Source organism: Agelaius tricolor, unplaced genomic scaffold (assembly GCF_023055355.1).
Source record: "Agelaius tricolor isolate 1412-34295 unplaced genomic scaffold, bAgeTri1.0.p SCAF_1, whole genome shotgun sequence".
Lineage (NCBI taxonomy): Eukaryota > Metazoa > Chordata > Aves > Passeriformes > Icteridae > Agelaius > Agelaius tricolor.
Window position 1 is genome coordinate 55,218,233 of NW_027269261.1, and position 283,307 is coordinate 55,501,539.

At 39.7% G+C, this 283,307-nt stretch overlaps 1 protein-coding gene across 5 annotated transcripts; it reads right to left on the minus strand.

Annotated features, from left to right (window-relative positions):
* Positions 1–46,793: 46,793 nt before the first annotated feature.
* SCAF8 (SR-related CTD associated factor 8) lies at positions 46,794–199,125 on the minus strand. Of its 5 annotated transcripts, none has more exons than XM_071435027.1 (21): positions 198,717–199,125; positions 178,542–178,625; positions 177,025–177,069; positions 173,369–173,530; positions 170,485–170,641; positions 169,442–169,572; positions 166,376–166,552; positions 162,866–162,945; positions 162,340–162,457; positions 159,445–159,576; positions 159,207–159,319; positions 158,527–158,720; positions 156,242–156,342; positions 154,510–154,623; positions 153,717–153,873; positions 152,437–152,567; positions 151,322–151,466; positions 150,726–150,806; positions 149,916–150,137; positions 147,568–149,287; positions 46,794–46,916 (listed from the first exon to the last, which is right to left on the minus strand). In XM_071435027.1, the coding sequence occupies exons 1-20, from the start codon at positions 198,744–198,746 to the stop codon at positions 147,582–147,584; spliced, it is 4,080 nt and encodes a 1,359-aa protein (XP_071291128.1). In that variant the 5' UTR covers positions 198,747–199,125; the 3' UTR covers positions 46,794–46,916; positions 147,568–147,581. The 5 variants fall into 5 exon arrangements, with proteins under 5 accessions (XP_071291128.1, XP_071291118.1, XP_071291137.1 ...); XM_071435017.1 differs by lacking the exon at positions 46,794–46,916 and adding an exon at positions 110,756–111,915; XM_071435036.1 differs by lacking the exon at positions 46,794–46,916 and having other exon boundaries at positions 146,894–149,287; positions 162,866–162,942.
* Between the last annotated feature and the right edge of the window lie 84,182 nt (positions 199,126–283,307).

Sequence of the window (283,307 nt, forward strand, 5' to 3'; positions counted from 1 at the left end):
TGGATTCCAACCATGACCTTTGCAATGAAAGGCCACCATGAAATTCACTCCAGCAGCCACTGAGTAACCTCCCTCTTTAGGTTTGTTCTGATTTTAAGTTAATCTGCCAGTAAATACGTAAAAGGCTGCACCAAGCATTGCACAGACCCCAAGGTAACAAGACCCAAACTCTTCCTAACCCTCTGAAAGTATTGGCTCTTCACTTAGCACACAAAGACTACAACTCAAAGCTAAAGGACCAAATCTGGATCTCATAGATCACACCAGCAGCCTAGGGATTGAGACACTTTATATAAAAGAAGTAGTACAAAATGTTAGACTAAGTTTTGGAACACACAGTTAAGTTACAAACAATTTTTAACACCACCAAAATTTTTCCTTTCTGCCTAAATTCCATTGCTACTGTTCATAATTTTCAATTGAATAGCTACTTGATTTGAACATGCTGGATTTTGTTCTCGTTGACTCTTTTTGTGGCTATTTACTGTATAAGAACCTTGAAAGAGTTTACATTAATTCATTGGTACATAGCTAACGTTACCAAAAACAAAGGTAAATGTTGCCAACTAGAACTAGAAACAGTCTTAACAGCAAGCCTAGAAAAATGTTAGCAAATAAATCACTTGGAAGAGACAGATCACGATAGAGATGCTCCAGACCTATAAACATGAATTAATGTCTGTTATCACAAAGATATCTGATAAAACAGATAAGCCACAGAAATTTCATCTTATACTCAAAAAAGAAAAAAAAAATCCGTAATTTTCTTACTCTCTCTAACAATTTGGATGCCTGCTATTTATGATACCCTTGCCTGTGCAGGTTTGATTTGCCTATGCTGCTAAGTGTACTCCTCTATGTGTCATATGCAACTTGGATTGAACAAAAAGACTATTGATTCAAGGTTAGCAGAAGACAACACACAAACTTCCTAAGCTCCAAGCTCCTGAACAAATTGCCAACACTCAGCAGTATTGTCATGCTATATCCAAGAGGCACAGACCACAAACAAGCAACGAGTTTACATTCAGAATTCCTCATCTGGGAGCAGAAAGTACATTCAACAAGAGACCTTTGAGGGGCTTATATCTATTCATAAGGAAACACTGAATTCAATTTGCCTAAAGAAACAGGCAAAAAGACCATCTGGTCTCCATAGTGATTGTGCAATGGTTAGGTAATCCTTTTAACAGAGTAGGTAGTGAGCAAGCTGCTGTCATGAACCTCAAAAGACAGACCTTCAATTTGTCAAGGCTCGAGCCGTGCCTACGAGGGTCCATTGTACGTATCTCCAACACACAGGCCACACAATGGGTGAGAGAATACATTTATCTCAGGGTACAATGTCTACACAACAGTGTCTCACTCTGTGCAGGAACCAGTCTGCACTGCAGCAGAACAGTCAATAAATTCCATAGAAATAGCCCCAAGGGATTTTTCTCAGCATCCTAGCCATTCAGAAAGCTACGGTGGGCTCAACATCCGCACACATTGCGATCACCCAACGGGGCATCTCTGAGGCTGCACAAAGACCATCATTGCCCTGGAAATCAGCTGTTGTGCCTTTCTCTTGCCTCTCACTTGTGTGAAGCAATTTTATTTCTGTTATTTACAATTAGTGGAGGAAGAGCAGAGCAAGTCAGCTTATACCCAAAGACTGCATGACACAGGGTCAAGGTGGTGAACATGGACAAACTCTGGCTGTGCTCACTCCAAACACTCAAGTGTTTTACACTATTTGATCTGTGGAAGCCCTGGAAATTACAGTGCAGGGGACAGAGCTGAGCTTCAGCTGTATTTCTCACAGCTATCCACTGCTGCAGAAGACGTGCTTTTCTCGCTTCCTATGCAGAGGGATGAATACTTCTTGTGAGCAAAACCAGTTTCTATGAATATTTTCAGCAATTATAATCAGCATAATTAGAAAGCAGCTCACCGTGCCTGAAGATGACTATTAAGAGTTTATTTGCTCTCAATTATAACCACATTCCCTAAAAAAGAAGTTTTCAATCTCCATCCTGGTTCCCCTTGACACATTCAAAAAAAGCCAGCTATGCAAACATACTAATCCGGGAACCCCACCATCCCCACCACACCCAAACATTAACACCAGTCATAACCCGAGAGCTAAAAATGTATTTCCCCACCTTGGGGCTTCTCCACATAAAGTTCTCCTAGACTCTTTTCACTTCACAACACAAACACACAAGCTCTGGAGCTGTTTTGGAGAAGTGCCTGCCACCTCTATTCCCTCATTATTACCACCACAGCTGGACTGCTTTACAAATGCTAGAGGAGAAAATGACTTTCTTTAAGGGAACACAAGTACAAGTAGTGATCAGCAATTGCAGGGGTGCTTTCCTCTCCAGTCTTAATCTCTCAAAGGTTTTCCAAACTTTACTCACTAACCATATTTCAAGCAAAACTGAATCATAATAATAATATCCCAGTACTAGGTTTGCTTATGAGATATAACAAGGAATTATTGTGCTATGAATTGGTGGGAGATCTGAGTCAAGGGAGACAGGCTCCTGCACTGCTCTCATCTGCTATAGCAGGAACACATACCAATCATGGTTTTGCTACTGTCAGTGATCTGCTTCCCATACAGTCACACTAACTGGGCTGAGACTCTCTAAAACTACAGGTCAGAAAATGGCAAGCTTCCAGATGGGAAGCTGTCAGTAGGCTGAATGCTCCACCACCACAGTCAGCATTGGACAGTGGCCATAAAAAGGCAAGAGGTTGTGGTAGCACCTTCCTAGGGAGGCTCAGCAGATTTGCTTTACTGGGACTGCCTCAGTCCCACCACCTTGGATGTTCAAAGAACTCAACTAAAGTCAACCCTAGCAATGCTAAACTTTAGTCTGGATCACAAAGTTAACCCTCATGAGACAAACGCATGTACCAAAGCTAACTCTCTGATGTATTTTGATGCCTTTATTCCTCTGGGTGGCTGGTGAAAAAAATCTTCACTGGCAGATAAAAAATAAGTGGTCTACAAACCACTTACCCCTGCTGAAGCTTCTCCAAAAAATCTACTGAAGAGTTACAGGGAAGTTGAGTCTCTCTTTACTAAACATATCATCTGTGCCAGAGTGGCAAAACCAGTAAAAAATAAAGTACAATAAAATACAATAAAATACAAAAAATACAAAAAATCAAATCAAATCAGTATGGATGAGTGCAGATGAGGCTAACATCATGGCATCAAATTGGCACCACTGAATTAGGGCTCATTTAAAAATTCAGGAACTCACGAGAGTCTTCAGCATTACCAAGAACAAAATTTTTCATGCACAGCAGAAGAGATTAAATTTAAAACCTCCTATCATTAAGAAGTAAAAAGCATTTGAAAGGAGAGCTAGATTAAGAGCTAAGAAATAGGTAAGACCAAGAGCTAGCTGTTTCATCCCTATAAAATAAGATCCCACAGAATCATAGGATCCTTAAGTTTGGAAATGGTCTCTAACATCATCTTAACCCAGTACTGCCAGGTTTACCACTTATCCACAGTGTCACATCCACATACCTTTTGAACCCTTCCAGGGATGGTGATTCCACCATTCCCCGGGCAGCCTATTCCAATGCCTGACCACCCTTTCATGTGAAGATTTATTATTTTTTCTAATGTCTAATATAATGCTGCACCTGGCACAACTTGAGGCCATTTCCTTTGGTCCTGTCACTTGTTACCTGGGAGATGAGAGCAACCTCCATCTTCTCAGTTCTTCACAATGACACAGCAGAACACAGTTTTAACTTTTTAAGAAAATCCTTCTTTGAGGAAATAAATAAATAAATAAATGAACCAAGTGTTTTATTTTACTTATAGCTTAAGCAGCAAGCACCTATCACAAACTCCTCAGACTTTCTTCACTAACAGGAGGACTGCTGCCTGCACCCCTCCAGTTCCATTCAAAACAGGATAGGACCAATCCTGGAATACCTGCCACTGGGCAGTCTCTCACAGCCACCTACCCAAGTGTAAGCATCTGCCAAAGAAAGGCAGAGCTTCAACTCACTCTGCAGTGATAAAAAGACTCCTATAAAGGGGCTTTGAGGGCAGAGTACATCCCACCAACTACTCTAGTGATGAAGCAAGAGGAGTTACGTCCTTTCTGCTGTGCTTAAAGCCCTCATTTCTACAAGGGCAGGTAAGGGCTCCCAGCCAGGGAGTGGGGCCAGCATGGTCACCTCCAGACTGTGTGCATGGAGCAGGGAGGCACAGAGAGGAGAACAGGCAGCACCAGGGTCCTTACACAGGCAGCTGCCCTCAGTGCACAGCTCCTAAGTGCACCCCAGGAGACTCATCAGAACTAGAGCAGCTGGGATAATGGAGAATGTGAAACTATTTCAGAACAATAAAAACTAAACAGAAAATCCCCCGATTTATAAGAAATTACCAATTTGTTTTCTTTTAACAGAGGACCAAGTTAGAAATGTTGCAGGGTTTGATGTACAGCAGTTACACCGGGGTTATTTTACATCAGGAAAAGCCTTTCGTGTAATTTTTTGTTTAAATTGCCTGAGCAAATCCTGTATTTTCTTTAAAATGACTTTTACATCCTCTTTCACCTAACAGTTACAACACTGTCCATTTTAAATGGCTTACAAAGTCTTTGAGTTTGTATGTAACTAACTTAATGTATCCATAAGTTTTCCAAAGAATCACTGGGCTTTGTGAATTCTTACAGGGATACAGACTTACAGGTATGAAGCTTTAATTAACTTTTAATCTACTTTGGTTTTTAATATGAAAGTAATACAAAATGCTAGAATGTGAACCTGCCCTCCCCTTCCTGCATGGCTGTGTATAGATGGATATGTGAAATTAATGAGGGGGCAGGTTAGCACAACACTCTAGCTGGATTAAATGTGGAGTTTCTTACTGGAAACAATTTACTGTATTTTTTCAAACTACGCACTCTGGTCACATGCTTCCACAAATCAGAAGCAGATTTCTTATTCCTGCAATCTCAATTACATTCCTATTATAAAAATATACCATAATAATTATGCCACAGTATTCTTGGCAGGATACTTTGCATTATATACCACTGTATTCAAAGAATGAATAACTAAAACACCACAAGCATGCCTGTATTAAAAAAAAAGTAGGACTATTTTGCCTTAAAAATTCAACTTGAAGCCAGAATTCCTCACTCACTCATTTGTTTCTATAGAGTTCTAGTTTCCTGTATTAGGAACTGTTTGGTGGCTTCCACATCAAATTAAAGTAATTTGTTTTTCTCATTAAACCTAAGTAGCCTTTATGAGCCTAGACACTTCTTTTCATGTTGTGAATCATACCTACATTGCAGATGGACTTCTAATTTCACAGTTTAAGCAAGAAAGGGATACTCTCCTTTTCTGGTTTCTTCTCTTAAAATAACATCAATTCTAATAGATCTACAGTGCTTCACATCTATATCACATCAGAATTAAACATCCCATACCTGGGACGTGATACCTTCTGTTGCTCAACCCATCACTCTAGGTCCAGGACTCTGGCAGCTTTATTGAATTAGGCTTTATAGCTTTCAAGTTAGTGCAATATGGAAGGCTGAATCGAGCCTGAAGATTCTTATCATATTACACCAGTGCTGATACAATCTAAATCTCTAGGGACTTATTTTTCTTTGGCAGGAAAAACAAATTTCACCATTTGTAAATGTTATTGAATTTATACACAATGGCCAAAGTGCACATCCATTTAAATAAAAGCCATTAAGCTTGTTTAAAAAAAAAAAAAAGAAAGAACCCACCAGGAACACCAGCTAACATCTTGGCTTAATGCAGTAGCTGCAGTAGTTAAAGAGTTGATATGTCTAAGGGTCTATTTCCTGCCCTCAGAGGGGAAATTAACTCAGTGATCTGAAAGACTTCTCCATCTACTTGGGTTGTAAGGATACTGTCAGGTCCTGGTGCAGAACTACACGGTGCTTTCAAGGGATTCTGCAGACTGAGGCCTCAGGTGGGGAGGATGGTGAACCTGAAGGGAGCCAAGAGACTCCAAGCAGGGGAGCCTGGGCTCCAGCATCGCTGCCCAGCACTTTGGAGACCAAGCACAAGTCTGCAGGTTTTGCTTAGACAAACTCCTGAAGAGGTCTCTACCTCAGTCCTCTTTACCTATAGCAACACCAGGAGGGGAGACTTGGGCTTTCTGGTCAAACTGGGATTCCCAATTCTCCACTAGGAACGTTTGTCCTTCTCCTTTCTTGTCTGTTTCAGTAGCAATCAGCTCATGCTATCAAATACAACCACAGTCAGCAGGAAGCTACAGGGATATTCCCTCACACACCCCCCAAAACTGTAGGTGCCAAAACATCAGCTTTGGAGAAGAGAGGATAAAGGTTATTTTTGGACTAGGGCACAGTTCACAACAGCATGAGCAACCACATAGACTCTACCAAATGGCAAATGGCAGAAAGGAAGAACAATCCAAGACAGGAACATTAACACATTCTGCCCACAAAGACTCCTTCTGGCATAGAACATTCCAAGTCTATTGGAACAACTCTTCACCCACAGCGTCAGAGAAAAGCCTCCTTTAGGAACTGGCAGAACAGCATGTTTCAGGCTGGGGGATAGGGGCTGGGGTGGCTGCAAAACTCCCTGCTTGTCACCTATTACACTGCCTGCTCTACAAGCAGGAGGGAGAAAACAGGCCACAATTGGCATAGTCTTTTCTACTTCTCTGTTTACACATTCATAAATACCTGAGGGTGTTGATTCCAAAGTAAATGCTTTCCTACCTTCAGCCCTAGAACTTCCTGAAGAGGACAGAGGATCTGGAAGTTAGACACCAAAAGTAAACTTGAGACACAGTCCCTTGGAAAATTGAAAGCAGACCTTGATTTTTGCATGCCAAGAGCTCTACAGCAGTAACATAGCTGAAGACTTCCTTTCCTGTACCCCTGCAGTACCAGCATGTTACTCATACATTAAAAGAACAAAAAGAGTAAATTGAGGATTAGGCTTCCTCACTAAAAAAAATTTCTTTGTAGCTTCACAGCTACAGACTGCCCTAGTCAGAGTCCATCCACCCATGGTACATGGATACACCTTTCCCACTGAAGGTGATCAGATAAAAAAAAATCCAGCTCTTACCTCTAAATTGTAACTTACTATACAGTGTATAACAAATCATCCACCCTAAAGAGAAAGAAATGCGTGATTTCCAGAATGAAGTCACCAGTGTACAAAATTAACTCAGTGACCACATCAGCAACAAGCACAAACAAAGTTACAAACTCTGATTGCATTGCAAAAGCAATTAATCACCGCTCTGAAAAAAAAAAAAAAAAGAAAACCAAGGGGGCGAAGGCACTTCCCCATTTTTTGGGGCGTTTTCCTCATTTTTATTTTGTCTGCCACAGAACATAGCATTTTCACTATTTGTGTACAATTATGTACTAAAAATTTACATAGAAAGATCAAAACCAGTGCTGGTCCTACCTCTGGCAAATGCAGGATTTTTGGTTTTCCGTACCATCCCAGTTCAGCAGTGGTAGTAGTGCTGACTGAATTTTTTTCCTCTAACACTACACAAACATTACACCCTTGCTTGGGTACACTATTTATTAGAAGTCACTCTAAGTATTACTGAGAATAGACAGAACAATTGAAAAAAAAAAAAAAGATTCAGAGGGATTTTTCAATTCACTGTATTGAAAGAGTCACTTCAACAAAACAGAAACCATAGTACTATTAAACACACTTTCTCGTACTTTGCCTTAAAAAAAAATCCAGCCCCATCATAGCAGAGAGATGTAAAACGATCCCAGCAGTGGTTTATTTAGCAATTCAGGCAATAGAGTTTGACAGATGACCACCAAGAACTGTTTTCTGGAGGAAAACCATCCGCCTTGGGTGCAGCCACCCATGGCAGAGGCGGCAGAGGGGCTGCAAGTCCTGGCACCGCGGCAGCCCGCTCCGCTTTCAGAGGCTTCCCAAGCCCTTCCCCACTTTTCTTTCGGCGCTCCAAGGCTGGCCGGCAGCCGGAGAGCAGGGGACCGCTCTCCCCCAGCATCTCCCTCCCGGTGCCCAGTCCCGCTTACCTTCCCGGGGCGCTCCGCAGCCTCCCGGCTGTCCCGAGCCTGCCACGGGAGCAGGGACACGCAGACACAGCCTCTCCCTGCCCTGGGCATGCCAGGAAACTGTGCCTAACACTTCAGAGCGCGGCACAGCCGCCGGGAACTAAAAACAGATCCTGCGCGAGGCTGGATGTATTTTTGTCTGCAGGCTACACACCCACCTCCTCCTGCCGCTCGTTTTTTTCCATTGGTGGAACAGCAGGATGCAGCCTAAGCAGAGGGTGGTTTTCCACGGGCCGGCCCGCCGCGATGCCGGGCAGCCGCCGGGGAATACACCGTGACTGAGCTCTTGTCTGACCCCACATTCCTGAGCCTCCAGGCTGCTTCCACAGGAAAGCTGCTTGGAAATCTGCTGAATTGCTTGCCTGCCTGAAGGTAGCTCCGGGGTCTCCTCCTCTTTTTTTCTTTTTTTTTTTCCCCTTTCTTTTTTGTCTTTTGTGGGGTTTTGTTCTGGCTTTTTTCTTTTTTTCCCTAAGCTTGCTAGAAGGGTGTAGGTAACCCTAAGATCCTTGAGTGAGACACCCTGGCAAAAATGTAATTCCTCAAACCACAGCAGGAATGCTGTAGTCAAGAAAACACACTCTTAGGAGCAGCTCTCAGTTGTGTTTAACTACTCTGCACAACAGCATCATGGATACAACCACAAACTCTGGTGCTCTCTTCCTTGCCACTTTCTTTTGTCAGACATTTACACTTTCCCCATGGAAAGAATTACCTTTCCCAGTATCTTTTTAATAACTGGTTTTTAATAACTGACCTTTGATAAAATGTGCCTCTTCACATGCAAATGACATCACCAAAATTTCAATATACAGAGCTAGGCTATTAATCTGTAGTTAGGTGCATGAACAATTGCTCTATTACCAGAAAAGCCCAAAACTTCATTGATTGCAGCAGCAGTTGGTGATCAAACTCAGCCAAAAAACAATGCATTTATTCAAATATTCTAATAAAATTGCAGAGTTACATTCAAGTGCCAAGTGTGAAAATACAGCCAAGTTACACTGCAGATGACGTGTTCATTTGAAAATAAATACATGAACACTATAATAAAAAGCTTTAGCAACCCACAAAAGCCCCAAATCAATACATAGGTCCACAAAAATTAAATAATGATTTGCACAGTAACAGAGGAATTGCCACCTAAAAGTGGACCCCTGCTTCACTGTGTCCATTATTCAGACTCATTTTAGAGGAAACTTCAGAACCTAGCAGCTTTGAAGTGATTTGGAAGAAAATTTTATTTAATCTCCAAAGCCCAGCTATAATTAATTCATCCACTGGAAAACAACAACTTGGATCTCTTCTCAAACTTCAAAGTCAACAATATCATCACTGAATACACTCTTCTCATCATGGCAAAGGTCAAATCCTTCCTTCAATTCCACTGATCTCTACCAAGTTTTCCATATGCAAGTTCCACAGGCCAGTTTTTGTAAAACCTAATTAACCAGTCCATGACTTATGCCCATACTCCTAAATTCTACAATGGAAAATAGGTCTGCAGGCTCCACATCTGCTTGTTCTGGTAAAAACTTTTCCCTCTGGGCAAAGCAGACTATTTTCTTCTTCATATTCCTGGTATAGTTACATTCTTTTCACTTATCATTGCTGCAGTCCAATTATTTCACTAACAGGCCAGATCCAAGTCCCGGGACTAACATGGAGGTTACTTACTACATCATTTCTAATCTACCTGTGTATTCACTATGCCTTCCACTTCTTATCAGCCTGTTCCATCAATGCATTCCCTCTCTTTGTGACAAGGCAACCAACATTCATTAAAATTGGTCTTAAGACTCCAGTTGATACCCCCAAGTTCATTTTCAAATAAGTTTTATTTTCAAAATTTCATCTCTAATATACCTAACTGATTACTTTTAGCACACAGACATTCCATGTTAAAGGCATACTTTTCTGACCTCTACTTGACTTACATGGCACAGTCTAGCTTGTGGGTTTCAACATGAGAGTCCTTATTTATTACACTCCCAAAACTGACTCTCCACATCCACCTTGTCCCCCTTTTCTCACCCGCTGCCTTGTCATTATCAACTTGGGAAAACCCGATAATGAAATATTCTCTCGAGATCAACAAGGATGATGTAAGCCCCATGGAGAAAACTAAAGATTAGTCTCCTACTACTACGAGAAGTATTTATGCACCTCAAAATCTTCCACAAATGTATTATCATCACAACATTGCTGGGAAAGGAAAGGGTGTCATTATCCTTATTTTCTAAAGAGCTGCTAGGTCACACAGGAGATAAAGGGGTATTTCAGTAAAGCAAGAGGAACCTCCCCTAGCTTGTGTTAATGTATGTCTCTGGTAGTTTAATGGCTCTTAATGTCTCTGGTTTGCAATAAAAACAATTTGTGCACAGAAGTCCATAAGGGAACTAAAAATAAAGTTCTGTGTATTAATTTTGAGAATTCATTTCTCTTCATCTCTAAAGATATTTGAAAGCCACTTAATTTTATACATGAAGAGAAATGAATCTTCAAAATTAAAGATAGGTGTTTTAATCTATCTTCTATATCACTTTAACACTACAAAACCTTAGATTTTACTTCAAAAGTGCTAAGAAATCCCACTGTCACCAGTTTTGTTTCCTAAGCAATGGAAATCCATGAAGAAAAAGATAGAAAAGGCACCTATCCCCAGCATTCATGCTGAGACAATGACACGCCTCCTTCCCTAAAGTCAGCCTACTGTCACACCCACTGCCATGCCTATAAAATACCTTTTCCTAGACACAGTCCAGTCTGTTTCTGAAATGCCAGTTCTCCATTTTGCCTCTTGACCCCTCCTGCCTGGCTCACCTGACATTGATACAGCTGAGCCATGTGAAAATCCCTGATCCATAAAGTCCCCTGACTAATACTCAACAGATGAGTGCTGGATGGGCACATTTGGAAAGATATCAGTGTCTTGCCAATCATGGCTTAACCACAGACTGTTACACAGATGCATACAGAGCTTTCCCATGAAATCCAAAACAGGTTCCCATGCTCTCTGAAACAGAATCTATGTAGGAATTAAAGAATTTTGAAGCAGGGAATTTGGGTTCTCAAATCAGAAACCTGTAGTGGAGCTCTCAAGAAAGCTGGGACACTATGCTATACTAAGTGTAACTAATGCTAAAAAATAATTGTGTGTTGTTGTCAACAGGATAATAACCAGAGATGAGTTTCAAAGCCTTGCTGATCTCATGACTGAAACATCTGAATCATGCAACATCTGTTAAAGAAATATTCTCCTTAAATTGTACTTCTGATCCATTCTTGGTATCTCTGGCCTTGAAGTGGAATGGCACAAGAAACACAGTGGTCTCCCATTCAACCAGTGGTGAAGGCAAACCTTACATCCCATGAAATTCTTCCAGAAAGACATCACTTCAATTTTTGAGAACTCAACCTTCTGCAAGCCAGTGCACACACACTTAGCTTTCTGTTCTTATCTCAAAATGTTTATCAGATGCAAAGTGGCAGAAAATTATTGTAGTCATTCATTACTTAATTCTGATTCAGATGAGTTTGGGAAAAGACTAGACAGGAGCCTGTGTGTTAGCCCATTCCTGCTCACCAGAAAGCAGGCCATTTCACCTACTGAATGAGATCATCAACACAAGTCTAACAGCTCTGGCTATAGGTCAGAATAGATGTTAAGCAATGAAAACATGATATACATGAGCACAGTTTTATACCTTTAGTTATCACAGAGACTTACAATGCCCTAAGTGCCTACCACTTTTCTGCCAGTCTCCTGCTCTCTCTGTGAAATGCTGCGATGAAAGAGATCAAAGGGATTCTCCCCATCCCCACCTCCCTGTGGAGTCAGTGTGCCCTTGCCCAGCTCAGCAGAAAAGAGGGGCTTGCTGTACAGACACTCTCCACACAGACCTTGTGTCCAAAACAGTGAGAATCCACTGCCATTGAAGGCATGCCATAAAACACATTTGATCTTTAAAGCAAGATGGAATTTTTCCTTTCTTTTTATGTTGCATGGTTCTTTAGCACCGTTGTAGACAAGGGCTCAGTACTTGTGGTTATCATCTATTTTCAAGTCTTACAGAGGATAGTTGGAGAATTGAAGTGCCTCTAGTTACTGCCTTATTCCTCTCAGTATAATTAAATTAAGAGAGATAAAGCATGGTCACACAATGGCAAGGCACATGGCATGAGCATTACTGAAAAATGCCAAAATAGGAGAGAAAAAAAAAAGATGAACTGTGCAGCCTCAATTGCAACAACTAAGCATGCTGCATTTCAGAAGCCTGGCATGCAATGATCCACCAGTAATTCTGCACTGGCACCAGCTGAGATAGAGCTAATTTTCTTCATAATAGCCCCTATGGTGCTCTGTTTTGGATTTGTGACAAAACAGAGGTGATAGCACAGGACTGTTTATGCTGTTACTGAACAGGGTATGCCTGCGTGGCATCAAGGATTTCTCCATTTCTCATTCTATCTTGCCAGGGAGTGGGTTGGGGTGGGCATGAGGACACAGCTAGGATAGCTGATCCCAACAGAGCACATCATCCCACACCATATAATGGCATGTTCAGTAATAAAAATGAGGGGTTGTTTTGACAGGGTTCTCATTGGAATATCTGAGACCAACAAGGCCCTCACAAGGGTTAACCCCTGAGACAAAGGTTTCCCTCAAAAGCAGTGGTACCCACATTGACAGAAAGGCTTGCCCTGCACAAACTCAAAGGCTGACACTTTTTAGTAGTCTTTTCTTTAGAACTAACAGTAAAAGCTGCATTTTTGAAAAAAAAAAAAAAAAAAGTGAGAAATGCTGATACCAAGACCAAGGTGGGAACCTGTCCTAAACAGTACTTGCTACATTCAGTATCACTGGAACAGAACTGATGCATCTTTTTCTGACAAGCACTCTACTTCAACAATAAACTTTTTCAATATCCAATGAACAGCAACAAATTTGAGTTAGCCAAATAATGTTAATTAAATAGGTATTTGTATCTTTCAAGCTATAATTAAAAGCTCTTTAACTGCAATAGATACATGTAGAAAGATTCTCAATTTAGGACAGTTAATTTGCAGGAACAAAAATCTAAAGCTTGGACAAATCTCATAAAAATATGAGTGCAAAGGTTTTTGGAATACATTATGTTACAGAATGAGAATTGAAGCCTTCACACATGCCTTTAAAAAAAAAAAAACTTGCCCCTTAAACATGTAAAAATATTTGAAGGTGGAGTAATTTGTCACAAGAATATACTAGGAGATCTAACAACATAAATATTTACAAAGCACACATGTTATTTCACATTGCATTACTACCGTTGCTTGTTCCATTAACTGATCCAACAGACCAGCTAATTGCTTGTGCAAAATTGACTATTTGCTGTCATGCATTCAAGACAGAAGCACAAACAGTTGCTGGGGGGTAGAAAGCTTTAAGGGGTTGTTTTCTAACCAAACCTATCAAATAATTATTATACAACTTTTCTTTAGAATACTGATTATGGGTTCATCAATTAATTTAGAGAAATGTGAAGAGAAATGTGGAGACATAAATAAATGTTACAGAAGCATAAGTATGGCAAAGTTTCTAAGAAAATTGTGTCAAAACACTGTTTACTTCAACCAAAAGACGCATAAAAAAGATTGTTGCATAATAAATTTCGACTAAAGTAGTCTGAATATGCATATGATTTTATAGGATATTTCAAGACATTAATGTTTCTCCAGAAGTTTGAGATCCTAGGGTTAGATGAGTATACAGCAAATTCTGCTTAAAAATACCTCTATCATTCTGTTTGTAGAGAAACACTTCAAAATGCAAAATAAGAAATTAACACAACAGAAGTATGATGAATGAAGTAAAATTTGGAGAGGGGACAGTGTTTACCTTTTTTTTTTTTTTTTGAGTCTTGATTGTGGTTTCCCATTACAGCTAGCTGGCAAACCTACTAAAACTGGTAAATGACAATATTAGCAGCTTATTACAATATCATTAAATTAACTAAAAGAAATACTTGGTTATAAAAGCTAGATGGAGTCTGGCTAACATGTGTTGCTTACACCCACACGCACTGCCTCAACAGAGCCACGCACAAATCCTGCACAGCTATTTGCCTGAAGCAGAGTGAACAATGAGAACAAGTTCAACATCTGCCAGGGTGTCCAACTGCTCACAACCATTTTTCTGGTCAGAGGGGGCATTGTTTAAGTTGACAGGTTCCTAATGGCCTGAATTATTTAGCAATTCTCAAAAGACTCTTTCTACTCATTAGAGAGGAAAATTCGAACCACCCCAGCTAGCGTTCCCTTGCTCCCCAGGAGCCGATCATGCTAATTGAGGAGAACATCACAATGTGTCCCATTTTAATCACAGGAGTTAAGCAGGCAAGAGGCTTCCATTATCCCCACCCTACAACGAAAGATGGAGGGCGCCAGCTCCCACAATAATATGCACCTCAGTCTATCATCATCTCGATGCTGCTTAAAGCCTTCAGTCTGAACAAAGAGGGTGTGTGTTGCTGCTAAGCACTACACCCACCGAACTAAGCAGAGAAGTAAAATACATTAAAGAGAAAAACTGAAACACAGTTTGAAGCCTGAATGCTAAATGAGCAACAGTAAGCATCTCAACAGATGGGAAGTTAGGAGGAGGCAAAATAGCTGTTTATTGATTTTTTTTCTTCTCATCTACCATATGATAGATGACAGGTATAAACAAAATAGAGTAGCAGAACAGAGGTTATAGGCAAGTGACAGTCATAGCTAAAAAAGCTGGATGTTTCAAACATATTCCCACCTCTAACATACATAGAAATGAAGTGGAATGCTACTAGTAACAGCAGCTTTACCTATGATGGATTATTTCTCAGTCACTTAGAAGCAATCAAATATGCTCTGCAGCACTAATTATCTCACCTAATCCTAGCCTTTCTCGACATGGGAAAAAATGCAAGTCTTACATTCAACAGGACTGTCTTATTTTCTTCACAGCCTCCAAAATTTGGAATCTCTTCAAAACCTAAGATCTGAACAGAGTTCCTCACATAAACTTCATAAGGAACGTTAGTGCAGTAATTAGGAATGTCTGCATTAGACCTCTTTTACCAAAACACAGACCATGTGTGAGAAGAAAGAGATTTACAAATGCATTCAAAAGCTATAAGGGAAGACATGTAAATATTTGGTAGAACTACCATTCGGGACACAACAGCTATAGAGAATTGCCAGTTTGATGGAAGGACAAATGGAAAGAGAATATTTCCAAATTATTATTATTACTACTGTTCTTAAGCAACCACAATATGAAAAAGAAACAGCAAAAATTCATTACCTTAATGCATATGATAGGAGTTCAGAAAACTCCTTTCTTATTCTTTAAAGAGATTCTACAAAGATAAGCCTTTCAATTAACATGATCAAAAAGTAAGCCCCCAGTTTACTTACAAAATCTTTATTTTGTCATCTGCATATAAACATTTCCAGAAGCACAAGATTAAGTCAGCGAGCTAAATGGAAAAACATGAAATCTTCTGCCGGCATGACATTGTGATTAAATAACTAAAAGCCCAAAAAGGCAGAGAGACAACATGATGCTGGCCTATTCAGCCATAAAATTCATTTCCAATAACCACATTTCAGCATGTAGCTTAGATCATACATAGCATTTTCCTATTTGAGAGCGTGCAAGATTGATTGTTGCAGGCTCAATTGTCCCATACACAGGCAAACATGTAAGGAATGATTAAATCAGCACGATTCCCCCACTGTGCCTCCTACACAAGCTTACACTCAGGCAAAGGAGAGGTGGGGTCTCTCCCAAGAAACAAAAGCAGAGGATTATGTGAGAAGCCCAAGACCATCTGCACAAAGTCATGTGGCTAGGGATTTCCTCTTCCCCTTGCTGTGTGCTGGGCATCCCTTCCCGCTTCCAGTCTGAGTTGCATGGTGGGCAGCAGAGCTGGACTTAATTCCCAGCTCAGGGACAAAAGAGAATCAGAGACCACGGGTTTCTGAGGCCCTCTTTGCCCATACTTACTGCCTTCCAAGCTAAGCCACTTAGGGATGTAATCCTTAATACCCCAATGTGCAGAAGTTCATAATGTCTGGGTCATTGTAAAATTCTGCATTCCCTTGTCCCAGCCCAGCCCCTCCTGCATTCCCGAGAGCGGAGGCAGCCAGGCACAGCCCCCCCACTTCCACCCATCTCCAGGCACAGAGCAGGGGGCTTTCCCATGCAACCATGCTCGACAAGACAAAAGCGTTTCCCCATGTGTATCCCAGTTCCATGTGAATTAACAAGCAGAGCATCAGCACTTTGTGCTTTCTATTTCCTTTAACTAATTTAAGTTTCTTTCTCCTTGCCTGAGGTAGAAAGATCAGGGAAGAAAACAAAAATGTTCTTGACCTCAACAGGATATCTTGTTAGGTTATGGCAGCCTCAAGGAGTCTTTCCTGGGATCTGAGAAAGGGGTTATAACTAACATTCCTGCCGTTTCACTTTTTCCATGAGGCCCAGAAGGTAATTCGATAGCATTTTTCCAAATATAATGAAACACTAACTCTATTTGCAGTAAAGGCAACTCACAAAGCAATGTTTGGATGCTCTTTGACTTCAGTATCCCTAAGCAATGTGCTGCAGCAGATCTGTTTTTCCAAAGTGCTCAACACTTTCTAAATAACACTCGTGCTGTGTGAACAGTCTACTGGGTGGCAGCAGTTTCTGTCCTGGCTGCTCTCTCCCTCCTTATCAAGCTGCCTTTTCAGCTTCCTGAAATATTATTGTTGACATAATGGCATTTTTAAGATAGAGCCCAATCCAAGCCAACCACATAAAATAGAAAGACTTCTCTGGGCTTTGGAACAGGGCAAAAGCAGAGAAAGTACCCAGAAGAAGAAATCCCTGCTTTTCATTTCAGAATAGTCCTTAAAATATGACTTACTCCAAGTATTTTATTCTTGACCCAATGGCAGGCTCCTAAGCTACACTGAGGTAACATATTGAAACATATCCCTCATTTTAAATTCAGATTATTGCATCTTTACTATCTCTAATTTGCAGAAAAATAAAGTAAATTAAAAAATCAAATCAAGAAAATGTTACATTAAGCAAACTGTCACTTTGTTTATCTATGTTAAATACAGAAAAAGAATACTATGTTCACCAAACACTCTCACTGCACACTGAGTTTATCAACGCTGGCATTAGTTTTGCAGTACACACGGGACAGTCTGCCACCTCTTCTTGCAGGATGTATTTGTGAAATGCAAGATGACCTGAGGACCAGGCCCAGGAAATCCTTAACTCCTCTCTGTTCCCCAAAAATATTAAGCAGTCATTACCTTCCAGGTCCAATCAAATCTTGCAACATCCCCCAAAGATATATATAAACTGGTGAACCTTCCAATGCAAGATTCATGTCTGGACCTAGATTTTGAACAATGTTCAAAAGCAAGGAATGTCTGGATCTCAAGGTTTTACTTAATTGTGTCTGGAATAAATCAAATCCACAGTCTAGCTTGCACTTCAGCTCTGCATTTCAGAAGTGTTTCCAGCGTAATATTTTAATCTGGTCAAATCAGTATTTTTATTAAGTGGAGGTAGTAAAAGATCTTAAAAAAACATGTGCTTGATAAAATAATTTTCTTGAAATGTGATATTGGTGGAGAGCGGGAAGTCAATATAAAATTCTGCAATATATTTTGGTAACTTACCATTTTTCATTTTTCCACAACCAACTTCTACAGCTGACAACTCTGAATTTGATAAATGAACACATACACAGAGAAAAAAATGTAGTGCACCTCATTTTCCATGTGGTGGTCTGTATTTGCAATGTTAAGATGAACTGTCATAGCTCAATGTCCCTGACAGACAGCAAGCCCTTTCTAGTAGAGACACTTGTTTGGCCCAACAGCATCTGAAGGACTGAGCAAAACTGTAATAGTGTGACAACAGTACAGGGCTTTTAATATGCCTAGTCCCAGTTATAAAGTTTGTAGCTGTTACAACAAGCTAACATCTCAACATGAAGAAAAGTGAAAACTCAGCAGTGACCCTTGCAGAGACTGCAAATATTTTTGAGTTTGTTCCTGGTTACTTTGTCATGGTACACGCAAATAAACAATTTTAACTATGAGCAATTCCATCACTAGGAAATGAGAATGGCCAATTAACCAATGGCCATTCCTCACTGTAAAAAGTGTTTCCTAATCTTCAGAGAGAACCTCCTGTGGCTTCAGGTTTTGCCTGTTGCCTCTGGCCCTGATGCCAGGCACCACTGAAAAAAGCCTGACTGCATCTTCTTTGTACCCTTCCCTCAGGTACAGGTCAGTGAAATCCCCCTGAGCCTTCTCCAGACTGAACAATGCCACTTCTCAGCCTCTACTCATCCAAGAGGTCTTTCAGTCCATCATCCTTATAGCCCTTCATCAGACTTTTCCCAGTACCTTTATTTCTCTTTTGTACTGGAGAGCCCAAATGTGAACACAGTATCTCAGATGGGGCCTCACCAGAGTTTAGAGGCAGAAAAGCAGGAGAACTGCTAATCTAGTGGCTTGGAGGGGTTTGTGTTGGGATTTTCTTGGGTTTTTTTTTTTGTGGTTTTTCTTTTGCTAGCACTGCTAAAGAAAACTGTTACTGCAGAAGAGGTGAGGTTCAGAACTACTTACAAAAACATGCAAGAGAAGGAGGGAAACCAGAAATTCCTCTTCACACTTTCTGGTAGCAGAGGCTGAGAAGCCCTTAAGCCAAATGCCTACCACCAGTTGCTAGCCACAGGCTGATGGGAAAATGGAGATGCTGGCCAGTGCCAGGGCAGGAGCCTGACTAGAGCTTTCTGGCCAAGAGCTGAGCTGACAAGCTCCCCACAAGGCCAGAGCCCCTCTGCCTTGGCATGGAGAGAAGTCCAGCCATCACTAAAAACCAAAGCTAGTAAATGTAGCTCATTGGCTCACCCATTTGGTGCCCTTTATCATGCCTGCTTCCTACAGGTTTCTGTGATGGCCATTACAGAGGGTGAAAGAAAGCAGCTGCTTTATTTACATCCTTTGGCAGGAACAGGCAAAATGTACTTCTCTCCTTGGCTCTGAACTACAAGGAATTGCAAACAAACACAAATGGATGCATGTGCATTTCCTAAGGATGGAATTACAAATCAAACTTTGTTCCTGTGAAGGAAATACATCTCCCTTTCAAGCACTCTATACAGAAAACTCTCTTTCTCTGCAAGTACAAGCTGAGTATCAAATTTGACCTATTACAGCATGTAGCACTGTTCCCCTGCTTTGTACCAACATAAACAAATGCACAGGACAGAAGGATCTTGAAAGATGTTCCCTGCTTCTGTCACTTTTTGTTCAAGAATGGAGTGCAAACAGCAGATCTGGTCATGCCTGTCATTCAGTCCTATTGGTAGAGGAAATAAGAAACAGTTATAACAAAGATTGTCTCAAGTACAATCAGCAGGGAGAGCAGTCTTTCCAAAATACTGGAAGTTGTTTTAATTAAACACCTGAGTTCAGAGCACTGACTCAGAGGATGGCATTTCTGGCAAGTGTACAACATAGGCTAAGAAACAGGTATTGTGTTGCTACTCTGGGAAACAGAATATCTTATGACTTCACAAGTAACATTTACTACCCAGGAAATGCAATTTCCATGGAGAAAAACACTGTGTGGTTCTTTGGCTGTGCACAGATTTATATTTAGAACTATTAATTTTCCCTTTCTTTCTGTATTATTGCATGTCTCATACTAGACCAAGCTTAATGTAGGTACTCTTAGGAAGTCCATAAACAGCAATTTTCTTCCTGTACTTGGCTTGTACTGCTCAGCCATTGTATTGCTTTTTCCTCTCCCCTCCCCAGGGACCAGAATCACCAGGTCCTTTCACTTTCTCTTATAATACAGGTCTTGCTCAATATTGTTTTTTCTGGTTTAGATTGCTATTTTGTACTCTATGAAGTGATGCAGCCACTCAGGATCCAAATGAGGTGGCAGATGAAACAGTAATTTTATCCTGCAAGCTCCAGGTCCACAGCAGAACTGGGGGTGGCTAAGACAGTAAAAAGATGAACTCCTCCTCAGAAAAACTAAGTGCAAAACCTTATGAATTCATATATGGCTGACTCTAAACCATAAGGTCATCCGTAAGATTTTCCTTTTAAATTAATATTCAATTGTTCTTTAAAAGGAAAAAAGAAAAGCCAAAGCCAACCCTCCCCCCCCCCCCCCAAAAAAAAAGAAAAAACACAAACAAACAAACCAACAACTAACTTTTGTACTATTTTAAAAGAAATTGGCTGGTAGCACCTACAAGCCCAGCTGCAGGACAAACAAAGAAAACCACAACAATGCCAGACTGTCATCCCCACATCAGGAGTAACTTCAATGAAATCAATGCAATTATTCTGAAGAAAAGAAGGAAATGTTGGGGAAAAAAGGAAAACCAAGCTGTTTTGCTGAATTTAATTCACCTACTTCACACAGTTTAATTTGTTTCTCTGTTTGATGATGACTGAAACTATGACCACCCTGGAACACAGGGGAACTGAGAAACTTGCATTTCAAGAACACATTGAAGTTGTTCATGACTTAGTAACATTATTCACTGTTGCCACTGTTCCCTATTTATTTCCAAAAAATGCTCACACCAGATTTTTCTGAAGACAATGAAGGCTATGTGAAGTGATGACCTATAAGGTGTCTTTTTTCCTTTGCTAAAGCATTCAGTTTCAAGCTGTTTCTGTCCCTTTAGAAAACACAGTGAAAGCTGACAAGTGGGAAAACAAAAACAAAACATTTCACTTACAGAGGATTAATCCAGCAGGAACTTAATGAACTGAACAAATTGAAACTGTGGCAAACCCCCACTCATCCGAAAAAAACCCCACAACAAATGACAAAAGTATTGAAATTGTCTCATTTTCTCACTAAGATTGCCTGAAACCAGATGGGGTTTCCCAAAGACATATGGTCCTACTTACATTAAAGCAAAATTCAGATATGATCATTTTAATCCCCCATAGCTAATCCCATTTGCCTAACCAAGAGTTAAAATAACTAGTACAGATCTCCTTCCTCTGCTGGTTCACTGGGAGGCATCTACTCTGCTTTTCCTTGCTTTAAGCACTCAAGATAAGCAGTTCTTAAGGGCCACAGGACATTACCCTACAGATCATATAACTTAAATATTCTTCCTCCTCCAGCTTTTGGGAGAAAACTTTTCCATCTTCTGGAGTATTCCCTTAGGAGGATGCATCCCTGGGTTTGGGGGCTTGTCTTTTGGTGGGGTTTTTTGTGGTTTGCTTGTTGAGTTTTTGGTTTGGTTTTGTTATTTGCAAAAGCTACATCTGTTTTACTTACAACACCAACAGACAGAAGAGGAAACCTGCAACTACAGTAACACAGGTCATTAATCACTTCATAAAATTGTTGTCAAGACCTGGACAAAATTCACAGACTGTTCTGTGTTCACAAAGTTTTCACCAAACATCTGTAACAGTGTGGGGCAGAGGGAGTCTAGAGCACGTAAGACTATTGATTTTGCCAAGATTATGTTATGAAAACCCCAAAAAACCTAAGATACATGTGTATCTTAGTGTGCCTCCTTTTTATTTACTTAAAAACATTTTCTACCTGGCAAATTTTAACTTTTTTTATTCAGCTCTGTCCCTAGATACTCATCACTATCCTACTTGCTCATTTTCTCCCATAATAAATGGGATTTTTTGATCAACATCACACAACTTCCAGGTATCATTAGCTGTCTCCACACTTATCACTTAGACTTTTCATAAGGGGCTGGAGGCTAGGACACCTTCAGTGTCTATGGATAGTGGTTCTGGAGCACTAGGGCTCTGCTGATTTCCAGCTTTTCTCCCCACTGGCAGCAGCCTGACTGGGTGGCATGGAAGAGGCTAGCCATGGGAGGAGGGCAGCCAAGACACACTTCCATGAGGCTTTTGAATTAATTTATGTTAGTTCCATTAAATAACTACGTATTTTGATAAACTTTCTCCATTCTCTGTGGTAGCCACCACATTTAAGACATTCTGGACAACAAAATAGAGTAAATACATTGTTTATCCATTTTATATATAACTCAAATCTCAAAAAAAATAAAACTTGACACTTAAATTAGGAATCCATGAAAATGCCATGTGTAAACGCACACAAGAAAGTGCCAAACTAAGAATTTGCTAAAATTAAGCACAATCATACAAATTGTACAATCATACAAATGTTTAAATAGGAATGATTCCTTGTAACATGACTTACTAATATGCAAAAAATATAACTATGACAGCTTCTCAGTTGTAAAACAAAATTTAGCATGGTGAATAACCCTGGAGAACCAACCCAACTGTAGGAAGAGAACTTGTACCCAGTACAAAATGAGTTTAACACACTCACTACTACCATACATAGGTGACTCTTAGGATGGCAGCACAAGTCAGTCTGAATCCTCCTCCCATGTTGACGAAGCCCAGTTTCCATAAACATACAGGATTTGAGCATGGCAAAAGCCTGCAGTCAGACACACCAGATGCTGGTCTGTTTTTCTCCTACACCAAATCAGTTCACATTTAAAACTCTGGTTTACCACCAGGGAGGGAAGTGGGCTGATTTGTTCTGCCCTCCCTTCCCACTTCCCTCCCAGGCCACACATGAAGGCAATGAGAATGCATAATAAGAATCAGACAAAATGCCATATACTGCTTCATGTTTGTACAATAGCTGCACTCAGACAAGGGCCTCCTTGCACAGGCATGGCATGAGGAGGAAACCCCAAACCCCTCATTTTCCATGGCTGTTCCTCTCACAGGGGCAGTTATATGCAACGCCACTTAACTCTGAAGTATCTTATATCCATCTGAAAAGCAGACTAATTTTTATTGTCGTCATTTTTCCAGAACAGAATAAACACAATTTTGAAAAGAGAAGGGAAGATTGCACACAACCCCCAAGGGCTGGGTACAGTCTCTTTATGTCCATTCATACAGCAAGGGAAGCGATGAATTCATGGCACTAGTACTTGCAAATTAACTTTCTAGTTGAAAACAAACATCTTCAAATACAGCTAACTACTCAAATACAGTTGAGATACCACAGCGGCAGAGAAAAGAACATTCAAGGGCTCCATTTTGATACCCTAGGAACCAATTTCACTTTCAGTGAAGCACGTCCATGAGCTTTTACATGACAACAAACCTGCCAAAACTAAGGAAATAAAAATATTGTTGAAAATTGCTGAACATAATTGCCCTCCATCCATGTACAGCTCTTGGAGCAAAGCATTTGAACTGCCAAGACTGCAAACAGAGACTATTTAGGAAAGGCAGTCAGTGGCTGGGCTCTGCTTTTGCTGGGAAGACAAGCACATCAAGGCTGAAACAGCAGATGGAGGAGTCTGAAGAAATTCAAGGTCATTGAGGGAAATGCTTTTACCTTGGCCCTGAGATAAATCAAGACAGCACTGTCTCAGTAAAGTCATAGTTGAAAAGTGGACTGAGATGTTAAGGAAAAGTAGAAGATCAATCCTACTGCCTCCTGCTGCTGGATTCCAGCTGCTTGCTGAAGGGAGGACTTTATATATTCACCATAAAGGAACAATTCTAAAAGAAATACTTAATTCTAAAGGTCACTCTACATCCTAATGTAAATAACCCAAATAGCAAACCAGCACCAAAAGCATGCCAGTATTAAACACAGGAAATGTTACCGAGATCAAGTGCTGACTTTCATTTTAAAAACCCAGACAGCTTAAGGACTGATATCTATTTGTTGGTCTGACCTCTTGGGGCCTTGAATCCACTCGATTATGTCCAAAGAAAAGTCTTTTAAGGACACTCGAAAATATAGTGGCACATACTTCATGATGGAAAGTTATTCTTTTGCTCTTCATTCCTCTGACAGACAATCCCAGGAAGCTGCAACTCTTGAGATCTCTTGATCAGCTTCCCCTGTAAGCACGGTCAGGCAGCAAGGTCAAAAAGGAAAGTACCTATAAAACAATTTTTAACACTACTTTTATCTTTTTATTATTTTTTGGTTTTAAGAGTTACATTATACAAAAGACGAAAGAAAAATGTGTACAGTTTCTTGCAAAAGGGAAGCATTTATCCACTTCTATGTTCTTACTTTTTTGCTTTAATGCTTTCTAACTTCCAGTGAGCAAGGAGAAAAGGTAGAAAAAGTAAACAGAAATAAGTGATGTATCGTTATCCCAGACAGCTTCCTGTCCTGGTTTGCATCAACAGTGTCATGAAATGAAGAACAGCACAATATCCAATAGTCCTTCCAGCTTTGAGAAACATGTTAGGGTGCTGCATACACTGCAAAATACTGCAGCCAGAGTACACAACTGGATCACTCGGGTTTCTACATGCAAAAAATATTAGAAAAGCATTTTAAGCTCAAGCTTAACTTTTAACACATCTTCATCTCACTGAGGTCCTGTACCTTGAACTACTGCTCAAGGCTTAACTGACACTTACTCCCTTCAAAAAGAACTTTTTTAAAAAAAATTTTTCTTTCACATTCCTGAAAGTGAAATCCCAACTAGACCAAAGCTGGCATGAGATCACTTCCTGCAGAGCCAGGATTTCACTTCCAGCTATGAATTTTCTTCAGATTAGCCTGGGACAAGCTGTGTTCCTATCCTTGTGAGATTATTAGGTAACTAGTATAAAACCTGTGCCCTCTCTCTGTATCTCTGCCTGCAGTCCCTGTGGAAGGGTTGGACTATTCAGGGAGGGCAAAATCATCAAAAAGTCCAAAGAAAAAAGCACATCAGCTGCACAAATGAATGACAAATGGGTTTTGGTCATCTTTGTTTGTAAGGTTCTGGCCCCCCTGCCTTTTTTTTCCCCAATATCAAAGATCATGTGGGAAGTTTTTCAAGAGAAGAGACTCCTAGGATGAGCTGGTCCCTCTTCCTCGTCCTTTCCAGGCAATGTTCCAAGAACTGGGGACCCAAACATGGCAAAAATCAGCATAAATCAAAAAATTTCAGTTTTAAGAAACTTTTCATTTTTTAAAATTATTTTTAAGTATTCCAACTAACTGGTGCTGCAGCTTCTCCTTTTCATCAGTAGCAGTCTTGATGTATTTTTCCTTACTGATGTCTGAGGAGGACTAGGAGACAGCAAACATAGTCAGATTATCACTTAACAACCCTAACCTGCAGAATCCCTTATTTTGATATGGATAGATTTATCTTGCACATTATTTCCATTTTGGAAAGGATGCATTGGGTGCATCCATTGGAGGCATTTTGTATCCATTAACTTGGAGGAGCTGCAAACAGGGAAGGAAGAAGGGAGCATGGAGGTAAGAGTGCTCCAGATGATGATTTTTGCAAGGCTGCAAAAGTGTCATGAAGCTCAGTGCACGTGCACTGTGTGGGGAGGGGCTGACAGAGTGGAGGTGATAGCTTTAAGTCCCTTCCATCCTGCCCAATAAATCTGTGTCTGACAGATCCCCACAGGCCTATATATCATTTTCTTTTTCTTTAATTAGGAGACCAGCTGCAACTCCTTGGCCAGAGCCCAGCCAAGCTTCACATGCTCCTTCTATAAGTTTCTCCAACTAATAGTGCTAAGAAGCAAAGAAACTGAATACAAAATTTAGCAGGTGACAAACTCTTCCATGTGTGACCTCTGTATACCAGGCAACCTGAAATCTACATCAGACTGACTTGATGCATAAGGCCATGACAAGGCAAAAAAATGGATTTGGACAGTCTATGAACTTCATTTCCCACCTAGTATTTCCCTTTTTACTTCACACATTATCTACCATTTCTGCACAATCTGAATGAACAAGAAGCACAGATTCCACATTAAGTATGTGCCATCTACAGCAGGGTAGTTCCTTGTTTAATTCTGATGAAGATGCAGCTAGTTAAATATTTACTGGAGGGAAGCATACTGCCCCAGAGAATATTTTTCAGAACTTAATCCCAGAAGCAGGCAGAGGCCAGTGTCACAATTTACTTCTATTCAATATATCCAAGATAATGAAATACATCTTCCCACAATCCTTTCCCTTCCTCTGTCCTCCAAGAGAAAAGTAACCCTTTCAGCTATCTTTGCTGGCTATCTTGGGACTTGCCACTGGAAGCAGAAGTTGCCTTCAACAGGTTGAAAATCCAGACCAAATCCAAATGGTGCATGCCAGTCTGCTACCAGTGAGCTGAGGAACAGAGAAGCTTTAACTGTTGTGTCCTGCATATTGTCCATCCACTGCTGCTCCTCTTTCCCCCAGAAACAAAATCTTGAAAAGTAAATAATCAGGAAACAAAATAATTCCACAGCAGGCACTGCATTTCTGTGGTATACAGGCACCTGAGGTGCATTTCTGATTAATGCTCGTGAGCTCAGGCTACCCTTGAAGCTTGGCACCCTTTGAATTTTCTTCTTTCAGAGAAAGGCAAGAAAGGCTGCTGCCACTGCCTGGAAACATCCCTGGCTGCTGCCACTTCCAGTGCTGCTCTGTTCTAGTGGCACAGGAAGGAAGATGTACCCATCCAAGTCTATCCTCCTTGGAAAGCAACAGTGGGGATGCTCCTAAATCCATTTCAAAGCTTATTTCACAGTAAGTCTGTATAGCTTCCTGGAGAGGCCACAGCTTTACTATATTTTATAATCAGCTTAACTCTGAAAATACAAGCCAGTTCTGGAGTAGCTTTTTTACAGGACAGTGAGCTGGCAGTGCAAACAGGAACAGCTGAAATCATCACTCTCTCCTGCTCTCGTCCTGAGTTCCACATCCCATGTCCTCATTCTATCTTCAATTATGTCCCCAAATGTGTTCATCAGGGAAAAGCACTCAATATTAAATGCAAAGCCTCTTCAAATGTAATCAGATAGATAATAATGGGTGGCATTATAAACTAATCTAGAGAAAGCCATTCAGAAGGACAGTGGAAGAAAAAAAATGTGTGCAGTAAACAATCTCTGATTCACCCTTAGCCTTTCAAGATAGTGGTCAGACAGGATGCTAGTTTTTACAGGACACAGTGGGGGGAGATCATGCTCTACATTCCTACAGACTGGTTTGATGTTCTGCTGTTACCATGATTGCCTCAGTAGCCAGAATGAGTTAAAGAAAAAAAAAATAAAAGAAAGGACTGCTGGGAATGACAAGTCTCTCAAGATGGTAGGGAGCACATTAGGCTGTTACCAAGTAAAGTGCACTTAAAACCAGCCCATGCTATGATGCTTTGTTCTCTCCTATAACAAGATATGGCAGGTCACAGGCTTGCTGTAGACAGAAAATACTGGTAAAGGTTCTTTCTAGGTTTATTTGACAGGAGTTTTAATCTCTCACAGAGCAGCACAGCAGGATGGGGAAGTAGTGTTGCTGCTCCCCTGGCAGGTGCATGCTCTGTGCTGGGGCACAGGAGTAGCTGCAGGCACGGGCAGGTTGGACCTCCCAGGCACCTGGATAGGGAATGGCTGGGTGGCAAAGCCGGTGCCTGCTGGAACTGTCACCTCCAACCATCAGCAGGACTGGCTGCCTGGCAGGAGCACACTCTTGGGAGTGCTGGGGGTTGAAGAGGCAGCCAGAGGGTGACAAAGGGCTGGGTGTGCCACAGGAATGTCCTGTCACCACCGCCCGACATGCACTGGGGTCCATGAGCAAAGACGCCAGCTCCTGGTCTTTCCTGTAAATCCTTAATTCATGACACAGCTCTGGCCCTCCCCAGCTGCACACAGGCAGCACAGATAACAGGGCAGGACACATTAACAACAGCAGGTCCCTGGGGTGAGATTAGGCTCCACCTAAGCCTTAGGGAATATCAATCCCATCCAAAATTACCCTGAAGTAGTTAGCTGAGGACTTAGATAATCAATTTGGTTTGCTGCTCAGACTGTCCTTTGCTCCCAGTTATTCATCACTGCTCTGCTTAATTCACCATAAAGGAATTCCTGAGGAACTGCCCTGCCGTCAGGAAGGCTCTGTTTATTCAAAGGAAAGACCAAAAATGCCAATAATTGAATGATTTTACTTGGCACCCACTGCTTAATTTAAGCAGATTTCTTTGGCACAGAAACAGTTTTTGTGAGGGGGGAGAAAAATAAGATAGAAAAGAAAGAGAAACATTAAGATCAAAGACAATGAAGTTTGTTTTTTTTTTAATTAGCCACCAGAAAACAGGCTCCAAAGCTACAAGAGACCACGTGCAGTAAGTACAATGCTTTGCTGTGTATGGACCCATTGGTGTTTCTGAAGAAAATACACTGCAGTAAGAGGAACCTCCATGAGGTCAATCCTGCTGTTCCCCTTTGGCTTTACAGTTTATACCATTTTCCTAGAGAGCTGGAGATGACCAGTGGAGAAACTGGTTCCTGTCCATATCTTTTGATTAAACTTCTGCTATTTTCCCTTATTTTCACATTTTAACCTGGGGTCCTTCCCCTCACAAAATTTCTGAAATATACTGGCTGACACTGGCAGAGTACAAATTATTATAGAAAAACCACATGCATTGACAATTATATTGTCTTTTTAATGTATTATAACAGCATAGTGATATTTCCTTTCCCAGCATTTTCTATCCCACTGTAAGCAACACTCTACACTTCAAAAATATTGGCTCCTATAAGACAAATAAACTGTTGACACTTGCAAATGGTATTAGAAATCAATATTTGCCGAGCTGAGGTATAATATGTCCAGAAGAGTTTTCATCACTCTACTTGGGTGATTTCTGTTTAATCTTTTTATTCTCTCCTCAGAGATTCAGAAAAGGAGAGTGATGGACCAAACTTGTAGCAGAGCTGCAGAAAGGTGTACATTTAAGTATTTCAACTCTAAACCAGTGATTACAGTACAAACCTAGCATTTTATTTCTCAAAACATAACAGGACAATATGAAACTGAAACTAAGAGGACATTTGATACAACTGGAAGCATAGCCCACAAGTTTTGCAGCATAATGATCTCTCTGATATCTTTGTTTTTCTTACAAAGTCACATTAAAACATAGATTGCATAGACACAAATAGATACTCTTCTACCACAGACACTCGGCTTTTTTATATCGCTGACTTTAGCATCTGTCACTAGTCACATCTCTAAAAAAGCAACACTGTAAGAATCCTTTTCAAGAGATCCTTCTACAACATGCTGTTCCTGGCCTGTATCATGTACATAATGTCAGAGATACAAAATAATCTTTTCCAAATTATTTTCGTGAAAGCTTCACACTCTATCAATTAAAGCAGGAAATGAAATGTTTAAAAAAAAAAAAAGCCCACATTCTGATTTTCCATAAAACCTCTGCTATTAATACACCCAGATTCACTCCATGCTGTGTTTATGATTAGAATCCCTTGCGGAAACATTGGCTGTTTAATAATCATCTACATCTGCCACAATATCCCATTTATGCTTCAGCCTACATCCTTCCATTGTTTTATTAGCTACCTTTGACAAAGGACTGTCACAATTATTTCCTCTTTGTTTGCAGGAATAATCTGAGGATGAAAGAGAAGAAAATAAAAACAGAAAGGTGACACTGACTTGTAGTACAACCGGAATGGCAAATAAAGATTTTTAAAGGTCTTGTGCATTGTTCAACCACTAAAGCAGTGTGTTTATTAACCAGAATTTACAGCCTAGACCACCCCCTGAGTTTTTAAGGGTCTGACCTGACCAACCCCAGGTGGTTTGCCCTTTCTCAGGGTTCATCCCAGAAGTGAAGCCCTGAGACCCTGGTGGCAGAGGGCATAGCTGTGTCACCCCAGGACCAAGCAGCAGTGCTGGCTGCATCTCCAGTGGCTAGCAGGGACTCGAGGCAGCAGAGTCCTACTCAAACCTGCTTCATTATAATCCATGTCTACACAGCTAGTGAGCCTGCAACAGGCACAAGGACCAGAAACCTCTGCAGATGTTTGCAGGTAAATGCTCAGCTTGGTTCATGATCAGTGTCACAAAAACACTGTTCTGCTGAATTCGTACGTGAAAAAGAAAAAAAACCTTGAGATCTCTGTTTTTCCAAAGATTGAAATAAATTGGTGGAATAAAAATGCAATCTGTTACTTTAATATGAAAAAGAGGTGAGAAATGGACACAGTACATCTCACAGGCAACAGAGACCTAGGATCACATTTATAGCCAGCACAGTTTCCAAACAGGTTTGTCCCACTGCAATTCTTGGTTTGATATTTTAAAAAAAACACACATACTACCAATTTCTTATCAGAGGTAACATGTCCTCCTGGCTCACCCTGGGCTTGGGAGCTGCCCTGGTGGGCTGAGGCAGAAAGACTGAACGGGAGCACGTAGGCACAGATCTGCCACAACATTTTCAGGGAGAAAATCCCCTCATGCCTACCTTGCAGGGACCCCTGCTCCCCACCTTGGGGAGGGGTTGGTTCTTGTCTTGCTTATGTCCAGGGGAGGGAAGAAGCTGGGGTGCTCTAGTTCAAGGCAGACTGAACAGGTAACATGTACAGGTAAGTTACCCACCACAAAATACTAGAAGAGAACAATTAGTGCTATCGAGAGTTAATGAGTAGCAATGATAACAGAGGTAACGTGATAACAGAGGTAATGTTGCCAGTTGCCCTCCTTTATGCAGCCAGATTGAAGAATTAACCAGAGGCAAAATACATTCCCAGCTGCCAGGTGAGAAGCAGAGGAAAAATGTATGTTGAATACATACAACAGGCATCTAAAGGTGATCCACAGTCTTCCAGAAACTTGTTGCTGAAATCACTCAACTGATCTGGCCAGCTTTTGATGGTGCCTGCTGTATATTAAGGCATTTGATGTATCCAAAACCACTAAGGAAAGAAAACCATAACAATGTGCCAAGTATTAATCTGACCCTTCACTTGTGAGCAAGATAAACACTGGATCCACTCAAACTGCCTCGTGATTTGTTTTGCCATTGGAAAAGGCAAGCTCTACTTCAGTTAATTTTGCCTGAGTGCTTTAACTAATCAAGTCTTACACATAAACATTTGACTAAGTCAGAAGAGAGCATGACAACAAAACAGCATGGTGCAGAAAAGGAGAAAGATCCGTGAAGTACAAATATTATATGAAAGATATAATATAAGCATATTCTGTGCTGGGGCAGAATTGCCATTTCCCCCAATAGGTGTAGGGATGCTGCCCATCTGTCAAGCCTTGTGCTGAGCAGTGAAAGTGGTGGCATTGCCTAATCAAGAGGTACTAAGATTGAAGTTTTTCCCCCTTAAGCAGGGCTAGAAGAACACACTGCCTGAACCTGACAGTTTCAAGTCAGTCCACAGAAAGGGCAACAGCATCTTGCCCATTGCCTGCAAAAGAAACAAAACCAATCACTAAAACAAACACACACTTGAGAAAGAGAGGAAGAACCAATGAGGAGACAGAGGAAATTAAGAAAGAGTAAAGAGACTGTGGGTGACCTGGGAGCCATCTGAGACACACAGAGAGCTGAACCTCAGGCCCTTGGTGGTACCAAGCCCTGTCACTGGCAAAGCACTCACCTGCTGCTCCTGTGGGACCACACGGCTGTGCTCCTGCTATGTGTTCACTTTGGCAACAGGAGTCCATGTTTAACTCTGGCAGCATCACAGGCTACGCCGCTAAGAATAAAACTGTACTTTTTGTTCATCCCTTAATTATGCATGCAACAATGTTCAATTTCCATTGAAACTTAGATGTCTCTAAACAAAGATGCTTCATGCTGTTCCCTGCCCCTCCTCCTCTCTGTTCCTCTGCAGTCTGATTAAGCAGCCCCACAGCAGGAGGACCATGGTTCCCAGTGGCCAGGAGCCAGGCCAATTCAAGGAACAGGCAGCAACCTCCGAGCCAATGATGGTCACCAGCTGAACATCAGGTACAGCCACAACTGCACGAATACCTGAACTGAAGAGCTTTTGGAAAGGAAAGCAGAAGCTGCTGGCACAGTGCAGACCTCCCCAGGCTGGGCCTAGAAGCAACATGGCCACAGTAGCAGATATCCAACTCTTGACTGCAGCAAAATGCAAGGGAGAAGTCTGTCAGACCACTCTGAGGCCAGGATTGCTCTTCTACACCTCAATACTCCTCCAGCACTTCTTGCACCATGGGGGTGGCCAAGCAACCCACCCAGGCTTCTTTCCAAGCTGCACAAAAATGTCCTGGAACTGCACTATAAACCAGACAGTCTGTGAAAAACAGAGCTGAAGACTCACTACCTCACCAACCAAATCCTGTGACTCTGAGCATCATAATACATCATTTAATCCTGCTCTCAGATCTCAGAAGGTAGGGAGAAAGCCAGACACATCCTGCAACAGTTAAAGCTATCACTTTGATCAGTATTTCACACCAGTAAATTATAAAGCCATGTCATCTGTTCAGACTCATGATGTCCTTGTCAGTTTCCAAACAATTCAGAAGAAACATCCAGTTCCTGCATGCCTGCTCAAATATGCAGCCGCAGCAGGCAGCAGAGGCAGCCTTGCACACAGCCTCTTCTGGGCAGGCAAATGGGAAAACATCACTGTCCTACAACAACCACCTACATTCTGGGTTTAGATTAATTTCACTTTAAAGGACTTAGATTTGAGAAACCATAGTTACAAAAGTGGTAAACACAAATGAAATAATAATAACTTGCTAAAAATCCAGCCTATGAAGGAAGAAGCTCCCGCCTTCAAATATCAGATTCAATACCACTGTTTTGCCTCTTTGATTACATTAACCTTCTCCAACATCAGGTGTGGCAAGTCCAGCCAGATAACTGGACAAGACCATCTCTTGTAAATACAACTGGGAAGCCCTTCTCTGGGACAGCATTAGTTCACTAGACATAACATATTCTGCAAATCAAATATAACTCATCATTTACACTGTGTTCACACTCATACTATAATTCATCTTAAATATCTCTAACTACAATAGTTCATGCAGTCTATCAAGAGGCATCTCAGGAGAAGTGTGATTCACAACTTCACAGGAACGCTGGGGGAAGGTTTTTACTATCACTTTGAATGTTGATAATTGTATTGCTACTGAGAATAACTTGCAGGAAGGCACTGCATAGTAATACTAGATGAGTTTTTTGCAATTAAAAAAGGGAGAGATTTCCTCTTCTGAGACCACCACAAATGTATGAACTTTCTGGATCTGTTCTAATCTTCAGGTTCTTGACACTATGTGCAGACTTATGCTTGCTGCTAACACATCAACAAGCTGCTGTGGTCTATAAAAACAACCTATTGGAAGATGACATCTTGGCAATTTTCAAACTTCTTAAAGAAAAAATCTCTGTTAACCAAAAGCTTTGATTAAACTCTACTGGTTAAGCCCTGTAACAAGTACAGAGTGATAGATCACAAAGCAAAAACATCACAAGAAACTGAAGCTTAAAAAAACCCCAAACCTCCACTACATCTTAGCACATTTCTGTGCTGTCCCTGCATCAGACAAATGCTTTGCAGCCCTTCACACACCAGAACAATGGCTCCTGAAGTGACGGAAATGGCATTATCCAAGAATTTCAGCAACATTAGTAGGGCAGCGTTTCCTGAAACCTCTACAAGCCATAAACAACCATGGAGAAGTCAGCCTGAGATGCCATTTTGACTCCATCTGTGCAGCAACTGAATAGTGCTCAAGAGCCAGTATTCCCTCCTACTCAAGAGACAGCAGCTCTGACACACAATCCAAACCTTGCAGAAGCACTGCCTGGACACCCACCAGATGGCTCTTGTGTGCTGGGCACCTACAGCAACAGGCAAGAAGAGAGTGGGATTCACATTCTCTGATCAGAGCTAACTTAGTAAATTAACCAGTACTCCAAGTTCCTGCTGCAGTGAGTGGAATGACCCAGACATTTCAAAGACCAACTCACCCCCTTTTCAGTAAGTGTCAGACATAGCAGGGTGCTCATATTAACTGTTCTCCTCTTCCACTTGGAACATAGGCATGCCTCCTCTCTTGCCATGAAAATATGAGATACAATCTATTCTACATGGTTGTTTCAGTTTTGTTGGTTTTTAATTCAAATAACTCGTTGACATTTTCAACTGCTACTTTTTTTTCTGAAAATAAGCCTTTCCTCTTCAGTGACAAGCTGCACATCTTGCAGTAATTGAAAAAAGGACAGCACCAGATAAGTGCATCCTGTCTGACTTGAAATAAGTTTGCTACTTCCTTTTCCAAGAAGATAAGAAACATCTGCATACAGGCATTACTACACAAAAGCTACCTTTCTGTAAGGAAAAGCCTAATTGAAAATTCAAATAGCTTCTATACCTCATGGACATAACCTGGTGTAGCAATTCAGGTAGGTATGTTACAACCTGAGCAATGACAAGGTGCCATCAAGGTGTCCAAATTACATACAAGAGCTGTCTCTCCTTCAGAGACAAATCTCAGTTACCTTTTTCTCACCAAATAATTATAAAACATAAACTACGCCGTATATTTATTTTCTTCCCTATGCTTCCTGTATTCTTTTTCTAGCTATTTTTTCCCAAAACTTCTCCTCTTCCTATCTTCCATTATTCTCACACCAACATCACAAATTTTATATACTACACAACTACTGCTATACACCCCACTCCCCAACTACCTGCTCCTGCTCTGACTGCAGCCCAATAATGAGTCCCCAAAACCCATCCAGTTGTCCATGTCAGGTCACACCCCACTTGCTTCACCTGGGGTGGATTTCTACTGCAGGGACTATTTTGAAGCTGGATGCTCAGGAACTCGAGCTGCAGGTGGGGTCAGATTCTGTCAAAGTGGAGCTGCTCTGTCACACATGCCCAGCCATCACACCTGCCTCGCTCCCCCACTCCCTCATCTCACTGCATCACTCTCACAGTTTGTGTGACCTGGCCCATAGGAGATGGACAACATTGCCTGCCACAGCTGCCTGCTACCAACCTCCCAGACAAGGAGAGCTGAGGACGTCCTGGGTCCACGCTTGTGAGACAGACAGATGGCCATGCTGCCATCCTGCAGATTTATCCTGCTTTCTCCCACTCACATCCCTGGGCTTCCAAGTTCCTCTGCCCACCCCAGCCAGTGGAACTTTGACTTCTGTTCTGTTCCTTTATTCCACCTGTGGCACCAAAACTAGATTGGAGCAGTCTTTGCACAGCTAGGTTTTCTTCCACTGTAACAGTTTATTAAAGAAAACAAAATGCAGCATGAATATAAACTAGTTATTATGGAAGTAGCACTGATGCTCTCAAATCAGACAATAAGTCAGTCTCAGTTTTCCTCTACAACAAAAAGTCATTTGTAGCTAGCTGCCTCCCTGCTTCAGAAAGTCTCCTAGGCTGAATGCACTCATGATACCCAAGTTGATGGGTGTCTGTCACCCTGAAAATAGAGAGGACAAGTACAAACATGTCCTAACCATCAGCTGAGAGGAGCAGAGGAACTCTGGAGGTGATGCAAACCATCATGCAAGTGTGTCATACAGAAGAACAGAGCAAGGTGCTGCCTGCCTGCCCTGCGTGCATGCCTTGCACAAGACCCTTCTGCAACCATTTCAAAGATGTGAACTTGGGAGAAGGCCACAGTTTTTTCTAAGGCCATTAAGAGTAGCTCACTCAAAAGACAACTCTTCATGCATTTGGGCACTCCCCTTTCCAAAGAGAGTTATCTTCCCACCAGCCCAGCCCCTCCAACAGGCACCCCAGCAGATGCCAGCACCAGAGGGGCAAGGCTGGGAGGGAACCCTTTCCTGCAGATGTTCCAATGGCTCCTGGCTGCTATCTGGTGACCCAGGCAGGCCCTGGCAGGGGCTGCAGCTCCAAGAGGAACCCCACCCAGGACCAGTGCTGCTCCCTGACACAGCCAATACTGCACAGCCTGTCTCCAAACGCTTTTATTTATTGTCTTAACCAAAAAGGTCTGAATGCATTTTCCTGTGGAAACTCTACAGCAGCACAACATCCAAAAGCTACTCTCCTCCTCAAAAGTGCAAGGTGGGAGATTTGATTTGTAGAAGTCTGGTACAGAAATGTAAGCCCCATCATCCAAATAAACAGATAATGCGTTACAACTTCTTGTAACTTCATTCATTTACCATCTTCCTTTCTTTAGCCAACAATATCCCCACTGTGTATTTACACATTAAGTTGCTGATTTTAGGTGATAAGGTCCTCTGAACATGTGGTACATTCTTGATCTTTACCAGAAAAACAACAGCTCCATCCTGTATTTTTCACATTGGTGGAAAACAAAGTCCACATTTTTCTATTTGGCTGAAAAGCCTGCCTTACAAATAAGTCACAGAATAAAACATAATGATGACAGCAGATATGGAAAAAAAAATTATGAGCTTTGAGAGTGGATCAAACAGTAAACAAAAATAAAATATTCTTTCATTTGTTAGAATGCTCAAATACAATAATTCTTTCATCAATATTGTTAGAACTTTTACAGAATTACTTTGTCCAGTAAGTTAAAAAGAAGACATAAGACACTTTGAAGAAATAAAAAAAGGAAGGACAAACCTCTTTGGAAAAAGAGAACAAAAATGAAATGCAGAATATTCTTCCAGTATATAAAAGGCTTGTATAAAGATTTTGGATCAGCTGTTGGCCAGCCTCATCAAGAATACATGAGAAATAAATCAGCTTGATTTTCACTGAGGAAACTTTTGTATAGATGTCATGGAAAGCTTTCTAAGCATAAGTACAGCTAAGGCCAAGCTACTTTAGGGAGGTTACATATACAGACAAATTAACAAAAAATAGCAATGTGGGAGGAAAATTACCTCATTATCCCTTACAATGGTGCTAAAAGCCTCCAGTAACTCTCTGTGCCAAATTGAAACAAAAAAATGATTGTTGCAAGTGTCAGCAGGTTGGATTAATTTTTACATGAAATAGGCAAAAGCAATATTTTCCATATAAATAATGCACAGTTTAATGACTTTGAAACTTTTTAATATTGTATTTGCTTTAAAATAGCCTTCTCAGATTTAGACTACATTTTGGGAAAATCCACAGTATAAGTTTTCCATACATTCCTGGTAGAAGTGTTTGGAATGAACATCCGCTAGCTGACAGTACAGTTGTGCATTTATATATGAACTGATCTTCATGACAAAGACAGTTTTCTTAGGACATTTTGTTACTTCTTGCCAAAAACTAAGCTACCACTTCATAGTGTAACACTCACTCTTTTCTTTCCACAGTCTAGACAGAAGCAGTGATTCTGTAACTAAGGTTTCCAAATCCTTTCAGTTATAAAACCTCAGTATTAAAATCTCACAACGTTTTAACCAATGAAATGGTTCTGACCAGGACTGTTAATGACCCCAACCAATTGTTGCAGGGGCCAACACTCAGCAGCACAATCAGATTGGCATCTCTGTCCCAGGAGGGCAAATCTTCTTCAAAGTTGCCAAGGTCAGAGGGAGAAAGAACAAAAAAAAAAAAAAAAAAAAAGCAGCAGTGGATGAGTGCTGACCCAGATCACTTTGGTCATGGTAGAATCCCCACTCACAGTGTTCAGCAATGCCAAGGCTTTGTCTAGGGAAATTATTATGGTTTTCTGCTATGGTAACTAGTTAAAAAATCAGGCTATTTGCTGCAGAATGCCACCTGCTACTGCCTGGCAAAGTACATCCAAACAATCACACAGGGCATATTATCATAACAAACAGGAGTTTTCATTTACAAACCCAGAAGTGCTGTGCTGGTATCATTATCCCCAGCCAAAGGCAGGGGGAAAGACAAGGAGAAGAGAGATGGGTGCATGGACAGGAGACTTTCTCCAGGCAGAATGATGGCCAAGGTGAGAACAGGGCTCAGCTCCCCTAAGCACTATTGCTGCATCTTCTCTTATAAGCTGCATAATTATTTCAGCAGGAAAGGATTTCATGGGGTGCATTGTCTGTCAAAACACATGCAGAAAAGCAGAAGCTGTTGAAGTACTATACATTGCTTATTTCATCACATTCTGCTTGGGAACTTGGAAGGGGACACAGTGGGCCAGGCTCGCTGGTCCAGTTAGGAGAGCCAGCCTCCAGCACTGACCAACAGCCCAGAAACAAGTTTTGGGGGGAATTGCAGAAATACAGCAGTCATGAAACAGTCTCTATCAAGGACTGAAGTCTTTTTTTTTAACAAAAATACAGGAACTAACGTTTCTTTAGAAAGAAAAACAATTGGTCACACAATCTGTGTTATCCAGGAAATCAAGCTAGATTATCACAGTGATCACTTCTGGCCTCACAATACATTAATTTTTAAAATATTGTCATTCTCTCTGTTTTTCCCCATGAAGTCCAAGGAACTTAGGAAACCCACCCTTCATCTCCTGGATTTTACTATACATCTTTCTTTACTGATTCTACAGAAGTCTTGGAAATCAAATACCTTTCTATTTCCAACTTCTGGGAATAATCAAAACTTTGTTCAACACCATGGCTTTTATTCCAACACACATAAATAGCTTCTTGACTTGCACAAAACCTGAAACCACTTTAATCAATCAGCTATATATAGTCTGGATAAATACTGAGTCTGAGATACTGGGTATACAGCCAATCCTGTGCTATTTTCTAATACTTTGATCTGATTTCACATTATATTAAGAAGAAATGAAAAATATTCTGGTGAGGACAAATGCAACAGTAAAGAAATGACAGTGTGTAAAAGCTAGAGAATATGTACATTAGCTAAAAATTCAACTTGTTCCAAAAGCATTTCAAAAGACAGAAACACATATAGAGTTATCACAAAATAAGACACAAATGTCCATAAATTTGTTATTTTGTTACTCCCACAGGAACTCACTCTTGATTTTCCAGAAATCTACCACTATATAAAGTATATTTAATAGCATTAGTAGACAGCACTGCAGCCTCACTGCATGGGTAACACACTGCTCCATTTTCTACAGAATCATTATGGCACAGGTGATTTATGTCTGTGCAACAGAAAGGGCTATTCTGTAGAAATATCACAGGAAATGACACACAGGAAATAAACCAACACAGACATCTTACAATCATTTCCTAAGCTCTAGCACAGCAATCTGCTGAGCTCCTGAAACAACCCAGATGCTGCTGACGCAAGGAAGGAACAAGCACCAAAAAGGCTTCCCTCTTCCCAGGCTTCTGGGTCCCAGGAGGAGAAAAGGATGAAGGAGGCAACAAGGTATGGAATAGTTGGTTATTTGTGACCTGGAAATATGCTTTATTGGGTACTAGCTGCTCAGTCCTGCCATGGTTCATCTATGGTGGGTATGGACAGATGGGGGAGGCCTGCAACGGCTGTGAAAACAAGAAAACTGAAGATTAATATGTGGTGAAGGCTCATGTAATGGCTGGGGAAAAGAAGGTCATATGGAGGCAAAGTTGCAGTGAGCCTCATGCCAAAGTTTTCTCTTCTTCCTCCCCCATAATAGAAAGCTTGTAAGAAAAATGAAACCAGACTTTAGCAGGTCCTGCACTGACAGGACAAGGGCTATTTGTTCTGACCTAAAAGACAGATTCAGGCTAGATATAAGGAAGAAATTTCCTGTGATGAGGGTGGTGAAACACTGCATTGCTCAGAGTGGTGGTAGATGCCCCATCCCTGGCAGCATTCAAGGCAAGCTTGGACAGAGCTCTGAGCAATTTGATCTAGTTGAGGATGCCCCTGCTCATTGCAGAAGGGTAGAGTTTTAGATCTCTAAAAGGTCTCTTTCAACCAAAACATTTCCATCATTTGGTGATTCTATGAACTAACCCTAGAACAATTCACATAACATCCTGTTAGCATGTGTTATTCTGCTAAGGCTCAAAAGCATCTGCTCCCTTCCCGCGAGCTCCAACTGTGTCAGGTAATGGATAGAGTAAAAATTCAGTTCCTGTCCTCAACAGCACTTATTAATTCAGCTTACAGCAAGATATCAACAGATGCAAAGAAATAATTGTGTTTCAGTCAGGTTTGCCAATGTGCAACAGAAGACCACATCCTGGAAACCAAATGAACTCAATAACATTTTAACATGAATTTTATTAAGGGAATGCTAAGACATACCTCATGAGGGTTTAAGTGAATGCACAGTATAGAAAACTGCCTTCCATCCAAGTAAATTTTACCAGTTAAAAATAGCAAGAAAATGAAGAAATATCTCAGCATACTATTTCATTATTATTCAGTATTCTACTATTCCCACCCACCCTTAATGAGACTTTCAATGGAAAATTACATATATGAAAGTCACGTATGCAGATCTCTTTACAGTATATTATAAAACATCTGACATTGGTGTCATAGGCTAAGAATCTATGAGGAATCCATAGAACATTATTTTCTATGGAAAATAGAGCAGAACTATTGTACATTAATTTGAATACACAGGGGTCTACACTAGCAGATTACAGTGACTTTAAATGTAATTATTTCTTGTAATTCTTTTTTCTTATCCACTAATGGAATTAGCAGAGCTGTTTCAAGACTTCAATCAGGAGAACATCCATGACATTCCATAACACTTTTTTTTACTCAGACAGATGTTTTCCTCCACAGTTTTCATTATTCATAAATAATACCTGTTTTATGACTGTATAACTTAAGTCAAGATACTGTTAATTTTTCTCTTAAGTTAGTCTGCCAGTAAAAACGCCCTTTCCTATACACCACTAAAACAAAAAAAAAGGAAGTTAGGAAGTTTTGAGAAAAATCAGTACAAAATTTGCTGTAATTACATGAAATTTCCCACTGCAAAAATAAGCATGATTTTCTTAAGGTAACTGAAGAAAGACACATAATACTTATGCTATTGCCTAAAAATCAAGGAATTGTAAAATATACAAATGCTGCATTAACACCCAAACTACCTTAAAACACTGTGGGTGAAATCTTTGCCCTGTTAAAGCTGATGTCAAACTTCCCACTAACATCAATAGAATTTTGCCCATTGTGCCAACTCAGAAAACAGAAAAGGCTTGGAGATAGAAAACTAAAATAATAAATAAGATTGCTTTAACCACTATTTCTGATGTCTTCGACCATGCAATTTCTGCCACTCCCCCTGCTATGCCAACAAGCTGAAAGTTCAGTGCCTGGGTAGTTGATTTATCACTCCCTGTGACAAAGCTTTGGACATTGCCCTTCCCACTGATCATGCCCAGCAAAACACAACACAGGAGCTCTTGCACCAGTTGCATTTTAAGAGTGCAGGAAAAGATCCACAGCATTAAAACTCAGTTTTGCAGTGACTCAGTCAAAAGCAGTGCAGTTCCTAAAACTGGGGTGGCCTTGGCGGTTTTTTGTTCGGTTGGTTGGGTTTTTTTAAGGTTTGAGGTAAGTTCTTCAGTGATCAAGGGATCTTGCAGGAGAGTGGGTGGCACCATTTGGCTCTGGTCCCAAGTAAAAGGGTGTTTTGCAACTATATTGTCACCTCTTCAGATATGCTGCAGAGGCTTCAAAGGAACAGCGCTTCTGGAAATCAAATGGCTCGATAAGTCCAACATGAGAAACATACCTAAAGGCCAAATATCTTGTATGAGATACTGGACTCCAGTGACAACTGTTATTTATAGACAAACTACCCACTCTGGGCAACCTAAACAGCAGCTGTATCCATGTATGAAGAGCACAGCTTTCACCTAAGGCCTCAATGCATAAGTTGAGGCAACATTTACTGGCCCAGCCCACCTGAAAACCAACCTCTGTAACACTGTAGGAATATCTACCAGAGTAGTATCACTACAGGGAATTGCAGTGAATTCCAGTACTAGTGAATTATTATGCATTACATTTTTCTTTCTGAAAAATAAAAAGTATTTAAAACTGAATTTATAAAAACTTCAAATTTGGTGCACCTGTTCTATTCAATTCAGTCAATAATTATTTTTCCATGCCAACAACAGGCAGGCAGAACAGTAATTAAAATTTCAGTTCACATAAATGCATGTAACATTTACACTGGATTAAGCACCAAGCTTGCTTGCAATGGCAAATACAAAGAGGCAATGTTTTCTTAAATTTTATTCTTTAGAGCAATGAAATCCCCCATAAATTTCTTTTTAATGCTGTCCACAATGCTCTTATAAAACATCTAAACTTTGCAAGGCATAAGCATGCTTAGAAGAAATACTGACTCAGTTTTGAAGTGAAGATTCTCAATATCCACTACCCATGATTTTTTTTTTCTGGATCTCCAGTTTCCAAGATAATTTTGCTATCCTATTTAATATTACCCTGTATTACACAGTCAATGATTTTGAAATGTCATTCTCCAATATGAAAGTATAACATGGTTTTCAAGAGACTACTCTATATGCAAATTCAGCTGGGATTGCAGGGAATATTTGATGTTCATCATTTTAAGAAAAAAAAAAAGAGACCTCTCTGATATATCAGGGTAGAAGACAATACACCAATAGATCACACTGTAGATCTCCCAGGACACAGGAATGGTGGAGCACAAATGAGAGTCCATCCTCAATCAGGGATGCACATCTCTGAGCAGGCAAAGAGCAGCAGCCATGAGAACACCGAGCAAGAATGCCCACAGACTGATGATGACAGAGCTAAGGCTCAGGTGGGACAACAAGCACCTATCCAGACTAACAGTGACCTCAGTAAAATGCCTCTCAGAGAAATTTAAACACAAATACTCCTTCTGCTCCTGTGCTCACACACAAGGCACCACTGTTTCTACTGAAGGCCTGGCCAATCAGGCCAGGAAAACCCTGGGGTAACTCTCTCTGTATATCAGCTGCACTACCAACACACACCTTGCCCCGTCACCTCGTGTTACAGAGGGGAGGATGGGCTCTCCAGAATGATGGATGAGCTACATCTCACTGCTGCAGAGTGAGAGCAGACACACTGCTAACTATGCCAGCAGGGTCACAGGTCAGCACCCTGTGTGATCCCCTGGGAAGTAGTGTTCCCTCTCCCATGGTAGCATGGTCCATGCACCACGGTCCCAACAGCTCCACAGGGAAAAGGTGACACTTTGATCCTTTCATCCCAGCACTCTGTCAGGGGTGCCAGCTCAAAGAGGTGTCAAACTGAACACACATAACAGGGAGAGCTGCCCTGTGGATGGAGGGCAGCTTCCTTAAACTTTGTCAGGCATGCCTAATTTCTTAGTGGCATCTTTAGTAAGGCTGGTGATCCTTGCTGATGGTGTAGACCAGCCCAGCTGTGGATATGCACGGGCATGTGCAGGCCATGGTTGTGACAGAGAACACCAGGGAAACAGGGAAAGCAATGTACAACTAGCAAATAAGAGTAGGCAGTAACTACAGAGAGCTAGCTTTGGAGACAGTAGTATTATTGTACTTTGAAGACTTTAGGGCCTATATTTCTTATGAGATAATATTGCAAAAAATGCATACACCAGAATGATTTTCTTAGGAAATCAGTTTCTTAGTAAATTACTAAGTTTATCCATTGTTTATGTCTGTCAATAAGAAATTGTTTCCTGGATACAGAGCTTAACAGCAATCCACAAGACTTCCATCAGTACAAAAAATTTTCTTCTGCTTCCTCAGACTGTTTTGAAACACTTCCTCTTGTATATTACACACACAGCGGTTTGCCCAAATAGCCACAAAGTTTCTTTCTGCAATGTCCCTATTCCATTTTTGTACGAAGACTGAATGGACACTGCTGGTACCAACATTACATATTACTGGAAGTGTTTTTAAGATTACTCCATTCCATAGTTTTCATCAAAACACTGATGGGTCTTCTTTTCAGATTTTATTTGCTTCCTGATTATTCTATCACAAACTTGGTGGAGTTTTTTCCCTCCTCACTCCAGAAACTTGTTTGGCATTTTCTCCTTCAACCAATGAGTAATACTTTCACTTGCAGAGGAGGTAAATAACCAGGCCTTGCTTTAATTACATTAACCTGGGAACAATTTGTTGCAAAATCTACAGATGGGGACCTTCCCCTTTCCAGGCATTCTCCAGGCTAGTAAATCAGTGCAAGGCCTTTGCAGGGTTATCAATGCCTTCCTCATGAGATTAAGCTTTAATCCAGCACTATTGCCCAAACATACTTGGCTGGAATACTTCAAGAGGTCTAAGCAGTTACTGACACTAACAGAGCCTGCACAACTCTGCCTGCATGGGTGGCTGCTGTAACAAAATTCAGCTACAAAAATGCAGGAACAATCAAACCTGTTACTGCAATTCATAGAGTAATTTCAGGTTGAAAAGCTGAACAGATGGCATTTGTGAGCTTTATTCAATATCTCTGACTTTTTAATTAGATTCCTGTTCGTGTCAGTCTGCTGGTTTACAGCAGGAGACCCCAGATTTCAAAGTAACCTTAGGAATCCCATTGCTCTGTCTGATAGAAACCACTATGCCAGGAAACTGCTGCAGGCACAGCTCCTGCTGCTTCCACCACAGGAACTCATCAGCAGGTAATTAAAAGAACCAAATTAAAGGGATGGTCCAAAAATGCAGCTACGCCTTAGCCAAAATGCAAAGTAGAGCTTTAATGCACCACACTGCTTTATAATTTTAGGATGCTTTCGGTGTGTTTATCATTAGGAACCTGTATGCCGTAATTTTCTCCTCCATGCCTTCACGTGGTTCGCAAATTCACCTTCTGCCCCTGACAAGCTCACGCTGGGTTGTCACTGCTTTTTGGAGAGCTGCATGTGGGCAAAATGAAACAAAACATACTGACTGCTAAAAAGGTTAAGAACTTGCAAGGGAATAAACAGGGCATCCCTCCCAAAGCACTGAAACATGGCAAAAAAGCACCAAAGGCTATGAGAACAGACACTCCAACAGACAGTAGTGTCATCAAATTTTAGAATAAGCTTCAATACTTCTTTTTATCAACACAGGTCAAAGAAAACCAATCAAACAAACAAGAAACACCCTAAAAAACCCCCACAAGCCCCCAACAGATTGACTAATACAGCAAATTAGGACTTTTATGAGCACTGCAGTGCATAAAATCTCAGTGATGCTTTTAACCTATAGCAATAAAGAGTGGCACAACACACTGGAATAATAAGTCTAATTGTATCAATCAATGGCACAGTTTCACAGCTGTCCTTTTATCTAAATCAATAAGAAGTTGACTATTTTTGAGTTGTTTCTTTGTATTATTTACTTTTTTGAGGAGGGAAACTCCAGAATTCAGAAGACCCTCTAGACCTGTTGTAATCGTGCTCAGCAGAACACTGACCACACCTCCAAATCCATTTTAATTTTATAATACATCCTGAAAGTATATGCTAGTATTAAACATAGCCTGTTTTAGAGAAGGATGGGCCAAATACTCCATTAGCCAAACAACAGCATATGCAGAGTTTGCGCAGATTTACTTCTGTGGCAGCAGTGCCCTAAATCCCTTGCACGTGACAAAACTCTAAGTTTTTACAAAATATAGCAATTCTCCATTATGTACTGATTTTAAAAGAGACGAGTGGGTTACAAAGTAAACTGAGCACACAGGTATTAATTTTTAAGTGTTTGAATAATATATAACAATTGGGTCTAATCATCACCCACCTGGTATGTGTCCATCAAGGAGGGAAAAACCCTGTAACTCCACAACATACTTCCCTTGTTTATTCAGCATAATTTTGCCCCAAAATAGTTTGTCAGGAAACAAAAACAATTCTGTCCTAGCATCGAATGAGAACAAATCCCTCTGGAACTGCATCCCTTGCCAGTGGATGTGATTGCCTAGGACAAACTCCTGGGGAATGAGAATGAACAGGATGTGTTGAGGTCTAACCATTTTCCTTCCCTGTGATGTCCAAACTGCCCAGAGGCCCAAAGTTCCTAAAAGGCAGCTTTGTCAGGGTTGTGCAGTGGATTCCTGATACAAAGTCCAAACAAAGTCTGGATTTTGTGATAACTAGTAGCATACACGGTGTAGTAGATACCACGGTATTGACAACAATGTCAAGTTTCTTCTGTTAGTAGCAGCAAACAATGCTGAAGCAATTAAAAATAATGAAAAGTTGAATAAACACTCTCATCACCTGTTTACAAAACATCATGATTAAGTCTTTTAAAATCTCTAAAACAACTCTAAACAATTATCTCAGATGACAAAACTAAAAAGGATGGCAGAAACTTGCCCTATCATAAGTTCAGTTGCACCAGGTCTTTCAAACCCTCAACCAAAGCACCTCTCTGTCTCTCTCTTGTGCCATTCACAACATTTCTAACTACAGCAGAAAGACATCTGATGGTCTCTGGAATTAAACTGCAATGCCACTCTTTCCTTTAGGTGAGACATCAGGAGTAGGGCTCTCTTTGCTGATAATTTTCTGTCTAATTCTGGAACAATGCACTCTACACCAGATACTGCTCATCCATTCCCTCTCCTTTGATAAATTTACCACATCATAATACTCCTGTGAGCTAAGCAGAAAAAAGCCTAAACCCCACCCTTTCCCTGCTAAGTATAGAAAACTGTATCTCTGCTGTTTACAATTTGGAGGCTTGTCTGGACTGAAGTTTTGTAAATACAATCTATTTTGAAGTCACAAGCATTAATATTTGGATTAATGCCTTGAAAGAAACAGTTCACATAGCCTACATTTCTCCCTGTGCTGATGTTCTCTACTGGTTGATTCTAAAGCCTCAAAAACACCCACCCAATACGAAACATTAAGATCCATGGACTAAAGCAAATTTTAACCTGGTTCTATCTGGCTCCATGCCTATAATGTTTCATAATGCAATTTACCCACTCAGAAATACACAAATCAACAAAAAACCCAAACAAACCTTGCATAACTTATTTGCTCTCTAAATGTCTTGTTTCCTCTGCATCATGAGTCAAAGCACAGAGAGGGGCTGAGGTGTCTTTGTGGCTTCACAAGCTGAAGAACTTCTTGCTGGAAGTCCCTATGTTCGTAGTACTGGCAATCTGAAAAACAAAAATTGTTTTGTTAACACTTGTATCCCTAGACACAGAAAATAGAAATAAGGTTTGTTCTGAACCACTGCCAACTACATCATTAACCTCTACTATGAACAAGCCCACAGCTCTCATGCAAAAAAAAAATCTAGAAACATCACTCAATTCATACCTCCCTTACACATTCTGCACTACTGCTCACAGCCAAAAACTTCTTTCTGTGTACAAATGGAAAATAGAAACCAGTAAAACAACACATTACAACCACCTGCTTCAAGAAAAGCAAGTGTTAAGCTGCCCAAGTTTCCATCTAGGAAACACTCAACCTGGAAACAGGTCAGCACAACAGGCTTGAAACAGGTCAGCACTATCACAGTCCCTTTTCTACACTGGTGGCCCTAACCACTAACTATGCCTGTACCACAACAGTATTGCCTGTTTCCATGTGTTCATATTTAAAGCTTCTATCAAATCCCAGCCAGGACCTCTACAAAATATCTGTATGTCAGATACAAAAATTTCCCATGGAAGCCCTCTTGCACCAACCAAGCCAGGCTTTGAAAAGTTAGCCACTGCTTTTGAGGAGACTGATGCGGAGCAATCAGCTGCTCCTTTGCCCACGTCACCTGAAAATGTTAAAACAGACACCAGCCATCCTCAATGTATGTGCATTGAACAAGCAGAGTGACTAACTGAGCTCACAAAAGCTGGCAAGGAGAACTTCATGCTCTACAAAGCCTGTCATTTTCATTCTGCAAAGTGTCAGACGGTATTATAATGTTTTCTCTGATGTTCAAATTGGCACAGCTGATCTTAAACAGCTTCTTCACAGCACAAAGCACCTTGTCATAAAAATATCCTGATATCTACAATGGTTAAGCTGACATAAAACATAATTAAAATTAACACAAGAATTTTATCATACTCATGCTTCCAAAGGCAGTGGAATTAGAGCAAAGTCCTAAACTGACTTCACTGAAAATAAAGGCTGTTCCATTAAAATAAAATGCAAACAAAATAGCAAATAATACAAGTTGCAAAACCACCACACAAAATGGACGAATTAACAGTGAGCCAGCGAAGTAAAAAGCAGCATCAGGCTGCAAGTTACACCCAAGAGGAAACGCACGTATATAAAATGTAACTAATGAAATGCAACTAAATTCTTAGTTGTTACACAAAAAACCTGCTTGTTAAGCTCCAAATACACAGACCTGCTTTGCTGGTGGGGAAAGGTGTATCTATCTACACAGAACATTTAGAGCTCAGACCACCAAAGCCCTCCTAATCATGGCTGTAAGAGACGCAGAGCCAAGAGCTGCGGGACAAGGCTGCAAGTGGCATGATTATGGCATACAGATAACACTGCCGTGATCCATGTGTCACAGATACTGTCTTTCCCAAAGTTCATAGCACTGCTACTGTGCCCAACCTTTATTTTTTGTCACACTTCCTTTTGCTACACAATGGCACAGCATGGCTCCACTCCTCAAAGCCACACAGGGCTTCCTTCACCATGGGGTTCAGTTCCTGAACACCAGCAGCTAAGACTCAAAACCTGGGGCAATTGCTCTCATCTGCAAAACCCCTGAACTGAAAAGTGCCCTTTTTCTTCCCATGTTCCAGCTCACTGAAGAGTGCTGCTCAAGCATTTTCCTTTCCAGCTGGAACCACATTTCCAGCTCTTCACAGACATGGCTTCTTTACTAATAGTTTGATGGGCACGGAGTGACACCCAGTACAGAGCTAAATGTAAGATCTGTGTCAGGAAATATGTGTAATTTCAACAATGCAGTGTTATACTCTGCCCTCATGGGCAAACCTGACCCTCCTGGATTTTTGCTGGCCCATACCTATAAGGGAATGCAGCTAGCTGTTAGCTAATACAGCCAGGGTGATCTCACAGTACTCAGTCATCACAGATTTGTAAATGTCCACCTAAAACATTTCTACCTGCATTGGAACAAGAACACAACATTTATAGCAGGCAGATGGTATGCTATTGTGATACAAAAGAACTGATTTATGGCAAAGTATCACAGGAGTCCCTCCTTACCTGTCAGGTCTTACTTGAACACTTACTGAGGATGATGCCCTGCTCTGTTTGAAGAAAACTTCCTGGCCAGGGTAGAGGGCCAAGTTTTTTGAAGTGCTTCCAGCCCTCCCAGTAAGCGACCTCTCGGGGAGGTCACAGTGCTCCCCCGCAAGCAGTCCATCAAATATTGAAGGAAGTTTGCCGTGGTGAATACAAACTTCCCAGCAATGCTCTGCCAGATCTGCAATACCCATCTCTCTGGATCTGCACAATCTTGAATAATAAGGCTTAACATAAGAAAAATCTATAGGGTAGAATATTGCTCCATGCATACAGTCTTTTACGCATTCAGGTATCTTTTTCTAGCAGGCTAGGAGGAAATGGGCATCTCATACCAGCTTACAACACTCCTCTCTTTTTCCTTTCCCCAAAATGTCTTTAATATCAACCCTTCCCATTAAACTTCTACCAAGGGCAAAGCACTTCTGAAGGAATCAATCTACAAAAAAAAACTTCCATGTGTCAAAAAAAAAGATAAAGTAGTAGTCAAAAAAGAAAGAACTGCTGTACTAAAGTAATAGTCACATAAACCTCACATGTCCTAGACTGAGATTTTTGCCTCCTGCCAACAAACAAGGACAAAAATCCCATACACTAAGCATGACATATACAACACCCTAGGCTCTGTCATTTAGTTAAGGACAGACAGGTAGGCATAGCTGTGAAAGTCTTAACAGCATAGATTAGGCAGTATGTGCTATGGTAACAACCTTGGTTTGTCATTCATCTAGTACTCACATTTTCATTTTCCTGTTGAACGGGAGGGCACACAAAAATAAACACCAGCAAATGGCTAGCAGGCATGGCACTGAAGCAAAGTCCTTAGTACAAAGCTACCATGGGCCCTTCCAGCTCTTCTGTAAACAAAGAGTGAATTACATTATACACACAATAGCAACACTTAAAGTCACAGATGTAGTTCCTCAACTGTGACCTGGGAAGGGCTGTACAAACTCAGGGCAGGTGCTGTCTGCACAAGCAGGGAGCAAACACCGACTGATGGGTTTTTTGGATTTTTTTTGCTGGGTTGCCAGGCATAGTCATTAAAAACTATAGCCCCTGGTTAAAGCCAGTGTACAATGACGAGGTGCTGAGCAATTCAGAAAGACAAACTCTACAGACACCTCCATCCCCCTGAGCTGCAGTACACGTGTGTCAAAAGGGAGGTATGAGCTGCTACTGAACCTCAACAGGTCTGGCAAGAAGGGAGCAGAGAAGTGACGCTTATTATTCATGTGGCTCCCCCCAGGGTTAGCCACTGGTAGATAAACCAAGTACAGCACAGCACCCTCCTATAAAAAGCACTGCAAACAACTCTACAAGATATACAGCCAGACCTTGCCCTGTCAATCACCAGAGAGAGATTTTAACTTCATCAGTGACATCTATATTCAACCAAACACCAGTGAATAGCTTGTGGCAGCTGTTGCAGCTTTCTGCAGCAGTCCATCAGCTTGCTTCACATGGTTTTCTTTCTCCCCTTTCCCCTAGAGAAATTTGGGGATAGCCTGCTGGAAAGCTGCTCCTGCTTACAGAAAACAAACAAAAATCCTGCAACTTTTCCAGCCTCACTGAACAACTCTAAATGCACCACGTGTCATACTGGACATGGGAGAGGACATTCACACATTCAGCATAGAATCAGCTCCTGAGAGCTCAGGCTGCCCAGTGACACACTGAGCTTCAGCTCTGCTCAGGAGCAGCAAATCCTCCAGTCCTTGGGAAGGGACCATTGGCTGAGCACATCCATTCAGCCTGCCCACAAAGGCAGGGCAGTGCCACAGCATGCTGCTCTGCCCAGAAGGCAGAAGCTGTCTGCACCAGGAAAGCTGGACTTCACTTCCCAGTGCCTGGGTGTCTGTTTCAGGAAATCTCCCCTTCCCAAGCCAAGTTTCAGGATCTATCCTAACTGCTCTGTCAGATGCAGAGCAGAGCCAAGCAGATATGTATGTCTGGGATGATCCAAAGCACTTATTTCCCCACCTTTCTTGCTAATTTCAAAATGTATTCCTGAAAGCACTTGAATTTTTTTTCTGATTTTTGTTGATGATTTGCACTTCAGAGGCAACATACAAACAAAAGTTCTGACCTTTTTCCTAACCTTTGACTGATCATATGGGAAAAAGGAACATCTTGTTAACACTACTTTCCCTTAATGTACTGATTCTACACAAAACTAATGATCATCCTCTAAATCCTCTCTCTACTCAGCAGTTTAATTAGAAAGATGATCATTGATTAATGCACTTGAGTTACCTGAAGAAGGTGTGACTGAACACAGATCACTCAACCCGAGAGAACTGTAGAATAATTAGTTCTGCATCAAACTGCTTTCCTCTTTATTCAACTTCAAAAGGAAGAGCAAAACCCCACAACACAACAAGCTTTCAGTCTTAAACTTCTGAGATAATTTTTATTTTACTTTATTCTTTAGGAAGTCTCACATTTTCTTGCCTTGAATTTCATAGTCATCTACTTTCTTGGTTTTTTTAATTATTTTAATTTTACAAAATAAGCACAGCAAGCCTGGAGGTTCAATATGCATTTGCAAAGCTCTGCCCAAGACCTGCAGTCTTGAATTAGTTGGCTCAGGCAAGGAAGTGGGAATGACACTGATACTAGACAGGAATGTGCACAGCATTAAGTGCATACCACAACTGAAACCAGGTATACTTCCAGCCAGCCAGTGGTTTCAGTGTCCCCACCTAGGAAGACAGTCAAAGAGAAAACCTTATTTGAAGGTTTCCTCACTCTTTTTTAAGATCTTACTAAAATTCCTCCAGCACAAGCTGGTCTACAGCCTGATTATGAGACTTTTAGCCCTGAAAAGCAGGTAAGCCTTCCTTGACTGTAGCTCTGCACCATAACCCGTGCTGCCCTTGATCTGGGAAAGCTCATGCGCTTCATCTGCCCTTGGAGCCACAATTCTGTCTGCAGGTGCTCTGAACAGCCTCAAGGACTGGGTAACTTTTCGCTTTCCATGAAAATCCTCTCCTGGTCTCTACACATGAACAGAAATCATTCCCATATCATGACCTTCCCCTTGCCCACTGCCCTGCGACCAAGGTAGACACCATTTCCTTTTCACAGGTTGAGTGACAAAAGCCCCAGGTGATTTCAAGCAAATAATGCTCCTGCTGCTCTCCCTTTGTTCAGGAAGGTCTCCCGAAAAGTGGCAGGTAGAGTTGGTGACTCAGCTTTAGGAGCAGCCTAATCCTTCTCCTGGTCACCAGAAAGTGACACTGGGAAGGCAGACATGGGGCAGACCAGAAAACCAGGCTAAGCAGAAAGGGAAGAGCCCTTCCGTGTCCTAAATTATATGCTTTATATCATCTCTTCGTCTATGCATGCTTCTTCTCATACTTGGCATTATTTATCCACTTTCAAAGCACAAGTTACCACACAGGATACAACACAGCCCCACAGACTCCTGGAACAGGGATAGAAAGGATTTTTCAATTGGCCTCTGTCAACTTAATACATAATCAATACATGGCTCCAAGCAAGAAAGCTGATACTGCATTTTAAGATTTGCATTTAAAGTTTACATTTTTAAGAAAGCTGATGCATGCCATTTTAAAAGCATCCAGAAGCAATCCACTGTGATTCCCTCCCCTTCTGCCATTATCCCTGGTGGTGGAAAAGTTTTCTCTTAAATTGTTTATTTCAAAGTTATTTCATCATCAGCTATGGAGAAAAGAAAATAAGCCTGTGTTATTGCAAAGGACTAGGAGCAGTAACTAAATCTTACTGAGGCTTCTGATGGTTTTGCCAACACCCATAGATCACTTCAATGATACAGTTTTGAAAACAGGATGGCCAATAGGGAAAGGACAGAGAAATTGAGAATTGAGCCTGATCTATGTGAGATCCATCACAAACCACATCTTTCTAGTGGTAAAGGGATTAGAGCTGCATAGAGCACAAGCCACAGATGCATAAACCCCATCACCAGCTTGGGACTCTCCATTTCAAAACATTTTTGCAGAGAGGCAACTTAAGAAAAATAAACATTGCTAGCCAGGCAGAGATCAGTCATAAACCTTTTCTGAAAGGGAGATGAACTCTCTTATTGTTATTTAAAGCAACACTATAAATCAGGCCAGATCTATATAAAGCAGCACTATGGGCTTAAAGCAACAGTGGCATTATTCTGTCAGAGCTCAGGCTGAACACCTCAGGAAAGACACAATACGTGGTAATGTTCGGGGCCAAAAAAGAAAAAAAGCCAAAAAAACCCCAACTAACCCAAAGTAAAAAATAACAAAACCTACAAACAAACAAAATGCCATCCCTCCCACCAGCCTGCCCCCCTCCCAAAAGAAACCCCTAAAAGAACTGAAAACTGAAAAAAGCTGAGAATTTCTGTGAAATTCTCCATGAGGCTAACAAAAACCAGCAAAAAGTTGCATATAGAGAAAGGCAAGTCTCATATTTTCTGTAAAGCTACCAACATTACCAACAGCTCATTTCTCACATGTGGTGATAGATACCATATTTAAAAATTAGATACCTACATTTTACAGATCACATGCAGGAAGATATGCTTCAGAAAATACTCTCTTAGATTTTCCCAAGTATTTTATTTTCCCTCTTCCAGAACAGTCGTCTGGTATAAATTTTTGGACCTTACATCATGCACAAGAAAATAGCCTACTATTTTAATTCTGCATTTACATCAGAACATTCATAATTGATTAAAAGCAACAGAAATTGTGGGGGAAAACAGCTTCAAAGTATTAACCTGAAATAGAGACCCAAATTCAGTCTCTTTTGTTTAAATGTTTTGAAAAAATTCGGCACATCAAGACAAACATACAGCAAAACACTGGAGCTCTTCCTTCTCACCTCAGCACCCAAACTCCCTGGGTCACCCACCATTAATTCCATCTGACAGGCAGACAAACCCATAATTTGTCACATTGATTAACTCTTAACTAAGATTTTATAACACAGGGTCTTGAACTGCTTAATTGTTTTAGTTCACAAAGGGGTTCTAACAATCCTTACATTTTTCTTCCAAACAGACTGAAGTTGACACAGATGACAACGTTTCTGCTCGCACAAGTTTTAATTAGTGGCATTTTTGTTGGGAGCGTGCTTTGAGATGGGCAGTCAGTGTGTTAAGGGACAATCTTTACACACTATCCTAATAATCTCAGGAAGCTGAAAATGCTGAATAGCATCTCACAAATACTGCAAGGACATCCATGGCAACACGCACCTTTGGGTGTGAAATGTGAATGCATGTTTGAAGGGTGGTAAAATATTGTTCTTTATCAGGGTTAGCACAGCAAATTAGCAGAAAGATCGTAAGAACAACCTATTTATTTATACTCTGCAAACAATTATCTATTTGCTGCAATACTGATCTTCTTGGCCTGCTAACTTGGCCAGCCCTAGAGGCTGGCAAGAGCTTCCCTCTTCCTTTCCACCTTACTTGAGCAAATATAAATGTTCCCTTTCAGAAAAGCTCCTGGTGCCTCACGGGGATCATGACTGAGAAGGCAAAGACCTAAAGCACTTCTCACTAGGAGGAGTATTTTGTGTTTTCTGAGCAAGATGAATATTTTAAAAGGGCTTGAGATAGGGAGAAGGAAGAGTTGCCAATGTGCTTATAAATGTGAAAGAACAAGAAAATGGGAGGAGGCAACCCAAACTCTATGAAGCCTTTAGACCCTGGCTGGAGCAATGCTGATATATCAGCAGCAACTTCATTCCCACCCTGCAGAATAACTAAGACATGATCTTAGTTTTGCCATCACCCTCAAGCCACCAACCTGCGTTATCCTGATTTCTTAAACAGCTTGAAGATGTCACGCATTAGATTCTTGTTTTTGTTGGTTTATTGCAACCTTCATAAAATTTCCCAGTAGTATTTTTATGTTTAGCTGTTTTTAAACAAAGCAGAGAGATTCATTCCCTCTATGGAAGTCATGATTCCAACACTTGCTCCTTTAGACTAACAAAGAATTATCAATACAATCCTATAGAGTCTCCTGCAATCTGGGAGAAAAAAAATGTAGAAGACAAAAGTTCTTTTTTGAACCTTGTTCCCAAATGTTGGGCATCACACCTCTCAACCCCAACACTCCTGAGGGTAGTATAAGGACTAAAGTATAAATTCTACTCTCAGCTTTACTGGAATTAACTGCATGAGTGATGACTAGCAAAAAAGTAGTATTTTTTCAATTATTGCCTCAAGTATGCCTTGGCATAAAGCTTTAATCAATTTGGAAGACTATTAAACACCCAGATACCACTTCCTCCAACAAAGCAGAGGCAGCAAGGATCATGGACCTACCCAGCTGGATGTTCAGTACCACCCATCATCATCATCACCCCAGGCAGAGAGAGAAGCCCATTTTCCATTTTATAAAGTGGGAGTATTCAGTGATTGTATCAGCAAAGCTCTAAGCTCTTGTGAGCACGTGCAGATAACAATTTTCACCAACTCTGGCAGGCTGGTAGATCTGTATTAATTTCCATCAGGCTGCAAAAAGCACCCTGACTCCCCCCTCTACTCCCTGAAGGTATAACAATGCTTTGAAGGAATGACTGGCTAAATAAAGTTGACAAATCTCTCTAAATTTCTGTAATGCATTCTTTTAAAAACAGTTGGAGTTCTTCTGGTGAAAATCTCTCCAAGAGGTTTCTGCCTGAAGCAGAAAAAACACTCTGGAAATTTTTTGTCTGAATGACTGAAGGCTGGCCAGAAGTAAACACAGGTGAAAATATGATATTAGAATATGGGAGGCGTGCTTAAGGGTGCTCCTGCTACCTGTATCTACCATCTTTTATATCTAATACTGTGTAATACAGTTGGAAGCGAAAAGAGATTAAAACAGCTTTAAAACCCTAATGGCCTGCCCTTTCTGTTGTTGTTCCTTCAGTATTTTAAACAGGGGAAGGCTGGATTACTGTAGTTTTAAATTTCAGCTGTACAAAGTATGAAACCTCCAGATTCTGTGCTGAAAATCCCTCTCTTGGGATCTGAGGCCAGGAAGGGACCACCTGGTTCAGCCAGTCCTGCTACAAGCAGCCAGGCACTGCAGACATCTGGTCACATAATCCATCAGTCCACATCATGACTCACAAAACACTTCATGAGATCTGGACGAAACCTGCAGCCTTCAGAAGGGAACCAAGGCCAGACACACAAAGCACACAAGAGAGTGAGACTGAAGACCTCAAAAAGATCCCATCACAATGTGAGATCTTCTGTACTAAAGGAAACAGCTCTATTGCCAACCCCCATCATCTATGGAGCAAAGGCAGACAAAAAATTAACCTGCTAACTCCTAAAAAGGAATTTTGAACCAAATTATATACAACTCACATCATAAATCATAGAGGTCCTTTGCCAACCAACCACATCCCTCTGGGTTCCTAAATCAGTGCACCCTACACCACCCCTGGGCATAACAGAGTCACATCCAAAAGATGGCATTGAGCAAAATCCCCTCTGGATACAGCCCTCTCCACCATGCACATGGAGAGCTGGAAGACTAAGCTCCTAATTTAGGCACCTCAGTAGACTGCTTGCCTGAGGTAAAATATTTCTGAACCCCTTGTACTTCTTTCTGAGCAACAAAAAAAGGAGAAAAAAAAACAAAGAGGAAGAAACTGGTTTTAGTAATGAAAATGTAATTTAAGAGGCTGATACCCTGTTAAAAACTTAGAGTTATAATGAATTCCAGGATTCATTCAAGTACTCCATTCTTAAAAAACACTATAATGAAAGGCTTACATATGAAATTTAGTAGTAATAACTTTGGGGTCAAATCCATAATGATTTGTTTGGCAAGGCTTTCACTGACGACACTTAAATGTGATTTCAATGGGTGTTCTGCCCCAGAAAGGGCTTTGAGCTTGGCCCACACTGTATATTTAAGTCACCTCAGCCCCAGCATTATACAGCGCCAACCAGATACAAACCCCAGCATTATTTAAGCCATTTGCACACCAGAGTCTCCAATTGCAGGGTGCAAAAGCCAGCAGGAAGCATTGGTCATTCCTTTAGCAGCAAACAAAAATGCAATCTTTTTTACTTGGCTTTCTTATGATATCATTTAGCTTCTATAATAGCAGTTGCTTTTTTTAAAATGTGGATTTGCACAGTATTCAATTTGCCAGTTTCCACATATAGATGTAAATTTACTGAAATAGCTGTTCACAAAATCCAAAGCCCAAGGGTGGAGTCCTAAAAATAAATATATGTAGTTTAAATTCTTTTATATCCATACATGATAAGAAATCTGGTACTATTCTGGTAAGCCATAAAAGGGGAAGAATGGTAAAACCACAAACAGGAAAACAGAAAATAAAGCTCCTTATCTTTTGCTCTACCCTTTCAAAATTGCATGGATACTGCAATGCAAACATTTGGCTAAATGTTTCAAATGTTGGTTTTTCAAAGTATTTAGTCATATAAACTACCCTTTTGTTTCTCTTGGCTTCAAATGTTACTAGGCTCATGAATTCTTCCTTACGTCTTATTATTCAAAAAAATACAGCCAACACTGCCTTTATAGAGAAAGAAAAACCTGAGTATCATTTTCCAGTTAACTCTTCTGGGTCTGCATGAAAGCGAAATCAGCAACAGCAATTTTAAGCCAGGTTTTCTAACCACTGCACCTAATCACTACCTTTTGAAGTATTTTATTTTCCAAGCTGTACCATAGAAAAATCTCTGCAATCACAACACAAACTCAAGTCACAAGAGTGGCAGAGCACACACTAAAAAACTTATAATACTCTAGGTACCTAAAAAACCAAGAAGCAGCAGCAGGTGAGACTTACTGCCCTACTGAATGCCCTAACCCCAAAAATATTTCAAATAGAAAGCAGTCCTTTAATTTGAAGAACTTACACTAAGCCAGACCTGATCTCCCACTTTTCAAATGCAAATATTTCAGTGAATGCAACCATCAATGGCACATTATCACAGAAGAAAATTTGATAATTGTCACCTTCTTAACCTTTCAAGTATTCAGCCTTTTGTCAGGCTTCTGTGGTTCAGGATTATCAATGACTAAACAAGCAATTCGTCTCCACTTCCATATTTCCACTTATTCCATCTCACCTTCAAATCACCATATCAATGACTTCACAGCCAACAGCCGTCAGTCACAATCCTTTCAACAAGTCCATGTTTCAAACACCAGCCACTTTATCTTTAACAGGGATAAAGAAAAGACAAAACCGAAGTCTACGCCCTTAAATACCACGTGTACACGATTTGCAGGTCTTTCCCTTCATTTCCCGGGACCTTCCCTCCTGTTGTGTTCTTCAGGACCAGAGAAGCCAGCCAGGAGGAGCTCCAGATGACTCCAAACAGAAACATTTTCCCTTGCAAGCATCTAAGTTTCTCCACCCGAGCTGAGGAATGAACTCCACAACACAGCAGCGAAAATGTGCACGCTGCTATTTTTCTCAAGAAGCACTGCCCATCCCAACAATTCCTGGATGAAAAAACAGTATTCAAACAACAAAATCATAAGCTTATGAGTTGGATCTTTAGTCAGAGAAATAAGATTTCTTCCAACTTTAAGGAATGTGACAATAACAGCACATCTAACCCCGCTTGATAAGTGGTAGGCAATTCTCCATATAAGGTGAAAAATGTGCTAGTGTAGCTCATGCAACACTGCTAATTCCCTCCCTGTTCTCAATATTCAAGAACATAAATGAACATATAAATCAATTTTGTAAGTAAACCTTTTGCTTACTTGCAGCTATAAACCATCTAGACACAGCTAGGCACATAAAGGACTTTGAACTTAACTATTTAATTCCTTCTAAACACTTGGTATTCGTATCACAGAAGTGCATAAATTAATGCAAATGTGAGGAGGTCCCACCCCTATCTGATTCCTAAATTCCCTTTATACTTCACCATTCCCCAGTCAACCTGTGCCTTCCAGCCCCTGACTAACCACGTCACTGACGGCATGAGTGGCCAGAGAAGGGGTTGAGGGCTGGGTGAAGCCCTGCAGGCTCACAACCACCCCTCACACTCCTTTCCCCAGTCCCTGGGCTGATGTGTGGTGGAAGCACCAGGAATTCAGCACAGGAATGCTGCTATTGCTGCTGAAAATTTTTATCTCAGCTCTGATTGTCCCATAACCTCTACCTAATAGCACCAGAAACATAAGCAGCATGTACCCAGTTGTGCCTACAAGAAGATTGCAGGCATTACTCATTAGGAGACAGATCAAAAGGCTTCCATTGATTTTTATGAGCTCCGCACCAGAATGCAAGCCCAGAGGAAGACTACTTCCACTCAAAGCAAGTTAGAGTATCTGCAAAAGATGTATCAGTCCTGGCAGTAAAACTCACTTTGTTTTGTACTTAGTCCCACATCCCAGCCCCTCCCACACCCCCCTTCACCGTTTTTTACACATTATTAGTTATTTTAATGGTCTGATAAACTGCACAATGAAGCCTCTGGATGTTTGGGTTTTTTTTCCCCTAAGGAATGATGTATCAATGGCCAACAGGCATAAAAGACAGGAGATTCAGAACAAGTCCTCAAAGGTCTTTTCAAAACCTCTCAAAACTGACGAGATTACCAGGGAGAGAAAACATCCTAAAATCTTGTTGGCAATGGTGAGAGGGGGAAGAATAGTTAATATAATTAAGTTATTAAAAAAAAAAAAAAGACAAAACAACTAAAACCCCCAAAGTTCATTAACTACTCTGGAGAAGTACTCTACTGTGGAAGTCAGTGACTAGTAGGAGAGGCACAGAGGGGAAGTTTCCACACACACCGCACATACACATATCAAATGTGGGTAAGAACGGTGGGAAAACAGTTTACTACTTTCTAGATCTTTAACAAGAAGATATGAGAAAGTTTGATTTGATTACTTTAGCCACAGAAATTTCAGAAAAATCAGATGATAGCTTCTTCAGCTTTCCAGTCTTCCTAGTTTATCCTTCTTCAGCCATCTTGTGATATCCCCGAGGCAAGAAAATGTAGCATGATGTGCTAAGAAGGCACCGTGGATCAATTAATTGCTATCAAAAAGGCAGGCTTCTATTAGTCAGAGATTCTTGTTTTGCTGACTTTTTTTGCATATCACCATCCACTGCACTACCATGTAAAGTAGCATAGCCCATGAAATACTGTGAGTCAGCAAATTATCATAATGATATGCATCCGAATTTAGAACTTGAATTAGACTCTTTGCTGTGTTCTGTAACAAGAAAAAAAATCAGGAGAATTAACTCTAAACGTTATTTAATCCTTACAGTATAACTCTTTAAAGTATGTTTACGGTCATTCACATCTAAAACTCTCATTTCCTGGAACCTTATCTAATCTAAATTCCATATGGAAGATTTTAGTGGTATATAAAGTTGCATACAAATTAACCACACTCCAGTTCATTCAGATAATATAAAACTGTAAATTTAATAGTGATAAAACTGGAGCTATCAAATTATATCTAGACTAACAACAAAAAGTTCAGACCTTTTTGTACAAATTTAGCTTTAAAGGACCTATTATATAGCCTTAATTCAGAGGAAAATTCTGATGTGGCTTAGTACAAACATGCTTCTAGTTGATTCACTTTTTATTCAGGGAATGCAAAAGGGAATGTCTATTATCCATGTGATAGCAAAGACCTCACATGGCTGAACCATGAACCTGGAGCTTTTCAGGGTTTAGTGCTTAAAGCTTCACAGATTACAGCTCCTGATCCAAAACTATTTCAGAAAGCACAGCAGGCACCAGGATAAGATACAGCAGAGAGAATTTTAGTGTATCTTTACAGACATGGCATGGCTTCTCCAGAAACTTCCTATGAACTTTTGAAGACACCATTTAATCATTCCTATATTTTTTCTGCAAAACTATATATATATTTTTTTTTTTTTAAAGTGTATATATCACTAATACATGCAAGAATAAATAAGATTATGTACACACTTATTATAAAATGCCAATAACAAATCCTATGAATAATGAATAATTATGAATAATCTCTGTACACAATTCCAAGTGAAATATGGCAAACAACGTCTTATAGATTAATTTTCTACAAACAACCTCAACTACAACAATTCCAACAATTCCACAAATAAATTCATAAGGATGAAAGCAAAAAGCCAACAGAAAAACATAAAAGTTCTCCATGAAAAGGTCTTTGTCTGAGGAAGATAACTGAACAATAAGAACTTCCTATCTCAAGAGGATATAGAGAATATAAGTGTAGAGAACAAAAAGTTAATGTCAAGCTCTCATCCTGAGATCCAAAACCAGTTAACTCCACATATCTGCTTGAAGTATTTACCAAACAAGTTTTATTTGGGAGAGTGTCCTCCCAATAACACACATAAATGCAAAATACCGCACCAAAAAAAAAAAAAAAAAAACCCAAAAAAACCAACGTGTCAGCATGTGTGCCAGAGAAAATAAAGCACTGTTCCAAATTGAAGTAAATTTTTATAAAAGAAACAAAACGTTTAAATGGGCTTATTGGTCAAGCCATCAGCTCAGACACTGGAAAAATCTAGTATTAGGATTTTGTGGTGGGGAAAAAGTAGTAGTAAATGTAAGTATTTTAAATAATCTGGACATTTTTTGATGATTTAGCCCCATTTGTTACTCTTCATACCTGGCAAGCTAGAAATCTTAATTCCTACACCAATTTTATACAAGTAAGAAGTAGCCACTGATTAAGAATCAGTCTGAATTCAGTGAATGGAATATATCCCTTCCTTTATGTCTGGGACCTAACGTTCATAAAGTGCAAGAGAACAAATGTAACTGACTAAAGTCAAACTTGAAAGCAGCAATAAAACTCCACCCTTTTCACACGTTCTTAGCTCTAAATACACAGTCATTTACAATACAGCGTTTAGTGAATGATCCATCAGTATCGCCTTGGGTGGCACCCTCTCCTACAGAGATAATTGTGCACATGGACATCTGGCAGGACATCGTCTCTAATAAAAATGTTGGCTCAGAGATTTGACAGCGACAATTCATCACTGATATTTTCACTCTTAGAAATATATCAACAAAAACTAAACTGTTTCATGATACCAACCCCCCATGTATTATTCCAGGAAACATTTCACAATAATAACATTGCTGATGGCCAAATACTGAATCCAATCCTGTTCCTGCCAGTGAAGAGTTGCCTCCCAGCAATGCATATTCTGTTCTCCTGCCTAGCCTAAATTTAAACTCGAGGGACAGGGCACTCATCCCTTCCCCAAAGAAATGTTCTATTTATGAGGTCTGACTGTAAAGATTATGTTTTTATTCAGATTACACTTCCTACTTTAGCTTACTCTTTTCAATTTTTCCCATTCATAATTCCTCAGAGTGTTTTAAGGAACAGCCCCTTACACTCAAGAGTTATAGCTTTCAGGGATGATGATTAGCATGTTAGCTCTCTCTCCCCACACCCACTAAGCTAAGCTAACCCACATTCACATCTTACTTCACACCACTTGAACCAGCCTCCAGTATGCAATCACTTGTTACTCTCATTATAAACGCTGCCCAAAATAAACACAATGTCCTAAACACCACAAATTTTTAGACTGCTCTGAAGGGCCTGATAGTTTATCCACACTATATTCCTTCCTACTGCTGCAATGCCCTGAGGGCAATATATTCCTCATGAAGCCCTACAACCAACTGCAACACCCAGCAGTGCTACACCCTCCCTGATTTCTGTAATTCAGTTTCTGGTGGTCAGTCTATGTTTCCATAAAACACTAGTTTGCTGTGCAAGAATATTCCATGTCTCTGCAACCACTGCCACCAGGCCTCTGCCTGGTCCCATCTTCTCCTTGCTCCAGTTATTCTCCACTTCAGCAGCATGTCTCAAATTCAGCTCCATCTCTTTGACACTTAGATCATCCTGAAGGATTTGCAGAGCATCTTGAACCGTTTACAAGTGTCAATCGTTTTCCTCATACCTCTCCAGAGCAATCTCGTGCTACTTTCAAAGAACACACTGGAGACCATCAGGCACGTCCCTCCTCTGCCAACGGGGAGGGAAACCAGCACCGGGCGCTGGGGTCAGGCACAGAGACTCTGCTGAAGCCTCATCTGACGCCACAAAATTAATAAAATCTTTTCCATTCCCAGTGGCAACCGGAAAAATACAAGGCAGCAAAAAGGATCTGTGGCTTTATAATATGCTACTCAAAATATCTGCTGATGGTCATAAGACAGAAAGAATATGCCAAAAAAACTGTATGATGTAGTCAGTTGGCGAATGGGGAAAATCACACACAAAATGAAATGCATTCAGCACTGTAAAAGCAGGGCTGTGGGAAATTGCTGGTTCTCCATATAAGGATCCAATATTTTTTCAATTTGCCAACATAGCATAAAGCACATTAAAAAAATCTTAAAATCCTAAATGTTAACCATGAAGAGCACTTTTTACAGTATTTCTCAAGAATGTTTATTTTGTACACCCGTGAGTCCTGATTTTATAATTTGCAGCCAGTCTAAATGAAAAAAGAGTTTTTAAACTTCTCCATATAAAATGTCAACCACCTTTTTAATTGAGAGCTAGAAAAGCATAATTGAAAATTACTAACCTCAAGCGCTCATTAGTGACAAATCCAAACCCCAGCTGAACACAGCCCTAATAGGATTAAAGAGACATTCAGGATGATGTATGTAGAGCTGGTATGCAAGAAAAGCTGAAGAAAAATCTGTGTCCATCCACAGAGCAAGGATGGGACACAGCCCTGGGAGGAGTGGTGCTTGAGTACCAGACAGGCACACACACTTCTCATGCTGCCTCCCTCTGCTGCTGGAGCTACAGATGCTCCCCACAGGCACCCTCAGGACTGCAGGCTGCACATGTCACTGCTGGGCTCAGAAGCTGCAACCTCATCCAAGCTCCCACAGGAAGAGAGCAGGGAATGGCTGGCCATGTGCCCCATGACAAGGCACTTCCAAGAGCACAGCCATCCTCTGCCTATTTTAATGGCTCTTTGTCACTTCCCCCACCACACAAAGCTCTTCAACAAGTGAGCTGTTCAGTCCACCATGTCTACAAAAATCACACATACAGGTAAGCAGTTCTCAGGCTGAATTTCATGGTCTCAAGGTCCTTCTGTGAGCATCAGAATCATTGAGCATGAGATTTCCTATTGATCACATGCCACTGGCTGCACATCTAAGGAGGCTCAGGAGGGTAAATGATTTTTTTCCCAAGTCAATTTTAAATTGGCTTCCTAAATTGTCTCCAGATCCTTTCCAGACAGCAGAATGGAAATAATTAGAGGTGGTTGGAAAATGGAATTTTTGTCCTGTGGGGAAAGTCTGATAGTCCTGTACTTATTTTTATGCTAACACAGGCCAAAGTGTAAAAACCTTAAAATATTAAGTAGAGCAAAATACTGTAGGGTATTCTGAAACAGCATCCTCCATGCACTTTGACTTGTTTTCTTGCAAGAGAACAGCCCATTGCTCACATGGGCACACCAGCAGCCCACATAAATGCTCAGTTTTCGGCCCAAGATTCTTTCTACTCCCCAAGACCACAGGGCAGTGACTAGCACTGTTGACACAAGCTCTCCACACATCTCATCCTACTCCTCTTGCTGTATGAGCTAGACAGGAAGACAGCAGGAACTGCAGGTAATTGCTGCTCCCTTGTTCATCTTCCAAAAACAAATTTAAATGACGTTTTGGAGGTTTGGGTGAGAAGGTTGTCGTCGTCCCTCCCCATTTTAAAATAACCTTTGTCAGTCTGAAGTGATTTACTCTAACTTTCTCTGATGCATATTGTGGAGCCAACAGTTTCCCATTATGCAGATGCAAACTGAGAGTAGTCATAGAGCTGGGGGCTGAAATACCACGGGAAAATACACAAAGAAATTACCTCTAAAAGTTCTACACAATCTGTGAACAAGAGTAAAAGGGAGATTCGCTCTCAACACCTCTTATGGACAGGAACACAACTTTCCTCCTATTCTCCATGTACAGCACTATGCCTTCTACTGCCTAACCAGAGATACACTTGTCACACCAAGGGCCTAGGTAGCTATGTTGAGCAAAACTCTTCCTTCCCGACACCATGGAGATGGTTCCTTAATGCAAGTCATGCAAGTCATCCAAGTAGAATGCCTCATGGGAAAACCTTCAGTGCCATCACTCTGTCAGGGATCTTCTCTGCAGCTGTTTAATTGACAGAGCCATGGAGATCCTGAGTGAATTCTGCATCATTTCATTCTTGGCTTCAAGTGCCTTTGACTAGTACTCCTGATGAGGATGACACTCTGTCTGTAACTTGCTCTAAGTTAGCACTCCCTCAATGCAACTTTCCACTGTACAGAGAAGGAGATCTTGGCACCTCTTCCTCTCCAGGTCATCTGGCAACTGTTCTGATAGGAACCTGCAGCATGCTGTACAAGCATCCCTGAAGCAGACAGGGTCTGAAGCACAAAATGGCTAGACATGAACACCAGAAAAATTACTTACTCCCTTGTATCTATCTTTCTCCAAATGCTCTTTCCAAGCCAGACCAAGGTAGCAGGGGAAATAATGGAGCCCTTCATTCCCCTTCATACAAGGGGAAAGGAGTGATGGCATAATTTCAAAATTTTCACCTTTGGAAACTTTCCTACATGGAAACACTGCTTCCAATAAGCTTTATACTGAAGACTGCAGAACCTACAAGGACAGGGCTCAAAAAAGAAGGCCTGATAAAGAAGATGAAACAGTGCAGAAAAGTTTTTTTGGTACTTTTGACTTAGCAGGCCACCATCTTGGGAATTGTCTGGAAAGTGGTCCAGCAGAAAAGAATCAGGGGCTGCTGGTTGGCAGCCAGCTGACCATGAGCCAGCTGTGCCCAGGTAGAAAGAAGGCCGATGGCATCCTGGCTTGGACCAGCAATGGTGTGGCCAGCAGGAGCAGGGCAGGGATTGTCCCCCTGCACTCAGCACTGGTGAGGCTGCACCTCAAGTGCTGTGATCAGTTTTCACAATTCAGTAAGAATATTGAGGTGCTGGATTGTGCCCAGAGAGGGCAATGGATGTGGTGAAGGGTCTGGAGCACAAGTCTTACAAGGAGCACATGAGGGAGCTGGGGATGATTAGCTTGGAGAAAAGGAGGCCTCGGGGAGACTTTTTAACTGCCTGAAATGAGGTTGTAGCCAGGTGACATTTGGCCTCTTCTCCCAGGGAAACAGCAACAGGACAAGAGGACATAAGCTTAAACTACACCAGAAGAGATTTAGGTTGGGCACAAGGAATAATTTTTTCACTGAGAGGGAGGTTGGGCATTGGAATGAGCTGTTTTGGGAGGCAGTGGAGTCACCATCTCCAGAGGTGTTCAAGAAATGACTGGACAAGGCACTTAGTGCTATGGTCTTGACAAGGTGATGTTCAGTCAGAGGTTGGCCTCAGTCTTGAAGGTCTTCTCCAACCTTAATGATTCTGTAATTGCTTCCTCCTCTTTTAATTTTGCTATACAGTGAGACAAGTTTTGCAAAGTTAAAAAAAAATCATTAGCAAACTCAAAGGCAGTCAAAGAGAAGCAAGATACTAAACCACGCCAGTTTCCTTTCATCAAAGACACAGATCCACGGGATATATCTATAGGTTATAACACCAGCAGGTTCAAACTTGTTCTGAACAGACACAAGAAATCCCTGCCCACACTTGGAGATAACCAAAAGTCCTTTGAACACTTAGCATGGCTCTGGGCCAAGCTAATAACTCTGCTGAGCCGCAGGGACATCTCTGTGCCAGCACCTCGGGCTCGGCACAGCTGGCAATGCTCACTCACAGTGCTTCGTGCTGGCACAAACTACAGGCAGAGCTCATTCCTGGCTGCCTTCACCACAGCATGGACAGGGAAATGCCACCACACCCACAACTTTGTCTTCAAGTCTTGACTTCAATCTTGGGGACATTCATACCCATTTTTCTGCATTATCCATCCAACAAAAAACATTTTAGGCCAGTTTTTGACTCAAATGTCAATATTTTGACATGGACATGACGTTTTTCACCTGAAAGTGATGAAAAGTGTTGCAATGAGAGTCTAACTAAACCAATACACTTTGCTTTTGCTTTGAATTATGCTGTTTTACAACAGCTTTTTCTGTTGAAAATTAGGAATTTATGCATTTGCACGAGGCTTCTTAAACAAAGCAGCATTTTTATTCAAGCGTTTCTTTGGAATGCTTCCTCAACCCTCTGAAGAGCACATCTTACTGGGTTGGGTGGGGGAGCAGAGTAGGGAATGATGAGACTCACACATTGTTTACAGTGGGTAGAGCTGCCAGGCTTCTATCCAGTTTTAAGATGTACAGTCTTTGAAAGCCCTTATGTCTGGTCTTTGACTCAAAAATGACATCTCTACAGACAGAGGGGTATGGGGTTGTAAAACCAAAGCATATTTTCTTAACACTGCTCCAGAAATATCCTCTGCTAAACGTGTAACAGATGCATGTTCCTCATTAAAAAAGTGTTGCTATACATTATGTCTTGGCTGTAGACAGATTCTGGCAGAGATTGATACACTGTGGACATATAATTCATGTGTCTAGTATGTGAACTCTGGACCCTGCTTAACCTGCTGAGGTTCTGCTGTGGATCTCGGGCCATGGAAATGGGAGCAAAGGGAGAGAGCAGACAGACATGGAGCACCAGCGTGTAGCTGGGAAAACAACAAAGCTATTGGATTTTTCTCAACACCATCCCCAGGCACCCAGTTTTTATTCCCATTTGTATAATGAACTGGAAAAGCAGCACCAATTCTAGCTACCTTTCTTTGAGAGGAAAAAGAAATCATCACCTCATGGTGACCATTTTCTTTCTTGAGTAATCTCTAGCCTTTTGCTGAAATTTAACTTTTAGGTTTTGGAAAGGTAAGTCCTAATGATGAATTACAATATATTTTTTTGGCTGATTGGTGCTTAAAACCTGCCCATGCTAATCATAACTTCACAGTCCACAAGGAGACCCTTAGTTTTATTCCTTGCCTGGTATTCAGACTCCCATTTAATTACTGGTTACTTAGATTTATAGGCAGATTTGCTAAAAACAGTGACTCTGTGTGCAGACAATAACCTTTTGATGGGGATGGTAGTAAAACTGTAATTCCTATGTAAACAGGACCAAATTTTAAAAGTAGCTGGTGTAGCTCTCTAATGAAATTGGCAGCACTGTGTGGGTACTTTGTCTTGGAGAATGCTAAATGGTGCATAGCCAGCATTTGCTCCATAAACTGTCAAACAAGAGAACTGCAACTGCTCGGTGATTTGTTTTTCTAATGTAGTTCTCTACTATGGGAAATGTCTTTTCCATGACCAAATGTGGAAGCTGTCAGGATCCAAAAGAAATAGAGGGCAGAAAGATGATGTCTAAAAGGTATCTCCCAACAGAGAAAAAAGGAGAAAGAAAACATTTCTCAAAGACCCAGTTTTGGGAGCACCATGAAGAAGCAAAACACTTCAGAAAAAATTACTTCAAGGATGCTATAATTAATTGTTGGGCATCAATTACAGTACTATAACACTCCAATTTTTCTCTCCCTTCAGTGGGTAGTACTGATGATAATATTGTTGCAAATCTCCATAGGAAGAATAAACAACAATATATACATCTGGTATCTTTCTTCTCAGGGTCTTCTACTACTTTGCAAAATGAAACAGACTTCATCACCTTAGGAAGGCAGAAAGCTCCTCTTCCATTACTGAAGAAACAAACACTGCAAATAAGTGATACCTGAGCTCTATGCCTCAGCAAATGAAGCAGTCTATGAGCACTGATTCCAAGTTTCCTATTTTGTTCTACATTCCTGTCAGCACTTCAGTGCCATTCTAGGCTCATATCAGGCAATAAAAGCAACATCATTTTGTTCATAATAATAAAGGGTAATTAAACAGGTAAAAGTCTTCACCACCGATGAAAGGACATCCCCAAATCAGAATTTTAAAAGCAATCAATATGGACCAACTATTTCAGACAGGTCTCTGCTGAAGTCTCTCTCTCAATAATGGAAAAAGGAGCACAGCTCTCCTTTTCCTACTTCTGTTTGGAACAGAGGGAAAAAAAGAAAAAAAAGACACAGATTTCATCATCTGAATTCAAACGCCATCTGATCTGATCCTCAGGAACACGGCATTTAAATATATCAACAGCTATTAAGGGATTGATTCTGGAGAAATAATCAGATAGACGATATTTTTACGGGGGTTCAAGTGTCCACAATACCCAGTAAAATAATCAAGGCTACTCTGAGCAGACTGCAAGACTCCTCTGAGCATGCAGACACTTCCCAGTGGTGCAGTTGTAGCTGTTAGTCAGTCATAGGCCTTGCTGATATCTGCTGCACATTGCATGCGGCTGATTTAACAATTGCCTTCCCACTACCCCACGATTTCCCTCCCTGCTGCCAGCCTAGGAACCGGTTGTTCATAACTAGAGCAATGGGAGGACAGGACCACTGCAAGGAATTTCAGAACTAATCAGCAATAATACGCCAACTGCAACAAATCTGCTCTACAAGAAGGGCGTGTCAGGACACATCAGCAGCCTACATAGCGATTGTCAAGAATCAAAGCTCACATCATTTTATGTCCCTGAAATGTCAACTCAATTGCAAATTTAAAAACAATATTTTTATCACTTTGCCAGTCATAGGACAAATCCCAATAATCTTAGTTGTGCTGACCTTGACCAGGCTTGAGACAAGTTAGTCACAAACACAGAGAAAACCAGAAGCCCACAGAGTAATTACAAAAAATAAAAATCACAGCCATGGTATGACACAGTAAAGCCCTGTTCAATCCTTACTACCCATTGCAATCTATATTACCCTTAGGGAATATTTCTAGGTTAAACTGCCTACTAGCAGCACCTCCTTTTGTCCAAAGTCTAATGCATTACTGGCATTTTATAAACAGATAAACGTTATGGGTGGGAGAGTATTGTGAGTGTTGCACAGATATTTCCCTTTAATGTTGTTCACTATTAGATTGTGGTACAACTTAAAAAATTTCCACTAATTTGCCACTACATTAGTCCAATCCACTTAGTTAAGGCAAAGCTTTTTTACTTTCAGTAACCAAATCAATGCTATCACTAAAAAAAAACACAAAGGGAAGGGACAAAGATTCATAACAAGACCATGATCATGAGGTAACAAAAACATCAGCATGAGTAATTATTATTATTGTCAAAATTATTATTGTCAAAAAACCTTTACAATTATTTATGATGACTTAGCTTTTCAGGTGCTATTTGTGCTTTTTGATAAAGAAAGAGCACAACCTAGCACCATCTAACTTTTTTTTCCTTACAGGAAGCATTTTATAGGTACAGCACCCCACATGGGGACCACAGTTACACAGGTGAATAGCTACACGATAATCACTATTTGTCAGTGAATATTAATATCAAAAAAAGCAGCCCCATAACTCTTCTACCATCAGTTTCTGGCTTTAGTCAGTTACCCATCTGAAAACTCAAACATCTTTAAGCAAATATTTTCCCCTGGAGATCTGATAAAGCGATATATATACAAAGTATTTTAGTTCACATAAAACACTCCTGTTGGTTTAAAACCACAGGAAAAAAAAAGTAAATTATTTTAACAGTTTATTTTTTTCAAACAAGATGCCTTGCAGTCAGTTGTAAAGCCTGAAAGTTGATAATCGCTTAACAAGCTTTGTATTCCAAACAAAAGCATCTTAATGGTTCAAGTTTCTCTTCTTTCCACTGTCATATATACAATGATCATACAAGTTAATTATAGAGTTAACTCTGCCAAGTAACTCACACTAAAATGATGATATAATTCTTTTAGAAATCACAAAAAACCCACTCATTATTGGTACCCCTACCATTTTTAAGTGTGATCTCTCTGTATCTATGGGCAGATCACACCTATGGACAGTCAAGATCAAATTTGCACCATCTGACCTAAAGGAACACTCTGCAGTGGGAGCATGGCTACATCAGTTCCAGATCCTGGACTCAGTCCTTCCACAGTAGTCTAATTTCTTGAACTAGAAAGAGAGGTGAATGGTCCATTTTCATAGGCCTGCATTAAATGTTTCCTTCTAAAAGCTATTTTAATGACATTGTGGTGCTTCACAAAGGAAATAAATTCAGTATATGGTTAACAAACTTAAACATGCTTCCTACCTCTAAACAGATGTAGGTTTTTTAAGAGCACTTTCAAGTGACTAATATCAAAATCAATCAGCAATTTAAACTTTACAGCGTCAATTGAAGATAACATTTTGGCATGTAAGTACACAAATTGTTCACAGTGTCCCTGCAGAAGCCATCTATAACTCAGAAGATGCACAGAGTCTTTCAAATGACGGCAATGGAATTTAAATGATTTAATTAGAATAATATGCTCTAGTTCTTGGCCACTCTCTCACTATAAAGTAGGAATTTCCTCTGGGCAAGCACAGCACACAAACCAAGCTGCAACTGCTCGTCCCAGCTCCAAAAAAAGTAGTCTAACTTCCCAGTCCTGTGAGAGACCAGAATGGTCTGCTAACTTCTTTTGTCAAATTTCCCTTCTTCACTCAGTCTAAATCCATCCTAACAGTACAAGGAAAACAGAAGCAGTTGTTACCATGACACAGAGTTTAAAATACTAATAAGAGCTACTGGAAAGCATGCACATTTGTACTATCTTCTGATTTCCTTTTTGAATCAAAACCAGAAGTTAATTTCTTCTGCCAAGGCAGTTTTTCTTTTTAATTAAGAGACTTTAAAATCTGAATCATTCTTTTTCTGGGGAAGGCATGCAAGAAAAAGACAAGGCAGACTACTACCAACCCAAATTTATCTCAAATCCTATACTTTATAATTATTGGGTTCTCTAAAACTGGATATCAATTTAAAAAATATTTTTGTAATTACAGTAGAAAACTGCTTTTACAACCTTTCCTCTTGAGTGCTTAAATATTGGTGGTACCAAAGTTGCATTTAACTTACTACATTTCCAAAAAGCAGTAAGGAACTAAAAGCAGGCAGGAAGACCAGATTTCCTGCTTAGGATTTTTATTAATGATTCAGAGAAATTCTTTTTTTACCTATATGAGAAAGTTGCTGACTTCAGTGAGCAATAAACTTCTGCAACTGACTTCAGTGGAACCCCAATTAATATCCTCAAAGAGAACATTTGTCTGCTCTTTCCTTACTGGAGATAAGAGGTTCCCTTCTAAATTGCATCCTAGAGACATTTGACTAAAACTTTTTTCCTCCAGGCAAAAAGTAAACACCTATAAATATTTTATACCAACACTGCAAAGCAAAAAAAAAAACCAGACTAAGCACTATTAACGTGCACCTTTTTTTTTTTCATCACATTTATAAGAAACAGGCAGTGATGCACGCCACAAGGCTGGGATCTAATCAGACACAGTAAGGCCCTGTCTAGACAGGCAAAGTTATTACAATCGGTTAGCGTGGTTGAAGAACTCCATTAAGACGCAGGCCAGCAAGAAAGAAACCACATTAGCAAATGACACAGCACAACCAGGCACCAAGGCAGCCAAGGGGCCTCCTGGCATGCTCCAAATCAAGCCTCTCTTCGAGTCATTGGCAAGCTGGCATGGCACAGCGCTGGCTCCGTTGCCAACATCGAGTCGGACAGACTACGGACACATGAGCGGTGGGAGAAGGAGCTCAAGGGGGAGCAATGACCAGCCTGAGTGCTTCTCCATGGTGCTGTGCCCAGGCACCATCTGACTCCATCCCGGCAGCAAGGCACCAGGTGCCCTCAACAGAAAAGACAATTTACTCACAAGGTGATCATGTGTTGCAGGTATTTTTGTCACCCTTCATTCTTTGGAATGATGTCGCTGCTGGTTGTGGAGAAACACACTTCTGTGACTTATGGGATATAAGCACACAGATGCTAGGAATAAGAAACACTATACCGAAGAAGAAAGAAAAACCAAACTAAACAAACCAAGAAAGAAACAAAAAGTTAAAAATTAAATTATGAGGATTTCATATAAAGCAAAGCAAACTTGCTTCCTTTCCTGTCTTGATCTTCCTCCTTGATCAAAACTTTCAAGGCTTCTCAATAATACCTATTTGCTTTGCAAACGGGGTATCACAGCATACTTGATACAATGCCAAATGTGATAAAAAAAACAATGCACAACCTATTTACTACTCTTACTTGATAACTCTTTTTCAAATAATTTGGTTTAAAATAAAGAAAAAAAATACACAATTGTAAAGAGAAAGAATGCAGTGAGATCACCTAGGAAATTGTTGTCTCAACATCTATAGACATTAGAAACACTTCTAAATTTAGACACCCCAGCATTTAATGTGGTCCAGAAAAAAGAGAAACAAAGCCAGAAATGTGGTCACATTTTAATTATTATCAGCAGTAAACCCTATTTGCTGCTATGCTATCCCAAGCAATGAACTACAAGCTTTGAAACTGCCATTAAAGTCCTCACAAACTATTTACTGAAGAGGAGCAAGCATATATTTCTCTGGTTTCACAATATGACACATACACTTTTGGGATGGCAGAGGAAGTTATAAACTATCCACAATCCACCAGAGAAAATCTTTCTTCTTTGAATCAAGAACAGGCTTCATAATAAATTCCTTCACTATTGTATTATATAATCTCATTGGTAGCATTTGTCCAAACTTTTCCAGTGCATTACTTTGTGTCACTGCAATTTACTTTGCAGAAAGGGAAAAAATCCCACAGAGAGTTTAAGACTATATACAGAAAGTATTGAAACTTTTCCCAGCCACTATCATTATGCCATTATTATTCTTGAATTTTCAGAAGCAATGACTTCACTTTGGCACCATCAGAATCTCACCTTTGGCTCTAAGTGGCAAGGCAACCCTATTAATCCATAAGGGTGTTCCACAGCAGCATGAAGGATCCTTATCAATGTGCCCAGGCACTATCAAAGGCAAGGTCAGAGTAAAGTTGCTACTGCAAATGTGAATAGACAGCACGTGGAGCTCTCCTGTGAAGTCAGTGGGCAGGGCACCCACATGACCTCTGCAGACGTCCTACTGAAGGCAATTCAGTGAGGCCTTCAGCAGTCCTTGATGGTAACATCATTAGCTGAGCATGAAAGAGCTCAGATCTGGCCAACAAATGCAGGTTTTGGAAGCACATCTTCTATTAAAAACAAACAAAAAAACCTGTCTTTCAACCAAGTCTCGGTCAGCTCCTTGATGAGCTGTACTGTGACCCAAGAGGAAGAGTATTCAAATCCCACAAATCAATACCATCAAGTCCTGAAGGCAAATATATCATAGAATCATAAAATTGTTTGGGTTGGAAAAGTCCTTAAAGATCATCTACTTCAATCCCATGGCCATGGGCAAAGTGGGCTGCCTCTCTTCAGTGGGTAAAAACTGACAACTAATTAACACTTGCACTTGCAGCAATTCATTACTTCCAGACACTCAGAATACCTTCAGTAGGGATCTAAGTGAAACAGCGAGGGATGCCCAGCTCCTGAGCACCACATGAATGGTTTTTGCTCGCTCCTCAAGGGACTGCAATAACGGGAATGAAAAAAGCAACTGCACCATCAACTCAACATCAGCTAAAATTACACCGCTACTCAAAGGGGAAGTCTCACAGCATCCTCCAAATCTGGCCGTCAGTTGCCACCTCCTGCCCTCAGATGACGCTATTGCACGTGTCGAAACCGGACAGCAGTCAGCATGCTGATGTTTTTTCCCCAATTGCAAGCACTAATTTTCAGCCTGATCACTGATCTGATCCAACTCAGCAGAGCCAGCATAAGCAGCGCGTGGGGATGGTGTAACCACGAACAGAGAGAACAGATTCCTCACCTTTTGCTGCAGCAAAGACTAAGCTGTCCTACACTGGGATTCAGTTCCTACTTTTCCATCAGCCCCAGGACTGAGAAACACACTCATCTTATTTTATCTGGCTGATTAGCACCCATTCCTGTCTCAAGCCCATGTGATAATCACTTACTAATACAAGTGTCATGACTGACTGTAAAACATCTGGCTCACCCTGTGCATTAAGTGCTAGACAGACACTGCAGAGAGCAGCAAAACCCAGTAAACTGTGCTTACAAACTCACACACTTTTTATAAAATCCTGCACGTTGTGCTGTTCTACCTACAGTGCTCATTGTTGTCCAAAGCAACAATTATGCAAACACTCAGGCACTTGCTTAATTCTTCTGTTACAAACTACTCCATTACATTTAATGGATTAATTAGCAAAGGCTCATTTTTACCCAGAGAGTGGAGGCTCCCAAGGCTACATGCAGAGTCACGGGACAGGCTCCCGGGGGGAGGCAGGGAGGGTGAAAGGCACCTGGGAGTATCTACGGTCACATTGCAGCTCCACAAGCAGTTTTGGCAGCAGTATCCAGTTTTGCCAGCTTGAAAAAAAGCTACCTTCTCCACTCCCTCTTTCCTCCTCTCTTACCCCCTAATGAACCAAATCATGGAATTGATCCAGATTAAAATTACATCTGTTTTTTGCTCAGTGCCTAGATCCAGATCACCACAGGAAGGCATAAGTGTTCGCACTGCTATGAAAAGAGTCAGAGCTAGGCAGGAGCTGCCAGGGCAACCCATTGTCGCAGCAGTTTAAACCACCCAAAGCACAATCACAGCCCAACTCTGTATTTCAGCCCTGCTACAGTTACCTGACACTGAGACTAGAGCAGTAAGGTAGTCATCCCCCTTCCTCCCTCCATCTCCCTTCCCTCTCCCCACAGCACTGGGGCTCAGCATCTCTCCCAGACACTCCTCTGGGAAGGCAGAGCTGCAAAGAAATATCCCCCCAGAAAAACTCCGGGGCTGGACTAAGTTTCTGCTACATTGGCTCCTGGAACTGGCTTTCCACAGGGTTGGATGAACTGGCATAAAGGAGAGGGTGCACTGTGTCCACAGCAGAGCACCCAGAGCAAGTTGTCTACATTTTTCCCAAATACAAAGGACAAGCCTGGCCAGGACCAACCGCTGCCTCCCACAGGGAACAGCCACAGAAGTAAACCCATTTGCAGGATTGTAAGTCTCACTCATGCCAAAAACATAGAAGCACATTATTGTAAGTTTAGTTAGATAAAAAAAGGTCATACAAAGTACTGGTTTCCTTTCACATTCTTTGCATATACAAAGATCCCAACGGTTCCAGGAGGATTTTCCTGTATAGCCTTACTGAAAGCTGATTAAAGAAAATGACCATTAATCCCACTAGTAACTTAAAACAAAACGTTAAATTAATTTCAGTGGGAGTTCTGTCCGTGTACAAAACCCAGCATGATACTCTCAGATTCATACACATTGCTCTCTCGGGAAATGACAAGAACTCCGCAGACGCATGAAAAGGTGAAATTTACTCCACGTTATTAGAACTCGGTACAAAATTCGCCAAACGATCGGCACCAGGCTTAAAACTATTTCCATAAACCCCGAGCTTTTGAAATTGGCATTGTTCAAGCCGCTGTTTCCCTTTTCACCTCTTACTTTGAAAGCTCAGCCCCCGCGATCATCTTTAAACCAAGATCCGCGCCAGCAAACCTTTTCATTTTGCTCAAATCCTGACGGGCGTTTTCCGAAGCCGCGGAGCCCAGCGGGTCGCTGCGGGAGCGCGGTTCCCCTGTGCGCCCCCCGAAGTGCCGGGCACAGCACAAGCGTGTGGCAGCAGCCGGCTGCGTGCAGGGCTCCGCGGCAGCCCGGCTGTCCCGCCGACAGCCGCCGGCGCGGGTGTCCCGCCCGGAGCCGGGGAGCCCCGCGGCCGCAGCCCCGCTCCCCCGGGCTCCGAGCGCTGCGCGGGGCGCGGAGCCGAGCGCGGCCGCGGCTCTTTGTTCGGCGGCGCCCGAGGCCGGAGCGGCCGCGCCCCGCGGAGCCGGGCGGGACGGGCTCGGCCCGGGGCCGGGGCGCGCAGGCCGGGCGGGCGGCGGGAGCCCGCGGAGCCCAGAGCCGGAGCCCGTTCCGCAGCCGCCCGCTCCCGGCCGCAGGAACGCGCAGCGGAGGAGAAGGTCTCACCACAGACAGACAGCTGGGAGCGCCTGCCGGGGCTGTCAGCCCCCCGCCCGACACCCCCTTACCTGCCCGCGGGTGCGGAGCAGCCCCGAGGACTTTGTCTCCGCGGCGCGCCCGGATGCCGGCGGACAAGTCAGTGCCCCTACTTCGCTCCTCGCAGCCACAGCGACGCTTTCCCCTCCCGCTCCCTCCGTCTGTCCGCCCGTCCATCCGCCCGCCCTCTCTCCCTCCCTCCGGCAGGGGCGGGGGCGGCGGTCCGGAGCGCCCGACCCCGCCCCCGGTTCCCCGGGCTGTGCCCGGGCTGGGCCGGTACCGGGGGTACCCCGCTCGTGTCCGAGCGGCGGAGCTGCCGGGCTGGGGAACGTGCCCGCCCCGGGGGTGCCCGGGCAGGGCTGGGCGAGCTCACCTGTACCTGCCGGCCCCTGCCAGGGCAAGCGAAGGGTGCGGGATCCAGGTGTTGCCACCCCATCCTCCTCTGTCTGCCCGAGCAAGCCCTCCTGTCCTTTAGTCTTCGTTTATTTACAAACTTACTCCAAGTTACTTAGCCGGTTAATGCAACAGCAGGAGAAATTAAACCCAGAAGCAACATCACACCTCTTGGGTTTTTCCACACACAAGTATTTAAATGGAAGAGAAACCACCTGGGAGAGCCCTTCTGAGAGGGGGAGCCCTTCTGGAGTAAAACAAACTCCAAAGGGAACTGCTTCAGCGGCACAGTCGCCATTCTTGAATATATTTAGGAAGGCTGGGACAGGCCCCTCTCTCTGCACAGCAGAGGTGTGAGAGCAGAGAGGGGCAGGCACACTGCATGCAATTGTCTGCTGCCTTCAATTCTCCTGGTGTGTTTATTACCACTATTGCACCTTGCAAGCACAAGGTGCGTGTTACATAATTAACCTTTGTTATGCTGGTAACCCTGTCATTCTCTCTGCGGGGCAGTTGTGAGTATGAGGAGGAGGGCTTGATGTTGGGATAGTCAGTTGTTCCCCTGACAATTTTTGTTTTGCTTTCTCTCCAGGAAAACTAGATCAAAAAAGTTCTTTTCCATAGACAGCATCATGGAGAACGTTGTGGTAATCCTTTGTTCCTCAGCTAGTCTGTGCCACAGCCAGCCCTTAAAGCTTTGTCTCCTCCCCAGCAGCCTACACCCTGTCTTCAGAGAGGCCCAGTGCATCAGAATAGCAAAACCGGGTGGAAGGGAATCTCTACAGGAGGCTGAACTGAGAAGCAGAGGATGTGTGTTCACGATATACTCAGCTGCTTAGACAATACACTATGTTGGAGTTTTCTGCTGGCTTCCTGCCTGCAACATCTTTCCAGCAATGTAGTGAGAGATGGAGTCATCAGGATCATAGTCTGTCAGGAAAGAAAAGACTCTTCCGGCCAACAAGGGCTTTCTCTCAGAGAGCACTACCACTACTGGTGCACTACCACACTGCTCTCAGTAGCACTACTACTGCTGTCCATCACAGCACAGCTACGAGTGCTGTCAGGGAGGGATACTGACAGCACTCCTGCCCCACGGCCTGGCTTAGCCAATTGTGATTGTGACATTTCAATGAAGAAATCTATCTTGTGACTATGAACTCTTTAAATATGAAACACTAGATACTTATAAGACTAAAATGAGTGGCAACTCCCACAAGTATGGTTTTTCCTACTGATCTTGCAGAGAGCACTTAAGCTAGATGTAGAGTCTAGAGAACTAGGAATACACCTGGTTGTCATTACTGAGAGAAGGAAGCAGAGGAACATTGCAAAACTGTTATATTATAAGCATTTTTTATCATGTTAGAGAAAAAAGAGAAGTATCAGGTCAAGTATCAGTCAAAAATCAGGCTTCTTCATTGTGTTTGATGTAATTACTAAGAAATGAGTAGACTTTCCTCACAGGGTGGAAAAAGTCTGCTGAAGTTTATGTAGGAAGCCATCTGTACTATGTTCCATTTCAACCAATGTCTCCATAGATAGGGGCCTCTGTCACATATTAGTACATTTACTTTGGGGTTGGAGTGTTTATCCTGTTCCAGATCACCTTCTCCCCCTCTGTTGACTGCTTTTCTCCTTTGCACAACTGCAATTAGAATATTGCTTTGCCTTCATGCAACACCCCTCAATAAGGACTCTAGAGACAGACTATCAACTGGTGACTGTCGTGCTGGCTCTATGCACTAAGCAGGAGATGGAGCAGAACAAATCCATGAAGAGCTGTTGGAAATAATCAGTGGCAGTACTGCTAACATGGCACACGAAAAAGTCATACAGAAAGTCATATGGAAGCTCTTAAAAAGTATTTGTTCTTCAACAGCTAGCTCTCAAACTTTCAGGATTGTTCCAGGATTGTGTTCCCAATTTATTTTTCACAGGCCTGAGAGCTAAATACTTACTTTTAACAAGGAATAGATCTTGAATTATCTCATATTCAAATAACTTCTGGAACCAGGAATTTAAAAACAAGCTGAATATCATTAAAAATGCTCATATCTGTAGCACTGGTAGCACAGCAGAAGTGGTGAGGGAGGCCTCATTGCCCCTCTCAGCCATACACCTTTGTTTTGCTGTAATGGATTATGTTTATAGTAAATTTATATTAGTGGTAAATACAGTTTGTAGTGTACTCCAGAGATTAAAATCTTTACATTTGCAAAGTGCTGAATGAATTGCCTATCAAAAAAGACACAAGAAAATGTCATACTAGAAACTATCATCTGCTGTCATGAATATTTAAAGCCAGTGTCACTGTCACATGCTACACACTGTAAATTTACTCTTAAGGCCACCATTAAAATTCCTAAAAACATCACAAAATAATATGTCCCTTGCAGACTTGCCTATTACAATGTTTTGTGGTCTCAGGTCCAGCCCTTACCTCATGACTCACTCAAGCAAAACATCTATTGAAGTAAATGGGAGTTTGGCAGGAAAAAAAGATGGAGATGGGCCAAAATCAAAACAGGGATGGAAACACTCTGGTCTTTTAAGGCAGTTGGATTCCTTATGTAGACCCAAAGTTTGCTGTTCATGGCTTAGTTCTCTTGTGAGATTACCGCAGGACTTCCGATGGGCCTTCAGCTGGGGAGTCTACCTCACTAAGCAGGCTTTAGTGAACACCATCTGTGGCTGTTCCTCATGCACAGAATGTTCTCAAGGCACACAATAAAGTGTTATTTGTGTAAGAATATGAAGTTCTCCCTTTTGCCCCATATTCCTTGGCTTTCCCTCTCAAGCAAGTATTACATTAGAAGTTTCTTCGATCCTAACCACTTTCATCCTCCTGCCTTTGGTTTGCTGTGGAGCAGCGTGTCTGACTGACTCGGTGCTTGCATGGATTTCCTCTCTGTGGTTGGTGTTCCTGTTTGTCCTCCAAGTGTCTCTCTCTCTCCCTTTTAAGTAGTGAAATCCTTTATCTGTCCCTTCCTGACCTCCCTGTATGTATGGCTTCTGGGCATCTGCTTTACTTTTGTTCTCTGCTCTCCGGCAGCCGTCCATGTTCATCCGGCTGCAGCAGCTGGGCATCACTGGCTCTGCCTCTGCCTGTCACCCCGACTGCTCCTGCCACCCCACAGCCCCAGCACAAGCGGTGCAGACTATGGAGATGCTTGTTCCCTAAATTTCAACTCATAAAAACATGGTGTCCTGCCAGTCAGGAGCCTGGGACCCCCAAATATTTAGAATCCTTCTGTCTCTCCTGCTTATCTCATCAGAAGGCACACGCAGGAAATTTCTATCTCTGTTATTGAAAAGTTATCTACATGATGCAAAGCATCAGATGGCAAATGCTCTACATCCTCTGCAAATGCACTTTCTTTCAACATATTTAATGAAACACAGTCTCTAGGATTGTTTGTAATTAGGACAGAACACATTTTCACTGAGGGTAAATTAGTAAAGGCAAATTGAGGAATATGAAAAGGTTTCTCTTCTATACTCTGCAGGCGCACACACACACAACACTCACAAACACATGTAGGGGAAAATGCCCATCTCTGATACATCACCAAAACAGCGTTTTGGCTTCTGTGCCCCCTCTACTGGCTGGCCCCCTTATGTATCTGCATTAACAAACATACTTCAAAACATTATAGTGAAATTATTGGTGATGCTGGAGCATTAAAAAAAATTGGCCACACTAGAATAAGAATAACTTCCCTTACCAATCCTGCAGAATGGTAATTCATAATAATTTGTTCCAAATAAATATTCACACTCAATTTCAAAATGTTGAGATAAGAGATGTTGAAAGCTGACAGAGCCATGCAAAAACTCCTAAAGATAAGACCATCTTCAAAGAACAGATGTGTGTGGATGGGAGGCTGGATTCATTTTCTTTGTAATTTCCAACTTTTGATGTAAAAACTTCCTCCTTCTGTATTTTTCCCCATCAAAACCAAATTATGTAAACTTATTCATAACTCTGTATGCTATATACATCCAAACATACACGTGTATATTCAAAGACAAATGATAAAAAAATACAGAGAGATAAAATTAAATATTTGATACAGGCAAAAGCATATACAGAGGGAAACGGATGGCACAAAACTTGGATAATAGTTCCACTAGAGCCATGCCCAGCATCTTAAAGACCTGTACTGAAACCAACACAGATTTTACTGACATCAGTGAGACTAGGCTTTTCCAGGCAGAAGATTTGAACAGGAAGGCCAAGCCACTCAAAGCATGTCCAAAGCCCTGCTGACCCACTGGTCCCAGGTTTCCAAGTGTGGAACAGGACCAGAGATGACCTGCAGGGCCAAGAGGACTGGAGAGTATTATCTGTAGATATAAGAGCTTGAGCTGGGACATTTGAGAGAAAAAATATATTGTCCCACTCACCAAGTAGTCTTTTTGACTACTGAAAGAGAAAGTGTGTATTGTTCAAATAGATGAAGTACAGTTTAATTCAAGATGTTTCATGTCAAGAACAAAAGGTATGTTTCTTGAAAAATGTACGTAAATGGAGGTAGCTGTTCTGCAGCTTTATAATTTTAAAAACAGCAGAAAAACTAGAAGGAAAATAGAAAGCCCATGGCTTTGAAGGGAAAATGAGCTATCACAGGCCAGGAGTACATGTACAAATCACGAACGGGACGGACTGCTGAGGAATGGGCCTTGAGCTGTTTTATTTTCCAGCATCAGTCTCATTACATGGTTCTGACAATGGGAAAATGCCATCAGCTCACATCCCAGGCAGCAGACCAAGGACTTAATGTTACAACTGACTTTAAAAGTTATTTGACCAATCACATAAAGCAAAAGCATACTGACAGTAGTTCTATCCAAGCACTAGAAGCACGTACCTTCAGTTAAAACAATGCTTGTTTATTTCGAATACAGTATCTGCTTGTTAGCCTTAAAACACAATGCACAGAGCTCCATTATTAAGCTTAAAACTTCCTAATATTTCACTAGATATACTTTTCTGCAGCTCAGGGAGTTATGCTAGACAAGCATTAATACACATTGTTCTATTTGTCCTTACTTTTCTACTTTTTAAATAATTTTTCTGCTGACCTATCTCATGGCTACTGCTTAGCTCTAATCACAGTTCTGCTGTCTCTGAGGCCTGCCTTTTGTAGCTTTCCCAAAACCCTCTGATTTTATGGATTTCCACATGAGCAACCTCCCTAAACTGCTCTTGCTCATGTCCCTATGTGAGACTTACTGCAGACAAGGCCCATGGCCATGGCATTATTCTCAGGGAATATTTTCCACATGACTAGGTACCTGGGACTATATCTCTGGAAGATAAAGCTACCTCTTTGCATTGATAATGCAGATTAAAGCAATGATGCTGTGATCTCTAAAATAAGCAATACACAGGCTAATTCTCCTGAACTTGACTTAAAGTCTCTTGTGGTTCCTGCAAGCACAACCCCTCCTCCCCTGCACTCACCCTGCAGCATACATGGCTCAGCTCATCACCAGTCTGGTATTATTTCAGAGCCCCTTGTTGTTAATTCATGCAAACAATACAATAATAAAAATGGGATTTTTTCCCGTCCTCTAGCCACTGCAGCATCCAGGGCAGCCAGGGAGCAGTGCACTGCAGGCATGTGTGGAGTCTCTCTGAGAACCACCCCCCTGCACGACACCTCCAAGTCCATGTGTCCTGCCCCGGGCAGGAGAGGCTTGTCAAGCCTGTCAGGTCCTTCTCTCCTCAAAACCCCATCACCCACACAGAAAATGCCCTGGCCAAAATGTTCAACACACTAGTGCTCCGAGGCCAATCTGGGATTTTTCTGGCATAACAAATCCCCCTCAGAAGCCCTTTTCTGAAGCCTGTAAAGCCAATGCAGTTTTATGCTGATTTATCATGTTCATCTCAAGCCCAAAAAAGAACATAATTTCAAAAATGACTGTTATGTGACTGCATCCTCTGGTGAAGACTGCTTGCCCCATTTGGAAATGGCAGCCTCTGGAAAACACAAAGTCATCCCCAATTTCCCAGCTTCCAAAGGCTCTGAGTAAAAGCTCGCAGTGTGTGATGCAGAGCTGGGCCCCTCAGCTCATTCAAAATGCTAATTTCACTTCAAGATACCAATTTCACTTTAGGATACCAAAACTTTGAGAGTTAAAGCACATTCTTATAACATTGGAGTGATGACTGGTGAGAGTCTGTATCAAAGTCTTTCTCAAGCTTTTATCATGTTTTGACATTATCATTTTTCAAGTCAGAAGTGGCAGAACCACCAGGACGGCTGACCCAGCCCCCTCTCTCCTAACCAGCTGGTGCTGATACCATCACTGGTACAAAAGATACCACAGTCACATCATATCTTATCTTCCAGGGCAGGGTGTTTACAGACTCTTCACTTGCCTTACTGTATTAGCACATGCCAAGCTGCAAGACAGCTCCTGAAAGTGACTGTGCTTTCCATCACTTCATTTAGGTGTCAGCATTTAGAAACAGCATTTAGTTTCTGTGCTCTTTCTGGTCTTTTCTTTTTCTCCTTCCATTGACTCTTGTTGTTACATTGCCAGTGTATAAATCCAGTTCCCCTGGAAATTATTAGCCCCTCATTGCTAGGAAAAAGGAGAGTAGTCTCTGCTCTCTCCCTTGCTACCAGCACACATGACTGCAAATAGAATGAAGGGGCAGATTTATTATATGGAAATATGATATTTTTTACACATTAGCTTAATAAGAAAAAAACGTGCTTAAAGGAAATTTGTAGAGGTGCTTTCTTCCTTGCAATTTCACATATGTATTTATCTGTAAAGAAAGCATATAAGCAATTTTATATGAGTAATGTTCTAGATAATTTTCCTATGAGTCCTCAATATTGCCAAAGGATGTTTAAAATATTATTTTAAAATGAATAATCGGTGCCTGCTTCAACATATTCTTCTTCATATAGGCATAGCTTAGTAAACTTACTAGAACAAGGTCTCATTCTTCATACAATCAACACTATCTGGCCAAGATTTTTGGCATGAACTTTGAGGCACAGCATTGTAACATTATCACTCATTCCCATGGTTTTCATTCCTTGTTCCTGTCTGTCCCAGCATTCATAGTCAGGCAGCTGTGACTTGGTTTTTACATTAATTCATTGCTGGCTCAAACAAAAAAAGGGTGTGTTCTAATTAGGTTACAGATTTTAATAAACCGCAACATGTGCCTAAGTGTTGTCCTGAACCAGGATGTCATCTGCAGTCCAGCCCTAAACTTCCAACACACAGTGACTTTCTTTGAAGGTCTCTTAATCTAACTGTTTCTGAACTTTATTAGCATGTGAAATGCAAAAAGTAGGAAAAGTGTTGAATGAACTCTGACCGCTCGTATATGCAAAGTAGAAGGCTGTGTGTATCGCAATGGCTGATTGTTTCTTGAAAAAGTTTAAAAAAACCCAACCAACCAAAACACCCTGGCCAGATACAGACCAAGTTGAGAGATGAAAGACTGCACATATTAGAGGAGTTCTAGGTAGGCCACGTGTCTTAGTCCAACCTACTTTACACGACTGAACTTCCTGGAAGAAGAAAATTATACTATTGCTCTTTCCTATGTACTGTAGCATTTGGACTCATAGAGCTGCCCAGAGGTGACTTATTTCTCCTATTTGCCAGCAGTTGCTCCAGAGGGTGCTTGAGCAGAGAAAAGGGTCAGCATTATGTGCCTGTGAACAGGCTGGTAGCCTTTTACATAGTAAGCCTGTGCCATTGAATCCCAGACCAAAGTTTCTGCAGAAGGTAGATTTTTCACAATTAAATCCTGATGTGGAACAGAGCCTCTAAAAACGTTATGCTAGTCTGTACACAATCATGGAGCACAAAAATAAAGGTCTAGTTGTTTGTGGCTGATGACTCTGGTGAGCCATCAGTCACAACCAGGTGATCCAGAATTAAGGCAGACAGCCAATTTTTATGGTCTTCCATTTTGGATTCACACTATAGTTGTTATTTTAATCCTTTTGAAGGGTGGCAAAAAGAGGACTGGAGAGTTTGTTTCTTTCCCTTCCTTCTTAGGGATTTTTAGGGTTTTCATCACCATGAAATCTGAGTACCTATTTCCTTTTTGACTTTCAGAGGAAGAGAAGGACATGTGTATAATTCTGGTAGGAAGTTGGATGGAGTCAGCACAAGGAGCCCCTAGAGGAAGAGCTGATGGGAGACAAGGACTGAGAGTGGGTTCAGAGAAGAGCATTTGGTTGGAAGCTAGGGGCTAGCTGGAAGCCACAGGCAATGCTGTAATTAAAGCACATCCTGAGCAGCAGCGGTGGATCGTGCTTATGGCCACAAATGAAGGTCCTGTCAGCATGGAAGAGATGGCACCAACCACTTGTGTTAGGTGACCTGTGAGCCTTTTTACTCACTAGTCTCTGCATGAAGGGGGTAGTTTTTCTTGGAATGACTCACAACCCACAACTGCCAGCTAATTGTGCCTTCAGTTCTGGGCCAGGAGGAGGAGTTGGGGGGGCAGTCCCCAGGAGTGTGGGAGGGAAGGTGCTGCTAGGTCATCAGACACAGGCCTTTGGTAGGCTGCTGCCTTTTATCTTCCCTTTATGCTCACTGAGCTTAATTTACCAGGTTTTTGTCTCCTCTGCTGTTCTAATCATTCATTACTTCATTCTTCTGTCAATTGGAAACCTTAAATAGCAAGGGTACAGGCATTCATTATCAGTTAGTATTTATCTCTTCTTGACTGTGATGCATTTTAGATTAAATTTCCTTTCTGGTCTTTTCCTTCTCGCACACTCACAGACAACAAACATATCACTCCTCAGAGAGAAGGAGTTTAAAGGGTTTTCTTTAAAAATAAGAGGAGAGGTGAATTTTTCTCTGCTTTCTGGAAAGATCAGCATTGCCAGGAAGATGCAGTTTGCTTGTCCTCCTGGTGTGGTAGGGATGAGCATCGCCACTGTGCCTGCAACATTCCAGCAGAAGTACCCCAAGGCTGAGAGCTTCCCAGGCTCCTTTCAGGGTTACCAGCAGGTTACTGCTGCTCTGCTCCACCCAGGGCCCAGTGAGCCCCAGCACACCCAGAGGGACACTAGACAAGTACAGTGGCTGGCCAGAGAGAGGAGTCTGGACAGTGTGAATGAGAGGACGACTTCACCTCCTTTTTGCTCCTTCTTGGGAGCAGGGAAGAAGAATGGGCTGTGATTAAGATGAAGATGAGTAAAAACATTTCTGGGTTTAGCAGGACTGTATTGTGCTGGTGTTTCTCATGGACCAGGGCTGATCAGAACACATTGCTTGTCTTTCTCTTAAGCACAAGTCAGTTGAGCATGTTAACTTGAGACTGAGGCATTTGAAGTCAGCATTAATTAGAGCACAGCATCATATCCCCTGGACTGCATGGAAGCTGATGTGACAACAGACTTAGGTCTTATCTCTTGGCGCTAACCCTCTTTGGTGCTATTATATTATGGTACACAATAACATTGTACCCATAGCAACAACAGCATAACCCCCACAAAGCACAACCAAGAATAATTTTTTAAACATTTCTAACTTGCTTTCAGTCTGGTTCCTAAGGAAACAAAGCTTTTGTGAACTGATATCTATATACCCATCCATCAGTTTTCCTCATCATCCCTGCTGCTATTTGCAACACCCTTTGACCTTTTTAACCAATTTCAAACAAATGTAGTGAGAGATATTTCAAAACTGCCCACATTTAGTGTAAAACTCTTAAGGAGATGGAGAAGTGGCCACATTAATGCTTCTAGTAATGGAAAGACAATCATCACCTCCTTTTGTTTGCTCTGCAGGGATTTAGGAGAAGCAGTTGGCCAATTAGCAGTAATGTAGATGGCTGCCTACACAGCAATTTCTGCATGGCTTCTTAGAAAGCCACAAAACACTGATTTTTGCTCAGTTGCTGGGAGAAATAAAGGTAGAAGACCTGCAAAGGGGCTAGACTTAGTGGAAAATTGGCCTGAGAAAGCTGTTAATGATAGAAAGACGTGGACGTGAAGAGGACACAAAATGAGCTGGTCATGCTGTTTTTGGATGTGGAGTTGAATATAGAAAAATATGATGCAAGTTTATAGGGAAGATACACCAGAGACACAAAAAAATAAACCCCTAGAACAGATCATCCCTCTCCTCCACCTGCCTAGGTTCATTCCCTTGCAGAACTCAACAAAAATCCTCCTATTTGTGTACCATGACATCATCACAACTACTGGTAGGAACTACAGTTGTTGGAAAAAAACCCCAAACTGTCAGGATTTGACTGCATATTTAATTTTCCATCTTGTATGTGCTTTGGAAGCTCTTGAAAAACATCAGTCTTAAATATTTTATGTTGGCTGGTGTTCAAAACCCAGAAGCAGTTTAGACCCTTTGGGTTTTTTTGCCTTTTCTTCCCCCACTCTCTCAGACTCATGTAGTGAAAATGAACTATCTGTCAAATGAGTATATGCTACTTACATTGCTATGAAAGTTCTGTAGATTTCTCAAGATGATTGTTAATAATTACATGAACATATAAATATATAAATATTAATATATGTATATAAATATTAGAGATAGGTAGGGTATTGGTTGAGGTTTTTTTCAAGAGCACCCCTCCACATGGCTCTGAATGGTTTCAGGAGGAGAGAACTGGTTTGCACACATTTTCCATCCATGAGTGAGGTTTGGTCTGACAGGAGACAACTTGAAGCAAAGAGTGAAACACCAAGTGTGTCAGCACTGGCCTCCTCAAGGGTACAGTCTCTGCATCAAGAACAGCAAAGGCTGATGAGTTTTGTCTCCAGAAAACCCCAGCCACAGCCTCTGAGTATTTATGGAGATAAAACATGAACGGTAAAAGAAGTAGGAAACAAGCACACAACACCCCTACCTATTTCTGGAAGCCTTTGCTTCTTCTCATGGGAGGAGGGGACTTTGTGCTATTCCAGAGGGTTTCAAAAACAAAGGAGTGTAATTGTGCCTCCTGTGCTTTCATTTTATAGGTGTGCATATATCTAGGTGGAACAGTTCCTGGAGATAGGCAGCCTTTTAATGTTGCATTAAGAAAATCTAATGCTTTATGCACAGGACACAAGCAGCCTGAAGGGTATTTTGTTATCAGATCCCTCTGCAAACATTGAATAACCAGCTGTCACAATGAGCTACAGGGGAATACAATCAACCTATGTGATTGGGATTTTTCCAAGCCTCAAGTAGATGGTGCTGCAAAGTGTTATCTAAGGTCCAGACTACCTAGAAATAAAGTCCTCCAAGATTTGTGTGCAATTTGTGATCACACAGTGGATTTCTGAGAAGGGGTTTTGCCATGTTTGGGAAGGAAAGATCCTTCCCAAGTGTATAATTTACCCTCATAACTGACAAAAAAATCAAGGCAATATATGATTGGACAGAAATAGATTCAACTCAGAAATGGTGTGAGGAGAAACTGATATTTAGCAGTGTTAACCTTGTAGGATTGGGAACAGATCCTTGCTTTGTCCAAGCAATATGCTGTAAAGCCCACAAGATGGATAAAAAAAGCCCCTGACTTCAATGAAAAACTAATCAAAACATTTCTTACCTAGCTTGGAATTTTGTTTCTGTTGTTCTGGTATGCACATGTTGGTTCAGTAGCATCATTATTTTTGGTCACTTATTATTATTCCTAAACCACAAGAGGGTAGAACAATTAAAAAATAATAATCTGTGGATTCACAGTGAATTTCTTCATGGTGACAGAAAAATGTGTAGGTCTGTTTTTCTGTGTACCAGGCACGTTTCTAATTCTCTCACCCTGTAAAATTGCATAAAGTGTCCAAAGCCATTTTACTTCTCATAATTCTTGAAACAGCTTGAAAGGAAGGTCTAAGTCTCCCTTGCCTACTGAAGTTCCCCTGACTTCATTATTGCTGCCCTTAGTGCTGACTTGCATTATTGCTGCCCTTCCTTTGGCTTGAGAATCCTTAATTCACACTCTGTCTTCAGCACAAGGAAATGCACAAATACCTTCAATGCAAAAGGGCAGAGTGTAAGTGTATGAAATATGTGCATGTGAGCATGCAACTCTGCCTACCTTTGCTGAAGGTACTGATTTAATGCACTCTTTATGGTTATTCTGCAATAGCTGAATGGGCCATAAAACCAGTCCCACCTGCTATGAAGCCATCACAATTGTCTTGCTGTCCAATACACACTATCTAAAATTAACCAGAAAATAAACAGCATCATGCACAGAGAGAGACTCCTTGACTAGCCAACTTCCTCTGCAATCAAAATATTTCCCTAGTTTTGTTCCTTTACACTCTGTTCCTTCTTCCTCTTCTGCATGTTTTGCTGTCTCTTCTGAAATGTCACGACAGCAGACAGCCCACAAAAAATCAGTGCGTTCTCTTCAAGCACTCAGAAAACTTCTCTTGCCACAATAATTAGTTTGAATTAGATGACTAATCATAGGGAGTTCTGCCTAGAGCAGGAACACTGTGAAAGGGCTGTATAGAAATGCAAGTGTAAGTGAAATGTGACTCACAGTCACACTCGGACTTTTTCTGCAAATGTGCCAACTCAATGCCTTTTTTATACATTAGTGATGGTGAACTTAGCTGCTCAAGTACAAGAATAATCTAGCCTAAAGCCACATACATATGCTTTGTAAGGTTATTCAGCACCATGACTTGGTTTATTTACCTGTTGTCTGCTTCCTTTGCTCTGAATAGACACCAACGTTTGGAGAGTACAGCAATGATATCCTAAAACTTACAGTGGACCCGAGGTCTTGGGCCATGGAAAGAAGAACTGGGATTCAGGAGTTCTGCTCTGTTGTGGCACAAGCTCACTCTGTTGTGGTTGCTCACTCACATGGCTAAGTTAAACAGCAACAGGAAACTCTCCACTGCAGTTGGTTGGTGGGGCTTGAGCTTGACTTTATTGACTTGAGTCATGATCAGCACAGTTTTGCCTTCCAAACTATTTCTGGGCACATGTAGGATAGGCCAACTACCACTCACCATGGGTAATTTCCTTCCAGCATCCTATTTTTGGGAGCAGGAGAATTTAAGATCAGGAACATGGTTGGCTTCAGTCCAGACAGTGGTCCTGGGAATTACATTACTAATATAGCTGTAGCCCCTGCCCCCTGAATCAGTGAGTATAAAGAGTAAAAATGTGATTGGGCACTGGAACAGGCTCCTCAGGGAAGTGGTCACAGCACCAGCCTGACAGAGTTCAAGGAACATTTGGACAATGCTCTCATGTGGGACTCTTGGGGACGGTTCTGTGCAGGGCCAGGAGTTGGACTTAATGATCCTTGTGGGTCCTTTCCAATGCAGCTGATTCTGTGGTGAGATTTATGTTTCTTACCTAGCTTACAGTGAATTCAGGACTTGATCTATTCAAGTGTTCTGAAATTTTCTATCGGGAATTAAATAGCAAAAATTTGTCCTCAAATCTACTTCATATACATGTGTTATAGAATATAGTACCTGTTCCTAAGTGAAAGCCTTAAAGGGAATGACACATGATGCTGTTTAAGTAAGGTTTCTATGAATACTTATTTCCTGATAAAAATCCAGCCATTTCCAAGCAGGCATGCTCAGTTACTTGCTTATCTTACATTTGAGTGAGTTCTTATTTTTTTTTCTGTTTTTCTACCATGCAAGAACTGTGTGTAACAAAGCCTGCAGGTGATTTATAAACTCAAAGGAAAACATACTAAGTTACACATATCAGCAGTTTCCAGCTCTCAGCAAAGCAAAAAGTAGGGTTTTTGGAAGCAGTGAATAGTAACTGAATTCTGCAGAGTGCTGTTATCTACAGAGATGGGAAGTGGAGAGGAAGGATGTTCTTGGATCATGTTATGCTGCACCCAGGAAATTGCAGATAATAGTAGTAGCTCCTGATACTTGTAAATGCTCTGCAGTCCTAAGATAGGGCTAGGACAAAGCAGAGGGAGCATGGGGAAAACCACTGAATGGAGCAACCAGATATTACAGGGGTGGGTACTAAAAAAATTCCCATTTAAAATTATGCCAGAAAGCTCCCTAGTCTCCTGTCAGCATATTTTTTTATACAGCTGGGATCACTGTAGTAATTTATATTTTGTCTTTGTTTATCACAGCATCTGTCATTCCCCCTTTCTGCATGTGTTGTGCAGTTACTCTTGTCAAACTATCAGGGAAGACTATGAGTGAGGTGGAGCTCATTGCAGGTGCTGAAAGGCTTAGTGCTCACATACCTTTGTACTTCAAAATAATTCAGTTAAAAGCTGGAGTATGGACACAGACTTCATTCTTGGAGAGAGGCAAAGGGAACATACATAATTTGTCTGATTTATTCAGATTAATGTTAGGCTTTGCTCCTTTTCCTCCTTCCTTCAATTCGGTTTTATGTGCAAACCAGCCTGGATAGGAAGGTAGAACACTGAAAGATGAGCAAAGAAATTACATAAGCCAGGTGGGTGGGAAATGATCTGACCCTTTCCTCCTCCTTCTTCTAGCTCACCGGCTTCAGGGGACAGCCTGGAGAAACTTAAGAAATCAGGACAAACTCTGGACAAGACATTCCTCATCCTCAGGTGGTTTGGGGGACCCTAGTGCAAAAACAGCTGGGAGTCGTCTACAAGAGTCTTTGCTCTCACAAATTGCCACATGGCATCTGTTTTGCATCCTCTCTCCACCTCACTCTGAGCAGCTGTTTCTTTACAGGGAAACCACAAAACGGATGCTGCAGAAGCACCTTCTTTTAAATGCTTTGTGAAATGCTTTTGTCCAAGGCTGAAAGATAAATGGACACAGAGCTGAGAGGAGACATTGCTCTAAATTGCCACCAGCCATTGGGAACATGCCAGTGGTTCCTCTTGTAACCTCTGCCTCCCACAGAAAATCGAGGGCCAAACCAGGACCTGCCATAACACAACTACTGCACAATACCTTGACTACATCACTCTGTTCCTTGCCCTGGAAATAACCATGCTTCAAAGTGCAGTGTCTGGCTCTACTTTTCATTGAGGCTGTACTTGGAAGCACTGCTATTAATGCAGCAGGGCCTTGGAGCTCTATCTTCCATCCTCTGGAAGATGAAGAACCTGCATCTTCATGCTGTCAGGCTGGTTTTAGTCTGGTGGAGCTCATCAGTGCTTAGTGAAATTGCACCAGGGTAAAACTGGCATAATGGTGCAGAGAATCAGGCCTGCAGGCTGCAATTTGTTCTGACATAATAGGATAAAACTATTTGTCTTCTATGTACTCTCAAGTGATAGAGCTGATGAAATGTGTCAGAATAAAGCCCTGGAAAGTGAAGTCCTTTTTCTGTCCATTAATCAGGCACAGAATGGATGGGAAAGCAAAAGGTTCACCAGCCAGGCTACGTGCTGTTCTCCCAATATGCCTACATTGAGACCTGGGTGTGCCCTCTCCCATGTGACAGGGTAGATTTTGTTTCCTTGTCCATTTATTTCCTGGTATCTCCGTGGATATCCCCAGGGGGGACACCAATCAATGTCAGTTGTGATGCTGCCTTATTGTGTGCCTAGAAGTGGATGGGCAGCTCTCACCCCTCATAACAATTGGATAACCTACTTCCACTCCTTACTGACCTACTTATTGGCACACTGGTGACCTAGATATGGTCCCGCTGAGGCTCCAGGTCCTTCCACCATGAATGAGCTGGGATGTTACGTGTGTGCACATGTCACCAGCATGAATTTGGTGCCACAGAACCCCCACTCAGAGAGAAAAATCACATAAAGAAGAAGTAATCAAATGAAGGAAAACATTATCTTGGCCTCTTCTTACATTTTTAGACAGGAATCATTTGCAGCAAGAGAAAGAACTACGATGTAAAGAGTAGTGATGGATTAGCAAATGGTAGAGAGAAGTCAACAGAATGTGAGAAAGAGAAATTGTTATGATTCTGCAGTTTGGTAATCCTTCACTGATACAGAGTCTACCAAGTATTATCACATTAAGTCTGAAGACCATTTGTTGTTCACAGCTCGAGTTTTTGACACCAGTAAATTATGAGGAAAAGCCTAAACGGTGCAGTTTCACACCAGGTGTACTGCTATTATAGCCCAGTTTTCTATTATCTGAAGCAATTATCTTCCTCTGTTATATATTGAATTGATAAAAATTCTGCAGTTACTGGCATTTCTATTTTTGGGTGTCATGCATCCTAAGGAAGTGGAAATTAATGCCCATCCATCAGTCTGGATTACCAGGACAGTCTGGTTGTTGCTACAGGATTTGCAAGAAATCAGACCCATTCCCAAACACTGACCTTGCAGTATTTGATGTGAGAATAATGATCAATACTATACTCATTATATCTATATCAGGAGCAGATCTACATCAGGGTTCACAGTGCCAGAACTGCACATGCAAATTGGGGTCTCCAAACCTCCTAAAGTCTCATGGCAGGAATAAAAATAGAGTTTCTAAGCTTTATGCATACTCATTTTTGGACACTGAGATGTCCACCCTCACCTTTCTGCATTCCAGGTCCGTGTTGTAAAGGAGCAGTTTTTGTAGCTCATGGTATGCTAAAGCTCACTGGTACTGCTAAAGCATCCTATCTGGTAGCCCAGATACCTGTATCAGTGCTCTCTGGAGAAATCCTTCATACTCAGCTAGCAAGGGGTTTTGGTGAGACAATTTCACTACTCATCCAGCAGACTTCTCACTTCGCACTTGCTACATGCAGTCTTTTTACTGCTCATCTCTCTTGATTTTGGAACACATTTTAAATCCATCTTCTCAGTAACATAATTTAAAACAGGAGCTGGAAGCCAGTAAACATCAAGCTGAACAGAATGACCTCAGGTCTTTCTGGCATTGTCTGTTCTCATATGTGTCACTGGTGTGATGTTCATACATTGTCCTCTGCATTGGCTGTTTATATCTCTCAAACGAACTCAGGAGATCCCCTTGAGTTGGCGGCCTTGGAATGTACATAGTTATCTGTGGCCCTCACCATCCTTTTGGGGTGAATGTGGCAGAATGCAAATGTGAACACTGCCTTTTGTGTCTTCATAAGGCCCTAGAGCCAAATCCAAAGCCAAATCCAATCTCTTTCCCCAAACAGTAACATTTGCTTTTGGCAAAATTCTCCTTGACTGACTTGCTTTTCCTGACAAGTACAGCTGTATTATTTTGAAGAAGTTTTAGAAATGACCAGGTTGTTAGAGCTTCTCAGTACTGCAGCACTGTAATAGTGAATTGAAGAGGGAGAGATTGGAGAGAGATGTTTGTTTTCCTGCTTCACTATAAACCATCACCCTGAACACACCTTGAAGTATTTTTTTCCAATTTTACACTACTCCACTCTATTTTCTTTACTTATTTTCTATATACAGTGATTCATTCACAGAATTTGAATGTGTAGTCAGGGAGAAATGGGTTTTGCAAAAGCCATTTTTCCAAAGGCACTGGCATGTCCCTGTAATTTGATGTATGACTTTGTGAAAGCTGTCACAGAGGTATCCCACATGCTCCAGCACTGATGGATCAGCATACTGGCATGATGACACAAATACAGTCTCTCACCACTGGCAGTGCCTTTTGACTCTGCATTTTAAACCTGGACTACTGCAAGCTCTGATTTTCCATTAGCCTCTCACATAGCTTCTGTCTGTGGTAGAACAGAGTTAGTGGTATGAGTCATACACCAAAAGTCCAAAGTTTTGCAAAGCTCACAAAATGAATAATGGGGAGACTCTGTATCACAAAGTGACACGCTTTATGATTACATGCAAGGGAAGGACTTCTGCTCCTATATCACTCCACAGTAAGGACATAAAATTTTCTTTAATACTTTTGTCCTAGAAACAGAAAGCTGTTGTGACAAGCGGTCAGCCTATGGTGAAAGGGAAGACCAGTAAGGTTGAGTCTGCAAGATGGAAAGCTCACCAGTATGATCTTGTCACCATGTGTCACTCTGCTATAGTTACTCAGACACCTATTGTGAGCTGCAGTTGTATCCTTTGGCAGCAAGTTGGCCTTCTTTTTAACCAAGGTGAAGCACAGCCCAGAGAAATCCCTCCTGAAATCGCACTATTGCAGTGACATTCCCTGTGACCTGGCAGGCTGGGGCACTTGCAAAGAAATTAATGTTCATGGAGACAGCAGTCTCTTCTGAAGCACTTGGGGTGACTGTCCAATCCAATAGCAGCAGTGGATTGGGCATTATCAGCTCCTGCCCCTGGTACCACTGCCTGGCAAGGGGTATATTTTTAAATCAGAAGCAGGACAGAGTACTGTCACAGCATCTGGTTGCAGAGATCAGACTGCTCTCAGAAAAAAAAAAAGAAACCCCTGTTGCCAATGAGTCAGTAGGCTGCTAACTCCAAGTTGCACACAAGGCTTCTCAATATCAAATGCCATTGCGAGTTTCCAGCAGCACTGGCACAATAGTAAGAGATTCCCTTAGTCTCAGACAGGGAATCACCTCATCAAACCAGACACAATTTCTCTGCTCTTTTCCCAACACACATGTCTCCCTTTTCTTTGTCCATTTAGTTCAAACAATGCAGCAGGTGGGGGCAGCTTAAGCAAAATGAAAAACAACGCTCAAGTTGCTAAATAAAGCCACAGCATGGACACATAAATAAATTTGCTTTCCCAAAATACATTTGCAACAAAATAAAAAAGAAATAAAAATCTGCTGGAATTTTTTACCAGGGGTAAACAGATATAAGTATGGAGTAAACCTATCCCTATTCAATGTCTGCTGTGTGCCAGGGCCTCAGCAGTTACACCCTGAGCCTGGCTGGCCTTACATCCAGACCACAGCTGGCTCCCAAAGAAGTGCGCACGCTTGGCAGGTCTTGCAGCACTGCCTGCACTGTTTCTATATCAGCACCTCTTCCCCTTCACTTAGGTTCAGCAGCTGGACATCACTGTTACAGAGCCTGACCCCTGAAAATCCTGCAGGATTGGCAATCCTCCCATGCCTGCTGCAGGAATCGGTGGCATTACAAGGGATGGCACCAGGCAGCTGCCAGCAAAAGCCAACGTAATGTCACAACTCTGCAAGCCACATAAAGGTCACCTATTATGGGGAAACAGAGTAATCCCAAAACAGTGTTTGATAAATGCACTGCCTTGAAAGTGAAAAATACTGCAATACACCTGGCATTTGTAACACTGTTGAGCAGCCAGTTTATGAGTGGCACAGTTGCGACACAAGTGTACAGATCTGTACAGCTTCTGGGAAAGGAAGGGCAATGCTGTTCTGTGGAGTAATGATTATAATAGCATGAAAAATAAAATATGAAAAGAAAAGGTGTTTTGTAATGTTACCAAGGAGAGTTTAGTGCTAAGACAGTGCTGTGGGCTGACACAGAGGTCATTGTTCATTGCATGTGCATTTTCAGAAGAGGATGATCTTTGTGTCTCCTTTGCTACATGCATTTGGCCTTTGTTCTTGTTCAAAAGCAGACAGATCACAGCATCACAGCTGGAAGGAACCTTCCATCTAGTTCCATTCCCCCAGCCATGGGCAGGAACACTTTTCACTAGACCTGATCGCTCAAAGCCTCACTGAAACTGGCCTGAAACACTTCCAGGGAGGGAAGCAAAAGTTTCTAACTGTCTCAGGTGATAATGGCTGTCAAATCCTCCTGCTAATGGGTTAATACTGAACACCTAAAGGAGTTGTCACTGGCTGAGAACACTTGGACATAGTACTGGAAATTTGACAGAGTCCTCATTCCTTTCTTTTGTGTCTGAAGCCAGTGGTGGGATCATTGAAAATGCTTTCTGGTCCTACTGTCCTGGGGCAAACAGGTTCAAAGTTTTTTATTTTCTTCTTGTGTTATGTCATTTTTCTGTTAGGTGCAGAATTAGGTATTGGAGTCACTGTCTGGCATCACTACTGGAACTGCTTTAAATTCAGCACAGGACTGGGGTGACAATGTATTTGACCTAAGAGAAACTCAGAAGGTATTTTTGATTGTCCTGTCTCCTTCATGCTGTGACAATTCTGCTCAGTACTAACAGCAGAAGGATGAAACAGAGATAATGTTACCTGTTTCAACTGAGATGGGCTTACACTCTGAGCTTAAAATTAATTTTTGGTCCATTCTGCCTACATACCTCATTACAGTGTGGTGCCAGAGCAATGTGATGGGTGTTCAAATACCATGGTAATGCCTGTGCAAAACACAGCTAAAGGCAGGAAAGGGAAGGAGATGGGTCAACAGGATACTCATGAGAGCTGAAAAATATATGTGTGTAAAGTAAATCTTAACTGGCCATGGAGAAGAGAAGGTTTTGGAGTTACCTAATTGTGGCCTTCCAATACCTGAAGGGAGTCTATAAGAAAGGTGGATAGAGACTTTTTACAAAGGCATGCAGTGATAGGACAAGGGGGAATGGCTTCAAACTGGAAAAGAATAAGTTTAGATTAGATTTTAGAAAGGAATTCTTCTAATTCTTCTCTGTGAGAATGGTGAGGCACTGGAACAGGTTGCCTGGAGAAGCTGTGGATGTCCCATCCCTGGAAGTGTTTCAGACCAGATTGGATGGGGCTCTGAGCAACCTAGTCTAGTGAAAGCTGTCCTTGCTCATGGCAGAGGGTTTGGAAGTAGATGATCTTTAAGATACTCCTAACCCAGATCATTCTATGATTCCATTATAAACGCTGATTCAAAGAATGCAAAGATCCACATGTGAAGATCCAATAGCAAGGTGTTTCAGAGTGCTCCAAGTTATAAATGAAACTATTCACAAAGTTTCACTAAGTTCAATGTGAGCAGTCTTTAGAATGAATCCTCACCACATAAATCCTAGGGTGAATAGAAATTATTAATATTCATTTTCATAATTGTATTAATTAAAAATGTAACTAATTATTTTGTTTGAATTATTATATGTAAACTGTTGGTGAAAGGGAATGACAAATATCAGGACTTTTCTCCACATTCTTTCCTTGCTATTTCAGGCTCAATTTGTCATGAGAAAATTCCTGATAATTAAGAAGTTTCAAGAAGTTTGGTTCATGAACATCATTCCCAAATGGAGGGTAGAGCCAATACCAGAGAGTTCGCACCGTCAGTCCCACAACACCAACCCTGAATAGCCAGGGAGCACAACTCTTAATAAGAGATGGCACGCCTGCAGCATTCCTACAGGTTACTTAGTAACTACCTGTGAATAATGAAGGTATCCAGAGAGAATAAAGGTCACTTTGCAAATGCAATTAACAAAGGCTGAAATTTCTCATGAACATATTTGGGAGTGACAGCTTGGAGAAGGGAAGCTTGCAGCAAGCAACAAAATTTGTGTTAATTAGATAGTGCACAGGCTTTGCAAATGAACTGAAATGAAACACAATGAGATGGTTAATGGTAGATGAGTGGGATGTTTAAACAAAGACTTGATGTAGGGGACTTTTGAAGTGCAGTCCTAAAACACACAAAACACTGAGGAATTTTTTTAGATCTATGAAACAGCAGTTGATTATGTATAGATGAAAAGTAATGAACCAATATGCTCAGAAGTGTCTTCTTTTCTAGATATGCCTCTGTAACTTCCATTAGCACCCACAGACTCTTAAATACACAAACACATTAGTCATGCATCAGATCACACTGTACATTTTGTTAAGCATCCAAAGGCTGAAATGACTCATACAATCAAAATTTCTTTTCCCATGTGAATCAAGGCTTCACATATCCCCACTGAAAAAGAAGGATGTTGTCTTTTAAGTAGTATTTTTACACCACCTCGCTTCTTTAGGACCCTGCCTGCAGAGCAGGGACATCAATTACAAAACTGCATTAAAGAACACATCAGAACATTAGACAACACTTGTCAGTGAAAGAAGTGAAGTCTTGCTCAGCATTGTCCATCCCACACGTAGCCAATTTGCTCCACTAAAGATGAGTGCCTGATGTTATCAAACAGGGATGGCCCTGTTTTGCAATCAGATCACAAAGCATTAATGAAATTATATCAAAGACTGGAATTCAAACTCTCCTCATTCTTTTGCAAAGAGTGTGTTTTATTCAATATTTTTCCTTTAAAACCTTCCTTTGGTCTTCAGGTTGGGAATGAGTCGTGTCATGACTCCCAAGGAATTAAGCAAATCGACACATTCTATGGTGATTCACTGACAGTGGTTTTGCCATCCTCTGCATGTGTTGTAACTCCAAGCGCTGACAATTGTCAGAGGATTTGTGTTTGGCTTTTGTAATTCCTAATTCTTGTTCCTTTTTCCCCCAAGTTTCTCAATCTGTTGAAAAGCTTCACCATCTGCACACCATGAAAGAGTTGCAGAATCTGGCAGCCTTCAAGTGTCACTGTGTTTTCAAAAAAGGCAGCTGGCCTCCCTGTGTGCATACGTCACATTCTGTGAGGGGTTTCGGCTTTCCTGGGTAAACATGGCCTGCTAATGATGCATGGAACCCTTTCCTTCTGCTGGAAAGGTGGCTGCAGGCATCTTCTGGGAACACTTAGAGAAGGTTCATGTGGGGCTTGGTAAAGCACAGCTGTGCTGGGGCCACTGGAGGCAGACCAGCAGTAGGACTGCAAAAATAGTTGTGGGCTGGGTAAAGGAGATCCCTGCAGTGCTCCTGCATTGGAAAACTGAGCTCTGGGGAGCTCAAGGGGTTTTACCTACATGGAGAGAACTTGCTCTGTGGCTGCACTCAGTCTTTCTGTGTCTGGGGGAGACAGCAGATATATTTTCACAGCTGAAAACCCTTTGGACCTGCCTTCATGCCTATGTGCTTGCAGCCATCCCTCTCCTATGACATGTAATAAAAGCCACGGAGCCAGCCTGTCAGGCACAGGGGCTTTGTTTTCACTGATGGAAGAGATGGTTCTCTGCACTAAGCACAACACAAACAGTGTTCTTGAAACCTATCTGCTTGTACAAGAGCCATACGAAGCAACCAAAGGGTTCATTCTCATGAGCTCTCCTTGGAGCTGACCCACAGACCCACAAATGAAGGCACAGAGAAAAGTTGTTTCTGATGAGAGAGGAAGGCCAACTAAAATTCCAAATGCTTTAAATGTGGTGATTGGTATAAAAGTGGAGGCACAGGAGCATGTCAGAAGATGGTAAAAAAGGCTGGAAAGAGAAGTGTGTTGAAGAAGACAGAGAGGAAGGAACACAAGAAGGGGAAAGGTCTTGGTTTTGCTAAGGCAGAAAGGAGACCACTGCCTTTCTCCCTGCTTGGCCTGTCCCTGGCTTTCCAGTGTGGAAAGTAAGAGTTACAGCAGCCGAGGAACATACAAGGAAGCAGACAGAAGCACTGATTAAATGGAAGAAAATACAGATTTTTCCAAGAAAATGAGTATTACTACCCAGGCTGCCACCCCTGCTCCAGCTAGGCATTTCTGCTAGCTGTTTAACCTAGGCGTAGCTGCTTTGGCTTCAGCAGCTAAATGTTTCTGTGTTTCAATTTTAATGCCAAAAGTAGAGGTTTTCTATCTGAAACACCCTACCTGACAGAGGTCTCAGTATTTCCTTCTGTTCTGCCTGAATTATAATAGATCTCCTCATCTGGTCTTCTGAGTCCTGCTACAGTCAAATTGGATGGTCTGCTATTTCAATCCATTTTTGGATTGAACCTTGCCTGAAAGCAGTTTCTAACCAGTGTGCCAGGGACCTACATTCCTCAGTCTCTGCCTGACTGCAGCACTTTCTTTCACTGCTCACATTACAGCTTGCCCAGTTTGAATATTCACACTGACTTCTACTTCCCCAAGTGTGAAGGTCTCCAGGCTGTGTGAAGATAAAATGAATTTTCTCTTTGTGTTTGAGAAAAGATACAAGAAACTTGTATCTTTTCCATTGGGAACAGCTGAGTTACTCCCCTCTCAGTTCTTCACCTCCCATTTTTCACACGGGCAGCAAGGGGACAATAAAAGTTCTCTATACAGATCCATAGCCTCTGCTTCATGAAACATCTTTGCTCATTCTCAAATGCCCCATAAATGTTTGTGTGCTCTGCAACTGTTAAATATTGTGACACCTCAGAGAGCTGATGATGGGTGAAAGATTTGGCTTCACATTCCCTCTCAGTCTTCCTTCACCAGATGCTTCAAAGGTAACCTCAACTCTTTATTGTGGTTAAACATTTCAGTTTCTTAATGTGTGAAGAACTGGTCAAAATACATCCACACAGCATGAAGCTAAGTCAGTTCTGACCACGCAGCTCAAAGAGAGCAGGAACAGCAGCAGGAGTTCAACGCACAGCGCAGCCTGGGCTCAGCCATCCTGCAGGGAAGCACCTTTGGCACTCTGCTCACACAGGAAGCTCCGTGTGGGGTTTGTGCGATCAGGCAGAGACAGAGCCTGAGGCCAGCCTAGTCAGGACTCCTTTATCTACTTCTTGTCTTGGCCTCAGCATTAAGCCGCCCCTCCACGGCCAGCCACACGGGCTGGCTCCAGCAGCAGGCGGCCAAGGCTCTGAAGGCCCCGGTGCCCAGGTCTACAAGCCGATCTCTTGGCTAGCTGCTAATCCCCGGCCCAGCTTTGGAGCAGGGACACGGGCGGGTGTTTGCTTTCCGCTGGGCGGCCTGGATGGGCTCGGCCGCAGAGGAATCCTGAGGAATGGAGAACATTTCTGCAATAAAACAGCTAATGGCAATTGCAGGAGAATATGTCACTTCCCATGGAAGTAAAGACAGAATGGGCTATAAAACACAGATTAAAAATGGCGGTTTTCTGTTTATTTCTTCAATTTTTCCCCCTCCATGTGGCTGTGTGACAGGCTTCCTCAAGTGACGGGGGAAAGGGATGATGTCACTAGAGCATGAAAGCCTTCAAACCGCCTCAGAAGCACAAAAGCTGTTCAAAACCCCTCTGTTCTCCCTCGGCTCCCCAGATTGTATCTTTCCCTTTGAATTATTTGGAATAGTTCGGAGCGGGACAGCGCCGGCCTGTGAGGGCGGACAGGACCCAGCGCCCCGCGGCTGGCCAGGGGCGCCCTCCCGTGGCGGCCGCGGGGAACAACAGGCGCCCGCCGCCGCCGGGATCGCTCCCGCAGGAGCCGGGACACCCCGGCACCGCCGGGACCCGGGACAGCGACCCGCGGCAGCGGCGCTGGGCAACAGCGGACACCCTGACAAAAAAACCCAACAACAACAATAACAAAAAAACCCCCACAAAACAAACAAACAAAAAACAAACAAAAAAAACCCCGAAAAAACAAAACGAAAACAAAAAAAAAACCCCTCACAACAAAACAAAAAAAACCCCACCCCAAACAAACAAAAAACCCAACAACCCCCCCCCCCCCAAAAAAAAAAACAACCTGAACAAACCAGGCCCCAAAAAAGTTATCCAGGAAAAAGTAAAGGGAAAGCAAACAAATCTAAAGTCACTTTGATTAGCAAAGTATGAAAAGATTTAACAGTGCCAGTTGACTGGAAAAAGAAAAAGTAAAAAGGGAAAAAAAGGAGGAAAAAAGTGGTAGATTTACATCAGCTAGAAGGAAAATATACTTGGGCAAACAGCCCTTGCTTTGGAGCAAGAGCTCTTTTGAGGGGTGTTTTTATTCAAGTCTCCCAATGAATGCAATCAGTTACTTTTTCTTGTTTAAACTTTGACTGAATGCATAATTTCATTTAGCTACTAATTGGCTCCCTTTACGTCTATTCAGAGACCCGGGGAATGCTGCCAAAGATCCCTCCTGTCTGGAGTCCACAGTGGCAACAAGCCAGCTCCCAGGCTCTGCTTCAGCTGCTTTAACTTTCGGCAAATCCATCGGGACACGCTGTCTGCTCCTGGCCCTGCAGGGTGCCTGCCACCACGGCCCATGGGTCTCTGCAGGAAGGATGGCAAGTGCTGGAGCTCAGAAAGGAAGGGAAACTCCACCATCCTGCCCCTGACTGGGGTGGGCATGAAGTGCCCTAGAAAGACCTTGTAGATGCCAAGTGCCAAACGTGGCAGAGAACTGCTTTTAAACTCACCTAAGTGCCAGTCTTCATCCATAAGAACATAGAGCTGCCATTGAAAAGCACACTCTAAAAGCATGTACAGAACTTACAAAGATGTTCTGAAATAAATATGAAATGATTCCTAAGAACCTGGACGTTTTAAGAACAAGAATGAAGAGTTAGGCTAAATGGAATATGTGGAAGTAAAGGGAACAGCAAAGAATTGGTATTTTTAAAATGGCACGATAATATGAATAGCCTAAGACTAAAGTTAAACTTTATTACAAGACTCTTCTCATTTGCATTTGGAAGTTATATAACCCACACTTCCCCACTGCAGCAGGTCAGCAGCTGTCTACATCAGAATGATTTTCTGTGCTGCTGGAGCTCTGACCTCAGAGGTTGCTCTTTGATTTACCATGGAACATGGCAGCTGCTTTGCTAGGAGTGGGTGTCAAAAGACCAGAGGTGGCCACATACTCTCACTGGCCCTGCTGTGGCCAATTGCCCCAAAAGAACCTACACAGCTTTTCCACAAATCACTGACCAACACTTCCAGGGCCAGCACCACTCATTACAGATTTAATGAAGCAGAACTGGTCGATGACTTCAACTTCACAGCATTGCCATGACTCAGAGCATGGTTTTACCTTTCCTATGCACAGAAACACAGCTGGGATGGGAGGAAAGACCTACAGGGCACCAAGCCAGGTAAACACGTCGCTGACTTTGAAGTTGCCTTTCCAAACTGGAATGGCAGCATTCATCATCTGAAGTGCTACCGCTGCTGAAGAGGCTTCATCTTTCAAACAGCCTCCATGTGTTTCTATTTTTCATTGTTCTTGAGTAAAGACCAGGAATCTTAGGGGCAGGAGAGCTTTTGTTTGGTCTCTAAGCCTGATACGCCCCAGGAGCTGGAAACTTATTTAAGGTAACAACTGAATTTTCCTTTTGGGACACAGGAAGATTAGAAATACAGAATGGCATTATTCATTTTTTCTGCAATAATTGTATCTCTGTGTTTTCTTCTCGTTTCTTTTGGGTGCAGTTTTGATAGCCTTGCATATTTAGGACTAATTGATTCCCATTGACTTAACTAGGGAAAGAACCTGCTATGTAACTGTACACACTCACAGGCAGTGGATATTTTCACCACCCAGGACACTATTTTCTCCCTTGAATTTCTATGTTTACACTGGCTCCCAGCAAGTTCAGTTACATAAGGATGCCATCACGATGAGATGAGAGTTTCCTTGTGTAGCAAATATCCATGATTTTCTGCATAGCAGTTTGTGTCTCTGCTGGGCACTGATAGATATTTATCATCCTGAATCATTGTCCCACTGCAGTTTGTGGAAGCTTTGCCATGAACTTCAAGAGGAAATTCAACTACAGGAATTCAGCGTGTAATTCTTAGCACAAGTGTATTCCACAAATCAGTGCAGGCACATACTCTGTGCTATTACAGGAAGAGATAATGCAGTGATTGCACACAAGAAGGGCCCAGGGCCTGGAATGTAATTCATTACAGAACTAATTTGCTATGTACAGATTCTCCTATTGATTGTCTCTGCCACAGCACACAATGCTTTCCAAGACTGCTTTGATTTATCACCTAATATATTAGTTTAGTGCTTCTGGAGCTCCTGAATTTATGCCTATGGATAAAGAGAAAAAAATAATCACCATCTCAGGGTTGGAAATCCTTAGAAACAAACACAGAACACTGACAGCACAGAAAATGGAGACTCATCACTGACAGTATCTTATAAACTGTGACATTTGGGAAATCCAGTGTTCTGGCCTGGAGATGGAATGGACTGTCCTTAATGATGAATCACTGCTCTGGTATTCCCTGCAGAAGTTGACTGTAAAACTGCCTGAGAAGTGGAGCTGGAATAGGAATGCATAACATTCTCTTTGGACACTACATTAACAGCTAAGTAAATGTCATGCTTTTCTTATTGTAACAGCACTTGAAATCAGCTATGTGAAGTTAAGTTGCATTAGTGAGTGAAGAGATGACAATTTCAAAGCTATGTTAACAAGCCTTTCATTTACTGTGTCACTGTGAGAATGCCCATGGAAAAAGAATTAGCTGATGTACACAATATGCACTCCAGAAAAGAATAAACCCCCCCAAAAAACAACTTTGAGTGTCTTCCACATAGAGATGACAATTATTGTTCAAACTCTGCAGGGGTGGTTTTACTTGTACTAGAGGCCATTCCTACTTCCCCTGCTGTTAAAAGAAGTGATTTCAGGAAACAAACATGATTGGTCCCATCTCTGCCAACTTGTGGCTTGACTTCTTCACAAAGCCTATTCTCCAGGTCTGCTAGTGCTTCAGTTCTTACCCAAGCTACAGAAAGCCAAGCTATTTCCACCTCACATCAGCCATGGAGAACCAAGCACAATTTTGGGCAGGGCTTTTGACAGACAAACTTCAGAACAGCACTTATGAGTTGCTTAATATACACAATATGTGTTGGGGAGTCAGAGGGGCTGTGTGACATCAGACAGTGTCTCCCAGCTGGAAAGCTTGCAGCTCTTTGCCCTAGCTTACCTGGACTCACTTTCACATTCTGACGCTTATTTTGCAGCTCTTTGGTTGACAAGCAATGAAACCAAAACAAACCAAGCAGCAGAACCTGGCTCTCATGAAGGCTTTTGATAAGAAATTCAGCTGACAAAATCTGCTATACATAAAGCTCTGGGGAGAGAATTCCTAAAACTGTCCAAATCTGTATTGTACATAACACTCCAGTGTTGCAGCAAAAGCAAGATTTCTGGGGTAAGAATCTGATCTGGATATCACATGTAATTTTGGTCATTTTTCAAAACAAAACTTCTTGTGAATGAACAAGCAAACACTCCCCTGGTTTTGGCTAGTTTCCAAAATTTTACTGAGGGCAATAGGTTTCAGCAATTTTGAATATCTAGTTACTAATTTTCAAAAAAATTGATTTAATAGGAAGCTTTGTGCCTAAGAAAGAGTAAGGAATTTTTTTTGTTGTTCAGTCTGAACTTACACAGTTGAGATTTTAAAGAATACATCACTATTTGGCTGACTTTTACAAGATACAACTGAAATTGCTATTTTTCTGACACCCACTGATGGTTAGAGACCTGCACTGCCAGATCCCCATGGAGACAGAGCACAAACTCCCTTGCTTGAAGGCAAAGTCAATATTGGTGTCAAAAAAGAGTGGTGGCTATGAAGGGAGTCTGGGATTAGGTAACAGAGAGCTCCAGGTCAAGTGCTCCACATCAAGCACATTTCTTCTGCCTGCACCAGACATCACCACCCTTTGAATGGTCAAGAAGTTTGACTTAAGTATTCCCACAGACAGTGAATCTACCACATGCCTTGGGAACTCAGTACAATAATTAACTACTGCTTTGAAAATGCAGCATATTGCCAATGCACACAGCTTCAGCCCAGTTCCCATTCAGTGCCTGCTATCCCTGTGATGGCTCTGCTGTCCCCAGGAGTAACAATGAGCTGGGAAAAGCTTCCCCTCTCCTGCCATAGCTCATCTGCCATGAAATGCGTCTTGTGGGGCCACGGGAGGACAGTGCCTTCTGCCTCACAGCAACCCTGGCAGCAGGTCACCTGCAGGCAGGGCACAGATCCCACAGCCCTCTGCAACCACTGCCTCCTGCTTCTACATTTGGGAACATTTCACTGAACAGTTTGACCTGTTTCTCTCTGAGTTGGAAGGTGGCAGCTTTTTTCAGACTGGTTTTTCTTTTGAAGTTGATCAAACACTTCTCTGTTTATTTCTGGTAGTAGTAACACAAAGGTAGAAAATATTTTAGAGTTCTGTGCTGGCAACAGGGAGCCTTGGTGAAAAGTGGAACTTCTAACTCTGACATAAAGAAAACAGTGATAAGATCTGGCCCTTCACAGCAATTCCTGGAGGGCAGTTCAGGTTATCATACAGAGTAAAGCAACCTCATTGTTTCTTGCAAGATGTAGAGGGCATGGGTGCAGAACTCTCAGAGCAGCTGAGGTAAGTGAAGCTGCTGACAGAGGAGCTTTCTTCACATAGAAGGCAAACACAGCAGGGAGTGACAAAAATTTTGTGATAACTTCTTAAGTAAGATTCCTTACATGATCATTAATTTTTTTATTGTTGATTGCAGTGAAGCAACTTCTTGTGAAATGTCCATGAAATTACTTAGCTCTCTGGTGACTTGGTTTATCTACTTACAAGTTAGAATAAATGATACTCTGCCTGCAAACTTCTTTGAGACTCTCTTAGTTAGTATTTAACAAGATTTCACAGCATCATAGAACAGCCTGGGTTGGAAGGGATCTTAAAAATCATCTAGTTCCAATCCTCTGTAATGGGTAAGGATAATTGTCACTGGACGAGGTTGCTCAGACCTCCATCCAACCTGGCCTTGAACACTTCCAGGAATGGGACATCACCAACCTCACTGGGCAACCTGTTCCTCTGCCTCACCTCCCTCACAGTAAAGAACTCTCTCCTAATATCCAAGCTAAACCTTGATTACTAGAGGGAGCTTGCAACAGAGAACTTAAAAAGTAAGGTACATAATTTCTTATGAAATATGAGCATAGTTTCTAAGAAACTTGGGCTTTTTAGAGTAACAGCTAACATATATAATCATTTGATGATTACAGGTGTGTTGTTGTCTTATTGCAAAAGTTCCATACCTTCTCAGTGATCTCTCATGGGCAGCTCCTCACAGCACTGACTCCTTCTTCAGAGCACAAACAGCAAACTCCATCTCCCTTCAGAGCACAAACAGCAAACTCCAATTCTCCTCACCATCAGCTAACCCACTCTTTTGTAGCACTCTTCTTCTTATTTGACACAGCTGTGGCCTATTAAGGGCAGGCCTGTTCCTAATCTTTGCTGATTAGTACAGCTGCAACTCTGCAGGTGTGAGATTACCTATGCACTACCTTTATTTTCTTACATTCTATCCCTCCACACTGGTGGGGTTTTCTGTGTATGTACAGGCTGAATCAACAGTAGCATACACACACACATAGTTCAAACTCAAAGGAATGTAACTGTAAGCAATCTAAAGCAAGCTGATGTTTGTAAAAGCCTGTGCTATCACAGCAGTGCAGACTGGCAGCAGGAACAGAACTGCAGCCACAGGTAAGATGTGGTGTGCTCAGCTGTAGCAGACATGTCATTGAAACCTCAGCTGTGAGCTGGAGAGTCAACTGTTTCTTACATGTCTAGTGCCCAAACAATGCTGGACAAAAGACCTGTTTCTAAAACTACAATTTATTTCAGGTCAGCTCTGAACAGATGTTCTTATTCTTTGAATGGACTATTTTCTGCTAAGGAAATTACTTAAGATCATCTCATTTGAATGTGAAGTCCATATTCACACATTACATTCAGTCAGCAAAACCAACACTCTTGTCTGCTAAGCTACACAGTCCACATTTAGTATCTGTTCTAATTGAGCAAATACTGAATTGTTCCAAGTCATCAAAATCAGCTAATACTGTTTGTAAAGCCAGCACTGCCTTACACAGCACAGGCCCATTCAGATGTTTAAAGTTGCCAGAAAATAATGACTTTTGAAACTTTCCTTTGAAGCAGACTGAAGAGAGGGTGCACTGCAGGCCTCTGCATATTCATGTCCCTTCACAAAGAAGGGCTTGTCCAGATGCCAAGGAAAAGCATGGAGAGGCATCTCAAAGGGGAATTCATCCAAAGAACAAAAAGCTTCAACCTTTGCCCTTACTGGAGTGCCAAAAGGTTTGCCTGTTTTGTTGTGTTTTGTTTTTCAATCACTCCTTCAACAGATGGGCAACAGTCACCCATCTCGTCAGAAAAAGTCAGAAAAGTTCACTCAACGGGACAGTCAAACTTCAGCAGCCTCTGGTACAGACAAAAAGCCATTTCTCCAAAATAAGGCCCTGCTCTTGGGGCAATTCATTCTTGTCATTTATATTCAAATGGTGCTATGGTCAAGCTCAAGCATGTACAGTTTTGGTGGCTCCAGCTGTCCACACACTGAGCATAAACCTCATTAATAGCTCAGGGTCTGCTAGCAGAGTGGGCTTGTGCTGCCCTCTTACTGTTATGGCCCACAGCTTTCACTTCTGTTTTTCTGAAAACATTTTGATATTCAGAGTAATTTGAATGGCAAGAATGTATTCCTCTTGTGGCATTGTATTTTTCTGGTACCACAAATACTGCCACTGCACAAATAGTTTTAAAGACACCATTAATACTATTTTCTAAGGATTTTCCAGTGCTTTATTTTCCTTGTGTTGTTACTGAATCAAGGAACACCTTTTAGCCATAGGGAAGCAATGTCCTGAAACAGAAAGTTAAGGTAATAAGATTAGTTAATTCACAGAGGCACCTGAGGATGTGGGTGCTCTATCAGCATAAGCCAACCTACAACTAAACTGCTGACTAAAAGGTGTTCCTTCCCACCCTCTCCCTGGTGTCAGAGCTGGCACATGAGCTAAACTCTTACACAAGGATGTTTTCAGTCATACGAGGAAGCCTCTTAGGTGTGCAGCTCTTTGAGGGAGGCCGTGGGAAGGTGTGAACAGGGCAGAAGGTGAGCAGGAGCTCAGCTTTAGATTAGCTGAAATTGATCAGCCGCTCTGAAATGCTGCTGTCTGCCCCTATTTTTTTTTTTTTTTATTTTAAACACATAAAACCAGTGTTTAAATGCACTGGTATGGATGCCACTGCAGTAAGCACTCCACCATCCATACGCAGCTACATACAGGATAATAGTGATGACCAACTAAAAGATTTTGAAAGTCAGAGGTGTTCTGTTGATAGGAATTCAGATATTTGCTATGAGCTAACCATAGTGGGACAAACACTTGTTTGTTGACAAACCAAATACAGCATGGCTTAGATAGCCTTGTCAGGACCACATTTATTTTTGAAATGCCATGAGCAGTTTTTGCTCACACAAACTTCATTGCTACATGAAGAACATTTTTATAATTTAAAATTTTGTCTTTGGAGAAGAAAATAAGAAGGAGGAAGTAAAAAGGATCTGATTGGCTTTTGAACTGTGCTGTACAGCTGTGTGTTCAGCACAATATATCACACACAGCAAATCAAAGCCAGCTTAGACTCAACTTTTCTGCAGCTTTTTCCTCCAATACCTTTGCAGGGTTACCAATTAATAGAGACCAGATGCCAAATACTTGAGCATGGCCTTAAATCAAGGATGCAAAGAGCCTGATCTCCTTATTGTCCCGGGGGATCATGTGCAAATTGAATTTAAGCATCTCTTTTGATTTGTTAACTTTTTGTATCTGCCCTCTAAACTGTTCTAAATAATAATACAAAGGAGAAGGAGGTTCAACCACACAAATACATTTCTTCCTAAAAATATTGCCAAATCTTCCAGGCATAGCAAAGAGCAGGACTCCAATTAAAAACTTGCAGATACAACATAAAAATAGAGAAAATGCTGAGAAAAAAAAATTTTGAATTTAGATCTTTATTATACAGGCCCAAAGCTGTGGTCACCATGCAGTTACACTGTAATGGGAATGATTTTGCTGAAAGGTTCTCACTAAACAAATGTAAAGAGACCACAGACTACAGCATTCCAAATAACTGACACTTTAATTTTTGAAAGAGCAAAAATAAATAAAGGAATGGCAAGTATGTCCTTTTCACATATGTTGGGGCATATACATATTCCTTCTTTTCTATAGCTATTTAGAGACAAAATTAGCAAATACTGCCCAAAACCACAGACCTTTTGTGTGATGGCTCAGCTAACTTTTAGCTGTTTCCCTCTCCTTGGATATTAGATCAAACACACATTTAGATAGGTGCATATGCCAAAAGAAGAAATGCAACGTGGGGGGTTTTGTATTTAATTTCTACTTCCTGCCTTTTCCTTCTCCTTTTAGGAGAAGTAATGGGATGTAATTAGAGACATCCAGTCAAATAAAAGCCCTAGAAGTTTTCCTTTCTAGTTTTCCATTATAATCTCATAATTTAAGAATTAATCACAAATTTTAAAAAGTTGAGGTGTCTTACAAGGCATTCATCATCTCTGGAATACAGACAGCCACAGTGAAGAGCTGCACATAGACTGCACACATAGTGTTATCTAAAAGTGGTTATCTTTAAAAAAACAAAACTTTTTATAAAATCTGTAAATCAAAACAGAGCATGTCTTATTCCCCACAGGATTTTCTTGCCACCTGTTCTTCAATTATTTGCACTAGGAGATGCTACAAATGATATTAGTTACAATATACAGTCCACTGTCATCTTCTGGTCCAGCAGAAGAACCTGTCTCTTCGATGGATGCAAAACTGTTCATCTGAGCAGATCATCCTCAACAGCACAAATATGGTCTAGAAACTCATAGAGTTTATTGTTTTAATTTATAAAATTAAACCTGCCCCAGACAGGTAATACTGGTGTGTAATATTGCCATCCCTGGGTTCTGTCAAGAAGGGGGTACTGAGGTGCTCAGAGCCGTCTCAGAGCGCAGCGCTGGGATCCTTCTGGCACTCCAGACCCAAGGTCGATGGGATGTGATGCGTGCTAGAACTGGGAGCACTTCTCACTTAGCTCTGCAGAGCCCGGGACATGGTAAGCTGCCAGAACTTCCTTCATCTTCCCTGTTGACAAAAGGAACAATAACTAGTCATCACTGGTTGCTGGAGTTTAATTCCAATTTTTAAAAAGTCCTATAAATGAGACTTTTTGTTTTTTCAGCCATGCAATAGTAAATGCTTCACTAAGAAAATATTTGGGATAAAGTTTACAGTCTCTCTGTTAGCCACACAATGCTTATGAGGGAGAAAGGCCTTATTCTGTATGGTTCCTAAAACATTATCCAGGATCAAACATACCATTATCTAAAAAATAAATGTCCAGTAGCTTAGTACTTTAAAAACATCAGTATAATATTATCCTTGTAAAAATTATTTTTGTATAGCAGATTTTCTGGATTAAAGTCCTGTATTTTCTCTCTCACACACTGTACACAAGATACAGAGTAAAGGATTAACAAACAATGAGCAAGAATCCAACAGGTTAATAAGTGGCTTATATGAGTTTGTTATAGAACTATCTCTAACACATATTGGTCATGCCCATTACGTATTGGTAACAACTATAAAAGCTTCATAAATGACTCACTGAATGGGCTTCACAGAACCAAGGGTCAAAATAGACCTCTACATTAATGGTAACAACTATAAAAGCTTCCTAAATGACTCACTGAATTGTCTTCACAGAACCAAGGGTCAAAACAGACCTCTACATTATCTATTCTGATTTTCTGACAATTAGAATTTTTTAAGATAGTCCTCAGTGAAGTCCAGGAAAATCAAACTTTTAGTATCACAGACTGATATAGGAAAAACTAAGAATACACCTCCAATATATATTTGTTGCAGAAAATGTAAGAGAGGCAGAGGTACCTCTGGAAGGTGATTATCCCACTCCCTTGGTAACCTCAAGAAGGTGTCCATCTTTTTCCATGGACTGTGAGTAGGCTGAAGGCCAAAATTTCTTATGAATATGAATGCACTATATCCTATCACAGACATTTGACTCTGTTCACATATTTATTTCACAAAGACCATTCTCAAAGCCATCAGACCCTAGCAATTTTCAATCAGTACTGACATGGGCAGAATGATAAGAAGTATAATTGCTTCAATCTAAGGTAAGTACAAAAGCCATGTAATGAATTCCTGAACCAGTGCTAAGTTTTTAGTTATATACCCTGCAATTTTCTGGAGCTACACAAAATACTTATTTTATGTATAATTATTCTTATAATTATCACATAAATAGAAATCACTAAAGGAATTGAGGTAGCAGGTGCTGTGAGAGATCTCTTTGCTCACCCCTGACCAATGTAATGCCTGATGATGGTTGTCTAACCAATTTTAACCATCAGCATACTTTATCTTTACTTTGTCATTTTCCACAGCCTTGCTTCCAAAATGCTTGTTCTGCTCTATGAATTTATTAAGTGTACATTGTAACCTTTCATCCAAACCATCAGTGAGAATACTGAATATTACTGGAACAAGGAAAAAACACTTGAAAAACTCTACTAAATGGAGTATCATTGAGAACTATTCCTTGTATATGGTTTCCAAATAATTTATGCACTCACATTATGATAATTTATTCTAGCCCAGTTTCCCTAGCACATAAGAACAGTAACAACTGAAATATTTTACCATACAGTCTTGTTTAAATAAAGCTGCTAATACAAGCAAACATATTTCAAGAAGAATTATATAGACTTTGAAAATAGAAAAATAGAACCATTATGGAAAGAAGATTTCAAGTGATAACACAGTCTTCCTAGCAATTGATTTCACATCTATATGGCTACTTTTATGAAGTATGTGCTTTATTGAAATATTGTTCAATTTAGACTAATGGAATTGTTTCACAGCCTTTTAAAATTGAATTTTGTTCAATGAAACATTCCACTGAGAAAATAACAAACACATACCACTACAGTTTAGAAACAAATCAGTTGCGCAACTTCACAAAACTCTAGACCGCAAAATTACTGTTTATCTTGCAAAAGATATCTTGATCAGAAATATACTGAAAAAGACTGCTGAGACCAGGAGGACCAGTCATATTGAGCTTTGCAAAGAATAGGTTACCATTTATATTAATATTTATGAAGATACAAGACAATTCCACAAATACAGGAGGCACAGATCACTCTTCTTAACCCAATTTGGATTATTAGCAGACCTCTTCTACTTTTCACTCTATGATATGTTTTGTTTGTGCCATCTGTGCTACTCAGAAATGTGAAATAACTTGCTCTCCAAGATGGAAAAGAGTCCCCAGCTTCTTCTCGACTGGAGGAACTGGAGGCCAGCAGAAGCTGAAATACAACACAAAGCCCACCTTCAATTAAAACAAAATTTGATTTGATATTTAGGGATATATCCCACTGGATTTACAGTGAAAGAAAAGTAAGACTGACTTCCTCTGAAAAATACGTGGTGACAGAGAGCAGCATACAGAGTACACACAAATACTTCCAGTTTTCTCCAGTGGAAAATAAGGAAAGAGGATAAAGGACAGGTGAGCCAACCTGACCACTCATGATGTACAGCCTGCTGTCTGACTGCCAAGGCAGAGAGGAAATCCCACAAAAAAACCTGCTTTTTACAGGAAGTCAGATGTCCTGAAAATGAGACAAAGCAGATGTCTGCTCCTTACTGAGAACAGCTCTAGGGGTTATAAATTACAGAGATTTAGGGGATTTTTATCAAGAATTTTAGACATACAGATACCAGAACTACTTTTGTCTTTTTGTCAAAAGGGCTAGGATCTCTGAGAGTCAAGACTTTGCTAACAGTGACAGGGAAAGAGAGACAAACTGTTCAGTCAGAAGCATTACTGAAAGTCCAGGCAGCAGCTTGCTAAGGGCCAGAAGAGCTGATAACTTGTTAACATGGAGAGATGTGTCATGGTGACTCCTGTCTTAAAAGATCATCGTTGTTCTCTTTGCAATCCATGGCAAGCAAAAGTATCCAACCAGAGTTATCTGGAGCCAGTCAGTGATGGCAGGAGAATTTGTGCCACGCTTGCCTAAGTGCCTAACACAAGTGGCAGGAGCAGCCATGAGAGGTGTGTGGGTGTGTGACTCGCACTGCAGAGCGCTCACTCTGTGCTACAGAGACAGAGCAGTCAGCTCTGCAGTGTAAATGCACTGCAAGCGTAAAGTGAGATGAGTCTCACGCCTTCTTTTCAAAAGGAGAAACAGGAGTCTGTTTCTAAACAGTGCAACATTTAAAGTCAGTGTGTCTGACAGGGGGAAAAGTAGTAACACTCAGGGTAATTAAGACTGCAGTTATCAAATAAAGATTAATAGAAAGTGCAAAATTTCCTCAATTTAGCAAGCAGCATAGAACTTACATAATTTAACTGACTTTAAATTCCAGTGAAAGTTTGTGGTTAAAGACTAGATTACTGATAATGACAAACCTCAATCTGTTTGTTCCTTGAGGTCAGATGTCTTAAGCTTTACACTATGCGAATGCTGATCATTACAATACTTGAATTAAATTATGAAGCCCTTGTCCCTGATGTTAGAGAAGCCTCTATCAAGATAATAATAACATTTGGAACATCATATGATGTTTTGTATATATTGTGCTGTCATTTATGAAGAGGCAGGAGGAAACTTGAAAATTATCAGAGTGTTTTCCATGACTCAGCCTAAGGAGTATTAGGGGAAGAAATTGCAGAAATGTTCAATATTTGAATTACTATGTTATTTCTGGATCTGTATACAAAAATATTCTTATAATTAATTTTTAAACAAATTAAAGGGCAAATATTAAGTGTTAGAATATACCTTTGAGTCTTGATATCATCAAGTCATTGGGGATATAAGACTAAAGTGAAGTAACAATGTGCTAAATTTAAACTATACCTAATTACAATGATTAACAAAGTCTCTAAAACTCTAGAGAATTTATTTAGAAGTGTATTTTTAAATTAACAAGAATTAGCTAGTTTAATAACCACATGAATCTGCTTAAAATAGTAATGTATACTTTAAACACAAGCAGTGTATAATTTAAAGCAATTTAAAACCATTGGAAAAAAATCCTACCTAACACGATTCAAAAATCTGAAGGACTTTCAAAGCTTTTCTGCACTGTATATGGTGGTGTAAGTGATATCAGTTAGAAATGAACAGTCCAGTGGCACACTGCATTCTGTAGGTAAGACCTGACTAGGGTACCAAGTGACAATCCAGTTGCCAGTCCTCCAAAATCCAGGCTGGCATCAAGTAACCTTTTATGGGAGTGGGTGAGTTCTGGGCTGAAGGAAGAATTTCACAGCCTTGAAGCAGTTTCCCTGGTGTGTGACTGAAGATGCTTGTACTGCATTGCACAAGAAAACTGTAGCTCCCTCTGGCCTTTTTACTTTCTTCCCTTCCTTTCAGGTAATCTATACCTGGTGTTTTTCACTCCATATGTATCTTCTCTCAGCAAGAATTCTGTAATCTGAACTATATCATTCTTACAGCTGTGCAAACTTTGGCAATTCAGTCCCTGGCTTTGTCAAATCCAGTTATCAGCTTCAGAGAGTGAGCTCCACAATGTGATGTTTTTCTGTAAAGCTTCTCCTGAAGAAAGTTGTTCCTGCATGAATAGGAGTTTTCATTTTTTAGTTCATTTTTCTATGCTCATAGATGAAAATATGAAAAAATGTGATTTTTAGGTGCTGATAGGCTCAAAAGAATCTGAGAAAAGCAGAAGATGAAAGGGATTTCTAGAGACTTTATTTTAAGATTACACTATTTTAAAGCCATTCTCATAACCTTGGAAAGCACAATTTTTGAATATTTGGCATTTGCATGACAAGAAACATCCAAATATACTGTCCTCCAGCTTTGCTGGCTGACACAGTTATCCTGCTCTGCCTTGCCATGATGGAGAGAAAGATTTAAGTTTGTTTGGGGGTATGCCTACACACTTACATGACTGAAACTTGATCATGAGCCAACTCTTGACATACTTGCTAGAGCACTTCATCTACATTCAAGCCAAACAGTGTTCATTGGTGTGGCTACGGAATGGCAGATGGTGTGAGCTGGAAACTGCAAACAACACTTCAAGGTGTTAATGAAGAACAGCCTTAATCTCTCCGCAGCTGAGCTCGACTGCAGGAATGCTTCTGGTTTGCTTCAAGGCAAAGGCACATCCATAAACACAGCAGGGGCACTTCAAGCAAACCCTTTTGGTATGCACTGAAGCTGTGAAGCTGTGAGGACAAGCTCTGGGTGGGTTGGTGCCTGAGCTGGCAGCGAGAGCATCCCCACAAGAGCCACAGGTTCCGTGGGAGAGCTGGGAGCTGACAGTGTGACTGCAGCCACGCTGCATCAGTCCTGCAGGAGAAGCCTTAAAATAACCTGGACCTCTTCAGCTTGCAGGAGCTGGGTTAGCCTCAGGTGCCTGTGACTGATTCAGGGAGCTGTTTGCTGTCAGTGTCCCAGAGAACAGAAGTTGTCCCAAAGTGCTGTTTTGCCCTGGTGTGAGCCACATGGAGGGGAGCACTCGGCACCAGCGCCTCTCTCACCCAAGATGTCGCTGGATGGGTTGGATGTCGCTGCCTCCCGGTTGTGGGGCTGGTGTTTTCCTATAAATGGGCACACTGGGACAAAGCAAATAAAAAGCCATTGCACAATCACTGAGAATCAGCTGGAACTGGCTAATAAATTGTATGCCAGCAGGACATAGCAGCTCCCTGTACTCTTCTCAAAGCAGTAACTCCTGGCTGGGCTTCCAGCAGCATGGAGGAAGCAAGCTGAAGCCCCAGTCAGTAACCCTACCCTGAAATGGAATGGAAGCTCTTACACCTCTCTGGGTGTTTGTCAGGGCTGTAACACGCTGATGGCTTGTGGCAATTCTGAGACAAACCAAACCGCCAGGAGTTTTCTTCTCTCTCACAACTGAAGTCTCCTAATTTTTTAACTTTAATTTTAACTGAATACCTATGAGCTTCTGGTTCCTGACAGCAAACTCTGGAGCATGCAAAAATAGTCCGTAGCCCTTTACTATGTGGAATGGGGGGGTACAAAGTAGGGGTACTACTTTGAAAGGTCTCAGCATGCAGGCCTCTCCCATTCCGTTCCATTAACTGCATTAACTGGCCAAGCTGTATCCTAATTTTTTTTTAACATCTTTTTACTTACTGTTCCTGAAGTTCATTGCTCTGATGACTAGAATGATTTTTTCTTGATTTGAAGCCTGCATTTTTATGATCAATTTATAATCGTGAGGCTTGTTTTCACAATAAAGATATTTTCTCTTTTTTTGGGTGTGCTCTTCTTGGAGGTGGTTAGAGAGACTCTATTCAATCTCTTTCCCAAATTTCCTTTTATAGGGTTAAGTCAACATCTGTTACCATCCTCTTGCTAACATCCTCTTGCTTTGCTGTTCTTTCCCTAGCTTGCTTCTCAGTGTCTTCCACTTTTTGATTTAATCTTGCTGGAACATGAATGATGAGACTTTATCCTACAAAGTTCTGTTTAGGAGACTGGTTGACAGAGTCTCTTGGAAGGCAGTTGTGAAGGGCAAAGGAATCCAGGAAGGCTGGACATTCCTAAAAAAAACCAAAGCATCTTAAAGGTGCAGGAGCTGGCCATCCCCACATCTCAAAAGATAAGCTGTCAGGAAACAAGATGGGCTTGGCTGAACAGAGAGCTTCAGCTGGCATTCAGGAGAAAATGAAAAGTCTATAATCCTTAGAAGGGGCAGAGAAGTCCAGATCACTACAAGGATCTTGTGAGGTTATGTAGACAGAAAATTAGAAGGGCCCAAACCCCACCAGAACTTAATCTGGCTACAGCCACAAAAGACAACAAAAATGCTTCTTAAGGAGAATCTCCATATTTTTCTGAATGTGGGGTGAAATATAGTCACAAAGTATGAGGAAAAGGCTGAGGTACTTAATGGCTTTACCTCAGTCTTTAATAGAAAGACCAGTGGTTCTCAGGGTGCCCAGACTCCTGAGCTGCAAGACAGGGACAGAGAGTAGAATGAAGCCTCTTAATCCAAGGGAAAATTGTTACACCCCTTAGACAGACACAAGTCTATGGGCTGGACGGGATCCATTCAAGGATACTGAAAGTGTTGGCAGAAGTGCTCAGCAAGCCACTTCCCATCATTTATCACTAGTTCTGGTTTACCAGTGAGGTCCCAGATGGCTGGAAGTAGGCAAATGTGATGCCCAACCATGAGAAGGATTGAAAGGAGAATCCAGGGACCTAGAGGTTCGTCAGCCTGACCTTGGTCCTGGGGCAGGCAGGTCATGGACCAGGTCATCTTGAGTGCCTGTACATGTCATATGGCATGTACAGGACAACCAGGGGATTAGACTCAGACACTGTGGCTTTGTGAAAGGCAGGTCTTGCTTGACCAATTTTGTCTCTTTCCATGGCAAGATGGCCTGCCTAGTGGATGAGGAAAGGACTGTCCTCGTTGTCTACCTGGACTTTGACATCATTTCCCACAGCACTCTCCTGGAGAAACTGGCTGCTCCTGGCTTGGACAGGAGTTCCTGCACTGTTCACTGGGTTAAAAACTGGCTGGATGGCTGGGCCCAGAATGGTGGTGAATGGAGCTCATCCAGCTGGTGGCCAGTCACAAGTGGGATTCTCCAGGACTAAGTGCTGGAGCCAGTTCTGTTAAATATCCTTATTGATGTTCTGGAGGAGGGCATCAAGCACATCCTCAGTTTGTACATGACGCCAGGCTTGGTGGGAATGTTGATTTTCTGGAAGGCAGGAAGGCTCTACAGAGGGATGCTCCCATAGGCTGGACCAGTTGGCTGAGCCAGTGACACAAGCCAAGTGCCAGGTCTTCCACTTGTGTCACAACAGCCCCAGGCAGGGCTACAGGCTGGGGAAGAGTGGCTAGAAAGTGCCCTGGCAGAAAAGGACCTGGGGGTGCTGGAAAACAGCAGCAGCTGAGCATGAGCCAGCTGCACCCAGGTGGCCAAGAAGGCCGATGGCATCCTGGCCTGGATCAGCAATGGTGTGGCCAGCAGGAGCAGGGCAGGGATTGTCCCCCTGTACTCAGCACTGGTGAAGCCTCACCTCAAATCCTGTGTTCGGTTTTGGGTCCCTCAATATAAGAAATACACTGAGGTGCTGGAGCATGTCCAGAGAAGGGCAGCAGAGCTGTTGAAGGGTCTGGAGCATGAGTCCTGTGAGGAGTGGCTAAGGGAGCTGGGGTTGTTTAGCCTGGAGAAAAGGAGGCCCAGAGGGGACCTCATCACTCTTTTCAACTCCTTGGAAGGAGATTGTAGCCAGGTCAGATGAGTCTCTGCTCCCAAGTAACAAGCGGCAGGACAAAAGGAAATGGCCTCAAGTTGTACCAGGGAAGGTTTAGATTAGATCTTAGGAAAATTTTCTTTATGAAAAGGGTTGTCAAGCACTGGAACAAGCTTTCCAGTGAAGTGGTTGAGTCCTCATCCCTGGAGGTATTTAAAAGACATGTAGAACTGGTCCTTAGGGACGTGGTTTAGTGGTGGACTTGGCAGAACTGGGTTAATGGTTGGACTTGATGAACTTAAAGGTCTTTTTCCAACCTGAGTGATTTTATGATTAAGACACTGATAACTTCACTTTCTCTGTTGGAGTTACCTTGCTTGATATGTCCTAAGGTCCTAGGATAGCATTTCCTTTTTTTTTTTTAAACGCAATGCACCAATGGCTCAGAAATATCTCATAACTAATAAACGTACTTTTTTATTCTCACTTGTTTTGATGTCTCTAAAAAGTAATTGTAGAAACTTTACTTCATTGAACACCCAACTTCATGTTTGTACTACTAAATTTTATCCCAATCTTGCAGCATCCCCTTTGGATGAAAGGTACCCACCATCTGTTTTGTCAATCTGCAGAATGAATGCATTTCCTCTGTGCACTCTGCTGTCTAACAATTGTATTTTCTGCCTGGTCTTAGCCATGTACTGGTGACCATTTGCCTGCTTCCCCACATGCCCTTCACAGTTCTCACTTTGCAGTGGAAGTACTGTTTCCAATTGCTGCAGTACAGGAATTATGTCCCTGGTGAATTAGAAATGCATGAATAGCCACTAAAGGTGAACCTTACAACATGGAGCTTCTCTTAAAGATCCTAAAAATTGCTTGAAAATATCAGTCTACATTTAAATGCAATTATTCATATTTAGCTTTAATTAATGACTTAAATAATCTTATTTTAGGTCCAAGTAATGATTTGCCATTACTTGTGGTTTCTATGCGACCTCAGCTGCTATTGATCACAAAGTCAGTAATTCTAGTCTGGTTCTGCCTTGTTGGGCCTGGAACTAAAAATATTTTGACAACTTAATTAAAATTTATAGATTATGTAAACAAAATGCCTCTTACTTCCATACTCTTGTTATTCTATAAATGTCTCTGTGCTGATGGTAGATCACTGCAGCATTAAATAAGCAGAAGATAATCTTCCTGTAGGTCATTTTGTTTCAGATCATTAAGTCCATTTTCTAGTCAGCTGCCTCTCCACAAATTCTAAAAACATTGGCTCAACCTACATTGGTGTTACTGCTCATTCATTTCAGTTATTCCAATCAAATGCCACAACATATAAAAAAATACCTCAGATAATCATTATGGGACAGAGCTCCAGAGCACTGCCAAGGCTCTACACCTGTTGAAGACTACAGACTGCTATGATGCCAGCTATGGTCCCCCAATGACTTACTACTATTAAGTCCATGCTGGGAGGTTAACTGGATGAACTGTTAATTTTTTTTTAACTTTCTCTCATATTACATTTTGGCGTGCTTAAATCTGTCTCTTAAAAAAAATTGTAATGTGCCTCTTAGCAAAAACCAATGGGAATAGCTCTGTATAAACAATTACCACAATCAACAAGAACTTATTATTTTACCTGATCCCATCTTTTGTTTCCGAACTCTCCGTATCAAGAAACATCTCCATCACCATTATTCTCCATTAGCTCTGACAAAGACTGATCTGTTTTTAAAGACTTGTAGTTGCATTCTCTTGATACCTCTGCTTTTAAAATTATCTCTTTTGCAAACGTCCACTTCTAAAATCTTGTGAAGTTCAATATTAGGCTCTTCAAAATGTTTAGATTTTTCAAGCGTACGATTGTCAAAAGACACTATTTTTTCCAAGAAATGGGAAAAAATAATCAACTTCAGTTGTGAAGAGACAGTATTTTTTTCTAAAAAAAGACAATCACTATAGCTATAGTCTGTCCCTCAGCTCCACAACAGACCACCCAATCCATGGAAAGTTATCCATCAGAATCAGTCAGCTGGGGAATGCAGCCTGTTCTGGATGCCAAGGATTTCCAGAGAGCAACACAGCCAAATTCATATAATTCTTGTTCACCAAAGGATTTAAACCAGAAATATTCTTCAAATTACTAAAATATCTTCTTACTGTAACTATCAACAGCACTTCTGAAGAGATCTGGCATTATAGAAATCACGAAATACATTTGCAAGTTGTTTGAGACAGAGAAGATAGAGAAACTTCAGAGGATCTTTTGTTTCAGATCAGATTCAACTGCCAAGAATATTAAATTTAATATTAAAGATCCTTAATAATACCTTGAAGAAATACTCTGGTTCTTGTTTTGAACAAAAATTCATCACAAAGGAAAACTCTCTTACTGTAAGCAAAGCTTTCAGTAGCCATTGCAATAGAAGGTTTTTAAGATACACAAAAAAGAACAATCTATTTCAATACCAAGACAACATTAAAAAAAACCAAATAAAATACTGTAAGTAACTTCGTATCTGTTAGGTTGGGCTCTTTGGCTCATATCACTAACAGAAAAATCTTGCTATCACGATTTCATTAGTAATACTGCTAAAATGAAGAGGTATGTATTTTTTTCTCTAATTGCAGAACATATTTCCTCAGTGATCCAAATACTTGTGAAAATGTATGTACTGCAGAGAACAAATGCATCTGACCAGAAGTAAATGTGTTCAATAAAATGGAGATAACTGAGTGAGAAGGCTTAATCAATTCATAGAAAACTTCATGCCCACAGCTACTTTGATTATTGAGTTCTTACATTTGTTGGTGTAAGACTGTTAAAAGGCAATATTTGCCTAAATTATATACTTAGTATATTTCTTGTTACAGTTACAGCCTAGGAAAATTGAGTCTGGTGCCTTTAAATACCATTTCTTTGGAGATTCCTAGGAATGTAGAGAACTTTCCAAATGTAAAGTTTTGGGGTTTTTTTTGCAAGTGCAGTGTTGCCAAATATTTTTTACCACTAAATAAATGCTATTTCAGCTGCATTTGAGCTGTAATAGTGGTAGCTAATGGCCTATTCACTTAATCATAGTTATTCACTCCCTGGAAATGTCTCCGAATATAATAAATGTTTTGTTTTCATTGTGGACTCTTAAATTACAGGCATTATATAACACCCATGATATATAGCCTATCTGTATGAATACAAACTGAACCAAAATCACTCCCCTAAAGTATTTCCAGTATTTGGAACTTCCAAAGAAAGAAATATGCTGTTGTTACCCACAGAGCTACTAAAATAGCACTGAAAGCAGGGTAAGAAATGGTTTTAAAGAACATTCTGGTTTAACTAAAATGTGGCTATTTGTCATCCATTTGCAGCGGTCTGAAATAACTATTACAGAATATTTTTTAAACAAAGAAAATAAGAAACATAGTCAAATAGCTGAACCACAGAGATCCTTCCCTAAAGGAAAACCAGGCTGCAGATGCAGGATTTCAATCTGCCCTGTAGGAGACAATAACCATAAAGTCTTCACTCTGAGACCAATCCCCTCACTGTGTGATGTACCAATATAAGATGGATCTTGTTCACCTCTTTTTAAAAATATTTATATAGGTTGTAGAAGATCCTGCCAGTCTTAGCTCTGATTTGTTCACTGCTCAGGAGAGATTATATGTATTATACTGCATGTTGACAGCCTGTCCCAGGAGTAGTGTGAGATACATATATATATATATATATATATATATATATATATATATATATATATATATATATATATATATATACACGATTTAACAGCTGGTTCTATCTCATCGCTTTGTGGTTTGCATTATATTGGTGAGGCACAGAATCCCCTGTAGTTTCTTCAGGAAGTATTTTCCAGATGTATTTTAAAAAGTTGCAGAATATGTTTTAAAACAATATTCGGCTTCTGAGGTCAGGCTGTGCTTTTCAGCTACAACTGGTTTGTAGAAAGAATTAGATTGTAGGTCATAAAAGTATGCCCCTGGTTACTTCAAGAAGCGAAGACAATCTTTGAAACAGTCTTCTGTTGGCTTCTCAGATGAAAGCACTCCTCCATGGAAGCATACAAAAACTCAGAAGACTTTCAAAATTAGAATATGGAGAAAGTTTGGTATTTAACACCTCTTTTATTTCTTCTGAAGAAAAACACACTCAAGTATTTGCTGAAGAAGTAATTTGGCAGGGTGTTCTAGTTTTAACTCTAGTTTTGTAGAACTTTTTAGAATTTAGTAATGGAAAGGAAATCAAACCAAAGTGATTATAAAATGAGAGATTTCATCATTCCTAGGAAGGAAAGAGCAGACCAGTGTTGAGAAGCACAGGGAATGCAGCCACAGCCAGCTTCAGAGACTAATCAAGGACACCCCCAGGCAAAGGCAATCCAGAGGGGGAAAGAGTTCAAAAGAGAGGACTAGTTTACAGAAGGGCAGCACTAAAGCACAGCAGCAAATTAACCCAGTGCACAGTAAATGAGCAGTGTGCCATACCAGGAGATAATTAATTATCTTAGAGCCCCGAAGGAGTAATTTAAGAGGTATCAGTAAGTATACATGCTGGGAGAACTGCAAAGAATTCACCATGCAAACATGCAGGGAAAAGAAAGATAGAAAAATGTAAGAAAAATTCTGCAATAGTGTTAGAAAAGGAAATGCAGCATTGAACAACCTTGCTAGTTCAAAATAAACTTTGCCAGTGAGAATACTGCTGCCATCACCTGCAGCTCAGCAGAGATCAATTTAGCACCTGAACATTCCCTTTGGTGGCTGAAATGCCAGTGACCTCAGGTCATCATATGCTGTGACAGTAACAGGCAGAGAAAAGTATGACTCCATCCTATTACATAACTTCTGCTTGTTATCAATCATTAAAAAAAAGGTCTCTCATGAGGTTTCTCAAAACAAGATAGTTGTAAATCTGATGCCTTTTATATTTGACAATCTCACACTTTGGTGGTAAAGGAGATTAGTAGCATCTGATACAATATATTAAACTGGGTGAGGTTGCAAGCAGTTTATAAGATTGGACTAGAACTCACCATAACTGCAGTAATTTGGATAAATGTTCTGAAATTACTGCATTAAATCCACAATGAGAAGGATAAATTAACACAAAAAGAGCTGAAGGGAGTTACAGTGGTCTATAAGAAAACCCAAAGTCAGGATGCTACCCACTTGCAGAAAAAGGGAGCCTGACATATAGGCAGAGTAATACTGTAAGCAAATCAAACAATTATTTTTTCACTATTACCAGAGGCAAGGCCTTGACTGCATTACTATATCCAGCTCTGCCTACTGGGCTGTTGAAGCAAAGAGACAGCTGGAGGGAATCCAGGTAAAAGCCACAAAAAATTGATAACAGATGTAGAAGAATGGAAGGTTGAAAGAAATAGATTGTTTAGTCTAGAAAGAAGACATGATAACATATTTAAAATATGTAAAGGTTTGTTATGAGAAGAGGATGATAACTAATTGTTCTCCATGTTCATCATGCAGAAGACAAGACTTAGTATGCAGTTGTGGAGAAAAGCTTTCTAACACGAGGCCAGTGAGCCAGGCAGCAGGTTATCTACAGGTATTGCATGTACTGGTGTCACAAGAAGCACTGGCAGTGGTGAGACAAACCCATGTGGAGGTGAGAGGTGTGCTTGGCTCTCCCTGAAAGCAGGCGAACAGTCCAGGTGATCCTGTGTGAGAACCTGTCCTGAGCCTCGTGCTCAGCCACAGAAACCAAGCACAGATCAGAGCTTTCCATCACAGAGACTGAATACTATGATGCAAATGACTGCCATTTGTCTCAAGATGCTTGCCAGGAAGGATGGAGCCTGCAGGACAAGGGACAAATCTCTCAAATCCATTTAGCTGGTTAATTCAATTGGCTGGAAGTAGCAGAGAGCACCCACTCAGTCACTACTGGATGCTCTTCTACGTGCTCATGCTCAGTCATACCTTTACCATACCCCACCTTTGTTTTCCATAGCCCTTTCCAGTGGTTTACAGGAGTATTATCACAGGAGTGGTTTATCCAGAGGATTTAGGTGTACACTGCTGTGAGGCCACTGGTGGAGTGAGGTTAGAATGAGCTGAACAAGTTCTAAAAGCAGTAGGCAGGGCTAAGGCTGCCTGCCTGGTGACCAAGGCTGTACCTAGACAAGGCAGATGGCATGCAGAGGAAAAGGGGTGACACACCAAGAGTTTAGCACACCATAGAGATTCCCACCATGGGGGCAGCTGGCAGCCACCCATGCCAAATCTCTGCCAGGGAGGACAAGGCCACTGCATTGCAGGGCCAACCATCCCAGCCACCAACAGGACTGCTGTTCCCATCTGGTTGAGAAAATAGGATCAGAAACCCCAGTATGACAGTGAGAGGGAAAGACAGATGGGAACATCTGGAGTGAGGTCAGTTTTGCTGCTTTTAGAAGAGTTGGAGTAGAGATTAGGGAGAAAGATTGTGAAAGGTCCTATCCCTCACAGAACGGCAAGCCTGAGTGTGCAGGCCCTTAAGTGACTTCACCTGTACACTACCGGATTCACAACAGGTCTCTTAGGTCTCTTACTTTTTATTTTCTTTTTTTTTGTTTGTTTTTGTTTGTTTGTTTTGTTAAGAAGCATTGAATTTAATAACTACTCTCCATTACAATAATAAAATGGAGAGCAAGGAAAACACAGGCAAAGGTCTGTTCTTATGCTCAATCACATGTAAAGACTGGATAGTGTACTGTGTATGTTGGAAATTCCTTCTTACATGACAATACTGACCATAACTATTGTCCTGGCAAAATCAAAATCATTGACAAATGGGATTAAACATCTGCTGTCAATTACTCAGTTGTTCTTTCTACTTTCCTGCTAAGCCTTATGGCTTCCTGAAAAACTTCCTCAGGTAAAGGTCATGCTTCAACCATTTTTAATGATGATTCCCATGATTTTCCTGCTGCGATGTCAAAATTACTGCATATTACACTAGCTTTTAATTATAAATGTAGACAACTAATGAGACTGTACAATTTATAGACATCCAGATTTGAATTTTTAATGGTCTCTGTAAGGAAAAAAGAAGTAAAAGAAATAGTACAACACTGACACAGAAATGTTTGGAATGCAACATCCTGATTACTCCCTTTTTATTTTCCAAATGTACTGAGGGAGCATTTATATTTCATTGCCCAATGCCCTTTGAAATTAATTTAAATTTAATAGATATTTGCAGCTCTAACTGCTTCAGGAGGAGGGGAGGGGGTGGGAAGGAGCACTTTCCTCCTTTGATTCCGCAGCTTCTCCAGAGCTTCTGCAGACCATATTTGCATGGGTAAGGATGACTTATAAAGTAAAGTAAATCTGAAGGTGACTTCTCTATCAGATGGTGTAACTAAGTGGGATATCATCAATTTTCAGAAAATCCTTGCTTTCCTTCATTTTATAAGATTAGCCTATTGGGCATCTACTTTGGTCTCACCGTGGGATGGCAGCACCACCTAAGTGCTATGTATGAATGTAGTAGATATTCCTTTTCTGCTATGCATTATGCCATCTTTAAATTCCTGCATGCTCAACAATTATTACAGACATTTATGGCAGCATAGACTCTGAAGAAACTATGCCAAGTAGGGACTGAGGATACAGAAAATAACAATGAGCCTACATGGACAGAAGAGTTGTCTGTAACTTCCTAATTACATGAAAGCATCCTTGTCTTTGTTAAACAGTTCAGTCAAAATCTCCCTGAAAGCATACAGGTTAAAGGAAAAAGCATCACAAAACTTCCCATTACCAGCAGTAGCAGAAGGGCCCAAATCTGTTCCAAATCTGTTCTGTTAAGAAATCTAACACACACAAGCAAGAATGTTCCTCGGCTAATAGGTCACACTCAAAACAAGTAAAACAAAGAACTGAAAAAAAAAAGAGGCAAGCAAATTCTGTAATCATCCCTTTATCAAAAAAAACCAACCCCAAACTAAATGCTAAGACATAAAGCAATTTGTCCACTATCACATAAAGCCTACAGTAAGTCACATGAGATCTTTACTTTAGAGCAGTCAATCCAACTTTGATTATACTATAATTAACATAATGGATCATATTCCTATGAATTAGTCATGTATATAAGATAGGATTTTAACAGAGATAAAAATTCCTGATTCCCCTGACTTTTCTGTAATTTTACCATTGATGAGTTTGTATGAGAGCTCCAGATCCTCTCCTACAAGTAATAAAGCAAGGACACGTCTCATCTGGAACAAGAAATGCATAGCACGGAAACGAGAGCATGCTAGTCAAAATGCTCAGGTAATTAGATATGATAAGAAGGAGAAAAAGCTGCAATGAGAAATCAAGGTTTATGGAAGTTAATATGATACTTTCCTCTGATCTCCACAAAACAAGCAGAAGAAAGAAGGAATTTACAGACAATTTGCAGGCATAATAGTTGTCACCATAAAATTCCATATTTTGTGACTTGGTTTATTTTACAAGCATGGTAGCATGAGAGCTTGAAGGATAAAGCAGCACATTTTTACAACTGACCATGATTCCAAAAGAATACAGCCTTTTTCAGTACTGTACTTAACTGTGCCAAATCAAAATCTTTGGACACAGAGTTAAGTCCTGGCTTAAGTATCTTGAGAAATAAGGTGATGGTGTGGGAAAGAGCTGGGCAGTTCTAGAAAGAAGGGAAGCTTGAAAATAAGAGATATTACACTGAGTGAAAAGAAACAGGATAATCCAACATGAAAGACTATGGAAGTGCATATTTACGAACACCCACAGAATGCTTATTCTGTGTTAATCTAATCCTAGGTAGGTTGATTTCAGCACAATTACCAAGAACCATCAAACATTTCAATCCAAAATGTACTTACTTTCCGGGTGCAATTCCATCAGGATTTACACCCACCTGCCTGGGAACAATATTTGTGTCTTTGAGGACTTGTGCTTTTATGAAGCACACTGTATCACACTCAGGATGAACAGATGCCTCAAAGGAAGGGAATGATGGACTTGGGTAACTTCTGAGACTAAAATTATTATTTTACTTTCAGTACAGAAAGTCAGATTGCTGTGCCTTGTAATTGATTATTTTCCATAGTTAGACAATTATATAACTAGAGAGACCCAATAAAGTTAGAAGCATTTGTTTCCTCTGATAAATAAAAAAAGATTTTTCACAAACAACCTGTCACTCTCACTTCCTGCAAAACAAAAAATAATCTATTATGGGAGAGAAGACCTCTTTTAATGTGATGACACATCAACTTTTGAATACAACTACAAGACAGCTTCATTTTGTATGGCAATTTCCATGCAAAATGTATTTTTGTTTGAGCCTTATCTTTAAACAGTGCAAGTAATTTAATAATACAGCTTCAATGTTCATATGAAATAAAAGCAGATAAGGAGCCAAATAAAGGATGCAAAGCTATTTACATCTATATCCTGACTGTGCAACAGGAACTTAATAGTGCTGTAAATTTTAGTCGATTTAAAAGGGTCAAGCTAAATATCATACTGGACTGAAAAGCAGCCAGATATCTGGAAGACTGTAACTGAAACTTCAAGGATCTTGGTGACAAGATATTTATTTATATCTGGGTTTATGGACACTCATTTGTAGTTATTAAAATATGGTTTAATAATCAGTAAAACTTCACTAAAGTGTATCTCAGTTAAAATCTTGGCTCTGGCAAACACACTTGCTTCTTGAAAACCTAATTAAAAGCCAAAGCAGGTATCATATCTCACAGTGCTAATGAAAAATCTCATCTGCTTCTATTAAAAATGTGAAGTGCCACTGAAAGCAGATGGGAAGAAGGAGAATCTCAAATTATTTGTGAAAGATATCACACAGAATATTTCAGAGAATTAAATCCTTTAAGTGAATTTATTTTGAAATTCATTAAAGGTAATTAACACCATCAAGTGAGAGCTTGCTGATGGAAGGACAGTTTCTGTGTAATATTTCTCTAAATTTTAATATAAAACTTTGGGAAATCAGCCAAGTTTCAAGAAATGTCAGGTTTTTAAAAAATATTTGAATAACATTTCACATTCCAGGATAAAAAAATTGGTTTCATTAGAAAGAACAGAATAATCTCACAAGCTCATCTACCTTGAACCACAATGTCATAAAATTAAAAAACTAGGAAACAGAAATAGAAACTGAACAAAAGGACAAACTAAAGGTGTGTTTTAACATATTAGACTTTAAAACTTGTCACTGCTTTATAAATTGTGCTCACAATCAAGTAAGCAAATGGTCAAGTTTACATAAGTGTTATATTATTTTCTATTTCTCCATTTTTGCCTCATTTGTTCCTTTTCCTTTAGGCACTAAAGCAATGATGCTCCCACATGTACTTTAAATGTAAGCACATCTGGTTATTCTAAACAGACTAATCCTATTTTGTGTGTTTTGATGGATTAGTATCTAGATGTTTTAATTTCAGAATAATAATAAAAAAGAGAGGTAAATCAATGAGGGAAGCAATTCAATGAACTTTTCAAGGTATTGATGAGAAATCAAAAGCATTTATAACAGTTAAAGCACTGCTGGGTGTGTAAATGAGCGCTCTCACCATTTCAGGGAGATTGTCACAGAGCTGTGAAGAGACCCACAAGGATCAGTGAGTCCAACTGTTACACGAACAGCCTGTACAACGACCAAACCCATTGGATCATGATGTTGGTGTAATAAGCATCATACTCTGACCCACTGTGCTCATCTCAGGAGCTGGTCATGGTTCCAACAGACATATTCCAGTGGATTATTTTTATGCTTTCTCTTTTTGTCAGTGCTGCCCTTCAACCTCTTCAAATGTGTTTTGATCCTGAAGGCTGTCAAGGATGAAATAAAAGGGTAGAAAAGAAGGCAGGAAAGCTTTAAATTACATACCACATACATATCACATTCAAGTGTGTTTAATTATTGCTTTCAGATGGTCACTATTGAGACCTTAGATGCACAAAGCGAATGTGCAATCAATAGCTACTAAAGTGGAATCCATCTCATCCACTTACACAGGAGACAAAAGGAAAAAACACGTTATATGCTCGTAATAGGAGCATAATATGAACTGTCAGGGACTGGTCATAAGCATTCTTAAATTGACCTGCCCACTGACAAGGAATAATATAATACTTTTGAATTTATCTGTACTAGAGGAGAATCTAATCTAACTGTAAATACTTAATTTTTACTAAATTCTACCACAAGGTTATTTTCCTATCTACCTCTATATAAGCTTGAGCAGCACACTTTTTTTTTTTATTACTAAAGCTAACTTTATACTCTCTTGAAATGAGTATGAATGGGTACTGATTGTGAGTCAGAGGCGACCACTTGGACTTGGCTCTCTGGTCAGTTCAAAGGGTGCCTACCTCACCCTCTCAGGCAGCTGCTGAGCAGGATGAACATCTGCTCCTGACACCACAGCTGATTGTCCCATTGTCACAGGAAATCACCAGCTGCTTCATTTGACATCCAGCAGGAATTTAAAAAAAAGGCAAGGTAGACATTTTGCCAGTCTAGGGATAGGCTCTCTCGTAACTCTACAGTGGTCTCTGAGTTAATGTAAGCTACTGTCTCTGGCTGTGTCAGCATTGAATATTTAAGATAAGTATTAGAATAACAAAACTTAAGGATATAGAGCATGTCTGGAGCAACAGTGAGGAACTGCAAAGCCCTGATAACTATAAAAACCTGAGTAATGCAGACCCTTTTCTGTGTCAACTCCTTTCATATTTTCACATGAAAGTACAAATATCCAGAATAAATTAGTTAAAATCAGTGAAATTAGAATAAATTAATGAAAATAAATAAAATTTCAGAATAAATTAGTGAAAATTAGGAACATTTAATAGAATACATACAAAGCTTCTGCTCTCAAAATCTCATCCCACTTCTAAGCAGTGAAAGGTTTGCCATGTTGGAGGTAGAGAATTGGACACAACAAGTAATTTTGTTGACTACTTCCAAATGATTTCTCCCGGCTCTCTCAGACTTTTATAAGTGTCTTAAAAGAAAGCTCATAAAGCTATAAAATAAAATGAGAAGCAGCAGTTTTTTCAAGGTCTGCTAAGTTGTCCAAGGAACTGTTTCTCAGCAGAATGACTCTGAGGTTTTGTTTCAAGCAACTCCTTTGGGAGACATCACCTTACCTTGCTACAGGCATACCCAGTTGGGGATGAGCAACAGTAGGGTGGGTGGCCCAAACCTAATGACATGATCATGTGAAAAAAACCTATTTTCTTGATACTTGAAGTATCTCTAATAAAGCTGACCTTTGGAAACAGGTACTGTACAGCATATCCTCCCCTAGAAGATCCCAAGGAAAGCCTGTACTTTGCTCAGACAGGAACGAGAGCTTTCTGTGCCTGCATTTACTTGGCCAGCAAAGAGGTGGACAGAAGACTTCCTCATTCTTTCCCACCTCATTGCTACAGCAACTTTCACACAGATTCACAGAATATTCAGAGTTGGAAAGGACCCACAAGGATCATCGAATCCAGCTCGATGGCCAATAGAGGGACTGAATCCCCAACCTTGGTGTTACCAGCACCATGATCCACCCAAATGCCTTCTCCCAGGACAGCACATGTACCAAGCAAGGGTGGCAGCTGCTGAGCAGCTACAGCCACAGCATGGGCACACAGAGCACACGTGCTCCTCCTGTGCTGTGGCTGACATAGGGGACTGGAAACCTGGCAGGGAACCTGTCCAGCATTTACAGTGGCAGCATAAAACATGAAAACTTAAAATTACCTTTAGCTGTTTAAGTGGAAATTATTTTTATTTTCAAGTTGTTCAGGTCAGAAAAAAAAGGAGAGTAATATGATAATTTATTTTATCTAGTTTTCCATTTGCAATTTTTGTTGGGTTTTTTTCTCCCTGTAGCTAGGTTTACTCTTACTAAAATGACCACCTAAATATTCTGATCTAGAATTAAATAGAACCATTATATTTTTTATGAGAGAATATAGTATATCAACATAAATTTATTTAGCAATGATATAGTTTAATATATATTCAGCTCTTGGTTTCTTATAAACAGAATTATAGATGTTATGTATCTTATTTTCAAAGTGACAATTTTTAGTTATCTTCAATTCTCACCCTTTTGAGTCTATAGGCTCTCATAATTTGCAAACAATATTTGAAGACCTAATCATACTTCCTTTTGTTTTGCAGTCACTTACACAATGAAGGTTGTCTTTTGCTTTATATGTGCAACATGGTTTTCTTTGGTACACTCACAAGTATTCCTTCACCTGCCATGTGAACAGTGTGACCCTAGAGAAGCCCATCCATCTCCTTACTGCCCTGGCTCTGCTGTGGAGAGCAGCCTCTATGCTCCCATTACAAATGTGCCTGTGTGTTTCTCCACCAAAGCCATCTCTCTTCCCACCTCTCCAGTTACTATTCACTGAATATTCAAATGAAGCTTCTCTTTCATCTCACCAGGAGCTGGATAGCCTGAGCTAGAAATCTGGAAGCTGGGAGACTTTTCCTTCTCTCTGCTGTGAGAAGAATGCACAAGTGGAGCTCTTTACACATGAAGGGACCACAGGAGATTTACTGACATGCCTTCTGTAAGATGGTGGCCAGGTGATAAAGGAGTGACAGAATCCAAGACAGACAAGTGACAACATGAGGTTATGAATGACACATACTGCCCTTGGCTCCACACACAGGGAAACCTGTCCAGAGTTTTGTGCTACCCCAATAAAAGTAATTCAAGCAGCAATCAAAAAGTTTAACTTCTATGGGATCAAACCTGGGCATTGCTATTTGAAAACCACTCTTTGATCCTTCTTCACACAACCGATTCTAACATGAGAAAAAGGACTTACAGATGTTTCTTTCTTTGCTGATATAAATAAAACTGAAAAAAACGCCTCTTTCCTACCATTTGGGACAAATTAGAATTTCTGTTATCAGATGCAATGAAAAAAATCTATTAGCTTGTTTCCTTTTTAAGCAGTCGTTTTTAAAAACAGCTTATTGAATCTGTGTTTGAAAAACCTCATGTCCATGTAAAAACTGAAAGAGTATTTATACTGTAAAAGCCCCAAAATAAAACCAGATTCGCCTTTACTTCCTTCCTGTAATTCAGTAAATAACACAATTTAATCCATACTCTGTACCTGCAGAGAATACTACAATCACATTGTTCTTGAACAGAGGGAAAAGATATTCACTGTAGTATGGGGAGAAAAAAAAAAAGAAATGAAAACTTCAGAGAAGAACCATGAAAGATCTTATTAAAGAGATGAATAAGAAATTAGTCTCTCAAGAAGGCTATCTCATGAAAACCTCTAGCTTTCTGGGATATCCTTTCACATTTCAACACTGTAAGACTAAACCTCTGCCTTCCTCTTAACGCACTGAGTACAAATCAACATGAAAAAACTGAAATACAAAATCCAACTAGTGTACAACAGAGGGTACACCTGTACACAGAGCAATTGTACAGAAAGCAGTGCACTGAGGCATAAGACTGAACGACTCTGAGAACTGTACTGAAGATTTACAACACCTCACCCATACAGGGCTTAAGGCAGCAGCTCTCTGGTGTCCACAGAGCCGCACCGCAGTGGGCTGAGAGAAACAGCAATGACTATGCATGTGCTGGGCACCCTCTGCTGGTTTCACAGCAGCAAGTCACCAGGCTTAGGAAATAAATACAGTGAAGTGCGAGCAAAATCCAGGGAAGAAAAAACATCTTAACTACAAGCATGAGTACAAAAAGAGGGATCAGAATGTCCTTCAAGAATTTAAAGAAATAAATACCTCCAGAACTTTTTAGATTTTAACTCAGCTATCTTAGTTGTTTCTCCTTATAGTTTCTATCAAACTAAGAAAGACACCCTACTCTCATAAACAAAGCATTCAGCATTTCTTGCATTGAAAATCACTTTTTTCCCCTGTAACATAACTTTTATCAACATCATGGCTAGCAATAATTTCTCCTTAGTTTACAAGACTCCTCCTGAGTGTTGACAGGTTACATGTGACCCTTCATGGTCTGCAAAGCTGACATAAACAAAACTCTTGCATGTTTGAAATTACCAAAAGCAGAACAAAACACAAGTATAACAGTGTTAACTCTCAGCAGCAGCCAGGTAGTTAGGCACTAATTCTACATTATAAGGAAGTGAAGACACATGTAAATCCCAATAAAGTCACTTAACATTCCTCACAAATCCTTCGGTTTCACAGTTCTTCAAAACCACAGAAAACTCCCTTTGGTCTGACACTACTGACACTTCTAAAAACATTCTTAATCAGTACCTAAGCATTAAAGGAAGGAATATAAAATCTCAGTTTTGTTGTATCAGTAACAAAATCAGCAACTGCTTAGAAAATTTTTCAAATGCAACATTTGCACCCTTGTGAGAGGAGTTGCCATACAGTTTAATTTTCACAAAAAAGAGGTTCTCTCAGAAGAAAAATCCTACGATACTCTGACACTTGATAACTTGCAACATCCTATGGATTTGGTTACAAAAGTGTTCAGCATTTTAGAATGCAGAATAAAATATCAATAACCACAAGTAAGATGACTGAGCTTCAAAGATTTCTCCTTTTCTTGACCACAATCCATTCCTCAGTCCCACTGGAAGAGATTTCCCAGTTCCTGTGCTGTTTGGCTGCTCATTTTTGCATACTCCTCTAAGTCCAATAGGTTGTGATACATTCAGATAGAAAAAAACATAATTTTTGAGAGAAGAAAGTGTAGGGGGATAAAATATAAGCAAATAAAGGTAGTATAGAAGGTAATCTTACCCCCTAAAGAGTTGCAGCTGGGTTAATTACTAAAGAGTAGAAGCAGGCTTGATTTTAACAGGCCACAGCTGTAGCCAATCAGAAGAGTGCTATAAAAGAGTGGATTGGGTGGTTGAGGGTAGCTGGAGTCAGTTGGCTGCTGTGAGAAGCAGGAAGAGTCAGTGCCTAGAGGAGCTACCTATGACAAACATCAAGGAGGTATGAAACTCTAACAACATGGAACCTTTACAATATAATGACAACAAGAAAGTTAATAAAGTACTAACGCATTTTGCCGAGGAGCCCACTGTACACAGAATCAAGGTACAGGTACACATGATACAAAGTATAAAGATAAAAGGTAAAATAATAAAATGAAACTAGGTCAAATTTCTTATTCTGCAGTCTATACAGCCAGAAAATATATGTTGTTTTATAGAAATAGCATGATCCAAGAAATATTTGTTAAATTTTTCACCACTAGAAAACAACAAATTTAATGGCACTCTGATGCAGAGTATAGGATCCTCAATATATCCATGAGCAGGGGTATGAACTCCTCTCGCTACTTTCACATTCATCAAGCTCTATTTTACACAGGAGAAAATTAAATAGTGGAGAAGCAATAGTGTTGTTCTCAAAGAAGCAACAGAAAAAGGTGCACGTGCAAGGCAGCATGTGCCACGTCACAGACAAGACCTAGCAACTCCTGTACTGCACAGGTGCCAGCAGAGTTCAGGGCTCTGCTTGGTATTTCAAGTGCTCAGAACAAACACAGCAGAAGTGGCCACCCTTCACAAAAGGCACAACCAGCTGCAATTCATGTAAGGCCCCTGAGCACCAGTACAGATGATAAATAACCAGGGGAGTAACTCATCAGCTGCTGTTCTCATCTTCCTAAATCCAGAGACTTGTTGCAAAGAAGGGTTCAAAAATTGGATAAAGTGTCCTGGAAAGGCAGGCTTACTCTTTTTGCATGCTCCTCTTGCTGCACACAGCTTGACAAAATGCCCTTTGAAGAAAGTGTCAGCCTGTTTTGGGGACACATTGGACTTCCTCTCTTAAGAAGGTGAGGAAATAGGCTGCAGTGGCTGGCTAGACACCACTGCTCCATGTAGGCAGGAAAAATATAGAGGAATAGTAAGAGTACATAGAAAATGTTCCTTCAAAATCCATCAAAACTTCACTTTCAGACTGAAGGCACTGGAAACCATAATATAATAAGCAGCTTTGACGTGCTCACTGTGAAGTGCTTTTGCCAAAGAAATCAGGGTGAAAATAGAAATTGGGGAAGTATTGCATCACTCCACTAGAGGTTCTGTTCCTAAAGAAAAACACTAAATTTCCTATTTCAATGTCTTTAGAAATGGCTAACAATGGCATCTGAAAGATTCAAAAGGGCATAGAAAGAGACCCAAGAACATCCTTGTTAGGAACAGTGATGATAATGAGATGTAGCACGTTTGTGCTGGCTGCTACTTAGCATGGTCAAGATTACATGAGGAATGGGAAAACACATGCAGATGTAAGGTGTGTTTGAGGTATCAGCCTACTGAGAGTATTTTGGAAAGTCAGAACCACAAAAAGTTTCAGAATTAACTTTTGGCTTTTTCCCAGAAAATGAGACCTTGAAGTAGGAACCACCTGCCTATAGTATCTTCAGATACAATTCTGCTCCAGAACAATCCAAACAAGCACCCACAGTGATTTTATCATCTTTCTTGCTTGTAACTGGGTTCCCTTCAAGTAGAGCCCCTGGTTCACAAACCTGATTTGGCAGTAATTATTATCTTGAAAAACATACTAACTTTAAATACTTCTCCTACTTATAAATACTAAACATGTGACAAAGTTCAGTATAAAAAGACTGCTGTAGTAATACCACTGTTGTGGCTCAGGTAGAAAAGGCAATCCCTGGATGAGCAGGAGCCTTGTGTCTGTATGGCTCAATAATATTCCACTCTCAAGCCTGTGCACCTGGCAAAACACAGCAGTTTGCCTGGACATATTTGCACTCCCTGTGCTACCTCACAGACTGAGATGAAAGGTTGTGGTTGGTATTTTTCTAGCCAAGTATCAGGGTACTTAAGGTTTTGCCTTTTGCAGTTCACCAGCACATCATTTTCTATACTATAAGACTGGGAACCTGGTATTCTCTCATAGCAAGATCAACCACCAACAAGACTGAACCTTTCTTATATATTCAACAATACTGTTTTGCTTTACTTTAAATAAATAAGACACCAAATAGTGTAAAAAATCTGGTGTAACCAACCAAATGTTTCATAGCAAGCTAGATTAAGAATACCAACTAAATATTTAGATTTTTAAATATTCAACTCATTTTCAGAGATGATGTGCAGTTAAATCTGTATGTGAACACTCCCATGTCTAACACTGACTCCTTTGACACGACAAAGATGGAAGTCAAAACAAATCTGTGTCAGCTGTAGGAAGAATTTAAGTGTAGCATGCATGGCAAAAGGAAGAGTGAATACTGAAGTCTGTGTTTCCTTCCACAGTGTAGACTGCAAATTCTCCAGCTAAGCTTTCCATAAGCTTCTGTAAGATGGATATATAAACATGCACTGATAGTTCCACAATAATAAATTAAATGTGTTGTGTATTTTGGGGTATGTAGCTCAAGTCAATGTTAGAGTGTTACTGTAAGACAAGATGTGTAATTTTAAAGCTGCATTCTAGGATGCTTAATAGGACCCAGTTTTGGGAAAAAAAGTGAGACAAAAGAATAATGAAATTTCTTGAGAAGGGCCACTAAGAAAATGTAATTTTTAAGTAAAACAGCCCATTAATTACAATCTTTCCAGTTCTTTAGCAGGCTTTTTAACCCTAAAAATGCTAGAAATATGTACAGAATTGCTTTCACAATTTGTTCCTTTTGGACTTATGTTTGTCTACTTTAATAAATCAAGATGAGAGACATTTAGAACAAATTAATTCTCCAAGCTGGAAAAGTGAAATTCTTCATAGCTTTTGTAGCCAATCTGTTGGTTGCTTAAATTTCTTCACTTTGAGTAAGAATAATTAGAATATCTAGGGACAAGGAGAGGGATGGAAAAGGAAAAACCACGACTTTGGTATTCACTACTATGTACAAGTTGCATGGGATAGCTCCTGAGGCTGCTCTAGCTTGTGCACAATTTTTCAAGTTGCATATTAGAGACAGGATAATCTGCTAGGATGTGTGAAAAATGCCATTTTAGTTAAATTCTTGAACATGATAGAACCAGACTATCATGACAAATATATGTAATTTTGAATAAAATTTTTATTTCTCTCTTTTTTTTTTTTTACATGTCATTCATTACTTCTATTCTGATTAATACAGAAATATAAGAACTTTTCATGGAGAAGGAAATTTATTGAGAGTTAAGCAACACATTCTAAAATGAAATAAGAAAACTTTATTAACCTAGTGCATTCATTTTTAAAAATCCTTTGAGGAAAAAAACCTATTTAAATAAAACATAAGCTTTCAAAAAAAGCAGTATGCAGATGAAGAAAAGAAAGCTGGAGGACATAATGGATTTTGAACAAAGAACAGTGACCATGTATTAAAGGGATGCTCTACGTGCTACAGTGAAAAGATCTACTAAGAAAGTACAATTGTTTTGGGAGAGCCAGAAGATAAGACCAATGCATTTAAGTAGCTTTAATTTGCTTGCTTTCTTTCTCTATGAACTCTATGAATTTCCTAGCACAGAACTAGACAAGTATAGTGCTTGCAATTTTTTTCAAATATTTTATACATTCTATTTCATCATACTCTTAGAATCCCAATAAAATCTTTACTAGGGTTGCCTGCTCATAAATACTTGCACAGGAAAGAGAATCTGAAAGGGAAAAAAAGTTATCCCCTAGAAGCCTCTGTGTTAAAAGGTAGAAAAATCAAAGAAATTAGAACCATATAATCTTCTATGACCTGCTCTTCTAAAGGCCCCTGAAAAAGAAACAGACCCAAGAGAGTTTGAAATCCTGGACCTAATTAAACAGCCATGTCCCACTGGTAAACAAGTGAGGCTGTATAACACATACTGGTTTAGACTAAAGCAGCATTATTTTAAATTCTCTACCAATAAAATGAAAGAATGTAACAACTTTAATCAAGAAAATGTTTTCTGCAGGTAGCAGAATGCAAGAAATGCTGCAGCCAGCACTTGTCAAACTGAGATACTATTGTGAAATGCACCCTTATGGCTACTGAGGTAATTACAAGTAATCAGTAATTATCTCTACTAAGCAGACATTCCTCAATAGCAATGTTTGAGATTGGTGATTCACACAATTTGGTAATCTTCCCCTTTTTTTTCTGTGATAGCTTTGCCTTAAACAGCATCACTCCCAACTTCTCACTAGTGTCTGTATCACAGTGATGCAATCCATAGAATGTATTACTTATTGAACAGGTGACACAGGCATTAATCAGAACATCCTCTAATCAGCATTCAGAGTGGAACCCTGAACAAGGGCAGCATTTGGACTAGGATAACACAAACAAGGAATAAAATAATCTTGGATTTTACATCAAAACTTAAGTTTAGCACATGCCCTGCAAGTGATATAGTTCTTCTTCATGCTTTTGGCTGGGCTCTAAAGTATTTACTATTTAAAGATACCCAAACAGGTATATTAACATCAGTGTCAAGATGTACCTCCAAGAACCTTGTAAGCTTACAAATATTTACACCTACCTGAGTTTTGGGGGGGCGGGGGGGGGTCTTTTGTGGTTTGGACAGGGTGAGGAGGTGTTCATTTTTAATTGAGGTATGAGCAATACTAAGAAAAATGCTCAGAAGTACTTAAAATCTTTGGATGCTTGCTTGCTTGTTAATTAGTAAATATTTAATCAGAATGCACACAGTAATTTCTACTGAATCTAAAAAAAATAAAAAGGTTTATTCATGCTTTCTAACTGTATTTTTTCTCATTTCAAATTGGGCTAACAAGCTATTGCTGCTGAAAAACCATTATCTGTCCAGTGGTTTACATACAGATCCACTCTGTACAGTATTTTCAGTGACTGCTACAATATGATACTTCATTCCACTTTCCTGTTTTCCACAGTGCTTCTGATCATGAAATAAGGATTACAGGAACAAAGCACGTGTGAAGTGTACAGACAGAAACTACCAGCAGTATGCACACAAAACTTAAAAATTACATTTCAATATTTTGTAAAAATAACATTTTATCCTAATCACTTCAAAGTTTTACATTCTAACAAAAATAATGGGTGCCTCACTCATTTTATCAATTCAGAGAATTTCAGCCCTCCAAGTTCATAGTTTTAATACAGTGTTTTCTAATCAACATGGAATTTGAGAGATGCCATTATTTTGCTTTTAATAAATAGCAAAATCCCAAAACAATCAGCAAGCATTTTAATTTGCTGTCTCTATTTTACTTTTAATCACAGACAGCTTTACTACTAGGGTCCTCAACAGTGAATTACCTGCGTTGGTAGTCATACTGCACTAAAGATCCGTGACATTCAAGACAAAGACTTATGGTTGTCCTAGATTTTAACATCTCAGTTATGCAACTGAATGACATGATTCAAAGGTATTTCTAACTTACTGTAAGAGGAATTCTGTGATAGAACCACTTGACAAAATAATGTAATGCAAGCATGTGGAAAAAAATGAAAATGAACTGGACAAACTAGCACAACTTTCAGTAAACATTTTTAAAGTTGAGTGTACACTTACTATTTATGTATTTGCACAAATGAAATGACAAAGATTTTCTGGAAGAAAATCACTGAACCCAAAATTACATTTCAAATTCTACAGACAAAAAATTTATTGATTTTCTCTACATTTTTGTCTGAAGCTTGAAATAGGTGTCCTTTTCAAAAGGACAAACTTAAGGCACACTTAAAACTGCATTTCACTGCATTGCTGAATGAGATGTGATTACCTCAGAAACAGCATAAATCCAAAATATTTTTTCCCTTGATCAGCTGAGGTGGCAGTGACAGAGCTTTCATTGGCTAGATAAAGGTGAATGCATTTTTCGAAAAAACTTTATACACTGAATACACTTTATTTCTACTTAATTCCTGCTGTAGTCAAGAAAAAGCTACTTTGCTTACAATATGATCTCCATTTAGTGTGGAAGTGACATTCAGATCCGAAGTCCCTGCAACTATGGCTTAGATGAATCCTACTGACCTACATCTGAGTTAACAATTCTAGATCCATTTAACACTCTTCACCTATTCATCTGGTAAGGGTTTCTTGCACTGGCTTGCACACAATTGTAATGTTCTGGTATGCAAATCGATATGGCTGTGAAGTTACCTGTGAAGTGTTTGAGAAACATATCAAGTCATCTGCTTTAAAGAATTTTTTCTTCTGCATTTCAACAGAAACCTTAACACACACTAATGTGAACACATATCCATTATGAGACAGATATGCTTACAGAAAATCATTCAAGAGGAATTTTGTAGCATTAAAACATTAAAAATATTTCAACTAGCCTATTTACAAGTTACACTGCTCTCTGACCATACTGTTTTTTGCAAAGCACAAAATAGTCCTTTGTCTGAGGGCTTTAGTATCATTTCATTAGATAAGAAAATTTAAAATTAGCACTAGTGACTTAGCTTTAAAAGAAAAATGACAGAGTACAGAATAAGATTAGTAAACCAGTGATACAACTAATATCACTGTTAGTATGCAAGTGCTGAAATGTGCACTTTAAACTCTTGGAGAGAGAAAACACATTCATCTGCAACTGTATAATATATCTTAAGATCCTCTTCATTTGTAAGAGTGCTTAGACTGCTAGAATTGCCTCCTCTAACCTTTGGTAGCAGACCATCTAAAAGATATTAAGAGTAGGAATTCAATGAGACAAACCCTTTTTCATCAAGTTCTTGCAAGATAGGAATAAAAGAATAACGGGAAATATAATTTTACAGCTTACCAACTTCAAGAAAAACCCTATTAAGAAACTCTCATCACTGACAAGAATGACTTTTCAGATCCTATATGTGAGTTATTACTCAAAGAGATGTCATGAATTTTCTTTTTAGTAGTTCTACTTGGCTTTTCTTGACTATGAAATATCAAGTACATACACTAATTGAATTATGTTTATTGTGCACCCAAAGAACTTGTACCAAATAAGTTAACATCACTGTGACAGCCCTTCAAGGAAAAATGTAAGACTAGTTACAATTAAGGAAAGATACTTTTGCCATTCTTATTCAAATAAACAGCTTCAAATTAAAAAAAATAACATCCCGCCTTTATGTCTTTTAAAACAATCTCTCATCTACACCAGTAAATGGCATCACAGTGAATGCCTACTTGTGGAAAGGAAGTTGAAAGAAAAATCTGACTACTGCAAAATTCAAAAGAATCAGCAGTAGATGTCACAACAGGGAAAGGAAGATACTTTAATTACCTGAATCAACAACAACAAAAAAGGGAAAGGTTCTTTAATAACATGAGTGAATAACAAAAATTTTTTCCAGTTACTCTTGATGACTCCTGATATTCTGAATAGGTTTTAAAATTATAAAGCTGGAGTATGACCTTTTACAAGAGCAAAGAACAAGGGGCAATGGCTTTAAACTGATGTACAGCAGACTTATATTAGATAGAAATTCTTCACTGTGAGAGTGGTGAGGCACTAGAACAGGTTGCCCAGAGAAGTTATGGATGCCCCATCCCTGGAAATGGTCAAGGACAAGTTGGTCAAGGACAAGCTGTTTCAAACAGCCTGGTCTAGTGTCCCTGCCCATGGCATGGGAGTTCGAACTAGATGATCTTTAAGGTCCCTTTCAACCCAAACCATTCGATCATTCTGACTGTTCAGTTCTCCTATTATCAAGCAACAAAAAGTCACCATTACTGAAAAGACAGAGAATGAAATTTAGGATCCATTTTTATCAGTTTCAAACCAAATTACCCAAAGATGTGAGTTAGGGAAAAAAGTCAAAGGAGTACTTTCAGTTTGACCAGCAGAAAATATCTTTGCACATGGTCAAAACTGCTCAAATTGTGTATTCAGAGACTTCTGTAATAAATTGGCTTATCTTATAAACACCTTCTATATGTAAGTTTATTTTATCATTTTCCAACTGTGCTTAAGGAATGCCTGCATGCCTCACTACAGGTTTGATTACAGTACTCCCATCTTGACTTACTCAGGCTAAAAGTTCCTTAACTTCATAAAGCCATTTAAATCACTTAAGTGGCTCTAGGTATGTTATAGAGTTCTCCTGAAGCAAAGGAATCTAACTGAATATATTCCCCTGAGTCTGTAACAAAAGGAAGTACCACACATACAAAGAGAGCATACCAGTACTTCACAGGAAAAGGTTTCAGCAAAGAAATCATGTCCTTATAGCAAACAAGGCTACATTTCACCTTTATGGATATACTGCTCTACTCAAATGCACTACAGTGAAAGAACCACAGCCTGTTTAAAAAGGTAAATACATCAAACATCTTATGGATGCATATGGTTTTCAAGTAAATGTGAATGCCTAAATACAATGTGTTGCCTACAAAGCTACCTGAAATATTTTTCAATGTATCTGTTACTTATGTGAATCATACATCAGCTTCTTCAGTTGCTAGAACCCACAACCTTTCATCACTACAGCAAGCTTTAAACCGGCGTAAGCCAGAACTGCTACCCCAATGCCTGGGCCCCATCTTCTTTCTGTCCCAATCTCTCTCCTTTGCAAAAGCAAAAATTAAAAGTCACTCCCATGCATCACATCAAAGATTTGCTCTGGGTGTCAGGACAGTTCCTTTCAGTGCACACATTGGCTTATGATGGCTTAATCTATGATAAAAAAGGAAAGTCTTCACTCCAGCTCTGAAACATTTAAAACTTCCTACTGGCAAGATAAAGAAACCAGAGTTTCGCTTATATAAAGTCCCTTCAAGTTTCTAAATATGGCTATATTTTGGTAATACATATCTGCATGCTACAATATTTAAATAAGAAATAGAACAGTTCTAGCTGTAAACATAATGCAACTGAAGACTGTACAACAAACTTTTATTCTACAAAAAAACAGCGTTTAGAAACTGATAGTGTAACACATATGTACAGTAGCCAATTTATTCATGTTTGAAAGATATTAACAAAGATAATAGATTCATTAAATGCATTGTTCTATAACACTACCAACCAAATTGTTTAACAACTGTCACCTGGCAATTTACCTAAATCTTCATACTATGAACAACTTGGCACGCTGCCAGTCCCAGTTTAGAAGAACAACAGATGAACTTCTAGTTTTCAGGTTTTTAACAAAATGTTTAAAAAGTAAAGCTACTGCCAATATGTGTTTGATTTTGAGTATTTTTTTCTGTGGCCTATGACTGAAGCCTTTTCAAACTTAATATATTAAAATGAAATAAAACCCCTTAAGTTCATAAAATATCCTTAGAGCTATTTTGTGCTTTTGGGCTTCCACAGAATCAAATCTGCCTGACCAGAACACTACGAGTAGCTGGTGCAGCAGCACTGGTCGAGCTCTTTGAGCCAGAGACTGCCCATGACAATACATTTACCTCCAACATTCTTCATCTCAACTCCCAAGACACGTTCTGGTAATAAACACATCAGCAAGGTCCATTACAAAGCAGTGGTTATTTAATGCATACCTAATGACTACTACTTGCACAATAGATAATAATTCATTCAAGTCCACTCTTTCCAAGGGCTACCTTCATTAAGCTGTTTACTATCCAGAATAGAAGTCCCTGGAACTGAAAAGTTGAACCATGACACAGCATGAAAAATACCCCACCATCCAGAGGAAGAGGACTACACACACAAGTAACTTGCTTCTAGGTTCAAAGGCATGCTAATGCTTTACACTCATGTGATGTTTTCATACTTTCACCCCTTTGAGGGAAGCAGAAGGGGAAATAAAACTTGCATGCTAATGCTTTAATGTTAAAGATCAAAAGTCTAATTTGAGCTAAAAACTTTTCTTTTACCAAACGGGCATTCATGTAAGAGAATCTACCCTTATTACCTTATTATGCAAGAGGAAAACAACTTTCTTAAAACTGAGTGAAAGGGTGCTTTCAGACACAGAATTTTAACAAAACTTATTTTGAAACAAGTTGGTGAAATGCACTTGAATGGAACAAACTGAAAATCTGACATCATCCTACAGCTTAACCTTTTCAATTGAAAGGATACACAAGTAGCAAAGCAGATGAAAGAGGAGAGAATAGCACTACTAATTTACCTAAGCAGCCAATTCATCTCAACAATTTAAAAAGAGGTTCAACTTCAATGTTATTCCATCAAAACACAACCCCCCAACTCTTATTTCTGTAAAACATGTAGGGTTTTTAGACCAACATCAGCTTACTTTTAATGCAACATTTCTGAGCTTTGAGTCATTAAAATCAATTAACCACAGAGTACTCAAACACTAACACTATCTATCCAGAACACCAAATATATTACAAAATAAAAATTGCAAATACTCATTTAAGCTTTGGCTTCATGCATATCTGCATTTTAAAAAGTAAGCTGGAATAATACTGCATATTCTTACAGTATATATATTCCACCTTCTAGAAGCAGTAAGAACATTGTAACAATGGGGATGAGCAGATAAATAGAAGCTTGACAGCACTGCAGTGAAATAAGTTTTATCTTACTACCTAAAGAAGGTGAAAAGCAAATTTTCACAACCTAGTTTCATTTCAATTTTATTGAAGTGCCTACAGTATTCTGTGAGTGCTTGCACATACACAGGCACACACAGAAAAAATGGTATCTACAAACAGTTTACACAGATATTTACATACATGTTATTTACATAAACTAATATGACTGCATGATCTTTGATGTAAAAACCATATGCTTCTTCCACATGTAACTGTTGCACTGGTTTCACAAAAGTAATATAAACCTTTTGCAACAACTGGCTAAGCATATATCAGAGCTGATTCCAAGTTTTTAGAGCTTGCAGGTTTTTAAAAAAAATACAATACCTAAAACACTGTTATCAAACAAATATGCTTTATTGGCATCTAAAAACAAAATGCACCCAACATTAAAATGTACTTTTTCATTTTTTAAACCCACTGCAGTACGAGGAACAAATCACAAACACTTACTTTAGAGAAAACAGAGACTATAGTGTAGATTTTACAAAATCACTTTTAATCTCTGTGTTATGCTCCTTAAGTAACATGGGCCATTTTTTTTTCTGCCGAATTGTAGGAACATAAAATATCACAGCTTTATCTATACTTTAAAATTCTGCAGCAGCCTAAAAACACGGACAAGATACACCAGCACCTGTTTTCAAGTGTAACAATTTTGATAGCCAAACTAAGGGTAGTATCTAAAAATTCCATTTTCTTCCATAGGAAGTCTTTGTTTGACAAGCTGTTAATTTATCATTGTGAAATTAAAAGCAATTGGGGGCAAGTTTATGCTTTACCAAAGAAATAAAATAAAATTTAAAAAAAACTCAAAAGCAAAAAACGTTTACCTACCATGTTCAAATTAAGAACAGTGTTCTATACAAGTCAGTTGTACAGTTATTTAAGTGAAAGATGAACATGAACATCAGATTAACTTAATTCTGGCAGACAAAAGTGAACTGCTACGGTCCAGTCAGCCATTTATCTATTACAGAGAGATGACAACTTTACAAAAGGTATCTTTTACCTACTGAGTGATGATTATGTCCCCTCAGTTTCTGTGCTTTCTACCACTGGTTCACTCTCTATATCAGCTTCTGTGTCACTCTTCTCTTTGTTTATCTCGACAGAAGATGTCAGTTTTTCATAAAGTTCTGGATCATCCTGCACCTGTGCAGTTGGTGGCTGACTTTCTGTCTCTGTATTTTCACCATTAACCTGGGGCATATTATCAGCTTTGCGTTGAGAAGTGGCCCCATCAAAATATTCAAAAACCCTTGGATGTGGAGGCGGGATCCAGTTGTTTGACATTCTGTCTCTTCCAAACCTGTTTCCATTAATTTCTCTGCAGAAATTAAAATCTCTGTCATCCCTATCCCTCTGTCTTTCCCAGGGTCTTCTGCGGTCATCAAAATCTCTGTGAGCATCTTGTTCAAATCCTCTATTCCAACTGGGACCACTTCTACTATCAAACCTATAGTTTACATGCCGAAACCTCTCTCTGTCTTCATGGAAGCCTTTAGGGCCACCATAAATAGGGAAGGCATGGTGCTCTCTTTCATCATAATCTCCTCTCTGTCCCCAGTGCTTGTCTGAATTGAAACCAAAATGCTCTCTTCTGCCAAGGTTATCTATACCTGGTCTTCCAAAACTTTCTCTCATGTCTATATGTGGTCTAGCAAAGTGTTCTCTTCCATCTACTGGAGGCCTTCCTATACCCTCTCTTGGATCAACTGGTGGTCGTCCAACAGAATCTCTGACATCCACTGGAGATGGTCTGTTAAGATTATCTCGGTTTTCCACCGGAGGAAAGCGATAATCTCTGTCCCCCTCCTGTTGAATGTTATCACCTCCAAGTGGTAGCCTTTTCTCTGGATTAGAAATGTTATCGATATTTTGTCTTCCTGGTGTTCCAAAAGGTCTTTCTGTTTGATTAAAAATATCTCCTGGAGGAAAAGGACCTCGAGGTGGTGGTGGTGGATGAAGAGATGGATCAAGGATTGCGGGAGGAGGAATAGCACGCTGTGGTGGCATTCCTGGCTGCATTAAAGGAAACCTTGGTCCAGGCGAATGGGGCATTAGGCCTGGACGGATATCTATAAGAGGCATTCCTGGCATTCTTTGATTACTGATATTTAAATGAGGCATGTTTGGAACTGCAGCTGGATGCTGCATTGCCAGAAGTCCAGAATTACTTGAAATATTTGGTGGTGGCACTCCCATAAGTCCAGAACTAGTTGAAACATTGGGTGGTGGCATTATGAGAAGCCCAGAGTTGCTTGAAACGCTCGGTGGCTGTACTCCTGCCAGAACTCCTGAGCTGCTGGACACACTGGGTGGCTGCATTCCTGTCAGAAGGCCAGGGCTGCTTGAGACACCAGGTGGATGAACTCCAGCTAGAAGCCCTGAGTTACTTGAGACATTTGGTGGTGGCACTCCAGCCATAAGTCCAGAGCTACTTGAGGCGTTAGTTGGCTGAATCCCGCCAGCAAGAGAAGAGCTACTGGAGACAGCAGGTAGCTGCATTCCTCCTGCAAGACCAGAATTGCTGGAAACAGTTGGTGGTTGCACTCCTCCTACAAGTCCAGAGCTGCTTGAAACACTGGGTGGCTGTATTCCCCCTGGAAGCCCAGAGCTACTTGAGACAGTGGATGGTGGCCCTTCTCCAGTAAGCCCAGAATTGCTTGAGACACTGGGTGGCTGCACTCCTCCAACAAGTCCAGAGGTACTCGAGACATCACTTTGCACTGAAATGCAGTGACAAGAAAAACAATTAACAAAAAATATCAGTGTTAACACAAAATGCGATTTAATCCATGTTCAGGTAATGCATGCAGTGATGATACTGCTGACAAGGTGTGTCCTAGTTTCTATAGGTAATATATATTATTTCAAACACATTGGTGATACATAGACATTATGCCACAGAAATTAATGTCTCTACATAGTAAAGACTGTATAGTAGCTAAAATTAACAAACCCCAAAGCCATCACCCAATTTATGCAATAAACTATTAAAATCTTTGATGAAGTTCTATAGATGTTATACTATCCTACACTCTCCTGCTCCTTTCCATTGCTACTTGTGTAATCAAACTGCATTTCTAAGAAGTTTTCTGATGAGTTCCCAGATTCAGCTTTACTTCTTGAGACTATGAGAAAAACATACTTAAGCATAAGCTGCTAGAAGTCATTGATCAGATGATGACAAAGATGGTTCTCACCACTTCCCCAAATTAAATTCAGAATGATACCCTACCCAACACAAAACTTCCTATTCTGTAGTTACTAGGTCAATGGACTATGATTTGCAAAAATCTCTGACTATGATGCTTCCTGTACAGGATCATATCATATAATGAAAACATTTCTTACCAGATCTATTGTTTTCACTGGAAGAAATCTGAAGGTCTGTAAGATGTGGTCCTTTGTCATCTGATTCTGGTTTGTTGATTGGCAGGGGATTAAAAACACTTCCAGCAGATAATGTTGGAGTAGCTAGATTGCTAGTAACTGTGCCAACTGGTAGAACAAGGCCAGTAAAAGGAACATCCTTCATCGTCTCTTGTGCAATTGGTAATGGAGGCTGTACTAAAGCTGTAGAGATATAACAGAAGTGTATCACTGTAATCATATAGTGAAACCTTCACATTTAGTTTGGTAGAAGTCAGGCTGATAAATCAGAAGAAGTGAAATTAATTACCCTCACTGGTACATTTTTTGATAATAAATTTCTTATCCTCAATCAGCAATGTAATATTTAGGGTTTTTTCCTAGAGATCATGAGCTCCAGGCAAACCTAAGCAATCAGTGCTCTAACATATCTTTAAATGTTAAATGAATACAGTTAGAATGGTAAATTAAAATAAATTATTATATATTATTCAGTGACTAAGACCAAATAATTCCAGTAATAGCTACATGTGTTAGAAAGGTCCAAATATTGAACAATGCATACAAATAATTAACAATTTGCAACTTAACTCCATGTTAGGTATAATTTTTCAGTCTTCATTATAAGCTCTGTAAGTCTTTTTTCAATGCCTGCTTAAAACAGTTAAACAACTTCTGTGCAGCTATTTCCCATTACACAGAATTAACTTGCTTTTGATTAAATAACAAGGAGTATATAAACAAGTAAACTTTTCATCACACACAAACAATTGTTAGAGCAATCAAACTTACGTGTTGGAACAACTGGTGGGACAACAGGTGGTGGGACAACAGGTGGTGGGACAACAGGTGGAACTGGAGGAGGCATATAACCTATATGGAAAATAATGACAAATGATTACATGAAAAGCAAATAAACTTTTGCAGTAAAAGACTGCCTACATTATTTATCCCAAAAAGTTGTGCCACTGTACACTGGCAAACAACATATTAATATGAAGAGGCAACATGGTTATTGTTTTCAAAAGCAACCCCATCTTCACTACGGATGATCTGCAGGTGCATCTTTAAGTGATATCTACCAGTAGCATCCAAAGAAGAAAATCAAGAGTTTCAAACTTTTCAAAAGAAAGGAGATTGATTTTAAGTACTTTTAAATTCTAATTTTTCAAAAAGGTAGAAAGCTGTGATTCTTATTCTCAACAGAATATATTGGTAAAAATAATACCAAGTTAGATAAAAGTAATTTTAATCTAGTATATAATTTAGGAGTCAAAGGCCAACTCACTCAGACAGTGACCAGTAGCTGACAGAAAATTTTGATGTACACAGAGGCACACTAACTGCCTATGCTCATTACACACTGCATTTCATTTTTACTGACTTACCTGGAGGTGGCTGTGAAGGGTTGAAACTTGCTCTCAAGAAGGGTGGAGGAGGAATTGGGCTATAACCAGGAGGAGGGACAGACATTGTGACAGGAAACGCAGGTGGAACCAAGCTAACAGCAGGCACAGCTGGAGCTACTGGAATCTTTTTTCATGGAAAGAAAAACAAGCAGCTTCAATATTTAACAGTATTCAAGGACATTAAAAGGGATAAACTGATCTAACTGCAATTGACATCAAGCACTAAATGTTCCAAAGGCTTTGTATATATTTCAAACACTGAAGAATTAGATTGCATTCTGAAATGGTACACTATGAACAAACAAGGACACTGGAAGAATCCTATTTTATCTTTACTTCATTCTTACACAGCCAAAAATACAGTCTAACACTATGTCTATTCAAGAATAAAAATGTATCACAGAGGGGTGAATGCAGAAATGCAGAGAGAGAAAAGGAAGAAAAATATAAATAGTGTAGCAATTTGGGGGCACTTTGAAAACAGTGATTCTAGTGTCTAGAAAAACTTAGGTATTTTAGAACAGTACTGGAAAATTAAGTTTAGTGTGCATAATTATAAGGCTAATAATCCTGATGAAATCATGAAAATTATTATTTCTTGAATTTCTGTTTGAGCTATGCATTGTGTTTCAGTGCATTATATTTACAAAGATGTAATTAGAAGCAGTATAAATGTAATATATACATGTATATTTAAACATATACTGATCACAGTGTACATTAGGAGACAGCTCAGATAGGAAGACTGAAGACAGATTTTGCAGAGAGGAAAAAGCCCAAAATTCAATTCAAGTAAATGCAAATATATTACCATTCATATAATTTTATGTCAGTTTAACAACTGGAAATGTCTATACACATTTAGAAAGATAAAACACTAATAACATAAGTACAAAATTTATTAAGCAACTGCATGAAACTAAACATTATGGATGGCAACAATTCTAAAATATTTCAGAGTTGAACACTAATGGATGCAGGACTTAAATCAAAAATATTTTACCACTTAAACTCAGCATTAAAGTTTACCTGTATTGAATAAGAAGTCTGCCCACCAGTTCTGTGGGGCTTTTGCAAACTCAGACAATACCAACCTGCAGCATAGTGACTGGCTGTGTGTAAGCTTCTGTCTGTGTTGTAATAACGGTACTCTTATCCACTGTAGCACTCTGCGTCGTTTGAGTATTTTCTTTAGCAGCTTCTGAGCTTCTGGCTGTTTCCCACTCTTTAAAAATGATGTATTTTATTATAAAAAAATAATTAATGTATTATTTTTGTTTAGATGTCTTCCTTCTTAAACAATAAATTTGAATCTAGTATGTACATAGATTCATTACAAATAGCCCTCAAACTTATTTTTGAAAAGAACAAGTGCAATTATTTATTATTTCTCTTTATTTTAAAGAGAAAAACATCTTTATCCACCTGCAATGATGTTTAATTTTGCCTGTATACAAACTGATTTTTCAAAACTTGCCAACTTTTTTTACCAATCATTCTGTTAACAATTTGCAATATAGAGTATGCTCCTGTTTTCTAAAAACTCCTGTAGCCAATATATGTATGTTACCACTTGGCAACTGTACAATGAGAAAGAATCCTGATGTTAAACAAACCTCACCACAACCTCCATTTCTTCCATCTGTCATTTCTCCAAGAATTTTGTACTTTAAGTGTAACATAGTGAAGGTATTTCGGTAATGTTACATGTTTTAATTTTTGTCATTTATACTCAATTTTCACTCAAAGCAAGATTGTATTTTGACCCAAAGAATCACTGTCACTATTGTGAAAGTCTTAATCTACTGTTTATTTCAGTATAATCTGTTTCAAGAAATTACAATACAAATAAATCTTTCATAAACTTAACAAACTATTCACTTGGGTTTCAGATTAAGGGCTAACACGACTTGTTTTCCTGTCTCTCTGACTTTATGGAAAAAATACCATAAGGTTCTGCTAACCTGTGCCTATCAGGACAAGTTCTAATTTCAACTTAATTCTTTACCAGAATACAAGACTTTCCTAATCACAAGCAGATAACAATTTCTACACAAATTGATATTTCACATACCAGTGCACAAGAAATTCAAACCTCTTAAAATATGCTAACCTTTATTAACTTGCCTAAACTAATTATCTTCTGTCACCAGTTCTTCATTGTCATGACAATCAACTAAATCTAAAATTAGTTGATTAATCTAAAAATAAAATCTAGATTTCATTATTTCAGTGCCATTTATATTGTAAACAAAGAGCTAGAAAAATCTAAGCAAATGAAAAAAGACTATATATTTCCTAAAAAAAATTTTTTCTGAGAATTTGTAATTACCAAAATAAACACACTGTCTATCAGAATTATTAATGTTTGTACCTGTATTTACTGTTTCCTGATCAATCATGCCACCTTCAGCAAAGCCCTCCAAATCATCCAATTTCACTTTCTCCCACGGAATATAGGAAACTCCCAGATCCACATCCCAGAATTGCTTGTATTCTGTTTTCACACCTTTATTCAAAGCCCAAGCAATCTGAAAATAAAACCCAATCAGACAGTCTGGTAAATCATATAACCTGGGAACAGAATATTTCAGATTATTTCCTTCAAGTTTCTGTCACTGCACATAAATCCTCAGCGTCTACTAATTAAAAGTTTTAACAATGTTTGGATCTTAAATGAACCTGCAAGAAGTTTACTTGGCCTCTACAACAGGTACATGTATGGTGAATTACATCAGAAAGCTTAAATTTGTTCTACATTAATCCTAACATATATATGGGGAAATTAAAAATACAGCATTTCAAGGACTCACTCTAAAGTATCAAGCAGGTAGAAGAAATCCCTATAACATTTAACAAAATACTTATCTCTAAGACTAGTATAAAATTTAATATTAAGTGACCCAAATTGTCAGGTAGAGGACTTAGGTTGTATGTACATAAACTATGGTCCAGGTGTTTCCTAAAGATCAAGTAATTTTTCTACCCTTCATATTGCCTGTTAAAAGATGCATTTTACACAGAGAAAAAGCAGGTTACACCTCACTGCTTCATTCTTCTTCTCCACATTGTACATTTGGGTGAACAGCTGCTAAAAGACAAACCATCATAGTAGAATTTTACTGTGTTTAAAATGGACAGCATCCTTAAGATTAAAATCACATTACCTTAATAATTTTAGATCCAATTTTATATGACCCAGAACTAAGTTTCTGAAGAGCACGATATGCATCTTGTCTATGTACCATACAGACATAAGCACATCCTCTTGGGGGAATCATCTATGGAAAAACAGCAGTGGTTTTAAAAAGTAGGAAAATCAGTACTTCAGATTATGTAACAACACTAATTGTATACTAATACTATAGAAAGAAAGGCTTACACTGTAAGCAACTGTTACCTTAATTGGCCATATTAACAAGTTTGGGCATGGCGAAAACTTAAGAGTGATACTGGCAGGCTGCTTCAGTTACAACATTTTCAAGAGGCAGCAGCAAGCTGAAGAATGAGTGTTATAAATGACATGAAAAATTTGAACAAGGAGCAGACTGGGAGCTACATTATGACAACATCAGAAAAGCAAAGGTTGCTACCTCAAGCTCCAGATTCTCTGTGAGCTGAGCAATAACCTCTCACAGATAAGCAAAATAGTGATTAAAAGTATATTGCATTTTAAAAGGGTAGACTCCTCACTCCTGAATGTGATTTTTTTCTAATGTTTTACTGTATTTATGTATGTATAGCATGTTTATTTATTGTATGACATACCATGTAACCTTTGCAAGCTTATGCTAGCTAAATTGTCACATATGACAATCGCTTACATCTGTTTTAGTCAAAATCTTGGTGTGCTTTTACACTGTTTAAATACACATAGTAACATAACAAACATGTAAGATGACAGACTGTAAACATATTTTCTAAGAACTGCATTAAGATATACATTGTTATTCTAGCTACTTAAGCTTTGTGGAATGCGTAGGATGAACTATCTACAATATGGTTTGCTTTTGAAATATAACAGGCACTGGGACATGTCTAGTTGTTACATTACTTTCCTTAATTGATAGCCCCTGCAAATCAAAATGAGGTTTAAATGTCTGGCTATGGGGCTGGCTTTTTCACTTGTGAAACTTTTTAGAAGATTCTGTAAAGTCCCAAAAACTATTCCTTATAAATTACATATTTGAATATATTAACATGATAAAAAAACAGTAAAAATTTCATCTGAAATGAATGAAATTGCACAAGAAGCATTTTAAAACTGCTGAAACAAGAGGAAAACCCAGATTTCTCTCATGCAGATGTGCTGCTTTAGGAGAAAAATACTTCCTTTTGAAGCTGAATTATAGGCAACTGATGTACTACTCTAAACACCTGAGTCTAAATTACTCTAAGTAATGAGAATTGTATGTCCAAATTATAAGCATCTTTTTAATTGTCACATTTTAGAATAAATGTTTGTTTACAGTACAATTTCTTTTCTTCTAAATGTTTTATCAAGAAGGATTCAACTTAAGGAATCCTCTGTTTAGAAAGTAACCAAGAACAATGTGGATATACATCTGTAGGTATCCTTAGGCCAAGGAAAATGATACCTGCTCCATGACACATCACTAAACCAGAACAACCATAACTTTTTGGTTAAACCCTGGTTTAAAAACTGCATAAAGTGCTTGAGCTTAGGAAGAGCCTTTTTACCTTGAAGTGTACTGTCTTTAGTGCTTCAAAACAGAGTAGATCAAAACCAGGTGGCAAATATCATGGCCAGCATTTTTAACTGTGATAGAAAAGTCTCCTAAATACAAGTTTAAGCAGCTGTAAAGAATTCAGAGACATAGGCATGCTTAAGTTTCTAGTCTAATATTTCTGAAAAAGCATAGCAACATGCTTACTTACATTAATTGACTCTATTTGTCCAAATTCTTCAAACAAGTTTGTTAAATCTTGCTGTGTAGCCTTCTTGTCTACTTGACCTACCCAAAGAGTAGTACTGCAAACTGTCAAGAGACACATTCACATCAGTCAAAATACTGAATATTAGCTTATTAACTACTCTATAGCATGAACGTAAAAGGTTTTAAAACTACCCAGGAATCACTGCTAAAAGCCCAAGAATGGTAAATCTATTATTTGCTATATAGAGATTAAGTACATTAACAAAAATGATAAAGGGTTAAACAACACCAAACGTATTCACCACAAGCATTTATTCTTCTTGTTTCATTTTCTTTTAAACAAAATAGTTGTTTTCATAGAAATAAAACTGTAAAATTCTGTAGATTAGCAGCTAGGGCAAACTGAATTATAAATTACTTCTGGAAAAAAAACCAAAACACTTCTCTTCTACTTTCCATTAAAAAACCCATGCCTTTAGGATTCATGTCAATTTTAACAAAGTAAGACTAAGTTCTAGCTGGTTAAAAGTGTATTACAGAAACTTAATACAGCAGTATTATGTGCTGCATTTTCACCTGAAAATAGCAACAATACCATTAATTTACTATGGGCAAAAACCTGAAAAGAAATTTATCTGAGGCAGATCAGGCTGAAGACATGCATGACACTTCTGATTCTTTCAATTCCATCACAAGCCCAGAATCCCTGCCTTCCAAATGCCCCCCCATCCTCCTCGCCAAACACAAACACTCACTGACATGAGCTAAGACTTCCTTCTCCCATATATACATGGTTCCAATTCCTCTGTCTTCTAAATACTGCCCAATCTGTATGTGCAACTTGGATTTCTTGGTCTGCCCTATCCTTTACCAAGGAAACATTCATTCTTCATCATTAGCTTGATACATCACATCTCCTTTCTGTACCAATCCTGGTGCACCAAAATGGAAACCAGAGCTGTGCATTCTGTCAACTGACATTTTCAACTGACATTAGTACTCTACAGTGCTGAGAATGACCAGCTGTAAGATTTCTCTTGGACAAAACTTGTTCCTCACATGCTTGTAGATATCCCTTTTGTACCTCATGGTGTTAAACTCTAGGAAACAATTCTTTGGATCTCAGCAAGTAATAGTGGCTGTCACTGAACAAATTTCAAGAAGTAGAACACTTGTCAGGTGAATTACTTATTTATTTAATCACTTACCTCCCCCCAAAGTTTCCACACTTCACTTAGCCTACTTAACGTCTCCTTTAAATTTCACAGGACCTCAAATGCTGCTGCTGTTTGTTAGGTTACTTAACATCTCTGTCTCTCAGCTCCCAGCCATTCTGATTATAGCTCCCTGCCTTGTAGACTTCTAGGAGAAATCTATACCATAAAATCAATTTGTCTCTTTTCATGTGAAAAACCAGAGAAGAAGAGGGAAAAAAGCGCATCTAAAGTGCAATATAGTCCCAAGTTTAAAGTCACCTTGCGATGATATAAAATATTAATGTGAAGAGAACAGAACATTCTTTCCTTTACAAAAATGAGTTGTGAGCTGCTTTCTTGTCAGATAAACTATATCATTCGAATACACAAGATAAATGAAAAACTATATCAGAAGCAGTTTACAACCTATCTGAACAAAATTAAATTCTCAAAATACATTCCCTTTAAGCAACTGGGTGGAGGAAGTTATTTTTTTCCTTACTACCTTCCTTTTTTTTAGTATGTAAATTCTCTGTGGAAATGAAAGCAGTACACAGCAGCACTCTGCAGAGGCTGAAATCCACTTGATTTTTGAATACTTTCTTAAGATACCACCATTATGGTCTGTCTTACACTAGCAAATTCTACCTGCTTTGGTGCTACATTCATCTGAAAATCTATTTAAAAAACAATGTAAATGTTTTAAAACCCGGGCCTCTAAGATTTCCATCAAAGTGTTTGAAGTGTGCACCACACACTTTAACATTTTAACAATTTTCAGACCAACTGCTGGACACATTCAAACCCCAAGTTAAAGACAGCATTAAAGAGAAAAGATTGTAACTTAGAGACAGCCCTTGCTGCTCTCTGTTTAGAAGCATAATCAGTGGTGCAAATGTGACTAAAAACATCAGTAGAAGAGTATTACACTTGTTCTTGTCTAAGATGACATTATGTACCTAAGCTGCAAGAAACATCAGATATTAAACTTATACATATATAAATAGTCAAGATAAATCTTGTTCTGGAAAACAAAGCCTTTTTTCCATTTAATCCTACATTATTAAAGCACTACACAGGTACTACATACCACTTAGTGTTTTTGAGCGTATAGGAGGCAATCCCTTTTTCTGACGTTCCTTTTCCCTTTCCCGAGCCCTTCTTTCACTGGAGTACGACCGAGATGACTTTCTCTTCCTTTCTCTTGATCTTGAACGTGAACGTTTTCTGTGTTTCCGCTTACGAGAACCAGACCGCGATCTAGACCTTCGTTTTCTTGGTGACCTACAAAATACTTAATTTTAGTATGCTGAGTTAAAAAAAAAATACTCTGATTTAGTCATCTTTTAACTATAAACTTTAGGCACTACACAGATATTTCCATTATATTCACTAAAACTACTTCAGGAAATAAATTTAATGCCGTTTGGATGAGGAACAGAATATACACCTTAAAACAAAACACATTCAAAATGTTCTGTATCTACAGTACCTAATTCTCTGGCACTGAAAGCCTGTCCAGCTGGCTAGTATTAGCTACTTCTGTAACCTGAATCGGTCTTAAAAATTTCAGTTAAATCACACACATAGCAAATGAACTGTAATACCAAAAGTTTGCATCTAATACACAATTATTTAATGAACATATCTTTTCTTTGCCAAAAGCTGCTTATGATAATTTTGGAAAATACAGAATTAAGACTGACAATCACAAATTGCAACTTTTTTTCAGAAAAACTTCCTTTACTTAATGCAAGGTAATTACAAAACCTTGAACGAGATCTTGAACGAGTTCTTGATCTTGAACGAACAGCTGATTTCTTTTCTTCTTGTTCAAAAATCTCTTCTTCAGCAATATCTTGACCTTCATCTATATCCATGTCCTGAGATCAGACATAAAAGATGTTCAGTAACACTTAATAAATTTACTCACAATACATATGACTTGGAATCAAATTAGTTTATGTTTTCTTTTCAATTTCTGTAATAAAATTTTAAAAAATTTTACCTGTTGTTGAATATCCATGGAATCATCTACATTTGCTTCTACTTCTAAAAACTGCTGTTGACTACTTCCTTGTGATGGTGACGCAGAGTGCTCTGAACCAAAATTTCCTTCTTGATTCTCCTCAGGACTTGCCTAAATAACAGTTAATAATTTACCATAAAGCCCCTTGCAATTACAAATGCAATACTACATGAAAATAATATTCCCATTTCTCATTAATATGAAAGCTGAACTGGATATCAATCCATTCTATTCCTTTTTATGCTATCATCCTTCAACACAAAACTTTGAAATAATTAATGTTTCTGATTACAAAAGATTAGTATCTATTTGCTAAATAACAAAACTACAGTACACACAGAGTACAATATTTACTGCTTCAAAACAGAAATTCACAGGACAAACGTAGCCATATGTACAGTGACCCTGAAAGACACCCACTTGTCCCCCATGCATATGCATTAATAAATGTTGATACTAACATAATAAAAATATTTGCAATACCAATTGAACTAGTTAAACATTTTACACTAGATAGAACTTTTTTACAGTGAATGATTTCAGACAAGCAATTACTAAAAAATAAGAGAGGAAGCTGTGCCATTTGTGTCAACATGGCAATTTCAAGAGATCTAACAAAATAAGCAGTTCTGAAAAAACACCAAAATTAATGAATGTGGAATACTCAAAGTGTTGATGATTTGCTAGAGAAAAAGCTAAAACAGCCTGTGCATTGCCTGAAAGTACAAGTTTGGAAAAAATATCTCTAAGGTACAAATAATTCAAGAACTAGAACAAATGAAATTAAAATATTCAGAAATCATATGAGAACAATTTTGATAAGCAATTTAAAATTTATAATCCATTACTGCAGGTAAACATTTCAGTGATCCTCACTATATTTTAATTTTTAATTAAACAAATCCTACATGTTCTATCTGCCCAGAGAATGACAGGAAGTTAGCAGAATGACTAGTAGTAACAGTTTTATCTTTATATGTTTTCAACATCTTATAACAAGTTTGTAAAAAAATATTCTACAATAATTCAGTTAATTTATTTGCCTTCTGACAGAATGTTTTGTCTCATTTTCCTTATATTTAATTATTCTTCAACCATCTGTTTCTTGGTATCAATGCCTACAATTCTTGTTGCTCCTTCTGTTTTTATCTTCTGTCCTCTCCTCCCTTTCCCTCTGCTACTCATCAGATGCCTAATAATTTTGTTTTGTGCTTTATCTTTCCTTCTCTTTCCCGTTCATCTTTCTCAATGAAACTTACACATGGAAATCAAGAAAATATTACCCATAACATACTGCAGTTACTACAAAGTAGTTTCAGCAGCAGTTTGTATCTTTTAGCTGTTATCAAAGTGAAAAAAAAATCCTTTCTCTCCATACTGACTAGACAAGAAGACTGGATCTGAAGGGAAAATTCATCAGGTCTTGTAATAGAAAATTAAAGCGTAAGGGGAGAGTCAAGTAAACATTCTACCCATAAATATATTGTAAACTTTTATTTTGCTGATTTTACAACAAGGTAGGCATTCAATATTTTTCTTTTCAAATTAGACAGATACTTTTTGATATGACATATCAAAAGCTCCTCAAACAGATCATTCCTCACTTTATTCTTTTACAGCGTTTTTAGTGTTTAGAAACAGAAATAGCCAGATATCCACCAAGACCCAAAACCATTTAGTCTGTAGCTATACTGTATATTCTTTTCCATTTACTACACTTAAATGAGAAATGAAAATAAATCAGTAAAATAAAGCAGTAAAGAAACAGTATTTAGTAAAAATTAAATCAATAAAGTCAGAAATTCAAAGCTTAAATGGTATTCTTGATTGAAAGCTGAACCCCTTGGCTCAGGCTGTGGAATAGATTGTTCAGGGAGGTGGGGGGTCACCATCCCTGGTGGAGTTTAAGAGGTACCTGGATCTGGGCTGGGTGATGTGGTTTAGTGGTTCAGGGGTTACAGTGGCCATGCTGGTTGACAGCGGGACTTGATGATCTTAAGGTCCCTTCTCACCCTGACTACTCAATGGTTCTATGACTTGGCCTTTCCACAGCTTGAACTAAAGTCTCCAACAGATGTTTGTTAAGTTTGTGATCCTTTGTCTTTTCTTTCAATCTGAGATTTCTATTTTCCTGTCAAACTATATCCAAATACTCCACAGGAAGTCCACTTCATACCTGGCCAGGATCAAGACAAAATACTTCTGTCTGTTTTGGTTTGCTCTTTTGTTTTTTTTTAAATGGGATCAGGAGGGAAAAAGAACATTTAAGTACGGAGGACTAACTCAGCAGAAATAAGTTATGTCAGCGTAGAGAGGACACAATTCATGTAGTTAAGAGGAAACTCGGGTCATCTCAAGCACCAGTTCTTAATGAATAATTTTTCAGGAAATACTTGACTATACTTTAGCTCAGATTCTTCAACAGAATTATTTCATCAATTATTAGTCAAGACATAAAACCCGGGGAAATTAAAGCTACCCACAGTCTCTAATCTGTCCTCCCCTCAGAGACAGGAGCATAATCACTTTATTGCTCATCTTATTCCTTCTGCAAGCACGGGAAAGCATTTTTTCCCCATGTAAAGAGCTGAACAGCCAAAGCAGAGTCATGTCTAACTCACCTAATGAGTACTCTTTCCTAAGAGAAAAAAATTGTACTCCCCACACATTTGGTTGTGTGTTTTTTCTGCTTTAAGCACTTTTTTCCACTTACCCCACTTACTCGGCAAGTTTCTGTTACATGGTCAGCTAGCAATAGACTTTAATTATATGAAAACTGTCAGTAACAACACAATTTTTTTTGTCCTGGAATATGCTTTTTTTAATCAGAGGAGAACATAAATTACTACAATAGCCACAAGATGGAGTTCTTACCTTTTGAGGCTGCTGCTGCTCCAGAAGCTGTTGTCTGAGATGTTCTAAATTTTGCTGCTGTAGCTGTTCAGCTAGTTGGTGAAAAAGTGAGTTGTTCACAGATTCTGGTACTAATGGCCTAAAATGAAATAACTTAAATTAAAAAAAAAAAAGCCTACAGTTTTTCTGTTTGTTTAAACAGTTAGTAAATAGGTCTTCACAACTGGGTTTCAAGTTTAACTAAAATGTAAAATAATGAGGACAATGGAGTTAGTTCCACCTTCTAATATCATCACTATTCCATCAACTGTATAAATATAACTATAAAAAACAAAGAACATACTATGTTTATCCTAAAGTAAAAAAGTATTCTGGAACACAGACTTACAGTAAAATGTGTATGTTAATTCAGAAAACTGTCTTTTCTCTTCCTACTGTTTTAGTGTACTTATGCTCTGAAATAAGTATTTTCCTTACTTAATCCTAATTTTCAACTAGCATCAGGCAAATTTTAGCCTTTTCCATAAGAAACATAGCTTGGTCTTACAATTGGGAAGAGGGAGTTTCCTTTTTAGGCTCTTCATTTTGTTCAGATTCTTCCCCAAAGTCAAACCTGTCCATCAGCTTCTAGGAGAAAACAAAATAAGCATTACTAAACCTTCCTTATATGTCCCTTTATGCATATTTCCTCTTCATTAGGAAGATGCTCTCATTTCTCAACTTAAAAAAAAAAAAGTTTGGCAAATATCCTGAATAGAAAATTAAGTGGCATACTATTATTGTTACCAAACTCTTGACTGCATCAAATTTTGGCCCAGTTTTCCTGAGCTCTGCTGCAACAAGTACAACCACATGTTCTTTTCCACAGTAACTAAGAACTATTTTGGAGTAAAACTTAAATAAAGATTAATTTTTTGTAATGGTACCTTTAATTAGAAGAAATTACTACGAAGAGGCCAACTATTCAATCCTTTGGTAATCATCAAACTGCTCTGCTCATATCAAGAGAAGACCTACAGCTTGATTACTTCACAAAGAATTACTGTATTTTCACACACATGTGTCATTTAGACAACCTGAATTCCTTCAAATATACTGCTCCTTGAAAAGAACTTCTCAATACTCTGCAAAAAAAAATCAAAGCAAGCAGTTATCATGTAAGAGGAATAATCCTTCTAATGGATAAAAAGAAAGGTATCTGACAAGGAGAAAAACTTGGATAAACTTCCTGTGTTATCTGTGAAGATGTCTACACTGGAGTTCTGCTTAAGTAAAAAAGTTTGTCTATTAATTTTAAAAAGTTCAGAAGTACTTTAACAGCACCTTACTTTCTTGAAGAGAAAAACTAAGGAACAAGCATAAAGAAATACAACAGATGTTATTTATCAGTGAGATTGACTTTTTTCACTGTTTAATGAAAGAACCATGCTATTAAAGCCATGCCCATGCCTCTTTACACACCTTGGAAGTTTTCTGAAAAGCAGAGCTAATGCTATGCAACCAGCACAACTTTCTCTCAAACCTTAATCTCAGAAGAAAAAAACCAAGAGGATGAGAATGTATGGCAGTAATTTTGAAACAGTACGACAAAAACATCTTCAGCACAAAGCCAAGATGATTCAGTTCCCCATTTTCTTTCTCAGGATGCTCTATTTACTTTACTGGAGTACAGTAAGAAGAACGAAGCATAAGCTAACTAGACGATTGATCAATCACTGATCAATGAAGAATTTTTAGAACCACTTTTCCCAATATAAAATTTATGAGAAAGCAGGACTGAATATGTCTCTGAGAAAACACAGTAGAAACAGACCATCCAGCTTATGTGAGATGGGATGTTAAAACCCAGAACAACTTTCACCATATATACGTAATCCATTTACAGCAAGGTGATCGCCTTTTTTGTTTGTATTGTTAGAATATTTTCCAGTGAGGCACTTATAAAATGTTGTTGCTCTGAAAAAAGTTGTGCACTTCAGAAAAACAACCTCAAACTTAAAATACTATTAATCATCATGTATCTTCTATCATGACAAAGTAGGAGACAAAATAACAGAATATGTACTGTTTATACTGCTGAGAAAATAAATAAATAGAAACTAGTTACCAGTTCATGACAAACAAAGCAAACATTTAGATTAACCAAGGCCAGAGAAAACAAGAGAACTTCCAGCCAAGACAGGTAAATGTGCAGCATGATTTTTGTTTACATTTGGTTTAAGTAACATTGCACATACTGAAGCAAAAAATCTGAACTAAAATATCTTGATTTTTACATAGTTTGTAGAAGAATACTCTCTACAGTGAAGTAATAGAAATTAAACCAAATTAAATACTAGGATACCAAGTTTAATGTTACACACACATGCACATAAAAGGTGCAGAACCTTCCCTTATGCTACATATGTTACTTTAATTATGTAAGAAGAAAACGTGTTCAGAAAAAGCAACAGAAAGGAATAAAGACATGAAAAAAGGTTTTTATTAGAAATGAAACTAATTTTTTCATAAGAATCAGGATATTCTCTTTGGAAATTAAAAGAAAAGGAGTAGGGTAAATCCACATGTAATGTTCATCAATTTTTTTTACTGTAATACAAGTATTTGCTTCTATAGCAAGATCAGAAAACATGCACATTCGATGTTGCCAAAAGAATTTTTCACATATGAAGATTATTTGCAGGATTAAGTAACACAAGATACTACAGACTGAAGAGATTGAAAACAAAGGATTGGAAGAACTGCCAAATAGGTTTTTTTTAAAAAAAGATGAATACTTATGCATTCATCAGAATTATTTTCTTGCACTATTTATTATTTGTTATCCAATTCACAAACATGATGTCATGGAATGAACACTGTGCTTCACAGTTTCCTTTGGATCACAATACTAATAAATGTTTGGGTTTTTCATAAAAGCTGCCCTTTCTTTTATGTCTGTATACAAACATCTCATCAGGATGTGAATTCCTTCAATTTGCTTCAATTTAAGTTGTCCAAAATTCAAGACACCCACACCTACAAATAAACCAATCCATGGAAATGCTGGAATTCACATCTGCAGAACAATGCCATACTATAAAATACTTTCTGTATGTAAATAATACAGCAGTCCCTATTAACTGATGCCTTCATTCCCTGGGATTATGCCCTTCTCAAGTTGATGGTTACAGCTGTGGCATAGCAGAGTGCAGGCCATTCTTTTCCTGACTTATTTTTACAGCTGCATTACTTTCAATAAAAAGAGATTATCTGAGTGAAGAATAAAAAAGGGTTTTTTGCTTCTTCAACTTCCTTGTGCTTACTATTTATTCACTCCAGGACAATCCTACAGGCATTATGTACACACAAACTATTTCTTCCAAAGACAATAGAACAATGCTTATTTATTTCTTTCTTTAGCTAGTTAGTTATAATTCTTTGAGCAGAAGTTCTTCCTTTTTTTATTACAGGTATTATACTACTAGTCTGCAATTGCCTGCATGGTTGTTGCTCCCTGGCATGCAATAATATTAGTATTCTTAAATTCCTGCGTTCTGATTTTGTTTGTAGTTTGGTTTGGGGGTTTTTGCCCTTTTTTTGGGGAGCAGGTGGGTTGTTGGTGTTTGGTTTTTTGGTTGGTTGGTTTTGGGTTATTTGCAATGAAAGTTTCTTTACCTACAGGCTTATTTATTCACTTACATCACTTTGTGGCTAAAATTAAAGTTTTCTTGGCACATACTTTATAATGCAAGAAAATTACAAACAGTGTATATTAATTCCTGCATATTTTCCATTTATTACCTTGTAAGAAACAATTCTCATTGCTGTATTACAAAGGGTGCAGAAATATATGCCTTAACTTTGCTAAATCATAAATCAAATCCATTACCATATTCAATAACCTTTGTGGGTCTTTTCCAACACTAGATATTATACAATGGGCTATTTAGCCCTAAACACTTTATAGTATATTAACGTATTTTTAAAATGTCCAAAGTCAAACAATAAAATCCAAAAGAATTTCTAAATTTAAAAAAAAAAACACCTTTTCAAATTTCTATTATTTTACTTCTACCTTATTAAAAGAGACACTCTGTTCCAGTGGATTAAGTGTGTTAGCAGCAGCAGCTGCAGCTGTGAGTTGTGCTGTGAGGGCCTGTAACTGGACAACGAGACCGGCATCCAGAGCTTGAAGTAGTGAAGGCTGAGGTTTCTGCTGCTGTATCTGCAGTGTCTGTATCAACTGCTGAAGCTAAAAGAGAAAAGATAACAAATACATTGAACAAGATTTTTTAAAGCAAAAAAGCAAAGTACAAAATACTTTTCCCCTTCCACTTAGTAAAAAAACTCCCAGGAATGAAGTATCATCTAACCTATGGCTATTGTTTTGTCTTTAATTTATTTACAGCAAATTTTGTTCCCACTTACTGGCTAATTTGTTTTCTGGGGCTGATAAGATAGGCAGATGCTTCTTCTTCCTAACTTGCTCTGACAGGTTTCATGAGGATGTCAGTCACCACTCAGGATTTCCTGCTTTCTAGTGTTCCCCCTCTTCTGCTTCTCCAGTTTGATTCCTTTTGACCTGAAAAAAATCTGTTAGCCTATTCCAGCTTCCTAAGGGCCCACCTAAATTAGGATAATCTGTGTCCTGTAACAGCATTTGTAAGGAGAAAAGAACTGCACTGTGGCAAGCTCCACTTTACGCCAATGCAACCTGTTCAATAGGGAGAGCTTGCACCTGTGTCCCTGCACAAGTCACAAGTGAAATCTCAGGGTGAAACTCAGGTGTGGGTTGATGGAATGCAATTCTCCTGCCATGTTAACAAAACATCAAAAGCAAATGTACAAACCAATCACTTGGTCTATCTTGATGTCCTTACTTCAAATTCCTATCTGTATATAATCTTTTAGAGAAGCTGTCCTAATGAGGAAATAAAAGGCTTTTTCATAGGGAGATCAATTTATCTGTTGGACAGGAATGCTCCCATAAAACTGTGCAATTTGCCTTAAGAAAAAATATTAGCCCTGTTGAAAGCTCTCCTAAACCACTGTGGAATTAGAGGAAGCAGTTCTTTGACATTCCTCGAGATATATCTCTAGAGTCTTATCTTTAGATATTTGTAGAAAAAAGGTTGAGTAAATTCAGGTAGTTCAAACTTGCTGACATAAGTCCCTGATTACCCTTACCTTCAATATTCCAACCACTTATAAGTTTCCCCCCAACCCCTTATAAGTTTCCCCACTAAACTCTTAAAGGGTTCAATCCCTCCCTTCTTACTAGCCTCACTAGAAACTTCACAAAGTGAATTTCTCTTCCACGATGCAAAAATGTGTGACCCTTTTTCAAGATAATTTTAGAGTAACTTTCTGATAATGTGAAACCATTTTCCCTATTCTTTTAAAAACAGTTATACAGATTTCTTATACAGCAGAGCCTCTGAAAAGGCTTCAATTGTTGTTCTACCTCAGCAGGAGCTTTCCCTGATTACTGCAATAGGCAAAGCTGAAGAGTTCTCCCCTCACCCCCTTTTGTCTGATACAGCTGGTCCAGCCTGTGCATTGCTCTCAGTAGGAAGGAATCAAACTGAAGAGGCAGAGATGGAGGCCCTAGAGTGGAAAAATCCTGGGTGGGCACCATTCTTGCTGTTTTCACATTCTTGCTGGTCACATCTTTCTTAGTCAGCCCCTTCTTATGTCTAGACTCTCAATTTACCTACACACATTCTCACCAATAAAACACAACTGTAGGATTAAATCAAGGTCTTTGGAGCTGGGGAGAGGCTGTGGCAGAGGACTGGTTTGAAGAACAAGAAGAAAAGAGATGGACAGGATGTAAGCAAATATCATAGTTCCTCTACCAATCCTAGACATCTGCAAGTACATATTTATTGTGTACCCAGTCTGTCTCTTCCCTTCTGCTTAAACTATTTTGAGCTAAATATCCAAATGCTATTTCTTTGTGATCTGCTGTCTTTAAAATTTTAACTCCCTTCGCATCTTCATTTTTTTCTCTTGCTTTTCTTTTTTTATATTCTTTAAGCAAAAATCTTTAAAATTACCTCACTGACTTTCCATGTATTTACCATTCTCATTTCATATCCTTTCCTTTTTTAAGAACTAGTCCACTATCTTTCCTTCATATTTCTCAAAGTATCCCACAAACTCATTTTGCTTTACTTTTCAGTGACTTCATTTCTTCCAGTGTAAACAGATAAAAATGTTCCCTCCACTTGACTTCTGAACAATTACAGACAACTCTAGCTAGCTAAATACTGTAAAACATTCTCACTAAGTAAAGTTGTTATTGCCAGCACCAGAGCTTTCACTGGCCACTGCTTCTTATTCATATGCATGAGATTTTTGTTTAGTATGCCAGCAGGTAAAACAACCTCAGTCCAAATAAAAATCACAATGCCAAAGTTATGCAGGTGCCATAGCTCTAGCACAGCCTGAAAAAATGATCTACATTTTTACAGAAAGCCAATTGTGTGTGCTTAACTTATGTAACCACAGGTTATGAGGGCAAGAAGTTCTTGTGATGCTGGAAATCAAGACATTTTTGGAGTTGAGCATTTAAAGATTGAAGAACATAGTAACTTCCAAAATCTTATTTTTGAATGCTGCAAAATAAAATCTATGTTTAGCTGATGGAAAGATAAAAAAAGGAATCAATATACAGTACACTTCCTGAAGAAGTTTGCTCCCATTCTGTAATTCTGTACAATGTTTAGCTCTTCTTCAGGCATCCAACAGAGACATATGCTTTAACTGGCATTCTAATTCATACCTTTATCCATGAAATCTTATTGTTGCTCTTGATTTAGTCATCTGCAATATATCTGTACTTGTCATCTATATAGACAAGCATGTATTACAGACCATCTTATCTGAAATCACCTTCTGAGACTCTTTACGTCTTTAAAGGTGCTGGCTTTAAACAGGGCTGGCTACAAAAGGCAACACGGAGTTTTAACTGACCTTGAACTTACTTGTCATGAACAACCTCATGGGAAAGTTAATATGGACATTGGATATAAAGACAAATAAGAGATACACATGAAAGCATTCCTTACCTGTACCTTAAAGTCACAAAGTATTAGACAGTCTACAGTGTCTACAGTGTAACTGTCCACAAAATTACCTGTTGGCCTTGAGGACTCTGTAAAATCTGTGCAACAGCGGCAAGGGTGTCTGTGTTAGCAATCTGAGATACCCAAGGATCAGGCAAACTCTGTGCCACATTGGCTGGGGTAACTGGAGTCACAGGTGTACCTAAAAAAACAGAAAAATCAGTATGCTAAAATTTCACACAGAAAAGAAAAATAGTGTTAGAGAAGACAAAAGCCTGCTGTTATTAAACACTGAGAAAGCACATCAATTGAAACTACTTTTCTGACATACACGAGAGCACACAGAAATAATACAGCCTCACATCAACATTCCTCAAGTAGCAGAATGAATTAGTGTTAGTTGGGACTAGTGGGACTACTAACAAATCACTGATGAAGACAAAATAAATAAGTTTCACACAGTATTCCAAAATATTCAGTGGAAACTACATATACCAAAAGATAATTGTTAGCAATCTACTTGTCAGCTAGTCCAAATCTTACTGGACTTGCACTTTATCCCCAGGAAGAGTCTTAAAGATTCTACTAAAAATTTCAACCTGCATCAGCTGGATTCATGAGGATTGCTTGTTTTATTGTTTTTTCTCAAGAGAAACACTGAGACTAAATCAGCACTCTGATAATTAGTTTCATGCCATAATCCAGAAGAATCCTCCATATCCACAAATACTTTTTTATTTATAGCTCAGAAGTAGAGGTATACCAATGAATGCTAAATATAACTAGATTACTGCTTTGAAAGTCAATTTGTATCAGAATTTAAAAGTTATGATTAAAACAATTCCAACTTCAAAAGAATAAATTTTGATGAAGTGAAAAGTTAAAAATCCATTTTCCTGCTATCTACCTACATAAGTAAGGCAGATGCTCAGAGCACAAAACGATCAAGCCCACTTTTATAATAATGTTTTCCTGTTTCCCTGATCTTGATACTGTTGGTAATATAATTCTTTCTAGCATTCATCTGAGTGAGATATGCATGTTAACAGGCAACATACCAAAGCTGACAGAAGTGTTTTGGTTCAAAGTATGACTTCCATCTGGTTTTGTTTACCTGGTGTATTGTTGCTCATAGCAGCCGTAGTGCTGGGCAAGACAGGGGTCACAACGGGAGGAGGAATTCCTGCTGCCATATCCAAGAGAGGCTGAATAATTTCACTCTTGAACACATTATTCTTCTGCCATAAATTTAGCACTCTAACAATTTTACTCTAAAATGAAGAAAAGTTAGCAAAAGATCTGAGTCATGCTTATTTTTCTTGTTATTGATCATGGAATTCTTAGCTAGAAACTTTAATCTGTCTAGACTAAAGAACCTTTAGGTTTGCAAACAGTAAGGACAGCTAAACCGGGTCACACCAAAGATGTCTTAACTACAAACCTGAGACTGATCCTAGGCAACAGCAAAGAGCCACTACACACAGGTGATAATGTTCTCTCAACCAAATATGTGCCTTTAGTTTTGGAAGATGACATGGAAGGAAAATTATTTTAAGGAAGCATCTTAAAGCATTACTAATAATTAAAATAATGAATTATTAGTCTGCTGATTTTTTATAGTTAACATTTATAAATGCAATTCTGTTCTGCCTGTGAACCCTAATCATTTAAGTGCACTGAAAAATGGGCATATACTTTTAAGACTGCTAAATATTTTTATTAGAAAAGCAGCTTCATATTTTGCAAGCTCTCTTGACGAAGTGAGGAATTTAAAAGTTTAAACTGGAACACAATAACCTGCCTATTGAAAATACATAGCAATATTAAAAAAGGTAGATCATGGGGAAGGAAAAAAAACCCCAAATTAACACCTCATACAATTCCATTAGTTGTAACTCATTGTGCAGCTTACATTTCTATTATATTTTTTTTATTACAACAGAGGCATTCTATTACATCACAAATAGATCATCATTTTGATCTGCTTCCAATCTTTTTTTCAATGAGTTTAACTTCCACCAAAAGGAAATATTTTCCTCTGTTTTGGGAAAAAAAAAAATCAGTTGCATTACAAAGAGCAGGAAATTCTTCATAGAATCTGGTGTTTGCTGTCACAAAGGTGGTTTAATCACTTGAGTTCTATAAAATCAAAACACAGAGCACTTAGCCACAGTGTTCAAAACCAAGAAAAAGAAGTCTGTTTGTCCAGAACTACAAGAGGATCCTTAACTGTAATACAGAAGTGTTGAATTTTCACTGCATGGAAGATGCAATTTAGAGTTCCCTTAAAGAAATCTCTGACGGTTTCCACTCAGCATTTCACTATCTGAGCCCTTCTTCTTTAGAGTCTGTATTATAAGCAGTCCTTGTCAAGTCCATCAGTGGCTCTAACTGCCCTCATCTCTCCAGAACAGGAATACAAAACTGTTTCTGTGGCTCCATATCTACCCACACCTTGCACTTTCTCTGGGCCAGACAAAGGAATCTGTGGGGTTTTTGTTGTTACTTTAAATGAAATCTTACTGCATTTCTGTTTGATTTAAAAACAAATTCTACATTTGCTTGTATAAAGACAACTGCTGTGTTTCTCCATCATGCCTTTCAATCAGATTAAACATCAAAATATTACAAACCAGGTACACATCTTGGTCTCTGACAGCTCAGTTTTTTGCTAGGCAATGTATAGGATAACTACTTTCATAGCACAAAGACCCTCCTATAATATTGAATCCATATGCAGCACAGCAGCAGCACTTAGGACTGAAAAGTACAGTTTTATGCTGAGGTGAAAAATATCCTAGAAATGAACCTGACAGGACTTTTGTGGACCCTAAATAGCCTAGGTTTTACCATCTTTCTTCACATCAAACACCTCTAATGCAATATATTAATTGCCATGCATTGAAATATCACAGGCAAATAGTGCAATTTCTTAGCCAATAAATTCATTATGTATTTTTTAAACTAGACACAAAATAAATACTTGCATCCATCCTTCATGTTCTAACCTCTCCTTCTTCAATACATCAGGGTCTTTCTGTATTAGTATATTTCCCAAAGTAGCAAGCTAAATGAGTTTACAAAACACACTAAAAAATATAAGTTAAAAAATGGTGCCTATTTATAAAAAAAACCCACAGTAAAACACTGCAGAATTGAAGCAGCGCAAGTTAATCACACATATAACCTAAAACCAGATTGGAAACATGTCATTTAACTTAAATAACCTGTTCAGCAACACCTCAGAACTCAGTTGCAGAAGAGAAGACAGACATCCTTAGCCAAGTTTATCCAACCAAGCAAAATTTCCAGGTCCTGACACATTTTCCTGCAGTTGTCGTAACTACTCTAAAAAGGCAAGATTCCTAAGATAAAACAATGGCTGAATGTGCCTTAATCACCTTCCATGGATGCCTTGGGTTTTCATATCTCTGGTTGAAAAATACAGGTCTAGGAATGCATGTAACTATTTTAAATACAACTCTTCCTGTAGCATCCAGCCTCACTTACTACCTTACCTAATGACTCTATTACACAAATTTCTGTGAAGACAAAACCCTTAGAATCCTCCACCTTTCTGCAGTTATTCAATAATAATATTTTACAATATTTTACAACTAAGGGACAAATATGAAGGAAGTTAAACTGCCTGCTATTTCCAGCCAATCTTTTAGAAACAGAATTTGGTGGCTATCTCAACTATTGTGATCCAAGGGAACACCTGAACTAGTGAGTCAAACTATACAAGTTAAACCTTATTTAGCTGCTGGATAATCACAGAATTAAGGGAAAGACAACCTTTTCAAAACTCTAATTAATCTCATTGGATGCATCTTTCCAATCCCTACACTAAGACAAGCAACATTAAGAAATACATATACAGGGCAAGTTTTTAAGTAGATCCCCTCCAGCAAGTAGAAAGTGAGATGAAAATCTTTATTCTTTATAGATGATATGCTAAATACTGTTTTAACTAGAAAGATCTGTAAGTGGTTTACCTTGTCATCACCAGGACAACGGTACAAGTTCTGGAAAGTGCTGATGATGTTATTGCTGAATCTTGGTGCAAATACATCCTTTTCTTGTCCAAATTGATGCCGGGACTGTCTCACAATGGAGTCAATGACATACAGACCAGGCACCTTGTACTCTGGTTTGCACTATAAAGAACAGTAATTTAAAAAGAGCATAGGTGAAAAATAACCAAAACCATTGACGGCAGAGTAAATACAAACAATCCTCTCTAATTTTTAAGTGGGTCCAAGTATACTGAATTGTTCTTTATTTTATAAATTGTCCTGGAAAATGAAGCTTTCTCAAGTAACATCCAACCTCTAATGTTTAAATTATCACATCTATATGCATTCTGAAGATATGTAAATGGTATGAAATCAATTTCTTACTGCTAAAGAATTAACTTTTAAAAATCTATCTATTAAAAAAATTAGCACACAAACCACATATCCTTTTAAAATGTACACTCTATTTTAAAAGTACTGCATAAAGCATGACCAAATAATGATCTTTATGATCAAAGTAAACATTAAAGTTAAAATTTGTTTACTTTATTTTACACTGTTGTAATTAGGGTGTGGTATATCCTCCCCTGCAGCAGAAAAACATATTTATGGGGACATCTGTTTGGTTGAGAATATAACAATATTTATTTTACAACTCCAGAAAACTTGCATAATTTACAAACAGCATGATATATTTATAAGGCATGTCTGCTAATTAAAGGACTAATTAATTATGTAATTTTACTTTCTTAGCAACTAATGGTAAAATTTTTGTCTTTTAACTGCAAAGTAATTGCACCACATTACTGCAACCAGTTTTAAGACAGAACAAAACATGGTCCAAAAGTATAATGAAGTCATCATCAGAATATATTATGTTATGGATTCATTTAATAAATATTGGGTGTATATCACACAAGGTATTATGGAAAACATGGGAAAGGACACCCTTTTCCTCTCTGGTCCTGTAGATATATTATGCAACACACTAAATTAATAATCCTTAATAAAATGCCAAACAAACACTTCAGAATATTAATTTTACTATGCCCTAGATACAAATGTTCTGTTTTGAAAAGTGTTGATTTGCTAACAGTTGCAACCTTTAGAAAGCCACCTTTCTTTAGGTTCTAAACATGGTTCAATGTATTTAAGTAAGGCACTCTTTATTTTTAGAATGTGTGTGACATCCTTTTAGGAATATATGTGCATCATTAAGCTTAAATTAGACATAATACACTGTCTTCAGAAAATCACTTCAATGTATTGTAGCCTCTGAAATTTTATTTAAATTATTGAACAAGAGTATTCTGCATACAGAGCAGACAGGTATATAACTTTTTTATTCAAATTAATAAAGCTCACAGAAATTCAAAAAGAAAACTCAGGACATGTATTAGCTGAAGTATTTTAAAACATGGCACATAAAGAAAGCAAAGTATGACAATAATGTAATAATATAGATTATATGGAAAAGGCAATAAAATACAAGTAAAAAATTAAATAAAAATTAAAACTGGGGCAGTGAACATGCATATCCCTAATCTCAGATGGAACAGCCTTTACACACAAATATTTACTTATTTCCTGGGTGAGTAATCAATAATGTAATTTGATTACTCAAACAAATTAAATCTGGCTCTCCAATGGAATAACCTCACATATACAAAATGTGATCATTTGACACCTGAAGTGATCTTTTGCCAAAGAATAAAGCAGTTGACCAAAACAACAATAGACCAGTGAGTTAAGTGGCACAAAATTAAGAATGTCACGAGCATCTATTTTATCTGAAGTTTCAGTAACATCATGAAATTACAAAAGAAAATACTGGAGCTGTGAAGGATGAAGAGCAAACTATCTGAGATGGCATTGACATCATTCTGGTCAAGTCTACAGCAGATTTTAATGGAAGATTTAGTCATCTTGAGCTTTAACTTGAAGTGACTGCTTGCAGAAAACATCCAATTAGTCTCTCCAAACATACAATTTAAGTCCTTTAATATCAAATACCTAGCTTTCATCTGCTTATCTCTCATTCTAGTAAAGCAAAAAGTTCTTATTTAAAGTTATTAATAAGTTGCACATTTCACTAAATTGCTCATGAAATAATTAAAAACCCCTCAGCAAGACCACCAAGGGGAATCATCTAATCAGGGCGATCATTAACAAGGTTATCAATAAAAACATACATCTGCCTTCTCTAACCAGCAATGACCAGCGCAGAACTTCCTCATCGAGCAGTACTGGACACTGAAGGCATGCAAAGATAACTCAAAGTGGCTTGTGGAAGGGTTATGAACAACCAGTCCCAATCCTGACAAATTGCCATTCATTCATGCAGAGTGTACAACTTCTCTTGTGCCTATGAATACTGAACTGCCTATCACATCCACTGTAACTAAAAAGCACTCTTGGAACTTAGACAATTCTGAGCTAATTTCAGGACATGGAACTGCAAAGTGTTACTGGTCAGAGATGAATAAGATGTATTCCTGCTCTTCTCCTCCTGTGTTTACCTGCAGCATTGAACAGGGATCAGAGGACAGTGATCCCTGTCTCAGAGATGGAAGAAGTCAGAGTCAAGGACCCAAAAGACAACTACTTGACAAAAAACTAGCAATGTTGATAAAGTATACTACCAGTCTTTACTACTGCTTTGAAACACATACATGACACTTTTTCACATAGGACTGATGTACCAGTACCTAATATTTAATTGATAAATAGTTCTGAGACAGATAAAACCACCAGGCTGAAGTTGAAACCTGTTTACACTGCCCAGCTGCTGTCAAAAGGCAACACAGAGTACACTGGGCAACAAGGAATAAAAGTTCATGAGGAAGAAGGGTTACTAATACAGAACAATTCAGACTGCTTTGTAAAAAGAGTAACAGAAGGAAAATTGCATCCAACATTGCAACATTAACAGCCTAACTTCTCTAACTTGTTTGTCAAAACTAAATTTCAATTTGATAATAATTTGCTGCTATTTCCAAAGAGAGAAGAAATTCAGTACCAAAATGACCAACTGAACAATCAGATACAACACAGATAAGCAAGGAAGACTCACTAATTTGAATCCATGCATTTCCAACTGGAAGTAAAATGCAGTTTTACCCAAGATTAATTAACTGTTGCAAGAAAAGAAAGTGCTATAAATTTCTTTGCCAGAAAGAATCTTTAAATTAATACTACCATCTTCCCGAAAAGTAATTCTAATCTAGCCATATATTTTTTTTTGTTTTAATTTACTTGCAAGAACCACCAACAGAAATGCTACATCTCCTGCTACAAAAAAGATGAGGCTGAAGGTCATCTTCCCTTCAGCTTTAAAATCAATGGGAAAACCTGGCAGAAAAGCAAAAGCAACTGTCACTAGCCAAACAACTGTCAATTGTTTTGCTGTTAGCTGTTCACTGACAGTCTCTTTTAACATTAAATAAATACACACAGAAGCAGTCCTAAAACAGTGCCCACAGTAATTCAGATCAAATAACAAAATGAGAACAAAGTATTTGTCATTCTGCATCATGGGTTATGATCTGCTGCCAATTATTAGCAGAAACTGAATGCCACTAAAAATGGAGATAAACTAATTTATGCTAAAAATATTAATCATATGACTGACTTACCTTTTGAATGAACTTCTCAACACTCTGTACAACATGCTTGTAGAACTGAAAAATACAATAGTATTTCAATAGAGAAAATATGAAGATGCATATATTTGTTCAAGTATGTTGCTATATTGATAGCAAAACCAGAAGCAGAAACTTTGGATTATTAAATAGCAATCCAATATCTACAGCTGAACATGCAATCTTCCTTAAAACACTTAATAGCCTATAAAAGAGTGTTTCTTCTTTTTCTTTAAGATTTTTTTACACTGGATTTTTTGAATAGCATGCTTATTTATTGAGAACAAGGAGAATAATCTAACTGTTCCACCAAAACACATGGTTATTTTACTGTACGTGACTGAAGATGTTCACCTAATGTTACTAAACATACAACTTCTCTGCATTTCATTAATTTATAGCATCGACTGCATACTTTTTCTTTAAAGTTGGCCTGTCTTTCATGGAGTTGTTTTTTTAAATCTCACATATAATCACAATGGCTCTAAATCATGTCAATAATTGAAATAACCACTTGCACAATTAAATGTTATCATTGAAATGGTAAGAGTGGAAGTAGGATTTCCAAGTTGAGTACATAATAAAAAATTTGGGTATAATTTAATTGTTTCATCAATAGAACCATCTATTATGATTTACTACTTAAGTTCAATACAAGTTTTCAGCATATAGCAACACACAGGCTTTAACTTACAGACATACTTAAGAAAGCCATTGAATTTCACTCTTCGGTCATCAAATTACTCTTTCCCAATTACACAAAACACTAGTATGGATTTCATTATCTAAAAATATATCTGCATTGTCAGCAAAGGAATGCAGATAGGAAAAGCATAAGTTTGGTCTGTCCTCTTTTCTACCTCTCCAGCCCTCACTGAGTTTCTATTTGTTTTAATGCTTAACACTAGTGGCATACTTCCTTCACCGTTTTTCAGTGACTTTTTCTGCTGTGCTGTTGTTTAGCAATTACTTTTACTTTGTGGCAGGAATAATCTTTAATGAGTGTACTAAGACTTGAACTTAAAGACAATTTGTATCCAAGCAACAAGAAAACTGAAATCTATGAAGAGTATCCATTAAAAGGTATGCTAAGAATTCAGAAAAATGAACAGTTGTATTGATCCAAAGGCATGCATAAATTTTGGGGAGGGAGGGAGAGAGGGGAGAAGGAAGGGTGAATTGTAATTTTCTATTTATTCATCTGTTAACAGGCATGTGAGTGTTTCCTTTGTAAACTAAGGAAAAAGCCCTGTCTTTCAGATCTGATGGAATTCAGATGGAGACAAATTGGTATAATTCTTTCTCACATATGACAACCAGCAAATGAAAGTCACACACCACTTTTAGCCTTCTGCTGTATTCCCAGATATCACATATGAACATAACTTGGAAATTGTAAGCACAAGGGAGGTGGAAAGTTCTGAAGCAAATTCTTTAGAGTATTTCACAAAATCATTTTGACATACATGAGAAATGTAAAAGAGGTCAAAAGAAGATAACTGGTTTCATACCTTTATAGCCTTGATTGCTGCCTTGGTGATCTGCGTCATTTTAGCTTTAGAAATGGGTGGCTTATAATCATTTAGCGAGTACAACTGCCAGAAAAAAAGAACACTATTAGAAATATAATCTGAAGAATTGTAAGCAGAATACATTATTTTTCCACAAGAAAATATAATTTCTAATTTTCAGTGGATTTTATGCATTAGGCATGAAAAGACATTCCCATTTAAGAAAAAAAAAAAAAAAGCAGCTCAATAACATATACTGTAACATATTCAAAATGCTTAAAGGAGAGCAGGTTCTTCTTTGCAATGGTGCCTATATATACACCTAGCTTTACCAGCACTAAATACTGGAGGCATTTCAGGTGAAGTTACAAAATAAAATAAATACTTAAAAAATGCAAATACAGTAGCTCTTAATAAGTTTTCCAGGGCAAAGACACTGATATACTTGAATACCTTTATAGAAGCATAACAAAACCTTAACTTAGTTTATTCATCATCATATGCCTGCTGAATCTGGTCTTTTCATTTTCTATTAAACAAATGAACAACAACAAAATCAAGCCCAGTGAGCATGAGCATGTAGCAATTTGACACTTAAAACAGACTGTAAAAAGAATAGACTTCATTCATTCACTGCATTAACCCAGGAAAGTAATATATTGAAAGTATTACAAATGTTTAAGCAAAAATCCAGCTGTGTTTTCTCAATTTCAAGCAGAGCATCTTAACTTCATTAATATCTAACCAGCAAAAAAACCAGAGCACACAGGTAGCGTAGTTTTGCAACAATGTTCTCCCTGGATGCAGTATTAACTGTTCATTTGACTGGTACATACATCTCCCAGCAGAAACAATCCAGCATGACAGGTATTCATCAGAAATTTGCTGCACAGTGAAACTTTAACTAAATTCACAGCTATGACTGATGGGTTGTAATTAGAAGTAACTCCTCCCCAAAGCTATTTACTTGTTGTGAAAACCTCTGATTATCCACAATATATGATTTTGAACAAAATGCTGTTATTTTCTCCTTCAGGTCTAAGTGTTTTAAGAGAAGGGACTGGCTGATATTTGCTACTTTCAGACATAAAAAGACCAGACACAAAGTGCCAAATCTGATTTAAGGACATTCTTAACTTATATTTTATTTTTGTTTACAACACAAGTTTAGAAGCATGTTAGTTCAAAAATGGAGTCCTGATAATAGGAATGATCATCCATAACCAAATTTTTATTTCCTTCCTAGAAAACAGGAAGAATTGCACTTCTTCCATAAAACACTAATTGAAACAGAAACAAAGCCAGAACCCCTCTCCTCTCCTATACAGTCTGAGAAACGCAATATAATGAACCAGATTAATATCCATACAGATATTTACAATGTTTTTAACTTCCTAATATTTTCTAAATTTGTGGCAAACTGCTAGCTCAGAAAACATAGTTCAGAATTGTTTATATTTAATAAAGCAAACAGTACGACTGACCAGAATCACACAGTGGAAAGGATTAGACAATCTTAAATTTAGGTCATGCTCCCCAAGTTGCTTATAATAATTTATTGCTGAAGGTAATAAGTACATATTCTTTCATCATACTTGAGTTTCCAAGAGACAAGGATTTGTTCTCCTTGTAAACATGAGATACTTTTTTTCTATCCTTTCCCGTCAAAACCGGTTTTAACCAAAACCTCCTGTAGCTGTCAAAACACAAAGTGAAAAAACAAAGGCTTGTCCAAGCATAAATGTCTGTCTTCTCAGCTTGAAAGGATCTCCATTAAAACTGTGAAATTATAACCACTTCACAGCTAGACATCCACTTTTAAAACAAGTGTTACTACTTCTCACTAATGCTAACGCTAATTGCTGTTGCAAAATATTCTGAATTATTTACATGCTGCTCACATGACAGAAAGCAATACATTTCTAAAATGTAGGTATATGAATGCTCTTCACCACCACAAGGAAAAGAGAGAAGAGAGGGAAAAACCCGAGTCACTAATCAGTTTCTTCTGTTTTCACAGAATCACAAGGTTGGAAGAGACCTTCAAGATCATTGAGTCCAACCCGTGCCCTAACACCTCAACTAAACCATGGCACCAAGTAGCATATCCAGCCTTTTTTCAAACACATCCAGTGATGGTGATGCCACCACCTCCCTAGGCAGACAACTCCAGTACTTTATTGCTCTTTCTATACAAAATTTTTTCCTAATATCCAACCCTTGGTGCAGCTTAAGACTATGTCCTCTGATTCTGTCAGCTGCTGCCTGGTGAAAGAGACTAACCCCCAGCTGACTACCACCACTTTTCAGGGAGTTGTAGAGAGCGATAAGGCCATCCCCAGTCTCCTTTTCTCCAGGTTAAACATCCCCAGCTCCCTCAGATGTTCCTCATAGGGCTTGTAGAACAAGCTTCGCTGCCCTCCTCTGGAAATGTTCAAGAAGTGTCTCAATGCCCTTCCTAAACTGAGGGGCCCAGAACTGGACACAGCACTCACGGTGTGGCCTCACCAGTGCCAAGAACAGGGATGTCCTCCCTGCTCCTGCTGGCCACACTATTCCTGTTACAGGCCAGGAGCCATTGGCCTTCTTGGCCCCCAGGGCACACTGCTGGCTCATGTCCAGCTGGCTGTGGACCAGCACCCCCAGGTCCTTTTCCGCCTGGGCACTGTCCAGCCACACCATCCCCAGCCTATAACGCTCCAGGGGGTTATTGTGGCCAAAATGCAGGACTCGGCACCTGGACTTATTAAACTTCATCCTGTTAAACTCTGCCCATCCATCCAACCATTTCAAGTCTCTCTGCAGAGCCCTCCTAACTTCCAACAGATCGACACACACTCCCAGCTTAGTGCCATCTGCAAATTTACCATGAAAGACTCAATTCTCTCATCCATGTCATCAATAAAAATACTGAACAGAACTGGCCCCAGCACAGACCCCTGAGGGACACCACTGGTGACTGGCCGCCAGCTGGATGCAACACCATTCACCACCACTCTCTGGGCTCAACCATCCATGCATTTCCTAACCCAGCAAAGAGTGCTCCTGTCCAAGCTGTGGGCTGCCAACTTTTCCAGGAGTGTGCTGTGGGGGACCCACCAGAAACTTTTTGTTTGTACATGTTTCTTAGCATTCTCAAGCCCGAAATACTAATCAGTAAAAGCAATTTACAAGTATGTGAGCAAATGTGAAATCAGCCTAGATTCAAGAAGCCAACCTTGTCAATCTAAAAACAGTCCCAGATGGGATTGGCACCAGAGCTCCTTTACCTACAAGACACACAGCTTTAAGGAGGGAAGACGACTGACTCACACAGATGCTCACAGGCACCACACCTGACCAGGCCATCAGCTCTGAAATAATCTGGGCCCTAATGGGACAGTTCAAAGTATCAAGGAAGCCACCACACAGGGCTGGGAAACAAGCAAGAGTTGCACACAACTCACTCTGAGACCATCGGCTGTGTGCAGTCAGGTATCTTAGCACCACTTATCAGGAATATGCCAAAAGCCAACAGGACAACCTGGGTTGCTGCCAACATCCCAATACTTTATTCCAGGTAGCAAACAGGCAAATTTAGCATTAAGGACTTGATAATTCAAGGGGGAAAGGTGGTGGTGGAAAGGAATCAATAAAAAGAGTAAAACAGTACTTCTGTAGAGAGAGACTTTTTGGACAATGGTTACATCTGTTACAGATTTTAACAGCCATTTAAAAAACACACAGATCCCAAATTTAGTACATGCAAAAAACCAAGAAAAGAAATAAAATTTCTTCAAAAACTATTTTTCCTTAATTGTCTTCAAGAAGCTTTTAATTTACTATAAAACACTGCATTCTGAAAAATCTATCAATTGCACCTTACTGCCCAGGTTGCATTCAATCCCACTGTCTAGGTAATCAAAAAAGATATTAAATAATATCAATCCCAGTGCGGACACCTGCAGGACATCACTTCATAGTGGTCTCCATTTGGATACTGTAGCCATTAACTACAATCTCTGGATGCTGACATCCAGCCAGCTCCTTATCCATCAAACACTCTATCCACCAAATCCATTTTCTCTTACTTCTAGGCTGACTAGAGAAGCAAGACTTGGTTGTTGCCTCTCTAGTAATGAAAACTTTGGTTTTTCATCCAGCATAGATGATTCTTTTAAGACATTTCAAATTTGAAGAATAAGGAGTTAAAAGACACATGCATTATTTTAAAAATTTGTGGTTATATCCTAGCTTAATTTTTCCTGTGTGCCCTTTCCTACAGATGTTTAACTAAACCAGTTTGCTCTCTAAGACCAGTGTCTTAGTTTTCTAAGACACTCATGCTCATTTCCAGAAGGCAATTGCTTGCCCTCACATAAAAGAAGTTTTTAAATAAACCAGAAGAAAAAAAAAAAAGCAACATGGTTAAATAGTAAAGCCAAGGAAATTCTCTGAAATAAAATTATACACTTGAGAAAATCAGTAGTAATATTCAAAGGGATGGGGAGGAGTGGAAGTGACCATAAACTCTGGCTGGCAATGTATGTGCAAAAGATAGTGCAATCAAGTTTGAGAAACAAACAGGAGAAAGCATGAAAATCAGTGCTTTTCAGAAGAGGGAAGGAATTGCAAATCTACTAAAGTGCTTGTCCTGGACAATCAGCACTTACAGGAGGACTCATAGGAGATAAAGTCCTACAGAAAAAGACACACACACACACACACACACCCCCACGCCCCTTTTTTTTTTTTAATGTACACACTAAGGAAAAACTGATCGCACACCAGAATCCTCCTGAAGTGTGTTTACAATAAGGTAAATAACAAGCTCATAATGTGAAAAATAACAAAGTATTAGAACAGAACTCCAGAATGCAAGACTTGGTAGCTATGATTCATGAATTCTCATTTAAAACAGCCTCAAACTTATAGCTCTGAAAGACAGGAAAAGCAACACAAATTTCTGACAGGGGTTCAAGGGGAGAATTAGGAAACAATGGATCAGTTAGGTTAAATGTTTGTACCAAAAAATTGCATAAATTACTTCAAATAAATGTATTAGTGGGGACACAGATAATACCATGCAGCTGTTGTAAGGAAAGGCAACATCTCAGTATATTCTTCTTCTCTAAAAGATTCCAGGAGCACAGTGAGAAATCACTGATATAAAACCAACTGGACCACCAAAACACATTTACCAAAGATCTCTCACAAAAGGCTCCCAAGAAACTAAGCTATCCTAAACAGGCCCTTGCATGACAAATAACCCGAACAATTACTCCTTAAATACAGCCAGCAAACAATCTGAATGAACAGTCAATTGGTGCACAGTAAAGGGAAGTCCCAATAGAACCCACTTTTGCCTGCTGTCACCTATATTCTGGTTAGGACAAAGTCAGGCTGTCAAAAGTTGGAGAGGAACATTGGTGACACTACCAAGTAGTAAGTACACAGGAAGTAGTGGACACTGGCTTTGAAGCTAGCTATTGCCACTCAGCAAAGAGATCTGCTGATCCATGAGAGATGGCATTGAAGATATCAACTCAAGAGTAAACCAGAAAAATCTCAGTAGTAAATGCAGTAAATGGACATTTGGATCTACATTATTTAGGCAACAGTAATAACCTACAGGGCACTCTCAACTGTACAATCTCCAAAGCTGGCATGAAATCATCAGGGATAACTAAAACTGTGGAGAAGCTTTCAAGTGAAGAACAAAGGTTCTTCAGCTGGTGAACAGGATCACTAAGGAGAGGCATATGTCAATACAACCTCAGCACTGAAGATCAACTGGGAAGGATCTTCCTCACCCAAGGAGCACACCACATGAGATGAGCAGGGAGTAAGCAAGAGCACAGTTGGTGGATGTGGTTCCAAGCTGCCCAGTGTGGTTGTCCTTAGCCTGTAAGGGCAGCTCTGGCATGCCTCAGAGGGAATTGACTCAGAACCCAAACTGTCACCGTGAGCTTGCTATAAGTCTGTGCCCTGATACCATAATGAAACCCACCCGCTCTTTTAAATAACTGTATAAATTACAGTCAGCTATCTGTATGATAGTATAAGATGTAGCTCTCCATTTAAAAGGTCTTATTCAAATGAAGTTCGAGCCTTATCACATCAAGCAGCTGCATTTTTTTCACAGTAGAAATACAATTCATTTCAGAGGGTTGAAAGTGAAACATTGTAATCTTCAAGTGCCAGGTAAAACCATAAGTTTCAGACATTTTGAAACAGACTAGTTCACATTTACAAGCTGGAAGAACAAAGAAAGGGAGCAGACAGAAACCCATATGTAAACTTAAAAAATAACACTTTAGAGCTGAACTACCATATGATTATGAAAAAAAATCTTCCATTTACTAGCCACTTACTGCTTTTCTGGATATACATCAACCCATATGAAACATTTGCTCAAAGGCAAAAACTGATCAGTATCTTTAAATGTCTGATTACTACTAAAAGATATTTGAATACCAACTAAAACAGTTTTTTCTAGTTATCTTCCTAAGTTTCATGTTATAGATTTGCAGAGTGAAAGTATTTGCACCATTTCTTATATGAAAACCCTGTAAGTACAGACATTTACTGTTGAAATCTGAGGCATTGCTGTGGAAAGCATCACAGTGTGTGGAGTCTCTTTTTAAAATATGCATTGAGAATTTCTCTCCAAACACTGAACATTTATCACCTGTTGATGATATACACAAATAATAAAACCTAATTTATAAAGCACGCTACCAATTTATTTTTCCTATTCATTTAGTAATTGATTTTACAGCAGAAAAGAGAATATGCTGATCTCAATCAACCCAAAATTTATCTCCCACCTATCCTAGCATCTAGAGAGAAGAAACACTCTTCTGATATTTGCCCAGAAAAGAGCACTGCTCCAGTGACCTATGTATTCACCCACGAGTCACTCTGACACGAAGACTCTCCTAAGCAGTCACCACAACACGAACACATGTGGGAGATTGCTGCTTCAGTCAAGGTGGAGTGACTTAAAATACACTGAAAGGTTAACCCCTGATTAAGAAAAAAAAAAACCAACAACAAAACTGCAAATATACATTAAAATTTATACAAAGCTTTGTTTTGTACTGTCCGTTCTTGAACTATAGCACATTACTCAGAAAATTAAAATGAAACATTTCCCGTCTAAATGTAGATGGCAGATGGCATCATCACACAAGGCCAAGGAAGGAACAAAGACTAAAATTCTACAGAATGGGGAGGGGGGGAACAAGAGGGGATGAGGCGATGAGGCAAGAGTTACACAATCAGTGACAAGTCACAAGGAGTCTGACTGGCAAGGTAAACCATTTTCAAACTGTTAGCTCAGGTTTTGAAAAAACAAGTGTTAAATAATTAAGTTAGAAAGAGCATTAATGCATGATTCCTGTATGATCTTCTGGGATTAATTTTATTTTCCTCTGGGAGAAAAAGCATAGCCAAAGTTAAGAGAATACTTTTGAGTTGCTGTAAAAAATGCCAGTGTTTTTTTCAAGACAGCACACTTGACAGTAGCATACATTTGATTTCAATGTCAATGAACATTTAATGAACTATCACTTTATACTTTATCCACTAGGAACCTGTGGACAAGACTATTCTGCCTGCCTCAAGCATTCCAGATGACTGAACACACTCAGCTCCAAACACACTGCCAACAATACAGGAAACTACAAAATACAAATGAACATTAATCTTCTCAACCCATTTAAGCTAAAGAAAACACCAGATAAAATTTACAGTGTATTTGTGGGGAGAAGTTATTTCACTGGTTTCCTGTATGATGATTCCATCCAACCATGTCCTACACACACTGGCATTTTCATAATTAGGTGGGGGACAATCAATAAATCTTTGATAGAAATATGCATGTTTAATTAAATGCTGAATATAAATCACAGGAAAACCTTACAGGGAAGACCTCAGTCTGAATGGCACCTCAGGGACAAAGTGAGTAGGCAAAGATATACATGCTACAAATCCTAATCTGTCTCAATGAAAGCAATTCCTAGGGTCATGTTCTTGCAAAGTAAGAATCAGATGACAGCCAAATGTCCATGTAAAGCACATAACAGCTTATTACACAGATAGCATTAGAATTCTTAATATGATCAAAGTAATAGTGCTAAAAGTGGTTTCTAAGACTATCTCTTTCCTACAGAAATGCACATCTATGTATCAGGACCGGGCCAGCAATTAAAGCCAGTTAATTATATTCACAATTCTGTATTTTCCTCTATCTGATAAAACAGTACAATTATTTGTACAGCAAAAAGTAATGATGGAGAGAGCTAAGACACTACATCCAAGGCAATATTCTAGTGTACATAAAGGTCAACAGCATTGTTAATACTCATTTTCCCCAATATTATTTTAAATAAACCAAGTCCTCTTTCCAAATTTTGGGAAAAAAAATACAGGCTTGCTCTAAGATCTAATGAGCTATATACAGTACATGTTGGGATTAGGGGAAAATGCAGAAGATCAGGTTGATGCTATAAATAAAGCAGTGAATTTCTGCTCTATATTTTTCTCTTTAATTCTGTTAAGAAAAGTAGTCTTCAAGAGAAGCTCTACTGAAAGTCAGGGAATTTATCAGTATATTTCAAATTTTCATCATTCACCATCGCAAACAATATTTTTATCATTACAATCATAATTAAAGAAGTACTTAAAGTGAAATCTACTGTAAATACCCATAAAAAGCAAACTCCACTGCACACAGCTGTAGTTTACAAGGCAGTACTACAGGCTGCTAAGCTACAGCTTAAAGCTTCTCAAGTGAAGACCAGACATCATGCACATGAGCTTACATCCCCTGAGGATGGGCAGTTGCTTACACAGCAAGTTACTACACACATCTGTGGAAGCAATAGCACACTGCACTTCTACAAAGCCCAGCACTTAATTCCAACATCTTTCAGTGCTCTTATTCAATAGGCAAAAGAGCCAGACAGCTGTTCCTGTACCAAAATTTTGAATAAAAAAGAGAAAGCAGTACTAACTTTATTAAAATTTAAAAAGCTTCATAAATAATATTTCCCTTTTTTTATACCTCTGCCACATCCTATAAAGACAAGAAGAGCAGCTAGGAAATATTTTTTCATATAATTCTGCCATATAATTTTAAAAGGCTTGAAAGATGTGAATAACTCTAGTCTCATGAGATACAAAGGAACAGATATTCAGAGACAAATCTCTGTAACACTGATACAGCAGCTAAGGGAATAAACATTTTGATGCTGATACACCAGGACTCAGCCCATCTCTTAGGTATGAGATAATGACCAGTGTGAGGGATATCAGTTACAAATCCCTCTACAGAAATATTTTTAAACTTTTCTCTGCCTGCTACCAGGATACAACATTAAAAAGACATCAAGTAATGACATGACACTAACCAGACATCATATATATTAACAAGTATCTGCAATTTCAATGCAGAAAACCCAAAATAAATACTTAGAAGTCAAGCCAAATACATACTATCTTAATAAATCAGGTTAATTTATTTCATATTTCAATACCATTAAAATAAATCAAATCCAATTGGAAATATAGAAATAGTCACTGAATTGCTTACTAAATATTAATATCAACACACGGTAGAGAACAAGAAAAGAGTATTGTCATTTATTGCTTAAAAAAAAAAGACACTTATCAACAAATTTCTATTAGGTTACATTTTATACACTTTCCTGAAAATAAATTTTTTTGAAAAGCTACTCAAAGTGCATGCCCTGATCTCTCAGTGAGTAGGATTTTAACTCGATGCTGAGTAGGACCCACCTGTGAGAACTGTGATTTAAAACCTGTCAGCACTTTGTTACCCTCAGTGCTGAATATAAATGTTAAAATATATACCATAGATGTGCATGCAGGATGACCACAATGGCAGATACTCCTTTCAGCATACAGTATTTAAGTTTGGAAGAAAAAAAAAATTCTATTGTTTCAGTTATCAACCAAGATGAGTTGCCAAAATTCAACATTAAAAAAGTACAGAACAAGTGGGTTCCAGGACAACAGCAGCTCCCTTAATACAACTGTTTTCATAAACAAAGTGCATGACACATGGTTTTAATTAGGAAACATAAAAATAGTACTGCATTTTCTTGATATCTAAGTGCATGTTCCTTAAAAAAATTTTTAAAGCAACCAATAACACTCACAGCAAAAACTCAGCCTCTCCCTACACATCAGCTGCATTATACATCACTTTATGTTTAAAGAGGGCATTTAAATATTCACGCCAACTACTACACAGACAAATAAGTGAAGTAGGATGCAAAGGTAATACAGCAGTCCCTCAGCCCATCAGATACCATCACATGAAGTCAGGTGTTACCACCACTGCACTCGTGTAGTGCTTCTCCTACTTCTTTTGTCTTAAGGAAACACAATTATGACTTTGAAGTTTACTGAACCCAAACAATTTGAGATGGAATAACAAAATTCCATTTTAGCTTTTACATATCTGACCCACCAGCCCATTTACAATTTTCTTTAAACCCTCACCATTATTTCAAAGAAAGCTTCAAGTACTCTTAGTACAGTCTACTTTGTACAAATATGAACATAAAACCGGAATGTAAAGAAACTACCTGGATTTGGCTCCACTTTCCTGAACTCCACACAACTGCAAAACAGATGCTTACTTCAGATAGTCTCTAGAACATGCTCCACTTGCCCTTAGCCATTTTTAAGTCATCAAATACAATTCCCCTTTTTCTCTTCAGAGTAACTTGGGGTGTTTGCAGCATGGGAACAAAAAGTTTAGAAAGACCAAAATGGACCAAATGAAACAGGTAGGTGAGAGTGAGCACTTCACCAATGCCTGAACTCCCAATCACAGAAAGGAAGTATTGACAAAAAATCCAGGTAAGAGTATCACACAAGAAAACAAGGAAAATAATAGAAGCATTTCACTTCAAGCAATTTTCTCATCTTTCCTGCCATATGGCTAATTTCCATCACTAACATTTTATCATTATTATATAGCTAATTCTAGATCAAGAGGAAAATGGATCAGCTTCTGTCACAATGTCAGTCTTCACAGATTTCCAGATGCGAACCTGGGGGCTGCTCACACTGGAGAAGTACCCTCTGTCCTTGTTCCAATGCACTAGTTTGGTAAAGTATGGCATAACGCAGAGTTAAAAGCCTCAGAGAAACCTAACTACAATCATACCTCTACAATTCTGAGATATGAAATATAGGAACAGATCTTGAACATTTTGAAAATCAGACTCACACATTTTCTCTGCCAACTGTTTTTAGAACTCATGACAAAAACTGTCTTGTGTTCATTTCAAAATATCTCCTTGGATGTAGTTTAAAACCCCTGCATTCACAATGAAAGTTAATGATTCAAAATTTTTTTTAAAATGTAATCCAGTTTGTACTGGATTGGATTTCTCCAACCAATATACTTGTCATATAAATGGTCTTAATTTGCTGTTAAGTGCTTAAGTGCTCCACTTCACTCTTGTGAAAATTAAGAAGCAAGTGGTTACTACTACACATCTGTTAACAAGTCATGAAGATCAACATGTTATCTGAAGCTATTAATTTTCATATGAACCAGCTTTGTTTTTTAATACATATGGGAGATTTGGTATTCTGAAAGACTCTGATTTGATTTGATTTGATCAGGTCTTTCCACTGATTTCCAACAATCTGGTTAATATATTCTAAGCTCTTACCCTATGAAAAAGCCAAAAACATTTATAAGTATGATTATTTCTCTATTTAAAACTGCAATCACATCACTAGAAAATGTTAGAATTGTATTTTTATCTATCATACTGATTTCTAAATTATGCACTGAGAGCTCCATAAAGTCCTGCTACAAGGCCAACATTTTTAAACCAAGAGTTTTATAGTGAGAGCAATTTACAGTATTTTGCACTTTACAGAAAAAACAAACTATAGAATAATAGGGGTGGAAAGCAAAAAATGCACATAATTAATTCTACTTAGGTTTTTGAAAGTAACTAATAAATACTGAAGATGGAGAACAAAAAAAAAATATGGAAACCTTTACCACTCAACTCTAAACTAATTATTTGGAAACAATGAGCTCTAGACTGAACCACTCAAGATGATGGATTTTCTAAATTACCTTTCCCAAAAATGCATGCTATTTCAATAATAAATTTCAATTCAAATACATAAGACAGCTATTCACCTCCTTGCATAAAGGCAGTGCACCTTGTTCAGCTGTTTTATAATTTTTTATAAAGCACTACTTACTTCAATCTTTCAAAACTAATGTTATAAACAGTATCTTATAATAAAGAAGCTCAAGGCTACAAAATAGGTGGCTTCAACCTCTCAGCTGTTGCTACCCTTCACTCTTTTACTGTTCAGCCACCATCCACTCAAACCACCATTCCTTGCTCCTGGATCTTAGCTCTGCCACCCTTCTTTGGGGCACATCTTCTTTTGTGCCTTCATTTTAAATGGGAACCAGAACACTCTCTGCCAACCCTCAAAACTATCAACAGCAGACACATTAACAAAGGTGCTAAGCCTCATTTTCCACACATGTAGTTTAGTAAACTAAACACATGCATTATATTTCTGAATGTCAAAGCATCAGCCACCCACTCATATAACCAGAGACAGGAGAAAATAACAACCTCATACAATCAAAGACTGTACCCAGTAAAACCAGCTAAGTTATGTAGGCAAACTCTGGCAAAAAGAAGTGGAAGTAAAATAAGTTGTTGTATATCCATAGTAATCACCTTTGTACAAATGCCAGCTCACTTCCCAAAACAGCAGAAACAGCAGGCTATTACAAGAAATATGCATTTCTAGTAGGGGTAAATCTGATAGAGAGAGGGTCACAGTGACAATGCACTCATTTCTTCTTACTTCCTCCAAATGTGAACATTTTAAATTCTACTTATAAAAATGTCTCCTTTTGATCAGTACATATGGCAAGAACAGGTAAAATAAGTACTAGTACAGCAGTAACTGGACATTGTGTTTTTGCCTCAAAGAACATGTACCCTAAAGTGATGAAGCAGCTCCTGAATAAGGTTAATAAAATTACCTACCCAACCACTGCTGTGTCAGTGCTCCTGAGAAATGCTGCAGAAGGTAGCCCCAAAGAATTGAAAAAATGGAAGAACAGAAATACACGTACAACTTACAAAAAGTTTTAAACAGGAACAAGGACTAATAGTGTTTGGAACTTTTCAAAAGTTGTTCTTGTTTTTGAACTTTCAAAGCCAAGGTCACTGAACTCTGGCTACGCATATGAACAGCCAGTTATGCACCTCTGTCCTGGGCCTCACAATGGAATTACACCAGTGCCTGTTGAGGCCATGAATGTGGGCTATAACCAAGGCTGAAGGAGCCACTAGGGATGAATTTTTTTGGTGGCTGTCCAGAGGTAAAATGATGAATTAATTTTACAGACAAGAAAATAGAAGACCTCTTCCTAAGTGAAAAAACATTCTTATGGGAGTAACTTAAGTACCTTAAAGTATTTTTTAACCTGCCTTACCAAAAAGTTTTGTTCTGCATGGCTTTTTTCCTGTAAGAAAGCCATCTGGATTACCAGACTCCACTGCTACAACTGCCATAGGAAAACACACTGGTGGTCATAGAATGGTTTGGGTTGGAAGAGAATTTAAAGGTCATCCAGTTCCAACCTCCCTGCTATGGGCAGGGACACTTTCCACTAGCCCAAGTTGCTTTAAGTCCCATTCAACTTAGCCTGTAACACTTCCAAGGATGGGGCACAGCTCAAATAGTGGCATATTCAAACAAGACTTGTTAAGATAATTTTAAGTACTCTGTCAAAGACTGTAGCCCCAGGTATAATCTTGGTAAGCAGGTGACAATCAAAGGATCTGAAGCTATAAGAGTTCAGAAGGGCATTTGTTTTAAACTGCAAAATGGCTCACTGCTCTCTAAATGAGTAGCAAGTAGGATCAGTACTTGTAACTATCCAGTTACAACTCCAAAGAGTTTGCAGAATCTGGAGATCTACACAACTGCTCGAGGCTTACAAGGATCTGATCTAGATCACGGTTTAAGAACAAATTAAAAGTCTATGTATCTAAGACTGAAAACCTATCAATGTCTGTCCTATACTGTTTCACTAAAGAAATTAGGTTCTTGAGCAAGACATGCACCAAAATAAAACCAAACCCTAACATTTCGGGCCTTTAACACACACTTGCATGAGCATGTCTTTACAAGGCCAGAAGACAAGGTTCTGTGGCCAATGAAAATCAAAGGTCGGATCAGTCTTTGAAAGTGTGATATTAAAACTGTAATTATTTATTCAGCACTACAGAGACATTTAACCAGGTGAACATCAATTTAATATTTACTGTATCTTAAAGAGAAAAGGACTTTCTTTCCCTACACTCTTAAAAAAATCATTGAGAGCCAGCAAAGTTCAATTCTTTGAAACAATAGAGTAAAATACTTACATTTCACTGACACTGCTCCTAATGCTCCTGACCAGTAAACAGGAAACTAACAAATTCTTGTTAGTTTGCAACATATTTTGTTGCATCTTAAGGGAATTTGTGTAAATATCCATGCTTTTTTTTTTTGAGAAACACTACAGGATTATACAGCCAACTAAAATGGAAGACATTTTTCACATCCACCCCAGAGGTTAAGAATGAAACACAGAAACCACTTTTCAGATGTATGAATGTCTGCATGCACGTATCACTTTTTCTTCTGACAAAAGACAAAAGTAAACCAGAAGTTCACATCCCAATTTGTTACAATAAAATTTACAAGTATCTGACTATAAATGAGGCAGCAGATAAACAAAAAAGAAGAAAGTTTTAAACTTATCACAGTTGCAGAGTCCTTCAAACAGCAGAGGATATGAAAGAAGGTAGTACTCTAAAATATAGTGACAGACAAAACAGATAGAGGTTGTGCCATTGTCACAGCAGCTAGGAAAAAAACTCTGCAGATGTTTCAGGTGCTTCAGCCAACATGAAACATGCAGCAGAATCCAAGAAAAATATCTTGACAGGTAGTAGCTTATGTGTCTTCTCACTGTTACTCAATATAACTGCTAGTATCTACTTTTACTAATCAAAGCCCTGGCTGCTCATTTTATAGAGAATCCCTTTTTTCCCCACTTTCCCCAGCTATTCAGCATCAATCTCTATTTAGCATCTCCATGAGGCATACCATTTAGCACTTTTTAGCATCAACTGGCATTCTTTCATGAAAAACCCGCCTCGTTGACTTAGAATATGCCATTTAAATAAGGTAGTCTGAAATAGAATATTTAGTTTAGCCTTCTGTACTTTTATGCACCCATACTCCAATGTTCAGTATTTAAAATGTGGGTCATTTCCAAGGGTCACATTTCTGAAATTGTAGACCACTGAACTGTCCCTCACTGACTCTCAAAATACACCTTCCAAAGAATTGTCATGATAAAGGTAGACAACATAAAATGAAGCGCAAATGAAGTACAGAGACAAAACATTACCAGTAAATGATCAGTGTCTGCCACGTCTCCACCACTGATCAATTTCAGAATGACAAGTGAACCCAAGAGCAGCAATAGCCACTTTATGCATCATCTTACTTGACTCTCAAAAGCATAATGCACACCAAAAGCTCAGTGTATTTTATGATGAACTACGCAAAGAGAACCATTTTAATTGTCAATAACGGCTCAACACCAACCTAGCAATGCTGCAGAAGTTTTAATTATGACTCTCACACCCTAGAAAAGGCACAGCAACCCACACCACTCTTTAAACAAATCGTAATCACTACCTTAACCTTACAGCACTTTATGTGCATCTCACTTTAGGATGGCAGATATTCCAAGTCTCCATGATGACACTTAAGTTTTCTATTCAATTCCCTTGTATGAAAGTATCAGCACCCAACTGTACAGACAAGAGAATCTGAGCTTTTCATACAAGTGAACAAGGCATTTGTGAAAGGAATCAGAAGACACATGACTTTCTTGTTCCTGAGTTTCAAGGGACCAACTCTGCCTTATTCTATGTTACCCTTTTAAAAAATACATAATTGTCCTTTTCTCAATTGCCTCTCCAAGGCCATAATATACTGCATTCCCTGACAAATAAAAATACAGCTGAAATTTGTGGCGCTGGATGATAACAACTATTGTGCACTGGATTCAACAATGTAAATTCCAAATCTAGATATGCTATCTAACTCTCCTGAGTAGGTTTTACCACTACTAACCTTCTAAATGGCTGTAAATCAAGGACGCAAGTACCAGTCTCAGCTACTCAAAATGAAAACAATATTCAATGATTTGACCAAAGCATGCATAGCTTATGCAGGAGCTATTTTTGCCTTTTTTTTAAAGAGAATGCAAAACCAAAAACATCAGTAAACACCATGAAGAGCAAGACTTGATGAAGCTCATGCATGATGAGATGTGTGCCTGCATGTGAGTAAAGATATTGACAAACTTTAAATTATTAGAAATGCTATGTTTAATTGAACCAGATCAGTGAACTACTATTGCAATTTTCAAAGATATAAATATCTAAGTTGAATTTGCTCTGTCTTTTCAAGATTCCTATTATTTAATTCTTACAGATGCAGTTAGTATGGCTAAACAAAGCACAACTTCAAATATTCGGTTTGTGTTGTACTTAAAAATGAATTTGTGACCTCCATTCCCCCTAAAATAAATTACAATCCTGTGACTATTTGACTGTAAAACTATTTATATTTATTCTACATGTTAACATAGAAATAAATTTCAAAATAATTAAATGTGTTTCAGAATTAAAACATCCATTGCTCTTCTTTTTCCACAGTCTTCATATTACAAAGTGAAAAATAATTTGGCTTGCCACTGCAAAAAGGACAAGTATTGGAAGAAAACTCTGTGGAGTATAGCACTCAAAATCAAAGACCAGTACCTAAAAGCAATGTGACAATGGCCAGCTAGAGTTGATGATGACAGCAGGACTTTAACACTGAACAAATGTAATAAATACTGAATTTTAATTATATACATCCGCAATTAAATCACTGTCATCTAAGCACTTTAACTGTGACAATACACATGCTTTCCTCTAGTCCATTTCAATTCCTCTTTAACAAAATACATTTTATAGAACATATAGAGAATTTTAAGTACTTGACTCATTTTCTTCTGTCAGGACCTGTTCTTGAATATGATTTTGTGCTTTTCTGAAAAATCCCCAGGCCTAAACTGAGGCCTGGAGGAAAATGGCTCTGCAGTGGTAAGCCTTCGTGGTGCCAACTGTAGCAAATGATAAACTCCATGGTACAAAACATTGCCAATTACCTCAACACTACACTAAGTCAGTCATATATTATTCCAATTTCCAGTTGCCAAGTAGTTTTAATCAAATAGTAAAATGCCAACCATTACATGAAAACAATACTGAGCATGTTTTATTTAGGAGCTTGACTATTTCTCAGCTTTAAATTTACCTTTCCCAAGACTTGAAATGTTAGGGCTAATTTTATATGTACAACTAGGTACAGCACAGACAGCACTACCAGACATTGAACAGCTTTCCGCAATAGCCACCATTATTTCCAGTAGTTACTGTTCAAATAAACTTGAAATTCTTCTTTCTAATCAAATTAATGACAAGCCCATTTTAATCACTTCAATCCTGACTGCCATATAGGATAGTCACAGTACAAATATTGCTCAGCTCACATACAATTCTGGAGTTAGCTGTACTCCCTAGATGGATAGCTGCCTTTATTTTAGCTTCACTGCAGAATCCAAACACAACTCCTTCCTTTAAAAAAACCAAACAAAAAAAAAATCAACCTGCAAACTTGAGTGTTTAAATGTATTAAAATGCTCCTTCTAAAGTGTCATCTGGTTTTCACCAGTAAGTTACATAAACTGTTGTAAAATCATTAACTGAATGCAAACTGCATTAGAAAAAGTATGGTAAAAGTTTTTATACAATTTATTCTGTCCCATCTGCTGCTAAATTTAATTTACACCTATTTTAAGCCAAAAAACTCCAAAACAGGACTCAGAGGTCAGTTCTGGAGTTTAACACGACCTTAAAACACAATATAAACAAAGAACAGGATTTTACAAGTAATATTTACGACCAATATTTTGTAAATTCATCAAAACTATTTAAGAACAGCAATAAATAGACTCATACACTTTAGCTAATTCAAATATTTAGTGATCATTTCGCAGTTCTAAATTGCAAAGTGTGTATGGGCAAATTCAACCAGAGAAAATGACAGAATGTTAAATTAAAGTTCAGTTCTGCACTGGGTACAGAGGTGTTAAGAGTGGCTAGCAATGACACATGGGATTCTTTAACTGTAGCAAGTCTGGTACCATTTACTTCCAGGATCAGGGTTTGTTTAGTCATGGCATCTTCAAAACCTTCCCATCATTGCAGCCCAGCATTCAAATACAGAGGTCAAATCAGACATACTGTCTATTTATACCATAGCAGATAAGTTGGTTAAAATGACACTGTCAGATCTGCATTTTCTTTTCCAACAACCTACCGTCTACCATTTTTAAGCATTTAGAAAATCTAAGGCATAATCTAAAGCTCTCCTCTTCAGCACAGCTGCCACCTTAAGTCTCAGACTTATTTTTACAGTACTTATACCCAAGTGCTCAGCAGGTCAGTCAGAAGCTGTTTTTCAACATGAAGAGGAAGACTTCTGCTCCTACTGATAGGTATATAGCAGGAAAATGTTCTGAACAACTTATGTTCTTCTGTTTTTGTGACCAGATTCTTCTTTTTCCCTGCATAACAATATAGCACATGTGCCAATCAACTAAAAACATAGGAATAAAATTTTATAGTGTTTATTTTCTTCTAGTGGCCACAATGTGCTTATTATTCTACTTAAGAATTAAAATTGCATAAAGTGCAACATCTAGAACTGTGCATCTACGTTAGAGCTGTACAAGTGTTACTGGAGAGTACCTGCTCATTTTAGAAATCCATCTTACTGTGCTTGTAGAAACAACAACATGGTTGCCACATTGTTCCACCACAGGTCAAATTAAACAGCATTACTTAAAACTGTTAAAACTGTACTACATCCCTGCTGGGACTAGCGAGAGAGCGACTGGGAGCTTCAGTATGTGAGCAGTCTCTAGAAGTATACATTGTAACGAATGATGATACTATCTAAGGTCAACATAAGCTAAAAACTACTTTGTAAAACCTAGGACTTGGCAAGAAAAATACGTATTTGTTTTTCTTGCTCGTACATTAACTTCAAAATACAAATGATACTTTCATAATGACAGAAACAAAGCAGAGTTGCCACAACAACCATCTTGCAATAAAATAAACATTGGCTCTCAGCACAAAGGAGAAGCCAGGTGCAATATGAACACCTCAGCCTATATGTATGTATATATGTATGTATGTCTGTATGTATGTATGTGTTCTTGGGTTCCACAGCCTGCTCTCTGCACAGAGCTTCATGCAAGATCTGAGCTCTGTGCAGCATGTAGGGAATGTCTGCTTCCATCCTGACCACTGCGAATATACGACTCTTATACACGGAGACGAACCTTCAATGCCTTTGTATTCCTTTTCCCAGATTTAAAGCTTAGCTGCACGAGGTGTTAAAAGTGCGTGCTGGCGAGGTTCGGACACACATGCGAGGAGGAAGAGGGTGGCAGGAGAGACGAGGGAAGGCGTGGAAGGGCACAGTCCCCGTGCCCGGCGAGCCTGGACCCCCCCCTGCCGCCCAGCGCAGCCTCCTCGGCCGCTGGGTGAAGCTGGCCGGGCATCACCCGCCCCAGCGCAGGCCAGGCGCAGGGAAGAGACCTCCTTCTCCTCCTCTTCCTCGGTCTCCTCACGCGTCCTCCTCTTCCTCCAGCCCGCCGCCAGATCTATTCTTCCCCTTCAGCCGCCCCCAGCTTCACGGCGGAAGAAGCTGGGGGGAGGGGGATGTCTCCATTACCTTCTCCACCCTCCCGCTTCCCAGGGACGGCGACAACGGCCCTTTCCCGCCCGACGCGGGGGGGAGCCCCGGGCCGGCCTGCGGGAGCGCTCCCGCACCCCTGGGCCCCCCGGAGCTCCACCAGACCCCGCAGCTTCCCCACTGCGAAGAGGGGGCAGGGAAGGCGCCAGGCCCCGGAGCCCCGCCCGCTCCCTGGCCCCGAGGAGGGGAGGCCGCCGGCAGGGGGTTACACACCTCGCTGTTAAAGGCTTTCACAGCCTCCATGTCGCGGCGGAGGCGGGAGCCGGGCGGCTTCTCTCCGCTGATGGCGGCCGGGCCGGGCCGGGCCGGGCCGGGCCGGGCGGGGGCAAGTCTCGGTCCGTGCGTGCGTGCGCTCCTCGCTCAGGGGCCGCCCGGCCTCCTCTCCATGGCGGGTGGCGCAGGGGGCGGGCGCGGGGGGACGCGGGCCCCGCTCGTTTCCGTCTCCTCCTCGCCCCGCTTCCCGCCCGGCGGCGCCGGCGTTCCCTTCCCTCTCTCCTTCCCTCCCTCCCGCGCTCGGCTCCGGGCGGCCGCGCCGGCAGGAGATGGAGGAACAACGCGCGGCGGCTGCGGCGCGGGCGCCAATATGGCGGACACGCGGGGGCTCCTCGCAGTGCAGCGCCGGAGCGGCGCAGGCGGCTACAGCGCCCCCTGCCGGGCAGCGCCCGCAGCGCCGCACCGCACGGGCGCTGCTGGGATGGCGCCGCGTCCGCCCCGCCCGCTCTCCTCCCTCTCCTCCGCCTCCCGGAGCGGGCGGCAAGGAAAGGGTTACGGGAACGAGGTGTTAAATGCCGGTGCGTTTCGTCACCGGGGGGCAAATCCAAGAGTTCCTGAGACACCCTTTTCACCGTTTCCGGACCCCCGAACCGTTCGCCTCCTCACGCCCGGGCCGCTCAGCCTCCCTCTCTCTGCAGCAAGGCCCGCCGGCCAAACTGGGAACGGCATGCAGGCTTGAAAAAAGGCAGCGGGAAAAAGAATCAGCGAGGCGTAGGAGGGCAAAAAAATTCATAATTTGATAAGCCCACAGGCAATCAGTACTATTTATCAAAAGGAAAGGCGAAAACCCAGGTAATCGTAATGCAAATCAGTCACAAGCCTCAGTGCACTTACTGCATGAATATTACAACTCAACAATTCCACACCAAAAAGTCTCCAAACCCACCACCAGGCGTTAAGGCATTTCTGTTTAACTACCCAGGGCATCTTGTCAGGTCAAGTTTCGGATAGGGTGCACTTCCCCATGCCCCCAGCACCATGCCAGTCCGGCAGAGCACCTGCCTCTCCCTGAAGCAAAAACACTTTCCTTAGCTGAGAAATCCCAGCAGGAGCAGGCTCTGCCAAACAGGAGGACTTACTTCCAGGGCATAGATTTTTGTTCCCTCAAACACAAAACTACTGAGTGACTCACCTTTGCCAGGAAGAGCCTCAAGGGTCTCAGAAGCACTGAAGATGAAAACTTGTCTTTTGTTGCTGCTTTTCCCTGTTTGGTTATGTCCTTTCAACTCTACTGACACAGTAGAGATATGACAGTTCCCATCTGAATTGCATTCCATTATTTCCAGTCACAGCTCTAGGTCAGGCTCTGGATGTGCCTTGATGGTCTCAAAAGTGCCCCTCAGACCAGAGCCACAAAGGCTCTTCAGGGACAGTGAAAATCCCTCTTCAGGTCTGAGCCAGGGACTTCAAACTGAAGTGGGCTTGATTCAACAAACAAGGTAACATAAATTAAAATAAACCCAACACTGGAGGGAGACCTGGAATCCTACATCTCCATTCTTACAGGAACAAGAGAAATTACTAAGTCTTTTTATAAAAGGAATTGGAAGTTCCTGCCATCTTATCCCCCCAATAGTCTTACTCAAGGAAAAAGCCCATCTCTAGCAACCACCATTGCCGCAGTATCAGGCCACCATGAGGGTCAGGAAACAAGAGCAAATACCCTGCTAGGATGAGATGACTGTCTGGTTAGACTGAAAAAAAGCCCAGATGGCCATGGAGTAGGAAGGACACCCAATGCCTGCAAAGTAAAATGTCTGAATAAGGCTCGAAGGCGTTTGTTTTCAAACAACTGAATAAAATTCTTTGCAGACCTCCTACATTTCAGGAGGTCAAGAGGTAGTAGTCTTCACTTAAAGCAGGGAAGGTCCTGACACAACCCAAGCAAGACCTTTTTGGTTGTGAAGATGGCCAAGCAGTGGGGTAGGTGTTCCAGACAGGCTGTGCAGTCTCTAGCTCTTTCTGAAGTTCCTTGGGATTAGGACGTTAGTAGGTGACTCAGAGGTCACAGCCTGACCCTGCTTTGAGCCAGAGACTGGACTAGACAGGCTCCCCAGGTCCCTTCAAATCTGAGTGGCACTGATACCCTATGAACTGCAGACTTCAGTGCAACCTTCTGGCAGCCCCTCTTCACAGGTGATTCAGGAGAAGTACACTAGGTTTATCAGGAGGGACAAGGCCTCTGTTTCTCTTTCTGGTTTTGTTTAGGGCTTTTTAAATTTGTTTGGGGGTTTGGTTGTTTTTCTGGGCTCTTTTTTTCCTGTGGGAGTTAAGAGTAAACAAAATAGGAAGAGACAACTCTGTTCAAATTATTGTGAAGGCATTACAGGGTACTCACTGTTCTACAAGAGTAACTGCTGTAACTATTTATCTTGTACTCCTCTGGAAAGCTTACTGAAGTACTGCAGTTACAAACAGTCCTTCAGGATCTGCTAACTTCCCGTTTAGGTGAAATTGAAGCAAGCCTAGTTTTCCCTAGCAAAATGGATGGAATTCCACACTGCAGAAACTTTTAAAAAAAAGTTTTGAAATTGGCTTCAAAGTGATCCCAAACTCCCACTCAGTTGCTTTTCAGTAATATTTTTTTTCCAGAAGCATAGAAGTTATTCCAATAAAGGAGAAACCAAAGAAGGAGGGATAGGATTTACACTTAGAGATACATGCACAAAGCCTTGACCTCAAAAGCAGAGCCTGAATTTGAAACTAAGTGATTCTCCCTCCCTCCCTCCTCCCCACCCCTATATTAAGCTTGCTTTCTGTAGGTCTGTAATAAACATTTAAACAACTATTTTTATCATTTAAAATGTTGAGGTAGCAAAGTGCTTTAACAGCCCTTTTTAATTCCAGCAGTAGAAAGGAGAACAGCAGCACATTACATCTCTGAGCTCAAAAGAAGCCAGCTGTCATCCAAGAATGGGAAATAGGCTGCAGAATGAATACTGTAAAACATCTCAGATTATATTTACATGGTCTAATTAAGAAAACATACAAATCATGTAACATTGAAACAGGGTTAGTGCAGAAACACTAGTTTATTTTGGGGCAAGGTGGCCTTGTCCCACAAGGCTCTCTAGTTCAGTGACTCGGTATCACTCCTGACATACCAAAGCCAGGAGAGTTCTCATTGTGCTGCACAGCAGAGTAAGCACCAGCTTCCTGCACAGCACAAGCTTTCTGCAGTTCCAGTGCTCTGCACAACTGATCAAACTCATACCAGAAACATTAGTTCTGCAGGTGAAATCCTACTTGCTTCCCAACATCTAAATGAATTATAAGTGGGATTTGCAATGATGGGGCACACTTTCTGTGTGGGTACAAACACCTAGGTTTGCAATTCTGATAGAAAAGCAGGACTGAATACATCTTTAGTCTCCTGTTCTTCCCCCGCCCCCATAAGAGAAGGTAAAATAGGTATGCTTGCTTTTTTCCTATTTCAGATAAGTCCAAATAGAGACTCAATAGATCAAACAAGTGTCTTGCTGGCAAATGCCCTTAAAAAAGCTGTCATCCAAGTAAGCAGTTCCCTGTTTCCTTTCAGCAGAGGAAACCACATGGAAGTGTCTGGAGGGAGAACTGGTGTTCCAGTTGAGCGAGAACAGAGGAAAATAGATCTGTTATTAGTAACTTAGCTTCAGGTAAGAGAATATCACTCAGTTTTCCTCCTACTAGCTCCACAATTTTTTTTGAATGCACAGCTACAAGTCATCCTCCATGCACCATTTCTACTTATTTTTCCTCTGCCTGTTTCTACTTAATTTTTCAGTGCATTTTCAAAGATTATCTTACATTTTTTACTGAAATTGAACTCATTTCTCCCCTCTGTCCTTCTTCACTAACTCTATCTCATCTTTCTCTTTCATTTGCACTTTCAGTACTCTTAATCTCTGTAACTACTTTAAAAGTTTAAGCTGTAAGAAAAAAAGTATGGAAATAAATCTTATGTTGAACTTTTCCTAAGTTTGTTACAGACATAGGTTCACATAAGGAGCTCCTTTTCAAATTTTAAAAATTTCACAGGCTGAAGAGAACTTTTGAATCATTTGTAACCACATGTTACTCATGATAGCCTGACAGTTTGGAGCTCGTTAGTTTACTATGCAGTTCCTTCTGGTCAAGCTTGACTGACTCCTGTACTTATGCAAGCATGACAGTGTCAGACTCTCTGAGCACAACAGCACAGAAACAACCTCAAAACAACTTTATTGAAAAAAGCATTTGGAGCTTTAATTTACAGGCCAGCTACTTCTCTTGGAGGCACACTCTATAAATCTCTGTTGATGTCAAAGCAAACTGCTTTAATCAGGAAAGGAGAACAAAGTCTTGGAAATTACCTTCAAGTAACATTTCTCAGACTTGCCCATAGGAGGTTTGGATAACCTGATGCTAAAGCGTGCTGGCAGTACAAGTCACACCAACCGTGGCATTTCTAATAAGCTTAGCCAGAAAGCATTTACTAATGTTTTCTTATTCTGTGTGGGGTTCTAATCCTGAAGCTTGAACTCTGGCATCCTGTTTATTGATTGGAGTGTACAATTACAAGGTAGAACAACCGTTGTTTCCTACAGCTGCATATTTACATTTCATTCTGCTCCTAACAAGACAATTCTTTTAAAATAAAGGCCAGACAATGGTTTTACAGAAGCAATGCTGGCATAATTTTAATGTAACAGCAGAAGTACAAGGATAGAAAACCCACTAGATTTTAGCTTGCAAATATCACAGAACACATAAGAAATGTTTTACAGTAAATTCCAACTACAAACATATCCATTTATTAAGGGAAACTGAAATTAGGAAAAAAATATATTTTTTCAGTAGATATGTTTCTAAAAACATATGTTTTTATACTCAAATTGCCTTGAAGAATTCAATCTAAAGAATTCTTGATGAGTTTGGTAAAAACTAAAACTTTCTAAAATATACTTAGCTAATTCAAGGAAAACTCAAGGATGATTCATTAATAAATTTCAGACGTAATAAACAGCAAAAGACTCCTTATTTGGAGTACTGCTTGTAGAGAAACAAGGAAATGTAGGGTCAAAAACCTGAAGTAAGAACATTAGAGATCTACTGAGAACAATTATACTTACAGAAAGTGTTTACCAGCTGGCTTTTTACATACAGGCTAACAGGCTTTTTACATACCAGCTACAATGAGGGTAGTCCATAACCAGCAATTTGGGCTATTCCTTTGCATACTTCTACTTTTTCTCTCCTGCCATACAGCTTAAATTTCCAACTTGCAACAATAAGGCTGCAAAAGCAGAATTATTTCTCCCTTTCTGCTAAACCAGCATAACAAAACTGAGCCCAATACACTAAGAGTGATTTCCATAATGTCTCTTTACTGTCTCTAGCAAATAACATAGGAAAATGAGTAATTTTGGTTCAATCTTTTTTGCTTTGCTTTGACCTCAGCAATTAGATTTAGAACATCACATTCATTATATTAAAAATCTGCAAAGACTTGAAATCAAAATTTTAGCCAATGCTTAAGATCACTTTTTTAATCAAAAAATACCACAACAAAGACAATAAAATCAGTAGGCAGATCTCCTAGGCACAGGCCTTTGCCCCAGGTATTTATGGAACTGGACACATTGTTCTGCAGTGGCTGGTCCAGACTCACCACATGCACCTGTACTGTGATAGCTCCCTAAGCCTCAGTCTGCAGAAGGCCAGAAATGAAGGAGTAGCCAAGGTTTATTTCATAGTGATTGAACCTAAACATCTTCAATGTCTAATTGACTACGAGTAAAAAAGGCTTTCAAGGAAGATATTCCACAGAGATGAACTATGCCTCCCTATCACACTGACAGTTCTTTCATCACATTCAGCTGCTAAGCCTGACTTTCCCAGTTTCAGATCTTCTTTTCTGTCAAGTTATGACCTCATTGCAGTCATATAATTGACACTTTTTTTGGTCTAAAGAAATGGAGTTATTGTGTCATCCTTTGCATTTCAATAAAGAGTAACTCCAGTTAGAAGAGTAAATAATTTCCTTACACTTTCTTCTGGTAGATCTTGGACAGTGAGACAGCTCATTAACAATTTACGCTGCAATAGGAGAGACACCAGAAGTCCATGCTGGCACAACCTATACAGAAAGTCTGTTTTCTTTCTAAAAACATGCTCATCACTTAGAAAAGAACAGCTCAGTCAATGAAAGCTTTGCACTGGAAATGTTAAATGGGAACAAGCAGAACAGAGGTAATTGCACATACACACATAAGGTGTGGGCCAGCACAAAAGTCCAAGGAATTTTAAATAGCCACCACCTTACCCCGGGATGATAAGGAAAACCCTGGCAGGAAAAAAAACCCAAAACATTAGCTACTTACAACTGTTGCAGGAGAAACTTACATAACTATGCTTTCTGTATACTTGTGTGTTCCTATTTCAATGTGTTTACTGAAAATAGATACTATAAAGACAATATTTGCTATTTACACTACTAACTCTATTTTCTAATAGTATATGTTTCTGACCTGGCAGTTAGCTTTTTCTATGAACCATTAGATTTCTCTCCAGATGCCCTAGAAAAAAATTACTCTATTCAGTTATAGGTTAGGATAGGTTAGGATGGGTACAGTTAGGATAAAACAAGTTTTAAAAAGTGATCTCTTGAGTGTAATGCTCAAATTCTACCAGAGGAAACATTGTCCTTCTTGAATGTTATTAGGCAACACCATCTGCATTCTTCAAGCTCGGCATGAGCACAAGTTCACTAGTTTAGGCAAGCCATTAGTTAGACCATATGCAAGAATTATTGACCAGAACAGAGCAAAGGAATGATGGCAAATCCATTTCTACCTCCTCCAAGAATGAGACTTATCTGTGTAGGCTCACAAAGAAAATATAAACATGTAATAAATACAATTGCACAGAAGATATTAATAAAACAATAAAATCACAGGGTATGAAGGTCAACCATGTTGAAAGGATAGGCAGAAAGGAGTAAGCTGAATCTGCAGTGTAGCAGATGACAGCATGGCACACATGGAGCTTGGCAGGAAGAAAAACACCCCCTGTGTGGGCAGAATCCTTTGTCCCTGTAAAGTCTAGTGGTTAATAATACCTCTTAATCCTTCACCTATCCAAAAGATTCAGGAGTCCACAGACCTACACTCTGCTATTTCTTGGCCTATAACTAGCACAAGACAGTAACTAACATAAAATTATTTGTAAACTCCATCCAGGGAAGGAAATGCTCAGCACCTGAGTACACTTAATTTTAACACTTTTGAAGCTACAGTTTCCTAAAGAGTGTTTGCCAGACCAGAAATTGTACAGAAATCACCCACCTGGTTAACCCTGACAACCACCTGCTTGTGAGCATTAAAGCCAAGAATGCATAAGATAATATTTGGAACAGCACACTGTTACAATGGTTGCTGATGCCTGAACTAATGGAATTGCTGGGAATAGAGAGCAAAATGTTCATTATTGCCTCCGTAGGAGCACTGGTATGGACTTCTCAGTACAGTCCAAATGCCTCTGTTTGCTTTAGCTTTGCTACAGGACAACCTGTAATCTACCTAGCCTTTTTAAGTAAATACCTTTACAAACAAGGTATTGCATTGCCATGCTTGATATCCCTATGTACCTATGATACCCCACCTTCATCTTTCAGGCTTCTAATTTAGACTTCCTAAGGGTATTTATAGCCAAAATGTAAGATGATGAGAGGTATGTGGCCTATATAGCCTTTAAATTCCATATAGAACTATGATATACAGGCAAAAAATTTATGCTACAAGGATGGAAACACTAAGAAACTTTATATACACTTAATATAAGACTCTCAGTGTAATAAAATATTTTTTTTTTATTTACCAAGCAATAACAGGTAGATCTTACATTGGTCAGAAGTTATGGGATGAGGTATTCAAAAGCCCTTTACTGGCTTTCTTAAGACTTTGTGGCTGTAAGATTTGAATTGTTGATTCTTAGAGGAAATCATGTTGTCTGGCAGAAATCATCCTGTCAAGTCTGATGTTTTTTACAGTGGTCACTACCTTTAAGGGCAAGCCTTAAGAAATTAACACTGCTATACTGTGTCTCGATTGAAAAACTGTTCATGCCACAAGAACATGAACATCCAAGAACATTTGGTTATCATCAGATCTGCTCTTGATGTGAATGCATTAGTCAAAAAATTGCTCCCATTAATTTCAAATAACTCAAAAAATGCTAAATGAGGCATTCAGAAGCACAGTAGGGCACAGAAGAGACAAGCTTTGGATGTGTTCGGGGGGCTTTCCAGTTCAACAGCAAAGTGATGTTAATAACAGTGCTTTAAAAACACACCTCCCCAAAATCCTCCAGAACAAAATGCAAATAGTAAAGCTTATCTCTCCAGACTAGAGCTCAGCTGCTGTTATAAGCCAGGTGAGACTTCTCAGTCTTATGCTTACCTTGCAAAATTCACAGAACAAGATTATATAATTCAAAACTTCTTACACAACCCAAAACATGGTATGTGCTGGCCAGCTGGCCAAAAAACCTTGACCAAACTGAGTATTGGACTTCAAATGTATCTATTCAGGTATAATTAAATTGAGAAGAAACTAACCTGCAATCTGCAAAAATATCAGTCTCTTAAATGTCCAGTATAAAACCACTGTAAGGATGGTACAGAGATAAATCAAATGCATGTAGTAGACAAACAGCATAAAAAACTAAAAAATATTAACATATTAAATTTTCCCCAAGTTTAAAAAAGTTTTCAAATGCAACCTTGTCTTGGTTTAACTCTGTCAAAATCCATGTAACAAGATGTACTAAGATTTATTCTTGTGTCCTTCAAATAGAAGATACTGAGAAAGTGGCTTCTGATGAAAGCTTTCCCTGAGCCACAGTTTTCCTGGCATGCTGGCCGTGTTCACCAAAAGTTTTACAGCTGCATTCCCCAAAGGGAAATTTGCACCAGCAGTCACACTTCACAGGTTAAATGTCTGAAAATGCCCTAGCTCCTGGCCCCTGACTTTTTGGGGACACAGCCTTGTAGTCTCTTTGCAACTTTGGCTGGGAAAGAAGTATGACACAAACTTTTGTTCAAAAACCACATGGAGGAGAAACAATTCTCTGGAGCATGCTCACAGTGTCATGAGCCATCAGGACCAGACGCCTCAACGCGAGCCCTGGCCTCGCTCATCCAGCCGCAGACCGGCAGCTGAGTAACGCTGAGGGCAGCACTGAAAGGGGAAAAGATGGTGGCGAAAGATGTTTTTGTGTTTTCGCGCTGCACTTACAGTCCTGAAGGTTTTTTCCTCCCCTTGCTGCCCTAATAGCCTACAAGGCAGTCCCGGCTCCCCGTGGAGGCAGACCTGCTGCCCCCGACAGCGAGCCCCCAACAGCGGCACGCGTCGGGCGGTCCCATTACTCAAAGTTAAGGCCAGTGCTTCCAGCCCGCTGCCGGAGCCCCGGCACCGCCCGCGCCTTCCCCGGCACGGGAACGCCCCGGCACCGCCCGCGCCTTCCCCGGCACGGGAGCGCCCCGGCACCGCCCGCGCCTTCCCCGGGCCCGCAGCCCCTCAGGGCCCGGCCGGCCCCGCCACTCCCGCGCCGCAACGGCGCCACCTGGTGGGGCGGAAGAGGAAAGCGCCTTCCTCGGGCAGCCTGGGCCGTCCCCATGTCTCTCTTTTCCCTTTATGGTTTTTCTTTTTTCTTTGTTTTTTAAATTTTTTAAATTATTTTTTAGCAAAATAAGGTTCCCTTCCCTGCGGTCGGCATTCCTTGTTTCCCTGCTCACATAACCGCGCTGCACGCGTATCACTGAGGGCTTCACGCGTACTCTCCGCGGCGCTTGCTCCAAGCGCTTTGCAGCACAAATCTGGGGGCGGGCGAGTCCCTGCCCGCCCGCAGCTGCTGACCGGCCTCCACTCCCGGCTCTCCTAAAAATCAGTGCATCCTCCCCAACAGCATGGCCTTAACAACCCACCTGAAAAGAGGTGGCTGTTTCATTAGCCAATCTTTTATATCTCCCTCTACCATTTCCCACTGGTGGAAGTGATTTTAAAAAACAAACAAAAAATCCCCACTATTCTGCTAGCAATCTATATTAATAAACGATTCCCTTTACTTGCGTGCTGCTATGCTAATTATATATGCCACATCAAAACCAAAGCCAGATTATTAGCATATGATTTGCACTTCAGCTATAGTTTTTGCTGATTTTTATTCAGTTTATGTACTTGCCCCCAGTGTGCTTTGCATACTGAGGACCATAACTTGTGAACTCAGCTTTTGCCCATCAATCACCACATTCATACAGAGCTCTGCTCAAATAAATGCAAGTGGTGAATCACCTATCTCCTCCGAGTCATTTATGGAGAAATGATACAAAGTGTAAATACATATGAAATGGAAACCTAGTAGTTTATTAGTGCCATTATAAACTCATTAATTTTCTCAATTTAATGACTCGGTTTTGTCTTTTTAAATTTTTGTTGCACTCTGAGAAAATATGGTTCAGTCACAAGCTACCTAAAGCCTAGGAAAATGACTGTCTCTTACAAAGGTGGGACTCCAGTCTCTAATTTTGGCCTCTCAAAGCTCCTAGTTTTAAGCACTGGTGAATCTTCAGACTTCTTTATACAATTCTGTACCCCCTGATTTAGCATCAGGTAAGGCACATTGGTAATACAATATAACTAGGCTGAAGCTATACATGAATAAAGTCCATTATAACCATAGGCATAAAGTCTGTCAGCTAAAGCACCTGTATTTGCTTAATAGGTCTGACAATCCTTTAATTAAAGCACTAACTCTAATAAAGGGAAACCCAGCACTAGTCATTTATGCCTGGTAGGTTCTCTTCAAAGTGTGGCAAATGATGATCTAAGTACAAAAAAAAAAAAAAAAAAAGAGCAAAACTCCAATTCTCTCTATGTTCAATACCCAACAAGTTGTTCATGAACCAAGTTGATGCTAGAAAACTGACAAAAATAATCAAAACATAAGAAGACTCTTTAGTAACAAATGCTATGGCAGGCAACAAAAAGGAAACAAGCCTATGCTCCTATCCAAAAATACTGCCAAAATAATTAAGTTAACAGTTACATGTTCATGAACTAGTAAAAAGGTAATATATGGCATTTGAACCTTCTAAGCATGCTGAGTAATGGTAGGTCATAATTTCTACAAACCTGATTCCTACATTCATGGTGGAATCAACTTTTGAGAGAGAAAAAGAAGTATAATACATCCCTAACTCAACATGCTATTCTTATATTGGAATTCTCTCTGAAAAAAACACCCCAAAACATAACAAATTAAAAAAGCATTTATTACAAAAATTTGGTCCTAATAAGTCACTATAGTAATTATTCTCAAATCTAACATCAAATTGTCTGCCTGAGATGGTGGATCTGAGCAATCCCTTGAAGTTTTACAGAAAGGAACAAAGGATCAGACTGTAAGACTGTAACTCATGTTGACAATTCCCTGGGGTTTCTCTTCAAATCTATTTGAAGAAAGATTGGCTAGACTTGGAACACAAGGATTCAGTCATGGGCAAAGCTAGATTTCATGCTTCTGTTGCTAGTGAGAATAAAACAAGCAACAACTGTTCCTCTAATAAGGAAGGTACAATAAATGCTATTGTGCACAGTTTCTTTACCACAAGTTAGATGTAGTCCTTAAAATTTTGGTAAGTTTCCAGTGCCATCCTTCACACAGAGTTACCTACCAAGAAATTAGTATTGAGTTTTCATCTGCTGTGACTTATTACATATTGTTCTTTCTCTAATACCTACACAACATATGAGCCTTGAGATTTGAGGAAGACCTGGAGAAAAGTGGAAAGAAGAAAATGCTACAGAAGAAAAACAACTTCAGAAAGCAGGTTAACACTAATTACACTGTAGTTAAATACAAACAAACCAAACCCGTTAAAAAAATCATGATATTTAGATCACTAATTCTGCATTATTTCTGTCCAGAGACCACTTCTATGTAAGCTTTACTCCACCAAGTAAAGGAAAAAAACAGCTTGCATGCATTTTGCAGTTAATATTAACATGGCTAAATTCTATTATCTTGAAAGAGTGGTGCATAGTTCTTTAGGCATCATTACTAGTAATACACTTCCTCTCCAAAAACATGACTCTCAAAACCATAAAGTAACACCTTACTTTTCCAGGTTAAAAGTCCTTACTTCACTCTAAACTATACTGTTAATACTGGGTTTTGTGGAAAAGAGAAATACTATATCAGTTTTTCTAAGGAGGCATATAACATAATTAAATGGGGAAAAAAAAAAAGAGATAGATTTAATCTGTCCATATCTAAGGAACATAATGAAGAGTTCCTCCTCCTGAGCAAAATGCCTGACAAAATTAAGGTATGGAGCAAATACTGCTTTAAGAATAAAAGTGTTGTTGTTTTAACAAACCATCTTACACCTAAGATGTAAAGAACACACTACAGGGTGATTACTCTGTTTCTGTTGGGTGTCTATCCTTTTCCCTATTCTCTTATTGGGTAGTTCCCTAAAAATAATTACCTACAAAGCCTCAGCACTTACCTGAAAAGCCTCTCTTAGAATAGGTAAGAAAATTAATGCCCAGTACTAGCAAATTTAGACCACTGTACAAGGAGTGGGATTTGGCCTAGAACACAGCAATTTTTATGATGAAGTACAGGAAACCAGGGAGGGTGCTCTGGTTGTTTCAAACAGAGAAGCTGTAGTAGCCTGGCTCTAGAGAGATAGACACCAGAAAAATTGCAACCCAGCCACATAATCATAAATAAAGTTTACACAAAAAAGAACAATAATAAAACAGACAGAAAAGCTTTTCCAGAACTACTTTTGTATTTGAAAACTTTAATGCCTGTATTTGAAAGATTTAATAAGGCAGCCTTTTTTCTCTGTCTTTTTGAGTGCATCCTCAGCTACATCTTTCTTCAGCCAGTCTATCACAATAGTACAAAGGCTTCCTCAGTAGAAGGTAGAATAAGTGAAAGTGAGTCAGAGCTTCCTTAGGCACAAGAAACAAGAGAGGAGCTCACACTCTGCCTAAGTACCCATGAGAAAAAAATCCCTTTTTTTTATTCTACATAATTAATGTGCACAGCAGTGTCAATAGAAGCCAAATGCTTGCTGCTACTTCTTAGAAAAGAACCAAGGAAAAAGAATCCACTTAGCTCTGACTTAAGACTGCCTTGACACCTAGAGCAGATGCAGCACTTTTCTTGCCTCAGACACAAGTTGCTAACAACAACTGGTTCTCCAAAAACACCTGAGGTATTTGAATTACTTCAGTGATGTCAGTCAGACACTTCCTTGACTGATAAGCATGGGCAGACTTAAATCAGGAAAAAATATTTCCATCCTGATTATTTATCCCAGCCTTGGAAAGTACTACCAAGCCCAACTAAGCACCTTTTGGTGTACTAGTTTATAACTCTGCATATTTAAATACTTCTTGACCTTAGTGTGGCAGACCCAAAGCCACAGCTCTGGGACTCTGGCTTGACACGAGGTTCAGCTTTTCCTGCCAAGGAGCTGCAGTCACTGAAAGAAAGAAAAGAGAAAAATTAAGTTCCTTTTCTATTTTATATCCCCTTGTTTTCTTGAGTTTATGCACTTATATTGGATGGTAAACTAGTTAAGCCAATTCTGTAGCAGCAAAAAGAGCTCATAATAGAGGTATAAATGCTTTGAAAGTTCTAAAAAATTGAAACACTTTAAATTATTAGCATATTTAGATTAGAATGTTACAAAAATTGAAAATAGCAGGCTCCTTTTCCATTGTAATGAATATATATACTGAACATTTTACATCTTAGTTGCATTTATTATCGAGGGAACAAAACAGTAGATTAAGTACATAAACCACCTTGTTTTTTGGCTTGACTTGTCTTTGAGGTGGTAGTGTGAAAAAAACCCACCTTAAATAGGTAACTTCATCTTCTTGATGAGAATAAGATACAGGTGACAGAAACTTACTTAAGGTAGTTTATTGTAAGGGTAAGCTATTAAAAAAGGTCTTTATTAGCATATGTAAGGAGGTTAGAGGGATTTGTTTGTAGCGGGGGGGGGGGGGGGGGGCAGACTTGTTTGTTTGTATCTTTTCTCTTTCCCTAAAAATTTAAATCTTGATTCTGGTGTTTTGCAGCTAAGAGTTTTTGATGTGCACGCTCCTGTTAATAAAAGATACAGCTTGTCTACTTCTCCTTGAAAGGCATAATTAGTTCAGGGACAGAGGAAATCATGCTGTGGCTGTATTGAAAAATATGTTAGTCTGTAAGTCTTTTACAGAAAGAAAAGACAGTAATGCTTACAGCTACTCTATTATTGGTAGTCTTCCATGCTGTGCTGCTGCGTGGGCTTCTTGCTCATCACTGATCAAGGTGGATGCTTTCTCTTAAAGCCTCACACAAATGGATGAAGTGGCTTACAAAAATTGAGCATGTTAGAAAAATGAACAAGGAAAGGGAAGTGATAAGATTGTCTAGGGAAAGAATTTGTATTCAAGGTAGAAAAAGAAAAAGACCCTTGTGCTGTTTAGTGAGCTATCTCTTGTGTAGTTTAATTAGTATGTGGCTTGTGTGATGAGTAAAAAAAAATTCTGATTGGTACTTTTAATTTAGATTCCTATAGGGCCTTGATATAGTAGAATAGGCTTTTATTGGAGGGTTCAGGGTTTTTTGGTAGCTTGAGTTCTCAAGCTATGTGCTTTGTGTACTTGTCTTGTTCTGTCATCTCTAAAAGCTGAGATGGGACTGTCTGGACTTGAACATAATGAAACTTTAAGCCCTGATGTTTATAGTAGCCTATAAGCTAAGAGGAGTAAAAATTACCTGAGAAAAACTATTAAAGTATAGTAGCTCACATGAAATTATTGACTTATTTTCAAAAGTGGCACTGTTTTTAACCTAACTGAATATTATTGAATTCTAGTACCTGTGAGATAGTGCTGCCTAGAGTCTTGAGTTGTTTTGTCTTTTTTATTTGAAATCTCTGTGAAAATACTGAAAGTGTGATGTAGAAAGTTATTAATATTTCTATAGAGGTATCTTGTTCATTACAACATAGGAGAAGTTTAGGGAAACTAGCTTAATTCAAGTAAAACTTGATATCTGTTAAAATACAGTTATAGTTCAGTTATCAAGTATAATCTTAATACAAAAAAAGGAAGCTATACAGTCTTTGTTTCAGTTACCTCCTTTTGGAACAGAGCTGCAGCTATATGATGAATTACATGGTCACACTCCTTGTAGAGTTTGAGCTTTGTATATAGAAATTTGCAAAACCAGCGTTACTCCCTTTTCACTGTAGATTTTTTATAGACAGGTTTGTCGTCTTGAGAGCTAGTTTCTTTTTCTCATGGAGAATAAGCTGTCACCAAAAGTCACTCTAAGAGTAGTAGGAGTTGAACACTTAGTTACAAATATGTACTTTTCCTTTGGTCTCTTATGGGGATCAGACTGTTCCCTGGACAGTGTTGGGTGCAGACCTCTGGGGTCATCAGCTTCAGGCTGCCCTGGGGTAGGGACCAGTGCTCAGGTAAGGAGCAGAGGTGGCTGCTTGAGTTAGCTAGCCCTCAAGAGTTGAGGGTTTTTTTGCCAAAGTCCAGCTGCCAGTGAAAACACTATGTAATGCCTGCCTAATTTTTTCTATAGCCCTTAAGCCAGAGCACCTCCCCATCTCTTTTTCGGCCTATGCTACTGAGGATCAGTTAAGGCAGTTTACACAGAACAGGTCAGAATAAGTTTTCAGTCTTTCAGAATAGGTTCAGTCAGTGGAGATCCTCATCCAATGACACCAAAGAGACGGTGGCTATCACACTTGTAAATTCAGTCCCTCTTAGTCTCAGTAAAACTTGTGTATTTATTCTCTTAAAGGGCTTGTATGTAACTTGTGTTCTGTTCCTTTAAAATTAAACCAAGAAAATCCTGCTGAATAATGCTTATCTGATCAAGAAAAATGAGAGAACAGAACAAATCTGGACATGCACACTGTAAAAATCTGTTTTAGGCCCCAAAAGCAGTGCATGGGTGTGCTCCAGTTTGCTTTCCCTCCTCCAACTTTGGAAGTAGATAACCATTATTTTGATACAATGTTACTGGGTTAGATGCAAAAAGGTCCCTTGACATCACATGGCTAATTGGGGCTCCTCAGTGAATAGGATCTGGCCTTTTAGCTGTGTTCTGAATGCACTATTGACTTGCTGACAGGAAGCCCTGTAGCGATAACAAAGGAAGAAATGATTCAGCAAACACCGGAAAGCCTCCCTTGATTTCACATCTGCTGGCCCATCTATTTCCATGCTGGTGGAGCTGCCTTCACATGAGTGCAAAGTCTCTCATTGCTCAGCACTTGTTTCCTCTCTTTTTTCTTCCTTCTTTCTTTATTTTTACTTTAAAATGTCGAATTTTCCACAGGCAGTATCAAAACCAAAATAAAACAGCTGCTAGACTGATGGAGTGTCAAAAAGTATTAAATACTGCTGGCTGTAGCAGAAAATGGATATGTGAAGACAAAGTGCTGCATTATGAATGGCAGAGTGATTTCCAAAATTAACTGAAGAAAGTCCAAGGGATAAAGGTATTGTCTTACTCAACTGTGGCAGGCCATTATGTTTCTAGTGTGACTAGACTCCAGCCCTTTAATAGCATAATCCCAAATCCTGCTTTATATAAATTGGTTTTGGTTTGTTACTGTAACAGAGGCAGCATTCAAAGTTTAAAATGCTTTTGCTTTGTATTACAGAACCCAATGTGCCTAAACAGCTAAGAAAATACTGGAGATTATTTTACTTAAATAATAAAGCAATAAAAAAAGCAATAAAGCTAGTTTTTCTGTTGACTCATGTTCCTTGTGAGGGTACAGCATATACCAGCATATTTAGCTTGACTTGGAAAATTCTCTCACTGTATTTGGGCAATACATAAACCAGCATTACTTATTTGGATACAGTTTTACTTATTTGGATAAACTTAAAACATCAGATGTTCTGGTCTGGATATTGGAATACAGTCAAAATTAATAAGTGCATTAGGAAGTGCATACAGTGGTCTAACCCCAGTATGTTTATTTCAAAATGTGTCACACACTGTGTTACACGTCCTTGTTTTAATGCAATTTGTGACTTAGGAACCTCCAAATTTCTATAGGATATCAAAGCAGTTGTCCATATACTTTGTCGTTTATTCTCCTAATTAAAGAAACAAGTCTGAGGGATCCCTGAAGTTGTTTTTGCCTTAATTAAATCAGAGGGAAATACAATTTGCTCTGCCTGCTCACGGAGAACACTGTCTTCCTGAATCAGCTTATCTTTTCCACACTGTGACTTGGCTAACTCCTTGCACTGCTCCTTCTCCTCCAGCTCTTCCATTTTTTCCAAGTGTCTGGGTTTTCCATGATGCTATATGACTGCATGGTTTCTGAGGTTTTTGTCATTGTAATTTAGGCCTCTGGATTAACTTCCCTTCTGTGAGGGAATGTAGGAGAGGTAAGGATTGTTTGCTGAGTCATCCTTAAGATCTGGTATGAGATCTTTCTGAAGGCGCAGGGAAAATCCTGGCAGACAATGTCCTTTTGCAGAGCTGGTGGGGATGCAGTTTTGTGTCAGAGGCATTGGAGCCCAGCCAACACATGGCAAATTTCTGGTTAATCCTGTCTGGGGAGAATATAAAATGATTATATTCAAAACAATGAAAGTGAGTCCTAACTTTAGGTCATATCTTTGGAAAATGGTTGTAGTTACTCACCACTGTAGGATTCTGCACAGTAGGATGGAGGTGACCTGGGGAAGCGCAGAAGGCAAAACACTTTCCTCCATGGCCTGAGCAAGATCGCAATCTCTGTTAACGTTGTCAGGGTCAATATGAAATAAAATGTTAAGCTGGTGTTAATCTACCAGTGACACCAGCGCCCATATACTCACTCCAAGGCAGCAGTGTCACATCCAGTTATGATCCTTAATGGGATTTTTCTGGGGAGTGCCTATGGACCCCAAAGGCAGGAAGCATTTCCAGTGTGCTTTTGCTGTTCCCAGCAGAACTCTTACAATTGTTTTTGGGAAGTGTTTTAGGAGTGCTTTAAAATTCTCACAAGAGTTTTACAGAAGGAAATATGACTCAGGAGCACAAACCCCTTGGTAAAGGGAGTGTCAAGCTTTAGTTATGACAATCTTGCTGTGTCTAAAAGGCCAATCTGTGTCTTATGGAAAGCTGGGAATAAAAATAATCACAAAATCTTAAGGGAGGGAGGAGGGAGAGAGCATGTATTTACAGAGCAAGATGTTCCTTGTTGATAGGGAATTCAGCTGTGAAAATGAAATGGGGATCTAAAGCACCATCTTTATCACATAAGAACCTTAATTTGTTATAGATACGAGAATTCTTTGACTTATCAGTGTTTCTTCATCACACCTAGCACTACCCTCACGCATTAATTGCCATACTGTTTGTCCCTGATATGTGCTGATATCTACAACCAAAAAAAGTGCAAATGCATTGTGTGTTTAAAGGTGCTTTTGTGTGGAACAAGTAAATATTTACTTGTAAAGGGGAGTGTATATGTAATAAAAATATATATTGTGGTAGATATATTCATAGAATGCATATAGTTCTGTGATGTGGACATAGCTCTATAGATATATTAATAGAATATGTATAGATCTGTGAGCATGACGCTCTCTGTATGTCCTTACCGCAGTTCTGCTCCCAGGAGAGGCATATGCGGTCCGGAGCCGGCTGCGGCCGGGGCTGAGCGCAGGCGGCTCCCGGCGCTGGGGGGCAGCGCTGGCCCGCGGCTGGAAAAACCCCTGGCTCTGGGGTGCGAACAGCGCGCCGAGGGGCTCCCTGAATCTGCAGGGCAGGCAAACGCAGCCCTGGACAGATGCCCTGCACGCTTCACTCTCTTTTTTGTTTTAAATCCCTAGTCCTGTTTGCCGTGCGCATCCTTCATGCGGTCTAACCTGTTAGCAGGGCGGGGGGAGCTCGTAAACTCTGGCCCGGGCCATGAGCAGTTCTGAGCCAAGCCGTCTCCACAGCCCATTTTTGCAGATCTGTCTCTGCCCGTGGAATCACAGCAGTCCAGTCCCTAGAAGGCCTGGAGTGTGTGGATTGCACACACAGAAAAGGAAAAGTCAGGGGGATAAGTCTGGCTGTCCCAGGCAGTAAAATCACTGTCTACGTCCAGTTGTTTATAGGAAATGTGTCATTCCTGTATGTCTGTAGGAATATAGAGATTAGTTTTGTGTGTCTGCATGCTTCATCTTTACATGTCTAGCAGCCCAGTGAATGCTGAAGAGATCCTACCTTCTGCTGGATTTGAAAGAGCAGTCTATTACAGGAAGCTGCATATTATGCTCTCATGGAAACATTTTTTCCCCTCATACTGCTATTTTCCATTAATTCTAAGTGAAACTTACAGCTCTTCTCTGACTATGTGAAGTATTAGCCATAGTGACAGAAGATGTATCCCATATAAAGAAAATTCTTGATCACCAGTGAAATGAAAGTCCATTCTAAAAAAAGCTAAATATTTAGTGAATGATGCTCCTAACATGAACTTGTTAGCTGTCCTGGGACAAGAGGACAGCAAGCAGTACTGTATGTGTTCTATAAAACTGTACATGGCATCCAGCTTTTTTTCTGTCACTGAGGAGGCTCCAATTCTACAGGAAACATCATATAATTTTTTAAAATTGTCTCTATTAATGATTGTCTTCATTGATGACTTTGTTTGTGTCACTGGGAAATGGTATTTTTTTCTTATCTGCTGTCTTGATGCTTTCTTTCTCAGGGAATCAGATTCCCTGAGCCTCTATCCACTAACAAAACATAAGGTGATAGCTTATGGACTTCATTTGTCTGTGTAAAGACTGCTCACAGTGCTAAGATTGCTGTGATCAAGCTATTTCTGTGTGGGTTTCTTACATTGAATGTAGGAAATCTTGCATGATAAATAACACCTCTCACTCCTCTGAGTTTTTAAATGTAGTTCTTATACCCAAGTGGGAAAATGATGCTGTGAATGAAGTGCATTTACTTGTTTTATTTCCTGATGGAAGAGGTATCTAGTCCTTGTTTATTTTTAGAGCATTAAAACCACAATACCAAGTGGTGAGACTTTCCTTTGGTTTAGCAATAATGATAATATCTGGTTCTGATATCATGCTGTTGGATAATATTATTTCCATTTCATACATGGGGATCTGAGCACAGCAAAGTAAAATGAATTCCTGGAAAACACCCAAGAAGCACATGGCAGAAGCTGGAAAACAATCAAGTATTCTCAGTACTAGTCATCTGCTTTGTGCACAATGGCTCTCCTTCACTGAAACTGGAAGGATTTTCTTGGGAATGAGGACATCAAGCACTGTGAGAGGCATTTAGAATCTAATGTAGCTTCAACTAGCTGAAAAAAGAGTACAACAATCTGCACTTTTTGATAAGTAATTAACTTAAACATTTTACCAAAGATAATTTTATGTAATGGGGGAAGAGAAGGACTTGGAGATGAGATTTCAAAGCAAAGGAAGAAAGAAATATAAGTAAAAAAGTGAAATTGCTGTTACTATATTGCGATAACTAACCTGTTCTAAGGGTTTGTAGGCTTAATAGAACTAACCTGTCAAGGCCTATTTAAAGAACACAAAGTTCAGACTAAAATACATCTTATAGGTACCTTCAGTTCCATATTTTCATTGCTCTTTTCTTCCATGTTAAACAGGAAGATGGCCTGTCCCATATCTCCCTGCTGTAGGTGGTCCCTCAGCCACTGTGTGCCCTGAAAGGTGACAGACCCTGTTTGCAGGACAGGTGCCATAAGGCACATGCTTGTCAGCCATGGCTGAGCTACGCTTTTGATCCTGGCCAGTCACATTTTCCCTTTGAACCTACAAGCGCAGAAAAGTGCCTTGTGATGCTGAAACTGCTTCTTACAAAACATCAAACATCCCACTTTGGACATCAGGAAACAGACTTGCTCTGTCAGACTGGAAATAAAAATCTCTCTTCTTCCATCATCATCCTCTGATCTTGTGCCAGTAGGTCACAACAGTGGTTGTCATTACAGTGCTGATGCACCCCACTTTTCTTGTCCACCTCCCCTTGTGACTCAGCATAGTATTCTCCAGTATTCCAGCTACCCTTTATTCTACCTCTATCCTAATTCTAATCTGCCTCTATCTGCCTTTTTTGTAGCTCAGCAATAATTTTTCAGGGGTGACAGTATGCCATATGACACTTCATGTTATCTTCGGCCAGGCTAATCTGCCTTTTTGTCCATCATGAGGTGCTTGCTCTGAGCATCCTGTAATCCCCATACTGTTGCAGGAGTAGGCAGCCAGCTTTCCTCAGATGGAATTTCTGCCTGTCCATGGGTTGATATTTTTGGTATGGGCACTCTGACAAAAATAATAAGAGTCTGCAAAGAGATTCATGTTATGGTTTGACATTAATTCTTTTGAGAAAACAATCAATGCATCTCCAAAGAAGTACTTGCTTGAAGGCAACAAAACTTCAAGATTACTCTGGGACTACTAAAAATATTAGTACTTCCATCTTATGATCCTTCAGAAAGTGAAAAAATATGCCAGTCCTGGTGAGATTTAACAGTCAACTGGTTAACAATTAAAACCCTGAATAACACACAATGCCTATTCACTATGAGAGACTATGTAAAAGAGAAACTAAAATTTTGCTTTCTTTTCATTGCTGTGATTGAAATTGGGGAGTACTGTTTATTATATTAGGGGCCTCCATTCCCTTCCTGTAATGAGTCATGTCATAAGAAGACTTTGGTAAGTGGAAACTCTCCAGTATTCCAGGATATTACAAGATGATGCCCAAAGATGTGCATGAGACACTGAAGGCAAGAAGAAGTAATTTCCAAAACTATTTCATTTTGCAACAGGTCTTGTTTATGCTGTTAAACATGTGCATCACTGTGCAAGACAAAAGACAAATATTTTTCAAATGGGCTCAGGTGGAGACACAGCTGATTTGCTGTGCTCAGGCAACCAGGAATTCTGCTGGTTAATACTGGTGTGCCTTAAGTGACAGGGAATGGAAGAGAAGGGCTGCCCTGTGGTCTTACATGCTGGAAATACATGGCAATGTTTGTGAATTTCTAATTGGAAAGGTATGTGCTGCTTTTCCAGAAAAATTGAGCTAGAGATCTATCGTAGTTGTTTCTGGTGATCACATGAGTTTGCTGGTTTCTTTGCAATACATTATTATTTAAGAATGTAAAAAGATGGCTGTTCTGGTGGTTTTAGGAATAATTTGTTCATTACAATTTCAGTGTTATGTTTCACATAAGCCTTTATTTTGACTGTAAAAATGTAGTTGGAAAATAATGTTAATCCCTTCGGTTTTTCAATGTTTCAAGCATTATTCAGCTCTAATAAAATTCTATAATTTATAAATATCTTTGAACAACCACTGCTGCATAGGAAAAATTTTCAATTTCTTAAAGACACAGTTAAGGGAGGTGTATGCAGGTTTGACAGATGACCTGTCTGATAGCAGCTTGAATGTGAATTTTTGAAGGTATAAGCCAGTGCAAATGTAAGCATTCTTGGTTTTAGTTAGTCAGTGTACATACAAAATGCTTAAAACCTTAGTCTGAACTATTTAAATCAAAATATTGCAAACAGAGTTTTTAACTTTCAAGGAAGATTTTAAATCAGGTTTGATGAAGGAAGAGAAACTGAGGGCTAGAGGTGAGAGAAAACACTGCAAAGAAAGGGATGGGAGCAGGGAGGTGAGGAGAGGGAAGTGTGCCTGGCAGAAGACAGTCAGGAAGACTTTGGCATTGCCAGTCAGAGGGGCAGGGTGCTTAGAGGCTTATTTTGTGTGTAGTGGCACTAACACACTGAGCCTGGGTGGCACAGGAATGCTGGAGGTCCTAATGCAGACAGGAGGATGTGTATGAACAGATTGTGCAGTGTCATAAGGGTGCTCTCATGCCTCTTTCAAACCAGATTTTTGAGCTGGTTAAGCATGTGCAGGGCCTATGGCTGTGTTGGGTTTGTCTGCAGATGGACAGGATGCAAGCATTGCTTAAAGCCTTTTCTCCCTGCCTCAACTTTTAGTACAGCACTGATTCAGGCCAAAGAATCTACTGGATTTCATCCAGATTTCCCTTGTTCTTAGGGCTGTATTTACTAGAATTCAAAGAACAATGAAATGTGAACTGATTTTGCCAATCTGGCTTTTCTTTAGGTCTCAGACTTCTTTGTCTCCTTCTACTACATTATATATCCAAAAGTGATGCAACCACAGGTCTGGCAAGCCAGGATGTTGCTAAAACCAGTGCATGTAGGAATAATGTAGTATATGGTAGAGATAATTCATGCTATACATGTATAAAATATTGTAGAGTCCAAAGTATGTCTTTGACCACCCTGGCTGGGAGCAGAGTCTTATGTTTATTCAAGTAGTTCCCCGACAACATTAAGATAATATCGAGTCTGTTAAGGTATGAATGAAACCTTCCTGGACCATGAGTGCTGACTTCCTTGGAATGCCTAAGCCACTCACGAGGACCCGCACCTGGGAATATTGCATCTACCACACTCAAGCACCGGGTGCCACTCTGCTACATGCGAATACAGACTCTGCTGAGGTGCTCAGACATCCTCTGGACACCTGGACTTACCTTTGTCTATCCCTGCACATCTATGGCCCCAGTTCCACATGTGAAGAGACACAAAGGAACGTTTGGTCATCCCTGCCTCAGGCAGAATAAACTGTATATAAGCTAGCGGCATGAAGCAGTCGGGGTGAGCCACTGGGGAAACGCTGGCACTTTGTCGGTCGGATCCAGGTTCACCCAGCGCCTGCACCCAGGGTCGACGCTGCCTTGGCTGTGGTGGTTTTTTGAAATTCTATTTTTGTTAACGATCTAATAAATCATTGTTAAATTTTCTTATAAATTTGGCTGCCGATTTGATCATTTATAACAATAAGATCTCAGAATGTCAACACTGGCATTTTGAGATCTAATTGGCAAATCTGAGATCTAACTGGCAAAGCTGGCTCCTGGTCTGTGCTAAAGATCCAGCAGTAGAGAGTTCTGGTATCCTTGCATTGATATCGGTCACTCTGGTTGATGCTTTACATGCTCAGACCTTTGCATCCAGAATCTTCCCCAGAGCAGCTGCTGCCTTTGGTGAGCCAGAAGCACAGCCTAAATATGTTCTGGCCCCTTGCTCAGGGCTAGCTGGGCCAGAGAGCAGCCAGAGTAATAACTCCAGTCCCAGCTCAAGTAAGGCTCCTTCTAAACAACACCAAGAAGCACAGCTCATTTGGAGGAGAGAAAAAACCACTTTCTTGTTACTCAAGTACCAGCTCTGGTCAACCAGTTAAGGAATATTTGGTGGTGCTTCAGCTTCTCCTGCCTACTAATGGCCAAGCCACAGGTCAACTCTATGGCAACTCTGGAGAACTGTTATAGGTCTCAATCTCCCCATGTAGCTGCTGAGACACGTGGGATGTGTACATGTGATGGTGTGTGAAGGCAGTGACCAATTGCCCAGAAGAAGAGGTGGAGAATGTTCATAATAATAACAATGTGAGCTGGGGTGACGGCTCCTTTCCGAGCACTCTGTGAATGTCCTGTGAGAGTGTCTGAGCATTTGTAGGGTGTAGGCTTTTGGTTTTGTTTTCTTTTCCTGGTACTCATATGGTCTGAAGCAATGCAAAGAGAAGTTGCTTATTTGAGTACCAAAATTTTAAGAGTGTTCTGATATTCACAGAATTAATTACGGCCTTATTGATGTGAGGCTTTTTTTTTTTTTTTTTTAAGAACATGTGAAATAGTGCCTTGGTAGAGGAACCAAAGGCTGTAACAAATTCTTTGCCAAAGTACAAATATGCTTATCTATTGAGCAGATTCTGACCAGGTAAATAAACTTCTGAAGTGTATATAATTTCTATAGAATTGGGGAGGTATTTGGAGAGGAACTAGAGATAGAAGAGGGTTTGTCTCAGAAGGATTTTCAGGAAAGCTGGGGTTTTCAAGGTTTTTTGTAAGCTGAGAGTGCCAGAGGAAAGATGATGCAAAACAGCCTCTCGTTGTTCTGTGTGAGGCTGGGCACACTGGCTGCCTCTGCTGCCGAGTCATGGGCAGTCCCACAGGGGTCTGTGTCTAGCACCTCTTGCCCCAGAGGCTGTGGATGCACAGTGCCAGCAGGCAGTATCTGTTCTAAAGTTAGGGGGACCATCAGTCTGACCAGTGATGTTTTCTTGGAAGATGGTCAAGTCCCAAGTCAGCATGGGATTTGACTCTTGTCCTTTTTCTCTTGAAGTTTTGATTGCTCTACTCATTAATACAATGAAGGTTGATATGTTGCTCTATTCTGTTAGCTTATTTCTAGCTTTAAGGCCCTTAAGCCAGTGTTGTCTGCTTGCTGTACAAAAGGTGAAAAGGCAGGAAATGGAAAAATGGGTTTGAGTTGATGGTCAGGAGGTTTTCTGGGTTCTAAAAATGTTTTGTTTCATGGTTTTGAATAGAGTATTGCGGCATGGGGGGAAAAAAGGTTTGGGTTTTTTTTTTTTTTTGCATAGCAGCAATAGTGATAATGTAGTGTTGCTGTCTGGAAGTATCATGTTTAGTGGGAGTACAGGTGGGAAATCTGCTGTGCAAACATCCTGCCAAAAAATCCTCAACCCCCCGGGAACGCCTTCCCTGCTTTCAGAAGTTTCCAGTTCAAATAACTAAGACAGAAAGGAAGGCAGTCATTGAAATGCCTTGGAATTGCTGTATGTAGAAGTTTGCTTAAGCTATATACTAATGTATCTCTTAAATAGCTAGAAAAATATAGAACCTATAAACATGTATAAATCTATCCTTTCCATGTTTATGGGGCCTTTCTATGACCTGAGAATATTTTTCCATCAAAACGCACTGCACTAGGGTGAGCATTCAATTACAGCACCTGTGTCCAAAGAGCTTGTAAAAGCAGCATTCCCTCATTCAGTTAGCATTGGATATGGCTGATGAAGGTGATAAGGAACCTCTATGGCCAAGGAATAGGAATGGCTCTTCTATAGGAACTTTTGCTGCATGAGGAAGAAAGAAAAACTATAAAACTGAGCTGCTGCAGCACAAGCACTATTGTGTAATGTTCTTTCCCTTTGTAAGTAAATGTAAGTTGCTTTCCCATTCATTGTCACATGTTGGTGTGTATTTAACAATTCTTGTCTGCTCCTAAGTTGGTTTGGGGGTAAGCAATCCAGCATTGTGGAGATGCTAGCTCTGGTATTCATGCACAAACAGAGAACTGTTCATAATCCTCTTCCCTAGCTCTGTCCTCCTCAGCATGGAGAGAAAGTATTCCAGACAATAGCTTCTGTATTCTGTAAACACACCAAAGGTCATAAAAATATACAGTGCTAACATTAGCTCTGGCTTTTCAGCCTTTGCTTCCCTCATTTGACTCCATATGATTGCATAAAAAGGTGAATGAATAGCTGTCTTCAGCCTTAGCAGCGAGGAAAAAGTGAGTTTGAGCACTTCTGTGGTAGAAAAAAACATTTCCTGTGTTGGTGTTACTGGCTTTTGAGAGTTCTGTTTGCTTTTTTTGTTTTTCTATCCTGCCTGCACTGAGGACAACCATAATAGGCTTTTGCCTAGAGTTTTACTTGAGTGGTCAGAAAAAAGTCAAAGTTGCCTGTGGTTAGATACAGTTGCCTTACCCCTTGGTTAAAGTTTGCATACTCTGCTGTCTGGGGTCGTTCATTTGACTGAGTAAGTGGCAAACACAGTAAAAATGGAGCATTTAGCAGAGTCTAAACTTTTAATGGCACAGGCTTCCTCTTTCCTGCTCTGATAGGATTTTATTCTATGGGTTTTATTCTGTGAAAGTAATGAAAGAAATCTGTGCTCTCTTTGAAATACTTGATGAGCTCTTTCAAGAGAGGCATTAAGTTACATGTCAACAAATTGAAGTCAGGCCTATAAAACTGAGCTTAGTTTTCTTGTAACATTCACTGATTTCCAGGCTCTATGTATCTGTCAAGCCTGGCAAGGCAGTGAGGACATCTGTTTCTGCAAATGAGCAGAAGGTGTGTTTCATACTATGGTATCATATTTTTGCTGTAAGAACTTTCAGGACATAGCTTCTGTGTGTTTAAGGTTGGTGGCAAACAGTGTGAAAAGTATGGAAAGCTACTCCTGCTGTTAAGTCACACCCCTTCCTCTCCTCTCTTGTTAAAAGTATCTTACCTACCCTCTTAAAGAACAGGTAATGTTAAGGTGCTAACTTGCTAAGTAAAAGGATTTGGAGTTCCATAACCTCACTGTAAGTTGATATGTCCAAGTGGGCTGCTGGAAAGAACTGCATTCAAAATTGGCAACTAGCTCTTTAAACCCTTGTTTTCAGTAATGTTTGTTTGGAAATGTATGGTCTGAAATCTGCTGTTTTATTTAGATTTTAAAAGTTTGCCTTTTTAATCTTGTTTGCTCTGCATGGCTCTGAGGATGCCATCCTGACCCCATTGCAGCCAACAGTAAAACTCTTATTTGACATTAGTAAGAGCAGGATTGGACTCCCAGTGTTCTGCATCTTGCTCGCAGTGCACAGTCAGCTTCTCAGCTTTTCAAAAGGTTGATCTTACTAGAATAAATCTGAAAAGCCAGCAGGTTTGGGGGCCTCTTGCTTCAGCCAGGTACCTGGAGTCCCAGAGCCATAATTTAGGCAGTGACTTAACCCTAGAACTGCAGTCCAGGGCAATGGCCATAAAACTGCACTCCTCTCTGGGGCAGCAGCACTTCCAGACCATTTCTTCCTTGCATGGAGCTGGGGAGCCTTGGGCTCTCCAAAACCTACAGGAGGGTGCAGGTTGTCACCATCCAGGCTGCTGCATTGCTGGAGCTGATGACACAATGGGCAGTAGTGTCATACTGTATGAGCACTTTTGCTAGCAAGCAATGCCATTCTGCCCCATCTTGTGTATTCCTTGCTCCTCTGGAGTCATGGAGAAAGAATGTCTTTGCTTAGGCTGTGTTAAACATTACAGGATGCCATCCCCTATATTTGGCCAGATACTTCTTTCACATGAGCCTTGCAGTCTTTTTAGTCCAGCTCTATGCCTCCAGCTTCCTTCTTAATTCTGTCTTTGCCTTTGGACTGACTTGAAATCCAAGGCCATCCCATACTGCTGTTGTTATTTAAATATGTGACTCCCCATGCCCTTAAAATTCTTTTAATTCTTTAGTTTTGCACTAAAAGCAATGATAGCTTAGAAAGAAAAACAAAAAGAGAGCACTTTATGTAACCCAAACTTCAGCTCCCCTGATCATTGGCTCCGCTTTCACAGCTTGTGATGTCAACACAAGTCTTGAAGATTAAGAACTCATATCAAATTGCACTGGCTAGCTTAAAGTTACCCTACTGGGAAATGTTGCTTTTCCCTCTGCCAAGTCCCTTTTTCTCTATGCCAAGTCAAATTTTAGGAAGTTAAATAAATAAATAAATAAATAAGGTCTGAAGAAAAGGCTTCTACTGAAATGAAATGGATGTGGGCCTCCAGAGCAGGCTGTGCACTCTTCTGGCCAGGATTTGTCAGCACACTACCTGCCCACCATCAGGAGTTCTGCTTCATCCCTTGGTACCACCACAGCTGTCACTGCTACTCCCTAATCTACACTTGGGCTTCAGGTACTCTTGGTTCTTGCCTAGCTGCTCTAGGTCTGCCCTTTCTCCAGTGCTGGGATGCTCTCAGGAGTTTGTCTTTTCTGTCTTCTCCCCACACCATCAAATAAGAAAATCCAAGCTTCTACACTGTGTTTCCTTTCTCTAAATAAATCTGAATTTTTTAAGATCTAAAAATGAGGTTGTGATGAAGTTTAATACAGAATGGAAGCAATGGTGTGTTTTTACTTATAATGTGTTTGTGTACATCTAACACAAGAACTTTGTTTTTTCCAAGGGAATTGCATTGTCAAAATACAAACTTTTCTTGAAAGTCCTTCTAATGTGGTGATATATAGACCCAGCCCTTGCTCTCATCTGCATTCAGCCACGCTGTGGTCAGCAAGTGAGGAAGCTCAGTCTGGATGTGTTTTGACGGTGGCACCAAATCTTACACCTTTGCTATGCACTCACTGCTAATCCCACACATTGCTTGTTATCTGCTTGTTCCCCGGGACAAAAACTGTGCCTTTTGGGAATTCAAACACATAAGAGGAAGGACTAATTTAAAGAGTGATTGGGAGTAAAGGGTCCAGCTTCTGGGACGGCTTCCTGCTTTCCCTATCAGATCAGGCACTGGGTGATGCTCATGGAGGAAGCAGAGCCTTCATTCCCTCTTGTATTTGCATCAGATAAGGCAGTAATCTCTGACTTAAGTTTTCCATGGGGGCAAACTTTCACTTCATTAACACTGGCGTCATTAGTGGGCTGGGGTAATTCACCGTGTGATCCAGCCCCGGCTGTGACCTGCATGGACCCATCCAGTGGCAGTGCTAATTAGTGCCTTAGTGCCACGTGAACACTTCCCCGCAGCCCCTTTGGCTGAGGTCGCGACTAATTTCGCATGAATCACTAAGCAGCCATTGCCTGGTAACTAATTTTGACCTCTAACTGCTTCGGCAAGACCTCCAGCCCCGCTGCTGAGGATAAATGACATCCTGTTGTTATCTGTTGTCCGGGCAGCTGCTGGATTCCCGCAGCAGCTTTGGTTTGCCTTCCCTGTGGGAGGATAGCGCTGCAGGCATTGCAGCCTGCCCCTGAAATGAACGTGAAGAACGGCTGTGATCAGGGCTGGCTGCACTGCGACCCGTCAGACCTCGGTGGCAGAAGCTGAAGTTGGAGCCTGGAAATATTTCTTCCTTTTAGGTCTAGTTTTTGGATGAAGGGGGAGAAGAGCTAGGAGCAGAAGTGCTGAGGCAGGGCTAAGAGTTTTCTCCTGTTCCAGGATACACACCCAACACTTCTATGCATCCACTTCTGCCTCTGATTATTTGGTATGGCTGTGCAGCTTACAGCTAAGTGCACAACACTGTGAGAAGCTGCAGGGGAAATACCTATGGTGAGGGATTGTTTGGAAATGCAGGGGAGGAGAGAAGTGTGTTTTGGCAGGGGTGCAGGAGAGTTTACCCAGGAGATGTAGGAAAGCTAATTCAAACTCTGATTAGCTGTGTTTTGGAGCTGAGCAAGCCCTTAGAGTTAGTGGTGTTAAGTGAGCTGGTACCCACAATGAGAAAGTATCTTCTTGCCAGTAGTCCAGAATGTTCTCTAGTCTTGTTAAACTGTAGTTTGGTGTTTATCCTCAAGGGTTTTCTAGCTGTTTTCCTAGTGTTTACTGTGTTAGACAATTGAAGCAGCCCCTGTTGCCTCAAGAACAGGCCCTGTGTGATCAGAATGAGCTTTCGTGTGTGCAAGCGTGTCCCAAGAGCATGTGGTGCTTCACTGAAACATCCCAATGGAGTTATCTTCGTCTGACCTGTTGACAGTAGCTAAGCTAAAATGCTGTCTTCATTAAAGCTTTGGGAAATATATCAAGAAGAATAATGGAAAACCTTTTATTGGAAAAAAATCCATCAAACAAAACTCTCAAACCACCTAAAGTTCAAAAAACGCCCCCCAAACCCAGTGTTAGTACAGAAATAAAAATTGCTCCTCTGGCACTGGTTCTTAAATGTAATTGCTGTTACAAGTGGTCTCAATTGGGCAATATTCTGGTAACTAATTTTGAATATCTACTTTTGAAATTTTCCCTGAGGAGACAGTCTCTATGCTGGTGGAGTTTTGGTGGTGGGGTATTTTTTTTCTCAGGTGTTTAGCTTGCCTTTCCCCATGAGAAATCAACCCTTTTCCGCAGAAAAGCTTCAGAATTGCAGTAGGCAATTCAGTAGAAAGCCAAGGGAAGAAAATTAGGCAACTGGAAATTCATAGTATCTTTTACAGATGGATTATCATGTAAAGATATCCACACAGTTCAGTAAGTCTGGATATCTAGCATTCAGGGTGTCAGGTTTCAGCTATGGGACTGTGCTTTACCCTGAGATAGATATTTATCTACTGATGAAATGAGATGTGTGGGTTTGAACCTTTGCAGTGAAGCAGAAAATCAAAGCCATTGACCATTTGCAGTCAGTAAAACTTACACTGCCCTGTTTATAAGGGTCTTATTCCGTGACTCAGGATATGTTTCAGTTTGCGTTGATGCCTGACCTGCTTAAAATATTTTCCCCATGTTTTCTGTATTTCACTAAGGTTGTACTCTTTCCTTTGCTCTACAAACCATCACTGTATACCATTCAAAAATTCCAAATTGATTAAGTCTAGTGAAGGATGAAGCGATCCCCATTTGTGTGTGTTTTTCTGAAGCACTGCTGACAAAAGCTATGTAAATGTAACACATGACTGCTGTTTATGGTAGATTAAGCTTGTTTAGCTTTTGTAATGTACCCAGTTTGCAAGTAAAAGAAAAGGATTTGTGATGGGGTTGTTTTTGTGATTTGTGTTAATAATTAACCTAATCTGACAAAAACTGTCTGGCAGAAATTGTTAGACTGGACAGATATGTGGCAGAAGGCTCCACAGCAGGAAGAAGGTGACCTTTGGAAGTGAACAGCAAAGCCAGTATGTTAACTAGCAAGCAGCCTATCTAGATTTTTTTGTTTTTCAACAGTGAAATATAGTTTAAACTGTCTCTTTTTCTGTTGTCCCTGTCAGCAGTAAGCTCTCATTTGCAGACCCCTCCAAGAACATAGCTCTGTGTGATAGCACACAATGTTATGCAAGCAAATATTTATTATTACTATTATTTATTATTAGAGAATTTCTGGACTCTGGGAAGAAAGCTCTATAACAGCTTTGACCTGTGGAATCACACTAAATTTTCCGTGTTTCTGGACTAATTTCACTTCTGCTTTACCTGTGTAGTTTTCTGTAAAAGAGGCAAGCTTCATGTGAGAAAGGAAAGCTACAGTGGTCATTGTCTACCAGGTTTGTGAGAGTAAAATTGGTGAGAAACTAGTTTGGATCTTGAAGCTACAATGTGAGTGGAAAAGAAACTGGTGCTGTGCCTGATGGCACAAAAATTGAGAGGAAAGCCAACATGTGTGGAGGGATGTCTTGGATTTTTTGGCATTTAACAAATTCTCCTTGACCTGCCCTTGCATTTTGCCCTTTGTATATAAAAACTAATAAAGAAAAGAAAAAGCTTATGTTTTTCATTATCAAGGGCAGTGGAAAATCTGAAAAAATTCAGGACTACAAAAACAAGGCAGATGAAGTTAGTGGGTGGTCTGTGTTCACTGCAACATCTTCTCAAGTGTCTGGACATTGAAATTGCTGTAATCGCTCTCTCTTTATAAGCATATAACTGGGTGGGAAGGGAGTGGGGGAAAGAGAAAAGTAACAAATGTTATTTACTGGACTATATGTTCCTACCAGTACTGATTTTAAAAAGTAAAGATTTTTTTTTCCATAAAGGAAACATAAATCAGTGTCTTGTTAAGAACCACATTGTTTATATTTTTTGTATCACAGTAGAGCCTTTTGTGTCACTGAATTTAATTTCAGTTTAAATCTTGCTTTTGTTTCTTATTCAAATGAAGCTCATGTTAAAAGCTTCTGGTTCCTTTTAAAAATGCTGATCAGCCCACGGATGCTTCATGTCCTTGTTGGCTAGAAGAGCCAGACTTTGCTTGTCTTTGGGTTTTGGGGAAATGCCTCCATATGTGGAGGCATAATATGCATTTGCCAGTAGTGAAGGAGGCTTTTCAGATGCAGAGTGATGGACACCAGCAGGCAAAGCTTTTAAAGCTTTTTTCTCTCTCTCTTTACAGAAGAACAATGCAACTTTTTTTAAAGGAATGGTTGAGAAAGCCATTTTGTATTTAGTGTGTCTGTCCAGGGCAGCCTTCACTTTCCCTGTATAACAAATATAGTATGGAGATCACTTTCCTGTGCCAGGGATGGCTGTCCTCCCCGTGGGGTCACTGAGGAGTTCCCTCCCTACTGCCCATGGGTGCCAGGCTCTGTGCAAGGTTATCTGAAGAGGCCTTTAGCAAACAGGTTTTAATCTGGTTCTCAGCCTGTGAGCCTCGTGCCTGCTCCTGAGCTTCAGTCTGGGTGCATGTGCTGAACCCCTCCCTGCAGTCATGGGACAAGACCTGGTGAATGTGTCCCCCCTCCTGCTCCTGCATGGGGAAATTCCTTCATGCTTCATGCTGGGGGGCAGCATGGTATTTTCTGTCATGGTATTTTCTGTCATATGTGCAGTCTAATGAGAGAAGGACATAAGGTCCTGAAGTGCACAGGTTCTACACACCCGAGCATATCGGGGCAACCTCAACTGCATGAAATCTTCAGTAGATAGTACCATGATTGTAAACAAAATGCCACATTTCCAAACACCGGCTGTATTACATCACTCTCTACATTATTGTTATGACCTTTTTGGGCACTTTCTCAAGGAGTTATTCTTTATTTTTCACTTTTTAACACAGCAAGCTGAACTGTGAAGGTGAAATTGTACAGGGAGTATTTTTGTTCTAAGGTAATCGGGTAGTGTTCTGTATTGCTGATAGCTGAATCTGATTGCCTTGCATTGCTGTGTTGTAGGAAGTCCCTCAGACAATGTAATTTTGTTTCCTGTTTCTTCCAAAGCCAAGAGCCAGAATTTTTCATGTCTACATCCTCTGTACTCCTCTTTCCCTTGGCTTACTGGATAAAGCTGAACTCAAGCAGAAAATCTGACTGCTTCACAGATGGGTGAGGTTTGTAGCAACTCTGACCTAATGCAGAAACCAATTACATTGTTAAGTTGCCTCCTGTGATTGTTTTGTTCCTAACTACTGCTACTGTGTGCCACCTCAGAGCTGATATAATTCAGCTCTCAGACACTTTCACACACTTTCCTGGTTGGGTGGTTTTTGGTTTTTTGTTTTGGTTTTTTTTAAATAAAAACTCTTTGGTACTCACTGTAGTGCAAAGCAACTTGCAGGAATATGCAGTATGCTGTCTCTGGAGCTGAGTAACCCTCCCCATCAGTACCAAGGCCATGTCCCACTTTTGAGACCATTTTCTCTTGGGAGTTGCCAGAGATGCAGAAGCAGCTTCCAAATGCTTTGAACTACCTTGTGTTATGTGCAGGGATGTGCCTGCAGCCCATGTCCTTGCATGTGTGCATAGTCCTGCTGCCTCTGAGCAAGCTGTTTGCAAGCACAAGAGGAGATATTTTCTGCCTGGAGAGTTCTCCTTGGGAAAAAACATAGTGGGTGAAGGAGGAACAATCTATATTCTGGATGTGGTAGAGAGGTTATTACATCTGAATAAAAATAAATTTAATTTTACATTAACATTTTATTCTTTGTAAAGGTTAAATGCCTCTTATGTTATTGGTATCACAGAGGATCTCAAAATTCAAATACTTTTAAAGTGTATGAGTGAATTATGTGCTGTGTTTTATGCCATGCATTATGTAGCAGCTAATTCAAAGTATCCCACAATTTCTCAGGACCAAACAAATGGATGTGAGGCCTTGTATATCAATGTCCCTTTACCATGTGCAGAGCATTGTAGAGTTGTTTGGATTTTTTAGTTTCTGTTCATTTGCTCTTTGTCTTGTTCATTTTTTTTAAACTAATGGTGGTATGCCATTTTTGTATTATACAGTTGCATGCAGCTTAAGTGTACTTTCTTCAGTTTTATGAAGGTGTCCTTTCTTGCATGATCTGTATCAGTACTCAGCCCTCTGTATTACCAGAATGGTGCAAAAGATGAATGAAGACCAAAGAAAAACTAATTTTGCTGGACTCTACAGATCTTCCTTCTCTGCATGTTACCGACTATAAAAAATTAGGATTTATTTATAAAAAATTTTGGTGGATTCAAATTCAAACTAGTCTAAGTGCCAAAACTGTGGATTTAATTGTACGGTATATCCCTACAATTTATAGTAGAAGTTTAGTTAGCTGTAGAATTAAATGACTTTGTTTTCCACTGCTGTGGGTCTCTATTGAATTTGGCACAAGTTCAAACAGCCTTGTAGCATCCAGCATTTGCTGGATCATAAAGCAAAGACCCTCCCTAGGAACACAAATGGAATTTCTTTCCACCACTGCAGTGAGATTAATGACAGTTTAGCAGGGTTTGTTCTCCCTCTTTGTCCTGTAAATCTGAGCTCTATCCGACTGAACTGCTTTTTGAAGAAAACAAACTAAAACTCAGGCTGCCGAAGTTCTCCTGAGGCACCATTCAAGGGGCGGTGTTTTGCTCTCCCCACAACCCTTTCAAGGCACTGAATTTTGGGCAGGAGATGTATACAGGATCAGGCATGCTGGAAGAGACTACTGGATTGTAGGCAAAAGGGGCTGCACATCAGCTGATGCTGCTGATGTGGTGTTGGATTAGTGAACAGAGAAAGGTTGGCATTGTGCTATAAATGGAAGGATTAGCAGCTGCCCTTGTTGAGTCAGGCTAGAGGGAGGAGGATGAGGAGGACAGCAACATACTGTGACACTGGTCTGTATTAAATTGCTATCAACAGCCTTCTCTACCACTAATCTCCATCCCTGTTCTTCAGTGATAAAAATAAATTTTATTTATTCTTTCCTCTTTCTTATGCTTTTTTAAAATTTCTCTGCTTATTACATTTTAAGTTTTCAAATATCTTTAATAGGAAGTAACTTCCAGAGAGAAAACAGTTAGTAGTACTATCTTAACTGCAAGGGCAGATCCCAGCCTGACACCCAGCCCTAACACCCAGAGAGGGTTGTGCATATGAGTTTATTAAATGCAATAATGTGTGGCAAGATGCTATATTCTCATTGAGATCTGCTCCTTCAACATGAGGTTTGAATTTAGATCCATCTCTAAAATTCATAACCCACAATATTTTCTGTAAATCTCCTAAAAAAAAAAGGTAAATTGGTTGCTTATGTTGATTTTTATCAGTTAGTTCCTTAGGCCCCCTGTTTTGATGCAGATCAGCAGTTAAGAGCCTTATGTTTGGCACAAGACCTGTCTCCGTAGTGTCACCAATAATGCCATTGCTGGTGGACTCTGGTAAGAGGAGCTTTCTCAGACACCTGCTGCCTCTTGCTCTCTGCTCTCCCCTTTGCTGAGGGCTGCCTGCCACTGAGGTTCACCAAAAAGGTCACCTGCTGATGACTGTGTTGAAAGGGGCTGGAGCTGAACCTTAAATAATTTCTGAGTAAGGCTCTGAGCTCACTTCTTGGGATGAGAATGGGAGCAGCTGTGTGACTGTGTAAATCTCCCCTGCCTGCTCTGCCACCAGCCTGCAGACCCTGGCCAGGTGGTGGGGTGTGCTCTGTGGCTTGGACTTCCCAAACCTACTGCAGCTTGCAGGGCTGTGCTTAGGTGTTTTACTGAGCTAGGCCACTGTCCCTTCAAGTACTTCTAACACTTTTGAGTGCTATTTGGCCAAAATGAATTGTACTCCTCAAGGAAACAGCTTTTCATCAACCAGACACCTTTGATCTTAGCAGAGAACTCAGTCTAATTGTTGGAAGTGAGTGAAATTCCCCTTTTCTTTGCATTGAAGCCAGTGAAGCTTCTCTCCCACAGATGAATCTAAAGTTAGTAAAAATGAGGGCTAAACCAGGGGGTTAAAGTTACCTGACTGTTGAGTGGTGAGACAATGCAGTGGCCAGAGCACTCGCAGGGCTCACTGTTCCCAGCCACTGCAGCTCCCCACCAGGTCAGCAGAGCACAGAGTGCTCATGGGGACAGCAGCTTTGTTCAGAACCCAGAACTTCTACTAGGGGCAGCAAAATTTGGCTTGTACTAACGCAGGATAGTGATTTGTGGTATTTTTTTAAAGCAAAGAGCTTTGTGGATTAATATTGGTATTTTAGATCTAACTACAGCTTTTAACAAAGAGAAACCACAAGATTGCTAAAATGTGATGTATTTTGGTACAGCAGAGAAAATTGATCTGGACAGCTTTGCATTAGTCAGTGTGCCACATCTCCTCACACTTCAAATTTCTTTTAATTTAAGGAAAAATACAAGCCTAAATTTAAGTGCTCAAATTCTCAAACTGAAGCACTTAAATAAAAATCTCTAGTTCATTAATTTATTTTACCCTGTATGGGTCAAGTTCTTGAGAGTTCTTCAGAAAACAGGGCCATTTTATCCAATGTCTCACTGTGAATGAAATACTTCATTTGGGTTAATCCAGTTGAAAAACATTGTCTTTACAAGACAGCTTGCTCATGTAAAGAATTTTACTGACAGACAAAGAAAGTTAAAGAAGCTTTTTTGAAAATAGCTTGATTTAAAAAAAGTACTGCTGGGAAGAATAAAAAATATAAGTGCTGTTCAAAACAGATGATTCCTCTTCTTTGAAAGCAGAGTCTCTTTGCAGTGCTTGGAGGTATTTGCCGTGTGGGGTCTGCTCAGCTACATCTCTTCTGAGGAAGGACAGAGAAACATTTGAAGATGAGTACTCCTGGTCATTTTTTAGAATCATGATTTGCTGCCTTGGTTTGTGTCACATAATAATGTAGAATATTTGAGATCTCCAGTTGAAAGGAAAAAGAGGTGCTGTGGGTACATGTACTGTTTAGAGAAAATGATAAGAAGTTGCCAAGTAAGAAAGCATTTCACCATTTTTCTTCTCAGAAAGTTACTTGGGGAGTTAGGGGAGAAGGAGGCTAGGAAGAATTTGGCTGTATCTCACTTCCAGATTTTTCTTCTCCTTTGGGGAAAAAAATCCATTTTAAAAGCAGAAGTAAGAAAGAAGAGAAGAGTTTACTTAACATCTTATCTTTCTGTCTTTAGGCTGCAAGAATGAGTTTTTCCTCATCTCTAAACATTATTGCTGCATGAGGTTGTCATTGTGATGGGCACTGGCCAGAGCTATAAAGGACATGCCTAAGAGAGAGCTGAAATTAACTCTGCAAAACCACCAAATCCTAAAGAGTCTGAAAAGATCTCATGATATTCTGTAGTTCGAACTCTCATACAGAAAGTAGGCCATGCCTTTACCCATCAGCCAAGAGTACTTCTGGACAAGATTTTGGCACCTTCTGTGTTGACATTGCACAGGTGCTCTGGGTACTTGTGCCAGGCCTCCAACACTTTCCTTGAGAGGAAAGTAAGGAATTTCTACAACACGTAGAGCAAACATGCTCTCAATACAAGTATGTACCAGTCACCGTTATCTGCAGAGAGGAAGATGATGGAGAAGATGACCTTTTTGGTTGTTTTTAATCCCTAAACACAAGAAGGTTTTGTAGCCTCAAAAAGAAAAGGGTGAAGTCAGTACTCTAAGTTGTTTGGAAAATGGATGTGAGAAATCTTTACAGGAGTTACTCATGGGATCTCAAATTCATTCCTTTCTCTCTTACAGCTCAAACCGTTTAGTAAAGTACTCCTGTTTTGTTTTTTTTTTTTTTGGTTTTTTTGTTTTGTTTTGTTTTGTTTTGTTTGAGTTTGTTTTTTCTTTCAACATCTCATAGAAGCTTAGCATGCCTCCTTCCCTTCCAAAGTACAATAAATTTCTTTCGTCCCATGGAGAAATAGCAGGGTAACGAAGCCCTTCAGCATACACTCCCCATGTGCACAAGCTCCTCCCTGTGCTCTGCCAGCTCCTCTGCCAGGCTGTGGGAGCAGCTGTTGCCAACCTCCATGCAGATGGCTGCATCCAGCTGGTGTCTGAGTACGTCGGAGCTTATGCTAAGATTAATCACTTTCTAACATTAATCACTTTCTACCCCTTTAAAAGTCTGTGGTGAATTGGGCTGAATCCTGCTTCCACAACAAGCAGTGGAAGCTCTTTAATGCATGGGCCCAGCATGGCCTTCAGCTGGGCTGGCAGAGCAGTGGCTCTCATGGTTTCTCTAGGGCAGGAGGGGCCTCCTGAACACCTGAGTCACAGGTGCCTTTCAAACAGCTCAAGTGCTTGTGCTGTACTGCTGAAAATGCTCATGACATCTTGAATTTCTGCTGACTTCAATGCAAAACCGGCCTTTAAGCAGGTAAAAGGCTGTGTCAGCATCTACATTTTATTTGAATTATATTCCTGTATTATTTCAAGAAGAGTTTGAATTATTTTGACATAGCCCAAGATCTACCTGCCACAAAAAATGCTGAAGACTCCATGGTGTCATTTTTTAAGTCCTCAAGTTCATCTTAGAAAATATTATATATTTCTGTGTTCTAGAAAGTTTAGATATGACCTTTTTGAAAAATTGTACTTATGCACAGCTCAAGTATCAAAGCTGTTGGAATTTTATGAAATTTTCTTTCACTTTCAGAAGTATAATTTTTAACATCCTTCTTCAATAGACTGATAGCAACAAACTACATTTTCAGCAGTGGATCTCAATTTCTTTTTCTGCATTCAGGTGCTACCTGATAGGATTGCTAGGACATTGTGAACACAAAAGGCCAATTTCTTTGTCAGGAAACAACTTTTCCTGAATAATTTATAGCTAAACTCATAACTGAACTAAGTATGAATCTTCCATTTAGTTCAGTGATAGTGAGTCACTTCCCTTCCTTTTGTCGGCCATTCAACAGCAAAAGATAAGAAGATATCTTGAACTCTGTGAAGTTTCCATTTTTTTATTAAATGGGCTTGTGCTTGCCAGTGATCTTTCAGCATTAACACTGGACGTGACTCCCGTCTCATGCCACTCTCCAGTTTTTAAATTTTAACTAAATTATCCCAAATACATAATAAAAACATAATTTGAGAATAAATGCATTTGAAAAAAACCCAACAATGTAAATCTCATGCCATCCAAAGACTTGCTTTTGCTTTGGCTCCACTAACTGATAAAGCTACAGCAGTGATGTATGCACATAAATTTTCCATATGAGATAGATAAGCATGTCTAAGTCCAGTTTGTAGAGTGGGTCACACCCCTACCATTCAAAGCCTCACTTTCCTTCTTCAGATAAATGTATTCTGCAGTTACTAATAATCAAGTACTTTACTCCCAGGCAAAGGGAAGTGGGGAAAAAGAATCACTAAGAATTTCTGAAAACCCTCACAATCTGTGGGCCCTTGAAGAGACTCACAAATGCCATTCAGTCAAGGGCCACAGTACAGTGCCACAAAGGTGATGAATTTTTAAAGTGAGGTTACAAGATCTTCACAAGAACAGCAGAAGATACTACACCTCTGATGATAACATCAAGTCTTCATTTTACTGACTTTTGACAACCAGCTCTGGTGGCATTTGAATCTCCCAGCTCTGAACAGCCTCCTTTGAAACACACAAAAAAAGAATAGTGTTTGTACAGCATACTTGGCCTTGCCTTGCATTGCCTTTCACCTGTCTTTCAGAAACCCAGCTCTGACAGAGTTGCCACTTCCACCCCTCTTTATTTTCCACACACATAGAATCATAGAAGTTGGATAAGACCTTTAAGACCATTGAGGCCAGCCATTAACCTAGCACCGCCTTGTTCATCATTTCCAAAAGTGTCACATCCACATGCCTGTTGAGCACTTCCCTGGGCAACCTCTTCCAATGCCTGATCACCCCAGTCAGAAATTTTTCCTAATATCCATTCTAAACCTTCCCTGACACAACTTGAGGCCATTTCCTCTGGTCTGGTCACTTGTTACTTGAGAGAAGCAATCAACTCCAACCTGGCTACAGCTTCCTTTCAGGTATTGCAGAGAGTGATAAGGTCTCTCCTGAGCCTCCTTTTCTCTATGGCTAAACAACTACAGCTCCCTCAGCTGCTCCTCAAAGGACTTGTGCTCCAGACCCTTCACCAACTTCCTTTCTCTTCTCTGGACATGCTCCAGTGCCTCAATGTCTTTTTTTGGGGCCAAAACTGAACACAGGTTTTGAGATGCGGCTTCACCATTGCCAAGTATAAGGGAATGAAAGACTTCATGGTTTCCTTGTGTGGTGCTCATGCAAAAATGATCACACCAAGCACAGTGGATTCTCTGCTTTGCAAGAAAGTTTCCTCTAGAAAATATGTCCTATGGGATAGGCACATGTTGAAAAATTTTTTCTAGCTTGGGACCATAGAAGGAGTGCAAACAGATTTTGCCTTGTCTAGCTGAGATGTGCAATAAGTGTACTTTAGATAAAGATTTGAGAAGAAAGATGAAAGAACAGTGGAGAAAGAAAATGCAACAAATATTCTAGGGACCTGATAGAGCTTGTGATCCCCTCCAAATGTAACAAAAGAAATCGTCCTCTTTATTTCTGTGCATCTGTGGTTAGAATTAAAGGAGTCTTTGATAGGAGTCAGGCTAAACTGAAGCTAGAGCTGCTTCATCAAAAGACAGCACATTAATGCTTTTAATTTATGAAAATATGTGCCATTGATACATGAAGTAGACAAATGTTAAACAAAAAGTCTGTACTATAAATACAGAAAAGAACTGTGCAGCCTTATATGTTACCAAAGACTCAAAGCTGGAGATTATTTTCCATGTACTAATGATATATCTCAACACTGACATCCTTTCAAGAGAGCTTAGCTCAAATGCTGTTTGGGATCTGGAGATGGTAGCTAGCTCTAGTGAGCAATGCTACTGCAGGAATCTGGCTCAGATTCAGGTATGCAGGAACTTAAGACTGTTTATCCAAAAGCTTGAATCACCCTCACTTGCATCTGAGCAGTCTTGGCTGACAATCAATCAGGAAAGCAGAATTCTTCATCAGCACAATGCTAGAGGCAGGGATCTGTTTTATGGATAGGGAGGATGCAAGATGTCATTGCTGAACTGGGAGGAAAGGAAGCTGTTGCTATGATGAAGGAATAGAAACAATCAAGTGACTTTGAAGATAACAGCATGACTGTGAACCTAGACATGTCTCCAACCTGGGAAATGCTGTAGTTGCCCTTCTGGCAGCTTTATTGGTTTATTACTGCTTACTTGTGTTCTTGGGAGTCTGTTCTCCCTAAGGTTGCTTGTCTCCCTGCAAGTCACAAACAAAACTGTTGCTAAGGGGAAAGAATATTGTGTGAATCCAGATGCCATTCAGATATGGAAAAAGAAGTTAATATCTGATGTCTGCTGAGGTTAAAGTTACTTTGAACTACAGAGACCACAAAACTGTAAAGCACTGAGTTCTGCAAAGCTCCTTGGCAGCCCAAGGACTGGATTTGCTGGGCACAAGGGTCAAAAGGCTTCAATAATCTTTCTTTCTATATTTTTTTGAAAAGAAGCAATTTGAGTAGTGGTCAGAGTGTAGAAATAAAAGAGGAGAGATACATTTGGGTTTCAAAACTGGAATTCAAGCATCAGAAGGCAGTTTTGGCTCAGCTCTTGACTTGTTGTGTGGCCTTGGACAGCCTGGTTTATAAAGAGGGGAGGGGAAACTGGCACTGGAACATCTGAGGATTAAAAGATGTTTACAGAGTGCTTTGTACTTGATAATTTTATCCTTTCTAAGTGTTTATTATTTTGGACTAGTCTCTTATGCCACTGTAATAGTACTGAACTTCCCTCAGCTGGATCTGTTTCTTCACAAAAAACCCTCGCATGGACATGAATAAGACAGAGCACTCTGCACAAGTTCTAACCAAATAAGCCTTAATATCATCTTGTAGGTATTCACTGTTGAAAAAGATTGGAATCCCAAGGAGGAGAAAAAGACTTTGTGGGATAGCTGTCTCATGAAGGCTTTCTTATGTCTGCATTTCTTGACTGCTCAGTTAAGAAAATATTAATTTGACTGAGAAATATACCTTATGTTTTTTTAAAACTCTCTGCCATTTTATTTTATATTCATTTAGTGACATATCCTGTGGCACAAAGTCCACCCACAAGTGGATGTTTCTGAGCATCCAAGCCTTACTTTTCTGTATGAGAATAAAGGAAAAGCAAGTGCTAGTAGATCATCCTGCCCACAGTCAGTGCTATGCTTGTTTTGAGAAACAAGAAATCACATATTAATCATCATTTCAGTATGAAACTTCTGAAATGGAGTAAATTTCAGGATTTGTGCATAATGATTCCCCTAAACCATTTGGCTGCATGGGCTGGCTGTGTTCTCTGGGAGACACTGGCTCAGTTGAGCCACTGAGGGAAGTTGGCTTGTGAAGAGCAAATGAAAGGGAGGAGGAAACCTGAATTCTGAAGTCATGCTGATAATTGGTATTATCATGAACAAAATGTGATGAGTCAAAGGTCTGAAAAAATGCAGAGACAGATGTCACAAATTTATGCTGTGAATACTCAAGAATAATGAGATTCAGTCATAAAGGAAAATATGAAAAATATGAACAGAATGAAGATTATGAGCAGTTGCACAAACACATTCAATGCAGATGTAGGAGATCACTTTTTTGCATGCATACACTGAAAGTCTGGAGTTCTATGTACAGGAGCTGTAAAGGAAATATTTCTGTGCTTGTTTAAATGGCTGATGGAGTTCAGGAGCTCAGGAGCTCAGGAGCTATAAATATCTTAAAGTGGTAGCTAATATCTGCCATGCTGAACATTGTACATAATACATTGTAGTACTATTTGCTTTAGCAAAGCAGCTCTGAGCATACAAGCAGTCATGTGGCACGTGTTTTGGATGGCTGGAACCCTTGGTAGGTTTGTGGTTCCTACTTGCAGTTCACTAATTGCTGAACTACAGGGACATTTTCAATAAGCTTGAGAAGCAAACTAGTCAGGGAATGGACAGGTACACCTGGTTCCCACCTTGAATTTTTCAGGTGTGGAGTCATGAGAGAAACCCCTTCAGACTCAAGTACCTTGGTTCAGAGAAACACATTCAATGTTGATGTATAGAGATAAGCAGTCTGATTTCCAGGAATGGCAAGAGGCATACAAACTACAGACACAGAGAGATTTATGTAGCAATCAACAACTCTGAAAATCAGGCCCCAGTATTAGGTGCTCACCACCAGGCACCTAATCTTGAAAATGTTGGCCAAAAGCTACAAAACTGTGCTCCTTTATGAAAACAGAATCTGTTTGTTTTTTTTTTAATCAAACTCTGCAGTACTGGATCCTTATAAATAATCTCAGGTATTTCTGCTATAACATTAATGAGTAAGTAATTTACCAATGGAGAAATAGATTGGCTAGATTTTCTCTCATTGCCCTTTCTTCTGAGGTCAAGGTTGAAACACTAGAGCTAAAATGATTACTAAAGGAAGAATGCTCTCTGCTTCTGCCTTTGCAGCTAAAAAACTTGTAAGAGAAAGAGTTTCTCACTCTTGGCTGTCATTCCCGGGAGTTCGGCAGTTCTCCCCCCAAACGTTGCTCAGTTTGCTTGAAGTGCTTCCCTGTGCATTTTTATTTAGTGTCTATGTACAATTGGAATTAAATATTCTCATAGGTAGTTAATGCAGGTTGCAGGGTATGAAATCTTCATGGTCTAATGATATTCAAACACAGACTGAGTGAGACTATTATGAAGGAAGCATGGCACTTGTGCTCAAAAAAGTGCTGTTCAGTTGCAGTGTATGTTACCTTGTGGTATCTCAAACCACCCCTAAACTTCTTAAGCCTTTTTCCCACTTTCAAATAATTTATTCAGGAGTAAAATGAAATGAGAGTGGGCTGGAGTATAGCATTCCCAGTGGATATATCTGTTGGGTTTCTCTAATGTTCTTTGTCTTTTGACTGTTTCTTCCATCCCAACAGGCTTTAGTAAAGTTTAAAGATTTGCTTCAAAACTTTCTGCCAGTTCCAGGTGCCTTGGTATTTTTCAGTAGTACAATCACCTCATTATTCACTGAAATGATTACAGAAGATTAACAGATTTATTAGCTAAAGATTGACAGGAATGTCAATGGATGTGTGAGAGAGCTGTGGAGTTTCAAATGGCAGAATTTAGACATGGAAATTGAGAATGAACATTCATTCACTTTCTTGATGCATCCCCTGGAGAAATGAATCTTGATCTTGCTGAAAACTGCTCGCCTATTGCTTGATAGGCCTGATCAGCATTCACATCGCCACAGAGGAAGAGATCCAGAGATGTCTTTGCAGGAGAAATATATTCTGATATATGGCATTAGATGGTCCAGTAGCTGGGCTTAGTGATCCAATAAGACTTAAAACCTAACAGGTGTGCAATTTTTTGTTTTAACATGTGGCACTAAACCACTCTGCAAAGCTTAGTGCCTCTCTTTCTTTGTGGCTTTGACTGCAGAAGCTCTAACTTGACAAGAAATTTGAGATATGCATGCATGGTGCTTGCCACCAGCTCAGCAATGTCAGCAACATCTTTGTCTTAGCAAAGCTCTGGGAAGACTTTCTAGGCATGCTGTTGTCAGGGTCCTCAACTTTCATTGCCCACAAATGTCCAGCACTTGGCAGGGCAGAGCAGTGATTGAAGAAAAAGGAGTGAGGGAAACTGTTCTGGCCAAGAAAAGAGGGAAACCTGCAAATGGAAGCCTCAAGGTCAGCCACCAAAAGGGTAATTTGAGCATTAATTCTTTGGAATCTCCTGTGAATGCAAAAGGGCTCAAGGAAGGGACAGATTTATGACTTCAAAGGCAGGCGGAGGAAAGTCCCCAGAGCATTTCCTTTTCTTGCCTTGCATTTATTTTGTGCTGACCACACAGGAGAAGGCTTTCATGGGCAAGGATGTTTTAGTATAACAAGAAAGAAATGCAGAAGCAAACCCTTGCTGCATATTTGTCCTTTTAGAGCTTTCCAAAGAAATTTCTTTCCAAAGAAATCAGAGTGTAACTTCTGACTTGCCAGCACACTAGAAACAGGTACACTAGTATATAGCCAGGAACTATTTTCCTCTGCTGTTTCCTTTCTCTGAAGCATCTACCTCAGGGGCCCCACTTTGCTTTATCAGGCAGACTTTGTGATGAAATGAGCCATTCTCTACACACATTCTCTATTAGTCTGCTGGCTAATACATAGTAATTTTTTTCTCAGACAGATCATTCTTTTCTATCCCTTATGTCCCGTTGGGGTTAGCAATTAATATTTTAGTCCCTGCCTGCTATTTATTTATTATTTATTGACAGTTTTACCCAGACAAAGCAAGTTTGGGAATACCAGGCTGTTCTCAGATAGACAGGAGGTAGAAGGAAGTGCCAATGGCTAGGGGTAATATAACAAGTTGAAGATAAGCATCTCACCCACATACCTCAAATGCAGAGCCTCCAAGTGGGAGCCTCCCAACAGAACAGAAGGACCTGGGAACTGAGAGAAATAGGAACACCAAAGGTGTGAGGGGAAAACGGGCTGGAAGTATTTTGAGGTACAATTGAGGACAGCAGGTCAGAGAAAAAAACAGAACTGAAGTAGGGGTTGGGAAGCTGAAAAGTGGGAGTGCATTAGGCCAGCAAGGAGAATGAAATGGGATATACAGGGTGGGTGAGCTTAGGGCTGGATGGGTTGGAGAAGGAAGAGTTTTGGAGATGGTGAGGTTGTATATGGGAGGAACATTGGAAAAAAAAAAGGAGTACAAGGCTGGATATTCAGCTTGGGAAATACTGGGAGATTCTGAAGTAAGAGCAATGGTGCCATTTGATCTCTTGGGCACTCTGGAGTATGAGAAGCTGGAGAGAGAATCTGTGAGACAGGAGCATTGCAGCTGGCCTCTCTGGAATGTTAGGGACTTGCAGTTCCAGAGAGGACCAAGGATACTCTGCCAAATTCCCCTTCCACTTCTGCTGTGATGGAAGGGACACCACTGAGGTGCTCTTCATGTGTCTGCTATGTTACCCTACTGCCTGACACCATCCTCTTGAATGTTTCCTACTTTCACTGGGGTGGTCCAAATAATTTTCAATCATGTAACATCCTATGGTGGCTAGAAGAATGCTGGCTTTCCCGTAAAAAGTTAGAGGTACATTTTAGCTGCTAATTATGAATATAATGTAAGGTAGTATGGACTATAATCCAAATGTAGTTTGACTGTACCATTTAGCAACTGGAAACAAAAAGACACAGCAAAATATCCCTCTTGCAATGGAACAGAAATCCTTCTTCTCCTTCCCCAGACTGTCTACAAGCTGTGGGAAGGGTCCGTAGGGATGCAAAGTCCCCAGCACAGGTGCAAAGAGAGCCACTTCATTACAAGAAACCTTTTTAAGCAGTTAGCCCATTTTCAGTTATATAGTTTTAAGACGTAACAAACAAAACTCAACCAACCACCATACGCCACGATGTGAACACACAATGGGTACATAACTTGGTTTTGTACCCCTAATTCAGCTCAGTCTCTTTCCCAAAGTCCTTTTCTACATAGCCAAAGTAACAGGCCTGAGCCATGATTTTACAGGGCCCTCCTTTTGCACTTTAGGCCACAATAAGCAATCTAAGAAAATTGTAAAAGTTAATCTCTTTTTCACTGGAAATAAAATTGCAAGCAAATGCCCGACATTCAGAGAGATCCTACAGATAAAACTGAGCCCATGGAAGCAGAAATTCCATTTTATAGGCATGTGTGAAGCTGTATTGGGGTCACCTCCTACTCTGTGGAGAGACTACCTATTGTCCAATGACACTACCTGACGACATAATGGTAATTAATATGAAACCTGGTTAGTTTTCAGCAAATTTTACTCATTTTGATGAAGCCAGTATCAGTTAGAGAAGAAAGTTTTGTAGCCCTATCAATTGTCATTTTTTTAAGAACGTTTCCCTTCCCAGAGACTGGGAGCCCGTCTCCTTACAGGAGTGGCAATGCTGTCTCTCTATTCTGGAGGAATGAGGCTCACCCTGAAGGAGCAGTTTGGAAGCCAGCTTCTGAACTCTGCCAATGGTAGCTGGAATGCTGCTGAGGCAAATGCTCTGGCAAGAGCGTGGGCGAGCACATCATCTTCCTGCTGCCACCCCGCCTGTAACCAGTGTGTGTTCCTCTCTTTTGCCTAATTTGTAGTGTCTTCACCTCAGGTTTGTTTATACTGAACAAGTAGATTTATTACTTGTTCTTTGCTTACAGTTTGCTTGCATCCAGGTTACACTAGGTTTGCTGGCAAATCATACTGAATTTGTGATCTTCATATAATTAACTGATTTCTTAATATGTAGTTTGCTGTCAGTTTACAAAATTTGACAGCGTAATTTTTTTATATTATCCAGGTCCCAGTGAGGTGTTTTTAATGAGGTTCAAAATGTGCATGAACTGGGCCTTATTTGGCTAAGCTCTTGAACAGACTGTCATGTTAGTGGAATAAAAAAATGGGCAATATATTTTAAGTGGGGAGAAAATGAATAATTCAACAGTAAGGGTCAACTCATCCTGCCAAGAAAAACCTACTGAAAAGGAAGTACATGGAGTTATAGTTATTTGCATTGTAGATAATAATATCAATTATAGCTCCCAGCTGGAATCAAGCCTCCATATTTTGGCTTCTGTACAGCCCCGGAATAACTGTTGCAGTCACAACAAGTTTCAGCCAAATAAAGACAAAGCTCAATTAGCAAAACAACACAATTTGCAGAAGCATACGCTTGAACAATATGAGACTAATGTTTGGACATAGTTACATATGGCAGTTCAGTGACAATTAGCAGCTCTAATAATTTATAGTTAATATCATTTTGCAAACACAAAGTTTTAACCCTTACCAAAAGCTGTAGCAAAGAGAATCACTTGTTGGGCCCACTAGAAACCATGTGGAAAGGTTTGAGTCTATGGTCTAAGTGAAATTGCCAGCCCTCTAGATTGTGTTGTAAGTGCTGTACTGTCAGCTTATTGTAAAAGCCCCAGCTTTTGAAATCCAGTTATTAAGGGAAAAAAAAAAAAAAAGAAAAGTAAGTAGCAAGAAGCACATGCTGGCAGGTGCTGAGGCAAAAGGGGATCAGACTGGCTTGAGGCAAAGGCAAATCAGGCTGCTGCCATGGCAGACTGATGGGGTGGCAGAGAGCTCTGAAAGCCAGACTAACACTGCAGTTGTCCCAGCAAAATATTGGGGGATCTAGGGTAGCAGTAATGTCAAAAGTGTTGACCCACTTCCACACCTTCTGTGACAACAGGAGCAACAATCTTTGCTCTCTGAGCTTCTATTCTACTTGCCTTTTCCTAATTTCCCTCTAGTTTCTGCATGTTTTCTATGTCTTTCACCACACCTCTTCTCCCTCCATAGAAGTAGCTTTGGTCCCTCCCACTTAGGGTTGCAAAAGTCACGTTTGCCTACAGAACAGAAAAGTTTCATGAAGTTTGCTGTCCCAGGTGGGGGGACTAAATTTTCTGTGGGATTGAGTAAAGAGGCCCTTACAGAATTTAGAAGGCACAGAGCTGGCTGAAAACCAGCAGCCTCCTTTCCGTAAATGAAAACATTGAGGGAGGACATCAGCCTCCCTAGTGAGACATAAAGCATTCTTACATGTCACTGATCTCCATGGAAATGGCAAAGGTCTTGGCACTTCTTGCACCATTGCTTGGTAGAAATAATCTTCATATACTTCTAATGGCTCTGATTGTCCTACCATCCCACACAGAGTCCCCACATCCTGGGAAAACTCATGTGTCACTAATGGGACAGAGGAACGTACCAGGAAAAGGTAAAGAGAGAAATAACTTTACTTGTTCCTGTGGAAGTACATAGAACTATGGTCAGTTCTCTGAAGTAGTTAGTCTTGACTTCATCTTTGCAAAACTTTTTTTTTTTATTTAATTTAATTTAATTTAATTTAATTTAATTTAATTTAATTTCAAGGCAAGCCCAGCAAATTCTAAGAGGTGTCATCAGTGGAGTAAATGGAGGCCTTCTGTCTTCTTGTGTCACCTGTCCCTGCCCATTGGAAAGTGTGCTGGTTTGCACCATGCTGATTCTTTTTCACACGCCCTGTGTTGCTGACACATGCAGAAGCTACTTTTGTAGGACAATAATCCATGGTGTAATCACAATGGATTGTCATTTTAATAACCAATTGACAGGTGAATAGAAGCACTACTGCATGCCTTCCTTTCTAGCTCATAGAAGGAGACAAAGTCTTCTCTTCAACTTCCCATCTTTTTTCTTCTCTTGCCTAAAGAGAGGGCCCTTCTCCTTTCCTGACAGCAGTTGTGGTCATCCAGAAAGGTGACCTATTTTTGTCTCCCATTAAGGCAACCTTTGGGAGACAGATGATTCTGGCTATCTTGTCCCTCTTGGGGGAATCACACATGCTCCCAATTTCAGATTATATCTCAAGGCCCCAGCTTTCCTGCTTAGCAGCAGGGTTAACTCAACAGGCCCAACTGGATTTGGCACATACACACCCTTTATCTCTGTTGTGACAGCAGTTAATTAAAGTGACTCAGAAAACAGCTTCTCCAAAACAAAGTATTTGCCAAAGATGTACCCAAAGAAATGGCCTAACAGCAAAGAGCCATAGTCCAGCTTGACCTGCTTGTAGGGAAGTATGGACTGGTAGGGAAGCCTGCTGCAGACTGGTAGGGAAGCCTGCTGCAGCTACACCACCTGACTGCCCAGAGCTCCTCTCTGCTCACTGATAGTGGCAGCTCATGCCTCCTCCTTGCCTAGCCAGCACCTTCAATCTCTGAAGTCCACTGTGGCGTCAGCTCTTGGCCTGAAGAAGCACCAGCTGAGAGAAGCAAGCCTGGAGCATACCTCTTTTCTTCAGAGGCACCGTCTTTCTTACTTCCTTTCCATTAAGAGTTTAATTGATTTTATTTTGGTTAGTTTGTATCTCAGCAAGACTAAGATATTAGTGATGGGCAAAGCCCTAAATCTGGGTAATTGACTGCCACAATTTTGGCCATCATTAATCAGCATAGAAACTGAAAACTGACATCCCATCTTTGATTAGGAAGATGGAGTGCCATTCCTAATCACTGCACAAATAAAACTAATCATAGCACAAAAAATGCAGTTGCCTAAAGAAAACATACCATTTCCTCCACATGAAGAAATCATGTCTGGAAACTCATAAAGGTATTGCTGAAACTGCTCTGATGATTGTAACCTCCACATGTTGCAAAGCAAGCAGATCAGAGGCTGTGGCTTAAAATAAAGAGGCCTGAGCTGAAAAAAAAAAAACCTCAAAACTTCATTAAGTTCCTTTTGCAATGCCTTCCTAATCTTGTAAAGATTTGGGACAGAAATCTGTAAGACCAACCCTTAGAAACATTTCTGAATTTATAAAAGAAAACAGTAAGTCTTGTGTTTTCTGCTCTGTTTATTCAGTATGATAACCAAATAAGATGTATGAAGAAAAAAATAGAGAGACAAAAAATAAAGCAAGATCTTTCAGGTCACTGAGAAAGAAACACTATAAGCATACAGCAACTTACTGGTGATACCACATTTGAGGTCCCAATAAAATTTTTATATTTTAGAAATGATTGATGTGTGTTAATGAAATAATAAGTCATTAAGGAACTGCTTTCTTCATTAAGGAACTGTTTTCTTTTTCCTTCTCTTACAAGGTTTCCTTGGATATTTGGCTCATAATTTTGTGGAGGGAATGTTCACCCATATTAAAAACCTTACTTCATTTATTAAAAGGCAAAACAGGGTTCATTTTTTTTTTTCAGCATTTGCCTTTTCATTCTTTTTATTGTTCTTGGCACATTTTCATTGCTTACACTCAAAGTTTTCAAGTATTAATGTCAGACTATGAAAGCAAATACTCTTTTATATTCCAGCAGTTTAAAAAATGCAGTTTATTTATTTCCTTTTCATAATTTTTTTTTCAGTATTCAGTTTTGGCACTGAGTGTATGAAAACCTTTATTTGAGTGTCTCAGGCATTTTAGTGTTCCTGAAATAACTATATAGTGAGAGCATAATTCTGTATGCTCACTATTAAAATAAAGGCTGGTATTCGTGACATTCACAGCACTACTTTCCTCAAGTTGTGACACTGGGAATGCTTGAATCATAATTTTATTTTTGGTTATACTTTCACCCCTGGTTCTTTAAAAGTCTGAAGACCCATACTTTACTGGGGTATTAGGGGATGCTCAGAATCTCCTAGAGCCCCTGTGGCAACTAAAACCTACTGAGGACATGGTAACACTCCAAGAACAGGTACGTTTAAGAAGAAAAAAACCATTATGGAATAATAGTTTATGGCTGTGACAGAGATTGCATACATTGACTTGTAGACAGCAATTGCTCTATACCATGTTTGCTGTGCCTGGTTTTAACCTCAGAGCTGTGTTTGGTCGTGGGGTAATGAAGCACGTCGCAGGACCGTGGGCTAATTTCAGCTTTAGTTTCTGAAACAATGCTTTAAGTAATTAGCTCCTTGGAACTGAAGTTTGTAGGTTTTGGAAAGCAATGTTTTAATCTATTTTTTACAGCTGGTTCTCCTACTAAAATGTAACTAAAATTTGTGCCCTAAAGGAACACTGTTGAATATTAGCTCCTGATTGCCCTCTAGTTCTAAAGAAATTACCTTCTAATAATACTGCTTTTGCTGTTGTTCACGAATCTGCTGGCCTTAATGAAGTGATGTAATTTGTCTGAGAAAAAATAATTCTTACCTGAACTGTGACACAAAAAGTGCTTGGCTTGGAGCACTATGATTTTCCTGGATGGATTTTATTCTCATGTTGACTTTTTTAAAAGGAAGAAAATAATGACAGGAATAAAAAATAAAGCTATTACTTATGCTATAGTTTATAAGAAACTTCTTTTCTAGGAATTAAACACAGAATTGAAGGTTTCTTTATATGGTGATCAACAAAGATTGATTCTTCTAAGACCCTACCCTCAAAAAGAAAAAAAAGAAGCAAAACAGAAATAGGGGTGTTTTTAATTCCTTAACTAACATTTTATGTTCAAATTATCAAAATTTAGTTTATCTTTTTGACAGAGAAAGAAGACATCTTCCTCTTTATCTTGTGATGCACAATGTTTCATGTCAGGACAGCTCTCCTGTGCAGGTCAGTGGACAGCACAAATTGTTCTCAGCATATAGATCAGACTCAGGTAACTTAATAGACTTGTTGCATTTTAAAAACACCTATAGTGAAATAAGGACTACATCTCTGCATTAGGTGACCAGATCTGCATTTTCTTCTTCCCTATTTCTGAATAATTTAGGCTTCCTGATTGTCTGAATATGATCTCCAAACCTGTAGCAAAGCTGTTGGGGTTTAAGCTCTTTGGACATCTATAGAGATGTCTAGGCTTCTGTACAATTCCTCTCCAACATGGGAGTCATGGGGAACAAGATGGGAGACATGCAGAACTGAATCAAGCTCTTCTCAAATATTCTTCATAGTTTTTAGTGATGAGTGTGGCTCAGTTCGTGTCCATGCTTGTATGTTCATGTGTCTGTATATATGTATACATTAGATATTATTTCTATATTAAATATTTTTCACTTTGCTGTGGTGTGCAGTGCTAAATCAGCACAGTACAGAATTTTTCTTTCAGAATTTATTGATGGTCTAAAATCATTATTGATAATTGGAGGATGCTGCCATTCTCCTGATCCTTATGAATGTCCCTTGCAGTCTGCAGTGGATTAAATTTCTTATGGTTATGGCTGATAGCTAAATGCTATACTTAATCCTTAATAATTTATATGGAAGACAGTTACAGCTTTAAAAAGGTTTCCTTTCCTTCTTGTGGCAGGAAACTTCTCTGTCAATTCCTTTAAATAGTATTTCTGAAACAGAACATAAGTAAAACATCTTTGCAATAGTGGACATATCAGTTAAATTTAGCAGATATTTCTTATTTTTCTGTTTGCCAACTTCAAACTTTCTTTCTATCAAATACCACTGGGACAACATCTCAGTGACATTTCAGGTTTTTATTTGTTTGTTTGTTTATTTATTTACTTCCTTTCTCTTTACTGAAAGGAAATACAGTGAAACCTGTTTTGCAAGAATATAATTTAAAGGAAGTATTTTTTTTCCTTATCATTTCAGAGGTAAACAAATTTTGATTTTTCATTATTATTTTAAGGTACACTCTAATCAGAAATTTGATTTTTAGAAATTATTTATTTTATTTGAGAAAGCTGCATAAAACTGGTCAGTTTTAGCTTTCAGTAAAGGTATGTCAGAACTGGCATATAAAAGCTGCTGTTCATTGTCTCAAAAGGGTTATGAGAAATATTTTTCTAGCAAATTGCATTCACTGCTAGTGTAAGGATTATGCCAGCAATAGCTTTCCCCTCTGCCCCCTCTGCCCCCAAAGAAAATTCCTTCACCATACCAGTACTGCTAGCACTGGAAGCAGTAACATAGACCAAGTCCAGATGGTTTCTAGTGCTTGACTTAAAACATTGCCAATATGTTGTGTAGACGGGCAGCTCGTCACTGGCAAACAATTCTTTTATGCCTGTTAAGTAACAGAATTGTGTGTTGGATGTATATCCATGTTGTAATGATGTAAGTCTGGTTATGCTTCACTACAACATTTTTCAGTGACAGAATTTAGAGCATTTTAGCTATTGATCCAGCCTGGTTAGAAAAGAGTGAGATTTTGCATCTTCACTGAGTGCCTGGCCTATGCATCTGTAATCTCCAAAGCCACACTTATGTCACTCACTTATGTGAGGATCCTGACTAATAAGGGAAGAATTTGAGACAGATTACAAACTTTACAATATATAAAACTTATTACTGATCCTGTAATGTTCTTCAATTTACATTAATCAGATAAGACTGTATATTAACTGCAGAAATCCCTTACCATAAGATTAGGTAACTAACCAAAATATATGGAAGCATTTGCAGGGGAGTCTCTGGGCGGCTCTAATGAAATCGCCTTCCTACAGCTCCAGCTCTAAGGCTCACAGGTTCCCCTAGTCCTCAGGCATCCCTCACAGCACAGAAGAAATATTTCCATTTCCAGGGAACTGATATGCTCCATTATTTCTGTTAACAGATGTGACATTCATGGGACTTAGCCATGTGCTACAGTACTGTTTGTTCTATAAACGTTTTGTTTCTTGGGTTCAACATTATTGACAAGGCATGTTTATGCTTTGCTGTCTTTATGGATGGTTGAAAATATATTGCAAAAGACATGTCACAACCTTTATGAAATACTTAAATGTATTATTATTATTGCATTAGCACTGTCCCTGTCCCTGCCTGTACTTGAACTATGGCAAGGGATGGTGACAAGTGCCAAAGTCATGAGAGGACTCAGAGTGCTCCCAGCTGGTGAGTGGCTCCAAGCTGTTCCCCAAAAGGAAGGAGCCTGGCTTTGTGCTGATGGTAGGACTGTGCTGTCAGGAGAAACTTGGTTGCTGGAAGCCTTTTTAAAAATAAAATCTACTGTAATTTGTGACCCCTTGGTTTACCACTGAGAGAAATGTCAACCAAGGGACGCTGGAATGGAACACCAAACTCACTCCACAATTTGTCCTATACTTTCATTTGCAAAGAAGTGTTGAGAAGCACATATGGACACCTGCAAATCCTAGAGGGATAACAAAAAATGCAGTGAGTCAGACTTTCTTGTGCTACAGTGAAATGTGGGGACTCCAGGCATTGGGTATTGCCAATTTTATGATACTCACTCCTGTTGTCAATGTGCCGGTGCACAAGGAGGTGTTTCCAACAGTTGAGTGAGGTACTGAGTTCTGCAAGGAAGAGCAGGACATTGTGGGAAAATATGTGCCATGTCACATACCTGACACTTGGCAAGTCTGAGGTAATAGTTATGCCTAAGATAACAGCAGCTAACGCAGTGGAAGCGGGCAGAGCATGCAAAATATTCACTATGCCCTGAGGTCACTGAACACTCCTGGGACTAGATATACCCACCCTCAGATCAAGTAAGGATTAGAGGGAAGGTGTAGCTGGCACATGCATCAAAAACAATAAAAGCAAAACACAAAAAACCCCAGCCCTTAACCCACTGAGTTCAGAAGCATAGGAAAATAAAAATATTAAACTGAAACTATTCCAAAAAGGACAGGTGTGTGAGTAGTTCCTGCTGAAGGGAGGTATAATGTTGTTTACATTGCTGCTCTTAAGCAAGACTTCACTTTGGCACCTCCCAGAGCATAAATATTGAGATTTTTAATGAAAGCAGCTGCGGGATATTTAATAATAAGGATGGTATCTTTGGATCAGAATATATTGACACAGGCTACATTAACCCCGTTAATGAAGTAATGTTCTTTTTCTGTTTCTATACTCAACAGAGGGGTTTATTAAGGCAGAAATATTTTAGGCTTTTTCCTATGTGTGACTCCCTCTACATTCTGATCCCTTAAAATATATGCAAATAAGTAGTTGCTATTGTGGGTCAAAATGTCCAGCTGAATAATCTGGAAAGCTTGTTTCTAATTAGGCCCCCAATTTTGTCAAAATGAGTAAATATGGATGAATCTTCTCTAGAGAACAATAGCAACAAACTGGGTACAGTAATTTCAGTAAGGGGTCCAGTTAATCAAGCATAAGGAACTTCTTGAGGAGAAACCTGTTAGGTTAAGTGTTGAGAAGCTGGAGTTTTATGCAGTGAATGCTACAGAAGATTGCATTTGTAAATGGACAAATATGGTGAACTTGAAAGCAGAGAAATTAATTTCTACATCCTCATCCAGTACTTGCAAGGTGTAATACCCAGAAGAATAATATGGAAAAGAGTCCATACATGAAGCTGTTTGGGATAGTTACCCATATTGCAGTTGAATTCTACCAAGTTGCTTCCAGAACCTGCTGTCCCAAGCAGTCTCAGCCCATCCTTGTCCCCAGTGAGGGGTCCAGTGCCTGGGGCTGTGGCTGGAGCTGCTCTGGTGCCCCTGGATGCTTGCTCCTGGCTGGGTCAATGGATGGGTCCTGGCTGCTGGGTCCTGCCTGGGTGCCCCCATGGGGAGCTGCCATAGTCCGGGACACCCCCTCTTGTGAAACACACTGGTGTCAGACTACGTTACATTCATTAAGTAGGAAAGGAACAAACAAGGCAACCCAGCACAAGCTACCAGAAATGTCCAAGAGAGATGAAAACTGGGTGCATTTGCAGCCCCATGCACCTAGGCAGCCATCTCCATTATTTGTAGCCCAAGAGCCATTCCCTGCTCAGTGGCAATAGTGATACTCCCAATTATCCTCTAGTCCTAAGTGAGGAAATATTTTAAATAGAGTGCTTGAGAAAGAGTGCTTATGAAACTGGAATTTTATTCAGTTACTTGTATCAATTCTTGAGGTAATGAAATACTTGTGCTGACCCTTCTGTGTCCCAACTCAGTTGTCAGTGATGAACAGGGAATGAGTACTCCCTTCTTACACACATCACTACACAGCTGGCATTGGCAGGGCACAAGAGGGCTTGACATCATCTAGAGCAGATCACACAGATCTGACAAGAGATTGACAAGTGTAAATATTGGGCAAGAAGGACCAGTGACTGCACCCACTACAGCAGGGCCAATTTTTTTAATCTAATATGCATACCTACTTCATGGGGAAAAAATAGACTATATCAGCTAAACTAACACTGAAATCAAACAGCAGCTCTTGCTCAGTTATGTGTCCTGAAGGCATGGCATAGGCAGTGCTTAATGGTAGCTCCCTGGGATACCTGATAAGCATGAACTATACCTCAGTAAAAAAAGTGATGTAACAGAATTTTGTTTTTCTTAAAAAATAGATGTTAATATAATTTTTAAGCCAAAGGCATGAACTGGGTTGAACATTTAAACTCAAGGTTTCCAAACTCAATACAACTATTACCTTTTTCTTTTTTTTTTTTCTGTATTCCTCAGTGGCCTTCTAAAACTTTCAAACCATTTTATCCACTTTGAAAAAGGCACAAGACCTCAGAGACATGGAACTTTCACACACTTAAGGCAAGCCAGTGTTTGGAGAGTGGAATAAGACTGAGAAGAGTTCCCCTGCTGAGGAAAAGCCTGGACTATAAGGGTGTCCAATGGCCACTGGTGATGGGGACAGCAGCTGTCTGGCCAGCACAGAGACAGTGCACAGCCAGACAGGGTACCTCCTGCCCCTCCACAGTTACTAGTGACAAAACACAGTGTGGAAGCTGAGAGCTTTCTGAGGTGGGGGGAGTTGAATTTTAATGGAAAGGGTGAGCCGTAAAAAGTCGTCCTGGAAAAATGCCAATTTTAAAGGAAAAAAATGATTTGGCAATTTTCTTTTTGTGGAATCATTACTTGTTGGTATTTAAAATTAGCACAGTACAGGAATAAAATTAATAAAAAATTCTCTATCTGATAGTGTAGCACGTTATCCTGCTAAGTTACCACTATGTCTTAGTGAGTAAAAAAATTATTTTTTGAATGACTGGAGGATTCAGAGGACCATAATTCACATGGCCTGAAATACAGTTCAATTTCTTTCTGAAAGGAGCCTTTCTCACAAGATTCCTGGCACCTCTTGGGTACAGCTGGATCAGAAATAAAATACAAATAGCCTCTATTTGAATTCAGTGTTCCTTCTCTGGCCACAATGTCAATTAAGAAGCCAGCAAGGGTGTGTACGTGTGTGGGTAGGTAAATGAATAAGTGACTTGAGTTATTCCCACAGATTTAACTGCTACCTTTGTGATGATGACTCTAAAAATCTATTTCCAACCTCTCCCACTTTCTTATATAATGCCAGACGTGTCATTGGTGACTTCCTCAATCAAATCTTCTTTATCTTATTCTTCCCTGGGCTCCTGCCAGGTCACATAGCTTCATAAAAGTCCTGAAATTCATTCTCACAGCCACTGATCTGATTCATCCTGTGACTCGTTTTTATCTCAGCTGTTGCAGGTTCTTTGTTTCTATTTGCAGTTTCTAAAGCCTGCACTTGCAAAACTAGTCATGTTGGTTATAGGCACCAGTAAAACCCCATCCTTTCACTGACAGATGAGAAAAGAACAGTGTGCAATGAAACTGCCAGTTTATTGTTTTTTCACCTTTGAGAATCTAGTCCATTTTATTCATTGTGATTTTCTTAATTAATGCAGCTTAGAGGGTCAGAACATGAATGACCTTATTTGGCCTCTTCGTATTTGTATAATAGCCGTCAGTTGTGGGAAACTCAAATTTACTTCCCATCTGATGGCATTGCCCTTTGGGGCTCTAGATACAGCTTTGAGTGGCAGAGGATGGAAGACAGGATTCAGGGGTGCAATGCTTGGTAGGATACATCTATAAGGAACGAATAGATTTTAATTTATACTCAAACTCCAGCTATCTAATAATTCTCTTTTTTTTCCCTTGCTGGACATCCACAAAGGGAAAGCGTATTTACTCAGGTCATCCTAACTGAAGTGACACATCCTCATGCCCAATAGAGAGTCTTCTGTCTGTTTCTTTAGGGGGTATTTCGGAATGGCTGTCATAAGATTTACTATTCACAATACAGTGTTTGCTGAAGATGCTGATGAAGACCCCATTGTGTTCAACAGTGTTAATATTTCCAATATCTCTAACAACCATGCCAAATCAGACAGAAACTCAAGGAGCTGAAGGGCACTGCTGAGTCAAGTACATCCCATGGTTGGCAGTCCTGATGAGGGAAACCGTGATCATCCAACTCTCATCTCCTGGCTTTTTCACTGGCTCAGTATCATTGACAGACACTATGGTTTACAAATCCCCTTTAAAAATAGAGAGAGAGAGAAAGAAAATGCATTTCAAACCAATCCCATAATAACATTTTCCAGGCTTGTCCTTCTAATTGTCCTGTTACACTTGCAGGGTTAAAAGAAAAGAAAAAATATTTACTACATAAACAGACACATCATAGGGTTTGCATTCAGATGATGATTTTGGGTAGGGCTCAGGAAATAGACCTCAACTACCAGGCTGTGAATCCATTTTTGTTTTCTTGCCTGTTTCCTGCAGGAGGGCACAGGGAGCGGGATAGCAAACTGCAGTGTGCAGACCTTGGACTCAAGCATGGCACTCCCAGGTTACACTGCCCGCTGTTTTTATCTGGACTTGTCTCATTGCCCTGAAAGGGTTATAGTCCTCTGCAGTCACTGAACCCAGAGACTTGGCTTGGCTGCAGATCAAGTGCGTGAAGAACGTGTGACCTTCTCAACACAGAAAACCTTTGTTGTGAAAAGAACTCAAGTAGCAGCACAGAAATTTGTAATGGGAATAACTGGTGCCTCTCTCATTCTTCTGTGAAGGAATATATAGAGTTCAGCCAGTGCTTCTCACAGGCAGTTGTTGCTTTGTAAGCCTAAATTTTCCAGGGCTCTTCCTGAGTCTGTGGGTTAAGCAGTTATCACCACATAAAGAAAGGACGCTCAACTCTTCCCCACACATAGAACCAAGGGAGGAATTAATTGCTTCTTCTTATCTGCTTCTAAAGGCAGGCTCTCCCCTCAGTGAAAGAGGGTAAGGGCATAAACCTTACTGCTTGGATCATCCTCTCTTACCCCTCCAATGTGACTGCAAACATCTGGGTGCCATTTTCTTCCTCTCTAATGAGACAAGTTCTGCAAAGGAGAAGAACTTTGGTGCTATAAAAAGATTGACCTGGAAAAGGCCTGTCTGAAAATCTTCTGTGTGAAATTCTAAAACCTGGTTACAAACCATAATGAAAAGTGTTTTGCAACTTTCTTGTCAGACAAGCAATGGTTATTATCACCATTTGATGTCTTGCATGAACTGGGACAAAGACTATGTGAGTTGCTCAAAGTGACAGAGATGAGAACAGCATCCAGCTCCCAGTGCCACAAATACATAAAACATGGCAGATCCCCAATCCAACTAATTTCATGAACAAAGCAAATTAATGTAAAGATGAGGAGTACAAAAATCTGTTTTAATCTGCGTGGTGACATTATTTTCAGCAGGAATTGTATGAAAGATGCTTCAGAGAAGCCACAGCTGATACAATGGGTGATGTGTCTTGTGCAGAGCCCTTGTGTGAGAGGGGACACTGAGACACTGGGCTTCTATTTCTGTGTCCTGTGTTGATCTGGTGAAAGCCAGTGCTTAGCTGTGCAAGGGTAGACTAGCCTAGCTATTGCTTGAAATTGCTGGAAATATTAAAAACAAGTCTGTTTCGAGGCTACTGACAAACTTGCTCAGGCTGGCACTGTCCTTTTTCCTGCATATAGGAAAAGAAAGCGAGACACGGTTGGTTCATCCATTATTGAATTTTCTTGCAGCAGAAGTGAACAGTTTTACTATGTAGCAGTCATCATGTTTTACTTTGCCTAAAAGGAAATGGGTGAAGTTTCTTCAGATACTAGGCAAGTTGCATTAAGATGGATTAAAATGACAGCTTGTTCTACAAATCTTTAAAGATTAAGAGCATTTATTTCTAAACACTAAATCCCAACAAAAGGACAGGAGGAGTTTGGTTTTGGCTTGGATGAATATCACAGCTGATAGTAGAGACATCAAGTAAGATTATAGTGAAACAAGGCTAGGAAAATGCATAAGAGCATAATTCAATTTATTTCTTAGTTAATTTATTTTTACTTTCTTTTGTTCAACAGGTTATTGCATTGCTATATATTAACAGTAGAGTAAAAGCTAAGTTATACTTTTATTTTTATTTCAAAAATACTTTATATGTTGTTTTGAGTTTATTAAAAAGTATATTATAGGTGGAACTTTCTAAATACTGCAGATACCTGATATGTATTTTATTGTTATCAAGTATTTATAGTTCCAGAAAATCTGGTATATTAAGAAATTACTCAGCAGGCAGGAGAGAAAGGGCAATGAAACCTAATTGTGGAAACTTCTGCCTATGCATAGAGAGTCATTGTGCCTGTAGCAGAAGTCCTCTTCTGTGGCAATGTTGTAGGGCTTGGAGATTGCAATGTTCTAGATACACAACACTTACCCACTGTGTCTCATTTGCCAGCAAGCACTCTGATGTGATAGTGAAAGAATTCCAGTATCTCCAGCTGATGAGATTTCAGGTATGTTGCTGCACCAGCTTATTCAATTCCTTAAGATTTTAATGTTAACTCTACAGCTTCTGTGTGCCCCTGCCTGGTGGGATGTGGCAGCATCCACAAAGCATGGAAATAGATATTCAGTATTTAGCAGCTACTGTAAGTATCACCTGTTGGCAGGGAAGGCATTATATTTGCAAACCATATGTATCTCACAACCTGCCCCGTCACCTTCCTGGGGCTCTTGCAGTTGTCCTGCTATGCTTTCCTTGGGGAAGAGGTGGCAGGAGGTAAATAACTTGGCAATGATTGATTTGCCAGAGGGGTTTTTCCAGGTGTTGAGGAATTGTTGCTCACACCCTTTGAGTATCAACACTGATATGCTTTAACAAGATTCTTGCACTTTGGCAGTTTGCTTCTGAGATTAAGAGCTTTTCCAAATGATCAAGATTATGCTTAGACTGTGAGAGAGATGCATTCATGGCACCTTAATGTCTTGGGTTTTTTGACTGTCCCAATTGTCCACCACTGTTTTGCCACTCATACTATGGTAGTTATTACTACACACACAGTTGAGTTGTAAGTACTCTGAAATAGGCCATTGCAGGAAATTTTACATTCTCACTCTACACAGTCAGACATTCCTCTCTCAGATGGCTCCAGAGGGATACAGTCCTTCCTCCACTTGTGTTTGTGCCTGTCCTGTGCAGTTGCTCTTATGCAGCTCTACCACTCCTACTGTACACGGATCAGTCTTCTTTGCAGAAATAATCCTGCATCATCAAATTATCTTTGCTAAATTATCTATGCTTTTATATTTCTTATGGACACTGAAATCACTGAAAACCCCTGAGACTTATAAAGGCAAAATAGGGATGGTGCAACCTAGTCTTGTTCTGTGAATCACAACAGATATGTCTTCCAAATACAGATGGAACCTCTCTGCTGCACAGAAATACTTTTCTGGCCTTCAAACACAAAGCAGTTGTGGGGCTGGATGTTCTTCCCTGTCTTCCTGTACATCAGCATGTTGACTTTTCATCGGTGACATGAATTTTCCGTGTGACTTCTGTTTAGTCACTAAAACCTGCCTGCATATAACTGTATCAACGTTATCTACTCTCAGAATCATTATTATGCTTTAAAATGCTTGCAACTGTGAAAACCCATAGACAGATGTTTCCTAGTGAACAGTGTGTGCCACTTGCATGTGAACAGCAGAAATACAAACTTTTCAAAACAATACACATTTTGTGGTTGGGTTTCTCCATACCAGTTCGTGTCCCCACCAAAAGCAGTTTCCTGGCAGAACATGAGGGTACAGCAGCTGTTTGAGCAAGAAAACAAGCCACCCTGTTGCTGGGGTGGTTTTGTATGTCCTCAACAGATTTTTTTTGAACTACATAAATTCACACTGCAAATTCACAAGCAACATGCAGAAAAGAATCCTTCATATGCACTAGGTATGGGATACCAGTCATTATTTCTGTATGCAGGCTTCTTGTATGGAAAGCTGAGTGAAAAGTTACCATTTGTGAGTCAGGTGCATTTATCAGAGGTAAAGGTGCTTTTCTGAGTCCATGCTTCCTTAGCAGGGTAAGCCTGACTGTGGAGGACTGTGTGTATTCTGATCTCATTAAATGAACTAGAAATATTCATTATCTCAGCTTATTCTCTCTGTAAAAGCAAAACAACCAGAAGTGGCAATTTCTGTCAAAGAGGTATATTTTTTAAGAGGCAGTTTTTGTTTGTGTGCCAGTAGGAACATAAATATATCATTATTATTACATAAAAGAATTTTAAAATTCATTTCACCCACCATTAATTATGTTCCTTGGCCATGTGTTTGTCTTAGTGTTTGTATTTATCTCACAAGATTAACAAAGTCAGTGTATTACATGGGACACTTCACTGACCACCAGCATTTTCCCATTATTAATTAATTATCTTTTCTTATGGTAAACAGGAGAAGACATGCACTATGTTGGTACTATGATGTTCTCAGATGCTGGCTGAAGGCATTCTCTCACGTATACCAGAAGAAGAAGTTTACATATTTCTTTGGTTTTGCTTAGAATAGAGAGGCTTTGGAATTTATTTTTTTCATAAGAAGTGAAAGACATGTATTTGTTTGTGTTCTGTATTCTACAAGGCACATCATAAGGAAAATAGATTAAAAAATAATCATTATGCTTCCAAGTATATTTAATATGTGTGCACTTGGATGCATATTATTCACTTTTATATTCTGTTTTATTACTTGATTTCCAGAACAAAGAGACTCATGAAAATCCATGCCAAAGAAATAGCGTGTGAGAGTGTGCATCTGCATAGAGAATTTATATACTAACTGCATTACATAGTAACATGGACCATCTAGCCAGCAATGCTCTGCTGCTTCATTACACTGTGCACAGAAAAATTGAGCTTTGTGCTAGAGATCTTGTTGTATTGACTGCCATCTGAATCCTATGCCTCTTTCATTGTTCTGCTCATTTCAATTTAAAATGCAGTTCCGATTTTGATCTCAGAGTACTATAAATCCAAAATAAGTCTAACAGCTTCAAATAAGTTTATTTCTGCTTTACATAGTTATAACTAAGATAAAAATCTGGCCCATAGGCACATTCATTTTATAGCAAGTTAAAACATGTGCCCTTACATTTGGCAAATCCTCAAGATTAACAGAGATACATGTGTTGCTAGAATAGCAGCTATGGAGCTGCTTTTCTTTTTTTTTGCATCCAGTTCTATTTTTGGTTCTTTCCCCTTTGACATACATTCCTGGTAACAATTAAAAGCAGCTCTTCTTACTACAAAATTAAAGCTGATAGCTGAACATTTTATGTATCATATACATTTTCTGTATTGCATATCAAATACATTAGATGCTGATTGTGATATGTGGAATAGAAATGGGAGGTCAGATTGTTCTTTTACTTACAGTGGTGTAAACCAGCAGAGTGAAAGATGGATAGAAAAATTATTGATGTTTGGTGCTTGGCTGTCAAAAGAAGCAAGTAATGCAGAAATAGGGATTGCTTGTGCTTTTGTGGGCTCTGAGTGATCCCTTTCCCTGCCTGTGGAAAGTCTTGTAATGAAGAGCAATGCACAAGGTCATTCACATCTTTCCCTTCTTGAAGGAGCCAGAGCTGGCTCTGCAGGACATTACACTGGTGTGTGTAATGCTACTTACTGTAGCAGGCTGCTCCCATTGCCACACTGGAGTTACAGGTCCTGTCTCCCCTTAGACACAGCTCTTGTCCTTGCAGGTTGAGATGGACTTGGTGTCTGCTCTGTCTGTGGACAGGCTCCACACCAGAGGTGTAAAGGAGAAGTGGATGACCTTGTCCATCACAAATTCCCACAGCCTTAATTCCCATGAGCTCTTGCTGACATAAACTACTGAATGTCCCTGCATCTAACTGATTTCCTCCAGAAAAGTATTCCAATATTTTTGGAGTGAGTCTTAGGGCCTAAGCGTTGTTCTCTGTTGAGAGGATATGACCTGGGCTGACCCATGATATTTCCCAGGATGGTTTTAGGCTTACTCCCCAGATTTCAATTCCAGGTGCTGCAACAGAATGTTCTTAGTGGAAAGTCCCTGGGATGCTAACTCATTTCCTCTTTTTTACCGCTGGGATCCAAATTTTCTGACTTCCAGTATGCACAGCCAGAAATATTTATTTTATTTAGCATTCCTTATGTCAGCATTCCTTATGTCAGCATTCCTGGAAAAATTCTAGGAATTTATTGTATCAGTAGGTGGGGTGGGCAGATGGTGGCACAGGTCAGGGCTTTTAGCTCTTTTCTTTACCTGTGCACTTTGCCTACACTTGGAATTATGATAATAGGGACAAATAGCCATGAGTAGTGATGAAGGGGATCAGCTTCTAAGAAGAGCTCCATTATGGTGAAAGGGTGTTAAAGTCACAGCCTATGGTCACCTACAGGGACTCCATGTGGCCTATTACCCCAGAGATCACTGCAAGTTGGGTAAAATATCAAACCCCTGCTCAGGAAAGGTTTCTCTTTGAATGTAGTATGAAGGCTTTAAGTTTAAGACAGTATATGTAAGTATATGCTTCTTTCCTGGAGCAAGACTTTGCTAAATTTATTCCTAAGTTTATTATGATTGCTAAACCACAGCATTGCTGTCCAGTCTTCAGAAAGAATAGGCAACCAGTTTTCCCTGAGACATGCACCCAGAGTCACTGTGTTTCCAAGAAGACATTTGGAAATGGACAAAAATATGGGGAAGGTGTTCTGTTTCCAGGACAGTTGCTGTGATAAATGCTGACAGTGTGGTCACCAAAGGATAAAGAAGATTTGCTGTCATCTCGTGATGTTTTGCCAAACATGTACTTCAACGTAAAAACATAGGTACAATATAGCAAAGAATATAAGAATAATTTATTTATTTGTTTATTTATTTACATGGCTTTTTTCTGAGTGTTGCAGGAGCTGTGATCATAATTCCTGTAATAGTCCAGCTCGTAAATACTCAGAACGGCATGTAGCCAACACTGTCTGGTGCAGCTGAATCTTGTGTTTGCCTTATGGTAGCTGGATTCATGAGGCATTCTTTTTTGAAGAGACTCTAGCTAAGTCATATCTCTTAGTACAGACTCTGTTTGAGTGAATCCTGTGATGCCCCATATCACACAGTCAGGTGATGGCTGCTTTGCATCACTGGAGATGTTGTAAAGCCATGATGTCCAGTGCAGCCTTAAGACAGTGAGGTGCTCAGTCTGGAGCTCATAGGAGGCTATCTGCTGTAGGAAAGAAAACCACTTCAGCTGAATTACTTAAAATGAAATATTTCAAGTCAACAACACAAAACACTATTTTCCTCAGAAAATTACATTTGAATATAATGCTCCTCTGGAAAAAAATATCTTTATGGGAACTGCATTTTCTGTGGGAAAGGCATTGCAGTGAGAGATCCTTGATCAGCTCCAATAATTTAAGCACTGTAGCTTTTATGGGGTGTTGTTATTGACTCTGGCAAATAAGAAAATGTCCTTTACTCCCTTTTTTTTTTTTTTACCTGCAGTGCCCTTTCTCTACTTCCATTGCAATGGCCCCAAACCCCTGACTAGACAAACAGATCATCTGACCTCACCCATCTAGTTATTTTTCAGCTAATTACTTTGTGCTCCCAGCCCCCAAGCACATTTCATGTAAACGTATTTCAGGAAATACGTTTCATTGTGGGTAATTCCCTTGCCACCCTCAAGTTCAGGCAGGTGTTTCATTTGTTTTTGTACAGGTTCTTATTCTCTATCATTAGACTTTGCAAGTCATTATTCTTGTTTTAACTACTTTGATCTGTTCACTAACTTCAAACTAGTTTAAGTAAAAGTTGACTCCTGTATGTTTTCAGTGATTGATTTCCATATTATAATAATGTTCCTAAACACCATTTAGCTTCATGCAGCTTTTTATCTGTGCTCGAATAAATGAGTGTTCTGCCACAAATAGGACCCGCAGACCTTTCTTTCCCACAAGAAGAAATGCAGATGATTACATGGCATCAGCTCTTGGGTAAAACTCCTGCCTGCATCTCACTAGGGATGCATGAACTCTGTGGTGAACTGCAGGAGAGCTCCTGTGGCTCTGCAGGATGTTCAGCTGCAGCAGGTCATGCTGCAAGGGTCCAGATGTTTTAGAAGAACATCTATGATGTCCAGAGTGACAGCCCTACTCCCAATGGCAACCTTCAGCTTCCACAAGGGAGAGAAATGAGCTCAAGTGAAAACAATTTATGTCCTGAAATCTTTCTAACCTTCAACTTCTACCTTTCATCTCTCATCTCCAGCTGTGACTAAGCTTGGCTTATCTTTAGAATACGTGATGTTACTTGATGATTATATTAATGCATGTAATTACCTCTCAGTATTCACCAAAAGATGAAGCAGATCATGTTCCTGTTTTCTTATAAGTAGTTCTAAAAGTGACACAATCCTAGAGAATAGGCAGGGACTTTTACTTTCCATATTTTATGAAGACGAGAAGGTAAATATACCACCTAAAAAGTGGATTATCAGATATCAAATCAAAGGACAAAATAGGCTACTGTAGTTTGTTGAGGTAGCCAGTGAAATCGAGTCTTCTCTTTCAACAAGCTGAAAGTCAGATGTGTCAAAACATTTCTGAATTAATTGGAGTTTTGTGTTTGATTTACCCAAAGCCCCTTTAAAAACAGAAATAAAATAGCATTCATTTCTCTCTTCTGAAGGGAAAGCTAAAATATTGCCAAATTTTATTGTATTTAGTGAGGGAGATGAAGAAAGGATAAAAAAATCTATAATTTCTTTCATATCTAGACCTGGCCTGGTCAGGTATACATGAGCCTGTATCGATGACATTGTGCTTCTTCTTCCTGGAACGAGCAAGGTGGGGCTCTTCCTGTTTGTAAAAGAGAAGCACAAGAGAATGCTTAGGATGGGAATTCTCCATCAAAGCTCATACTAGTAGCATCCTCATGGACCTCTAGTGGGAAACCCTTTCAGACCTTTGTAGAAATCCTGTTGGCTTCAGCTGGGTGAGCACCAGACACTGGAGGTTTCCAAGACTCGGCTGCCAAATACAGTTAGTAGAAAGCTATAATTTAGAATTTCCTCTTTAGGGTTTCCTGGTAAAGAATCTAAATGCAGAATGTGGCTTAGGGAACCCACATTCTCCCCAGGGAGATAAAACAAACACACCCAACAGTCAAAAAAATAATCTGTTCTCATGGTATTTCTAGCTTGTTTTCCAACCAGCTGGGATTCCACACTGTGAAACTTGGATCCGTATGGAAATGATGGCATACTGCTCTGACCCTCATTTTACTTTCAAACTTTAGAGCTCTGTCCACCTCAGGGAACAGCGCAAAATGGAACCAGGATGGACCTGGAGGAATAAACAAATTCGTGCGACACATTTGCCTTCACTGTTAGGCATTCTTGCTGCTAAACTCAGTCAGCAAGTCATTCATGGTTTTCATGGGAACTTTTGCCTCTCAGTGAAAAGATAAATGAATGCAAATATTTCTTCTTTCCCAGAAAGAGAATTTATGTGGGCATGATTTGGCTTGACAGTAAAAACAGTGTTGACCTAGCTGTACCACCAGGGCCTAATGGGCTAAAATTTCAATTCATTAAGCCACCATGTCAGCTTGACTTTCCTTTCCAGCTGTTGTGAAGACAGAACTATTCATCTAGTTTCTTATGCCAGCCTGGTCAATGTGCCTTTTGAATGAACATAGCAGACTCTAAAGCAGATCAGTACATATTTTGTTATTGCTACCTTCAGGTTAGTTCAAAATGGGACTTTGATGCCTTCTGCTCCTTTGTCTTGATTCTATATAGTTTGTTGGGGTAGGATCTGACTTTCTTTTATAGGATGCAGGTCTGTCTTTGACAGCACAATAACTGCCTTCTCAAAGCACAACATAATGTATTGTCAACAGTGTCTGTAAGCACAGGAATAGTAGCAGCAATACATTTCTGTAGCTGTGATAGTTGCAGACATGAGAGGGTACTTTTTTGAATGCATTGAAAGGGATTTGGGAGTAGATCTACCTACATTGCACGAGTTAATCTTTTCCTGCAATACTTATTCCTGTTTGCTAGTAACCATAGAAAAATGTCTATATGAATTCATCTCTATCTATGATGTTAGTTTACTCGCTTCCCTAGGTTTCTGAAACTAATTAAGACTTGAATAATTATTAAATAAGAAGACCCTTTACTTTCTCCTCAACTTGCCAATCTGGCAACAGAATGGAAACAGACTTGGCTCAGTGTAATCTGTAATATTACTTTCATTATCTCTTTTTTCCCTTGAAATCTAGTTCCCCAGGGCTCACAAATCTGGAGCAAATTGTGTGGTGATATTTTTCAATTACTTGTTGATGGAAACAGATGCAAAATGATCCATGTAACTGAGTAAATTTTAAAGTCTTCGATAACATCCAAAGCTCTGCTTTGTCTTCACAGCATTAGCTTGTTCTTGTAAACAGGCAGTGCTTAAGAGAACATGAAGATTTTTTTAAAGTGTATTTTATTTGCATTATAGAGTAGTGTTGTAAGGCCATAGCATTAAAGAGTTGCCTCAATTTACTCCACATGTTGCTGAAAAAAAAACCAAAGAAAAAACTACCAAAAACCTACTGATTTTTTTTTGCCAGATGGTTGAAAATAAAATACAGACTAAGAGAACTAAGTACTTTTGAAAATGTATTGCTATGTTATAAAATTCTTATCAAGGTGTAAAGTTATTTGGTACAATACAGGAAAATTTGTGCCCCTGTTGGGGGAAGTTTCTATAAATGAGCTCAACTGTAATACCAGCCACTAGAAAATGCCACATGGGAGACAGATGATGGAAATTCAGAAACATTCTGATCAGACAGTGCCCTTGGTTAAAAAGGAAATAAACCATGTCAGTACAGAGACATAAGAAACTGACCCTCACAGCTCCCACTACCAGCTAGTCTCTCTGATTTACATGAACCGTGTGGCATCTATCACTGTTCAAATATTATTTTGGTAAAAACAGAACAGAACTGAACAGCTTACACTGAAGTTTAAAACAAGACAGTTGTATAGGATGATAGATATCTAGAACACTGTTTAGCCCATCTTTTATTGATTCTTTTTAACAGTATGAAACCTGTAGAACATCCTGTCAGGCACTTCGGGGACTCACACTACGACTAGTTTCCAGTGTCCAGTCTTTACTTGAGGCTCTCCCCAGTGCCTTGCACTGAATGAATCTGTTTCCCCTTCTGTGTCCCCCCACCACCCCTCTCACCTAAGGTGCTGCTGAGCTGCTGTGCAGTCTGAGTACTTGAGCCTGGGCTGTCCCAGTGTGCACAGCTCAACAAGGCTTCAGCTAGGGCTGAGGGGAATTTCAGTGTCCTCACTTAAACCATTTCACCTATAGTCATCAGCAGATGGTGGCCACTCTCATGAAATAAATATGATTTGTCTTCTTTGGTCTCTTGTAGTCATGGTTGTGTTTGGATGAGGCCATAGACAGAGCTTTTTTTTGCTGACTGAATGGGTGCGGAAGTCCACTGCAGTGCAAGGTTCACCAAGTTGCCTAATAAACAAAGTTAGATCATGCTTCAGAAATGAGCTTAGGTATCTTCTCTACTTTGAGCACCTGAGTAGTGCTCAGATGCTCAAAATGAACCTTGATGCTCAAGCCAGGCATAATCTCAGTGTGCTCATGAATCAGTAGCATGACTGTTGCTGCAGTCAGAAAATATGAGCTCTGGGCCTTTCTCTGCTATTGATTTTTGAATTATTGTGCATAAATCAGTCAATGTTTATCACTTTCTGTATTCTCTGAGACTCACTTAGTCATTCGGGAACTTCCTTGAACTCCTTGGACAAAAGTCTATGCAAGGACAAACAAATCAAAATGCAGTATCATGATGTAATGCAGTGAAAAGAACATGCTCCTTCTGCCATGCAGATATTTGTGAACTTCCTTGAACTCCTCAGATGAAAGTTTATGCAAGGACAAATCAAAATGTATTATCATGACGTAATTCAGTGAAAGGAACATATTCCTTCTGCTTATCTTTGCCTCATAATGTCATCATTGTATTTTTCCTCTCCTTTAGAAATCAGACCTTTGCTAATGCCAGTGAGACCTCAAAGTGCCTTTTGCAGTAATGTTTTTGAAATATCTTCAAGTAATAAAAATAAAGTTGATGCTCTGCTAAAAGGACTGGCTTCATCAGATGATCCTCATATTTGTAATATTATGATAAAACAAATGAATAAGAGTCCTCTTTTCACTTTACTAAAATACTTGTGACATTGAATACCAATGAATCTTCTTTCTTCTCTGCTAATATGCATGTGATAGCTGTCCATTTCAACTTCTTGTGTAAGAATTTTCCCACACTTTCCACAAGCACAAGGAATTCCTTGTGTTTATTTGGTAGCATAGATTTTTGATCTATGTTTACATTGCTGAAACATTTTGAGGGAAAAAAAGCATAAAAGCCATTATATTTCTATTTAAACTTGGACTACATTCTCTCTTACATCAACGGGCAAAGATAATTATATTTCACAGGATTGCTGAGCCCAGGATGAGAAAATTACCTTTGAGAAAAAATGAATATAGGCAAATGGCCAAAGGGGATGAAAAACACTTAATTTCTATAATCTGCTTGGTCAAAAAGCAAATTCTCCTTTTGATTTCTCTGATCTCCTTTCTTTCTCTATAGAAATTTTTTTTCACACATTCTCAGAATTATGGGATGTAATCCAAATGGCTGTCTTGCTCACTCCTCATATGCATGATACTTATACATGAGTGGTGTCTTTCTGGGGAATTTTACAATATCTCTTTCCTTGGCATCTGGATGACAATGAGTGGCTATTGGGAGACACAAAAGTTTAAGTTGCCAAACAGTAGGCATTGCAAGCTGACTGTCCAGTTGCCTTGCTAGGTATTAGTAGTTTACTCTGCAGTATTTCTGGTTTTACTGACATGCTTTGCTTTTTTACTATTTAATATGTTGGGCCTGGAAGCTCTTTTCCCTAGAGTTTCTCCATTCCTCTATCCTGGTGTCCCTGGCAGCCAAAACACCCTCCTGCCATGATTGCTCACCCCTTGAGCCTTCACCTCCTTCTCCAAAACACTTGAATGTTGTAAGGTCAGTACCAGCTCCAGTGTACTGCTAAACTAAACTGAATAATCCTGCCTTCTTTGCACACCTCCACGCTCAGGAAAACCTGACTTCTCCACTGCAATGCCAGGCAGCACCTTGGGGCTATTCTTGGTCTGGTTAGAAGACAAAATCCTTAAGGCACAGGTGAACCTTAGGCTATCACCTGTATAGCCCGAATGTGTCACTGGTACACAACTCTATGGAATAAACACAAAATCAGCCCACAAAAATCAGGAACTGTTATGGCGTTAAAATCTTTCAAGGTGTGAGTTTCAAAAGTAAAGTGCTTAAGGAATTGTGAGTCATATTGAAAGAAAAGGAATAGGTCAAGTTTAACAGATTATTGGAGAAAATATTTTAAAAATATTGGATAAAATATTTTAAAAATTAATATAAATTCATTCAACTTCTCAGAGCTGAGTATAGATTGAATATATATTGCCTGCTCTGATTGATTCATTGAAACACTTTGCTTCCTCAAATTCTTTCATTTTCCTCCTCAGAAGTGTGTAAATAATCAGACAGATAAAAACAGATCAATCCTTTATAGTCCTTTGAATAAGTTGAACATACTAGGACTGCACAAGAACTGTCTGGATAGAGATGCTGTCACTTGTAAAAGTCTTAAAAAAGATCTGCCACATCACTGCTGGAGCCACCAAGAAGAATGAGGTAATTATTGCAACCTCTTGTTTTAAGCAAATTCTGTAGCACATTTAAAACCATAAAAGCAATACATCACATGAAAAGTGAACCCAAAATCTCAATAGATTTGGAAGCCCTTAATATCAGCTTTTGGCCAGTTTTCAGTAGACTGAGGAGTTAAATGGGGAACCAACAGTAGCTAAAGATTCTCAAAATATTCAGAGGCTCCATTTAGTTAAATTTATAACTTGGTTATTTGGCCATAACTACCTATTGAAGTACAAAGTGCTGAATCTAATTTTGTTTATATTGAAATCAGTGAGAGACCATTCACTATTTTTCCATATGAAACATTCTTTTGTTTCAACAGAGGTCACTATGAAATATCCTTACTTAAACATTTGAAAAAAGTGATGCACACATTGCCACAAATTGTGACAGCAAATGTCACAATTACTACTTACAATTTCAACTGAGTTTCATCAGATTTTGCCAAATAACAAGACCAACATAGGAAGTCTGAGATTAGCACGAAACATGGCTTAGATTGTTAAAAAATATTCAAATAAGACCACTGATCTTTAGAAACAGTGGTTGCTTAGGATTTTAATGAGGGTCTGTGTACCCCAGAGAGTTTGCACAGAAGTTGCCATAAAACACATATGTGATATCTCAAAGCTGCCTGTATAAGCACAAGAACACTGGATGTTGTAATGGACTATGAGAAAATCTAGTGGTATATATATCCAGGGCGAAATTCATCTGAGTTTCAGCAGATTTCACTTTATTTCTGCTGGATTGAACAGTTAAAGATGTCAACAAGATGACATTCAAAAGTTCCAAATATCTTCAAGACTTCATAACTGCACATGTAAGCAAATCTTCTGAAACATAATTTTAAAAGTTAAAAAAAAAGAGTAAAGAAAGATGGTAGAAAAAAAAAAGAAAGAAAATGCTATTGCTCACTGCCATAAAAAGAAAGGATAAATCAAATGTAAAATCCCACTAACTCCATGAACACATTCCTGTACTTTTGGTTTTTTTAAAAGAGAGATTTGTGAAAAATAGCCCCAAACTACTGTCATTAGAGACTTTTGCTTACTCAGCAGAGGAAGACAGTATTAGTTAAACAGGGAGATTTTTGGTTGGTTTGGGTTTTTTGTCTCTTGTTTGTTTGTTGATGTTGTTCACCTGCTCTTTTTGTTCTTGCAGCTACAGTTTTTGTTGTAAATGGCATTTTGTTGTAAATGGCATTTCTATACAAAATATTTTGTATAGAAAACTAAATACTAAGAGTAAAATGTCCGTTGGAGACTTATAAATTTTGTAAATATTCTCAAATGCAGTGTTAAGAATTGTTCACACAAGTTGTGCCAGCTGCTTAATGGTTAAATGGTTACCTTCACCCTGAAGCAGCAGTGAAGACAACACATAGAGGAGGAACTTACAGTTAGGAGCAGCATAATACATCATTTAAAGAAATACTGGAAAATTTGCCTGCTGATGGAGAAACTGCTGATGAAGGTTTCAGGATGCTTAGCACTTAGCACCCAACACTACACTGTGCATACAGAAATAATGGACTTAGGGGTAAACCATCAGTCATCAGTACTTTCTGCTGGGCCTTCTTTTCATTAAAAGCCATGGACCTACATTTTCAGAATGGCTTGTTCACTTGAAGTTAGCTAAATTCATTAATCAACCATGTTTCACTAGACAGATTTTATGTAAGTTAATAAGACATCTCTTATTTACATTAGCCATTTTCATTTCTGCTGGTGGGGTTGCATCTCCTTACATCTCATATTAATGATATTGCTGAGGTTTGAGCTTCTTGACTTACAATGGTAGAGCCAACTAAGAGAAACTCATCTTTGGAATTTTAACAAAAGCAGCTGTTTGATGACTTACCGGGAAGTGGCAATATTTTTTCACATAATATGATATTTTCCCTCAAATGAGTCATCTCAGTTTAACCCACAGAATTAAGGTTTCATTCCATAAAGCACTTTAACACCAGTGCAATTTTAAACATATGAGTAGTGGTAGTGTTTCAAAAATAGCTCCATCTGTCATGCCCCCTAATTTGCAAATTCTGAAAGACCTTGTTGAATCAGCAGCTTCAGTAAAATTGGCAGATTTGTGTCTGGATCACAATCAGTTTTCTTGTTTTCCTTTTTTTTTTTTTTTTAATAGCATAGGTCTTCAAAACAAGAAAACCAGTGGGAAAAACCCATGATTTAACTGACAGTAAACAGAAAGCATAGTCATAAAGAGTCAAATATACAGTACTGTGAAACTCTGTCTTTCAGTAGATGATTACACACAGAGGAAGAAAAAGACTCAAGCCTCACCAGGCAAGTAGCCCATTTCTAAACCTATTTTGTTCAAAAACATTCAGCAGCCTTAACTACAGATTGAGATACCAAACATAATAGTGCAATAAAACCAGAGCAATTGGTCACAATAAAGCTAGAATTTTGTCAAAAGGTGGTAAAATATTGCTATATAAAGGAATTTTTCAGTGCAGTAACACTGAATGAAAAGGGAGTCACGAAGCCTTTGGGACATGTATTTTATTTTTCCATTGAAATTGGTTCCTTTCAGAACACAGACAAAGGACACACAGGGCTGCCTAGCTCTTCCCCACTTTTTCAAGGAGAAAGGTTTCTGTTGATTGCTTTCATGTGCAGTATACATATTTGCCTTTTTGAGAAGAGGTTCATGTTTTGATGCAAACGGTGCAGAGGAAATTGCCAGGGATCCAAAGGAGGCAGGCTTCATATAAACCTGCTCTAGGCAGTGAGTTCAGAATCCATTCATGTTAGTGTCAATTAGGCCTTTATAGGGCAAATCCTGACCACAAAAAGGGTCAGTGAGTGAAGAGCTGCTCCTGTGCTTTCACAGCTGGAATCTACCCCAGAAAGCTGATGGGAATCCTGCATGGAAATGTGCCCTTTCCACTTCTGGTGTTTAATTCTTGTAGTATCTTTTTTGGTTGTGGTTTAAATTGCATCTGATTTGGTCCCATGGAACTGGAAGGTCTTTACCTTTGAGATTTCTGCCCACTTTTTCTGTTTTCAACCATGGAGGGCAAAACAAACAATACAAGAGCTTACGGGAACACTGTTTTCTCTTTCTTCTTGCACAAATTTTTATCAAAATCTCTTTAGTCCTCCCTTGAAACCATCAGAAAATGTCCCAAATCAAATTGTAAATTAAAAGACAAGTATTTCAAGAACACTGGAAGATCTTAAGTGAATAAATCTTGCTAGTGTTAGACAGTAACTTCCCAGTGGAGGAGGATTTCATTCCACTCCCTTACCAACAGAGCACATTTGCATTCTGGTGATCACTCCTCTTGACTTCAGAAAGGGAGTGAAGCCATGAAGAAAGGCTGATCATAAGTGAGTTCTGTCTTCCTGTCTTGTACTTCTTTTGAATACTGATGTTCAGATGCTCACATGGGATTTGGTATTAAAACAAGCATCTCCCAGTGACTGGGCCAATTCCCTTCTGCTTTCTTGTAAAGGTACATCATTTGGGGAAGACAAAAGCAGAGGTCCTTACAAATAATTGTCTGCACACATCAGAACTGCTGTGCTTTGGCCAGGCTGTGTAGTGAAAACAGCTTTGACATGAGCCTGCACCAAAGGCCACTGCTGCTAATGTGCTCAGCACACCACACCTTTCTGTGCTTTGCTCAGTTAGAGTTTTTGGTCTCTATGTCTTCCCATGACCATAAAAAATAGATAGTTTCATAAACTAAACCAAAATCAAAATTAAAAAACAGTAGGTTCCAAACAAGTATGTTCTAAATACATCTCCATCTGTGTGGTAAGAATGTTTAATTGAGAGCCAAATGAGGATTTTGAGCTCCCACCATATCCTTGAATTGCTGTTTCTCTTTAAAGGAGCATGTGAGAGGTGCCAGCCTTCCAACAAAACATTAAATATTTAAAAGCAAGAACTTCACTCATCTGGTGGTTGGGTTTGAAGAACAAACATCAGCCCATTGTCTGGTTTCTGCCGTCATCTTGTACACACAGAAAGCCAAAGACTCCAAATAATTTTGTGGCCTCAGGCATCAACAACAGTGTATATTTGATGTATTGGCCTAATTTTTGTCCACTGAATATGCTGTTTTGGAGCTGTTTACATGACCTTTTTTTCCTTTTTTTTTTTTGTTTTGTTTTGTTTTGTTCTGTTTTGGTTTGATTTGGTTTTTTTCCTACGTTCAAGTCTTTATATGCCCTGGGATATATTTTTTTACCTTTCTCAAATTTTCCTTCTTCATGTTTAGGATGCTGTTACTGAGGTAGAGGTGACCAAAGTGCTCTTTTACTAAAAGCATGATTCTTGCAGAAACTTGCTATTCCAGTTTAATAAACTTCTTGCCTGTTGCTATACTTTCTAATTAAATTATCCAATGTTGAGGAAAAAGTCCTGAAAGTGGGGGGAAAGGAAACATAATTATCCATGCAGTGGAGACAAAGAATACAGTTTCTAAAGCTTTTTGCCAGACTTCTGCTATGAAAATTATTGTCCAGAAGGGAGGCTGTAAACCTGTTTTGAAGATCAGTATGTTTCAAAAAGGACTATTGTACTTCAGATAATTGTTTTAACCTTTCTCATATGATTTATAAGGTCTTCCAACACTTGTGGTACCAACATTTGTTTGTGACTTTTATTGCTCTCAGAGCAGTCATTCATTCAAAGGACAGACCTAGTCTCTGGTCTCTGCAAAGCCATATTTTCAGGGGATTAAATGACCACTTTTTCCTCTCCATTCCTCAGAGCTTCTCTTCCCTGGGGCTTCACTTTGCATCCCAGGCTCAACACAACCAATGAGTCAACTCTTTACAGAAGCAAGAGTAACATACAATCTAAGGAAGTACTATGCATAATGTAGTAATTTACTGAAGGAAAAAGTTTCTGATGAATGTGCAGGAAATATTTCAATGCTGCTCATCAAAGAATGGAATGACAGGTATATAGTTCTCCACATTGATGATAAAAAAGCTGTAATTTCCCAAGCAAATAGTTAAGTGTGATTTATCATTTCATTTGCAGGCTGTGTTTTATGATAGCGGTACTTTGCCAGCACCAACAGCCCTTGCTGTCAGGGCAAGGGCCACAAAGGTGTGAGCTTTCTCCTCAGACTGCACAGACAACACGTGAGGAAAGCTGGCCACATAAAGGGTATAAACCACAAAATCTAAAAAGCTTTGGAAGAACTAGCTCAGCCTGTCTGTTAAGAAATATTGCTAGGGCTGGACTAGGGAGTGAAACCTACACCTGTACACAGCCCCAGGAAGCAAATTGAAATCCTGTGGGGCACAGAGGGGAGCTGAACTGAGATGCCCCACAGCCTGCGGCTCACCCAGGTGGTGGATGAAGCCCCAATGTTTTCACCCAACTGGTTTGATCAGACCTGCTCTGAATATGTCTATTATTTCAGGATCCCCACATGCCACAGAGGAGTGAACAAAGTCAGCACCCAAACCCAGAAGAGCCCTTGGTCCAAAATAGTTGTTGCTCTTGGTCCAAGAGCCTGGACCAAGGGTCTGGGCAGATGTGTGACAAGACAGCTGGGGCAGTAGCTCAAAAATTGTGTTTTATGATATTATTGCTTTTCCTCCTACCCCTGGAGGAGGAGGTACCTAACCCTGCTCTATTTCTTAGACCAGACCCTCAGTCTGAGATCTTCCCTTAGCAAGGGAGTACACGGAATTATTTTTGGAATCTCCTCAGATGCCCCAATGGACAGTCAGAGGTGAGGCTATTAGCAGCTGCAGGATGGTTGTTTGGACTTTGAACACAAAGATATCCTTAAATCCCCTTAATATAAAAACATTTAGGTACATTCTTCTCACAGAATTTAACAGAATTACTCTCATCCCTAATCATAAAGAATTTCAGGATCAGTCTTAGTCTTGTGTGAGCTGGGCTGTGACAGAGCAAGGCTTTGAACGTCGTTCTTTTGAAACTGTGTTGGGCTGTCTTAACCACAAGACCACAGGTATTTTGGAAGACTGCTCATTAATGTTTGCAGCATGTTTGAAGATCTGAAGATTTGAGAATTCTATAGAAGATACTACAGTAATAGTTGGCTTTCTAGCTCTCTAGAGAAACTGGTGCTTAAGTTACTGGGGATTTTCATTCCTGATTAGGTGTATTTCTACAATAACCTGTTGCGATACTGCTGCCAATTCAACTTAAATGTTTTAAATAGATGACAATTAGTAAAAAAAAAAAATCAAACCTTCTTTTCTGATTTAAGGTATTATTTTTAAAGCTAAACAGATATTCAAATGAATTGTTTGAATTCCTATTACTTTTTTGCCTTCCAAAAAAACCCTTCCGTTTGCAATAAAAGCTCAAGCAGCTAGAGTTAATGCACCTTTCTTACATTTCAGAGTTTGCAGATAAATTTAGGCTAATAAGAAAAATGGGCGAATTAAAATACTTGTATATCTAACTTCCTTTGAAAAGGGGGAGTAAGAAGACTGCAAAAGTGAGCAAAAATTTTTCTTGTCAAGGTCACATAGCTTTTTAAAAGAAATGTATCTAGCTCATGGTTCTACTGTTGCATGTGCACATTTAACCAGCCTGGTCTTAAATCTCTTTGGCTGTTGTTTTCTAATGTCTGAAGACTTTAAAAAGGGGAAGACAAGTTAGTGTGATTTAGGCAGAACACAGGCTTCTTGAATCAAGGTCTTGAAATACAAATATACAATATTCCTACATGCTCCATGTAGGAATAACTCTGGTTTTCCTTCCATAAATTTGTCTCTCTTAGACCTTATTTTGAGCAAGTTTCCAGACAAATATGGCCCAGGCTGTGTGGATAGTACCACTGATATATGAGAGGTGGTCTTCTCTGCCTTGGCCCACAGGTATCCCTTTAGCAGGAGGAGGTTTCCACCATCCGTCGTCTGGCTTCAGGGGTGTTGGGGACATCCCATCTGCCCCAGTACCCCTTTTGCTCCTGCACCAGCTGCCTGTTGCATCCTCATTCCTCACACTTCCTCAGCCCAAAGCAGCTGAGGTGGTGCTTGAAGGGAGCTGAATGGTACCTCAGTCCCCTCCTCTGGTCCTGAGCCAGGAACTCAGCTGCGCACATCTGCTTCACCGGCACTGCGCCACATCTCACTCCCTCCACTCTCCAGGCACCAGGCAGGACTGGGTCCCACTCTGCTGCCTGTGCCTGTGATAAATGACTGCTGGACAAACATCCACAGCTGGTGGGGCAGATGCTACTCCTGGTAATTTTGCAAAGTGGTTTCCCTGCTCTAGCTGCAAAAATGTCTCCTTGCTAGTGCTAAGCTCCCAGAAGTTGTTTTCCATTTGGGAATGTAAATCTTCTGCAGCCGATCAAATTCACTGATGAAGTATGTTCAAGACAAATCTTTCCTCTTGTGTGCCTTTTGGGCAGGGAAATGAAGACCAGATAAAATAATTTCTCTCTTTCTCTATACAAAAATGCTCTCATTTGACTTTAAGTTTCACTTTATATGTTGATATTGGTGAATTTTGTAATTTTCCACAAATCGCTTTTGTGCTTTGTTTACCTGAGAGTCAGATAGTTTCACAGCCAGGTAAATGGACCTAAGCTAGACCAAAATAAATTTACAACCTAATTTCTAATAGTTATGAAATACATTTTTAATACATTTCTAATTTGCACAACAAGTTTGTGATCCTCTTCTTAAACATGCTGCCTTAGCACAAGATGCAGTGGAGGAAATTATTTCTATGCAGGGATTTGAGATCTGATTAATAAAACCACCTAGGGAATTAAAAAGGCCAGTGTATGGCAAAACAGGCACTGTATCTGCATTCTCAAAGGAAAAACATATACTTGTTAAAGTTTTTAGGATTTTGTTCTGAGGAAAACTTCAGGAGAAGACCATTCTCCTTACAGCCTACATCAGTTTTGTGCAGAGTCATCAGTGTACAGATACACACACATCTATTTATATGCAGACATATATATATATATATATATATATATATATATACACCTATACCAGGAGACAGTGGCAACTTTCACCCTACTAGGAACTTTGTGTAGGTAGTTTAAAGCTGAATAACAAGGACAATCCAAATACAGAACTCCTATCCTTAGGAAATAAGTAGCACAGGAACTTTATTATGGGGGAAAAATAATAAATCTGATAGATCCATTATAAATACAGTCATATATGTGGGTCTTCCTAACCTAATTTTGGTTACTGATAAACAGGAATAACCTTGTATTCGAAACACCACTGGGCAGACCTATTTCTCTCATCAGGCTACACCAAGATCTCCCACACTCTCATGTATAGAAGAGATACATCATTAAACAGTACTGGTATCAAAGTGAGAAATAGGATGTTGATTCTTATGCAACAACAGTTTCCCATTAGCATGAGTTTTTTTAATTACATGATGATTGAACCAAACCCAGTTCCGAACTTGACTCACTCTGACTCAGTTAAGTTACCTGTTGCAATTTCCAAAAGAACTTGAATACTCACTGACCTTACCGGGAAGTTCTCAGTTCCAGTTATGTAGGGTAAAATTTTCTTGTTGTGCAAAAAGTCCTTCTGTGGCCTCTGTGTGTGATTAAGGTAATGCTTGAAAAGATAAATCCTAACTTTTATTTTTTTATTTTTTTGTAGTGACAGTATTTGAGGCATTATGACTAATAAAAGGTTAGGGACGAGCACCTAACTGCTCATCTATGGATTGTCAATAGAGGCAAATAGTGGATTTTTTACCCATATACTGGTTTTTGTTCTGCACACTTTAAATTTGTCAATTTTCTTAGCTTTCAGCTATGCATATGAAACAAATAAACCTCGAGCCTTTCATGAATAATGTAATTAAAATGTAATGTAATGTAAAACTTGCTTAGTGCTTTGCGGAACATAAACATCCCTTCCACTCAAAAACACAAACTGCAATATGCTGACCCTAAAAAAATTGATCCAGTAAGAAAATTACCTTTTTGTGGCCCTAAACAAAACCCACAATTTTTGAACTTGGTATGTGACTTTTGGCAAAGCAGTTGTTTATTCATCCCCCTCGAGATGAGTAGCAGCAGTTACCTCTCTTAGAGAAGGGGGCTGCTGTCCCTGCAAACCTGCACAACACCAAGGAACGTGAGGCATAGCTCTAGTGGGTGGTAGTAAGTCTGGTAACAGACACACTGTGATGCAGCAGCCAGGGGACAAAAACAGCAATGTGATGTGAAGAGATAACCTGGTTCAAACTCAAACTTAACTCTCAACTGTTCAAGGAATTTTGGTGTGTTCTCTCTGTATCAGCAGGTATTTGTGCTAGATCATCTATTGCCTCTCATGCTAGTTAAAAACTTGAATGTCATCCTTGTTGTCCACTTTGGTTACTTTCTCAGGCATATGACCATCTCTATGTCAAAAAAACAGGTCCAGGCAGGTAACCTGGTAGGTCACAGATTTGGAATGAAAAATTAAGGCCTAAGAGGCAGGGTCAACCAGATTGTGTTTAGAAAAAAATTGTAATGCAGTGTTAAGCTGCATGTGTTAAGAGTACCGCCAATATAGCTAATGAAATGATGCTAAGCTTTTTCAATTATCCAAATACTCTTTTTTTTTCTTGAAAGGATAATTTATTTCCATAGACTTTCTGTTATAGAGAGTCATCTGCCCTGCTCTTGCTGATCAGCTGCCACGAGAGAAAGCTGAAGATGGCAAACACTGTGTAGGTTCTTCTGCCATTTTGACAGGATGTGGCTGTGGGTTTAGACAAAAGACTCTTTTGTCTTTCCTCTGGGGTGGTGGGAGGGTGCATACTGCTGTGCCTAGGACTGTGAAGCCGAGATCATGGTCCATACTAAGCTCTGTGTTGTTAGGCAAACTGGCCTGAGAGCCCTTTGAGAACCTGGAGTGCAAGAGGATATACAAAGGAAGAAAACAAAACAGGGAATCAGCAAACAATTGGTCTGAATTGTCTTCTCAAATCAATTTACTTTTACCACTGGAAAATGGTAATAAAAGAAACCTGTGCACTTCTGGAGAGCTGGCAGCCAGGTCCTTGGCAGAGCAATGAATGCCATGCAAGGCTGCAAGCAGAGAAAAGGAATGGACATCTTTGGTAATAATTGGTACTGGCTAAAAACTCATAAACAAACTTACAGAGCATCTGAAGGCATTCAAAGGAGAAGTGTAGTTTTTTAATATGGCATTGCTAGAAAATGGACAGAGTTGCTTGGTTTTTTAAAAATTATTATTTCTTTTGGCAATGGGTATTCTTTTGAAACAAAAACCACCTTATTCTATAGACAGAACTTCTAATTGCATCATGCCAGTGACTACTAGGTAATCTCATCTCAAATAAAGATCAGATTATGGTGATGTAATCATGAGAAAGATCAACTCAAAGGCAGCTGTAATGTGGGTTTGCAAAGAGTAGCACAGGTAAGCAATGTGGCTAGGATTCTTTTGAGAAACAGGAGACATGCTGCCTTCCCCTGCCAGCCCCATTTCTTTTGTCCAGAGGAGGCTGTAAAGCAGTTGGTGTTGGGGGACATCATGAAGTAAAAGAATGAAAGTCACTGCAATGTTGTCCTGCTTAAAAAAAATAAATTAATAGATTTGTCACTTTGAAAATGACCAAAAATACTAAGTATTAATAATAGATTTGTTGGATTGGCAATCTGCTAGCAACCCTCTCTGCATGCCTTCTTCACAAAATATGGTGCTCATCTGACCCAAATCAGGCAGAGGCACTGGCCCAAGACCTGTGACAGAGAAGGATGACAGCAGATGAGTGTTCCAAACACCAAGGACGAGAGACATTTGCTATCCTGCCTGCAACCTAGGAAAGCATCTGTGTAGTTAAAACAAGTGCTGTTACATTAACCCATGTGAAACCATTAGCAGGGTCCATCTGTTTACTCAGGCCTTTGAGAGGGGGGAGAGCTGCTGTTTTACCTTTTTTAAGCATGAATGGCAACATGATTCAATAGGGAATCAGGAAACTTTTGGTTGTTGCACCAATATTAAAGCTGTGAGGAACTGCATTTTAATCTTTCAGATAGGCAGAGAGGTTAACTGACAGCTGTTCTATTTCAGAAACTAGAAAGCAAATACAGAAATCAGCTAAAACGAGTTAACCTTATAATAAAGAACTAAAAATATACCTTCAATCACCATGTAACAAAAAAAGAGAACAAATTATACTTTTTAGGTATACATGCACACCCCCTTTCTTTTAAACTACTGGTTCCCCAAACTAGAACTAGATCTGAAACTCCTCCTGATTCCAATAGGGGTCTGCAGCAGTGTGTGCCAGAAGGCAGCTGTTTGTGGTGCGGTGGGAAAGCTGGGCTCTGCACAGCTGGGTGTTGCACAGCCCTGCATGGGACTGACAGCCCCTGTCCCAAAGAGCTTACATTTCAACTCCATGACTGAGGATAACAGATGGGTCGAGATGGGAGATGATGAAAACAGTGGGATACTGGACAGTCTCAATTCCCAGCTGCTTGCCCACTCTGTAATATTGCCAAGTTAAAATTTCACACTCTTATTGTCACAGCAGTGTTTACACCGTTTCTTCC

Bases quoted from the DNA above. Each gene is read 5' to 3' on its own strand.
- SCAF8 (XM_071435027.1), bottom strand. From the start codon at position 198,746: ATGGAGGCTGTGAAAGCCTTTAACAGCGAG. The intron at 159,577-162,339 runs GTAAGAACTCCA...ACTGTTATTTAG, and splicing joins AGCAGCAGCAGCCTCAAAAG to GCAAGTCCTGAGGAGAATCA. The intron at 152,568-153,716 runs GTACAAACATTA...TCATTTTTAAAG, and splicing joins TCAGGAAACAGTAAATACAG to AGTGGGAAACAGCCAGAAGC.